Source organism: Giraffa tippelskirchi, chromosome 13 (genome assembly GCF_054371585.1).
Source record: "Giraffa tippelskirchi isolate mGirTip1 chromosome 13, T2T-mGirTip1v1.2.pri, whole genome shotgun sequence".
NCBI classification, from domain to species: domain Eukaryota; kingdom Metazoa; phylum Chordata; class Mammalia; order Artiodactyla; family Giraffidae; genus Giraffa; species Giraffa tippelskirchi.
The window spans coordinates 117,250,916-117,539,273 of NC_137287.1; the positions used below are offsets into that span (position 1 = coordinate 117,250,916).

Here is a 288,358-nt window from a genome sequence, read left to right on the forward strand (position 1 = left end):
TTTGTAGGCCACAACAACTCATTTTTACAGAGTTTGTGAAGCTAAATATTTAACATTGTCAGTTTCAGTAAGTTCAGTGTGGTGAGGTTACCAACAGAAGTCGTGCCCTGAATTTTGTGGCCTGGGGGAGGGGCCGTGGCCAACAGGTTTTCCTTGCCCCTAGCCTTTGATGCCTCGCTCCTGTTCAGTCTCTTAATCTAAATGCTTTTTAAAGAGATCATTTAAATGTAGGCATTTACATTTTTTAAAAACAATTTCTCTACCAGAACTAAGCACTTCATTAATTTGGGGGGAGAGAACAGATGAGGGGAAATAAGAAAAAAATCAAGAATTTTAAAAGATCGAGCAGTTTGATTCCAAAGAAGAATGTTGGATTTTTAGGCAGTCCATAAATAGCAAGTCATGGTATTTTTTTTTTTTTTAATTGAGCATGTCATCTTCTCATCCATTTTAGGAGTGCTCTAAGGTTTTGATTGCTAGGACTTGAATCCCACATTGCAATCTCAGGCGTAGAATCCTTGATGTGTGGTTTCTGGTATCTGCTCAGCTGTCGTGTCCTTCTACTGTGATGTCTTGAGAATCGGAGGAAGTAGCATCATGGTTATTTCCTAACGAGTTCAGTCTGCAGAGCAGCGATTTTCATGTGATTCAGAGCCAGGGTCCGACTGGGCGCCTTTGTATTCGCGCTCTCCTCCTCCGCCACCCCTTTCTGCTGCTGCCACTTGTCAGTTGGGAATAGGGAAGAAAGTCAAGTTTGATTCCCTTTACCTGGCTTACTTTATCAGGTTTAAGCAGTTGAATGAAATGGGGTTTTTAGACTATCTAGGAATTTCAAATGTCTGTTAGCCTTGGTGTCATTTCTTAGCAATAACTGAGAGCCAGTTAAAATTTTTTTCACCCGTTTAGCCAGTCTTTCTAGGTGTCTCTGAAGGTAAGATCATTTGATTTCTTTGACTTGCGTATGGCTAAGTGAAACCTGTATTTCCAGAAACACCACTAGAGTGGATTTGAGTTTCGCACTCCCCCCACCTGGTTAAAAATAAATCTAAGACTACAAATCCATTAGCTTCCATCCCAGGGGCCTGCACTTTGCAGATAACGCGTGCTCCAGTTTGGAGACAGAGGCAGAGCTGAGTAAGAGTCTCTTTTTAGACACAGTTGCATCAAGTGTATCTGAACCTTTCTTGAAGTTGCATGTATTTGGGGACAAATAGAATGGTGCTCTTACCTTTCTTGACTTTTAATTAAAAACTCAGTTTGGGGATTCTTTTTCTCAGTCCGTTCTGACTCCAGGCTAAGTGGAAGGCAACACCCCCTTTTTATATGGAAGAAAAGTGAAGTTTATTATAAGTTTTTATATTTTCTACTTGTTAATTTTATTGGTGCAAATTTAAGATTTTGATTTTCTTTTAATAGATGGCAGTCTTTGAGATAATTTGTTGTTTTTACCTTAATTCCCCTTTTATTTTTTATGGATAATTCTTTATACTTCTGCTGCCTACCTCTCCCTCGCCCTCCTCCCACTTTTTTAAACCTTAGTATCTGTTGGGTGAACAGTATAAGTAACGTTTTCATCTGCTTTTAGAATGTGAGATATTTCCAGTACCTACTTTTTTGCTGAATCCAAAGATATATAAATATAAATATATATATTTTATAAAGATCAAAATGATATAAAGGAGATAACATTTCTTCCTTTTAAAAAACAAATAGAAATCCATTGTTAATGTTCATATTATGATGCCACTTTTCTAAATCATGCATCTTGAAAGAAAGGTGTAAATATCAATCAGCAGGATGCTTAATCAGTATTTAATGTCTGAGGTGAATTGGGGTGTATAGGGGTGGGTACTACAGAACATAGTTGGCTTGCTGTCCTGTAAGTTCCGTGATCCATAGACCGATGCAGCTTAAAAGTAAACAGAATGGATTGCCAGTTACCCATATGCCTGTCCAGTTAGTTCCCTTTTTATTTGCAGAAGCTGTGCATTTGTTTGCAAGTGGGAAATTCATAGTAGTAAAACCGCTCGGACAGATGAACTGTCCCTTTCTGCAGAAGAGCAGGAGCTGCTGTTCAGCTCCAAGGCAGACTGTGTAATCGTGAGCAGGGTGATTTCTTTCTCTCTCTCTTTTTTGAAGAAGATGGAAATGTCATTCTGAGAGCAAGATTTAAATTCTCAGGAATTGACTTACAGTATTGAGAATGAATTCACTTTCAAACAAGTTTACACTAAATGTTGTTTGTGAAAAATCAAAATCATGCTTTACACTGCAGAGAATTAAAACCACATGGGCTAACTTATGAGACAGTTGAGTGGTAAGCTATGACTCCTTTGATCATTTTCGACATCATTGTAAATAAAGGTTTCTATTTAAAATTGAAGGCCAAGAGCGTGCCACTTTTTTTTTGTTAAATCCCAGTCAAATTTAGGGTAAAATATAAGAAATTGTGTTTCAGATAATGGATCAAGGTTTCTGTGAGGTTAAAAGAAATCTTGAAAAACATGGCCCTCTTCTTACACAAGGTAAGTGCTTAGGGGTCACGTGTTAGGGAGAAATGTGCGGAGCCAGGTGAAGTTCCTCTTCCTCCTCCTCCCAGTCTAGCGTTCCCACGGCTGCCTTTACTGATCGGACTGCCTGGTACACGAAGAAGGGCTGGCTAAGGTGAGTTGCTTTGTAGCTGGTCATTATTTTTACAAAGTGCGATCCTAAAGCTGGTGTGATATGAGACTTACCTTTAAGGTTCCCAAAGTTTGGTAAATTCTAGCCCGTTTATAACCACATATAACCCTTTAAAAAACACATATAAACCCAAGGTGTCTCCTTCTAAAAAGGTGTTGACTGGTAGTATCGCAAATGCTTTTTTAAAAAAAAAAAAAACAAAAAACCAAACACACCAAAAAAAAACTCCCAAGAAATGGCCTTTTAGAAAAATGTCAAAGGTTACCTCATACCAACTGCTGGTCATTGGCTGGGGTTTTCAACATTGTATGACAATACGTAGACTACAAAATTTCTTTACAAATACAATTTTGTTAAAACTTGGGACATACATCAACTTCCTGTCTTCGCAGGACTTTAAAAAACGTCAGTTCTAGGACAGATAACAAAGGAATCCTGGGAGAAATGGCATCTGGTCAGGAAGAGGAATGTCCACAACTGCACGGGGTTTTCTTTTACACGGGCCACACCATTTATTAACACCACCACTCTTGAAAATTGGGTTTTCTTATTAGATTCCCCTAGAAGTTTCCGAGCTGGTTACATGTAAATAGTCACATATATACATTGAAGTCATTGTCTTCAGAGGCAGCCAGGGTTATAGGTTGAGATAGAAATTCATGTCTTTTGTGCTATTGACTCATTGTCAAACTTGGTGCACCATTTCCTGCCTCTGTCCTGCTCCTTCTTTGTGACAAACCAAAAGAATAAGAGGATTTAAAACAGGGTGGTTCTTCCCCTGTGATTTAAAAAAATTCCAGTGACTTTCACTCTTGGGGGAAATTTCCAAGAAAATCTCTCTGTTCTTCCCTCGTGAGCCCTCAGAGAGGGTTAGTGGTGACTTCTTGATATGAAAATGCGTTTTGTGCAGCTGGTGAGGTATAATTCAAAGCAAAAGCAGGGACAAGCATGGACTTCTGGAAGTCTCACTGCTCCCGTTGGTTCTCGTCCAGAATCTGCCGCATCGACTGAAGGCGGGTTCCGTGTGTCTCGGCCTCCTGGCTAACAGCATAGGTCTGCTGGAAATCATTCAGGGCTTTTCATTGTACAGGTGATGCCTCTGTTTTTGGAGGTCCAGCTCGTGCTTCTTAACCTTCCCAGCCTTCCCACAGCTGTCCCCTGTAGAACAAAGCAGACAATGTATCATGCTGCTTAATTCTTAATCGGCCCTACAGCTGAGTCAGCTTTGCTTCAAGGATGTGGCTGCTGAGAAGGAATTAATTCCAGATCCCTCAGACAGGGTTTGCTATTACCTCATCATCTAGATTGTCAGTTGTTGGCTCACACATAGTAACTGGCAAAGATGTCATTTAAGGATCTGGGCAGGATGGTGGCTAAGGAATGTGAGAAGTAAAGGTTAAGTACTTTGATTCTCGTTGCACCAAAGAAATGCTTGATTGGCCCATTATTATTTTCCTGTTAAAGCCACACAGACTTATATGTGTATAATGATTGAGGAGGCCGGAGGTTACAAATGGCAGCTCACCACGGGGGTGATTGGCCTGCACGGTAACTTCACATCAGATTAGTTGCCACCATTAACAAACTGTCGTATATATCTGCATTTCTGCATTTTCTCAATGAGTCAGAGGATTCAAATTGCATCACATTCTGTTCTCTTTAAACTGGAGTGACCTCTCCAGGTTGCCATGGCCTCTTGGTCCCTCACAGCCGTGGGTGAGCTCGTAGCATGGGTGTTCTGGAAACCATTTACTGAGGTCACCTTGCTGCTGACACTATGGATCGGCAGCCACAGCCTTCAAGACGCCTGGTACTCAGCCGACTGACACGCTTCTGAGCCTCTCGGGGAGGCCTTGAGCTTCCAAAGCAGAGATGATGATGATGTGGAGAACAACAGGGATTGATCTAGTACATGCGGTGTATCCAGGTAGGTTATTTTACTGGAAAGACTGACATGACTGCCTCCCGTCTTACAGGAACAGAAGAGAGGAATGAGAAAGGGCATGCATGGGGAACAGCCTCGGCAAAGCGACCTGGGTTAGACCGCTCTCTAGTGGTAAACTGGTTCCTCAACTCACAGTGATTTGGAAGAAGGTCTCTTCATTTCTGGCCACTTTCGACGCTGAAACTGCCTAAGTTTTTAAGTGTCAAAAGGAGAAAGAGTATTAACCATCACCAAGAAAGAAAAAGTGACCCCCAGAGAACTACACGAAAAAGGCCTTTTAGGGGACAGTTCTTGTCGGTGGGTGAGCCAGGCCCTGGCAGACCAGAGATAGGGCAGCACCCCAACCTCACACGTGCAACCTCTGGGGTTAGACTACAGGACAGGTCACCGTACAGGGCAGTTCTCAGGCTTTAAAAGCAAAAGCAATACCTGTATTGCTCATAGCTTCCTCCATCCTTCAGTCCTAAAGGAGAGAGAAACATACAACATGGAAACATAATTTTAGGGCAAAAATGGCACCAGCAAGGACAAACTTTACAACTGTCTCTCTTCTTTTTTAAAACACTTATACAGTATTTTGGTCACAAGCCCATGATGTAGTGGCCCCTAGACAGGGGCCTGAATTCCCAGCAGTCCCTAAGACTCTGTCGGTGGCGTATACTGTGGGAGCCTCTTTATCACTTTCAGGCTCCTGTCACAGACATTCAGCGCTAACCTTGCTCATTCATGGTGGGGGACCCATGTGTGGGCATGAACACCTGTGCTACCGAGGACAGACTGGGGAGGTCCCGACTGTGGGCTCTTGGCAAATTTCCTAGAGGATGTGGCAGTGTGACCAAGTGTGTGGGCTCTGGACCCAGTCCCATTACTCATCCACTAAACAAGGACATGCAGATTCACCTCAGGGTCGTCAGAACGCCTGTCAGTTAATGGCTGGAGAACACTCAGCACTCTGGCGGGCACACAGTGATAAATCTTAAGTGATGGCATGCATCATAAAAGTAGCACATGGCTGGTGGATGTTAGAGAATTCACCAACTCCTGGTGATTCTGAGTTGACTCTTCAGATAGGCCTTCCTCAGCCCCCTCCTGTGGTCACCCCTTTCCACCCGGGGCACCTGCTCACCCAGGTCCATGTTCCGGGTCCGGGGGTTACACTGCTTGTAACCCTTGCAGCTCCTCAGCTCCATGAGCTGCACGTGTAGCTGATTGAGGACATCCCTATCCAGGGTGTTCACTGCATTCATCAACTGGTGGGAAAAAAGGTAGGTTATCAACGAGAAGAGGATGGGGCCCCCCCGACCCTCTTCTACCAACCAGGGGGCCTCATTTGGGCAGGTGGGGAGGACATGGTTGGTAAGGGATGGTGACATCTGCCTCCACAAGAGCTGGGGTTTGGAACAGTTGCTTCTAGCCCCATGTGCATGAAATCTCAAAAACCACCATGTATTTCACATTGAACTCCTGGAACCACCGCTCAGCAAATACCAAGCCTGGAAAGAAGCCTTTCCCAGCCTTTCAGGTCCTCTTGACGAGAAGGCAGCTATTTGGCAAAGGTCTGGGTGAGTGTCCTGGTCCAGGTACTGCTGTGACCCACTACCCTACCAGCTCAGTCAACCCCTTTTGTAAAATACGGGGATGACTGATGGCCTATATGGTAATTAATAGCAAAACAAGACAGTCGACTTGCTGGCATTTACAAAAGGGTGTAAAAACAATTGCTGTCGGGCTTTTCTGTAGAAGACTGGACAGTGCCAAGGCCATGCTACTGAGAATCTAAGGGACGGGCGGGCAAACTGCTCACCAGGCTCCGTGGCTGGCGAGTCCTGTTCTTCAGTCCCGTGCATGTTCAGATGGGTTAATACACGGAAGCGCAGAGTAAGGGCTGCCTGATCGTTAGTTAGGCCCATGGTCTACAGGGTTTGGCCTGACCCTAAGGACCCCTGAAACTCCAGGTTCTAGGCGTTCCCCAAGATTCCACAAAGCCTGCTGTAACAGTCCCATGTGGGTAAGTTGGAGGAAAGAGGCTATGGGTGATCAATCAGTAGATTGTGGATTTGGGAGGATGCAGGCAGGCAGGGTGGGTGGCATACTGAGCCCCAGCCTTCCTGGTGGCTTCTCACTTCTGTCTTAGGGACTCCGTGGGACTCGGTCATTTCCGCGGGCCGCCTACCTGGCAGGGCCTGTAGTACCCCACGGCCCCCTTTCTCCAGCCTGTGTTGTCTGTACCTGGTAGGGGTCTGTGTTGAGATCAAAGTACTCCAGGAAGCCGGTTGCGAATTCACAGAAGAGGAAATTGTGGGTTTCGTTGATGGTCCTCATGCACCAGTATGTGTTGTTGTTGGCGCTGGTGCAGGCGCAGAAAGGCCCCACTGCCAGGGAAGAGCGTGAGCCCTGAGCTGAGGAAGCCCGGCCACCAGCCCCTTCCTGTCCTGCCTGAGGTTGCTGGGGGACCTGTTCCTGAAAGACCCGCAGGGTCTGGCTGGAAGCACTCACAAGCTGGGGGGATGCCGGGATACCCCGGAGGAGCCCCCCACCCCCGGCCCGGCTGGCTCACGCGTCCAGAGGGGCGCCGTCTGCCAGTGCTGGTTGTCGTGGGTGAAGCATGTGAGGCCGGGCATGCTGCACGTGTCGTTGTTCTGCAGGCGCTTGAGCAGCTTGCGGAGTTTCTTCTTGCGCTTCTGCTCCCGTAGCAGCCACACCTTGTCCTTCTCCTGCAGACCCTTCCTAGGGGCACACAGGGCCGCACCCCTCAGACCTCCCCCGGCCCCACAAGGGAGCCTTTTCCTGCCCCGGGAGCTGTGGGCACGGCCCTGGAGACTTCCCAAAGGGCCTTCCAAGTCCTGCTACTGCTGCGGGGCAGGGCTGGGGCCAGATGAGGCTCCTGTCATCCTGAATTAGCTCTCAAAGCAGCGCAGGGGTGGATGGTACTAGGAGACCGCTAGGCCTCCTACTCGCACCTCCTCTCTGGGGCCTGTGTCCTGCCCTGCTCTGCCCACAGGGGGTGCCTGGAGCCAGGTTTAGGTTGGGGCTCTGCAGGGCCTGCTGCACCTCCTGGGGAAAGGCCAGGACTTGCTTGTCCTTGTTTGTTTCAGCTTCAGGGAGGGCTCCCTCCTCAGGAGGGCCTGCAGCTGCCCTTACCTGAAAGGATGCAGGCTGGAGCCTTTGTGCTTGAGGCGGCCTTTGTGCTGGGTGTGGTAACTGCAACAGACCCCCCCCCACCCAAGCCCAGCTTTCAGACACTGTGCCCAGGGCCACCCTAGTGGGTGGCTGCAAACTGCTTCTCTGGGACCCCTGTTTCTCCTCATGGGCCATGCTGGGGAGATACCATCCCCAGGGTGGCAGCCCCCTACCTGCCTGGCTCCTTCCTCCACAGATGAGCTGGGAGACCCTGGCTGAAGGCCTCGGCCAGACACAGAATGTCAGGGTAGGTATAAGTTAACCAAGCCTGGAGGCTGGGCCTGGCTCCAGTTGGGTTGCCTCCAGGCCTCCCCCTGCCCAGCTTACGCTTGATCAGGGCCAGCCCTGGGGAAACCCACAGTTTGTAAGCCCTTTCTGGAAAGGCAGCAGGGACTGTAGTAGCTACTAGCCACCTGGGGCTATTTCAATTTTAATTAGTGATTCAGTTTTCAGTTACAGTGGCTGCCATTCAGAGCTCGATAATCACAGGTGGTTGGTTGGCCGCCACCAAACTGGACAGCACAGGTACAGCCCCTTCTATCACCATAGAGGTGTGGTTGGACCCATGGGCTGGGGATTCCCTGATCTGGTAATTGGGTCCCAGGCCACGTGGGCTGCTCCTGGAAGGACTGTCTGCGGAGACACTTTCCCTCTGGGAAACTGGCTTCACAGGAGTAGCCTGTGGGCAGGGCATGAAATCTGGATGTCTGGCTGGTACCTGAGGGGTGGTGACAGTGAGGATGTGCATTATTCCTGGTTACTATTGTTGTGTTTACTCTAAGCAAGGAATATAAAAAGAATGAAAAAAGTCACAGAGGGGATGCTGTTTCCCTAGGAGGGATCCTGCAGGGGCTCTAGGGGCCTCCCACCTGATTTTGTGACAGTCACATTCTTCTGGCCGCTTTTTCTTCAAGTGACCTCGGACTTCCCTTAGGTTCTTAATTTTGTTCTGCAGGGTCTCGATCTGAAGGAGGAAGCAGGAGAGGAGGCCGTGAGACTCTCAGGGGCTGGGCAAGAAGGGCCGGCCTGGGTAAGAAGGGCCGGCCTGGCAGGGCCCCCAGCCGCTGCCTGTGTCCGTGGTTTCTGAGGTGGGCCCTTGCTTCCACCTGCTGAAGGAACCAAAGGTCATTCTCCTGTCTTGTCTTGCCTGAGAACCAGCTGAGCCCTTGGGGGACTTGAAGGTCTCCCCCCAGGCTTGCTGGAAGGAAGGGCTGAGTGTGGAGTAAGCATCTTGTACGTCACAGAGGGGTGTGTCACGGTTGCGCAGGCCTTCCCTGCCCCTTGTCCCCCAGCAGGAGCTGTCTGTCTGAGGCCAGGACCGACGCTGCCGGCCCTGGTGAGGATCCTGCGGGGCCCGGCCTCCCTGCCTCCTGCTCTGGCCAGTGGCCCCGCTGAGCTCAAGGTGGCAAGAACCCTCCCAGCGCAGACTCCCTTCACCTCGTGGTCAATGTGCAGCTTGTGGTCCTTCCAGGCCTGCAGGGACTTGTACAGGTCCAGGTCGCACTGGACCGTGTCATTCTCCAGGATGTAGCACCTGTTCGAGAGAAGGGGTCACATGGGGCCCTTGTGGGGGGATGTGTACGCACCCGCCGAGGACCCAGCCCACCTCCTTGATCCCTGCCTGGACTCGCACCTGTGTGTGACTTTAATGGGGTTAGGGGCCGAGTAGTCCGGGAGGCCCCCAGTGCCACTGAAGTCCCCGCCATCCCTGTCGTCTTGGTCCTCAGGGGCTCCTGGCCAGTGCCGCTTAGTGAGGTTGCGGGGCTGGGATGCATCGTCCGGGCTGACGTGGTGCCCCCTGACGGCCACTGAGCGGATGGAGCGATTCCGGGCGTAGCTGGCCTTGTACTCTGTGGGCATCAGAGGGGAGGCTGGGAAGGTGGGCCAGGCTCTGCGGGCAGCGGACCCTTGATTCAGACAGGGCTGCACTCCCGAGCTGGGGGCTCAGGAAACCCGCCCATCGGGAAGCTGGCTTTAGATCCCACTTCTGGAAAGGACCTCCAGGTGATTCAGCTGGGGAAACTGACGTCCTAGAGCTGAGGAGGAACTGGCCTGAGGTAAATCTCAAGGAAGAGCTATGCATAGATGAACCATCTGGGATGTCTACACAGTGGAGGAGTCAAACACTAACTCAAAGATATCTACACCCCCATGTTCACTGCAGCATTATTTACAAGAGCCAAGATACAGAAACAGTCTAAGTGCCCATTGATGGATGCACACAAAATGGAATGTTACTCAGCCATAAAAGAGAAGGAAGTCTTGCTGTTTGTGACAACAGAGGTGGACCTTGAGGGGGTTGTGCCAAGTGAAATAAGTCAGAAAAAGACAAGACAGTGCATGATCTCAGCTGTGGTATCTCAAGCCAGCCAAGCTCGTAGATACAGAGAACAGATCAGTGGTTGCTAGGGCAGAGGGGAGGGTGGGTGAAAGTGTCAGAGGTTATTAACAAACTTGCAATTATAAAGTAAGTCCGTCCTGGGGATAAAGTGGACAGTGCAGCAACTAGAGTTAATAATACTGTGCTGCATCTTTGAAAGTTGCTGGAAGGGTAGATCTTCAAAAATTTTTTTTGTGACTGTTAAGTGGACTTTTGGGGTAATCATTTCACAATATATACAGACATCAAATTGTGACATTGTACACCTGAAACTAATGTAATATGTGAATTGACACCACAATAAATCCTCCGAAAACAAAACCAAACCAAACCATTCATTTGAACTGGAGGAAAAAAAGAGCCAAGCAGCACATTTCTCCCAGATCGAAAAGGGAGGTGTTGGGGAGGTCAGTGAGATGGGGCTGAGAAGTGTTTTTTTTCCTAAGCTCTAAGTCACCTGTGGGAAACCAAGGACATGCAGGTGCTGGGGCTCAGAGCAGGCTATCCGAAGACAACACAATGGCATACTGATTATTTTGAATTCAAGTTCTTGGAGACACAGCTGGTAGGGGAAAAGAACGGTATTAAATTCTACCTCTTTGCCCCTACACATGAGAACGCCTCCCAGGCCTCCTGCAAATGACTAGGAGGAGGAATCTCGGCTGGAGGCTGATAGTTGAGGTGTGATAGGGGTGATATGCTAGGCCTTTCTCCCTAAACTTAATTGGTCTAAGGTTGAATTCTGTATTTGGAAGGAAAGCATCCCAAAGCCTTTTTGAATATTTCATGCAAATTTTTCAAAGGCACACTGCCTTTAGCTCAAAAGCTCCAGTGTATAGAAAGCTCTTCAAGTCTGCTCTAGTGGGAAAGCGTATCCCTGACACTAGAAAGCAAATTCACGATAGTGTGGTTGGTTGGTCTAGGCCACCGCTTAGTGTAATAATGAAAGCTGGAGCTCAGTTCTTTGCGAATAGTTTTCAGGGACGCAGGGAGAAAAATGAGTTGAAAGCAATAATTCTTGGCTTGCAATATGAACCTTTAGAAAAACAAAAGCATCACACCTATGGTCAATGAGTCTTTGATAAAGGAGGCAAGAATATACAGTGGAGGAAAGACAGTCTTTTAGCAAGGGGTGTTGGGAAAGCTGGATAGCCTCATGGAAATCAGTGAAGCTAGAGCACACCTCACACCATACGCAAAAATAAACTCAAAATGGCTTAAAGACTTAAACACAGGACATGACACCATAAAACTTGTAGAAGAGAGCATAGGCAAAACATCTCTGATAGAAATCGTACCAAGGTTATCTTAGGTCAGTCTCAAGGCAATGAAAATGAAAAGCAAACGCGACCTAATCAAACTTGTTACAAGCCTTGGCGCTGCAAAGAAACCATAAACAAAAGAGAGCCTAGGGACTGGGAGAAAATATTTGCAAATGATGCTACCAATGACAAGGGATTAATTTCCAAGGTATATAAGCAGCTCATACAACTCAATAACAAGAAACCAAACCATCCCATCAAAAAATAGGCAGAAGACCTAAATAGACATTTCTCCAAAGAGAAAGCACAGATTTTTTCATACACATGAAAAAATGCTCAACATCAGTAATTATTAGAGAAAATTAAAACTACAATGAGGTATCACCTCACACCAGTCAGAATGGCTATTGTTAAAAAGTCTACAAATAACGAATGCTGGACAGGGTGTGGGGAAAGGGAACCCTCCTACACTGTTAGTGGGAATGTGAATTGGTGCAGCCACTATGAAAAACAGTATGGAAGTTCCTTTAAAAACTAGAGTTGCAATCCTACGCCTGGATGTCTATCTTGAGAAAACTTGAAAAGATACACACACTCCAATGTTGATAAGCACTGTTTACAATAATAGCCAAGACATGGACACAACCTAAATGTCCATGGACTGATGAACAGATAAAGAACAGGTGAGACTGTAGACATCCACAATGGAATATTACTCAGCCATAAAAAAAGAATGAAGCAATGTCATTTGCAGCAACATGGCTGGACCTAGAGATTATCACATTAAGTGAAGACAAATCCCATATGATACCACTTATAGGTGGAATCTCAAATATGGCACAAATGAACTTATTTATGAAACAGACTTGCAGACATAGAAAACAAACTTAAGGTTACCAAAGGGGCAAGGGAGTGGGGGAATGGATAAATTAAAAGTTTGAGATTAGCAGATATAAACTACTATATGTAAAGCAGATAAAGTCCTACTGTATAGCACTGGGAACTATGTTCAATATCCTGTAATAGACCATAGTAGAAAAGAATATGAAATACATTCATAAAACTGAATCACTATGTTGTACACCTGACACACAACATTGTAAATCTACCATACTCCAGTCTATAAACTAGAAAACAAAAGCATGACCCTGAGAGTAACTCCAGTCTCACTCAGAGCTCTTCCTGTTTGTCTCCAGACAACTGCAGATGTTAAAAGAAATCGGGACAATGGAAGAGACATTTGTCCTACACTCAAGAGAAAGTTTAAGGATCAGTCTCCCTGGGCCCCAGCACACCCAGAAGGTTCATTCTTCTTCTAAGGGACAATTCTCCCTCAAATGGGGTCAGCCAGTCCTCAGTTGTAGCCTGAAGGCTACCGTGGACTTAAAACAGAGGATTGGGTACTGATTTCTTAAGCAGCATTGGTGTGCCTTTCTCTACCTGTCACTTCTGATTTTATCCAAGCATCCAATCTCTGGACAACTTATTGCATTACCCACATCTCAGCCCACCCTGGTATCTTTCAGGGCCTCTTTAATACCCATCCTATCTAATTTCCAACTGCTTAACAGCAAACCTTCTCAGTAGAGATTTGTTATTTAATGACACTCATAATGAGAAAGGTGTTTTCTATTTATTTGCCCTCAGACCAAGACCCAAATCCCCCATTTTTCTTATTAGGAACTCATGCTGATTTAGATTGTTCTGAAGAGGATGAGTCTTTACCAGATATCCCAATTGGTCCTTGGGTCACACATGCTAATGAAGTTGGATTCCCATGAAGTGCTGAGCCTGAATGCATGACCCAGATCTCTGCAGAGATGCAGAGGGAGGGATGAACCCTGTGACAGACTCTAATCTTAGACCTAGGTGTGCTTGTCTTTACTTCCTCACCCTGTCATTCTCCAATCTTACCAGGAGTGAAAGAAGGGAGATTTGGCTCAGATGGGAACCGAATCGCTCGATTTGTATAAGACCTAAGAACCAGAAATTCTTGTAATTCCCAGGCACCCTGGCATCCTTAAGCCAGCTGTTTCCCTCACCTCGACTCCTGCTGACCCAGCCTGGTTTAAGGTAACTGAGCCCTGGTCAGCTTCCTCTTCACTCCCACGCACCTGTCACAGCTTCTCTTTGCATTTACCGCTCAAGGAAGACAGGTCACAAGGACTGGCATAGCCTTGGGAAAGAAGTTTTCCTCTCCCCTCCTAGGTTCTTCTGGCTGGTCTAAGAATTAAGTTGACGTGAGACCAGAGTAATAGGAGAAAATCAAACAAAAGTTTAATGACATGTATCCGTGGGCAAGACTCAGAAAAACCTGGAAGCTGTCACCTGAAATACACCCTCAGCCAATGAGGATGTCGAGGGTGGGGAAGAGCCAGTCGTGAGAGGTGACCAGGAAAACAGCAGTAAACAGGGTCACTGTGACACAGATTTAAGCTCTGGCCATCTCCATGGAGAAAAGGTTCTAGCGATTTGATCAGCCTCCTCTTCCAAGGACAGAGGGCAACATTATTACAAATGGAGATCTCCCTTACAAACATCAATGTTTCTTGCAAAAAAACTCCCACCTGACTTGGAGAGACTGTTTCCTAGAAAATAACCAGCTCAAATAATAGGTCGAAGAGACATATTTTAGGGTGGCAGATTCTGCTCCTCGACAAAGCTTTAAATTCACTCTGTCCAGTGAGTTCCCTGGTGGTCCAGTGGTTGAGGCTCCATGCTCCCAATGCAGGAGGCACAGATCGACCCCTGGTCAGAGAACTAGGCCTACATGCTGCAATTAAAAAAAAAAGGTCCAGCACACCCAAATAAATAAAAATAAATATTATAAGTTTTGGCCATACCTGCAGCTCCTGGTTATCTGATGGTGATAAGGGTTACCATCCACACAGCCATGAAAACGACAGGATTGCTGCAGGCATTCTAGGGCAGCCTTTTGCCTCAGTTAAGTCCTGCCCACATTTCTCATGCCTATTAGACTCTACGGCACCAGCTACTCCCCCACGTCCCAAGCTTACTGCCTGTCCACGATGACTACAGAGCTAGTACTCTTAACCACAGGCTCCCCCGTTCATCTCTGCGTTTCATGCTGTGTCTGCTAGCTTACAAGTTTAGTGGATGCAGCACTTCTTAGGTGGCGAGAGACAATCTGTGGGCAGGCTCTTAACCTACCCATCACCTTCCATGGTTAATACCCGAAATCCGGCTTCTTCACCCTCCTCCCTAATGATGGAGAGCACCACTCCGTGCCATACGGGTGCCTTGCAACTACAGGAATGGTCTCAAAGCCATGAGATGCTCTCTCAGACATCTCTTTAGACTTACTTCGATTTTGTGATGCTCCCCTGTAAATAGAAATTTGCAGGGAAAGATAGTAACTGGTTATGCTGTGTTTCCTCCATGTGAACGACTTGAGGCATATTCTCTGTCCACTGTGAGACCAGCCCATGCAGCCAAATTTATTGCTCTTTCTGGAGCGTGCATGTGAGCAAAGGGGGAACTTTTTATAGACTCCAAGATGCTTCTGGAGTGTGCCATGCTGTTGGTACGATGTGGAGATTCCGTGGATTCTTCACTTCTGCAGGTTCTCCTAGTGCTGCTGCTGCTAAGTCGCTTCAGTCGTGTCCGACTCTGTGTGACCCCATAGACCCACCAGGCTCCGCCGTCCCTGGGATTCTCCAGGCAAGAACACTGGAGTGGGTTGCCATTTCCTTTTCCAATGCATGAAAGTGAAAAGTGAAAGTGAAGTCGCTCAGTCGTGTCCGACTCTTAGCGACCCCATGAACTGCAGCCCACCAGGCTCCTCTGTCCATGGGATTCTCCAGGCAAGAGTACTGGAGTGGGGTGCCATGGCCTTCTCCTAGTGGTAATGGGTGTATAATTGCTGCCCTATTATAGCTAGTCACGTGACTTCTAACGCTGCTGCTGTTCACGCTCAGCCCATACCTGGGAGACTTGAGGCCTGACTGTCAGGAAACAGGGCAGACAGAGCTGTGAAAACCGCTGCTCAAAATGCCCCCTTATCCTTTCTCCACTCAGTTTTTAAACCTGCCTTTATTCCTGACTGATACTATCAGGCAAATGCCCCACAGGCTAAAAAGGACAAATGCGCGCGTGCGCGCGCACACACACACACACTCTGCTCTCCCCCCACAAAAGTGGGAAATAAATCTCCATATTGAAGGTACCCTCTCCACACCAGGAGACATAGCATCCTTATCACCAGAGTCAGAGGATTCAAGGCTAAGAAAACTCAACAGACCACTTCTTCACTAGGTTGCCAGCCCAAGCAGCAGTCCCTTTGTTCTATTAAATATTCACAAATAATTATTTCCTCGTCTGAAAATGATGTATAAACAGTCTGCTTTGGTCACATTGGGGTCCCACTTCTAGGAGAACTCTGTGTGTATGAATTATATTTTTCCCTCCTGTTAATCAGTCTTGTGTCAGTTTAATTATTCAGCCAGCCAAAAGAACTCAAGAGGAACCGGGTTGGGGGCGGGGGGATTTCCCCTTCCTTAACACAGGTTAAAGTCAGAGGCCAGATTTCTTGTATCTTCTACATATTAAAAGGCAAATTTGGCCAAGTTGCAAACATTTCAGAAAAATGGGGGTGGGGTGGAGTGGGATGGGGTGGGTGGGTGTCATGTTAGGAGCACGCATTTCCGGCTTCTGAAGACAGAACGGGAAATGTGTCTGTCTACACCCTGTCCACTGGCAGCGGCACGGTCGGTGGGGAGGGAGCTGGCGTGCTGCCACTTCAGACAGGGCGGTGGGTCTCCCGTTTGGCCACAGTCCCCACCATGCCTTCCATTTTGGGTCCCACCCAGGCCTGTGTCAAGTCTGTAACCCCACTGCCCTGAACACGCATCTGTTCTGGGAGCCCCGCCTGGAGCCAGCCCTGACCCAGGTTTCTGCTGGGCTCCGAATGACCACCAGGTGGCGACCAAGGGTCGGCGACTGGCTGGAGGCCGCAAGGTGGGGCCCAGGAAGGGGAGGGGGGAGCCGTCTCCCACGTGACCCAGGATGTCTCGCGCCCTCCCCCCCTCCCTTCTTGGGGCAGATGTCTGCACCTTTCCTCCTTGTATCAGAGTCACGGGCCAAAGGACCCTGGGGTGCAGGTCCGGAAGAGGCATTCCTTTGGCAAAGCCCTGGCCTTTTCTGACCCCTGGGGCAGCTTTCTCCTTGCCCTTTTCCTCCCTGAGTTCAGTCTCTGTGAAGCTGTAGTGCCTCGGCCAGAAACATACACTGCTGAGCTGGTGTCCCCGCGGGAGCAGGTCACAGCTGCCCAAGAGGGCCAGGAAGCAGACCCAGCGGGGTCTTTCTGCTCCTTTGTGTTGCTGGTTCTGGAGTGCTCCACCCCCCAGCCATACTCCTGGGGGTCCCCAACTACAGCCACCAGGCCCAATTCTGGCCTCTGCCTGATTCTGTACGGAAGCTACTCTCAACCATCTGCAGAGTATGTGGCTGTTTTCTCGCCACAGTGACAGAACGGAGCATTTGAGACAAAGACTGTTTAATTCCCAAAGCTTCAAACATTTACTCTCTGGCTCTTTAGACAAAAAGTCTGCCAGCCCCGGTGTACACCTTTTGCAGGACTGAATCCACACCACTTGTTCTCCTTGTCACCCTAGGTGTCTTTGTTTCCAGGGTCCTGAAATATATGTGCCCTTCCTACCACATATATCAAGAAGGTAGGTGGGTTGTTTGGTCGCTAAGTCATGTCTGACTCTCTTCCATGGACTTAGCTCACCAGGTTCCTCTGTCCATGGGATTTTCCAGGCAAGAAACCTGGAGTAGGTTGCCATTTCCTACTCCAGAGAATCTTCCCCACCCAGGGATCGAACCTGAGTCTCCTACACTGCAGGCAGATTCTTTAAAAAAAAAACTAAGCCACCAGGGAAACCCCTGTATTATGAAGTGGGGACCTCATAATCCATGGCCAAGACCTGAGGCTCTGGGCTCTGATGGTTCGGGTGCAAATCCTGAGCCCAATCCTTGGGCAACTGAATTAATTTCCCAGCAGCTGGACCTGCCTGCCAGGGCTCTTTGGAGTTTGACGTGAAACAGACCTGGTAAATATTTCAGCTCCTGGAAGCTGACATGCAGCAGCTGCTCTGCTGGTTAGGGACCCTGCAGCTGACATCCGCACCCAAGGTCACAACTGGGCCCTCCCACCACCACAGGCCTGGAATCTTAGGATGGTGTGGCCTGCCCGCCGGGGCAGGGACCCACAGGATCTCTGCTTCTTCTTGCCCTGGCTCAGAGTACTTCCCTTTTGCTGGTCACACTAGGCTTTCATTTAAATGTCAACTCACCACCTACCCTACAGCCGCAGCCCCTCTCCACCTGGCCACACCCCTATTTCATTTCCTCCATGCGTTCTTTACCCAGGGAAGTGAGCTTCCCACTTTGTTAACTGGCTAACCCCTGGCCTCACCCTCGAGGTCTGATGGTGTCTCTTGCGTTCAACTCTGTAACCTCAGCAGCTGGCAAGTGGCAGGGCTTGCAGATTTGTTGGGAGAAGAGATGAACCAACACTGGCCACCTGGACCCATCACTCCCCAAGTCCTCATCTCCTCCTCTGGGTCCTAGGTCTCTCCTGCTTCTGTTCTGGGTTGGCTGCTCTGCCTCCTTCCTCACCCCACTACATGAGGGCAAGCCAGGGACTGAGCCGCCTGGGGTCAGGGCACCTCAACCTCAAAACTGGCAACACTCTGTGGTCGGATAACCCTTGGCTATGGGAGGCTGACCTGTACCTCATAGGATGTTAGGCAGCTTCCACAGTTTCTACCACTGAATGCCAAGAGCATCCCTCCCCACTGCCCGTCATACGCGACAGCCAGAAACACCAGCACAGCCAAGTGGTCCTGGCAGGTGAAATTGCTCCCTGTTGAGAATCCTTGTTCTAGGCCGGCTGCTCAGAAAGGAATGACAGAGAGCATCTTGCTGGCAGGCACCTGCAGGAGGAAGAATGTTGGGCCTGGTGATGGGGAAGGAGTTTCCCAGGTGGCTGCAAGGAGCCACCCTCATCTTGCTCCCAGGATCCTCTGAGCACACAAAAGACAGGGCTGTGATGTCACACTGTCCTCACGGGAGGGCCTGAGTCCAGCTGAGGCTCAGCTATTTAGGTGCATATTGAGTGCTGCACTCACTATGCCAGCAAATCTGGAAAACTCAGCAGTGGCCACAGGACTGGAAAAGATCAGTTTTCATTCCAATCCCAATGAAGGGCAATGCCAAAGAATGTTCAAACTACCGCACAGTTGCACTCATTTCACATGCTAGCAAGGTAATGCTCAAAATCCTTTAAGCTAGGCTTCAACAATATATGAACCAAAAACTTCCAGATGTACAAGCTGGATTTAGAAAAGGCAGAGGAATCAGAAATCAAACCGCCAACATCCACTGCATCATAGAAAAAGCAAGAGAATTCCAGAAAAACATCTACTTTGTTATGCTAAAGCCTTTGACTGTGTGGATCACAACAAACTGTGGAGAATTCTTAAACAGATAAGAATACCAGACCACCTTACCTGCCTCCTGAGAAACTTGTATGCAGGTCAAGAAGCAACAGTTAGAACCGGACATGGAACAATGGACTGGTTCCAAATTGGGAAAGGAGTATGTCAAGGCTGTATATTGTCACCCTGCTTATTTAACTTATATGCAGAGTACATCATGCGAAATGCCGGACTGGATGAAGCACAAACTGGAATCAAGATTGCTGGGAGAAATGTCAATACCCTCAGATATGCAGATGACACCACCCTTATGGCAGAAAATGAAGAGGAACTGAACAGCCTCTTGATGAAAGAGGAGAGTAAAAAAGCTGGCTTGAAACTCAACATTCAGAAAACTAAGATCATGTCATCCAGTCTCATTTCATGGCAAATAGATGGGGAAACAGTGGAAATAGTGGCTGACTTTATTTTCTTGGGCGCCAAAATCACTGCAGATGGTGACTGTAGCCATGAAATTAAAAGATGCTTACTCCTTGGAAGGAAAGTTATGACAAACCTAGACAGCATATTAAAAAGCAGAGACATTACTTTGCTGACAAAGGTCCGTCTAGTCTATGGTTTTTCCAGTAGTCATGTAAGGATGTGAGAGTTGGACCATAAAGAAGATAGGGTGCCACAGAATTGATGCTTTTGAACTGTGATGCTTTCAAACCGAGAGTCCCTTGAACTTCAGGGAGATCACGCCAGTCCATCCTAAAGGAAATCAACCATGAATATTCACTGGAAGGACTGATGCTGAAGCTGAAGCTCCAATACTTTGGCCACCTGATGTGAAGAGCTGACTCATTGGAAAAGACCCTGATGCTGGGAAAGATGGAGGGCAGGAAGCTAGGGGGGTGACCGAGAATGAGATGGTTGGATGGCATCACTGATACAATGGATATGAATTTGAGCAGACTCCAGGAGATAGTGAAGGACAGGGAAGCCTGGCGTGCTGCAGTCCATGGGATCGCAAAGAGTCAGACATGACTGAGTGACTGATACAGTACAATACAATGTCCTTCCTCTAAGCATTAATGGGGGGGGGGCTTAACTAAATCACAAGTTCTTGTATTATTTAAAGATTAGCCAATGTGCCACGTGCTAAAACAAGATGTTAACTGTGTAATGCAATCTGGAAACGAATCATTTTATTCAGCTAAAAAGAGATTAGCTTAGCAGTTACTAGTCAGTTAGTGAGGAATTATAACGGGGGACCATCAGTTGGGAAGTGCTGTTTGAGGCAGAAGCTAGGTCGTTATGGAGACAAACCGGCTCATGTAACAAAGGTGTCCTCTGCAAAGACAGGAGGTGACCTCTGAGCCTGCCGCCGGCCAGCCAGTCTCTAATTAGGCTACAGGGGAATCTCACTCAGCCTGAAAAAGGATGGGGATCCTGACGCAGGCTACAACACGGATGAACCATAAGGACATGATGCCGAGTGAAATAAGCCAGACAGGAAGGAAAAATCCTGTGTGATCCTGCTTCTGTGAAGTACCTACAAGAGTAAAGCTCAGAGAAGGCAGGGGGGTGGCTGCCAAGAGCGGGAGGAGGGGTGACGGGGAGTTACTGTTTGTCGGGTGCCGAGCTTCAGTTCTGCCAGGTGAAGAGAGCTCTGGGGACGCACAGTGGTGATGGCCGCCCAACACTGTCAGTGTCCTGAAAGCCACTGAATTCGACAGTTAGAAACGGTTACAGCGCTGAGTATCAGCTAGTGCTGATGGTACCACAACGAAAGAGAACAGAGCAACAACTGAAGTCTCTAATTAGGCTTTGGCTCCCCTTGGGTTAGGGGGTTAGAGCAATGGGTGGCCTGGGCAAGTGCCCAGCTCCAGAGGGGACATTCCAGCCAGGGGACCGCTCTTACTGAGACCAGGTCCTGGCACCCGCAGCCCACCAAGCATCCTCAAAGCCCAGGCGCATCCACATTTGAAGGTTCGGCCGGGGCGTGCTCCCCAGGGGAGGTGACCCTCGGAATGGGGCTATGACCACCCGCTGGGAGGGTGTGGCCAGGTTGAGAGGACTTCCCTAGGCTCCTCCCTCCTCTCCTTCCTAACTTTCTGTCCTTTGGCCCCAACTAGGGGGAGGTGTGAAGGCTCTAAGGCAGCTTCTCCAGTTGGGATGCGGGGTGGAGGGGGCAGCTCTCCCCTCTCCAAAGTACAGCTGACCTTGAACAAGGCTGGGGTTCATCTGCATGTAACTTATAGTTAAGCTCCACCACCCCCCCCGGTATCCATGGTTTCTCCACATCCATAAATTCAACCAAGCACAGATGATGCAGAACTGTAGTATTTACTACTGAAGACGATCCGCGTGCAGGGGGACCGTCGTTGTTCAAGGGTCAACTGTGCAGTGGACCTGTTACTCTAGGTGGTCTTGTTCCATAGCATCACCTTGACGCTGAACTAGTGAATCGGGAATCAGTGCTCCTGGGGCAAACGTGGGGTGAGGTTCCTGCCAGCCTTGGGTCACAACACACTTGCCAACCATCAATATGGAACCGTATTGCACACTGTGTCTCCATTTTGTGTGTGTAAAAACACCCGACTTCATGTGTGTGGTCATTTCACTGACACTGAACTCAAGGTAGCAGCCGGAAGCTCATCTCACCCATGTGTTCCCCTCCTTAAAGCACATCCCAGCCAGCCGGGGCTTGGGGACCCAACGCAAGATGTCAGTGCCACCTTGGGGCCATTTTAGATGGTGAAGTCACTGCAGAAAGATATGCGATGCCAGGGACATGACGCTAAGCAGATGGTGGTGCTGGTGGTAAAGAACCCACTTGCCAATGCAGGAAACATAAGAGATGTGGGTTCAGTCCGTGGGTCAGGAAGATGCCCTGGAGGAGGGCATGGCAACCCACTCCAGTATTCTCGCCTGGAGAATCCCATGAACAGAGGAGCCTGGTGGGCTATACAGTCCATGGGGTCACAAAGAGTCCGACACAACTGAAGTGACTTAGCGTGCCTGCATGCAAGTAGACATGAGGCTGAAAGGAGAAGGCAGGGCGTCGCCTTGGCTTGACCTCGTCTGGAAGACGCACTGACTGGATGCTTCAGCATCTTTCAGCGCTTTGCAGGTGACCCCGGCCAGGGGTGCAGTGCAGCTGGAGGAATGCTGTGGAAGCACAAATCTGATCCCGGCTCCTCTGACAAAGCCCTCCAGGTCTTCTGGTCTCAGAGGGGCCCCAGCACGTGGCCCAGGGCCGGACCCCTCTCCCCTCCCTTTCTCTATGCTCCTGCTCTTCTCAGCCCTCGACAGGCTCGTCTCCTCCTTTATACTCCCTGCCCACCCCGCCCCAGGCTGGGTGGATTGATGGTGCGGGGCACATGGGTTAGTTTGAATGAACGAGTGGGGCTGCCCGGGTGCTGGCCCTCCCCGCCCCTTCCGTCCTACTTACTCTTCTTGAAGAGCTTCTTCCGGCGTCCGGCCAGGGTGAGCTGGCCGTCCCCGCTGTCGCAGACGCAGCCCTCGCTGGCCTGCACATAGTACTTGGGCACCAGGTTGGAGAGGGCCCTGCCCCCGGGCCGCGCGGGGCCCTTGCACTTGTGCAGCTTCAGCTTCCCCGAGGCGTCCTCCACGCACTGCCACTTCTGCAAGACACACGCGGCCTCAGCCTCCCGGGCCTGCTCACCTGCCCCGCTGCTTCCCTGCTCCCTGCTCCCAGCCACCCCAGACGCGTCCCTCTTGTGGCCCCGACAGACGCGGGCTGGTGCCTGGAATGAGCTGCTCTGGAATGGATGAATACCTGTCCACTGTAGGGGGAGCGGAGAAGTGGTACCCAGGGTGATGCGTGGTGGCTGAGCGGGAACCCAGCCACGGGAAAGCCCCCTGAGAGAAAAGCACTCAGATTGGAGGGCGTGGCTCGTACGCAGGGAAGGGCCCTTCCAGAAGGTGTAGTGTGAGGCTGGCAAGGCAGTGGGGTTGGGGTGGGGGCGTGGTCAGCAGGGTGTGACTGCATCTACCTGAGGAGGTCGGAGGTGGGTGTCTGGGCTGGGATCCTGGAGGCCCTTAGAGGTAAGTGCGGGGCGTGGCTGAGGCCTCCCCAGCTGGCCTAGGCTCCTCACCGCCCCCCCCCCCCACGTGCTCCTTTCCTTTGGGTTAAGCAGTGCGCTTGGATAATCGGTTTCAAAGACAGATCAGGCAGCCCTCTTGCTGTCTGGGGCTGCCAGACCCCCAATCTGCAGGGAGAGGGTGGGGATGAGCCAGCAGGGGGTTTGACAACAATCTCAGGGGGACAAAGGCCCCTCGCAGCCTCACTGATTCACTCCCTGACGCTCAGAACTGAAATCTGAGCCCCTCTGGGGTCTGCCCAGATGGTCAGCTCTGGGAGGCCAGAGCTTTCTGTCCAGGACTTCCTTCCCATGCCTGGCAACAGAGGCAGCCTTGAATGCTGCTCCAGCGTGACCCTAAGTGCTCCAGGGGCACAGGCGGGTCCTGATGCCCTCCACGCACGGCAGGGGGAGGGGCTGGGAGGGGGTCGTGAACAAATGCTGGATGGGGCAGGGGGAGCCCAGCCATGAGGACAGGTCAGTGCCAATTCTGAGTCTAGCGATAAGACAGAGCTGCCTGGATGCAGCCTGTGACATGCACCCAACTGGTGCCTGGCCTTGGCAACCCATGGGTTTAACAAGGAGAAACGGAAGGTGGAGGCCCTGGGCTTACTTCCTGTTACTGGTGAAACAGGCTTGCATCTCCAGGCCTGAGCCAGCACGGTTGAGCTCAAAGTCCCAGCTCGCAGACCGAGGCAGGGAAGCACCTTCTGTCCGCGCCTGGGCCTTTCCAGGGCGCCCCTGCCTGCTCCCCCTGCTCATCCGCCGCCCCCCCAACCTCGCCTCCGGCTGGCGTCTGTCTCTACAAGGCTCTGCCCTCCCCTCCAGAGCCCACCTTGGCCTCCCAGGCCTCAGAAAGTCAAGCTCAGATTCTCCCAAACCCCCGTCACAGTTTCTGTTATCTCCAAATACTGTCTGGGTTATATTTTCCTTAACGTGTCTCTTGAAATCAATACACATTTTTACAACCTAAACTTGTTTACATCAAAAGGTAATTTCCTGTTGTTCCTATGTAAGTGGAAAGCCAGCCACGAAGATGATCTGGGAGAGTGAATACAATGGAAATAGTTATTTAACTTTAAAAATACTGTGCCGAGGCCGGCTGTGTCTTTGTTGAAGAGGGATCGGGCAAGAGTCTCAGAGCAGCTAAAGACGCATATGCACCCACAGGAGAACTTTCCTCAGACGGGAGCAGGGCTGGAAGGGTTTTCTGAGCGTTGTCTGCACCACCTGGTGTCACCCTGGGTGTCACACATCATCAGGGACCCTGGCTCCGCTGGTCTGAGAAGCAGGCCTGGGTCACGGTTGGGGGGGGGGGCCCTGAGAGGGAAGGAGGGACCCCGTCCCTGGCCCCAGGGCAGCGCCGAGCATCCTCACCTGCCCCAGCTGCTCGCATGCCGTCTGGTACTCGGCGCGCTGACACAGGTCTTTGACGCGCTGGTACTTGGGCAGGAAGTTCTCCTCCTGGGCATCCACCTTGTCGCTGTCCCTCTTGTGCAGCAGTTTGCTGTGGGGCAGAGAGCGGAAGCGGGGCTGGTCCCCCAGCTCTGGGGGGGCACGTGGCCCCACTCAGCCCTGGTGCAGGGTCACCACGGAGCATGTACGTCCAGCCGGGCCGCGTCTTCCGATGGTCAAGAGACTTAGGAAGTGAGGATTTTATAAGATGCCTCCCAAGTTACGTGAGTTGGCAAATAAACAAAAAAGCATGTACGACATTGTCCAGGCAGGACAAAGCGTGTCTGAAAGGTACAGGGGGCGTCCAGATGTAAGCTCCACAGGAACAGCGAACAGGGAGCCAAGGACACAGACTCCCAGCCCCTGGTGGAAGGTGGCGGAACAGCATCAATCTCCCTCCTGCCCTTGACATTTGTAGTATAGTGGGTGCAGGTAGGGCTGCCAGGCGCTTCCTGGGAGGCACAGGTGGGGGTTGCCCGGTGTTGCCCTGGGGCAGCTCCTCCAGACCCCGGCACTCACCCTCTCTCCACCAGGAAGGAGTCCCGCCAGACCCTCATCTTCTTTTTCAAGTGAAACCTGGGGGGAGAAAGCACATGTCCATCTTCTCATCAACGCAGGGGCTCCCATGTCCCTCCATCCTTCGAGAAGCAGGGATGGTGCTCAGAGCCAGCCTTGATTCACAAGCAGCGCAGATCCCGGCGGCAGCCAGGGCAAGTGGAGGACACACACACGGACACGGACACACCCACACAGACACACACCCACATGACACATCCACTCGGACATACACATGGACACATCCACCCACACAGACACACACACACATGAATACATACATGGACACACGCAGACACACCCACCCACACGGACACACACACACGGACACACACAGACACATCCACCCCCCCACACATGAACATACATGAACACAGACACACCCACACGGACACATACATGGACACACACACACACCTCCCCGCCCACAGCAGAGCTGCACTTCCTAGAGCCTTGGGTTGTGTGTGCGCCCCTCTGTGCCTCCCAGGAAGCCCAGCAGCTCCCCTGGTGCTGGAAGAGATTGCTCCCCTTTTACTTCAGCACCAGATGAAACACGTCTTCTGACTTCAGGTTAATTACATTGTGTTTGGGGGGATGTTTTTCCCTTTGATCCTCTGTTGTTGGATTTAAGTGTGCATTCTGTGGAGTTTCGCTCTATCATTTCCACTTTCCAGACAGGGCCTCGGGCTGAGAGAAGGTGCTTCCATCCTCACCTGACCCACCCCCCACCCCATGTCCTGGCTCCCAACACAGCGTCCGTGTCCCCCCAAACACGCCCATTTGTACCCTTACAGCTCATAAAACCTCCTAGTCAGAGGGAGGCGGCTCAGCAGAGGTGGTTCCTTCGACAGGACACTCAGTCTTGGACAGACAGTGCCCACCCGGCCTGGCCCCTCTGAGCTGCAGGAGGTACCAGCTGGAGGCTGCATCATCAGTGCTGTGGGGCTGATGGCCACTAGATGCCGCTGCTGTCATGCCAGTGACAGCGTCCTCCGCCTTCCTGTCCGACCAGACTCAGCTCACCTTCCCACCTAGTTTTTGGTCACCATCACCATATAGTGGGAGAAGGAAATGGCAACCCACTCCAGGATTCTTGCCTTGAGAATCCCATGGGCAGAGGAGCCTGGCGGGCTACAGTCCATGGGGTTGCAAAGAGTCGGACATGACTGAGTGACTTAAACAACACCGTATAGTTCAAGTTATGGTTTTTCCAGTGGTCATGTATGGATGTGAGAGTTGCACCATAAAGAAAGCTGAGCACCGAAGAATTGATGCTTTTGAACCGTGTTGCTAGAGAAGACTCTTCAGAGTCCCTTGGACAGCAAGGAGATCCAACCAGTCCATCCTAAAGGAAATCGGTCCTGAATATTCATTGGAAGGACTGATGCTGAAGCTCTAATACTTTGGCACCTGATGCGAAGAACTGACTCACTGGAAAAGACCCTGATGCTGGGAAAGATTGAAGGCAGGAGGAGAAGGGGACGACAGAGGATGAGATGGTTGGATGGCATCACTGACTCAATAGACATGAGTCTGAGCAAGCTCCAGGAGTTGCTGATGGACAGGGCGGCCTGGCGTGCTGCGGTCCATGTCAGACACGACTGAACAACAACAACACTGTTCTTTCGTTTGCCTCCAGGACACCCAGCAATATGTTCCCATCATACCATCCAGCATTAGAGCTACAGATCATGGCGATTAAGAGTGTAGCCTCTAGCCTAGAGTCTGGATGCCTGGAGTGGGATCCAGACCTGCCAAGAGAACTCTTGACAAGTCACTTGACGGCTCTGGGATTCAATTTCCAAACTGGAATCATAATAATGCCTACCTCACTGGGTTACTGTGAAGATTAAAATGATAAAATCTGCTGCAAAGCACTCAAGAACAAGGCCGGCACACAGTAAGTGCTTAATTAATGTCAGCTCTGATAGCTGTTATTTTTTTTTCAAGTTTCACCCAATTTCAGCTGTGGCAGGTCCTCAACGGGTTACTGTGGCCATATTCCAGCTGGGAAGGTGGACTCTCAGCGAGGGAGCTTCCTCCCCCCACCCCACAGCAAATAAGCGGTCAGGATAGGGGGCCCTAGAACCCCAGCTTCTGAGTCTGGAGAAACCCCTGCCCCCCCCAGACCCACACAGCTAGGCCAGGAGCTCAGGCAGTTTGGGGTGTTCGGCACCCCAGCATCCGCCCTGCCCCCTCACCGATTTGCTGGCCGCTCTGTGTCCAGTAGCTTGAGGATGGACTTCCCGTCCATATCCGAGGGGATGTCCAGCCCGGCGATGTCCAGGATGGTGGGGGCCAGGTCGATGTTGAGGACGATGTGGGGATTCCTGAGGGAGGCGGGGCAAGAAGGACTCGGTCACCGGGGCGGTGGTGAAACCGGCTTCCCCTGGGACGGAGGACTCCATGGTGCCCCGAAGGCGGGAAGGCTGCCATCCATCATGTCACTCTCCTGCACCCTGGCCCTCAAGGCTCCCGTCTGCACCCCCAATTCAGCTGAAGCCCAGCCCTCACCTTCCCACCCACTGCGGTTCACAGGCCCACACCTGGCTTCTGCTTGGCTCTTTCTTCTGCCAGGAAGGCCCTGCCTGCCCCAACTCCTGAACGGAGAACACTTTCTTCTGAGATGCACTCCAAACCCTGGACCTTCCCCCGGACCCTTCTCTGAGCCTCTGATGTGAACACTGGCCCCCTTGCTGCTCCCGGAAGGCTGAGCACAGCCCAGCCTCTGGGCCTTCGCCCTGGTGTCCCCCTCTGCCTGGAATGTTCTTCCTCCGGGCCCCAGTGAGCACTCTCACCACCTCTGGTTCTTCACTGGACGATTACCAAAGAGGCCGATGACAGGCTAAGTGGCCCCGAGATCCCCAGGTTCTGGGGTTCACACAGCAAAGGCGATGGGATGTCAGACCAGGGGGATGTCACATGAGCCACGCCTGTGTCCTGTTAGCTGTCCCTCCCTCGTCTCTTTTTCTCCCCTGGTTGGCTCTGAAGAAGCTCCTTGCCACAAGTTCACACCCAGAAAGGATGCCTGGTAAACACTCTGGGAGGCCAGCTATGTGGGTTCAAGTCCTCCACCTGCACCTGAACAACCCTGTGCGTGGAGAGACGGGTCCTTCCCCAGCTGAGCCTCTCTGTGGTTTTGAGTCCTAAGAAGCAGATCACAGACTCTGGGGCTGACCAGCGTGATGACAGTTGCTGGATTCCAGTTCAGTCCATCTTCTCTTTCCGAAAGCAAGTAATCCTAATGACTTTAATGGTCATCCATTCTTCTCAAATAAGGAAAAACATTTACAAATATCAGAAACCTGGTTTTGAGACAAATTCCAGCTCCTCTCTTCTGTGCTATGTAATCTCAGGCAACCTAACCCAAGCCTCTGTTTCCTTGTGTTTAAATCGCAGATAACACTCACATCTACCTTAGAGGCTTGTTATCATGCTTAACTGAGTTACCTGGATAGAAGGTGCTTAGACCAAAGCCTGAAGAATCACACTGTATCAACACGGCTATTATTATAATAGCTATGATTACAAGTGGGGACCCTGAAATCCAGACAGGGAGGGACCCAGTGAGGTCGGCAGAGGAGGAGGGATGAGGCTGGGCTACAGCTCACACTGCCTGCCTCCTGGAAGCGCCACCAAACCTCCCGGGCAGGGCAGGAACATCTTGGTCCCAAGACACGCCCTTTCAGGAGGAATCCCATAGCCAAGTCAGTGTCTGCAAGCGGTCAGGGCTCCGACGGATGTCAGACCCGATAAGCACCAGAGCAGTGACAACGTGCATTTCAAAAGACCCTTGGAGTTGGTCTCCATAACATCCCGGCTGACCTGAGGAAGCTGCGGCTATGATTACTGGCCTTTCTACCCCTCCCTGCCCCAGACACAATGTTTTTGCTGCCAGGACGTGTTGCTTCAAAAGTTAACCGGCGGGGACGGCTGGTGGAGGGCCCACGTGGCCCTCGGGGAAGGATGGGGGGAGGCTGGTTCCCTTAGCGCTGCCACGGAGCCAGCCCTGCTGATCTTAGCCCGGGGGCCCTCCCTGACAACCGCCAGACCCACAACCAGTCAGGACAGACAGAAGTCAAGGTGGCATCTCCACGCGCTGGCAGGGACACGCACACAGTCCAGCTCCCTGACTCTCTGGCACAGCGCCCACCATGAACAGTCTGTTTTCTCAGGTGCTAACAGCCCTGGCCGCTCCTTCCCCAGTAGAGGGGAAGGTGGTGATCAGAACCCACCCTGGCTGACATCACTGCCCCTTCGCTCGGCACCCAGGCCCACCTGCCCAAATCCCGTGCTCCCAGGGGAGTGGCTGGGGGCTGCCCACTGAGTTGCCTGTTGCTTGCCCATGTGGGTGCCAATGAGCCTGGAGGCGTCCCTGGAACTTCAGGGTGCTGGGGGTGGGGTGATACACTTACAGGGAGCCGGCCTCCACGTTGGGGCCCCTCACGTAGAACGGGACCCTGATGTCGAACTCGTAGGGCATGGACTTCCCTTTTACCAGTCCGAACTGGCCGATGTGGTAGCCGTGGTCGGCCGTGTACACGATGTAGGTGTTGTCCAGCTCGCCCGTCTCCACCAGCATGTTGTAAATCTGAAACGCAGGCGAGGCGGTGAGGATGTGGGGAGGGCAGTGCGCACCCAGCCTGCTCTCCCCTGGAGGGGCGATGTGCTGGGGTCTCAGGCCCGACCCTCCCCTGCTTCAGGTCTTCGCTCCAGTGTCACTCTGGGTGGGGCCCCGGGACTGACCCCGGCGTCACTATGGCCTCCTCACCTCCTGTCCCCCTTTGCTTGCCTTCTCAGCACTGATCTGTGGACTGTGTCTCCCTGCATTAGAATGTAGGTCCCATCTGGGTGGGGCTTCTGTCATTTTGTTCCCTGCTGGGTCCTGTGTGTGCTGGCGCTCAACCGATGCTGTGGGATGGATGGATGGATGGATGGATGGATGGATGAATGAATGACTGGCCCGAGGCAGGAGTCTGTGACCCACAACGGTGCCGCTCCACAGAACTTTCTGCGATGTAGGCAATGTTAACACCTGTGGCATGAGCCACATGTGGCTATTCAGCCCTTCAAATGTGTCCAGTGCAACTGAGGAACGAAATTTTAAATTTTATTGTGAAGTGACAATGTTAGTTGCTCAGTGGTGTCAGATTCTTTGTGGCCCCATGGACTGTAACTCATGGTAGGCTCCTCTGTCCATGGAATTCTCCAGGCAAGAATATTGGAGTGGGTAACCTTTCCCTTCTCCAGGGGATCTCCCTGACTCACGGATCGAACCCAGGTCTCCTGAATTGCAGGCAGATTCCTTACTGTCTGAGCCACCAGGGAAGCCCTTACTGAATTTCAATAGTCAAGGATAGATTTAAAAATACATATCCAGGCAATGGAATATTTTTCAGCAACAACAAAAAAATTAAGTACTTTCAAGTGAACCTTGAAATCATCGCACAAAATGGAAGAAGCCAGATACAAAAAAACCACATATTGTAGGGTTCCTTTTATATAAAATGTCCAGAATAGGCGAATTCACAGAGACACAAAGTAGATGAGCAACTGCCTCAAGTGGAAGGGTGGGAGGAGGGGGTTGGTTTGGGTGATGGTTAAGGGCTGCAAGGTCTCTCTCTGGAGGTGATGAAACTGTTCTAAGGCCGACTGTGGCGATGATCGTACAACTCTGCGAATATGTGAAAATCCACTGAAACATACTCTTGAAGCGGGTGAGCTGTGCGGTATGTGAATTATATCTCCAGAAAGCTGTTAAAAAGCATACGTAGCCAGACATGGTTGCTGCAGTGGACCAACCAGAGCTGGAACACAGTCCCCTGAGGGCTGGGGTTCCGTCTGGATCACTCAAAGCCATTTCCAGGCACCTCTCCCTTCTGCCCGGTTCCGGTTCCGTTCCTCTCCCACTGATGATGCTGGAGGCAGGGGCGGGGCAGGATGGGGCGGGCGGAGGGCAGCCTACCGTCTCCATGGAGTCGTCCACGGACAGGAGGGTCTGCAGGCGCTTCCGCTGTAGCATATTGGTGAACTGCATGTGGATGGGCTTCATGGGCCCCGTGTAACGCATGATCCAGTGCTTGTCAGGGTTAGGCGCGTAGTTGTAGCTCGGGGTGCTGGTGGGCAGACACACACAGAGGTCAGACCAGGCTGTGGGTGGGGGTGCTGGGCCCTGCCCCCCAAGACACCCCCCCATGCCTTGAGGAAGCAGCTGCGCTGGGGTTGCAGCCCAGGCTGAAACCTCGCCCCTCTGGATGCCAGCATGTCGGGGGCTCTGCCCCAGGTTAGGTCAGTATCTCTCTGTGAGGGGCATGCATGTGGGAAAACTGGGGGACACAGCGACAGGTGACCTGGAGCCCCCCAGGGGGACTGTCCCTCCAATCTCAGCCCTGTCAGCACGCCCAGCACATCAAGGCTGAAGTCTCAGTCTGTGCTGGGCTCTCTCCTCCCTCGAATTTGCTCACCTCCCTTTGTACAGGAGGAGAGAGGTTCAAGTTCAGAACCACCCGTGGGCACAGCACCCAATTCTAATTTAACAGCATTGCATTCATTTTTCAGCTACATTGGGTAGATGGCAAGTGCCAGTTATTGCGGCTAATTAAGATGTGTCACATGAAATTTCCTTTTGCAATAGATTTTGTTGTTTTTTTTTTTTTTAAAGGAAATTGGTTAAAAAATTCGGTTAATAATAGTCAGGCAAAACTGTGAGAATGGCCTGAATGTGTACATTTGGGACATGTCATATTCTATGACTTGTCACAGTTATTCTTCCTGTGTGGTTTAATCTCCCATTTAAAAAAGAGGAAACGGGGTCAGAGGAGGTCCGGGACCTGCCCACGGTCTCCGTGAGTGACTGGTGGAGCCACTGGGCTCTGAGACTTCTACTGCAGGGTCAGCTGTGATGCTCAATGACAAACGAGTAAACACACGGTAACCTGACCTCGGATGAGCGCTGACCATGTGCTGGGTGCACCCAGGAGGCTCCGCCTCTATCATCTCATTTAATATTCAGAACCGCCCTAGGCACTGGGGCTATTTTTATTCATCCTGAGTGAGAAATGGAGACAGGCAGCCCAGTGAGGGGACAACCTTGCCAAAGGCAGAGCTGGGGGCTGAGCTCAGAGGTGGGAAACCCCACAAAGCACGGGGGGCCCCTCGCATGGGGTCTGATGATACTGGAAGGCCAGGGGCCGCTGAGATCTCACCCCCCTCCCTTTCCCCAGGCAAAGCTGCAAACAGAGGCTAAGCTTCCTCTGCTTGAAGACAAAAGCTTTTCAAGCTGGCTGTTAAGGGGCGAGGGCTGAGGACGCTGGGGAAGGCATAAGGGTCCCAAATGCCCTCCCTTCCTCAGGACCTCTGCCCCCTCAACTTCAGAGAACTTTCCCGGGGTGGAAGGAAGGACCCTGCAGCTCACGGGAGCCCATAGTTATGGAGACGGTTGCTATGTAGATGGAGTGAGTCACAAGACTCCTTCTGGACTTTGCGTTTCTGGTGGGTCTCCTGCTGCTAAATCTGCCCCAGCTCCTTCCATTGTGAGGAACGCAGCTCTCCCCGACAGGCGGCTTAGGGCCTGACTCACGTGTAGAACATTCCCAGGGGCGAGCCCACCTCCCGCACCAAGGGGGCCTGCGGGCTGCAGGAGCTGCACAGAGATGCCCTCGGGACTGGTTGGCAGTTTGGGGAAATTGTTCCCATGGCCCCATGGCCCCAGGGGCCCGGATTCCAGATGTAATTCTGAGCAATCATCCTTGAATCTGTTAGATTCTAAGGGGCTGGTGTCCACCCTGGAGGACAGTGAGGGGTGAGTCTGTCAAGAGTCTGCTTTCTGAAGCCCCTTCTCTGGAGACGGCTTTTGGAGCAGGATCTGGGGTCCTGCTTGGGGCCAGGCTCTCCCTGCTCCCCTGGGACGGGGTCACATTTTCACAGGAACCCAGTCGCCTGCCGAACAAAGAAGCGCAGCCCTCACCTCTGCAAGAATCCAAGGAATGTCTGCTTGTTCACAGCCAGCCTAAAGGACAACATCCTCTCTTCTGCGGGGCCCCTTCCGGCCCCTCGCCCTGTGTGTCTAGACGCCGTGGGCAGGAGCCCTGGCCTCACCCCCACCCCAAGATGTGAGCCTGGGCCTGGCTCCCCTGGGTGACGCCAGGAGAGGCCCGTGACCCGGTCAGATGCCACACTCCGAGGAAGCTCTGGCTGCGCCTGTGTGTGTCTGTGTGTGTGTGTGCGCGCCTGCCTCTGTATGTACATGTCTGCACGGTGGTGTATTTGCATGTCTGTGTGTCTGCGTTTGCATCTGTGTTTATCTTTATGTGCGTCTCTGTGTGTTTGCTTCTGTGTATCTGTGTGTGTGTATGTGCTTAGATCTTTGTATCTGTGTGTTTGAGTGTCTGTTTCTTTGTATATTTGTGTATCTGTGTGTGTGTCTGTATATGGGCCTGTGTGTACATATTTGTGTATGTCTGTGTATCTGTGCTATTTGTGTGTCTTTGTGTATCTGTGTGTTCCGTGTGTGTGCACTGGTGTATTTGTGTGTATGTGAATGTGAATGTGTTAGTTGCTCAGTCGTGTCAGACTCTTTGCAAGTCTGTGGACTTTAGCCCACCAGGCTCCTCTTTCCATGGGATTCTCCAGGCAAGAATACTGGAGTGGGTTGCCATCCCCTTTTCCAGGGGATCTTCCCAACCCAGGGATGGAACCTGGGTCTCCTGCATTGCAGGCAGATTCTTTACCATCTGAGCTACCAGGGAAGCCCCATTTGTGTGTACATCTATGTGTATCTATTTGTATATTTGTGTCTGTATCTGTGTGTGTGTCTGTGTGTCTGTGTGCGTCTCTGTATATGTACAGAGCTGGGGAGGGTGGATGGGGCCCCGGGCAGGTGCAGTGGGACCGCATTGCAACGAGCAGCATTTGCCAGAACCCAAAGCCCAGCAGAGAACGTGGCACCGGCTTGATGGGGTGAGAGTCTCTGACAGGGGCCTCGTGACAGAAAGATCTGGAACTTCGACCCGAGGGCTCTGGCCCCTCCTCAGCCCCCTGACTGTCGTAATTAAACATCCCAGCTGCTGGACTTTCTGGTTTGGAGGTTTGTTTTAAAAATGATTATACCCCAGAGATAAGAGAGCCTTCCAAACACACTCCTAATAAGGTGCGGGGGGCGCTCTGGGTAAGTAATAGCAGGCGGTGCTCATGTTCAAGTTCTATAATTTTCATTTCAAAGGGAAAATAAATGAGCAGGCGATGTCAAACAACCTCATCACGAAACTCCAGGGCTGCTGGGGGGGTGGGGTGCCAGCACCCCTTTTAGAGAAGACACTGCAGAAGCCAAGTGAACCTTCACCCCACCTCACGGCGGGAGGCTGGCCTCCCAGGCGGGAGGAGTGGGCGGGGCTGGGGGCCACCCGGTCAGCTTTGCAGAGGCAGTGCTGCCATCCCTGGAATGTGGTTCGTCCTTCCCTGTCCACCCCTCTTCCCCGAAGACCGAAGACCGGGGGGTCGGCTGACACACTGCCTCATCCTCTGGAAGCCACTCTGGGCCCCGTCAGAAAGGAATCACAGCGAGGGGGGCGAGGAGGGCAATGCGTTCTGATTGGAATGAAACTTAAACACCCGGAACATTCAGGCGGGCTCCTACCTGCCCTGCCCTTGTCGCCCCATTGTCATAGTGAAGGCTGCTGAGCGTCACGGCTGAGCAGGAGATGGTTTGAGGCAGAGGGACGCAGAAGATTCCAGAAAGATTTTCTAGCCTGCTGGAGGAAGGAGGACTGGACGGGTGGGCAGAGAGATGGCAGGCAGGAATCGGGGGCGGATATGAATCTGCACTCTGCCATTTACCAGCTGCGTGACCTTAGGGAACTTACCTCACCTCTCTGACAGGCAGCCTCCAGGACAGCCCTCAACGGCCCCCAATTCTCCTGCCAGTAGCCCCATCCCACTGGTCCGTGTGAGCAGCAGAGTATAGCAGAGATGGTGTGTGCTTTTGAGATGAGGTTATAAAAGACTGCGTTGGCCGTAGGTCAGAGGCAGCCCTGTGCGAGAGCCCCAGGCAAGCCTCAGGTGGTGGCACCCCAGCTGACATCTTGATTACAACCTCCAGAGATCCTGAGCTAGAACCAGACAGATAGCCCCCAGATTCCTGACTCACAGATACTACACATTGGTGTTCTAAGTGGTTTGATTTCAGGATAACTTGTCAGGCAGCAATAGATAACTGATACATCAAGGGTCACTGGCAATATCCAGGGATTCCGTGCAGAATATCCCCCGGAGAAGGAAATGGTGACCCACTCCAGTATTATTGCCTGGGAAATCCCATGGACAGACAGTCCAGGGGGTCCCAAGAGTCGGACACAACTTAGTGACTAAAGTACCACCATAGGGCTTAGAACAGAGTCTGCCATGGAGTCAATAGCTTATAGAAGCTGTAGACATATTAGTAGTCTGATGAAGCTATAGACACCTTCTCAAAAGAATGCTTAAAAATGTGCAAAATGAAAGACACAGAATTGAAACCTATGACACAGGTGTACACCTGAAAGGCAGTTCTAGCCACAGATCTCAGTGAGAGAATGTGGGTCCCATGTTAACCACTATTGTCGCCTGCTTTGGGTTGTTATTACTGGATCTGTATTCCAGTTCTCCAGAGATCAGCTGTGTGCTCCTGAGTTCTTTAAACCAGGAGGATTAGAGACAAGAGGCAGCCTTGTCTGTATCATTACATCGTTGTGATCGAGCCTTTGTGCTACCCAGTAGCTCTGGAGGCAGTGCCCTGAAACTTACATGTGCTGAGATGCATTAGGGAAGAGGCTTGAGTACTGCGGGGCTGAGTCCTCAGGACCGTGGGGGGCTGCGTGGCTGATGACCATGAGCACAGGCCTGTGCGGGTACATCTTCTTGGACGTGCGGAAGAAGCTCACGCTGTCGTTGGTGATTAGGTCCGTCAGGTAGTCCTGGGGGCCGGGGAGAGACAGGAGAAGGCATGAGGAGCCGGACATTTGTGCTGAACATCGGGGATGCCAAAGTGACCAAAACAGACAATCCTGGCCCTCCTGGAGCTGCTGGTCTAGGAGCAGGCATGCAGTGAGGAGTGAAGTAAAACAGGGAATACAGGCAATAAATAAGCAAGCAGAACAGGGAACGTCAAATGATAACACCTCACAGTGGAGGAAAAACCCTGAGATGGGGTTAGGGAGGATGGGAGAGGAATTGCAATTTGTCATTCATTCATGACAGATATTAAAATAATAACACTACTGAGTGCTTATGGTGTGCCAGGAACTCTTTTGGGTTCACATGTATTAGCTTGTTAATTCTTACATAGTCCTAGAAAGTAGATGTGATGATAAGCCCTGTTTTCCAGAACAGGAAAGTGAAGGCCCAGAGAAGTTAAATGAATCGCCCAATGTCATACAGCTGATAAATGTTGCAGCCAGGCCTCCTGAGTCTTGGTCCCTAAGCCTGAAGTCTTTTCAAGGCTCTAGGAATACCATCGTAGAGGGTGAATACATGCCTGCAATACTGAAGGGTCTGTCCTGGAAGCAGGAGCAGATGAACATATAAACAAAGAGTCAAGACAATGATGAGGAGTGACAGAAGGAGGAAATAAGATGTGACAAAGAGTAATTGGGAGCTGGGGCAATCAGGGAGGGTGTCTCTGAGGAGGTAACACTCGAGCTGAGACCTGAGTGGCAAGAAGGAACTGGGCATGGGAAGATCTATATCATTGGAGTTCACTCTCAGCTGCTTGCTGGAATCCTTAGGGGAGCTTTACTGATGTTTGGGCCCTCTTCTGGTTTAGCTGCTCTGTGGTTCAGCCTGGGCCCTGGACTTTAAAAAAATCTCCCCAGGGGACTCCAATGTGCAGCCAGGAGTGAGAATCACTGATCTGGAGGAAGTGTTTCAGGCAGAGGGGACAGCAAATGCAAGGGCTCTGAGGCAGGAACAAGTGTGGCGTGTGTTTGAGGAATAGCAAGAGGATGAACAGTCAGCAGGTGCAATGCAGGGACAAGCAAATGGTGCCACAAACACAGGCGTGCGGTAGCATCTCCAGAAAAGTGAGAGCCACTGAGATAACCAGGCAGGAGGACGGGTGAGTGGGAGGAAACGTTATGACAGGAAATGAGGGCTTTAAAAGCTCAGCAGAGAGGTTGAGATTTGTTTAAGTTCTTCCTGAGCTAGGTAAATCTTTAGCTGCTGATTTCTTTGGAAGGGAATGAATTCGTAAACATTTACCCTCTGCTTCCTAGGAAGCAGCTCTGTCCAAAATGATAACTTTCAAAAAGAGATATTATTATACAGGAAAAAAGGTGAAGAAGTGGCTACAGTTTCTACCCTTCTGCCTTTGCACCCTGTACGGAATGCATACGTACTCCCGGGGTTCCTATGCCTCTACAGACACACATCTCCAGGGACACTCTGTCTATGCGCACAGGATGGTCACTGCATCTCAGTGACCAGCAACGGGACGATGACTAATGACCCTGCACTGCTTTCATACTGTGCAGCGCTGGGCAGACAGGGAAAGGGAAGTAGATCTATAGTGACTGAGCTGGAAAGTTGTCCAAGATACACTCTTAAGGGAAAGAGCAAACTACAGCGTCAAACTTCAGAAAAGTTTATTTATTTATTTATTTTTTTGTGGGAGGAGTAGGGTGGAGAGGAGAAACCAAACCCCTACCTTTATACGCCTCTGAGCACTAAGAAAAAAATCCAGAAGGACAGATCCCAAAGTGCTAATTGGGGAACGGGATAAGGGGAGAGAGGGGAGAAAGTCACTCGCTACTTCATGCAATTTCCCTTGAAAAATTTTGGGGAGTAAAAAGGGTCTTATAAAGGGGCCCTGTAGAACATTACATAAAAATCATTTTCTTCTATATGATATAAATCAACAAGCTGCTGCTATAGCTGCATTTCAAAAATGAGTCCAATACCAGTTCCTTCAGATGGTGACTTCACACGAACTTGACAAGTGAATAATGCATTTAGCGAGGATCCTGATACTGGGCGAACCCACAAAGGACACTGGCTCTTATCATTATCAGACCTTTGTTGCACTGACCTTCATAGCAACTTTGTGAAGTGGACCCATGCCCATTTTACAGATAGGAAAACCAAGGCCACAAAACTAATAAGCAATTCATTCAGAGTTAAAACCCAGGCCTTTGAGTTTTTTTGTCTGGTCCACCTTTCATCCCCTGACAAACAAAAATATTACTGGGAGGAGTAGATGGTGGTTTGCAGCAGGCTTAACAAACCTTTTCTGTAAAAGGCCAGATGACAAATATTTGAGGCTTCATAGGCCAGAAGTCTCAGTTACAATCAGTCATTACTGCCATTATGGCTGAAAAGCAGCAATGGCAGAAATGAATGGGGATGTCTGGGCTGCAGTAAAACTTTATCCACGCACACTAAAATCTGAATTTCATATAATATTCATGGGTCATGAAAATCAATGTTCTTTTGATTTTTTCCAGCTAAGTAGACATGGAAAAATCATTCTAAGCTCAGGGTTGTAGCAAAACAGTTGGCAGGCTGGGCTTGACCCCTGGGCTATAGTTTTGAGAATGGATTTTGAAGCCTGATGGCCTGGGTTTGAATCCTGAAAGTGAAAATGTTAGTCACTCAGTCGTGCCTGACTCTTTGCGACCCATGGACTGTAGCCTGCCACTCCTCTGTGGCAGGCAAGAATCAAATTCTCCAGGGAAGAATACTGGAGTGTGTAGCTATTCCTTTCTCCAGGAGATCTGCCCAGCCCAGGGACTGAACCGGGTCTCTGCATGGCAGGCAGATTCCTTGCTATCTGAACCGCCAGGGAACACCCCCTTCCAGCCGTGTGGCCTGGTTCCTTTGCCTCTCTGGGCCTCAGCTTCCTCATCTAGTGACTGGGGAAACTAACAGCAAATCGCTCACAGGCTCTGGTGACAAACGCACGGGTTAATTCATATACAACGATTCCAGCGGTTATCTGGTGCATGATACCCTCTAAAGGAGTGTTAGCCATTATTCCTCAGGAATCAAGCATTTTCCTTGTGGAAATTAAAACAGTACAAACAAAGCTGAAGTTCCCTTTGATAACCTCTTATCTCCACTTCCAATCTTGGCCTCTGATGTCTCCTACTGAGAAAGAAGCATCTTTCCTGATGTGTTGTTACATATGTTACAGTTGCTTTATGCATCTTTTTACATGAATCCTATTATACTGTGTACATTCATTCATTCATTCATCCAACAAACACAGCAGTGAACAAGACTAACATTCCTGCCTTCATGAGCCTTGTATTCAAATAGGAGGACAGTTAAATGAATCTGTGATATACACTGGTATGGCACATCAGTGGTGATGTGGGGTGGGCTCAGGTGGGAGGGGTGCCCGGTACCCAGGGTGGTCTAGGAAGGTGACATCTGACTAGGGACCCAGAAGAGTCCTGCAACTTGCTTTTCCCACCAGTCTTTACATCCTAAGCTTTTCTAATGCCTTTAGACACCAATCCCCCTCATCTTTTTCCAGACTCTTCCATGGTCATTTAGTCATTTCCTGCATAATAGTGGGCTTTCTTGGCTGATTTCCTTCAATGGCACATTTGCAGCCAACAGCTGGGCTAAGCCCCTCTGCATAGGAGGAAGGCTTCTCTGGAACAGAGAGAAAGTGCAAATGGTGGGTGCACTCAAGTTCACGGCGACCACCATTTCTGCAGAGCCTCCCACCACCTGGATCCTCCCCTCTCCCTGACCTGGTCACTCCTGTCTCCCTTCCGCTACCTGACCTGCATTCTCCTGCCCTCTTCGACTGGTCGGCTTGCTTTACGTCATTCTTTTCTCATCAACACTGCCTCTCTCTTTCCACTCTGCTATGAGGACCCCTTTCGGTGGCATCTGCCCACCTTCGGGATCAGTGATTAGGGCAGAGTCCTCAGAGGGCCTTCTGAGGGGCACTTGGGAAGGGCTGCTGATTTCTTCCTTACCTGGGCCTCCGCCGGGGCCCCCAAGGTTAGCCTCGGGAACGATGCTCCGACCTCCCAGAGTCACGGGTCCTCGCTCCCCAGCTCCCCTTGGCTGGAAACTCCACGCTCACTCTTGTTTCCTCCTGGTGCGCCTGCTGCCCACTGCTACCCTGGGAGCTGAACCCTGGACCTGAGCCAACCCTGACCCCAGAGGGCCCCCAACCCTCTGTTTCCAGGACTCTGGTAACTGGGGTCCCAAGAATTCTCCCACCTTTGTCACGGGGGCTCCTCTATTCTCAGGCTGAGATGCGTGGATGCCAGGAAATGGGGTGACAAAGCAGCCACTGCGCGTCCCTTCTCAGCGCCAAGGGGGTGGGGTCTCCCTGGATAACTTCGTTATCAGGCTGTGCTGAGATCAGGGGCGGACATGGTGAGGAATTTTAACAACGAGTGGATTTTTCTGGGTATTTGGAGAATCTGCCTGCACTGAGGCTGGGAGGAGAGAAAAGGTGTGTTCAGCCTTGGAGATTGTGCTTTGTATTTCCAGGGAGTCCAGCAGACTGGCTAAATACCCGTAACCAGGACTTTAGAATTAATTTGCTCTGGAGAGGTCATGGAGGCAGGCCTACTACGTGCAGAGTGAGACATGGGGTCAGCGATAGGCACTGCCCCAGGTGATGTCACGTGTGGTTTCTGCCACTCAGGGCCTGACAGGGGACATGTTGGTGGTGATTACCTGTCAAAGCTGGGAGGGCTCCCCAAATGTGCTGGTGTTTCCAGGAGGGAAATGGGATCGAGTGTATTTTGGCTGCTGAGATAGCAGGAATATTTGCTAGTCACCGGATGATTTTTTTAATGGTAAGTTTGGATGAACCATCAGTATTAGTCTCTCCTCCTCCCTATCATCGTCACCACCATCATCATTATTTAAGCCAGAGATCAGGAAACTACAGCCCACTGGCCAAGTCAGGGCTCTCACCTGTTTTTGTAAATAAAGTTTTATCGAAACACAGCCAGGTTTACCTGTTTACATATCATCTGCGGCTGCTTTTGGACTGCAAGGGTGGACTTGAGCAGTTGCAATGGAGACTAGAGCTTGTAAAGTCTAAAATATTTAGTATTTGGCCCTTTGCAGAGGAAGTTTTGTGTCTGATCTGAACTAATACAGTCTGAGCGTTTACTATCTGCAGTGGTCTCCTCTATCACTCTACATGTATTAACTCCTGTGATCCTCAAAAACCTTTGTGAAAAAAAATCACAATGAAATACCACTATACACCTCTGAATGGAAAGGTGTATGAGGGGCCTTCTGGGGGTTGGAAAGGCTCTATAATTTGACCTCAGTGGCGGTTACACAGATGCACACATATCCTAAGCCATCCACCTAGGATCCATGCACCTTACCTGATCGCAGTTCAACAAACCAGAACTAGAAAAATTATGGCCTAGGGAATGACCTAGGGGCTTCTCTGGTGGCTCAGATGGGAAAGAATCTGCCTGCAATGCAGCAGACCCAGGTTTAATCCCTAAGTCGGGAAGATCCCTTGGAGAAGGAAATGACAACCCACTCCAGAATTCTCTCTCCCATGGAGAGAGGAGCCTGGCCGGCTATAGTCTATGGGGTTGCAAAGAGTCAGACAAGACTGAGTGCCTAACACACATACACACAGGGAAGGAGTGGGTTAAGGTATAGAATACCATACAACAAGAATGAAGGAGCTACACTCACAAGTAAGAACGTGGGTGAATTTCAACAGAGGATTAAGCAAAAGAAGCTGGATACAGAATTAATCTACAATGCTAGAAGTCTGAGCGACAGGAGTCCTTGTAGGAGAGGTGGTTGATGGAAGGAGTTACACGAAGGGACCTTCTGGGGCTGGTGGCAACATTGCTTCTTGACCTACGTGAGTGCTGGTTACATGCGTCTGTTCAGTTTGTGAAGCTTCATTAAACTGTATGCTCTATATGCACGCTTTCTATAACAAATTTCTGCCTTGGCAGAATGTTCTAGAACAATCCTCTCATATCACCTGGTGCACGTTAGAATGGTGAGCATCAAAAAGACAAGAGATGACAAGGGTTGGTGGGGATGTGGAGCAAAGGGAAGCTTTGTGGACCACTGGTGGAATGTAAATTGATGCAGCTACTACAGAAGACAGCAAGGAGGTTCCTCAAAAATTAAATATAGAACTACTCTATGATCTGAGGATTCCACTTCTGGATATTTATCCAAAGGAAATGAAAACCGGATCTTGAAGGGATATCTGCACTCTCATGTTTATCGCAGCATTAGTCCCAGCAGCCCGGGTGTGCAAACCACCCAAGTGTCCCCAATGATGAATGCACAGAGAAGATGTGGTGTGTGTATACACACACCCCCCCCCACAGGAATATCATTCCATCATGAGAAAGAAGGAAATCCTGGCTATTTGCAACAACATGGAAATGATGCTAACTGACTTAAGTCAGACACAGAAAGACAACTATTGTGTGATACCACACAATATACATGGAATCCAAAAGAGGTGAATTCATAAAAACAGAAAGTAGAATGGGTTCTCCCAGGGGCTGAGGGATAGGAGAATTGGGGAGATGCTGTTTAAGGGTACAAACTTACAACCAGTAAATAAGGAAGTTCTGGAGATCTAATGCATAGCATAGTGATTAGAGGTAACAGCATTGTATTATAATGAATTTGAGCAAAATCTGGGAGATAGTGGAGGACAGAGGAGCCTGGTGTGCTATAGTCCATGGGTCACAAAGAGTCGGACATGACTTAGCAACTGAATAACAATTATATTATAAACATTAGACTTGTTAAGAGACTAGGTCTTAATTATTCCCCCTATAAAATGGAAAAGATAATTCTGCAACATGATAAAGGTTTAGCTAACATGACAGCACACACTGCATTATATATATGCATTGAACCAACATGTTGTACATGTTAAATTCACACAATGTTATGTGTCAAATATATTTCAATTGAAAAAACCCGACACTCTTACATTGCCATTTGCAACAACACAGATGAACCTAGTATTATACTTAGTGAAGTAAGTCAGAGGAAGACAAATATTAATTTATATGATACCATTTCATGTGGAATCTAAAAAATAATACAAATAAATCTATATAGAAGACAAAAAAAGACTCACAGACATAGAAAACAAACCTATGGTTATCAAAGGGGGAAGGACTGGGGGGAAGGAGTATGGGATTAACAAACACTCCACACGAAATAGGTAAGCAACAAGGATTTGCTGTATACCACAGGGAATGATAGTCAATATCTTGAAATGACTTATAATGGAAAATAATCTGGAACATATGTAACTGCATCACTTTGCTGTATCTTTGAAACTAACACAATATTGCAGTATGTAAATCAACTATCCCTGTTGTTGTTCAGTTGTTACATTGTGTCCAACTCTTTGCAACCCCCTGGACTGTAGCCCATCAGGTTCCTCTGTCCATGGGATTTCCCAGACAAGAATACCGGAGTGGGTTGCCATTTCCTTCTCCAGGGCATCTTTCCAATCCAGAGATTGAACCTGCATCTCCTGCTTGGCAGGTGGGTTCTTTTACCACTGGGCCATTTGGGAAGGCTTAAATCAACTATGCTTTGATTTAAAAAAAAGGCAGAAGAAAACAGTACTCTTAGAAACAGAGACTATTATTTGTGAAATGAAGGAGCTGAAGCAGAGGGTGTCAGTAGGCTGTCAAAGTCTCACATGTAAGTGTCACGATCTGAGCCCAGGTAGTTGGGCTCCCGTGTCCTGATCCTCAGGACTGAGCCTCACTGCCACCCCAGCCAGGAAGGGGGACTCACCTTGGAGTAGTCAAAGCCGTGTTTCTCCTTCACTCCATTCCGACACAGCGTGTAGTTATAAAAGCGGGAGTTTTTGAGGAGGCCGACCCATTCCTTCCAGCCTGGCGGCACGTAGGAGCCGTTGTATTCATTGAGGTACTTCCCGAAGAAAGCTGGTGGGGAGAGGCACCAGGAAGCCACGTGAGGTTGCAGAGAGCAAAAGCCTTCTCTTGCCATCACTCCATAGAAATTTCCAAACCACGGCAGGCCAGGACATGGAGACAGCACTGCCCCCTGGACCACGGAGCCCCTCGGCCAGCAAATGCAGTCTGTGACCCCCTTCTCAAATGTTTTCACATGCAGAAAATAAAATACATAGGACTGCAGAGAAAATCAATTGTTTTGAAAAACAGTTATCAAAGTATTAGGAGAGTTTGCCATAGAGTAATGGGTCCTTTAGAAAAAAAAATGAAGATGCTAAATGCAAGGCCTTGTAAAAAGTGATCATTTTAAAGGAGTGATGAGTGAGAACAGCTTTGTAAAAAATATTTCTTTATTTATCTGTCTGCACTGGGTCTCAGTTGTAGCATGCAGAATCTTTAGTTGCAGCACGTGGGATCTAGTTCCCTGGCCAGGGATTGAACTGTGTGCAATCTTAGCCGCTGGACCACTCAGGGAAGCCCTGAGTGGGAATATTTTATTTTGCAGTATCTACTGCAACTGCAATGGAGTACTGAAATATTGGTGATTTCTACAGATGACAAAGTTACAGATTCTGCTGACATGCCATAGTTAGAGGCCTACATTCCTAATTGAAGCAAATGTCAAGTGTCAGTTGTAGGTCAGTGAAAACAAGAGTCTAGTTTTTTACCACTCAGGTTTATGGACCCCCTTGGATTCGATCTACAACTCAGTGACTAGAAGGGCTAACATTTTAAAAAATGGACCAAGGCCAGTCGTTGGTGGGGGCGTGGAGCATCTAGAGCTCTCACACACTGCCAGCAGATGTGCAGACCGATCCCGGCATGGGAGAAAACTGCCTGGCAGCATCTGTTAAACTTGATTATAGTCATAGCTTCTGACCCAGCAATTTGAATCCTGGGTATTCACTCAGCAGAAACACATTCAGAGGTTCACCCAAAGTCACAGGCAGGACAGGCTCACAGCAGCACTATTCATTATAGCAAATAACTAGAAACAAAGCAGATATCCATCTGCGCACGAGTGGAGAAACAGGACTACCGCGGTGGTCCGGTGGTTAAGAATCCACCTGCCAGTGCGGGGGACGCGGGTTCGATCCACGGTCCGGGAAGACCCCACATGCTGCAGGGCAACCAAGCCCTTGTGCTTGACAGCCTGTGCTTCTCAGCAGGAGAAGTCACGCAATGAGAAGCACGCGTGTTGATGCGTGAGTAGCCCCCACTCATGGCAACTAGAGAAAGGCTGTAGCAATGAGGACCCTGTGCTGCCATAAACAACAAACAAACAAATACAATTTTAAAAAAAGAATGGAGAAATACAACGCATATTTATATACCCGAGTATGTATAGAAACAAGGAAAATACTACTGCTACGTTTACTAACATGGACGCATCACGACAACCAAACAGTGTTAAGAGAAATAAAGCAGATATAATTGTATCACTGTGTGATCCCATTTATATAATGCTCAAAACCAGGCAAAAGGAGTCTATGGTTTTGGAAAAAAAAGCAGTGGTCATTGCTGGATGTGGAGGAAAGGTAGATGGAAGGGGACTTCTCAGGTGATGATGGTCTTGTTCTACTGCTGGGACACAGGTGATTCAGCTGGTGAACCCCACGGGGCTGGGCATTCACAGCATGGCCTGTCTATGCACGCCTGCTCCCCACCACCAGCAAGGCTCTCGTAAAAAAATTTACCCTAATTCATCCGGACTGGGACATACCCCAAACTCTCTGTGGACAGTGAGGTGACACGAGATTTTTGAGATATTTTTGGTTCTTTGTATCTTCCTCAATAAGCAAGGACAATTTTAAATAATTATAACCTATAAGGCTATTTTTTTTTTTTTTTTTTAAGCAATGGACAAATCTGTGAGAGTTTTTCCAGAGGCAGAGGTACCAGGCCAGCCCTCTCTTCTGGATGAGGACACCGAGGCTCCGAGACACTCAGAACCACTGCTGAGAGCTCGGGTCGTGGAAGGGATTTACAGAGATCCTGCAAGTGGGGTGCTGAGCGCTGTTCCCAGCAAATAGTGAGTGTCCAGTGGGTGTCAGTTCAGAGCCTAAGATGAGAAGAGACAGACGGGGATGAGCACTGAAGAACTGATGCTTTTGAACTGTTTTCGCTGGAGAAGACTCTTGAGAGTCCATTGGACAGCAAGGAGACCAAACCAATCAATCCTAAAGGAAATCAACCCTGAATATTTATGGGAAGGACTGATGCTGAAGCTGAAGCTCCAACACTTTGGCCACCTGATGTGAAGAACCAACCACTGGAAAAGACCCTGATGCTGGGAAAGACTGAGGATGGGAGGAGAAGGGGGGCAGCAGAGGATGAGATGGGTGGATGGCATCACCAACTCAATGGACAGGAGTTTGAGCGAGCTCCAGAGATGGTGATGGACACGGAGGCCTGGTGTGCTGCAGTCCGTGGGGTCGCAAAGAGTTGGACACGACTTAGAGACTGAGCAACAACAGAGGGAGGAGAAGTGGGCAGAGGCTGGGCTATGATGCCAGCAGAGGTAAGACAGGGCCATCCACTTAGAACTTCTAGAAAGCATGGAGGCCTGCTTGAGTCCTGTTGGCTCAGAGAAGAGAGGGCTGGCGCAGGAGAAGCTGCTGTGGAGCGGAGCCCTCTCTGGGGTTTTCCTGGAGACCTGGCAGGTGGCTGGCACTGCCCAGGGGTAGGAAGATCCCCCCTTATCCACAAACACCAGATACCTGCATCTCCCCAGGCACAAGGCAAAGGGAAGTGTCTCCATTATATCCCCACCCCGCACATAGAACCAGGAAGGGCGTGCTCCTGAGGAAGGAGTGATGAACTACTTCCTGGAAAGACCCTGGCATGAGGAGGAGGCGGAAACACGAAGGGAGGACCCCCAGCGATCCTGGGGTAAGGTGGAGGCTCCCTTAACGTGGGAGGACGGTGCAGAAATGACTGGAAAGAAGCCCCGGGCTGCCGGGGGCTGGAAAACCGGCTGCCCCGGCTCTGAGTCCTGAGTAACACCCAGTCTTTACAGAGGGAAAGGTAAGCAGGTGATGGGTGCCCAATTGATAGTGACTGCGTGTCCCGGCTGGGTGTCGGGGCATCAAGGACTGAAATGCCAGCTGGAGGGAAGAGGCAGCAGGAAAGTATCAGGTGAGCTGAAGGCTGGAGCCTCTTTCTCGAGAACATCCCTTTCTAGAGACACACTGCATCCGCCCCATAAAGCAGTGACTGAGCTGGGGGCAGCTCTGCCCCTTAGACACGGCAGGGTCTGCAGGCATCTCAGGTTTATCACAACCTGGGGAGGCGGATGCTGCTGGCTTCTAGTGGCTGGAGGCCAGGGAGGCTGCTAAGCATTTGACAGAGATCAGGACGGCCCCTCCCACAGAGAATCACCTGGCGCCCAATGTCAGTAGCTTGGAGTTGGAAAAAAATCCCTGATTTAAAATAATTCCACCCAACTCTCAGATCTTCTTCCCGCCAGTAAAAGAACCAATTTGTGAGAGCTGAGAAAGTGCCTGGAGGCCAAGTACAGCCCAGGAAACAAGATCTGCAGTGTCTCAATGACCTTACCCCCCCACTTCTGATTTTCTTTCCATAATTGGGGAGCTCTACTCTGATAACATGGCCAGCCTCTCTCCACGCTTTCCCATTCCTCCTCCTGGGGGAGACTGCCCCTAGGGGCTGCAAACCTTCCTGTCAAGGCCCAGAGAGTAAATATTTTAGGCTTCCTGGGCCAGACAGTCCCTATTAAAACTATTCAACCCCGCTGTTGCATGAAACAGTCATAGACAATTCATAGACAAATGAGTGTGGCTGTGTTTCAATTAAACTTTATTTACAAAGGCAGACAGAGGGCCGGATCTGGCTCATGGACTGGAGTTTGCTGACCCTTAGCACATACTTCTGGTGGGTTTGGAGGGACAAACTGGACATGCAAAACCCAATCCTTCCTTTGCCTCCTGTAAGGAGTGAGCTACCTTCAGGCAATGCTAGCTCAAGGGGGCCTGGCTCAGTGAGAATTCTGTCTGACTCTGGAGTTCAGCATCAGGAAGACCAACTGCCCTCAGAAGGAAGCCAGGTCCTCAAACCCGGCCTTTATCAGATTCCTCCAAGTGCGATTTTAACTTTCATCTGCTGACTCCTTAATTTTATTCCTCATTTGGTTCAAAATTTCAACAAGGAAGAAGAGGACTTTAATAAGTCCCCACCAAAGCACCCCAACACTTTGTCATGACAAACAATACTGGTGGTGATATGTTTTCTTTTGAAACAACTGAAGTAAAAAGAGTAAAACAATTGAGAGAAAATATTAAGTGAATGATAGAATCAGTGTCCTGGGCATGTAAAAATCAATATATCCATTTAACAACTATTTATTAAACACCTAAGGATTTGGTAGAAATATCAATAGCCTCAGATAGGCAGATGACACCACCCTTATGGGAGAAAGTGAAGAGGAACTAAAAAGCCTCTTGATGAAAGTGAAAGAGGAGAGTGAAAAAGTTGGGTTAAAGCTCAACATTCAGAAAACTAAGATCATGGCATATGGTCCCATCACTTCATGGCAAATAGTTGGGGAAACAGTATCAGACTTTATTTTTGGGGGCTCCAAAATCACTGCAGATGGTGATTGCAGCTATGAAATTAAAAGACGCTTACTCCTTGGAAGGAAACTTATAACCAACCTAGATGGCATATTAAAAAGCAGAGACATTACTTTGTCAACAAGGGTCCATCTTGTCAAGGCTATGGTTTTTCCAGTGGTCGTGTATGGATGTTAGAGTTGAATGGTGAAGGAAGCTGAGCGCTGATGAATTGATGCTTTTGAATTGTGGTGTTGGAGAAGACTCTTGAGAGTCCCTTGGACTGTAAGAAGATCCAACCAGTCCATCCTAAAGGAGATCGGTCCTGGGTGTTCATTGGAAGGACTGATGTTGAAGCTAAAACTCCAATACTTTGGCCACGTTATGCAAAGAGTTGACTCATTGGAAAAGACCCTGATGCTGGGAAGGATTGAGGGCGGGAGGAGAAGGGGATGACAGAGGATGAGATGGCTGGATGGCATCACTGACTCGGTGGACATAGGTTTGGGTAAACTCCGGGAGTTGGTGATGGACAGGGAGGCCTGGCATGCTGCGATTCATGGGGTCACAAAGAGTCGGACACGACTGAGTGACTGAACTAAACTGAACTGAAGGAGCTGGAGCTGTCTGCACCACTGGAAACATAGCAGTAAAGAAGACCCACAGGACCCCTGACCTCATGGGGCTCACATTCTGTGTGTGGGGGATGATTGTGATAAACGTAGATAGTGATGTGGGTGATAACAGTGATGAAGAAAATAAAGGATGATGATGCAACAAAGTGGCCAGAGATGGACCATGGGCGGTACCACTGGGCCAGGTAGTTAGAGGAGGGCTCTTTGAGGAATGATGAGAATGAGAGGGAATATGGGAATACAAGGAAAACACTCCAGGCCGAGAGCACAGCAAGTGCAAAGGTCCTGAGGCAGGAACAAGCTCTGGAGCACACATCCTCCGAGATATTAGATGCCAGATTTTGCACTTTGTGTGCATTTTTCTGAAACAGCCCACAGCTTTTGACATATTTTGAAAGGAACCCAGGACCACAAGTCATTTAAGAAGCAGTGAACTTCACTCTCTTGGTTTGCAGAAAAGTGAATGAAAGTCCAGAGAAGGAGGCTCAGTGAATCCCCCCCGGGGGAACTAGGGTCCCTCCCAGATCTCAGTCCCCGGCTCCTGATCCTACTGGTTTGTCCCTGAAGACCTGGGTCAAGGTCTTTCTGATGAATGTGCAACTTGGAATGCTAAAGAGCCTAAATCCTTGGCCCAGCTGGTGGGATAAATATTTCTTGGGGGGTGGGAGGAGGGGTGACTTTGGAGGCCCACCCTTGCCTATTATGATCCAATGCTATGGGTGTCAACATATCCAGAGCTATTTCCTCTGTTAGAATCTCCTCTTTCACATCACTCTCTAACCTCCAACCCTTAAAAACTCCAGAGTTTATTATTCAGTCTCCACAAGGCCCTAGAAAACAGGGCTTCAGTCAAAGGCTTTTAGTTGCCAAATTAGGTTTTGTTCTCATTTGATTAGATTTCCCCAAGGCAGTTTTTTAAATGGCTATTTCAGCACCAGTTGAGGTGGGAGAAGTGAATTAGTATGGGCCCTGGGGCTCCAAGGCTGGGAGATATAAGCTGGAGAATGAGCTAGAATTATCAAGATTAAAAATACAGCCCATGTCATGGTTGGAGGCTGAAGTGGCTGAGCCTTCACTGCTGGGATGGTGCAAAAGGAAGACCAAACTGGGAGCTGGTGCAGGGGTGGAACAACTTGGCAGGCAGATTAAGAGGATTAAATGCCAGGCCAGGAAAGATCACTGACCATGTGCTAGCTGATGGCTGCCTCTAGGACATAGGGCTGGCATCAATAGAAAGGACAGAGCACTTGCTGGCTCCTGTGTACCAGGAACTGGGTACAAATTTACACCTGGCAACAGAGACTTCAGTTTCGCCTGCCTGTGATTCTTTGGGTCACACCACTTCCTTATGTAAATACACAGAGGCTGCATGCATAATCTCAGTCTGACCAATCAGAGCACTACATTCCTCTGGCTATTGCCATTGGTTCAGGGATAGGCATGTGACCCAAGTTTGGCCAATGAGAGTCAGACCTGGGATTTTAGGGAGCTACTGGGAAGGAGCTAAGTTTTTCTTTGATGGAGCTTGAAGCTGGTGGCATATAAGCTTGAAACTGCAAGAAGAGATAAGAAAGCCTTCTTCAGCGATCAATGCAAAGAAATAGAGGAAAACAACAGAATGGGAAAGATTAGAGATCTCTTCTAGAAAATTAGAGATACCAAGGGAACATTTCATGCAAAGATTGGTTCAATAAAGGACAGAAATAGTAGGGACCAAACAGAAGCAGAAGATATTAAGAAGAGGTGGCAAGAATACACAGAAGAACTGTACAAAAAAGATCTTCATGATCCAGACAATCACGATGGTGTGATCACTCACCTAGAGCCAGACATCCTGGAATGTGAAGTCAAGTGGGCCTTAGAAAGCATCACTACGAACAAAGCTAGTGGAGGTGATGGAATTCCAGTTGAGCTATTTCAAATCCTCAAAGGTGATGCTGTGAAAGTGCTGCACTCAATATGTCAGCAAATTTGGAAAACTTAGCCGTGGCCACAGGACTGGAAAAGTTCAGTTTTCATTCCAATCCCAAAGAAAGGCAATGCCAAAGAATGCTCAAACTACTGCACAATTGCACTCATCTCACGCTGCTAAAGTAATGCTCAAAATTCTCCAAGCCAGGCTTCAGCAATACATGAACTATGAACTTCCAGATGTTCAAGCTGGTTTTAGAAAAGGCAGAGGAACCAGAGATCAAATTGCTAACATCCACTGGATCATTGAAAAAGCAAGAGAGTACCAGAAAAACATCTATTTCTGCTTTATTGACTATGCCAAAGCCTTTGACTGTGTGGATCACAATAAACTGGAAAATTCTTCAAGAGATGGGAATACCAGACCACCTGACCTGCCTCTTGAGAAACCTGTATGCAGGTCAAGAAGCAACAGTTAGAACTGGACATGAAACAACAGACTGGTTCCAAATAGGACAAGGAGTACGTCAAGGCTATATATTGTCACCTTGCTTATTTAACTTATATGCAGAGTACATCATGAGAAATGCTGGGCTGGAGGAAGCACAAGCTGGAATCCAGATTGCCGGGAGAAGTATCAATAACCTCAGATATGCAGATTGCACTACCCTTATGGGAGAAAGTGAAGAAGAACTAAAGAGCCTCTTGATGAAAGTGAAAGAGGAGAGTGAAAAAGTGGGCTTAAAGCTCAACATTCAAAAAACTAAGATCATGGCATCTGGTCCCATCACTTCATGAGAAATAGATGGGGAAACAGTGGAAACAGTGTCAGACTTTATTTTTCTGGGCTCCAAAATCACTGCAGATGGTGATTGCAGCCATGGAAGTAAAAGAGGCTTACTCCTTGGGAGGAAAGTTATGACCAAACTAGATAGCATATTAAAAACCAGAGACATTATTTGTCAACAAAGGTCCATCTAGTCAAGGCTATGGTTTTTCCAGTGGTCATGTATGGATGTGAGAGTTGGACTATAAAGAAAGCTGAGCACTGAAGAATTGATGCTTTTGAACTGTGGTGTTGGAGAACACTCTGAGAGTCCCTTGGACTGCAAGGAGATCCAACCAGTCCATCCTAAAGGAGATCAGTCCTGGGTGTTCATTGGAAGAACTGATGTTGAAGCTGAAACTCCAATACTTTGCCCACCTGATGAGAAGAGCTGACTCATTAGAAAAGACCCTGATGCTGGGAAAGATTGAGGGCAGGAGGAGAAGGGGACAACAGAGGATGAGATGGTTGGATGGCATCACCGACTCAATGGACATGGGTTTGGGTAAACTCCGGGAGTTGGTGATGGACAGGGAGGCCTTTCATGCTGCAGTTCATGGGGTCACAAAGAGTCGGACACGACTGAGCGACTGAACTGAACTGAACTGTCAGCAGCCCTCTTGCTACCAAGAGGCGGGGAGTCTGTTTGAAGGTGAAGCAACATGGAAGAAAGCAGCAGAGGTGAGAGATGGAGAGACAGAGAGTGAGAGGTGGAGAGAGGGATATTCTTGTTCGAGTCCCTGTGTCCACTCTTACCTGAAGCCACCTTTAATGCTAGCATTTTCAGTTATGCAGTGTTTCCCAGTATTAGGGGACCTTGGACAATGGGTGCCTTGTTAGTTGTCACAACCAGCATCAAGTGGGTAGAGGTCAGGGATGCTGGTAAATATCATATAATGCACAGAACAGCTCCCCAGGAAAAAGAATTATCTGGCCCAACACACGAGCAGTGCCAAGGTTGAGAAACCTCAAGTTACATCAACTAAGAAATCCTACCATTCCGTCTTTGTTGTTGTTTTGTTTGCTTAATTCCTTTTGGGTTGAGGTCTTTCCGCAGCAGTGAAAAGGCCCAAGGAAAAGACAATGAGATGCTTAGTGCAGAGCAGGGTTTTGGCAAATCATATTAGGCCTGCCACCTGTTCTTGTAAATAGTTTCATTGGAACATAGCCACATGCATTTGTTTAGGTATTATTATGGCTGCTGGCACACCACAATGGCAGAGTCGGATTGCTGAATAGAGACCATGTGGCTGCAAGTCCAAAATATTTACTATCTGGCTGTATAGGAAAAGTTTGCTAACCCTTGGTGTAGAGCAAAATTCCCTGTGTGGGGTGAAGGACCCTCTGGGATTTAAAACAGGGCTGTGGTTACTTGGAAGAAGAAAGCCAGTTCAGCAGAAGCAGGCTCTGAACTGGGCCAGGACGGTGGGGGCCCCACAGTGTGAAGGAGGGACTCAACAAGGAGGCTGGCTCTGACAACAGAACAGGAGCAGCCAGTTACAGGCTGTCCTCATGCATGCATGGTCCTGATATGCACAATGCTGTGGTATGCACATACAACAGAACATTACTCAGCCATGAAAAGGAACAACACTGTATCATTTGTAGGGACGTGGATGGACTTAGACTCTGTCATACAGAAGTAAGTCAGAAAGAGAGAAACAATACCATACATTAATGCATATATGTGGAATCTAGAAAAATGGTACTGAAGAACCTATTTCCAGGGCAGGAATAGAGATGTAGACATAGGGAGTGGACATGTGGACACACTTGTGTCCACCAAAGGGAAGGTGGGATGAACTGGGAGATTAGGATCGACATATATACACTAGCATGTGTAAACTAGATAACAAGTGGGAAGCTGATGTACAGCCCAGGGAGCTCAGCCTGGTGCTCTGTGATGACCTAGCTGGGTGGGAGGGGGCCTCGGGGGTGGGAGGGATGCTCAAGAGGGAGGGAATATATGTGTACATATAGCTGATTCACTTTGTTGTCCAGCAGAAACACACCACTGTAAAGCAATTATACTCCAAAAAACAAAACAAAACACAGTCTCCCACAGCGTGGTTCAAATTCAGTTATGGCAGCATAATAACTGTAACTGCCTGAAGTACAAACTTCAAACTTCACCACGAGCTCCTCTGTCCACCCACAAACTGCTGTGTAAATAACAGATACTCATCATGATCAGTCACATCACTTCTTGCAAAGTCTATCAGTGACTGGTCACTGCCCATCCATTAGTTCACGCACAGATAGCAACGTGTGTAGTCGTGTTGCCTGCTTGTCTCCCAGAGATACAGCTATAAGACATTTTACAAATGTGGATGATCAAAAGGAGAGAGCTGGCACCAGAGGCGAGAGTGCGGCCAATAAACGAAGGGTTAAAATGCTGACATTGAAACCCTGAGTTGAAGGTCAACGGAATCGCAGAAGAAGTGGATCAGACTGTGAGGATGTGGACACTCAACGGTGTCAGGAACTGCAGATATGCGGCCAGATGAAGGCAAACGAAATCCGGACAGGGACGAGGATGTCTCAGAGGAAGGGATGTTAAAGGGACTCAGAGGTACTTTGCAACACTGGAAGCTGTGTGATCTTGAGCAAGTTGTTTACTTCTCTCCATGCCTCAGTCTCTTCATTTATAAAACGGGAACAACAACAAGTATGTATCTTGTGGGTGGTCGTGAGAACTCATGTGCACAGTGCTTAGAAACAAGTGCCCACTAAGTGTGACAGTTTCATTAGCACCAATGCATCCATCCCCTTCTTGCTCTGTTAAGACCGTGTCTAATGGAGGCCCTGCAGAGACAGATGTCAGAAACCAGACTCTCCTCCTCCCCACTTGGAGGGGATTCTTACCCACCAAGTCCTTCCCTAACACTCTCTCCTGTCCTGCAGCCCCGGGCAGGCAGCTCTGGTAGCAAAGCTGAGGTCCCGCTTCCCCTCCTGGCTGCTGCTTTCTGCATTTGTCTGAGTTAAGTGCTGCTGGGGAACCATTCAGAGTCTGATGGGAGAACCAGGCCCTTCTGTTATCTCTCCCAGCCCTGAATCTAACTGAAATTGCCTCGTAATGATCGCATTTGTGGTCTGTAAGAGCTGTGTCTCGCGGCGACCGGAGACCGAGATGAGCTGGCGGTGAACTTGGTGCAGGAGGGCAGACGGAGGCATCACTTTGGATACGGGGGAGATGGAGGGTTTGGGCAGCTGGAATAAAATAGGCACCCAGGGTCATTCTCTGTGCTGGAGAGCGGGTCAGACTGAGCCAAAGTGGGGGCACCACTGCTCTGCGCCTCCAGGCAGTCATTCCCCTTCGGTGGGGGTGACACGGGGGTGATATAGACAAGCAGCCCAGGGGCATCTCGGAAGCCAGACACTCTGGTTTTCTACTTCCTAACACTCACCTCTAGCAAGTGACTTCACCCTTCTGTGCCTCAGTGGATAAGGATAACAGTAAGCCACTGCCTGCTGTCAGGTGGAGTGGAGGAAAACCAACATGTGCATGGAACAGAAAATAGTCCCTGGCATGTCCTAGGTACCTGGCAAGTGGCAGCAAGAGGGACTGATGGCACTCCCGCCTTCAGGACCCTCCCCTTCCCCCACGGTGGGCCATCTGGGTGGAACTGTTGACAGGGCTGTTTCAAGGGCATGGGTGCCTCTGAGCACACATTCGGCCCACACCATCTCCACCCACATCCTACATTAGAGATAATCGATAAATAACTATCAGGCAAAATATTCTGGAGTGGACTGGTTGATCATGCTACACTTCATTATTTACATTCGAATATAAACACCTCATTCAATACTTATTTTGATCGAGTAGTTTCCCTCATAATTTGGAGCCAATAGACCAATATCTATACACATGCATGAATACACACATACACACACTCTTTTTCTTTCAGGTGACCCCTGAAAAGCCACAGCCACTGCACCCCTGATTCCTCTTGAATACAAAGACCCCAAGTGTCCATCAAAATGCTCCTCCCCACCTAAAGGGTGGGAGTATGGCTGAGGTTGGCCAATCAGACTCTGCCCTGGGATTTTGAATCTTGAGCTAGAAGACTCAAAGGTGGAAAAAACAGTTGGATTTCTGTAACACCCTCCATGAAACAGTTGCTCAAGAGCTGCAATCTGAATTCTCAGATGCAGTGCTTGAGAATCCAGATGAAAGAGGCAAGGCCTTCAGGGTGATTTAGTCCAAAAGGAGAAATGCATCTTGCTCCTCCATCCTCATTTCTTTGCACACAAAGGAAGCAGCCTCCACCTGGACTCGGTGCCTCTAACCCAGACACCTCCAAGTGTCCAGAGGACCCTTCTGAACCCAAGATCCTAGTCGTTTTCCTCTAGTGACTCCTCCACCCGTCCTATAACCTTCTGCATCTCCCATCACTTGCCCTGCTATCCGCTCTGATCTGAACACTCCCGACCTTTCGTTCCTTAAAACACTTTGAACTTACTGCATCTCAGGACACTTGTACCTGCTCTTCCCTCTGCCTCAGATCCTGGCCTTCTCCCTTCTCACATGGACTGGCTCCTTCTCACTGTGACATCTCAGGTCAGATGTCACCTCCCCTGAGAAGGTGTTTCTGGTCGCCCTGTCCAGGGTCACCCATCCCTCTCACCAGGCTATTTATCTTCTCCATGGCACTCGGCGCTCTCTGAGATTATCCTGTAGGTGTGTTTGTTTCCCTGTTTATCATTATCTCCCCAGGCACGCTGGGTCCACAAGGCAGGGGCCTTTTCTGGGAGCTGCAGCCCCAGCCGGGTACCTACCTGGCTAAGCGCGGGCACACGGTGACAGCTTCTGACAGGGAGCCTGGGTCAGTGGACTTGGGGAGGCCCCACAGGTCGGGCAGGGTAAGGCTGCCCTGTCCAGTGTCTTAAGCCTCACACCCTTCCTGGGAGGGCTGGAAAGGCAGCAGCTACATGAAGGGATTTCTACCACAGTATTGGCTAGGAGAGAATGCTGCGTGGTGGAAAAAGGCTACCTGGAGGTGGCGGTGATGTTAGCCCACGTACAGAGCATGGGGAATACGTATCAGATCAATTGGGGCGATCTGCCCTCCTCCAGGGGACACTGGCAATGTCTGGAGCCTTTTCTGTTTGTTACAACTAAGGGAGAGGTACACCGCTGGCCTCTAGTGGGTGGAGGCCAGGGATGCTGCTAAACACCCCCCAGTGCACAGGACCACCCCACAGCAAAGAACGATCTGACTCCAAAGCATCAGTGATGCTGAGATGGAGGAACTCTGTGCCGGGTACAGTTTCAGAAGTTGTGTGGGTCTCCTGGTGACAGAGACGGGGGTGCAGTGTGGCTTTAAAGAGCTTGGTTTTTTCCAGAATCCTAAGGGCCAGGGTTTGAGCCCTGCCTCCTCAGGCAAGTGAGTGTTTCTCTCTGAGCCTCAGTGGCTTCCTCTATAAAACAGGGGCAGCAGCAAATGAAATCATGTCTGGCAGAGGGGGAGCACTCCAAAAAAAGGAACTGTGAGTTCCCAAAATATAGCCCGCTTTCCTTTATGGGGGCGGGAGGATGAGAACTCAGGTCCCTGGAGAAACGAAAATAGTGTGAGGAACCAGATTCTACAGCATCTTGGAAAATGACAAGGTTCCTTGGAGACTCCAGTAATGAGCTCGGGGAAGGATGTTTATGCTGCACAAAGAAACCGTCTGAGCATGACAGGATAGCAGAGATGGGCGGAGCACGGAGCCGAGCCAATGACAACAAGCAACGTTTGCCAGAGCGATTCAGAAAGGTCAGTGAAAGACGAAGTAGAAGCCTGGAAAAGTCCATCCTTCCCAGGACAAACCACCCCGTTTCACACACAAGGAGTTTGGGAAAACACAAATGGGTCTCCGCCCTCCGTGACTTCTTCCACATTCCAGTTGGCCTGTGTCTCTTTCATATGTTTTTGCCATTTTTTTTTTAAATCAGATAAGTATTTATTGAACACCTACTGTATGCTGTTCTGTGTCTGAGGGTGAAACGGTGAACAAAACAGAAACTCATCTGGGTCCAGCGTACTTCACGTGTCTATCCGTCTCTCGCTGAGATGATAACGTTTGGACATTTTTATGTGTCCTTTGGACGGTTAACAAAACTTAAATTTTTCCTTCCGGGTCAATGCATTTGGTGCCAAACAGGCATCTCAAACTGGATTTTTGGTTGGTTCCCCTAAAATTGCCTCTCACCCCACATTCTGGTAAATGCCAGCCGCTCCGGCCATACCCCCCCGGGGTCTCCAGCTGCCCTCTCCTCTTCATTGATACACACACTGATGATACATCACAGAGGCTCCATATTCCGAACAGACTCAGCACTGAGTGCCTCCCACATCTCACTGGGACCAGTGTGGTCCAAGCCACTACCTTCTCTTGCCCGGACCCTGCTGGGGCCTCTTTCCCGGTCCCGATGCCTCTCCCATCTAACCTCCAAGCTCCAACCTCCCATCCAACCTCCACTGTTGCCAGAAGGTTTCTGTTAAATCACAGACCGGGCCCGGTTCTGCTCCAAACCCTTCAACAGCTCCGCGTCACCCTTGAACTAAGACCTAGACTCCTTGTCACAGCCCACAAGGTCCCACATGATACGTCTCCTGCCCCCTCCCTGAACTCGCCTCTCCCCTTGGCCTTGGCCCTTTCTGCCCCCATTGTGAAGGCCTCCTCCCATCCTCCCAGCCCCCAGAAGCTCATTTCTGCCTCGGGGACTTTGCCCCTGCTGTTTCCTTTGAAGGAAGCATCGTTTTTCAGATGCCTGCATGGACCATTTCCTCCCCTTTCCCAGGCGAACTGCTCCAGTGTTACCTTCTGGTACATCTCCAAACATCCTACTGAGATGGCCTCTCCCTACTCCAGCTTCCCCTCTTCTCCTGACTTTGTTTCTCCATGGTGCTTAGCACCACCTGACAAATTTGTCCTCTGGCTTTTCCCACCCGCTCACCCAACTAGAACACCTGCTCCGTGAGGGCAGGGGTTTCTGCCTGCCTTGTTCTCACCGCGTCTCTACATCAAGAACCGAGTCTGGTAAGCACGAAGGCGTCGGTGAACATTTGTGGAATGAATGGTGAATTGATGGAACCGATGAATGCCTGGGGGAGCGGAGGCCTGTGGGAATCTTGTCCAGCTGAGAGGCTGGCAGATTCCTGTGGCCCAGCGTCCACTGCACTCACTGTCTTTGAGCAGAACAGCAGATGGAGTTGTTAGACTGTTGTCTTTCCATTTGATTAGTGGTGTCTGATGGGTTGAACTGGGATCTCTCATCTGCATGGAGCAGGGCTTCCCTGTGGGGGTGCTTTGCAAAACTGAAGAAGGTCCCCAGGCCAGTGTTTGTCCACAGTGGTCACATCAGGGTCCCTTCAGAGTCTTAAGAGCTACTGAGGATGTGAATTTGTTCATATTGGTTATACCTCATGATAGTGATCATACTAGAAATTAACACTGAGAAATTTAAAACACATACATTCATTTAAAAATAGTAATAATAAACCTTCAGGCTTCAGCAATGTGAACCGTGAACTTCCAGATGTTCAAGCTGGTTTTAGAAAAGGCAGAGGAACCAGAGATCAAATTGCCAACATCTGCTGGATCATCGAAAAAGCAAGAGAGTTCCAGAAAAACATCTATTTCTGCTTTATTGACTATGCCAAAGCCTTTGACTGTGTGGATCACAGTAAACTGTGGAAAATTCTGAAAGAGATGGGAATACCAGACACCCGCTCTTGAGAAACCTGTATGCAGGTCAGGAAGCAACAGTTAGAACTGGACATGGAACAACAGACTGGTTCCAAATAGGAAAAGGAGTACGTCAAGGCTGTATATTGTCACCCTGCTTATTTAACTTCTATGCAGAGTACATCATGAGAAACGCTGGGCTGGAAGAAACACAAGCTGGAATCAAGATTGCCGGGAGAAATATCAATAACCTCAGATATGCGGATGACACCACCCTTATGGCAGAAAGTGAAGAAGAACTAAAGAGCCTCTTGATGAAAGTGAAAGAGGAGAGTGAAAAAGTTGGCTTAAAGCTCAACGTTCAGAAAACTAAGATCATGGCATCTGGTCCCATCACTTCATGGGAAATAGATGGGGAAACAGTGGAAACAGTGTCAGACTTTATTTTTTTGGGCTCCAGAATCACTGCTGATGGTGACTGCAGCCATGAAATTAAAAGACGCTTACTCCTTGGAAGGAAGGTTATGGCCAACCTAGATAGCATATTTAAAAGCAGAGACATTACTTTGCCAACAAAAGTCCGTCTAGTCAAGGCTATGGTTTTTCCAGTGGTCATGTATGGATGTGAGAGTTGGACGGTGAAGAAAGCTGAGCGCCGAAGAATTGATGCTTTTGAACTGTGGTGTTGGAGAAGACTCTTGAGAGTCCCTTGGACTGCAAGGAGATCCAATCAGTCCATCCTAAAGGAGATCAATCCTGGGTGTTCATTGGAAGGTCTGATGTTGAAGCTGAAACTCCAATACTTTGGCCACCTCATGCGAAGGGTCGGAGAAGGCAATGGCACACCACTCCAGCTTTCTTGCCTGGAGAATCCCAGGGACGGGGGAGCCTGCTGGGCTGCCATCTATGGGGTCGCACAGAGTCGGACACGACTGAAGCGACTTAGCAGCAGCAGCAGCATGCGAAGGGTTAACTCATTGGAAAAGACCCTAATGCTGGGTAGGATTGGGGGCGGGAGGAGAAGGGGACGAGAGAGGATGAGATGGTTGGATGGCATCACCAACTCGATGGACATGGGTTTGGGTAGACTCCGGGAGTTGGTGATGGACAGAGAGGCCTGGTGTGCTGCAATTCATGGGGTCGCAAAGAGTCGGACACGACTGAACGACTGAACTGAACTGAATAATAAACCTACTTATTGGTATATATATTTCAAAATTACAAATAAACATATTTTCCCCCAACAAAATAAAATTAGCGAGAAGAGTTGGACTGTTTTTAAAGTTTGGCAAATCTCTTTAAAAGTCACTCAGTCGTGTGTGACTCTTTGCAACCCCATGGACTATACAGTCCATGGAATTCTCCAGGCCAGAATACTGGAGTGGGTAGCCTTTCCCTTTTCCGGGGATCTTCCCATCCCAGGGATGGACCCAGGTCTCCCGCATTGCAGGCAGATTCTTCACCAGCTGAGCCACAGGGAAGCCCTTTAAGGGCTCTTTGAGGGTCCGCTTTAATAGAAGATGTCTGGGCTCTCACGGCAACTTCTGCAGTCACCGTGTCGCGATTCACTGTTCTGGTTGTATTTCATGAAAAACCCAACCTCGCACAGAAAGGAGCGGGAGTCTTTTCATACCCTTTTTAGACGGTGGCGGGTTTGCTGTGTACCCATTAGCCACACTGGACACATGAAGAAAATGTGGGTTAAAAGGCAAAGGATGTCTTGGTATTATCATGAAAATGGTTTGGCGCCCAGGGTTCCTGGGGCACACTTTGAAAACCATTGAGTTGGACAGTGATGGCGTCCTGCAGCAACCCAACAAGGCAGATAATATTTCTGTCCCCATTTTACAGTTGGGGGACAGAAACTGTTGGCAAAACCAGCTGGAGAAACTGAGGCACAAAGCGATGAAGTCCCCTATGGCCCAGGTAGCCCCAGGTGGCAGAGCTGAGACTGAAACCTAGGTGGTCCATCTCCAGCCTGGCTTTTGGCTACTACCTTGTCCTGCATCTTGGCAGGGCCGTGTCCCATCACTGAAGATGGGAGCATCTCTCATCTGATAGGGTGGGAGATTCTATGCAGGGGATCCTTCCAGCAGATTCAGCCCAATTATTTCCCAATCACTAGTAAAGAATCTGCCTGCCAATGCAGGAGATGCGGGAGATTCTCATTGGATCCCTGGGTCAGGAAGAGTCCCTGCAGGAGGAAATGGCTACCCACTCCAGTATTTTTGCCTGAAAAATCCCATGGACAGAGGAGCCCGGCGGGCTACAGTCCCTGGGGCTGCAAAGAGTCAGATGCGAATGAGCACGCACACAGTTTATACAAAAAGGGGATCCGCCGTGCACGACTCCCTGCCTGCAACCTTCCCTCTGCCCTCGGTGCTCATCAGCTCCCTTTCTCCCTGTCCTCTGGGAGAGAATGTACACCGTTCACAACAGGGCACACAGATGCAGCAAGATCCTGGTGCTCCTGTGCATGAATGCAACGGACCAAGAATAGAGAAGGAAAGGTGTGCTGCCAGCGGAGATTCAGGCCCTGCAGATGAGGTGTCGTGGCATCTGTGTTGCCCAGGGTCCATGTGCTCCTTCTCCGTAGAAACCCACCGTTAGCTGGCATGAGGCTGCCAGGACGGAGCTGACAGGCTCAGCCTCCCTTGTGGGTAGATGTGGCCATGACCAACTTTTGGTGGATGGGCATGGTGTGCGAGTTCTAGTAAAGGCCCTATAGGAAGCGGGTGTGCTTCTCCTGTATCTTCTACTTCCTGCTGGCTGGCTGGCTGTGGAAGTGGGCAGTCATTCTGGACAAGGCTAGTTCCCCAGGGCAGTGGAGCAAGGTGATAGGAACAATCCTCTGAGTGCCATATCACCCCAGGGCTGCGATGCCAAGCCATCAAATGAGAGAGAAATCGGCACTTCTTATCCCTAAATGACTGTTACTTGGGGACTGATGTGCCCTCAGCATGCCCAGTCATGCTCTTTGTGACCCCATGGACTGTAGCTCGCTGGGCTCCTCTGTCCCTGGGATTTCCCAGGCAAGAATACCGGAGTGGGTTGCCCTCAACTGGACCTGTATTCTAAAAATACTGGCGTTAGCTGTGACACAAACACAGCTGGCTACTGCCACCCTGGGGGTCAGCAAACCTTTTCTGCAAAGAGTCAGACTGAAAATATTTTTCAGCTCTGTGGTCTCTGGTCCCTGTTGCAGAATCAACAGTGCCACTGCAGAGTGAAAGCAGCCACAGACGATACATAAATGAATGGGAATGGCCGTGTTTGAATAAGATTTTATTTATAAAAACAGTCGACAGACCCCTGTGGGCTGTGGGCTGCTCACCCTTATCATTCAGGAATGTTGTTAATATTGGTAAGATCATCATCTTAATTAATTTTTTTTTTTTTTAAAAAGCTTGGAGATCTGGATTTTGGGGTGAAATTTCCACATTTTAAAAAACATCTTGTAACTCAAGCACAATAAATTTAGGGTTAGGGTGTGGACTTGGGCTGCTGGCTGACACTTTGCAAGACCCAAATTTGGTCCTAAGGGTGCAGAATAGAAACTGAGCTGGCCCCAGCCACGTTTCCATCCCATTCCTGCTACCAGGAGAAGGACCCTGAGTTGTGAGACCTGAGCCATCTGTGATTTGGCTTTGGGGGCAGAGTAGGACAAACCCATTAACCTTCTGGGGGCAGAACTGGGGTTAGCTGAGGAACAAGTGATAAATGAGAAGGAAGAGCTTTTGCAAACTCTAGAATGCTATAAATATTAGATGCAAAATGCCACAGGGCTGAAGTCTTTTGTGTTTTTGGCAGACAAATTGGCTGAGGAAGCAGGGCCGGGAAGAAATACATTAAATAAACCCAGAGCTCCAAAGCTCTTAGGGCTGGGACATTTCTGATCTTCTGTAACTGGATCCTTTTAACTTTGGGCTGCTTGCAAAGTTATATGAATCTCCTTCTGCTTTTGAAAAGATACCAAATGTAGATTGTGGCAAGAAGTGATAAATCGATGCTGTAAAAGTTCTGGATGTCAGAGATGGGATCGTGCTGAGCTGAGAGATACAGGAAAATTCATGAGGAAGGTGGGGGCCTGATTATGTATGAAGAAGGCATTCTGGGATGGAAGCAGAGAGAACTGAGGCTGGAGGAAAGGCCTTCTTTCCACTTGCCTCTTGAGGCAGAACCTGGATTTGGGTTTCCGGAGCAGACCTCTGTTTTATTTCTTTGGCCAGCACCAATTCTCCTGTCTTTTGGTGACTGTGCTTCTGAAGGAACCAATATTTTCCCTCTCTCAGTGATACCTGTTCCAAGCGAGGCTTTCTCTAGCTCCCAGCTCCTGAGCTGAGCACATGATCTGGGCCTGGTCAATCAGGATATCCCATTTCCCCTGGCCTCTGTGATTGGGTGATGGAGGGACATATGACCCTAGCTGAGCCAATGAAAGCATCCCCTGAGACTTTTGCTGAAGCATCAGAAAGAAGTTCTCTCTTTCAGCCAGGGTCACTCCTCTGGTAAGATGGGACGTGGGGGGAGGGGGTGATGGGAAGGGGTGAGGTGGGGCATCTTGACATCACAAAGGCACAACTTCCTAAGAATAAAATCAACCCAAATCAAAGTAAATCCAAGCAGCAAAAAAAGACAGGGTTCTGATGACAATGTTTGAGCACCGAGACTCAGCCAAATTTGCCTGAACTAATTTCAATTACATTTCTTAATGCTGGGAAAGTTAGAGAGTAATCAAAATTCCATTTTGTTTTCATTTTCTGCTTACTTCAAGCCTAACACCTAAGGCTCATCCATTCATTCAAATTTTTACTGGGTACCTAACACCTGCCAGAAACTGTTCTTAGATACAGCAATGAACAAAACAGGCGAGAAATAAGTTCTAAACACCTGAGATACATGTTACAAACGATTGTCAGTTCAAGGATAACATTATTTTACCTGATTTCTTTCACCATGAACACACAGAGGTACCTTTCTATGTGATCTAGCTTTCAAGACTCTTGGGTAATAAAGATTTATTCTGCTTTATAAAACAACCACCACCACACTGCTACCACCACCAACAAAACCAACCAAAATCCTACTCTGATCTGAGAAAACAAATCAGTAGTTTTTCCCTCTTTTAAGCAAATATAAAACTTTTAATATCCATATTGTTGTGTACAGCACCAGAAAATTATATCACAGCTTCACACAAAGGCATTACACACATTTCCACAGGGCTTCTGGTAGTAAGATGGAACAACCTCATGTAGAGTCTGCAGGGGATTCGTTGACTTTTCCATTTTACTCAGATCTCCATGAAAGCCCGAGAAACGCTTCACTGACATCAGCACAGTGCTGAGGAACGTTTAGCAAACTCTTAAAGCACGTTTGAGCATGCAAATTATTCTTGAAAAACATATGTCACAAGTGGTGTATAATCCACATTCTGAATTATTGTTCAAAACACAACCATGTATCAGGGAAATGAGTATTTTGATTTTCCATGAGAAAACAGTTACAACAACAAAAGAACACCTGAGATAATTTAAAGGCGGCTGATAAGTCCTTTGAAGAACAGAAGCAGGCTTTCCTGGTCGAGGGTGATGGGGGTGGGGAGGACTCATTGACACAGGGAGGTCAGGAAAGCAGCAGGAATGCTGGAGATGGAAGGAGACCGCAAGGAATAGAGAGGGATGGCAAGGAATTAAGTTTTGTGGGCAGCGCTCTAGGCAGCAGCCACCGAAAGTGCAAAGGCCCTGGGGCAGGTCTGACTTGGGACTGTTTGAGGAATAGCAGAGAGGGCAGGTGGCCTGAATGTGGTGAGAGAGGAAGAGAGAGGGGTAGAATAAGTGGACAGAGAGGTATGGAGGCCAAGGAGACCCAGGGAGCTGTGAGTTTATTCTCAGAGCAGTGGGCAGCCAGTGGAGGGTTGGGAGCAGGGAGCGACATGATCACACGTCCATTTTCAAAGCCTCCTCTAGCTGCCAGGTGGGGAGGAGGAATGGCAGATCGCTGGGGAGAAGCAGGACAAGCAGACACCCAGAGGGAAGGAGGGCTGGGGCTGCTGTTTACATGCCTCTTCACCAGCCCCCGTGTTCTGCCTGCCTGCTTTTGGTGAGGTCACGGCTGGGCTGCAGATGACCCCGAGGCTCTGGCTGAGGCAGGGAGTATGGGCTGCTTGGGTCTCCAATTAAATGCTGGCCTCAGCCACCCACTTCCTGGGAGAGTCATGCAGCTTCAGCAAATGGGGACCGGGCCATCTGTTCCCTGGAAACTTCATTAGTCTGAGATGGAGCCCGTCCCCCTCCCCCCAGCCCCCCCACCCCCAGGTGCCACATACACACTACCCAGCATTAGAGCCAGGTTTTAATGCCATTAGGATGAGCTGTATCTGAAAATATGTATGTGTGTATGCACTGGGCTTCCCTGGTGGCTTAGACAGTAAAGAATCTGCCTGCAATGCACAAGACCCGGGTTCAGTGCCTGGGTTGGAAAGATCCCCCGGAGAAGGGAATGGCTGCCCATTCTAGTATTCTTGCCTGGAGAATTCCATGGACAGAGGAACTTGGTGGCCTACAGTTCATGGGGTCACAGAGTCAGACATGACTGAGTGACTAACACATACGTGCACGCATTTGTTTATTTATGCATGTATGCCAAGGCACGGAGGATATTAGTGCCCTGCTGCTGCTACTGCCAAGTCGCTTCAGTCATGTCCGACTCTGTGTGACCCCATGGACGGCAGCCCACCAGGCTCCCCTGTCCCTGGGATTCTCCAGGCAAGGACACTGACCAGGGATCAAACCCATGCCCCCTGTAGTGGAAGCAGAGTCCTAACCAGTGGACCACTAGGGAATTCCCTTCTGGTCCTTTTAAAGCATGGTTTTGTCCACATTCTCTGACATAAATCATACCAATGTTTTCTTAAGTCAGTCTCTCAAGGCAATAGGAATAAAAACCAAAATAAACAAATGAGACATAATCAAACTTGCAAGCTTCTGCACAGCAAAAGAAACCATAAACAGAATGAAAAGACAGCCTATGAAATGGAAGAAAATACGTGCAAATGATGGGGCCGACAAGGGCTCAACCTCCAAAATATACAGACAGCTCATATAACTCAACAAAACCCAACAACCCAATTGAAAAATGGGCTGAAGACCTAAAATGACATTTCTCCAAAGGAGACTTATAGATGGCCAATTGGCACATGAAAAGATATTCAACATTACTAATTATTAGAGAAATGCAAAACGAAATTACAATGAGGTATCACCTCAGTTCAGTTCAATCACTCAGTTATGTCTGACACTCTGCGACCCCATGGGCTGTAGCACTCCAGGCTTCCCTGTCCATCACCAACTCCCAGAGCTTGCTCAAACTCATGTCCATCGAGTCGGTGATGCCATCCAACCATGTCATCCTCCATTGTCCCCTTCTTCTCCACCACCTCACACCAGTCAAAATGGCCATCATTAAGAAATCTACAAATGGGACCCTCTTGGTGGTCCAATGGTTCAGAATCTGCCTTCCAATGCAGGGGATGCAGATTCGTTGTGGGGCAACGAAGCGCACACACTGCCAGTACTGAGCGCACGAGCTCTAGAGCCCATGGGCCACAGCTAGAGAGGACCGAGCGCACCAAGAAGACCCAGCGCGGCCAAAATTAAAAACCAAAAGAAGTCTACAAGTAACAAATGCTGGAGAGGGTGGGCGGAAAGGGAGTCCTCCCCCACTGTTGGTGGGACTGTAAATTGGTACAGCCGCCACCACGGAAAACAGTATGGAGGTTTCTCAGAAAGCTAAAAATAGAGTTGCCATATGATTCAGCAATCCCACTCCCGGGCATATACCCAGAAGAAACTCTAATTCAAAAAGATACATGCAGCCTTATGTTCATAGCAGCGTTATTTACAATAGGCAAGACGTGGAGACAACCTAAATGCCCATCGGCAGATAAATGGATAAAGAAGAGGTGGTCCATACATACAGCAGGATGTTACTCAGCCATAAAAAAAGAATGGAATCATGCCATTTGCAGGTACATGGGCAGACCTACAGACTATCATACCAGGTGAAGTCAGAATGAGAAAATATAACATGGTATCACTTACACGTGGGATCTAAAACATGATACAAATCAACAAAACTACGAAACAAAAACAGACTGTCAGATACAGAGGACAGACTTGTGGTTGCCAGGGGGGCACGGCGGGGAGGAAGGAGAGTCTGGGACCCCAGAGGCAAACTGCCCTACACAGTGTGGGTAAACAACAGGGCCCTACACCACGGCACAGGGAAGTCTAGTCACTATCCTGTGATCAACCATAATGGAAAGGAATATATATGTGTAACTGAGTCACTCTGCAGAACAAATTAATACAGCACTGTAAATCAACTATACTTCAATAAAATTTAAAAAAATAAACATTTTTTAAAAAACTATTTTTTTATTGAAGGATAATTGCTTTACATAATTTTGTTGTTTTCTGTCAAACCTCAACATGAATCAGCCATCAACTATGGCTTTGTCCAGAAGAATGGGACAAAGGAAGTGGAGGAAATCCATAAGAGACCTTTAGAAGGTGGCCCGGGAAGACTACCGATCAATGGATATTTAATTGTCATCTTGGAGGAATCTGACACTAAGCTGATCCTTCAAAGAGCTGTTTGCCACACCGTTAGACTGATGCCCCACTTCTGTGACAAATATTTTGTAACGCTCCCTTATTTTCCTGCAGGGAAACTTATAGGCAACAAAAGCTACACACGCACATCATCTTCAAAAAAAAATCAATATAATGTTCCAATCACAACCCACAAGGAAAAAAGGAAGTCAGTTTATAATAAAGAAACATTTCAGCATGAATTTTCAATCTCATCCATCAGGGAGACAGGATGGAGTGGTCAGATGTGTGAGCCTAGACTCAGGGGGAGTCTGACAGGTACACATGTAAACTGGGCGGGACCGCGAGTCGCATGCTTGACATGGCCCTGCCATCGGTGAGACTGCCAGCAAGGGGGAAAAACTCTGGGAAAAGTTCTGCATTCACGTATAATATACGCCCCACTGACTTACCCTTACGTTCCTGGAAAATTCAGAATGTATTAAAACTGTGCAAAAACCCCTTCAGTGTTTTTATATAAAACGAAGTTACGGACAAGGCTCAGAGAACAATAAATATCAAATAGTCCACTCACATAATGATTTGGTGGAAGACTGAGAAGCCATGTGGAATGCAAGACAATTCAGCGGCTACATGGGCTTCTCCTGCGCAGAGCAGGACATCAGAGATCCCTGGTCCTGGAAGCCAGCGGCATCTCCCCACTTTTATCACCACCGGAAATGCCTCCGCAGATGGTAAGCCCTACTGGGAGGTGTGCCCCCTTGAGAACCATCACGTTAGAAAATAGTTTGCAAACATGGTGGCCTGTGGGCTGAATCCATTGTACACGTTACATTTGCTGTGGGCCTGCCTGGTATTTTTATTTTTTTAGAAAGTAGAATGAATAATCCACATTAGAAATCTGGGCAATTTCAGTAAAAACCTGGATATCGCACTTCCAACAAATCAGATGTGACAGATGCTGAGACAATAAGCACCTGTTTGTGGACAGGTGGGAGCCGCCGGCTCCAGGATGGAGCCTCCTGTGTGGCTGGTCCTGACCCTGACCCATGACACAGCCACAGATGGCTGCAAAGGCTTGGAGAGGCAGGAACAGGAGCTGGAACCCCAGGCTCGGGGTCCAAGGGGAGCACTACAGCAGCAGGAGGGGGCACAGCTATATCACAGGCTTGTGTGAGGATGGAGTAGGGTGAATTATGTAAAACACCCGCCACAAGGTCTGGGCACGGTCAACGCTGCATCGTGACCAGCTGCATTTTTTGCTTTCGTTTCTACTTTTGTTGTTGTAATGATCATATTCCCAAAGGTTTGTGCCCTCCTCCCAAAGAGATTTTGCTTGAGTTACACTCTATTCTGAGGCTCTGCAGATCAATAGAGCACTGTGCAGTGATGGAAACAGTCTGTAATCTGCACCATCCCATCTGGCACCTATGTGTGTCTACAGAGGCACTTGAAACGTGGCTAGCGCAATGGAGAAACGGGATTTAAAATCTGGTTTATTTTTAATTAATAGAAAGTTCAGTAGCTCCTGGTGCCGAGTGGCTACCATACTGGCTCTAGTCTGAACTCCTCCAGAACGTCCAGGGGAGTGGCAGTTAGGGCTGGGGAGGGGCCTGCAAAGGTCACACTTACCCTGCAAACTGCCTTGTGGCCTCTTGAGGCTCTAGGTGGACAGAGTTGTTTATTCACCCACCACAGTCATCCTTCCTCTCACCGGTGTTTTGACTGGGGTTTCCCTGGTGGCTCAGACGGTAAAGAATCTGCCTGCACTGTGGGAGACCTGGGTTTGATCCCTGAGTCGGGAAGATCCCCTGGAGAAGGAAATGGCAACCCATTCCAGCACTCTTGCCTGGGAAATCCCATGGATAGAGGAGCCTGGTGGGCTACAGTCCATGGGGTCAGAAAGAGTCAGATATGACTTAGTGACTAACATTTTCTTTTCTGTTTTGACTTCTGAGGTTGACTGAACGACCTCTGTGAGCAAAACCAATGCATGTTGCTGACTGGCTGGGTGACACACGGCCCTGGGCTTAGGCCCGCAGCCCAGGTGGCGATGGGGTGGCAGTTGGTTTCTGAGCATCCCTGATGGCCTGCAGGGTTTGCTCCAGCTGGACGTTAAGACTGCAGCCTAAATGGAGGTTAATGCATCCATGAGGATTAAATAAAGTGGTGTGTAGGGGAAGAACCCAGCTGCTGTGGGTTGGACTATGGTCCCCCAAAATACACATTTGAGTTCTAACCCCAGACACTCGTGTAGGTGATTTTATTTTGAAATACGGTCTCTGTAGATGTCATCAAGTTAAGATGATGTCACAGTGAATTAGGGTGGGCTCTCATCTGGAGACTGGGGTCCTTAGAGAAGAGGGAAATTTGGGCGCAGATGCACAGACAGGCCACGTGAAGAGAGGACCCGCATGGAGGTGGCCGTGCCAACAGGGAGGCAGACACGGGAAGGATGCAGCTACAAGCCAAGGAATGCCAGGGCTCGCTGGCACCCACCAGAAGCTGGAAGAGGCAAGGAAGGATCCTCCAGGGGAGGCTTTAGAGGGAGCACAGCCCTGCTAACACGTGAGCATGGACTTCGGGCCACCAGAACTGAGAGAATACATTTCTGATTTGAAGCCACCCAGTCTGTGGCACTTTTGTTACAGCTGCCACAGGAAATGAATATCTGGGCTAATGGGCTGGGACACAGGGTTTTCAAAGTGTAGAAATCCTGCCCCACCCGCCTCACACCCGGTTTCTGAAAAGTCGAGGAGAAGTGTGACCATCTGCTTCCTCTTTCCTCCAGTGGCCTGGGCAGCTCTCCTCCCAAGTCTGTGGGCACTGGTCCCACGACCCTGAGGGTGGAATCACAGCAAAGGTACCAAGTAATTTACACATGGACGTGGCAGCTCCTCTGCACTGATGGGGAAACTGAGACCCAGAGGGGGCGGGTCTTAGCTCAAGGTCACAGAGGAGTCAGAAGCAGAGCCTCAGTCTCTGGACTCCTGCAGCCATGATTTACTTGTTTTGAAGTCTGAAGGTCTTGGAGGAAGGGAGTGACTATTACACTGGAGTTTTAAAAAAAAGATTGTTGTTGTTCAGTTGCTAAGTTGTGTCCAACTCTTTGCAACCCCATGGACTGAAGCACGCCAGGCCTCCCTGTCCTTCACCATCTCCCAGAGATAAAGGCAGCTTGAAGGTGTATGTGACCGGGATGCATGTGTACCCTCTAAGAATGCCCTGAGCGAGGCTGCCCTACCCCCCCACCGATGCCCGGCTTTCATGGTGGGGAAGGTGGGTTATGGGGCCAGGAGAGGCAAGGCCGCCCTGCTTCTTAAGGTGGGCCTCCTTCCCGGGGCAAACGCAGATGCTCTGCTGTCCCCCCACAGGCTGGAGAGGGAGTGGGCAAGGGGGTGGAGGGGGCAGCTGGACGGAGAGAAGAAGAGAGCTGTGTGTGCACTCGGGGGAGAGGAAGAGAGCGGGGAGCACACCCAGGAGGAAGGCCAAGCAAAGAGAAGGCGGCCGTTGTGAAGGCCCAACAGCTGCACCAGGGGCCGCAGGCACCGTCCCAGGAAGAAGCGAAGTCCTTTCTCCTTTGCGCAGGGGAGGCTGAGTCGGCGGGGGTGGGGAGGAGAGATGCAGGAGAGGAGAACGGAGCATAGAAAAGAGGGCAGAGGGTCGGAAGAGGGGCGGCCAGGTCTGGACGGAATATAGATTCACCCACTCGTCCTGCAGCATTCAGTGAGCAGCTACTCCAGGACAGCCCACTTCCAGCACGGGCATGCAGGGGAGGACAGACCACACGTCCCTGCTTCCAGGGAGCTGATGGTTTAGAAGGGACGCAAGCAACCAGATCAGTGGTAACGTGCATCCTCAGCAGTGAAAGGACCGGGGATGTGGATAAAGCAGGAACCGGGGCAAGAAGAACCAGAAGCGGGCAGGGGATGTAACTTCACATGGGAAACTGGACAGTCAGCATTCAAATATATGTGAAGTGGCAACAAGGACTCTGACTTAAAAACGCAGGGTGAGGGGATAAAGGGGGAAGGGGAACCTCTGCTGGATGGGTAATCAAGGAAGGCTTCCCCGAGGAGGTGATATCTGAATGATGGTCTCAGGAAAGTGCGTGACAGCCACGCAGATGTGAGGGGAGGAAGTCTCCAGAGAAGGAAAAAGTGCCAAGGCTCCAAGATGGGAATGGGCCAGGAGTTACTGGATGGTTTGAGGAACAGGGGGCTTCCCTGATAGTTCAGTTGGTAAAGAATCTGCCAGTAATGCAGGAGACTCTGGTTCAATTCTTGGGTCAGGAAGTTCCGCTGGAGAAGGGAAAGGCTACCCACTCCAGTATTCTTGGGCTTCCCTGGTGGCTCAGCTGATAAAGAATCCGCCTGCTATGCGGGAGAGAGACCTGGGTTCAATTCCTGGGTTGGGAAGATCCCCTGGAGAAGGGAAAGGCTACCCACTTCAGTATTCTGGCCTGGAGAATTCCATACAGTCCATGGGGTCACAAAGAGTCAGACAAGACTGAGTGACTTTCAGTTTCACTTTTCACTTGAGGAACAGGAAGGAGGGAAGTGACTGAAGGCGAGAACAGGACGTGAGGTGGTCAGGAGGTGAGGGAGAGAGGGGCAGACCATTAGGACCCTGAGGTGACTGTGGGAGCCCCACCATCAGTGAGAGTGGTGGTCAGGATCTGATGAAGGTTGAGAGCACGTCTCTGGCGGCTGTGAGAACAGACCCTTGTGGGGCGAGGCGGGAGGCAGGGAGGCCAGAGAGGAGAAAGCTGGGGCAGGTCAGAGTGGAGCCCAGGAGGCTTAGATGGGGTGATGGCACCAGAGGGGCTCTACTCTATTTTGAAGGGAGAGTTGATGGGATCTGCTGATGGACTCAATGCAGAGTGTGAGAGGAAGAAAATAAACAAGACATTCAGGTTTTGGCCTGAGCGACTGCAACACTGAACCGCCAAAGGGAAGACTGTGAGAGGTGCCTGGGAGGGAGGCACAGGGTCAGGAAGTCAGTCTGGACACGCCAGGTTCAACGTGCCGGGGTGACGTCCAAAGGCAGATGGCGGGCAGGCAGCTGGGGGCTGGCGTGTGGGTTTCAGGGCAAGAGGCTAAAAGCAGATCAAAACCGGGTGATGGAAAGAGGAAGGGGAGAGGATTATTCCACAGAAAAGCACCAGCTCTCACATCTTTGTGGCCCTAAAACCACATCAGGGAAAAAAATAAGTCTCTCTTTGTCTCTCTTCCTCTTTCCCTAGCTCTCGCTCTCTCTCTCACACACCCCTTTACACACCAGCAGCGAATCTCTGTCAGGGATGCCCAAATGCTCAGCAGTTGTCTTTCCACCCTCCTGTGTCTGGGGGATGCTCTAGCCTCCACCAACGCCCCAGGCGTCCTGCCACAGTGGGCATCATGGCACCGAGCCCCCCACATCCCCCAAGTGAGAGTGGCTGCCCAAGGCTGACAGCCAAGTAGTTGGGGTCCCCAGCTGACCTCCCCTATCCAGTTTTGTTGAGGAGAAGAATGAAAATAATTGGAGTGTGCCAGGAGCCCCGCAAAGCTGGGGCTGGTCATGAGGGGGGTGCTCCCCTCCTCCCACGGCGTGTTCTAGAACATGACGAGGGAAGGGTGGGAGGCTCAAACACCAGTGCTCACATCTCTACAAGTCTGTACCAGATGGCAGGAGCTGGGCGGGGGAACGGCTTCAGAACTGCCAGGCTCAGATGGCAACGTGGAATGAGAAAGCAGTACTCTAACGAGAAGAAAATGGGCATTCTGATCTAATTCATCAGAAAGATCCAGAAGCGGTGTTTATTTCTCCCCTTTGGTTGTTGCTGTTTTGCCCAAGGCAGGCTATTAGAAATCTGTGAACGCCACTGCAGTGCGTGCTTCCTCTATATCCCTTCCAACGCCCCTTGATTTCTATCTGGGGGCACAGGTGCCAGGGGGACACTGACTCCATCTGCCGCTCCAGGACCAGGTGATGTGGGCTAAGCCGACTGGCAGGTCATCTGCTCTCCATGGTGACTGGTTCAGGGGTTGGCATGTGACTCAGGTTGGCCCAATCAGAAAGACTCTCGCCACTTGGGCATTCTGGGAGGAGATCCTGCTGAACGATGCCATATCATACAAAGGAAGAGGGGGCCCCTCCCAGGGCCAACCACATCTTGAGACCTCAGGCCTTATGACCAAACTGTGACACTGTCAAACCACAACCTGCCTCTGTCGAGAGCTCACCTGCATCTTTTCCGTCTGGATGCTGTGCTCAGGCCTGTCCGACTCTTTGCAGCCCCATGGACTGTAGCCCGCCAGGCTCCCCTGTCCACAGGGTTTTTCCAAGCAAGGATACTGGAGTGGGTTGCCATTTCCTCCCCCAGGGGATCTTCTCAACCCAGGGACTGAACCTACATCTCTGCAATGGCAGGCAGATTCTTTACCCCTGAGCCACCTGAGAAGCCCCTTTTTGGTTTAGGGAGCACAAAGTTCAATATCTTGTCAAAATCACTTGGGAGTTGGCGGCTTTCTGTTCTTTGGGTCGGATGGCCATTTACTGGGCACAAGCATTGCCAAGAAGCACCCTCTCCTTGCTCAAGCAGAACTCAAACACCACCTCCTCAGAACTGAGGGTTCAGAGCCAGAGAACTGCTGAATGGAAGGAGATACCTCTTCAACTTTGCCAGAAACCACCAAACAGCTCTTCAGAGTGTAGGTGCTAATGCACATTCCCACCTCTCTCCTCCTGTTTTCCCACCTCCTCACCACCTTTCGGTGGGACAGGACCTTGAGATATTTGCAGTGGTGATGAGTGAGCGGTGATAACGCACTGCTGGCTAATCTGTGTTTCACTGATTACCAGAGAGGCTGAGCATGTGCTGCTGACTTTTGATTCATGGGTATAACTTATTTCCATCACATGATATTACACTGTGTGACATTCATCTGAACACTGGTCTGGGGTGGGTTCTGTGAGGCTGTGTTTATCATTGTTAATGTTCCTTTTTTTTGGCTCCCATCCTGCAGCATGCAGGATCTTAGTTCCCTGACCAGGGATCAAACCCGCCCCCTCTGTAGTGGAGACACAGACTCCTAACTATGGGACTGCCAGGGAAATCCCACTAATGTCTCTTCAGTGCTTATGGTGTATCACTGTTCTAACACATTTAATCCTCACAAAACCCCACGAGCTAAGTAACGTTATTATCCCTTGAAGTAACCAAGGCATAGTTAAATAACTTATTCGAATTCACTCAGCTAGTCAGTGGTGGAGCCCACATTTGAACTCAGGCAGAGTCCCTGCTCTCAACTGTTCTGCAAAGACCTGGAGGCATCTCATTCTAAGGACAATATAACTTTAGCTGGTGCGTATGTGAGCGAGCACAGTCAGGGTAGCTGAAGTGTGCGAAAATAGATGACTAAGGACATTTGGTAAAAACTGAAGATACAATTTATCCTTTCAAGGGTGTTTATATTTGAAATCCACGTCCCCAAAGTGAGAGGGAGCCATCACACAGAAATATCCATGAACAAACTGATATTTATCCTGCTTAAACTTAGCACCTCTCACTTCACCCTTTGTCAACCTCTACTGCAAACACAGGGAAACACAAAGCAAGACGATGGTAAAATGAAATCGCAAATCTTGTGAAAGATGCAAGGTTTTGAGAAATTAATTAAAGTGATGCTGGAGGACAGCCACGTGTGAATCCATCGACAAACAATAATCTGGTCTGCGAGACAGCTGAAGAAGAAAGCCCTGGAAATGATGATGAGGGAATCAATGCTTCAGAGGGAAGACTCACATGTCAAGGGATTAAGAGAAAAAACCGAAAGTGAAAGTCATTCAGTCGTGTCCGACTCTTGCGACCCCACGGACTATACAGTCCAAGGAGTTCTCCAGGCCGAAATACTGGAGTGGGTAGCCATGCCCTTCTCCAGGGGATCTTCCCAACCCAGGGATTGAACCCAGGTCTCTCACATTGTAGATGAATTCTTTACCACCTGAGCCACCAGGGAAGGGAAAACTCATCAAATCCTCAAATACTTTTGCAAGAATGACTCTGTATGATTTACTGTGAAAACAGAAAGTGAAATAAAGGATATCAAATATTGCTATCATTTAAATTTGTTTAACAAATTATCCCCCTCCCTGCCTCTAATTGACACTTCATCAATTCATCTGATTAAAGAATCAACCCATAACCTAACCACAATTATAACATAACCTTTGTTAAATACTGTTAGAATATAACATAAAATAAGGTTATTTTTCAAAATTGTGTAGTTTCACTTTTTGAAGATAAAATACTTAACTAAATACATTCAGTTCAGTTTAGTTCAGTCGCTCAGTCGTGTCCAACTCTTTGCGACCCCATGAACAACAGTATGCCAGGCCTCCCTGTCCATCACCAAATCCCTGAGTCCACCCAAACCCATGTCCATCGAGTCGGTGATGCCATCCAGCCATCTCATCCTCTGTCGTCCCCTTCTCCTCCTGCCTTCAATCTTTCCCAGCATCAGGGTCTTTTCCAATAAGTCTGCTCTTTGCATCAGGTAGCCAAAGTATTGGAGTTTCAGTTTCAACATCAGTCCTGCCAATGAACACCCAGGACTGATCTCCTTTAGGATGGACTGGTTGGATCTCCTTGCAGTCCAAGGGACTCTCAAGAGTCTTCTCCAACACCACAGTTCAAAAGCATCAATTCTTTGGTGCTCAGTTTTCTTTATAGTCCACCTCTCACATCCATACATGACCATTGGAAAAATCATAGCCTTGACTAGACGGACCTTTGTTGGCAAAGTAATGTCTCTGCTTTTTAATATGCTGTCTAGGTTTGTCATAACTTTCCTTCCAAGGAGTAAGCGTCTTTTAATTTCATGGCTGCAGTTACCATCTGCAGTGATTTTGGAACCCAGAAAAATAAAGTCAGCCACTGTTTCCACTGTTCCCCATCTATCTGCCATGAAGTGATGGGACCGGATGCCATGATCTTAGTTTTCTGAACGCTGAGCTTTAAGCCAACTTTTTCACTCTCCTCTTTCACTTTCATCAAGAGGCTCTTTAGTTCTTCATCACTTTCTGCCATAAGGGTGACGTCATCTACATATCTGAGGTTATTGATATTTCTCCCAGCAATCTTAATTCCAGCCCGTGCCTCACCCAACCCAGCATTTCTCATGATGTACTCTGCATATAAGTTAAATAAGCAGGGTGACAATATACAGCCTTGACGTACTCCTTTTCCTATTTGGAACCAGTCTGTTGTTCCATGTCCAGTTCTAACTGTTGCTTCCTGACCTGCATACAGGTTTCTCAAGAGGCAGGTCCGATGGTCTGGTATTCCCATCTCTTTTAGAATTTTCCACAGTTTATTGTGATCCACACAGTCAAAGGCTTTGGCATAGTCAATAAAGCAGAAATACATGTTTTTCTGGTACTCTCTTGCTTTTTCAATGATCCATAGGATGTTGGCAATTTATCTCTGGTTCCTCTGCCTTTTCTAAAATCAGCTTGAACATCTGGAACTTCACGGTTCAGGTATCGCTGAAGCCTGGCTTGGAGAATTTCAAGCATTACTTTACTAGCATGTGAGATGAGTGCAATTGTGGGGTAGTTTGAGCATTCTTTGGCATTGCCTTTCTTTGGGGTTGGAATGAAAACTGACCTTTTCCAGTCCTGTGGCCGATGCTGAGTTTTCCATATTTGCTGGCATATTGAGTGCAGCACTTTCATAGCATCATCTTTCAGGATTTGAAATAGCTCAACTGGAATTCCATTACCTCCACTAGCTTTGTTTGTAGTGATGCTTCCTAAGGCCCACCTAACTTCATATTCCAGGATGTCTGGCTCTAGGTGAGTGATCACACCATCATGATTGTCTGGGTCATGAAGAACTTTTTTGTACAATTCTTCTGTGTATTCTTGCCACCTCTTCTTAATATCTTCTGCTTCTGTTAGGTCCATACCATTTCTGTCCTTTATTGAGCCCATCTTTACATGAAATGTTCCTTTGGTATCTCTAATTTTCTTGAAAAGATCTCTAGTCTTTCCCATTCTATTGTTTTCCTCTATTTCTTTGCATTGATCACTGAGGAAGGCTTTCTTATCTCTCCTTGCTATTCTTTGAAACTCTGAATTCAAATGGGTATATCTTTCCTTTTCTCTTTTGCATTTTGCTTCCCATCTTTTCACAGCTATTTGTAAGGCCTCCTCAGACAGACATTTTGCTTTTTTGCATTTCTTTTTCTTGTGGATGGTCTTGATTCCTGTCTCCTGTACAATGTCACGAACCTCCATCCATAGTTCATCAGGCATTCTGTCTATCAGATCTAGTCCTTTAAATCTATTTCTCACTTCTACCGTATAGTCATAAGGGATTTGATTTAGGTCATATCTGAATGGTCTAGTGGTTTTTTCCACTTTCTTCAGTGTGAATTTGGCAATAAGGAGGGTCTGACAGAATGTGGTCCACTGGAGAAGGGAATGGCAAACCACTTCAATATTCTTGCCTTGAGAACCCCATGAACAGTATGAAAAGGCAAAAAGATAGGACACTGAAAGATGAACTCCCCAAGTCAGTAGGTGCCCAATATGCTACTTGAGATCAGTGGAGAAATAACTACAGAAAGAATGATGGGATGGAGCCAAAGCAAAAACAACACCCAGTTGTGAATGGGACTTGTGATAGAAGCAAGATTCAACGCTGTAAAGAGCAATATTGGATAGGAACCTGGAATGTTAGGTCCATGAATCAGGGCAAATTGGACATGGTCAAACAGGAGATGACAAGAGTGAACATTGACATTCTAGGAATCAGTGAACTAAGATGGACTGAAATGGGTGAATTTAGCTCAGATGACCATTATATCTACTACTGTGGGCAGGAATCCCTTAGAAGAAATGGAGTAGCCATCACAGTCAACAAAAGAGTCCGAAATGCAGTACTCGGGTGCAGTCTCAAAAACGACAGAATGATCTCTGTTCGTTTCCAAGGCAAATCATTCAATATCACAGTAATTCAAGTCTATGCCCCGACTAGTAACGCTGAAGAAGAAGCTGAAGTTGAACAGTTCTATGAAGACCTACAAGACCTTCTAGAACTAACACCCAAAAAAGATGTCCTTTTCATTATATGGGACTGGAATGCAAAAGTAGGAAGACAAGAAACACCTGGAGAAACAGGCAAATTTGGCCTAGGAGTACAGAATGAAGCAGGGCAAAGGCTAATAGAGTTCTGCCAAGAGAACACACTGGTCATAGCAAACACCTTCTTCCAACAACACAAGAGAAGACTCTACACATGGACATCACCAGATGGTCGACACCAAAATCAGATTGATTATATTCTTTGCAGCCAAAGATGGAGAAGCTCTATACAGTCAGCAAAAACAAGACTGGGAGCAGACTGTGGATCAGATCATGAACTCCTTATTGCCAAAAAAAACTAAATACATTAAAAGTTCTATTTAAATGAACTGTTGGTCCACCTAAAGAATGCTTTTTTCTGGTTTCAGTCTTCTACAATTCCACCTAACTTCTTTTATTCAAAACAGTATTACGTATACAAATGACTAAGAACTATTATTGAGGTTGTAACTTTAATCTTCCCTTGGTATTCATTTTCTTTTTCTCCCATAGTAACAGAAGTTTTAGCTGGGTAAATGGCCACCCAGAATAAAGACCACATTCCCCAGACCCTTTTGCAATCATGTGTGCTCACATGACTGGTTTCTCATCAGTGGGAGATAAGGAGAACCAGAGCAGTTGAGTGTCTGACCAGTTTAGGAGCACCTAAACACATAAGACAAGTACTAACAGACCCCAAGGGAGAAATAGACGACAGCAACAGAATAACAGTCGGGACTTTAATACTCCCCTTTCATCAGTGAGTAGATCATCCAGAGAGAAAATCAATGAGGAAACATAGGTCTAAAATGATACGTAGACCAGATAGACTTAGCGCACACACACAGAACGTTCCATCCAAAAGCAACAGAATACACCTTCTTTTCAAGTGAACGTGAAGCATTCTCCAGAATAGATCATATGTTAGGCCACAAAACAAATCTTAATAAATTAAAGAAAACTGAAATTTTATCAAGTACCTTTTTCAAATAGAATGGTATGAAACTAGAAATCAATTACAAGAAGAAAATTGGAAAATTCACAAATACATGGAGACTAAACAACAAGCTAATACACGCGACTGAACAACAAATCAGTTAAAGAAATCGAAAGAATTTAAAAAAATAACTTGAGACAAATGAAAGTGAAAATACAACACACTGAAACATACAGGGTGCAGCAAGGTGAGCTGTGAGTGATAAATGTCTACATCAAGACACAGGAAAAATCTCAAATAAATAACCCAAACTTTACAATTCAAGGAACCAGAAAAAGAACAAAGACCAAAGTTAGTAGAAGGAAAGAAACAATAGAGATTAAGGCAAAAATAAATGAAATATAGAGACAAAAAAGCCAATGGAAAAGATCAATGGAAGTACAAACTGGTTCTTTGAAAAGATAAACAAAATTGATCAACTTTTAGCTAGACTCACCAAGAAAAAAAGAGAGAGGATTCAAATAAGTTAAATCAGATATAAAAAGGGAGACATTACAACTGATACCATAAAAATACAAGGGACCATAAAAGACTACTACAAACAATTAAAGGCCAACAAGTTTGACAAGCTAGAGAACTATAACTGGAAACGTATAACCTACCAACACTGACTGATGAAGAAATAGAAAATCTGAGCAGACCAATTACTAGAAAGAAGGTTGAATCAATAATCAAACACGTCCCAAAAGTCCAGGAATAGACAGCTTTATAGGTGAATTCCACCAAAAATTCAAAGAACAATTAATACCAGCCTTTCTCAAACTCTTCCAAAAAAACAGAATAGGAAGGAATAACTCCACATTCATCTTATAAGGCAAGCATTACCCTGATACCAAAATCAGCCAAGGATATCACAAGTAAAGAAAAGTATAGGCCAATATCTGTGATGAACATAGAATGGAAAAACCTCCAGCAAAATATTAGCAAACTGAATTCAATAATACATTAAAAGTGTCATATATCATGATCAAGTAGGATTTATTCCAGAAATGCAAGGGTAGTTCACCATCCCCCAATCAATCAATGTGCATACCACATTAAAACATGAAAGATAAAAATCACCTCAGTAGATGCAGAAAAAGCATTTGACAAAATTCAACAACGATTTCGGAGAAGGCAATGGCACCCCACTCCAGTACTCTTGCCTGGAAAATCCCATGGATGGAGGAGCCTGGTAGGCTACAGTCCATGGGGTCGCTAAGAGTCGGACACGACTGAGCGACTTCACTTTCACTTTTCCCTTTCATGCACTGGAGAAGGAAATGGCAACCCACTCCAGTATTCTTGCCTGGAGAATCCCAGGGACGGCGGAGCCTGGTGAGCTGCTGTCCATGGGGTCGCACAGAGTCGGACATGACTGAAGTGACTTAGCAGCAGCAGCAACAACGATTTATGGGGAAAACTCTCAAAAAAGTGACTGTACAGGGAACATACATCAACATAATAAAACTCATAGGTTACATCATATTCAACAGTGAAAAACTGGTAACTTTTCCTCTAAGATCAGGAACAAGACAAGGGAACTCACTGCCACCACTTTTATTCAATATTGTATTGGAAGTCCTAGTCGGTGCAATGAGGCAAAAAAAGAAAGAAAAGCATCCAAGCCATAAAGGAAGAAGTGAAACTATTTGTAGATGACATGCCATTATACATAGAAAACCCTAAAGACTCCACCAAAAACTGTTAGAACTAATAAATTAATTCAGTGAAGTTGCAGGATACAAAATCAATACACAAAAATCTGTTGAGTTTCTATACATAAATAACAAACTATCAGGAAGATAAATTAATAAAACAACCCCATTTACAATTGCATAAAAAAGAATAAAATATCTGGGAATAAATTTAACCAAGGTGATGAAAGACTTCTGCACTAAAAACTAAGACTTCAATTAAGGAAAGAGAAGACACAGATAAAGGGAAAGGTATCCCATGCTCATAGGTTGGAAGAATTCATACTGTTAAAATGTTGATACTAGGACTTCGCTGGTGGCACAGTGGATAAGAAACCATCTGCCAATGCAGGAGGCACGATTTGATCCCTGGTCCAAGAAGATTCCACATACCGCGGAGCAACTAAACCCATGCACCACAATTACTGAGCCTGTGCTCTAGAGCCTACGGGTCACAACTACCAAGTCTGCATGCCACAATTACTGAACCCCACATGCCCTAGAGCCCATGAGTCACAGCTACTGAGCCCATGTGCCCAGAGCCTGTACTCTACAATGAGAAGCTACTGCAGTGGGAAGCCTGCACACTGCAATGAAGAGTAGCTCCCGCTTACTGCAAGTAGAGAAAGCCTGTGCAAAAGCAGTGAAGACCTTGTGCAGCCAAAAAAAAAAAAAAAATATGTTAATACTATCCAAAGCAATCTACAGAGTCAATGCAATCCCTATCAAATTTCCAATGGCATTTTAAAAAATTATTATTTACAAATTTTATTTATCTTGTTTACTTATTCATTTTTGGTTGTGCTGTGTGGATGAAACCTGTGCCCCCTGCAATGGAAGTGTGGGGTCCTAACCACCAGAACAGCCAATGGCATTTTTCACAGAGACAGAAAACATAATCCTAAAATTTATATGGAGCCACAGAAGACCTCAAATAGTCAAAGCAACTTTGAGAAATAATAATGAAGTTGGAGCATCATGTTCCCTGATTTCAAACCGTATCACAAAGCAACAGTAATCAAAACAGTATGGTGTTGGCATAAAAACAGACATAGATCAATGAAATAGATTAGAAATAGAATAGAAAGTCCATAAATAAATCCATGCATATATGGTTGGTTAATTTACGACAAAGGAGCCAAGAATATATGATAGGGGAAAGGACAGTCTCTTTAATAAATGGAACTGGGAAAACTGGACAGCCACATGAGAAAGAATTAAACTGAACTGCTATCTTCCACCACAGACAAAGACTGACTCAAAATGGATTAAAGACTTGGAACATATGATATGAAATCATCATTTGATATGGGTCTTGGTGATGATTTTTTTTATTTGACACCAAAGGCAATAAAAACAGAAGGAAATAAGTGGGACGACACCAAACACAGCAGAGGAACATTCTGCACAACAGAATGAAAAGACAGTCTACCAAATAAGAGAAAATATTTGCAGATCATTACATCTGATAAGGGGTTAGTATCCAAAATACATAAAAACTCATGTAATTCAATAGAAAAAACTAAAACAATCCAATTAAAAAGGGGACAACAGATCTGAATAGACATTTTCTCCAAGGAAGACACACAGACGGTCAACAGGCGCATCTGAGTCCACATCATTAATCATCAGGGAGATGTAAATCAAACATACAATGAGATACCACCTCACATATGTTAGAATGTGCCGTGTGCCAAGTTGCTTCAGTCGTGTCAAACTCTTTGTAAGCCTGACTGTAGCCCGCCAGGCTCCTCTGTTCAGGCGGATTCTCCAGGCAAGAATATTGGAGTGGGTTGCCATGCCCTCCTCCACGGAATCTTCCCGACCCAGGGATCAAATCTGCACCTCTTATGTCTCCTGCCTTGGCAGGTGGGCTCTTTACCACTAGCGCCACCTGGGAAGCCTCCCTGTTAGAATACCAGTTATCAAAAAGGCAAAGAATAATAAGTGTCGGAGAGGATTTGGAGGAAAGGGAACCCTTGTTCACTGTGGGAATGTAAATTGGTATGGCCATGATGGAAAACAGTTTGGAAGCCCCTCAAAAACTAAAAATGAAACTACCCCATGATCCAGCAATTCCACCTCTTGAGTATCTATTCAAACAAAATGAAAACGCAAACTTGAAAGCTACCTGCATCCCGTGTTCAATGCAACATTCTTTACAGCAGCCAGGATATGGAAACAACCTCAGTGTCTTCAGTGGACGTATGAATGAACACAATGGAGATATCCCTTCCTCCCTGTCACCCCCACCCAAACAAGTCCCTTGTCACTTGAGCACAACCTCCTGGGGTTACGACACCTGAGTCACAATATCTGATTTCACAACTGCCTTGGCTCCTTACTCAAGGTGGGGAGTGTTTGTTTATTTTTCTAAATTAAAGGAAATTAAATTGAATTTGGAGGATTTTGCAACACTGCTGGCGGTAAGCAACTGAAACTGTGCCTTTGCCTCAGGCAACTAGCCTGGCAGGTGAGTCTCCAGAACCCACTAAAGTACCTCCTGCAAGATAAAGAGACAGGAAGTCTCACTCACTCTCCACCTAGGATGCAACACACCCACTGGCAGAGGAGATGGAGCACCCTGGGCAGTGCAGACAGCCACGTGTAGATGGACAGTGCACTGCCATCTGTAGAGCGGCCACAGTCTCCACGCCGATTTTAATCCCCATGCCCCACCCCAGTGTTCTTCTGGAAGCTTGTTCCATGCTGATGGCCTTAAGTCAATGAAGTAGTCCTCAGTGGCTTAAATGACACAATTCACAAAGAACTCACGCTCCTGCCTGGGTACTTCATGGCCTCTGTACTGTATTTCAAATTTTAAAGGGGCTCACTTTAAAAAAACAAAACAAAACTCAAATTCCGTTGAAAAGGTCACTTTCAAGCCCTTCTATAAGCAAATAAATCTATTTCTCTAATGCACTTAGAAGGCAAGGCATAGCTGTTAAATTAAAGTTGTTGCCCCCCCGCCCCGCAGCGGAGAAGGCAGCGATCCGAGGCAGGGCTCTGGGTCCCAGTCGGCTCTTGCGCCCACCCGCGGCAGCCTGGCTCACCTGTCCGGTAGCCCGTGCTGTTGAGATACACGGCAAAGGTGCGGCTCTCATGCTGCGCCTGCCAGGAGGGCGAGGAGCAGTTTTCATTGTTGGTGTAGGTGTTGTGGTTGTGGACGTACTTCCCGGTGAGGATGGAGGAGCGCGAGGGGCAGCACATGGGCGTGGTCACGAAGGCGTTGATGAAGTGTGCCCCGCCCTGCTCCATGATGCGCCGCGTCTTGTTCATCACCTGCATGGAACCTGCAACCAGAGAGGAGGTGAGACGCGGCCGGCGGATCTCCAGCGAGTGCGCCCCAGTAGGGCACCGAGAGGCCCTGAGTAGGGCGGCACCCCCACCCCTCAGGAGGGGGTGCAGTTTGGAAATCTCCAAGGGCAGACTGGGAGGCGCCCTTGGCATTTGTGGGCAGCAGCCCACAACACTTCCCTGGCGGCTCAGACGGTAAAGCGTCCGCCTACAATGTGGGAGACCCGGGTTCGATCCCTGGGTCAGGAAGATCCCCTGGAGAAGGAAATGGCACCCCACTCCGGTATTCTTGCCTGGAGAATTCCATGGATGGAAGAGCCTGGTAGGCTACACAGTCCATGGGGTCACAAAGAGTCGGACACGACTGAGCAACTTCACTTTCACTTTTTTTTCACTTTCAGACCGCAGTGCAATTAAGAAGTACTCTGCCAGTCCCCAATTCCACTCGGCATTCATAGGGGCGGGTAGGTAAAAACCTGTTCATAAGTTATCTGAGCCTAGTAAAGAACTTTGTCTTGCAATATAAACAGAACATCTTTTTTTTTTGCAGGGTATTAATATACACTGATTTTTTTTTTTTGTAAAGCAAACACTGTGTAAACAGAGAGAAGATTTATACCTTGTTTCACTTGGAACTTTCCCAAGAACTGTTCCCTCTTAATGAAATCCGATCATGCCAACCTGGCAACACCACGCCCCCCCACCCCGCCTTCTCTCTGAATACATCTCCTCTCTGCTGAACTGATGTTGAAGCTGAAACTCCAATACTTTGGCCACCTCATGCGAAGAGCTGACTCATTGGAAAAGACCCTGATGCTGGGAAAGATTGAGGGCGGGGAAGAAGGGGACGACAGAGGATGAGATGGCTGGATGGCATCAATGACTCGACGGACATGGGTTTGGGTGGACTCAGGGATTTGGTGATGGACAGGGAGGCCTGGCGTGCTGCAGTTCATGGGGTCGCAAACAGTCGGACACGACTGAGCGACTAAACTGAACTGAACTGCTGAAACGCTCTGTGTCAGTCATGACCTGTGGTGGCTGCTTTGTCCACCTTGTCCTTCCAGCTTGGGACCCACTCCCCACCTCCCCGCACACCTCACCCATCAGTCCAGCCACACCTCTTCTCATCGCCCTCAGGGATCGCTGTGGCTTCTGATTCCCTTGAGCTCTTATTACATGTGTTACTAGGACTTGACGATAAACCACTAGGGATGGTGATTTCCTTCACGCCTGTTCTTGTTTCTCAATGAAGCTGTGAGCAGAGTAAGGTGCAGGAAGGAAAGGAGTTTGTGTGGAAACCCTACTGTGCGCCAGTGCCTGCATGCCGTCTGCTCTGTCGAGGGCTCCAGGCATGCAAAGACTGTGCCTTGCTCAATGCCGAATCCTCAATGCCCCACAGCGTGTAACACACAGTAATGCATGTGTGAAGAATGGATGTGTAATTGCATACCCCGGCCGGTACCCAGACACACAGGAGGTTTCATGGAAATCCTTTTTCTCTTCCTTCTAAGGCCATCCTCAGTTTTTTTCTTTTCCTTTCAGTACTTAGGGTCTATGGTGGGTTGAATGATGCACCTCCCCCCCCCCAAAATATATATGTTCCTGTCCTATGTCCAGGCTCCTGTGAATGGGACCTAATTTAGACAAAGGGTCTCTGCAGAGGTACTAAAACATCTTGAGCTGAGATTGGTTAGGATGTAGGACCTAAATCCAAGGACAAGTGTCCTTCCAAGAGACAGCAGGAAGAAGGCACACAGACATGGAGCGGAAGGCCATGTGAAGATGGAGGAGAGATCGGAAGGAGGCACGTATATCCTTCCAAGGAACTCCTCGGGCCTCCTGGAGCTGGGTGAGCAGGGGATTCACCCCAGAGCCTCTGGCGGGATCACAGCCCTGCCAACACTGTGACTGCAGACTTCTGTCTCCATAACTGTGAGGCAGTAAATTTCTGTTGTTTTAACCACTCCGTTTGTGCAATTTGTTAGGACAGCAACAGGAAACCAATCCAGGGTCTACCTGGTGTCTGAAGTTCCTGCTGGGGAGCCAACAATCCCCAGAGACCTGAAAACAACACATCGGGCCCACCTGGGCACTCTGTCCCCAAAGAGGGAAAAGGAGATTTACGTGGCTCCTCTACCCATTTTTCCACCAAACAGGGAAGGAAACAGCTAGAGCTTTCCCAGGGAAAACACAGATCATGTCTCTTCACTGCTTCAAATCATCCAGCAGCTTCCCTTCACACTCAGAAGAAAATCCCAGCTCTTTACTGGGGGTCTCAGACCCTTTTAGATTGGGCCTTCCCTGCCAACCCACCTCCACGTTTCTTTGACCTCATCTATTCTTCTGTATATTCTTGCCACCTCTTCTTCTGTGTATCCTTGCCACTGACTTCCAAAAGTAGGAAGTCAGAGATACCTGGAGTAACAGGCAAATTTGGCTCTGAAGTACAGAATGAAGCAGGGCAAAGGCTAGCAGAGTTTTGCAAAGAGAACACACTGGTGATAGCAATCACCCTCTTCCAACAACACAAGAGAAGACTCTACACATGGACATCACCAGATGGTCAACACCGAAATCAGACTGATTATATTCTTTGCAGCCAAAGATGGAGAAGCTCTATACAGTCAGCAAAAATAAGACCAGGAGCTGACTGTGGCTCAGACCATGAACTCCTTATTGCCAAATTGAGACTTAAATTGAAGAAAGTAAGGAAAACCACTAGACTATTCAGGTATGACCTAAATCAAATCCCTTATGATTATACAGTGGAAGTGACAAATAGATTCAAGGGATTAGATCTGATCGAGAGTGCCTGAAGAACTATGGACAAAGGTTCATGACATTGTACAGGAGGCAGTGATCAAGATTGTCCCCAAGAAAAAAGAAATGCAGAAACACTAAATGGTTGTCTGAGGAGGTTTTACAAATAGCTGAGAAAAGAAGAGAAGCTAAAGGCAAAGGAGAAAAGATATACCCATTTGAATGCAGAATTCCAAAGAATAGCAAGGAGAGAGAAGAAAGTCTTCCTCAGTGATCGATGCAAAGAAATAGAGGAAAACAATAGAATGGGAAAAACTAGAGATCTCTTCAGGAAAATCAGAGATACCAAGGGGACATTTCATGCAAAGATGGGCACAATGAAGTACAGAAATGGTATGGACCTAACAGAAGCAGAAGATATTAAGAAGAGGTGGCAAGAATACACAGAAGAACTGTACAAAAAGATCTTCATGACCCAGATAATCATGATGGTGTGATCACTCACACTCACCTAGAGCTAGACATCCTGGAATGTGAAGTCAAGTGGGCCTTAGGAAACATCACTACGAACAAAGCTAGTGGAGGTGATGGAATTCCAGTTGAGCTATTTCAAATCCTGAAAGATGATGCTGTGAAAGTGCTGCACTCAATATTCTAGCAAATTTGGAAAACTCAGCAGTGGCCACAGGACTGGAAAAGGTCAGTTTTCACTCCAATCCCAAAGAAAGGCAATGCCAAAGAATGTTCAAACTACTGCACAATTGCACTCATCTCACAAGCTAGTAAAGTAAGGCTCAAAATTCTCCAAGCCAGGCTTCAATAGTAGGTGAACCGTGAAGTTCCAGATGTTCAAGCTGGATTTAGTAAAGGCAGAGGAACCAGAGATCAAATTGCCAACATCCATTGGATCATCGAAAAAGCAAGAGAGTTCCATAAAACATCTACTTCTGCTTTATAGACTTTGCCAAAGCCTTTGACTGTGTGGATCACAATAAATTGGAAAATTCTAAAAGAGATGGGAATACCAGACCATCTGACCTGCCTTCTGAGAAATCTGTATGCAGGTCAAGAAGCAACAGTTAGAACTGGACATGGAACAACAGACTGGTTCCAAATCGGGAAAGGAGTACCTCAAGGCTGTATATTATCACCCTGCTTATTTAACTTATATGCAGAGCACATCATGAGAAACGCTGGGCTGTATGAAGCACAAGCTGGAACCAAATTGCCGGGGGAAATATCAATAACCTCAGATATGCAGATGACACCACCCTTATGGGAGAAAGTGAAGAAGAACTAAAGAGCCTCTTGATGAAAGTGAAAGAGGAAAGTTAAAATGTTGGCTTAAAACTCAGCATTCAGAAAACTAAGATCATGGCATCTGGTCTCATCACTTCATGGAAAACAGATGGGGAAACAATGGAAACAGTGACAGACTTTATTTTCTTGAGCTCTAAAATCACTGCAGATGGTGACTGTAGCCATGAAATTAAAAGACGCTTGCTCCTTGGAAGAAAAGCTATGACCAACCTAGACAGCATATTAAAAAGCAGAGACATTACTTTGCCAACAAAGGTCCATCTAGTCAAAGCTATGGTTTTTCCAGTAGTCATGTATGGATGTGAGTTGGACTATAAAGAAAGCTGAGCGCCAAGACCTGAAGCTTTTGAATTGTGGTGTTGGAGAAGACTCTTGGACTGCAAGGAGATCCAACCAGTCCATCCTAAAGGAAATCAGTCCTGAATATTCATTGGAAGGACTGATGCTGAAGCTGAAACTCCAATACTTTGGCCACCTGATGCGAAGAACTGAGTCACTGGAAAAGACCCTGATGCTGGGAAAGATTGAAGGTGGGAGGAGAAGGGGGTGACAGAGATGAGATGGTTGGATGGCATCACCGACTCGATGGATATGATGAGTTTGAGCAAGCTCTGGGAGCTGGTGATGGACAGGGAGGCCTGGTGTGCTGCAGTCCACGGGGCTGCAAAGAGTTGGACACGACTGAGCGACTGAACTGAATTTCCCTTTCCCTTGCTCACTTGGCTACACGAGCTTCCTCTTTGTTTCTCAAGGGCTCCAAGCTCACCCCTGCCCCAGGATCTTTGCACTTGCTTTCTCCCTTCTGCTGGGGACTGCCTCTCTGAGACTTTGCTTTGCTGGCCTGTCCGATTATTCAGATCTCAACGGTCACCTCCTCAACAAGTCCTGGCCGAGCGCCCCATCTGGAGGAGCTCCCTGCTTACTCGCTATCACACCTGTGTAGTTTTCTTCCTAGCATTTCTCTCCTTCTGAAACCCCAGGAACATATAATTGATGCCCTGTAATATCTCACTAAACGACTGAAGGAAATAGAGCAGAGCCTGCTGTCTTGAGCCCAGCGCTGGAACAGTTTTATAAGAGATGCCCGCCTGGAACGAGGTGTGTTTCCTGAGCCTGTTGGCTAAGGTCACCCTGGATGGCAAAGAACTGGCTTTGTGTCTGACCAGGAATCATCAGGCCCTGGAACTATGTGAACATCTGTTGTCAAGGTCACATGTCCTCCTGAGAAGTCCCCACGGGTCCCATCTGTAACTCGTGGGAATTAGAGGGTTTCTACCAGGTGTGATAGCATCACTGACTCAATGGATACGAATCTGAGCAGCTCCAGGAGATAGTGAAGGACGGGGAGGCTTCTGTGCTGCAGTCCGTGGGATCGCAGAGAGCCAGACACGACTGAGCAACCGACAGCAGGTGTGAAGTCTCCCTCTGGAGGGGCTGGAGGTGGTGGGCTTTCCGAAGCCCCCCTCCACCAGCTGGTGCAAAGTGGCTGGAACCTGCAGAGGGAGCAGGCCTCGGTCTCAGGGTCCGGCAGAGCCCTGGGCCTCACCAGCCTTGGGGTGCATCCTTCTAGCCTCCTCCAGGTTATTCATCAAACGTCCCATGTCTGAGAGGACATCCTTGGCCCCACACTGAAACGGCTGCCCCTCCTTCCAGCACCCCCACGGCCCCTCCCTGCCTCACCTGGCCCCCCAACAGTTACTGCCCTCAGACAGTTCACTTATTTGTGTGCTGCCCACTGCTCCACACAAGAACAGCTCCGAGGGAGCAGGGATCTAGGCTTATTCTCTTTACTGTCGTCTTCCCAAGCCCAGAACAGTGCCTGGCACAAAGTGACTGCTGACCAACAAACATATGCTAAATTAACACAAAAATTTATCTCGCTCTTTGTGTTTCCATATAACTCAGGAGCCCAAGTGAGTCTATGTCCATGACACGCATGTACGTGTTGTGTGTAGTGGATTAAAGAAAAAATCTGACTTCAAATAGCAGCTAACAGATGATATGCTCTGTGTCTGCCATACTCCCCAGCACCTTCTATAGTCTGACACCAGTTCTGCCCCATCACATTACTTGCCAGTTCCTGAAGGCCCTGGTTTGGCAGCTCCTAATATAACCTAATTGTTGAGACAGCTCTAACTCGGCCCTGGGGTAGAGGGCGGTGCTGCACATCAGTAACAATCACGATTAACGTGGTGACTGTCGGCGGCGGACTCTGCTTTACGTGCTGCGCTGGGCACACGGCTTGCACTGTGTTACTCAATCCTCCCAGAAAACCACTTAACAGAAGAGGGAGCCGGCTGCAGGGAGTTGGATGCCTGGTGAGAACTGCAGAGCCGGGGAAGTGGGGCGGGGGGACTTGAGCCCAGCATGTTTGATGGCGGAGGTGGGGGTTTCGTGTCACGTCCAGGAAGCGTCCAGACGCAGGGGCGCTGATAATGAACCCAGCAGGGGCACGGAGGTCCCTACACACTTGGTAACTCTCAGCTTCAGTGGGGCTCAGAATCATCCCCTGGACTGTCGTTTGGGTCCCCACGTCATCCCGGACATGACTTTAGCTGACACGCCAGCAGCGACAGTGGTTCGGGGTCACGTCAGCCAGTGCCAGGGACCCCAGTGTGGGAAACTGATTCCCACTCACTCCTTCTGATCAACTCCAGGAGAAAGTTCTCTGGTGGGTGCAGGGATGTGGTCACATCCTTGACACTCACACACTTCCTATTTCAAAGGGAAGAGATGAGGCCACCCCCTTGGAGCTCCGGGTGGACAGGCGTATTAGCTTAAACTGGATCGCATGGTTTAACTTTCCTTCTGCTTAGGGCAAGTGATGCTAGGTTCTCATCTAGGGTAGTAGAATCCTGTTCTCAAAAAATAATTACAGCTGTTTCAAAAAAATAGTAATACAAGGGGCACACGGACACAGTGCAAATTGTGGGAGGGTGAGGGATTGGCTGGCATTTGGCACAGCCCACAATTGTCTACCCAGTGATGTTACTGCTAAGAGACGCCCTGGGTGTCCCCTGAGGTCCTGCCCCCTCCCCTAGTCTGTTGTTGTTCTGTTGCTAAGTCACGTCTGACTCTTTGCGACCAGGCTCCTCTGTCCTCCATTATCTTCCAGAGTTTGCTCAAACTCACGTCCATTGAGCTGGTGATGCTATCTAACCATCTCATTCTCTGTCACCCCCTTCTCCCTTTGCCTTCAATCTTTCCCAGCACTGGGGCCTTGTCCAATGAGTCGGCTTTTTGCATCAGGTGGCCAAACCATTGGAGCTTCAGCAACAGTCCTTCCAATGACTATTCAGGACGGATTTCCTTTAGGAGGGACTGGTTGGATCTCTTTGCAGTCCAAGGGACTCTCAAGAGTCTTCTCCAACACCACAGTTCAAAAGCATCAATTCTTTGGCGCTCAGTATTCTTTATGGACCAGCTCTCCCATCCTCCAGTTACCCAGGCAATAATCGTGGCTTCTCCCTGGTCCCATCTTGCTGTCTCCACACCTGGTCCATCAGCAGAGCCTGCTTCTCTTTCTTAAAGGATACCCACACTCAAGAATCTTGTTGTCTCCTCCCTGAGCAGGCGGTTATCCTCTTTCCTCTGATTTAGGTCCATTGCTTCCTACCTGGACTCTGGCTGTTTATTTGCAGAGGAGTAGCTGCAGTGCCGCTTCTCAGCATCATCCAGGGCTCCCACTCACTCAGAGAACAAAGTCTGTGAGGTCGATCGCAGCCCCTGTGGGCCCGGGCTCCCTATTCTTCCCCGCCCTCTGTGGTCCTTGCCTCTCCTTAGGCTTGCCAACTTGCTCCCGCCCCAGAGCCTTTGCCCAGGCTGTTCTTCCTGCTGGGGATGCCCTTCCTCGGCAATCCCAAGGCCTGGGTCCTCACCCCTCCTTGTTTCTACTCAAAAGTTCTCTTGGGGGGAGGGGTGGTGTACAGGTAGGGGATTAAGAGGTACAAACTATTAGGTATAAGATAAACTGCAAGGATATATTGCACAGCACTGAGAATATAGCCAATATTTTATAATGAGTATAAACGGAGCATGACCTTTAAAAATTGTGAATCACTATACACTATGCCTGTAACTTATAATATTGTACAGCAACTATACTTCAATTAAAAAAAATAGTTCTCTTTTTTCGTGAGGCCTGCCCTGCTGACCACATCCACAATTTTACTCCCTTGTCTCCAGTATTTCACATCCTCTTCCTTTTTACGTTTTACGTTTTCAACTCCGCATGTGCTGATCTAACACACCATATATCAGGTTGGTCAAAAAATTTGTTCGGGTTTCCCATAGCATCGGCTGGCAAACCTGAATGAACTTTTGGGGCCGACTTAACACTCTGGCACATTTACATCTTCATCTTGCTGGTCACCCTCTCTGCAGCCCTAGATGTTGGCGTCATGAGAGCTGGGACCACTGACTATGCCCCACGGCCCTGAGGTCTAGAACAGCACCTGGCACATAGTAGGTGTTCAATAAATGTTTCTCGAAGGCATGAACCTAGGGCAGTCCAGGAAGAATCAAGCCTTTACCTGCTCTTCTCAGACCACAAGGAAAAGAAGGAAGCACCTGGTAATGAGGACTTGGCCTTTCTTGGGCTTTCGAGACTGCGGCAAGGACAAAGCTGGCTGCCCACCCAACCTCTCAGACCCTCCTGGAGAGCAGGGGTCTGCCACCCGGTGAATAATTCACCTGCAGTCAGCAGCCCTGGATGCTGCGTTGGCAAAAGGCAAACAGCCTGCGGGACTGTTTCTTATTCGTAATGGGCTCCAAACCAGGGTCGCCACATGCCCCTCGTTTCAAGTCACATGAGTGATGGTCTGCTCTTTCCAACAGCTCCCTTGCACGTGTCTGCTCGGGTGCTCGCCCTGGCCCAAATAAGCCGGCTGCAGGGAAGCCGTGTCAATCTGCTATTAGAGCACAATCTAACGATGCCCTAAATGACAGCCGCATCTGGGCGTAAGCAGTGCGACATGTTAAGCCTCCCCTCGGGGACAGTAACCTGCTTGATTAGAATGGCCACAGTGACGGAGCTCGATAAATCTACATCTGGAACGGGAAAGCATATGATCTAATCTCCTTGCCCGGCACAGCCGTCATGCAGATGGACAGCTCCGAGGGGAAGGGAAGGGGCTGGAAGACCAGGCCACACAGAAATAAAAAGGCCAGCCAACCAAAACTCCTGTCGTCCAACACACGCCTGGGGACATGCAGACAAAAACACAACCGGCTTCTTTCCGTGATCACACCTTCCTCCCTTGCCAGGGTGAGGTCACTCTGACACCTTTGTCGGTGACTCCGACGGACTGGGAAGGCCCCCTCCCGCGCTGATGACTTAAATTTTGGTGCGCAAACCACGCACCTGCCAGAAGCATGGTGTTTCCCCTGCACCCTCATCTGCACACTCCCTTTCTCACTGCTTTTTTTTGGGGGGGGGTTTGGGGGGCTCTCAGTGTATCACCTGGGCTATTATTTACTTGATTTGATATTTTTCTTTAATGTGGCTTTAGAAATTTTGTTTTCAACCCAAGTGACAATGTAAAATTCTGGATTTGATGTGCTAGATTTTTTTTTTTTTGGAAGCATATCAAAAGAGGTTTGTAAGTAGTAAAAATCAATGTTTGTCAACCTGTCACATAAGATGATTTTGTGCATGACCTGTGTCATACATAGAAAGGCATCGGGGAAATGCTGATTTAATGTGCACTTCTAGAGGTCTGGGTCAGGACAACAGCCATCTCTGGGGACTTAGCAGGTGCTGGGGGCTCTCAAGATTCAAAACATGACCCAATTTTGGCCATTCCTGGGACTTAGGTGGTTCACGTCTACTTTCTGTCCTAGAAGTCTATGTCAGCTGAGAGAAGACATACCCTACATGCCCCCTTCCCAAGACAAAATTCCAGAGCCCCCAACTTGGGTGGCATAACAGAGGAGGTGTTGGTTTTGATGGATAACTAAGAGATACGCTTTCTGATCTTTGTCTTAAAATGAGAGGTAAATAGAGTCTGTGATGTCAGACCCTTGGGAAAGTTGTGGGAGGTGGGATATGGTTAGCCAACCCAAGGTCCTGACTTAAATCAATGTTTAACCATTGCTGTTTCTTACCTAGACTATTGCAGAATTTTAATTGAGATAAATATATGCAAAACCTTTAGTTCAATGCTTGGCATACTGGAAAGATTCAGAACATGTTAGCTTTTAAAAATGTAAATTACAGTAGCTCCTAACTATACGTAGTGTAACACAGAGTTCACAAATTGAGCGCCTCTGGACAGACTCTTGACTGCGTGTGTTGGATTTAGGTCTGCTCGGAAGTGATTAAAAATCTGAATTAATTGCTAACTTTTACTTGGGAGATTTCACATCAATCCGGATTTTAGGCTTAGCATGAAAATACACAGGTCTGGCCTTAATGGGCACAAAGGTGGGTAGATCTGAGTAGCAAAGGCTGGTTTTTCACTACTTTCAGTCTGCATGGCCCCCACCAGGCCCACTGCCCTCACCCGCAGTACTGGCCTGGCCCTGCTGCACTGGGTTTGCCCTTCTCCAGGGGATCTTCCCGACCCAGGGATCGAACCTGGGTCTCCTGCATTGCATGCAGATTCTTTACCATCTGACCTTCAAGGGAAGCCCTTGCAACCCTTAGCTGGTTCTATTCCAGCTGAACTGACCAGCTAAGAAAACTCGCGAAGCAACACTGTGGCCTGGAGACCCACAGAGAACAGGCTTTAAGAGGGCATGGGTGGTGGTGGGTTTGCGTAAAAGCTGGAACAGAGCCTTGCCCTGGACAGGCAGGGGCTGGGGCTGTGAGCTCAGGCCCTAGGTGGGGAAGCACGTGTGTCCTGTACCAGCCTCCAGCCGCTGGTGGCTGCCTGCCAGGCTGGAATTTAAGCGACCGCCCTCGACTGGCCCTCAGCTGGCCCGTGAGTGTCCCTGGAATCCCCACAATGTCACTGGCTCCGATTGTGAGCTGCCAGCTCATGGCAACACCTGCTGAATGGCTACATCAGGCCGAGCCGCATCAGATGGAGGGCCCCATAAGCGCTCTGTCCCCAGCAGTGGGGCGAGGGGAAGGCCTGGGAAACAAACAGCAGGAATCAGAGGCCACCTCTGGCCCAGGGACTCCACTGTCTCCCAAGCAATTACATTCGATTCCCCTCCTCCTGTTGGAGCATTCTCACTGCTGTCAGTTGGCAAAACCACTGTGCCTGCAACTCAATCCAGAAAAATCCACTGGATTCCTAGGACCCGCTTCTCAGATGAGGTTTCCTCATGGTGGTGGCAGAGGAGGAACCATTCCTAACCCTTGGAGATTACAAAATAAAGTTAAATATTATTGTTGATTTTAGCAATAAAAATCCAAGGCTTAAAACTGGTTCTTAACCCCAAAATCAGTTAAAACAGATGTTGAAGAGGCAGTACTGGAATTTCATTAATGAACACTAGACTGAAAAAAATGAAAAATCATGCAGTATTTTTTCTTCTCCTGTAGACCAGAGCCAGCAGAAGCTTCTGGGAAAAAATTCCAATCCAGGCTTTCTCAATGGAGGGGAGGTGCCCTGGGGCAGGGCAGGTCATGGGTATAACAATGGTGCTCAGCAATGACTGGCCATTTCCTCCCCGAGGAGCTCCACCCAGAAATGTCCCTCTTGCGAATAATTTTCCAACTCGCTGCTCCTGCCAGAGGCCATTGCCTCAGTGAGGCAAGTCTCTCCAAGGTGTTCTGCCCATTTTTCAGGGTGGGCTACAGAGTCACTCACCCAGCCACCGTCCTGGTGGGTGATGTTGGCAAAGCAGCTGATGTCTGTCCCAAGTCTGAAAACCCGTCCCTCCTCCCCCAGTCTCCCATTTCTGTAAACGGCACCACCATCTGCCCAAAAGCTCAGCCAAAACTTCAGTCATCCTTGATTCTCCTTCCCTCTCCGCCCACTTGTACTCCATCAACAAGGCGTGCTGACCTTCAAAACAGAACCTGCTCGTTTACCCCCTTCCCTTCTGCAGCACCCCCAATCACCTCCCACCGGGACAACTGGTCTATCAGATTCTGTTCCTGTCCCCCACTTCTTCTCCACCGGCAGCCAGAGCCGCTAAAACCACGAATCATGCGTGCGTCACAACATACCTGCTCAGAACATTTCAGTCCCTTTCCATTGGCCTGAGAATAAAATCCAGACCTTCCTCCGTCCCTTCTCTGCCCTCACCCCATCCTTCTCTCTCCTCCCTCCCCAGGTCCCGCTGCCCTCCTCAGAGTTCTTAGCACTCCCTCCGGGTCTGGGATGTTTCTCCCAGGTTTCCATGTGAACATCTCCTTCTCAGGGTGTCCATCACTTAACCACACACCCACCACTGGAGTTGCTGCCCCTTCCTGGGACCCCTGCTCCTGATCTCTGGTGTGGCTGAGACCCCAGGTTGTCCACCAACATCTGTTTCCCCTTCTTTCTTATTAACAGGCCCTGATTTTAACCTTGGGACAGTAATCATCTGCTGCCCTCACCCCCTTGGTCTTGGAGTAGAGATGACCCCACTGTTACTAACTAGCCTTGAGTGCTACCCTATCATTAGTGACTTCCCCACACTTGCTCACACCTTAGCAAAAAGTTAAACCCTAATTGAATAATCTAGGTTTGAATGTGTCCTGTATTTCTTGCTGAGATCATGTGACTAATTAAATAAGTACTGTCTGTGTTGTACGTGATGCCTGGGATGAGGTTCCTAAAGGGAGCTGACTTGACTCAAAGGTCCATTCTCTTCCCTTCTGCCTCCTCCTCCTTGCTACCTGGAATATGGCTGTGATAGCTGGAGATCCAGCAGCTATTCTGAGTCATGAAGGTGACCTCAAAGATGGAAGCCACACTGTAAGAATAGTAGGATACAAAAGTAGAGAAGGAGCTTGAGTCCCTCATAACCTTGAAGCCACCATGCTGGCCCTGAACGGCCAAATTCCAGACATTTTTAAGTGATTAAGAAGCAAAATTCTGTCTTGTTTAAGCCACTGTTATTTTATATTTTCTTTCACCTGCCGCCAAACCTAATCCTGATACACTTAGCTTCCAGAATTTAAGTGATCTCCTAAATGATGCTGAATTTAAAAAGATCTTGCAGGAATGTGCTTGGCAAGTTGAACACCAGGGTGGGTCCAAATAAGTCTCTCTTCTTCCTCAATAACCTGCATCCACATGTTTTTCTAACAGCAGTGAGCGGCGGCAGGAATGTCAGAAGTTGTATCTCAGAGACGCTGTGTTGGAAGTTACCACCGATCTGGCGTCCGGAATCTGGGCACACTACCCTAGGCTTCCAGCCATTTGGCTCCTGCAGAGCACCCAAGCCTGCAATTTAGAATTGATTTCTGAATATCAGTCTGCAGCACAGGGTGTGGTTTCCTTGTGTTCACAGATGGAAAGAGGCAAACAAGTGCCTGGCCAGAGGCCCTTCCGAGCCGCTTTCTCAAGTCAGCCTCTCCCACAAGACAGCCCTCCAGGCTGCAGGCTTGCCATGTGCAGGATCACCAGCCCCTCTGAGCATCTGGTGAGGGTCTCTGACCCAGGAAAGCACAAACAGGCACACGATCTGCACGTAATTCCTCCTGCACCCTGCAACTCCTGGCCCATCCAGGCCTGAGCCTCCCCACTTGAACTTCTGACTCTAAAGGTTGACTGCTTTGGACTCTAGAACTGCGCTCTAGATAGCTTTCCCCATCTCTGTAAATAGAAAATCCACCCCCACCCCCAACCCACCGCCAGATGTTCAGGACAAAACTTTGGAGTTATTCTGGACTCCTCTTCCACTCCACATCAGATCACTAGCACATCTTGTCAGCTCCACCCTCTAACTCTGGGTGGCGTCTGATCCCTTTGCCCACTCTGGTTTGAGCCGTCAGGATCTTGTGCTTGGACCACTGCAGTAGACCTCTCATGGGTCCATCTCCTGCCTGGACTATTGCAGCAGGCCCCTCACTGCTCTGATTGCACCCCTTCAGTCTATTCTCCAGAAAGTAGCCAAAAGGTTAAAATTAACACAGAAGTCACATGATGTCAATGTCCTTCCCACTTAAAGTCACAGCCCTCCCCCTGGTGCAAAGAGCCTGCCTGAGCCGCTCTCCCACCACCATCCATAGCCTCTCAGACCTCACCTCTCCCTGGCTCTTTTGCTCACACTGGTCTCCCACTGCAGCCATCTGCTGCTCCGTGAGCCTGCCTGGACCGCTTCTGCCTCAGGGCCTTTGCACCCACTGCTCTCTGCCTGGAACGCTCTTCTGGAATCCCCTTGACTCATATTCCCTAACCTTCTTTGCCCAGATACCCTCTTCTCAGTGATGCTGCTCAACATAAAATCACAACTTTCCCTTTCTCCTCCCCTCCTTGCTGACTTCCATTCCTTGTTTTCTTCTGACAGCTTTTTACTATCACATATATTATTGGGTTGGCCAAAAAGTTCATTTGGGTTTTTCCATATGATGTTCTTAAAAACCCAAATGACTTTTTTTTTGGCCAACCCAATACATATTTTATATATCTCTTAAATTAACCTTTATCCTAGAATGTAAGCTCCCTGAGAGCAGAGGTTCTGCCTATTTTGTTGGCTGCTGGATCCCGCTTGGCACACTGTAGGTGCTCAGCACATATCTCAGGAATGGATGAGTCTGGTCCGCCCTTTGGGTACCTGGCTTCAGAGAGAGCCCTACGAGGGTGCTGTGGGCACCTTCTGGACTTGACAGCACTCCAGCCATTCTGCCCTCATCTGGCACCAGCTCTTGAAATTTTATTTTAGTGTATCACTCCTACCTCCCTCTCCCAGTCTTCATGGTTCACATGAGGGTTGGCCCCATCCCTGGGGCTCCAGGATATTAAGTCCTCACCAAGAAGGTTAGGTTTATAGATTATCTTCCTCCATTTTATGGATGAGTAAACAGAAGCACAGAGAGGTCAAGGAACTTTCTCAAGGCCACACAGCCAGCAGCAGAATGAGAGTTTGAACCCGGCTGTTTCGCTAGAGAGTTCTCATCTTTCCATCTCTATTGGAATATTTTCATTGAAAGATATTCTGAGAGACAAAGGATTCTTTTGAACAGTGAACATCTGATCTGCAGTTCATGTAGTCATGAGTGCCACCCCTGAAACCCAGCAAACTGAGGAGGTCTCTGAAAGGCACCTTGTTCCTACCTGGTGTGGACCTCCAGGAAAATGGGCAGCGAAGCATCAATGCCTGATATTTGCAGCCTGACTGTTTCCATAACCCTCAGACACAAGAGTTACTGCCAGGTGGTACCCATATAAATATGGCCCCAACATTCAAAACCTGTATCAGACTCCATAAAATTTTTCACTTTTCCAGTCACCATCCTGCTGATTAGGTCAAGGTGAAAGTCTCAGAGAGGGGCTACTTCCCCTCGAACTCCTCTCTCAAAACTGCCCATCACTTTTTATAAAAAAAGCCATCCTGGCCTCAGCCCCGTGGGAGGCAGCATCTTGCCGAAATATAAAAACACTGCTGTTCTTATTAGACTTGGTTTTGCAGTGACCTTTTACCGCAGGCAGTGAATACTAGTTTTTCATGTACAGTCATAATTAAAGCTTCCTTTTCAAATAATACTTAAGCTTCAAAAAGTAAGTCCAGTTCAAGTAATAGAACAGACGGCTCTGGGATGTTGCAAATATTCTCTTGCTCCAGGCAAGGACCGTGTCCAACTCATCCTGGTGTCTCAGAGCCTGTCCCAGCCCTGGAGGCTCACCAAGGGTTTGTCTGGATTGAATTAAACCAGAAACCCAGGCGGATTCCACTGGTTTCAAAGCCTATTTGAAGGACACCATGCAAATGAGACCCTGGCTTCTGTATGTTTCTCCCTGTTCTACCCTCCTGGTGAAGATGGCAGATAAGACCCTACCGATCTCCAAGAGTCATCCAAACACAGGGATCTTCCCCCAGATATACTGATAGTGGATACCACTTTCTGACCAATATGTCCTAGAACCCAGCCCCTGGCAATGGACACTTCCGAATGACCACTCAGGGAGGCACATCAAATGCATGTAGGGATAAAGGGAAAAAAAAAAGATCCAGCACCCCCTTTGAAATTCAGGGGCAGGAAGAGCCCCTGTTCTGTACTGTGTCCCATACCAGATCTCTCATCCAGACCCTAATTAGGATGGACGGCTCTTCTCCGCCCCAGGACTGGAAGAAAGCCTGGAATTATCCTAGTCGAGAAGGCTCCAGCCCCGAGAACTGTCAGAACTGCCGCCTGGATGAGCAGAAAATAGCAGATGATAAATTTTTTAGGACCACCCTCTGCGTGCCAGTTGTTGCTGACTGTGAGATAATGTGCTGGCCTTTTGGGGAGCATGCATTATTGATCTGGGTCTGTCTGGTGGTTTATAAAAAGCCCACCCTCCCCCCACCATCACCTTGCCATCATCCCTCACCTCCTGAAAGCAGCACAGCCTCCTCCAAACGCTGCTGGAGGGACTGGCTCCCTTGTGGAAGGGAAGACCGATCCGTGCAAGTGGGCGCTAAGGGAGGAAACTGACAGATGTCACCGAGCACGTGGGCTCCGAACCCACTGCACCCACTTCCTGGAATTTATCTTTTGGAAATCCTTGCTCGCCCAGGCAAAGATGCAAGTATAAAGATGCATGTATAAAGACGTTCTTGGGGACTTCGCTGGCGGTCCAGCGGTTAAGAATCTGGCTTGCAGTGCAGGGGACATGGGTTCGATCCCTGGTCAGGGAACCAAGATCCCACATGCTGGGGGGCAACTAGGCCTGTGTGCCGCAACTACTGAGCCTGTGTGCTCTAGAGCCCGCACGCCACAACTAGAGAAAAGCCCATGGGGTACCACAAAAATCCCGCATGCCACAACTAAGGCCTGACACAGCAAATAAATAAGCAAATATTTTAAAAATATTTTTTTTGACAACAGTATTGGTAACAGTGAAAGCCACTAACAAACACACTCCCAATCTAGAAACAACTCAATAGCCATCCCAAGAGATGGGTTAAGTAGAGTTGTGGTTAAGGCCATAGGCTCTGGGTTCAAATCTTATTTGCCACATCCTAGCTGTATGGCCTTGGACTAGTGACTTCGTTTCTCTGGGCTTCAGTCTCTGCATTCAAAGGAAGAGGAGGGATCTAGGCACTTCAAGTTCACCCTGGTTTTCTCTGCTTTCCTCTCTCCATATACTCATCACGCCGGAAGCTCCTTTCCTTATATCTGCATATGCTTTGTTCAAGAGTCACAGGTGCAAACCTACAATCAGATTCTGACATGAGACTTAGATCACACAGCTGCAGCAAAAATTCAGTGCTCCTAAGAGTGGGTGTTCAATCATTAGCCTTGGTTCAAGTCAAAAATCTATGATCTCCTTTTTCCCTCAGCCCCTCACCCTCCCACCCATTCATGCCACCATCTGGATTCACTGTTCCTGCGCTGGTCCCAGCTCCCATCCTCGCCCACCTCGTTATAGTCCTGTCCTTCTACTGGCACCTAATTTCAACATGACAGCCAGAGGGATCCTACTGGAACCTAAGTCAGGTCACAGCCCTCCCTCATGTCCATTCCACTATGAATAAACCTCAAAATCATCACCATGACGACAAGGTCCCGCACAACCTGGCCTCATCTCTCTCTACTTATACCCTGGCTCTCACCGCTCCAGCTCACAGGCCTTCCTTCTGTCCTGACCCACCAAGCTCATTTCTCTTTGCCTTTCCTGTTCTCTCCAGCTGGAGGGATCCTCCCCTAGCCCACCCGCTCCCAGCACAGAGCACTTAATCAATATCTATTGAATGCATGAATAAGTGTCTGGGGAGTCTTGAATTCTCAAGCATAACTATGATGGAAACAGCTTGAGGGACCCCATGAGACATGACCAAGGTGCGCTGAGGTCAGGTGCTGCCTGTGAGTGCTCTTCGCAGAATCCTGCCAGAAACAAAACTCACGGTCCCATGGCCACATTCTATAGCCTCCCCATGGTTATCAAATGTGGCTCATTCTAAATGCTGCTGGGGAGTTGTTCAGTCACTAAGTCATGTCCAACTCTTTGAGACCAAGTGGACCACAGCACGCTAGGCTCCTCTGTCCTCCACTATTTCCCTGAGTTTGCTCAGATTCACGTCTATTGAGTCAGTGATGCTATCTAAGCATCTCATCCTCTGCTGCCCCTGCTTCTCCTTTTGCCTTCAATCTTTTCAAACATCAGGGTCTTTTTCAGTAAGTCAGGTCTTTGCATCAGGTGGCCAAAGTATTGGAGCTTCAGTATCAGTCCTTCCAATGAATATTCAGGGTTAATTTCCTTTAGGATTGATTGGTTTGAGAAACAGGTATCCTATGCATCTAACTGTCAATAAAAGCCCTAGGCTATGATTGCTTCTGGCTGCAAATTGTTTTTGCACCAATCAACTCCCTGAGAAACATCTATACTTGTGATCATTAATACAAATCATTAAAAAGGAGTGGCTTGGAGCACATAAATCACCTTTTCTTGGTGCTTAAAAGACTGATTCCAAAAAGGGTGTAGGTTTGCATTTGAATCATCACCACAATCTTATGTTTGACTGCAAAGGCTTTTCTGGTCAACCTTTAAATTTATTGCCACCAACAATATTCAGTTTTCCTTGGACAGTGGACAGAAGCTAAAAGCCTACCCCTCACTTGGTCAGCTGCGGCACTCCTCACCACAACCCCTGGGAGCTTCCACACTCTGGCCCCCTTCCTTCTCTCCAGGGTCATGTTATGACCCTTCCTCGGCTCTGGCCACATCTATATCCTTGGTCCTGCCTCAGGGCCTTTGCACATGCTGTATCCTGTGCTTGGAAGGCTTTGCCCCAGATTTTCACAGTACAAGGTAGTATTGTCTACCATGACTATCATCATCAGTGTTAGTAAGAGGGGGAAATCCAATTTATAGGACAAGGAAAATGCACAGGGGCTTGTATGCTGTCTAGTGTGGTAGACCCACATGGCTACTGAGCACTGGAAAGGGGGCTGGTTCTGAGCTGTCCTCTAAGTGTACATGCCAGATTTCAAAAGCAATATAAAAAATATAAACTACGCCATTAATTATGTTTTTATATTGATTACATGTTAAGATGACAATAAATTAGATATATTGGGTCTTTAAAAAATTAATTTCCCCAGCTTCTTTTTACTTTTTTTTTTAAAGCGTAGCCACTAGGAAATTTAGAATTACTTATGTGATTTGCATTTGTGCCTCACCTGATGGATCTCAAGGGTAGCGCTGTGTGGGGTTTAATGTGGAGAAATGGAAACAGTAAAATCAGTGAATTCGAAATGGGAGAAGACTCAAGTGAAGGAGAAAGAGGGCTGACACTGAGAGCCACCCCCCAAGGTGAGCTGGAAATGTAAGTGGAATTTGACCCCAGGGAGCAGAAGGTCCAGCCGATTGACTCTGGGGGCCTCACTCCTGGTGGCCTCATGGATGGAGACTTCTTCGCACGTGAATGAAAATGTGGCGAGAGATGCCTCATGAAGATGAAGTGTCCAGCTGGGTGGAGGAGCCCAGGGACTCCTTAGGAGGGAGAGGGAGGAGTCCAGGAGGGTTTACACAGTGAAGCAAGGACACGGCCCGGGGAGCTGGGGGCTGTGTGAGCGATCAGGGAGGGCATCTTGCTGTAAATGAGCCCCATCTCGGCAAGGGCCCTCCTCCTCACCCGCTCTACCCAGAGCCTGCAGGACCAGAGGGGAAACAGTTCAGGATGAGAGGCGACCGCCCTCACCCTCCTAAGCCACTATCCCTGTGAAGTGAGTCGAGTCATTAGCAATAGCAGCCACACTCCCTGTCCTGAGATGCCACCAAGGAAGGCTGAGCCCACCCTTCCTTGGGTTAAGACTGGTGCCACCTGTTAAGATGGGTGGAACAGGGGTCCACATTTGCATGTGTATGTGTACACACACCTAAAACACACACACATACTGCCCAGGCTGACTCCCCCTTTTTGTTCAGCATCAGCTCAAATATCACCTCCTCTGAGAGGCCCTCCTTGATTACTAATCCAAAGTAGCTCTGACCATCACTGCAAGCCAGAATCCTCTACAGTTACCCCACAGCGTTTCTCCCTTCTTGAAATGATCTTCCATATGAACTAGCAATGACCTTGATTATCTGTCTCCCGCATCCCATCAGACTAGAGACTGTGCCTGCCTGACTCATTACTGAAGTTCCAGGTCCTACAATGTGGCCTGGAATGTAGTAGGTTCTCAGTAGAAACTGGACAAAAAGCCATCAACTGGTCTTAACATCTCTTTTCCCTAGGACTTTGGAGGAATCTAGGAATGGTTCTGCATTAGGAAAAGGTTAGAGACCCCTAACCTTGAGGACCCGGCTGTGCATCCCCGTGTGCGGGGCCACCCCTGGGACTCAGTTCAGTCCATTAGACGTCAACTCTGCAGGGTCAACTGGAGCATCTGTGTCAGGAGCCTGAGGCCCAGCACGGTGAGCCTGGGGGATGCAGCCTGCCAGCAGCTGGGCGCTTACCAAGCTCCACGTCCTGGTCGTCCGTCAGCACGAGGATGATGTTGGGGCGAATGTTTCTGCGATCCCTCTGAAACCGGCCTTTCAGGCGGTGGTGGGACAGGAAGGCCGCACTTCCGTCCAGGAGAGAGAAGACTGCTGCAGACAGCAAGCAAAGCAGGACGCCAGGGGGGGCCATGTTAGATTTCCGCGGATCCCCTTGCTTCTGGCGGGATGCAGGAGTCTGGAGCTGTGCTCCGCGGGTTTGTCTCTCTCCCCTCTCTACTCACGGACCTAGAGGAAGAGGAAGTGAATCAGACCACAGGTTGCACCATGATTTCTTCGATGGCTTCTGGCAGGGGCAGCGAGAGCTTCTTTGATCAGCGATAGCTACAGCGGAGCAAAAACCCAATTCAGTTAAAGTTACAAGAAAAGTTATTTGCAACTGGCTCAGGGAAGAGGCGGGCAGGAAAGCCTCTGGAGACCACTTCTGCAGACAGCATTCCTCCCCTGGACTCAGTCATCCGCTGAATGTGTCTGTGTGAGCCCAGGTCTGAAGTCAGGTGGTCAGCCTGCCTCTGAACCCTCCAACCAACGCAAGACAAATCAGCCCGCAGTGAAAGGAAACGAGAAGGCCTGGGAGAGCAGACATTTCTGGTCATCTCCTCTCTGCCAGCGCCACGGAGGATACAGAGATGAGCAGATGCCCTCCCAGCTCTCAGGGCTGATGCTGCGGGCCAGGCGACTCTCTATTTCAGTCCCGGCCCCATCACTCACCAGCCGGGTCTCCTCATCAATAAGCCAGTGAGGAACCTCAGTTTCCCCATGAATAAAATGGGGAGACATGACTATGGCAGAACTCAACCCAAGGCGGGGGGGTGGGTGGTGTTCACAAAGGTCCCCTGTCAACAGGTCCTGTGATGGGGTAAGATGTCCATATTGGTTTTAAGTTGCAAAACAAAATGACAACAGAGAAAACTGAGAACTCAGAAGCTGAGGGAGAAGCTGTCACAGTCCCCTGTGATCCCGGTCAGCCCTTGCCTGCGGGTCAGGTGGGGTCACCAGCAAAAGGTGGGGGAAGGAAGGCGGGCCGGCTAAACTGGAATCAGGCGGGTCTCCGATCTCGCTTGGCTCTTTGCTCTCTGCAGTCATTTTTTACTTCTTGAGGAAATGAGCCTTCAAGTCCTGTCCAGATATAGACTTTTGGTCTCATCTATTTAAAACGAGAGAAAGAGCGAGCAAGCAGACGTGTTGGGAGGAAACCAACCTTGTTGGCCTGAGTCACCGTCCCCACGACCTTGAAGGACTCCGTCTGCCCCTGCTGTCGCAGGGAACCCTGCCTCACCCCAAGCCATGGCTCAGGGAACTCACCAAGGACCCCAGGGTCTGCAGAGGGGGCTGTGTGCCTGTGTGACCCCACCCGGGGATGGCACCAGCTGCCTACAGGGAATCCCACTTCCTCCCCAACCCGCTGTTCCCACCTCCATCCTCTCGGAGGCAGCCAGCAGGGTCTTCCTAAAATTCAGATCCAAACATACAACTCACAAGGCCTGGGTAAGGCGAGCCCAGGGAGGTTCTCAGGGCCCAGGTCTGAAGGGGCTCTCACTCCAGGTGGACAAGTGCAAGGTGATCAGCTCACCAGAGTCCCAGCCCTGTCACTCACCCATTCAGACCCTCCCCCGGCTTCTCATGGCTCCAGGTACAAAATGCAAACTCCCACCAAGCCTTACCGGGGTGGTGGTGTGATCCAGCCCCTGCCCACCTCTCCCCCATCCTCCCAATTGCTCTCAGACCCATGGCTTTTTTCTGTCACTTAGATAAGATTCTGCCTTCCAGTGTGGGGGCTGCAGGTTCAATCCCTGGTCTGCAGCTAAGATCCCACATGCATCGTGGCCAAAAAACCAAAATATGAAACAGAAACAATATTGTAACAAATTCAGTAAAGACTTTAAAAATGGTCCACATCAAAAGAATCCTTTTTTTTAAAAAAAGGCATAAACACAGTATTTTGAAAAAGAAAACTTTCTACCCAAGGATAAATAAAATAGCTGCGTCCCTTCCCTGTAGAACTAACCACACAAAGTCAAAGAGAGAAGAAACGGGGCTTCTCTATCTAACAGCTTCTAGTTCACATTTAATGCTTTAAGCTGAGCCCTGGGCTGGCGGCTCCCACATCTGCACTGTCTCTCTGTTTGCGGGGAAATTAGCAGGTGTTGAAAGGTGACAAAGCACATTAGCACCATCGGGAGACTTTCTGCTGGAGGTAATGGGAGGCTTGAGAGGGTTCAAAGGAGACATGCCCAAGACTCTAATGGTCCTGAGTTACCCCAGATCATGGGATGGGGTCCTCAAATCATGTTATCAGTCCATGTCCCACCCCACTTCAGGAAACGAAGAAGACTGCTTTGTGTTTTGTACTTGAAATGTGCGCTTGACTGGTACACCAGTTGGCCCACTCAAACGGACATTCACAAAGCAAACAGGGAAGGCTGGCATGCTACAGTCCATGGGATCGCGAAGAGTCGGACATGACTTGGTGACTGAACAACGACAAAAGCAAACAACCCAATCACAAAATGAGCAGGAGACCTAAATAGACATTTCTTCAAAGAAGACATACAGATGGCCAAGAGGCACCTCAAAAGGTGCTTCGTGTCGCTAATTATTAGAGAAATGCAAATCAAAACTACAATGAGGTATCACTTCATACTTTTCAGAATGGCCATCATCAAAAATCTACAAAAAATGAATGCTGGAGAGGGCATGGAAAAAAGGGAACCCTTCTGCACTGTTGGTGGGGATGCAAATTGTTGCACCACTGTGGGAAACAGTATGGAAGTTCCTTAAAACCTTAAAAAAGAGTTACCATATGATCCTGCAATCCTGCTCCTGGACATACACTTGGAAAAAACTATAATTAAAAAAGATACATGCATTCTATGTTCATAGCAGCACTATTCACAATAGCCAAGACATGGAAACAGCTTAAATGTCCATCAACAGACGAATGGATAAAGATGTGGGATATATTATACCATGCAATACTACTCAGCCACAAAAAAGAAGGAAGTAATGCCACTTGCAGCAACAGAGATGAACCTAAAGATTGTTATACTAAGTGAAGCAAGTCAGAGAAAGATAAATATCATATGGTATCACTTAATGTGGAATCTAAAAAGCTGATACAAATGACCTTATTTATGAAACAGGAGCAGACTCACAGACATAGAAAACAAACTTATGGTTACCCAAAGGGAAATGGGAGGGGCGAGGGACACATTAGGAGTGTGGAATTAACAGATACACACCACTATATATAAAATAAACAACAAGGATTTACTCTATAGAACAGGGAACTATATTCTGTATCTTGTTATAACCTATAGTGTCCTTCAGATGGACATTGAGCAATAAAATAATAGCGAGAGAATTTCTAAGGGATGCCCTACAAACAGCAACTCTCATTTTACACACATATCAACTTGTTTAATAAGCATATCTGCCCATCGATATTATACCCATTTTATGGATGAAGAGGCTGAGGCACAGAGAATTATAATAAAAGCACTCTCCCATGATCATTTGGCTAAATAAAGGGCAGAGGTGGGATTCAAACCCAGTCTGGCTGGAGTCAGCAGCTCAACGAGAACCTCCTGGAAGCAGATTTCGGGGTAACTTTCTAAAGGTCTCCCAACCTCAGTTTCTTCATTTGCCTCTGAAGCAGCAGGAGCAGGTGCTCTTGGAGGGTCTTTTTGGTTCTGGGCCTTTGATACGGAGGTATGGGGGGCCTGGGCCAGATGGTGGTTGGAGCTGGGGGATACAGTCGACTGGACTCTTCCTTGGGATCCTTACACTGTTCCCCTCCGTTCCCGGGCAGCTCTAACCTTCCAGCAAGGATGCTGATCCTCTGGATGGGAGTCAAAACTCCATGAGCAGAGATCAGAGAATAACAGGAGCTAATTGCTTCATCAGATCAAGTCATCAGTAGGTCGATTTTTGATGAATTCCCCCAGCTCCCACTTCCCCTGGCCTGGTGCCAGCCTCTCTCTGGATGCTGGAGAAATCAATTAAAATGACACAAGGGATTCTGCTTCCATTTTTCTCCTTCATAAAGATTCAGAGAGGCTGAAGTGAGAGCATATCTGGTGAATCTGTGCAACCCTAGCTGAGCGACACTTTGTCCATCCCTTGGACCGCTCTGCTTAGTCCCACCAGCTGGATTCCCTTCCTGCCCTTTGTCCTGTGTCTTTCTCACAGACCTTGGCAAAGCCAAATCGGCCCAAGAAGACATCATTGGAAAAGCCGAATGCCTTGAGTGTTCAGAAATATCACTCCTGCTTCTGGATTTATCTGATTTTGCAGAGAGGAGGAGGTCTCAGCATCACAGCTTTGGGGAAATGCCTGGGACCTCACGCAGGCCTGTCTGGGAAGACCCACATGGCTGTTTTCCTCTGAGGATCCCCAAACTCGACAAGAGTGACTGAGAAGAGTTCGGGAGCAATCGGACCGCCCAGGGAGAGGGAGTGGAGAGGAAGAAGTGGGCAGAAGCAGAAGGAGGAGTTGATCGGACAGGAGGTGAGAAGAAAGGAAACTGGGATGTGGAGATCCCCAGAGCCCCTGTCCCAGACCTGGGGACCCTCCTAGGTGATCCAGAGAGCCAGACCCTGAGCCACGTCTTCCTTCACTCACTTTACAAATAAGTATCTAGGGTTATGTGGTAGGGTAATCCTGTCTGGGTTATGACAGCCTAACTGTTTTCCCTGCTTTCACACTCAGCTCCTTCTATCAAGCAGGCAGAAGGATCCTGTTAAAGACAAAAGTTTGTCTTCCTCCATAGAAAAGCCCTCCAGGGCTCCCACCTCATGCCAAATAAAACTCCCAAACCCTCCAAAAGGCCTAGAAGACCCAAATGCCTTCTGTCCGTCCCCTTCTGACCTCATCACCTCCATTCCCCCCCCCCCCTTCCCCACTTGACTCTGGTCACATGGCACCCGTGCTGCTCCTAGGACAAGGCAGGCATGTCCCCACCCCAGGGCCTTTGAATGTACTAGTCTTGCTTCCCAGAGCCTTCATTCAGATCTCTTCATGGCCCTTTCCTCACCTCCTTCAGGTCTTTGCTCAAATTTCGCCTCTGCAGGTTAAAAACATAAAGCTCTTCCCTCCCTAGGAGCACCTACCACCTCTGACAGCTACATATTTTACTTATTTTTTTGTCAGTCTCTCCAACAAGAATGTCAGTGCCTCAATGGTATGGATTTTTGTCAGCTCTGTTCACATCTGTATCATTAGTCACTCAGTCGTGTGGACTCTTTGTGATCCTATGGACTATAGTCCGCCAGGCTCCTCTGTCCATGGAATTCTCCAGGCAAAAACACTGGAGTGGATAGCCGTTCTCTTCTCCAGGGAATAATCCCACCCCAGGGATCGAATCCAGGTCTCCTGCATTGCAGGTGGATTCTTTACCATCAGAGCCACGAGGGAAGCCCATCCCAACACCTAAAACAGTGCTTGGGACACAGCAGACATTGAAAATAATACTGACTTGGCAAAGAATTTTCTCCCTTCTCATAACAGGACCCTAGCTGTGCTTGGAGGCACTGAAAAGAGAGTTGCGCGATGGTGTCCAACTCTTTGCGATCCCACGGACTGTAGCCTGCCAAGCTCCTCTGTCCCTGGAATTTTCCAGGCAAGAATACTGGAGGGTTGCCATTCCCTTCTCCAGGGGATCTTCCCAACCCAGGGATTGAACCCGGGTCTCTTGCATTGTAGGCAGATTCTTTACCATCTGAGCCACCAGGGAAACTCACATGGGGGCACTGACCACTCCCTTTTTCTGCTTATGTGCAATTTGAAGGTAGGATAGAACATGTGACCCAAGTGGATCCAGTCAGCACATTCCATCTCTTTAGTTCCAGTGATTGGCCCAGACACAGACACATGATCCAAGCTTGGTCAATGAGAGAGAAGTAAGAAACAGCAGGGTGGGTACTGAGTGCTGGGAAGGTGTGAGCCCAGCCCAGCCCAGCTACCAACTGGAGCCTGAGAGAGGAGGCTGGTGTTGGTGGGCTGAACCAAGTTGCACCTTGGAGCCAGCTACAGGTTCAAACAAGTGCCCTTTGTTGCTTAAGCTGATCTGAATTGGGGCTGTCATTTGCAACAGGAAATGCCCAGATCAACACAGTAAATACCCTGAAAGAATAATGAGGACGAACTGCAATTAAATTTTAAGTTAGATTTAAAATTTAAATGATGTGCTTATTGCAGAATCCAGCCAATACTAAACACTCTTCCTGTGTTAACTCAGGTCACCTTACAACAACGTTAGGATGCTCCAATTGTGGGTGAGGAAGCTGAGGCATGGAGAGGTTCAAGAACTTTCCCAAGGTCGTGCTGCTTGGATGCTGAGTATTATACTTTGACTGACCCCCTCCCCGTTTCCTCTCCTGTCTTCCCTGTGCCCCAGGAGGTTCAGTTGGCTGGACCATCAACGAGCTCTGTGCTCTCTGGCTCCTGGCTGGGTTTGGCTAAAGGAAATGCTGCCCAGGGAAGGGAGGATGGGAGGAGAGAAAGGCCTGGGTAATTTCCAGGTATCTTCCCTGCCCAGTTGCTAGGAACTGAGCATATCCCTCTATTACTCTACTGAAGGCCACAGCTCCTGTGGGGGGCCCTTGCCAGGTTCCAGCGAATGGTCCCCACTGTCCCCTAGCCCCAGAGATCTGTATTATTCATTTTACATCTCTGTGGGAGGCACCATCTGTTTCCTGCAGGGCACCTGTGCTGATAAAGCAAGCAGATAGCATGCCTGAGATTTACACCCAGATATCCTGACCTCAGAGTCCTCTCTTGACGCCTCCGTTTACTTGGAAACTGACATATGATACTAGAAGCTGAGGTTAAGTGTGTTGTAGAAACAGGAAGAAAAAGGGGGAACTGCTGATCTGCGGGCAGGCAGGGATGGCTGCGTGGAGGAGTCCTTACAGAGAAAAGTTTGAGATGCCTAAGAGGAGCAAAGTTCTGAAAAATCCACAGGATTTGAGTGGACTCTGAAGAAGGCATGGAGGACAGAGTGCCTCAGGCAGGGGAAATAGCTTCAGCAAGTAGCAGGCGGTGCGGGAGGAGTGAGATGTGTGGTCCCGAAACTCGCGAGCCTAGAAACTGTCTAGACAGAGGATGACACGCACACATCTGGTAAACCTTACATCCCCCTCGTATCGCCCTTTTCTGGGAAGAGGAAGCTTGGCCGTCCTTCCCTCCTCCTCTCCAGGGCTGTCAAAGAAAGGACAGGAGCTCCTGCAATCTACAGGCCACAGACTCTGTCTCCCCGACCAAAGTCCAAGGGTCAGGTGGCTCTCTGTAACTGTCCTTGGAATTTCAGCAGGAGGCAGAGAACCAAGCCCACAGGACAGGAAATAGAAGGGTCCTTAGAGGATGGAGGGAAAGATCACATTTCAAGACAAGGGCTCAGGATCTGGAAAGGAAATTAGGGCATAAAGAGAAGAGCCCAAGAACCCAGTTGCCCGCACAACTATTCAGGTGCCAAGAGATTCTCGAACGCCTGCTCTTTGCCAGGCATAGTTCTTGGCACTGCATATAAAACAGTGGGGAAAAAAAGTATCTGCCCTCATGGAGCTGACATTCTAAGGAGTCAACATATCAGAAGCTGGAGTCAAAGAGTCCAGCGAATGGTGAGAAGTGTCAGAAACATGATCGGAAGTAACAATAAACCACAAGTGAACTCTTAGAATGGGGTCATGGATTATACAGCAAGCTCAAAGAAAGTTTAAAAACGATATACTTGAAGTCTTGAGAAGCTGAGCATCAAAGTGTTTTGCATACCAAGTGAGGGACCATATAATTCACACACTCAAATATCTGAGCAGAGCCCATATCAGACCTGAGCCCATCCGAGCCTTCTGAACCCCCTGCCTCAGTGACCAGCCCAGCAGAGTAATCCAGATGCTTTGGTCTGACTAGGAAGAGGTTCCTCTTATTTCCAGCTGGCTAACTTGGTCCATGTCGGTCCACCACGAGGATGAGAGATGTCTCTGATGCCATCTCACCTCATGTCGAGTAGGAATAAAGACAACACGTAGAAGAAAACACAGCTTCGAAATAGAACGTTCTTGGGTTTTGCCAACATTCGAGACCATGGATCCGGCTAAGCCCGAAGGAGGAAGAGTCACCTCTGGGGTCTTTGTTTCAGGCACCCAGGGATTCTTCTATGTCCTTCAACGGCTCTGAGGTCTCTTCTTTCTTTCAGGGTCACTTTCTCACACTTGGACTCTCTGAGGACATGAATCAAATTCTCTCGTTCTCTTAGGTCACTCGGAACTGCTTTCTCGGTCACTTGCAACCGAATGAGCCCGCCTGGTAGAGCAGGCTGGGGGCAGAGAGTTGACTCAGGTGGCTTCCCGGGCACCGCCTGCCTCCGTGGACAGAGACCTGACGAGACGACATGGCCACTAGCGCCTGGCCTGGGCCCCGCTCTGCCTTAGCACAGGCAGACCTTCCTCCTCCTTATTTGCTGACGCGAGGAAGGTGGTGCAGAAAAGGGGAAGAAATGTGGGCGTGGGAGTCCTGAATTCTGGTTCTGATCCGCCCCAGGTTCCTCCCCTGCCAAGAGAAACAGACTGTTCCCCGGGCGCAGCCTGGGCCTCGGGACCGGTGGAGCCTGAAGCAGACAGGGAGGTCCTCCCTCCTCCCCCCCTCCCCGCGGCAGGCCTCCCTCTCCTGGCCTCATCCAAGGTCTGCTCTCTTCAGAGGGACGCAGCAGAAAGGGCTGGTCTCTGCTTTATTGTGCCTGAGGCCACAGCTGAAAAGATGCAAAAGCTGGGGACTTGAATCCTCAGTTTGGTGGCAGTGGGCTGGAGCCTCGGGCCGGGGGTGGGAGGGGGCTTCTCCATGTGGCCTGGGCTTCCTCACAGCATGGCGGCCCCAGGCTGGTGACTGATTTCTTCTGCAGCAGCTTAGGGCTCCAAAAGTGAGCGTCCCACCAGCCCAGGTGGGACTTTCCTTTTTTAAAAAATTTATTTGGCTGTACTGGGTCTTAATTGCAGCATGTGGGATCTAGTACCCCAATCAGGGATCAAACGCAGGTCCCCTGCCTTGGGAGCTTGGAGTCTTAACCACTGGTCTACCAGGGAAGTCCCAACCTCATCTCTTCTGACCGAACCTCATCTTTTCTGCTGTCCCCAGCATTACTCCCACCATTCTACTGGTCACCAGTGATAGGCGAGCCTGGCCAGATTCATGGAGGGGACACGGGGCATGCCCTGCCTCCAAGCAGAGGAAGGAGAAGACCGCTCTGGAGGTGCACACGTCGGGGTTACCTTGTGGGCCCGAGAAAACACAGGAGGCCCTGCCAAGTCACAGAGGCCTGGGCACAGCAGGGGGTGGCAGCCTCTCCCCTGTACACGTCACCCTTCTAGGAAGTGAAACGGCATCTGAGTCAGATTCCATCTGTCTGCACCTGCCAAGCTTTGGAGTTTGTGCCCACGCCCATATCAAAGATCCCCGAGCCTCAGGAAGTCCTGGGGTGACCGGAAGGCTCTCCCAACCCCTCTCCTCTTTTGTGAATGACCCAAAGGGGTTAGATCAATGGGGCCTGTGCTCAGCTGATTCTGAAAGGAGCAGAAGAGGCAGAAAGCGAGCTGGCCCCAGGCATGAACGCGCGGTAACTGCCTCTCCTCCTGTGCCACTTTAGAGAACAGAGGTGCCCCAGTTAGATCTGCATTGAAAACATTGGCTTATTCCTGCTTTTTAAAAAGTCTCTTCTTTGTAAGTAGAAAGGAAGCCACCTCCTCAACACAGGAACCCAAACAGAAGTGGGTGATCTGATTTTGGGGAACTGGCCTTCACTTCCCCGGTCCTTTCCTCCTGTTGATGTGGGCCGTGACCCTCTGCTCAGGGTCATCGTCCACTGGGAGGCTGCCCAGGCCACGAGGCTGTCATGCCTGGTTGCATCGGGTGGGCTGCTGGCTTGTCCTGGTGGGAGACTTCAGCTGGGGGCTGCTGGGCTGGGTTGGGAGGGACGTAACACAGCCTGGCTGGGCAGGAGAGCTGCAAAGAGCTCCTCACTTTCCAGAACTCGGCCTGAGGGCACATTGCTTCTCTCAGAATCGACCGCTAGGGTTTGATAGGCAGCTACCAGGAATGTTCTAGCAAGGTGGGCAGGGGCTTCTGGTGTGGAGCTAACGGTCTGCTCCGCTCCCAAAAGGGCGACCTGACTGACCTTGACCCCAGCACCCAGTATGTCAGGGTATCGGAAGTTCTGCTTGTCACCTGCACTCGTGTTTGTGCCAGATAGTCTTCTGTTCACCCCCTTCCTTATTTCAGTAAATGCAGTTACGGACGCAGTTTTATCCCTCCGCAGGGAATGAGCGCTGCCTGCCCTAAACCGGCGTCTTTCGACTTGGGCACTGCTGACATCCGGGCTGCGTCATCCTCTGCAACGGGTGTGCGTTGCAGGGCGTTGAGCAGAGTCCCTGACAGCCACCTGTTAGACGCAAGAGGCACCCACCCCCAGTGGTGACGGTAAAAAATGTCTCCAGATATTGCCTAATGTCCCCTGGTGGGGGGGTGGTGGCAAAATCAGCCCCAGATGAGAACCCCAGCCATAAACAGACAGCAGCACAGAGAAACAAATACAGTGACATTACGGTTAAATTCCTGCTTGCCAAGGACACTGGACATTTTCTTGCAAGGGGAGCAGGCCTCCTTGATGACTCAGAGGCTCAAAAGAGAGCACGAGGAAGTTCAACGTCATTAATGGCTGGGGCAGGGACTCCTAAGAGGAGGACTCCTGGGTCCTGCCCACCAGGAACCAAGACTCAATCCACTCAGTGGGACTGGGTGGGCTGGAGGCAGGTGGGCTGATGTTGTAATGGTCACCTGTGACACCTTCGTGGTGGCCTTTGTCTAAAGTGAAACACAAACTCAAATGCCTGCAGGGCCCAGGCTAGAGACGTGAGGGAGTGACAGGGTTTAGGGTCACAGGGAGGGGTGGGGAGTGCCCTGCTGGACGGGCCATTTGCAAAATCACAATAGTCACTACATTTTAAACACTGAGCAGGCCAAACAGAGCTCCCCTGGAGCTTGCCTGGGGGCCCATTTGCTACCCTTTACAGCTGTGTTGTATTTTCTGAGCACCTACTCTGTGCCAGTGCTGTGTGGAATGCTGGGTAACAGCAGTGAACCTGAGGCAGGCCAGGCCTCTGTCTTGAAGGAGTTGACATTCTGGTGGGGGAGGTAGATATCTAACGAATGAAGATGAATTCCAGATGATCTTAAGAGCCTGGTAAGGAGTTGTCAGGATGACAAGATAGAGTAAATTTGGGGAGGCCTCTAGGAGGTGGTGTCTGGACTGACACCAGAAGAGGGGTAGAGAAGTCAGTCGTGGGCGCAATGCTTTCTAAGCAAGGGAAAAAGCACATGCAAAGGCCCTGTGGTAGGAACGAGCGGGGTCCATGTGAAGATCAGAGTAAAGACCACAACGGTGGGAGCAGGAGTGGCCGCCTGGCATAGGTGAGGCTGCACATCACCTGCCCTCAGCCCACGCTTTCCCGGTAGGCCACACCTGCTACCCTTCCTGGGTGTTTAAGGGAAACAAGAATCAGATACAGTTCTTCCCACCTCTGTTCTTTGTTCTTTTGTCTTGGCTGTGGACAAAACCTTCCCTCGAAGGGAGCTGCAGAGTTATTTCTGCAAAAGGCCTTTGGCCAAAAGCAATAAAGTCGGACCTCAACAGAGTCATTATTCACGCCTAATTGTGGGCTGGTTCTTGGTGTAGACAGCGTGGCCAGGGCTGTGATTCCAGTCCCACCCCCTCCCGTGTGTTAACCCCACCCGTTCTCAGCACTGTTTACCCCCACAGACCCTGTATTTAGGTTTTCAGAGATTGCAGTCTCTTGCATACACATAAAAGGGGTGAAAGGCTGTTTTGACTGCCCGGTATTTATAATCCAGTTATTTCTCCCCTTTCACCCAATCCACAGTGTACTCTGCTCACCCATCACGCCCTGCTATTAGCAGATGCGTGTCTCATTAGCTCACCTTGGAAACAGCCTGAAGCTTACAATCATTTAAGAAGCTTGTACTCACTGGCGGGGGAGGGCGTCTAAAGCAACTTTTACCAAATAACCCGCTAAATTTAGAGATGGAAGTCAGGGAGAATGTCGAGTGACAGATCTGTTTCCAACCCTGGCATGCTGTGCTGTCTAATTAGCAGCAGCTGGAAATAGACTGCCACAGGGGAGGAGCGCCTGGGTCAGAGGTGTTCTTGGAGCTGGCATCGGTCTCTGGGGGACTCACTGGGTGTCATCAGGTATACTGGGTGTCCAGGTGCACAGCGGCTGGAAGAAAAGGAGTGGCGTCCGGGCTCCTGGTGTCCACGGTGGGGAGGCAAGAGCCCACCCACTGGGCTGGCTGGTCCCTCACCACCGAGCACACTCTCCTTTCCAAGAGCCAGCTTCAATCAGCCCCATCTTTGGGGTGAAGATGCTAAGCGTGGCCAGGGTTCTGGGAGCTAGCTTTGGCCCATATAACAAAGAGGGGCTCCCAAACCCCTAGCAGTGCCTGAAATATGGTGCCCCTGCCTGGAACAGCATCATACACACTTGTACCAGACTTTAAAAATATTCATCCATCCATCCTCCATCCATTCATCCTACAATGCTAACTGCTCATCCCGGGGCAGAGCCCCTTATTCAGGGGCTGTGCAGAGGTTTCTAACTCCTCCTTTCTGGCCAGCATCTGGTCCCCTTCTCTTGACAACAGCGCCCCAATTTCCTCTCGAGGATTCTCTCTTTCCTGCTAAGATGTCCAACCCTCTCCTGCCATTTCACCAAAGGGTGATCACATGACCAAAGCTGACCAGTCAGACTCTCTTTCTGGGCCCCTGACCCTCAAATGGAATGTTAAGAATAGAAAAAGCAGGGGTGGGGGGCATTTATCTCATTGGAACCCCTCTTCCATGAGGCTGCCAGCCACTCCTGCCCCTAGAACTTCCGGAGCAGAAGCCTTAAGAAGGCCTGGCAGCTTTCATATGTGCAGTCTTAGAAGTCAGGCTATCCTGAGATGCTACACTGTGAAGAGGTACAGGCAGCCATGGGGAAGACCATGTGCAGGAGGATGGAGCCCTTCAGCTGACGGCCCCATGTGAGCACCCATTTCTGGACCAACAGTCGCTGACAGCCATTCGGGTGGAGCCACTTTGGACCTTCCAGCTGGCATCACTCAAATCGAGAACAACCTGGCAACCCATAATCGTTGCTTTAAGCCACTGAGCTGGGAGTGATCTGTTACACAGCAGACACACAGCAAAAGAACCTGGAATGACACCAGTGAGAGCCTGTTCCTGTGACTGGACGGTTTCCTATGGTGAGTTGAGACTTTTGGCCTCCTGGGGCCAGTGGCTTTACTCAGATGAACACTTAGCGGAGAACATCCTTCATTCATTCTTCTAATCACTGTATCAAACAGCTGGTAAGCTGCTACAAAGATGGAACAAGTTGAGTTCCTTTTTCTGGTGGGGGCATCACATCCTCTGCCTCAGTTTCCTCAGCTTTGAAATGGAGATAACAGGCCCTGGTTAAAAGGATTGTCATGATGATTAAAGGGATTCCCTGGTGGCTTAGATGGTAAAGAATCTGCCTGCAATGCAGGAGACCCAGGTTCAATCCCTGGGTCAGGAAGATCCCCTGGAGAAGGAAATGATAACCCACTCCAGTACTCTTGCCTGGAGAATCCCATGGACAGAGGAGTCTGGCAGGCTACAGTCCATGGGGTCACAAAAGAGTCAGACATGATTAAGCAATGAACACTTTCACAATGATTAAATGCTTGGCAACAAGTACCCCATAGATACTAGATTTTATTACCATTAAAATAAATGAAGTTGCAACGTACTGCCCCAGAAGGGTGGCCATTTGGTGTGAGCAAAGTGTAGCAACAAAAGACAAATGCCAAGGCCCATGTGGGCCAGGCAGGTAATGGACCCGAGTGACGCAGGCCCGGTGTAAGGAAAACCTGGAACCCACACGTCTCTTTCTCTCCAGCTCTCACTTCAGCACTTTTGACAGAGGCATCAGAACGCAGAGGTGGCCAGAGTGTCTGGGGGTCATGTGCTTAGAGGGGTGCGGAGTGAGACGGAAGTGGAGGCCAGGCGGTGCAGGGCCAGGTCGACTGTACTGTGGGGGCAGCGGGCCTCTGGAGGGACGGTGGTTCTGAGGAGCAGCCAGCCCCCACAAGCCCTATTGTGACTTTGCAGAAAGGCACCCCATCAAGGCACCTACTCTCCCGCTTCAGGAGCCCCCCAACTACAGCTGTACGTTGGGGCAGGGCAAGGGGCGAACATGATACAGCTCATCAGCTCAGAAGTCACAGAATCAAGCCCCGAGCCCAGTTATGCCTTCAGCCTGATGCCGTCTCTCTAAGCTGGATGTTTCTTATCAGTAGGGGGGAGACCAAGGGCCTCTCTCATAAGCAGAGTGGCTGAAAAGACCACACAGGATGCTAGGTGTGAAAGCACTTCAAAGCTAAAAAGAACTGATGCAGTGATGATGGAAAACAGTGTAGAGGTTCCTCAGAAAATTAAAAATAGAACTGCCACATGATCCAGCAATTCCACTCCTGGGTATTTATCCTAAGGAGATGAAATCACTCAAAAACCTATCTGTACACCCCATGTTCACTGAAGCATTACTTACAACAGCCAAGAGATGGAGATAGCCAGAGAGTCCATCAATGGATGAGTGGACAGAGAAAATGTGGTACACGTCTGCAGCGGATTATTCGGCCATAAAAAGAAAGAACTTCTGCCATTTGTGACAACACAGATGGACCTTAAGGGCATTATACTAAGTGAAATAAGTCAGAGAAAGACAAATACTGCATGATCTCACTTATAAGTGAAATCTAAAAAACCAAACCCAGAAATGACCTCAGAGAGAGAGAGCATATTGGTGGTTGCAAAAGTGAGGGGTGAAGGATAAGTGAAATGGGTGAAGGGGGTCAAAGGCACAAACTTCCAGATATAAAATAAGTAAGTCTCGTGGATGTGAGTTACAGCATGGTGACTATAATTAACAAACTGTATTGTATGTTTGAAAGTTGCTAACAGAGTAGATCTGAAAAGCTCTTATCATAGGAAAAAAAAAAAAACTAAGTATGTGTGGGATGGATGTTAAAACTTACTGGGGTAATCATTTTGCAATGTGTACATATATCAAATTGTTATGTGTATACTTCTAAAATGAATACAGTGTTACATGTCAATTATATCTCAACTCAAAAAAGCTAAAAAGTATCTACAAATATAAGCAATAATAATATCTGCCTTTTGAGGCAATTTCCATGTGCCCACACACTGTTCTGGTGTTTCACAATAACTCTAGGAGGACGCTACTGGGATTACCTATGTTTTACAGAAGAGGGATCTGAGGCTCAGAGAGGTTAAGTGCCTTGCCCAGCTCCACCTAGCTTCCGAGTGGCCCGGCTGGGATTCGAGCCAGGAAGTCTGGTTCTGGAATCCATGCCCTTACCCACTACGACACATGGATTCTCAGCGAGTTCTTCTGTGCAATCACCTGTACCATCTTCATCTCCTGCCCAGGTGGAAACCACTGAAACCCAGATTAGCCCAAGAACTCATCACCACATTCACGGCAGAAGCCAATCCATGCCAACCACGTGGGTTTATTTCACTGGCTGGACTGACTGGGAAATTTCAGGAATATATCAATAGGAGGGTGAGGGGCAGAAAGGAGCTTGGGGACAACTCTGAGCAGAAACTGCAGGTGCCTCCCCATCTGGTCGTTCTTTGGTCTACAGGATCCAATTTTTTCAGCAGGGGGAACTTACTGCACTCTGGCAACAACCAGCATTAGTCTAAGCCAGTAGACTCAGGGGGGTGAAATCACCCCCCAAAGAGGTGTTTCTCGGGAATTCGTGAGTTTTCGGTTGTCATGTGACTGGGGGATGCTTCTAGGGTCTAGTTGGGGTGCAGGGAAGGTGGATAATTCACGATGCTCCACATAGTGAAGAATCACCCCATTTCCAGCATGACTTGCTAACATCCCGCCAGACATCCACGGAGGTGAAATAGTTTTTTACACTGCCTGACCTTAGACATGAACTCCGTTTCACATATAAACACCAAAGATGTTTTTGCGTGGTTCTACCCTAAACCAAATTTTCATGACCATTAGGTAATTTGAGGGAAGATGGTAGTTTGTTTCATTCAGAAATTTTGGTAGGTTGTTCTCTATTTTGGAAAAGCATACTGTGTATGGCCATAGCATTGGTGGTCTTCGAGCTGTCAAAACCAAACATCTGTATGTCTCTCCCTGATTTGGAGCTGTCAGATCTACATGATTCTGCCCCAGTGTGAACATCTGCTTCATTTCGCCCTCTAAGGTACTTGCGCTAAGTGTTCATAGGCTCAATATATAGCTTAATTATAAATCAATTTCCTTTTTAGTTTTCCTTTAAATTACTGTCAGGATACTTTATTATTAAAATATATGTTCAGATAGGTTATATAATCTATGAATTTATTTCAGGTAAACTGGGCAAAAATACATTTGCTATAAGAAGAGGGTGTTTGGCCTGCTACTTTGGCCAACCACTGAGCTAAGTCAAACATAAAAAGCCTATTTCCCTTGGTCAGTGTTTGGCTTAGAGGTGAATATAAAACCCAACCCTGGGCCAGTGAGGCATAAAGCTAAGTCTGCTGGTGTGGGGTGTCCTTGGAAGAATTTTGCTAAGTAAAAGAGATAGCAAGCAGTCCTGCTCTTTATTCCCATTTTGTATGGTTATGTGATCAATGCAAAGAAATAGAGGAAAACAATAGAATGGGAAAGACTAGAGATCTCTTCAAGAAAATTAGTGATACCAAGGGAATATTTCATGCAAAGATGGGCACAATAAAGGACAGAAATGGTATGGACATAACAGAAGCAGAAGATGATAAGAAGAGGTGGCAAGAATACACAGAGGAACTATGCAAAAAAGATCTTCATGACCCAGATAACCATGATGGTGTGATCACTCACCTAGAGCCAGACATCCTGGAATGTGAAGTCAAATGAGCTTTAGGAAGCATCACTACGAACAAAGCTAGTGGAGGTGATGAAATTCCAGTTGAGTTATTTCAAATCCTAAAAGATGATGCTATGAAAGTGCTGCACTCAATATGCCAGAAAATTTGGAAAACTCAGCAGTGGCCACAGGACTGGAAAAGGTCAGTTTTCATTCCAATCCCAAAGAAAGGCAATGCCAAAGAATGTTCAAACTGCCACACAATTGCACTCATCTCACACACTAGCAAAATAATGCTCAAAATTCTCCAAGCCAGGCTTCAACAGTATATAAACTGTGAACTTCCAGATGTTCAAGCTGGTTTTAGAAAAGGCAGAGGAACCAGAGATCAAATTGCCAACATCCATTGGATCATTGAAAAAGCAAGAGAGTTCCAGAAAAACATCTACTTCTGCTTTATTGACTATGCCAAAGCCTTTGACTGTGTGGATCACAATAAACTGTGGAAAATTCATTAAGAGATGGGAATACCAGACCACCTGACCTGCCTGCCTCCTGAGAAGTCTGTATGCAGGTCAAGAAGCAACAGTTAGAACTGGACATGGAACAACAAACTGGTTCCAAATCGGGAAAGGAGTCCGTCAAGGCTATATATTGTCACCCTGCTTATTTAACTTATATACAGAGAACATCATGAGAAACGCTGGGCTGGAGGAAGCACAAGCTGGAATCAAGATTGCTGGGAGAAATATCAATAACCTCAGATATGCAGATGACACCACCCTTGTGGCAGAAAGCAAAGAAGAACTAAGGAGCCTCTTGATGAAAGTGAAACAGGAGAGTGAAAAAGTTGCCTTAAAACAACATTCCCAAAACTAAGATCATGGCATCAGGTCCCATTACTTCATGGCAAATAGATGGAGAAACAGTGGAAACAGTGAGAGACTTTATTTTGGGGGGGCTCCAAAATCACTGCAGATGGTGACTGCAGCCATGAAATTAAAAGATGCTTGCTCCTTAAAAGAAAAGTTATGACCAACCTAGACAGCATATTAAAAAGCAGAGACATTACTTTGCCAACAAAGGTCCATTTAGTCCAAGCTATGGTTTTTCCAGTGGGCATGTATGGATGTGAGAGTTGGACCATAAAGAAAGCCGAGTGCCAAAGAATTGATGCTTTTGAACTGTGGTGTTGGAGAAGACTCTTGAGAGTCCCTTGGACTGCAGGGAGATCCAACCAGTCCATCCTAAAGGAAATCAATCCTGAATATTCATTTGAAGGACTGATGCTGAAGCTGAAAGTCCAATACTTTGGCCACCTGATGCGAAGAACTGAGTCATTGGAAAAGACCCTGATGCTAGTAAAGACTGAAGGCAGGAGGAGAAGGGGACGACAGAGGACGAGATGGTTGGATGTCATCACTGACTCGATGGATGTGAGTTTGAGCAAGCTCTGGGGGTTGATGATGGACAGGGAAGCCTGGCGTGCTGCATTCCATGGGGTTGTAAAGAGTCAGACATGACTGAGCAACTGAACTGATGGGGATGTGATGTCCGGAGTTGTGGCAGCCATCTAAGTTCATGAAGCAACAAAAATCAAAGACATGCTGAGGACAGACAAACAGGCTAGGAACATCCTGGGTTCCTGATGACACTATTTTACCAACAAATTGGCCTCTGGGCTCCCCTGCTTTGGACTCCTGTTATGTGAGAATTAAGTGTTTTCTATTGCATAAGCCACACTCAGCCAGGAATTGTTACTTGTAGTGAACACATCTTGATTCACACTCAGATGATTAGGACTCCAAACCACTAAGACTCTAGTAGGCTTTCCTGTTCTCTGAAATATTGAGGTAAGTGGCCCGCAATCAGAAGTCTGTGGACACTGCCTGTCTGTAGAATATGCCAGAAATGCTGCTTTTGGATGATCTAATTTTCACCAGAGCATGAACATCTCCTGGACTTTTGTTTTTTAAGAAAACACTCCCCTTTTCTGGCTGCCAAGGTGGGTCAAGTCGCCCACGGGGGCCCTGGTCTTGATTCAATAAGAAAGGCTATTGGCAGCATTCTTCCCCTAACACATCTGGCTTCCACCTGGCCAAACACATCTTGGGTACCACTCATGGTCCCTGGGGATGGCCCTCCCCATCAACTCACACACACAAGCCCTGCTTCATAACGACTCTAGAGTTTGGGATAGAACTTATCCAAGTTTCAAGCGAGGCCCAGGTGTGCAAAGCAGAGGATCCAGGCCTTTTGTAAGGTGAAGCTACACATCAGAAGCCAGGGGCACTGGGCAACGTGTGTTTTGGAATCATATTAAGAGACCGTGGAAAATTCAAAACAGTGGTGGCTGCTGGTTAGAGAGAATTCCATGAAGTCTGGGTCTGGGCTGGAGGAGACGCTCTGGAGACCAGGCTAACAGCTGTTGTACCAAGGAGGCATTGTGCTGCCTGTTTAAGGGCCAGGATCCTTATGAACTTAAGCAATTTCCCAAGGGCATCTGTTGCAGAGTGATGACTATTTAGCTCTGTCTGCTAATCACTGAGTAATGAGGAGACGGATAGGGGTGGGGGCAGTAGTTTCAGCCTGAGCCTTTGGGAATTTCTCAGGACCATCATAAAGAGGTGAGAGTGTGGGATGTACTAACAATATTCATCAAATAGATGCATGACAGGTATTGCAGTGAGGAGGGAAGAGGGTGGAAACCCCACAAGAGAACAAAATACATTCTCCCTGGAAGAATGGACTCCCTGGACTGATCATGTCCAGTCCCAAGGCTTAAAATAACATGGATGCACTGATGATTCTCTAATTTCAGTTGCCAGCCCCATCCAGCTCCAGACTTGTGTATCCAGCACCCAGTGAGCTTTTGGCCACCAAGGACGAGTGTCATCTCACACCCAACCTCTCCAACAACTAAATTCTGGGTCATCCTCCCTCCTCCAAACCTTCTCTGCTCATCTTCTCTACACCAATCACTTACATCAAGCTGCCCAGTTATCTTTGACTCCTTGGCCCTAGAGATATTGGGGCTAGATCATTCTTCATTGTCCAGGTTGGGGGTGTCTTGCACACTGAAGGATGTTTAACAGCATCCCTGGCCTCCTCCCACTGGTTACCAGTAGCATCCCCTCCCTAGGTGTGACAATCAAAAATGTCTCCATCTTTTTGTGCTAAGTCGCTTTAGTAGTGTCTGACTCCTTGCTACCCGATGGACGGTAGCCCCAAACAGGCTCCTCTGTCCATGAGGATTCTTTAAGCAAGAATACTGGAGTGGGTTGCCATGCCCTTCTCCAGGGGATCTTTCTGATCTGGGGATCGAATCTGTGTCTCTTAAGTCTCTTGCATGGACAGGTGGGGTTCTCTACCACTAACACCACCTGGGAAGCCCCCCCCAAAACGTCTCCAGACAGTGCTAAATGTCTCCTGGGGGGCAAAGCTATCCTTGGTTGGAAATTACAGTGCTTCCCTCACTTTGAGCATCCAATCCATCAGAAAGTTCCACTGGTTCCGCCTTCAGGATACATCTCCAATTCACCCCTTTCACTCCATCTCTACCACTACCACCAAAATCCTGGTCAATATCAGTTCCCAAACTCATATCCCAGCTTCCTCTTACAAGCATCCTTCTCATGGTAGCCACTGAGATCTTTTTAAAATACCGATCTTGTCACTCCTGGACTTAAAACTCTCCAGTGGTTTTCCATTTCATTTGAAATAAAAAATGAATTTCTCACCCTGGCCCTCGTTTCTCACCACTGACCTCATTTCCCCACTCCCTGCCTTCTTACTGCCCATCATACCACTGAACTTCACCTTGCGTTTTAAACCTTAACCTCGTGTTTTAAACCAGTGTCTGAAATAGGCCACCTCTCTCCACCTCCAGGCCTTTGCACTGGCTGTTCCTTCTACCCAGAATGCTCTTCCCCCAGATCTTCCTTAGGTTGTTGGCTCATCTCAAAAAATTTAGGTCACAGCTTAAAAGTCACATCCTCAGAGAGGCCTCCGTGACCACCTGCCAAAAGCTGTGCTCTCCCACCCCATCATTTCTGTCATATTACCATCTTGTTCCTGGAGGAGGGCATGGCAACCCTCTCCAGGATTCTTGCCTGGAGAATCCCATGGACAGAGGAGCCTGGCAGGCTACAGTCCATGGGGCTGCCAAGAGCCAGACAAGAAGCTAGCACCTTTCACTTCCACCTTGTTTCCACCATAGGGGCTGGCACTTTCTGAAAAGGTCTCGGACTTGCTTGTTTGCTTGTGTATTATCTTCTCACCCTCTGGAATGTAAATCCCATGACAGCAGGGTTCTCTCTTGCCCATCCTAATGCCTAACTCGGAGCCTGGCACAGTGTAGCTGCTCAGTAAACACGTGTGCACTGACAATAAGAGGAACGCCCTCCTAGTCTGTACAGAACACCTTTATATGCCCGATCTCAGAGCATTTCCTCTGCCTTGTGGCAGCCCCTGCAACAGACAGGAAGACAAGATACACACACGCAAGGGCCCTCTTTCCACCTCTCTGCTGACGTGGAGCACACACACACACACACACACGCGCGCGCGCACACACACACACACACACACGCGCACACACACACACACACACACACACCACTTTGGTTCCCTTCCAACAGAGCCTTCCCTGAGAGTTTGATTCAGCAGGCTCTAGAATTTGAGTTTTGTTCTTTTTTTTTTTTAACAAAAGCCTCCAGATGATTTTCGTGGTGGAAGGTTGGGCAAACGCTGCCCCCTGGCCACCAGAAAGCACAGAATTGAGGCCGGGGGCACTCGTCAGACACTGAGGGAGAAAAGTTCGGCTTCTAATGCCTGTTGACCCCAGTGAAGGGGCGGGGGAGGCTGCCCACCCAGCAGCTGTTTCCACGGTCCCCACTTGAACCGAACTGGAAGCACATCCATCTAGCCAGGACCTCTCACATTCATGTCCCCCCCACCCCCATCGCAGGCATTGGCTGTCACCTCTCCGGCAACCAGCCTCCCTTTCCCTGATGTCCCCTGGGGCTCTGGGGTTTCAGTCGGTCTGCGCTGACCCTTGACTTCTGGGTGGGGCCTGGGAGCCTGGCCTGAAGCCCATGGTCAGTGACTCATTCCTATGACCAGTGATTAGCTTGGAGAGAGCACGTGACATAAAACAGTCCAATCAGATAGATGCCTGGGGCTTGGGTGGGCATTACCAGAAAAGAAGCTTGTTCTTTTCTGGTGGGCTCAAAGCAGAGAGGATGAGGGGGACAGCTCTTGAACTCAACACCTTAGTCACGAGAACAGTCCGTGTTTCCCCAGGGCTTGCCCGTGTCAGATGCCAGGCTGAGCACTTGACACTGATGATCTCATTTTATCCTTTCCTACCAGCCAGGAGAGGGGTGCTCACGAAGGCAGAGAAGGACTAAGTAACGTGCTGTGGATCACACAGCAGGGCTGGTAGCCAGGCACGCTGGCTCTCCTGACCGCGGTGCCAGAGCCTGCCTGCCCCCCGGAGCTGGAGAGAGACCAGCCCCGTGGAAGGGAGCGCAGAGATGGAGAGGAACAGATTCTCAGGCCAGAACCTGAGCGGTGACTCAGCTGAGCCTGAAGCTGTTCCCTTAGCAATTTTCAGTCATGGAAGCCAGTAAATCCCCTTCTCTCCTAACACTGATTTTTGATCCCTCCCCGCCCCGCTCCCCCCCATCCCCCAAGCTTTCTGTTGCTTACAAGAAAAAAGATCCTGGTTACTTTCCAGTCCTTCTAGGAAAACATCCCCTAACTGATAATCCACTTGTGATTTACACAAGCAGTTGCCCAGTAAACACCAGCTGATGTGAATGACGATGGCTCTGGCTTCCCACCCATTAACTGGCTGGGCTGTTAACCCTGACACCCACCTGCGGCCAGCCCAACGCCACGTCCCCTTTCGGCTCTGAGTGAGGCTCGTTCCCTAGCAACCACCCCAATTAGGCAATCACGCCATTTATCAGGGTGCCAATTAATTATAATGATCTTAATGATCTTCCAACTAGCTAGCGCCTTGAATCCAGATCAGGGGCCCTGCAGATTCCTCACCAGGGCCCATCACGAGGAGGCCCACGGAACCTGGGCGAGGCCTCCCTCACCTGGAGGTGAGTACTGAGAGGTGGCCCCGCCTTCCACACCCTCTGGTCTCACAGGGGCCAGGCCTGAGACAAAGGGCCCCGGAGCCCCTTGGACCACCCCTCCAGGGACAGGCTCATGCGACTCCATCACCAACCACAAGAGGGCCGCACCTCTAGAAGTTTCACCCATTGTACCTTCAAGGAGCACAAACCCTCACCTCAGATCTCACGGCTTCTTTACGTCAGCCCCCATGTGATGGTTCCCTCTGCATCCTGACTAGAGGAGTGTGTGTGTGTGGACTTGTAGGGAGGAGGGAACGTGGCCAGGCAGTCGTGAGTTTTCCTCAAGGCACCCCCAGCCCCGAGATTAAAAGTGCACAGCCCAGGCTCCCCGACACTGGAGATGTGAGGGGCTCCTGCCTTTCAGAGTCTGGTCGTCTGCTCCACGTGGTGTTTCTACACTTGGAAAAGAGGCCAAGGTCAAGGAGTGGGGAGAATACGGTGGGTCAAAGTGGACCCTGGTGCCCCAGGGTCTCGCTGTTCCTGGCCTGATGACTGACTGGCTGTCGGAAAGTCACAATCCTCTCAGTGACTTAGTCTCCTCCTCTTTAACACGAGGACAGTCAGAAGACCTACCTCCCAGGACTTTTGTGTGAATTAAATGAGTTATTATGCACAAGGATTTAGAAGAGTACTTGGCCCAGGAACCACTACTCAAGTGTTAGCTGTCATCTCAAGTCTAGACCAAGCTCTCTCTTAACTACGAGCTGGTCAGAAATGCTGATATTCTTCTGCAGGGCAAGGCTGTCGGTCTCTCTCTAAGGGGAGGAAGTCTAAGAACAGATTGGATGGAGTTGGGCGTGATTCCCCGTCTGGCTAACTCCAGAGACCAGACTCTGCCCCCTTGAGGCAGGTCCAAACAGATAAATCAAACAAATCCGGGGAAAGGAAGAGGAAAAGGTTATTCCCAAATCCAAAGGATCTTCAAGTGTCCGGGTGTGTGAGTGCACACCAGCTAGGTCCTCAGGATGGCGGTTCAAGGGAAGAGTTGGGCAGGGGACACACACACAGCCACAGGGTCCTTCTCCAGGCTGAGGCTTTCTACAATCAACTCATCATTCAACCTTCAAGTATGAAAACTTAACATATAATTAAGGTTTCAGAAAATGCCATAAACTCAAATTAAAAAAACCCAATAAATATACACAAAGCCCAAAGCCACACTGCCTCTCAGCCACTGTAGCCATGCCAACATCATGCATTTATGTCCATAAACTTGGCCCAAGGAAGATCCTTCCCATGCAAATATCCAACAGCCATCAGCCAAGCCCGCCATCTCTCCTCGAGCTGCTAATGAGGACACTAAATTACACACCTGGACAGACGGTTGTGATGAGTTCTAGCCTCCACACGTGGACAAGCAAACCTGGGAGAGCCTCTCTCACCAGGTAAGTGATCTTTAGTCTCCTCCCCACCTTCTTTCTATATGGAATGAATGGTTTCAACTTAATTAAAACCCTCCAGTGGCTCTGTAATGAGGACTGGAGATGCAGGAAATCCCCTTCGCTATTGAAGCTACAAGGAGAGCAGCTCTTCCTGCCCTGGGGAGAGGCCCCGGGTGTCCTCCAGGGAAAGTCCAGCCTCCCTGCTTCTCTGGCCCCCAGAGAACCCGCTTGAGAGCACCCTTCCTTCTCTGCTGGGAAGACAGTGAGGGCGGCCCTGTGGGAAAGAAGCAGAGGACAGATGGAGGGGTGAGCGGGCGGGCGCCCCAACATGCACAGATGTGCAAATACCCAGATTCAAACGTAAGCTGAATGTAATGACTTGGTTAATTAAATATTGACTTTTAACTCAAAAAGTGATTAAAACAAGCTGCAGGAAAGGCTGCCCAGAGAGGAGAGGGGGGAGGGAATATTCAGAACTCTCAGGAAGGTGGAGGAGGAGAAAGGGGATTGCCAAAATGGGCTTGTCCTACTGTGTGCAGGCGGAGTGGTCTTCAGTCTCTAGACAAGAAGTTGCAGACAGAGGTCATTGGGCAAAATCAGGATTTGCTTGTGTCTCCTTGCGGTTTTCCCCCTTAGACTGCATCTCTTTCCCCAACTGCCCTCCAGTGAACTAAGAGCTTCCACTGCTCAGAAACCAGGTTTTCTGTTCATCGCTTCTCTCTGGAAAATAACGGTGGTGCCAGGCACCAGGAGGTGCTTCACAAACGCTTGTAGAACGAATGAATGAACTACTCTAAAGAATGTTTAAAAAAAAAAAAAGTACACTCCTAGAAATCGCTGCAGCTTCACTGTCATACTTCCGAAATCCTCCGGCGCCCGGGGCCTCTGTCTACAAGGAGATGAGAACTGGTTCTGACCCAGCCTGGGAGGAAGTTTGTCTTTATAATCCTATTTGCCCTTTCGGTATCTGCAAGTTCCCACTCTGAAGAACCGGTCCACCGCTTTCCCGTGTCCTGCCCGGACAAGCCCCACGTGGTCTGGCTACTAGCCGCTCTGTTGGGTCTAAACTCAAAAGGGTCAAGGAGGCCATCCCCCTGCGGCCGGCGGGTCCAGGAGCGCGGCCCCCGAGGCCTCCACGGCTCCACGAGGCGTGTCGGCGGGTCACGGGCGCGGTGGGAAGTCCTTGCCCGTTAGCCCAGCCCGCCAGCGGGGTCAAACCGGTCATCCTCCCGCGGCCCGCCGGCGCCACCCCGTTGCCCGCCGGATCCCACCTCCGCGCTGGGGCCGGGGCCGGGCGGTCGGGACCGGCCCCGGGCTCACCTGGGCGGCGCTCGCGGCCGCACTGGCTCCGGGGCGGCGAGGGCCGCCGGGAGCCTCCGCCTTGCCCACCTGGCCCCCGCGCCCCACTCACCAGCGCGCACGGCCCCGGCGGCCTCACACCGCGCGGGGCGCCGCCACCTCTGCCGCAGCCCGGCCGGGCAGCGGGGCGCAGGGGACTCCGCGCCGCTGCTGCGGCCGCCGCTGCATCTCCGGCGAGTGCCGCCTCTCCTCCTCCCCTCCTCCTCCCGCCTCTCCGCCCTCGGGCTCCGCCGCCGCCGCCCCTCGGCCCCCGCCCCGGCGCGCCGCCCTCGCCAAAGTCCGGGTCCGCGCCCCACCCGGGCCCCTCTCGCATCGCCCTGGTCCGGCCCCGCCGCGCCACCCGAGCCAGCCCCCGGGCACCGCTCGGCCCGCCCCCCACCCCCGCGCCTGCACCCCCAGCCTCCCCGCGGGGCGGGGACCCCGCCGCGGCGCCCTCCCGGCGCCCCACCGCGCGCGAGCGCTTTACCTCCTGCTGGAAGGACAGGCGGCCCGGCTGGCCCGGGCTCTGCTGCCCTGAAGTCCGGCCCTGGCCCCGAAGTCCGGCCCCGGACGGGGCAGTGGCGGAGAGCAGGGGTCGGAGCGGCACTCCGCCTCCCGAAGCCTCGAGACCCCGCTGGCCGCGCTCCCGGCGCCGAGCGCGCACCCTCGCCGGGACACAGACGCACACTCACCCGGCACACACTCGCTCCCGCTCGCCCTCGGTGGAGAGTTGAAACAGCTGTGGGATTCGCCCGGGAGCTGGAAATGAGGGAGGGACGCGGGCTCGAGCCGTGCTTGCGCGGGCGTGTGTGTGTTAACACACACACGCACGAGGGGGGCATCCCTAATAAATCAAATATCGCAGTAAAGTCAGGAGGGCCATCGATCAGGTCCACTTGGCTGGAAACGAAGAGAAAAGAATCCTTGCCTCCTTTCCGCTTTCTTTTTCTCCTCCCTCGGAGCTGGAAGGAGCCAGGTGTTCCGCTGGGCTTGCGACAGCCCCGGCCTAGCGCTCCTCTCGTAATGACACGTTAATAAATGTTTTCTTTTATCTGCTTTCACAAGGGCTCGCCCTGGTCTGCAAACACCCGACCGGCTTCTCTGAAAGCCCCGCTCTCGCCTCTAACCACACAAGTTAGCCTTCGGAGACGCGGGCTCGAGCCGGGGTCGGCGGCTAGATCGCAGGGTGAACTGTCCGCGCGCCCCGGGAGCTCCTCGAGACATTAACTTGAGCTCACGTGAAAATAGCTGCCAGTTGCCCAGAAATGGTCCGGGAATAGGAAAGAAAGGAGAAAGTGGCCTCCTCCGAAAGGGGAGGAATTCGACTCAAGGTGGTGCTGTCTACCGCGCTTTCCCGGGTCCCCAGCCTCGCAGAAGAGGACGCGGATGACAGGGGTGGGCAAAGAGCCGCCAGAGAAGCAACTAGTAGCTGCAGAAAGCACAGCTGAGTTGCTAAGAGAAAAAAAAGCCTCAGCTGTAGATCAGTATACTTGCTGGTGGTAGTTAACTGATGTAAACCGAGTCGCACCCTTACAAGGGAAGTATTATTAGACCCATATTACAGATGTGCAGACCGAGTCACAGAGAGGTTAAGTAATAGGCCCAAGGTCACACAGGTGTAAGTGGTGGACTCAGGATTTGAACCCAAGACATTTGGCTCCAGAGTTATATTTTTAAATCCCAGGCCATTGTTACTTTCCGACACAGCTTCTCCTTTCTCTGCTGCAGTCTTTCATGCTAGCTGGGGTTGTCATATTTAGTGATTAAACATACAGAAGGTCTATGAGGATGTACCTATACAAAAAAATTCTTCATTGTTTATCTGAAATTCAAATTTAGCATCCTGACCGGATTGGGGCTCTAGACTCCTCTCACCATAATCTCCCTTAGCTACCCCTAGATCAACTGACAGTCCAGGTAAATCAGAAAAACCTGGAACTTTGCTTTTCCAAATCAGATTCTGGTGCCCACCTTTTGGGACCACTGAAGTTGCTGATCTTCTCCCCTGTTTTTGCCTTGGATCAAAATGTGAGGCTTACCTCTTCACTATCACTGATGAAAAATAGTGGGGACACCCCACCCTTTTGGCCTCATCTTTGCAAAAGGGACATATTTGCTGCAGAGTGCCTATTTGCCATGATGTCTTGGAGAAGCATAAAGCCGGCTATGTATATAGTTTAACATTTTCTGTTAGTTGCATTGAGAAAAAGAAAAGAAACAAGTGAAATTAATTTTAATAATATAGTTTTTTAACTTAGTATATCCAAAATAGTCTCAATTCAACATGTAATCAATATGCAAATTATTAATTAGATAGCTTACATTTTTGTCTTATTAAGTCTGTGGAATCTGGTGTGTGTTTTACACTTACAGCAGCTCTCACTTCAGACCAGCCCCGTGGGGCTAGGGGATCCCATACTGGACAGTGCAGTTCTATGGCTAATGCCCGAGTGTTTACAGCAGGTTATCTCATGTAATCCTCTTCATCTTTCAAGAAAACCGATGCTCAGAAAGGTCAAGGGTCACTAAGTTGACAAGCGGGATTCTGACCCAATCGAGGCGGTGCCTGACTTTGGGAAACATTTTCGCTGTGGCAGGAGTTTTCTCTCTGGGACCTCAGAGCCCCATGGGGGTGTCTCGGGGGCGAGGGGTGGAAGAGGGAGGTGAGATCTGCCTTTTGCCTGCTTTTTGTGTTGGGTTCTGGAGAACATTTCAAAGGTTAAGGGGAATCCCATCCCCCAAAAGTTTAAAACCACATTGCCTTCCTTGAGGCCTCACGTTTACAAACATGGTTCTCCCTTCCCTAAGTGGTCTGTGCCCACAGTCTTCTCCTGCATCCTTGTCTGCTCATCAAGGAACCTGAGCCCTGGAGGGGCAGCTCATGATTGCCTACATGGGGCTGTAGGCCAGGCTGAGATGGTGTCATTTGATGATCTGTTTTGGATAGTTCTTTTTTCAGCTGTTGCTGTTCAAAGACCAAGCATGGTGATGTCTGTGGCTCACCTCTTATCCTTTTTGAGGAAGAAGGGGATAGATCTTGTGTGTGAGTGCCTCTTTGTGTGTGTGTACACATGCCTCTGTGTGTGTGTGCAAGCACGCATGTGTCTACTGCAGGCAGATGCTGTGGATCCAGCTTCAGGTCAGGACTTAACTCGCCAGCTCAGACACTCACGGGGCCCGAGGGTCTGCAAAGTGCCCTCTGCCCCGTAATTCTCAGCAAACCCACAATCATCTGGGTCCGAGGCCTTGGCCTAAGTTTCCCAGGTTTTCTGGAGGCAGGTGGAGACTCTGGGCCCCTTTCGGGAGTGCAGGGTCCTCCTGGGAAACCCGAGGGGCCTCAGGGGCTCAGATTCCCCCCAGCCTGGGAAGTCGCTCAGCCACAACTGGGCGGGGACCTGGGTGGGAGCTCAGGATAATTCTCAAAACCTCCCACCTCCTGATTCTGTGGCCTCTCCTGTCTCCAACCCCACCATCCGGGACAGCCTTTCTCTTCCATGTCCCTCCTCACCCTGACCTCATCTCTCGCTGTGATCCTCCTGGTCCTGGCTGGATAATCGGGCTTTTCAGGCTCCTCACACCACTCCCCAATCCCCACCTCCTCGTTGGTTTAACCTCTAGGGGACCTTTCCCTCGACACCCACAAGCCTCCTTGACACCCACAAGCCTCCTTTCTTCCTCTGGCAGCCTCTTTGGCAGCCCTCTCTGCAGAATGCCCATTTTGTTCTTTCTACCTGGCTGGGCCAGAATGCTCTTTCATTTCCTTGGACTCCTATGTAACAATTAAATTAAAAAAATCATTCCTGCTGTGTGTTTATCTCCATCAAGAGGCTGAAACTCAGTCTGATTGTCCAAGCACTGCTGGCTGCATTTGGATTGGAGTAGATGGGATTTTATGAGGGTTGTAAAAGTCAGGCTTTTAACATGTCTTGAACAAATTGGCCTGTGAAGGAGAAGAGTAGAAATAGGACTACAGAGGGGCGGCCTGGGAATGCCAGTGAGCCTCAGAAGTGGAGCACAGGTGGCTTCAATAACCCACAGGAGTTTGGCTGTAACCTTGCTATTACAAAGCCGAAGAGGCTGCAGAGTCACCCCCAGGGGGTTGGGAATCCAACATCTCAGCTCCTCAGCGGGGACCGTTTTGCACCGGTTTTAAAATACAAATCCCAGCCCCATCCCTAACATTGTGAATTTGCGGTTGATTCTGCTGAGTTTTCACTGAGACCCAAGCTGTCTTGTCTGTAGAACTGCCATTGCATTAGAGGAACACTGTTTACATTTCTTGAGATATTGTGATAATGAAGAACAGCACCATAAACCCCCATTAAGTCTAAAGAACATTAATTGTATTTCACGCTGCCTCCCTGGGCTGGCACGCTGACATAGACATGCTTTACTTCAGCAAAACAGGGCTCATCTTTGCAGTGCAGTACCCATTTCCCTCCTTAATTACGCATAATTGTATAGTCTAATTTATTCTAACGCCTGACGCCTAAAAGTGCACATTCATGAATCAAGGGTTAGATTGGGAGGTAGGAGAATTATAAACGGGTATAATTGCAGTCTCCTGGGGGCTGCTTATGAGTGATCTCAAAGAGCAACGATGTTTATTCTGAATTCTTGCTAACGAAAGACAGTCAGGCTGCCTCCAGTTAAGAACGTGGATAACAGTGACAATTTGTCTCCTGGCCTAACAATACACCAATAGTTCTCTTTTGAATAAGAGGGCAAGCAAGATTAAATAGGTGAATTTCATGTAATTTGTGATGGGTTGAAACAGACACACAAGCAGCATTAGTCCTTGTGTAATTGAGAATTAGCGGGGGTACTGCCGCCCCCACCCCGGGTACCACAGCTGCAGATCTCCGAGAGCAAGGCAGAGCTTGTGGGTCTCTGGTGGACGATCTACTTTATAGAGAAAAGCAGGGTCCATTGGACCGTAAGTGCAATTCAATTTAGCCTCTCTCTGTGACAGCACTCCTCTTTTTACAGCTGCCTTCTAGAAAAATCACTTTGGAACTTTGACTGTAATGAATCAATTAATTTATCAGTTATGATTAATGTTGGAGGTTGGTTTAGGAAAAGTGGAATAATGACTCAGCACTGCCCCAGGGCTAAAGTTCTAACTAATCTGAACTCTGTCCCCACTGGCTGTCCCCACTGGCTGTCCCCACTCCTTAGCTGATCACCTCGGGTCTCAGTTTCCTCATTTTTAAGAATTGAGGATAATATTGAGGACATTGCAGGTTTTCATGCGGTTTAAGTGAGATTAATGAAAGTAAATGCACACACAGCACCTGGCTGGGAGTGTTCATTGAATCAGAATCGGAAACATGTTCCCGTGGGCCTCTAGAGAGACTCCTCTATCATCTGCAAAACCTGACAGTGGACTTCCAAGGCAATTGCTTTGATGCCAGGGCAAACCAGATCATGCCACTCCGAGGCTTATAATCCCTTCTGCTTAGGTGAAAATCCAAATTCCTGAGCACATGGTCCTTATCCTGGCCGCCTCCCCACACCTTGCTCTGTTCTCTTAATTCTCTTACCACGAAAATTTCAAACCCAAAATGGAAAGAATAGCACAGTGAATATGCTATACCTGAAATCAACAGTTGTTAACATATTGTCCTGATATGTTGCTGAACCACTTGAAAGGAAGTTGAGGACCTCAAGAAAAACTATGACCAACCTAGTCAATGAACACTCCCTAGCATAGTAAGAAGCAGAGACATTACTTTGCCAACAAAGGTCCGTCTAGTCAAAGCTATGATTTTTCCAGTAGTCATGTATGGATGTGAGAGTTGGTCCATAAAGAAAGCTGAGCACCGAAGAATTGATTCTTTTGAACTGTGGTGTTGAAGAAGACTCTTGACAGTCCCTTGGACTGCAAGGAGATCAAACCAGTAAATCCTAAAGGAAATTTTTCCTGAATATTTATTGGAAGGACTGATGCTATAGCTCCAATACTTTGGCCACCTGATGTGAAGAACTGACTCACTGGAAAAGACCCCGATGCTGCCAAAGATTGAAGGCAAGAGGAGAAGGGGGTGACAGAGGGATGAGATGGTTGGATGGCATCACTGACTTGATGGACATGAGTTTGAGCAAGCTCCCGAGAGTTGGTGATGGACAGGGAAGCCTGGCATGCTGCAGCCCATGGAGTTGCAGAGAGTCGGACACTACTGAGTGACTGAACTGAACTGAGGACCTCTCAGGATCTGAAAGGGCACATCCTAAGGATACACCCGTCTCTCAGATGACCTCCCACCATCGTCACACCTAAGAGAATGGACAGTAATTCCATAATCACTCCCCCGCTTGCTCACATTAAGAGCCCCAAGTGTTTCTTTCTCTTTGTTCTTTAAGTCTTTGCCTGCCTCAGGATCTTTGCACTTACTATGCCTTCTTCATGGAATACCCTTTCCCTAGATTTTGCTCTATGAACTCCTTGTCATCATTTGATCTCAGCTCAAACGTCACCTGCCTGAGAGTTCTCTCCTGTTTTACCTAAAGGTGCTCCCCAATTTCCCTCACTCTGTGTCTTCCCTCCCCATTTTATTGTCTTCCTATCACATGTCACTGTATGAAATTCTGTATTTGTTTTGTGTCTGTGACTATGGTCTAGTCTCCCTCCCCACCTCCAACCCACACTAGCTTCAGGAGAGCAGGGCCTGTGTCCAGAGGAGCGTGGACCCAGTGACCTAGGCTCTGACTCCATAGGCTTCCCTCCTTCACCAACTCCCTTCAAGTAGACAGACTCTGTTATGAATTTTACCTTATCACTGACTTGTACATTTATAGAAAAGGATAGTCAGTGCTGGACGTCTGATATGCAGGGGCACATAGGTAAATACATGTTTTTCAGCTAAGGTTGCAATAACAGATGAGCTAGGAAATAAGGAAAAGATATGAGTATTAAAAAAAAAAACTTTCCGGAGGTATAATTCAGATACTATAAAATTCATTCATTTTGAGTGTACCACTGAATGGTTTTTAAATTTCCAGGGTTGTGCAGCCGTTACCATAATCCAGTTCTAGAGCTTTCTCATCACCTCTCATAACAAGATCCCTCATGGGCCGGGGTCATTTTAAAGCTCTCCAGGTGATTCTAACCCGCGGGTGGTCAGAGAGCCCTGCTCGGGGTGGGGGTGGGGGGCTTGGGAAACAGAGGAGAGAGCCATAAAGTGGCCCAGAGGGTGCTGAGGTTCCTGGTTGACAATGAAATAAATGAATCTACTTTTAATTTGAAAGAGTGCAAATGAATAGGTGTACGTATAACTGAATCACTTTGCTGTACACCTGAGACTAACACAGCATTTTAAGTCAGCTATACTCCAAAATAAAATAAAAACAAAGAGTGTAAATGAGCACCCACAGAAGTTTTGGTTGTGGGAGGGTGAGGTGGGTGGTGAGAAGGATGGGGGTCGGGCTGCTGAGATGGTTTGGCTGAAGCCCAGACTTTGGTCTAGAAAGGTCCATCTGGGCTGCGGACAATGCTGGCGGTGGGATGGGTGGTCGGGGACATTTCACAGTTCCTCCTGGAGGGAGAGGCCTGTGTCCGCTCCCCAGTCCACACATCCTACCTCCCCTGTAAGTTTGGAGGAGAGAGCGGCGGCTGGGAACTGGGGTGGGTGTGGGGAGCCAGGCCCACGGAGGGGTCACTGTTGCCAGAGGGGCGAAGCATCATCCCCAAGGACACACAAGCGGTGTGAAAACAGCAGAGAGGAACGGCCCAGGGGCCCTGCTCTTTCCACCTTGGGGCAGCTCCCTGAGCCTGGGAGGACTCTGGCAGAGTGGCTGGGCCAGAGCTCTGTCTTGCTCGGTGTCCGGGGACCCCCAAAGTGTCCCCTTACCTTCCTCCCAGCAGGGCCTTGCGCCCTGGCTCTGCCCCAAGAGGTGCCTCCTGGCCGTCACAGTGCCGTCCCCTGGCCCTCAGGTTTATTGCCATCCTGAGCTCTCTCCCTGCGACTCATCTCTTTGTGCCGATATCTGGTCGGTCGTCTGAGTCTCTGGCAGGCACTCATGCCCGCCCAGGCTGGGCTGCTGACCAAGACTGCAGGCAGAGGCCGCAGTCCAGAGCTGCGTTCATCCTCTGTCCTCTTCACCTTGGAGAGAGCGACTCAGGAGCATCGCAGCTGCCAGTTAGAGAACACTTCCTGCATGTGTCTGGGCTGGGCTGCAAACAATAGATCTACTCAGCTAGTTAAAGCAAGAAAGGAATTTGTTCAAAGATATCAAGTGTTTCCAAATCCTTGTGTAGTTTGTAGGGAGTGTCGAAACGCAGGCTCCAAGCTAGGCAGCAGGAGAAGAGTCAGTGGGGGGGGGGGGTAGGGGCTGCTCTGGGAACGCACCAAGGCTGCTGCACCTGTCCTGATGAAAATGGGCCCAGACACGGAGGGGGGCCCAGTGCCGAGCCCCCGAAAGGGCCCACAGCCTTGCCAGAGTATTTTCTGTAGACCCTCAGATCCCTTGGGCACAGTGGCCACCACACAAAGCTGCCTTCTGAATTTTTGTCTCCCACTGATGTATCTGATTGGTGGGAACTGGGCTGTGTGACTGTATCCCACCTGCAAAGAGGTGCAGGAACTGGAGTTTGTAGAATTGGCCTAGGAGTACAGGATCCTTTGTGTGTGTGTGTGTGTGTGTGTGTGTGTGTGTGCGCGTGCATCCGTATGTGCTGTGCTCAGTCATGTCTGACTCTTTGCGACCCCATGGACTGTAGCCCACCAGGCGCCTCTGTCCATGGGATTATCCTGGCAAGAATACTGGAGTGGGTTGCCATTTCTTCCTCTAGGGGATCTTCCTGACCCAGGGATCAACCCGAGTCTCCTTTTTACCACTGAGCCACCTGGGAAGCCCATTCCTTTGTGGAATATTAGGAAAATGGAGAGAGGAGGAATTGAGTGGCCATAAAAGAGAAATACCTCCTCCACCTGTGGCGTGCCAGCAGATGGGCCGAGCGCTCAGTGTCTCTCATTTAAGCATCCTTCTTAAAGTTGGGAACCAAGAATCTGAGAAGAGAAGTGACTGCTCCAAGGTCCCAGGGAGCTCAGACTCCAGAATTTTCACCAAACTTTCAAAGGCGGGATTAGATGGAGAATGGCACAGAGTTCTCCAGACCCCAGCCATCTGGATGCCCTAATCCTGCCCTGGGGCCTCAACCAACAAATGAACCAATTTCATGTGGCTAATGCAGTCTCAGGAGTGGCTCTGTGCCTTTGCTTCCTGAGTCTTCTGATGGAAGCAGGAAAATCCACTTCCATTTTATCCGTTCATGAACAGCTAGATCATGGATGCCTGAGGTCAGGAGACTTGGGCTCTGATCCGATTTCCTGTTGCATGACTTTGAGCCTCTGTTTGCTCATCTGTTAAATGGGCACCCAAATCTCACTACCCCCCCCCGCCCCACCTCTTGTCACTTCACTCTCTTCATGCCTATCACTCAAATGTTCAAATGGGAACGTGAGCTGAAATAAAAGGGTAAACTCTATGCAGGACCGTTCTCTTATTTGATCTTGTTCCCCATCAGGAACCTGTGGATAAGGAATCAATGTGGCCTGGGTACAGCGGCATTCACTTGGACTCATAAGGAATCATAAGTTGATGTTGCCTGTTTAGACAGGAAGCACTGGGGGCTTGGTCCGTTGTCTCAAACAGGGACCATGCACCTGTGAGCCATTAACTGCCACTATTTGGGACTGAAGTCCACAGGCTGTCTGCCTCAGCCTGGGTGTTGAGAGAGAAGCCATATGGCAAACCTAGTGGGGGCTGGGCTGGCCCAGTGCCTTACAGCTGCTGTGAAAGGAAGGTGTTTTGATCAGGGTTGTCCCAGCACACAGCCGCCTTGCATGGCTTTGGTGAGATGCTCATTTATTCATTCATTTAACAAATCTGTTTAAAGTTGCTACACTCAGTAACTAAGGCTCAAACCACAGGACCCCAAAGATGACTTTCATGACTCCAGATCCCAGAGGCTTAGAGTCCGGTAGGTGAAAAAGACACCACACTAGGTTCGACAGAGAGTTTGTGGCAGAACATTTTAGTTCTTTCCTGCATTGCTTCTTTTTTTTCCCTTACCAGTAGAAATTTGATTTTTTCTTTTTTTTTTTTTGTGGTGGCAGTCAATATACCCCACTCAAGGGGTGGCTGAGGATTGTAAACTGGGGCTTCTCAAAGGGTAGTTCCTGGACCCGCAACATCAGTATCAGCAGGAAACTTGTCAGAAATGTAAATTCTTGGGCTCCACCCCAGACTCACTGAATCCGAAGCTCTGCAGGCGGGGCCAGGAGTCTTTGGTATAACATCCACTTCCCACACCCTAGGCTTCCCCAATGGCTCAGGGCTTCCCTGATGGCTCAGCGAGTAAAGAATCCACCTGCAAAGCAGGAGACACAGGAGACATGGGTTTGATCCCTGGTCCCTGGAGGAGGAAACGGCCAACCCATTTCAGTATTCTTGCCTGGAAAATCCCATGGACAGAGGAGCCTGGCGGGCTACAGTCCATTGAGTCACAAAGAGTCGGACACGACTGAGCCACTTAGCAACAACAACCCCACATCCTAAGTACCAATCATACGCGTGGCACATCGTCAGTTCTAGCCCGTGAGATGTAAGGAGATATCTGCCGGGGGCCTTGAGGAGATACTTTTCTTCCTGCTACAAAGGTCAGAGTCTCAGAAGGTGGAGCTCCTGCCTCATGCCCCCTTCCTCTGTTCCAGAGGTGGTGATGCGTCTACAGATGCCTGGTGCTGGAGACAAAGGCATCGTATGGCCAGGAGAGGGCAATGTTCCCGACCGGCCCAGGATGGTAGAGCAGAAAAGAGCCTGAACTGCCCAACCACTCAGGCCCTCCTATGGAGAGGAAGGCAATAATGACCTCATGGCGTTACAACTTGCAGCCTAGAGCGTCCCTAACAGATCCGGGGTCACAAGGCTGATGATGATCCAAGTATCCCTGCCTTCTTAAAATAGTGCTCGAGTCCTTTTTGTCCTCTGTGCCTTTCACATCTGTAATTTAACACCTCTTCACCACCTTGTACCCATTAGAATGGCTACCATCAAAAAAAAAAACCCCAGAAAATAATCATCACAAGTGTTGGTAAAGATGTGGAGAAATTGGAACATCTGTGCCCTGTTGGTAGAGATGTAAAATGGTGCAGCCACGGGGGAAAATAGTATGGGAGTTCCTCAAAGAATTACACACAGAATTATCACAGGCTTCAGCAATTCTCCTTCTGGGTACATGCTCCAAAGAATTGAAAACTGGGTCTCAAAGAGATGTTTATACACCCATATTCATAGCAGCATTATTCACAATAGCCAAAGGGTAGAAGTAAGCTAAATGTCTAATAAGAGTTAAGATGGGAAATTTTATGTTGTGTGTGTTACCACAATTAAAAAGAAAAATCACAACCCCCCCACACACATCTCTTCAAAGCCACCCCTCCCTCCCTCACATTTGCTGGCAGGTGGTCTGTTCTTCCTGCCTCGTCTCTGGATTCTGGTCCCATATATCCAACAGACTTCTTGACATCTTCACCTGGATCTTTGGAAGGCAGGTCAAGTTCAACATGCCTGAGTCTGAACTCATGACCTCTCTCCCCGAACCTGCTCTTCCTGCCGTGTTTGTCTTTGGGGTGACTGACACTTCCATTCATTATAAGTCAGAAATCACTCTCTTCCTCAACCTCCTCCCCACCCAGCCTAATCCGCTGTGAGTTCCTGGTGATTGCCCTTCTTAAGTGCCTGCCCAGGGAGGGTGGCAAGCCCTTGCCATCCCCTCCAGCATCGCCTCTGACAATAGCAGTGGGGTCCGACTGGGCTCCCCTTGCGTGCCTCAGCACCATCCAAACCCACGCTCCAGGGCAGAGGCAGACTGCGTTTTTCCAGCTGCTGCTCTGATTGACCCCATTCTAGTTTTGCTTTCAGTAATCAATGCCATATGACAGTATTTCATAGAAAACCTAGCACCTCCCAGAGTCAACTGCTGTTCAGGTTTCTCCTTGAGTTGATTTCACATTCTGTTGTAAGAGCCACCCTGTCTTCTAGGTTTCTGAGAAGAGTTTGAGAGACTGAGTCTATCTGGAGTCTGACATTAGGGGTCAGGGTGGGATGAATGTCCCTGATGATCCCTGCCTTAGTCTGGGATGTCCCGGGTGCAGACTCTGTGATAAGAATTTGGGAGCAAGTCATTTACTGGGGAGGTGATTCCAGGAAACACTGGATGGGAGCAGGAAGTGAGAGAGAGAAAGCAAGATGATGACTTGGGCCGAATGATTAACCCTGCTGGTTCAGAGCACAGCTGGAGCGGCATCACAGGGACAAAGTCTGGGAGATGGGGGTCTCCCAGGTGGACGAAGTACCCCAGGATCGAGGGAGCCCCAACACCTACATGGCATTCTTGGGGGTTGCTGGAGGGAGTATCAGTTCTCTGGCACCTTTGATCTGCCCTGTGTAGGCAAAGCCATCTGCTGAGGTTGTGGACAGACGTCTTCAGGCAATGAGAAGCAAACAGCAGTGCTGGGAAGTGGGCTGAGCCCACTGGAGGTTTCCAGGGCCATATGCAGGGCACAGACAGTGCCTGCTCCCCAGGGAGGTGGTGACAGGTGACACTTCCCAAGTGACTCAGACCCTCCTGATGTAACATGGAGACACACGGTTAGAAAATCAGTCCTTTCAAGTCCTCCTTCACCTCAAGGAGAAGAGCCTCGCTTTGTGCTAATATGTCTCACCTCCTTTCTCACACTTGATCATCTCCCTTTTGGACTAAAAGAGGTCCAGCCTTGGGCTTCAAGCCTTCCTGTGCAACTGGACCTCACTGCAATGTATAACATTGCTGCAGTTTCTAATTTATTTTTCTAATTAAGTCAAGTATATAAAGCTTGCTGTTAAAATAAATTTACATAATTAAGACATCTGGTTTAAGAGAACATTAAGCACATCCCAGGTTGTGCTGCATCAGACAGGTGGCAGGTGGGGGGCTGGAGCAGGCGGGGCGCTGGCCTGAGGGATAAAGCCCCCTCTGCCCGGGCAGCTCAGGCTCGTTCCTTCTGGTGTCCATCACCTCTCTGGATCCAATCATCTCTCACCGGCCCTCCGTCCGCCGGAACCCCCTTCTCGCTCCCACCAAGTGCGACCTTGTCTCGGTCGTTGTCCACACTGTTCCTGCCACCACCCCTTCCTCCTTCCACTTTTCAGCGTCCTGCCCATGCCTGAGGTGCAGTGTGAACCAGCGTGAGTGTGTGCATGTGTGTGTGTGTGTGTGTGTACGTAGGGGAGGGAGAGGGTCTGGAGGAGACTGGGAGTGAGGAGACAGGAACAGACGGAGCAGACGTGGCCTCAAAGGAGAGACGGTCCAGGTGGACGGAGGGAGCTGGACACGTGGGCCTAGGGGTGTGAGCTGAATGGGGGCAGCGTCGGGGTGTGAGCTGAATGGGGGCAGCGTCGATGAGTTAGGGCGGCTCCTGGGTCTGGTCTTACTTTGTCAATAAAAATTAGAGCAGCAACAATGCTATGTGGCAGCCTGGATGGGAAGGGAGTTTGGGGGCGAATGGCTCCATGTATATGAAAGTGAAAGCCAGTCGTGTCTGACTCTGTGACCCCAGGGACTGCAGCCCGCCAGGCTCCTCTGTCCATGGGATTCTCCAGGGGAGAATACTGGAATGGGTAACCATTTCCTTCTCCAGGGGATCTTCTTGACCCAGGGAATGAACCACGGTCTCCTGCATTGTTGGTAGATTCTTTACCATTTGAGTTACTGCAAGTATGGCTAAGTCCTTTTGCTGTCCAACTGAAATTATCACAACCTTGTTAATTGGCTATATTTCAATACAAAAGAAAACTCAGAGCAGCTGAACTTCATCGAGTGCACAGGCATCAAACGCTAGTCTGAGAACTTTTCATGCACAGTATGTTTTCTATTTAAAAACTGCCACATTGTGCTTGCTCTGTGGCGGCACTACAAGCAAATTTTATAAAATTGGAAAAAAAGACCTCACAAATCTTAATTAGTCCTCATAAGAATCCTGTGCGGAGGCGCTGCCATTGTCTCTGTGTGCAGAAGGCAGTTGGTGACGCACCCAGGGCCTTAGAGGACGAGAGTGGAGGGGCTGGTGGTTTGACTGGCCGTCCGGTTTCAGAGTTGGGCTCCTCCCCATGGTGATGCCTGGGTCTCTTCATGCTTGTGAAGAGCCATAGACCAATTATGCTCATTACCCATTTTACAGAAGGAAACACTGAGGCGCACAGAGGCTAGCAATTTCTCAGCTTGAAAGTGGCTGAGCCGGGACTCAGCCCAGCTTTCTGGCTCAGGCCCACACTGTAACCACTTGTAATCACCCCTCGGTCATGAGCCCTTTGAAGATAGGTGAGTCACTTACCTTGGTCATGCCTCAGTTTCCTCATTTGCCAAGTTGGGCTCTAGTAACCCTGCCCCACTGACTTACCAGGAGTGATGAGGGAAGAAATCTGGGCCAAGACTCTGAGAAACTTGCATTAGGAAGGCGCCCTGGCCTGGGAAGAAGCTGGCCTCAGCCAGCTATGCTCCCAGCACCCCGAATCTATGTCCAGTTACATCTTCCTGTCAGCCTTCAATTTCCTCTCCCAGAGTGTGGGTGGCCTGAGATGGGGTCTCCGGTTCATCAGGCTCTCCATGTGTCTCTGACGGAGCAGCTCTGTCCCAGTGGACAGTAGGTCTGCCGGTGGTAACTCTCCAGGATTTGATCTCTGCAGAACAGACCTGGCGACCTGAGACTCATTCTGGGAAAGCGCATTCAGCAGGGCTGGGCTGGGCTCTGGCTTCCAGAATAATTCCTGTGGCTAAATAGCTGCTGAGCGATCCTTTGTGCTGAGAAGTCATAAACACAGCGGAGCCTTAGAGGCTCCTCCTGGAGGGATGCTGGGCAAGGGGTCCAGCCCCGGGGTCAGAAGCCCTGGGCCAGGCCATCTCCTGTATGTCTCCCCTGAGTTCTCCTTGCAGGCAGTGCTCTCAGAAGACAGTATTGTCCACTCATCCAGTCCATTCGTTTGACCACTCTTCGCTGAGCGACTCCTGTGTGCCAGGCACCAGGAAGACAGCTGTCAATGAAACAGACCAAAGTCCACTTCTCAGGGAGCTGACAGTCCAGTAGAGCAGGAAGAGGGGGCAGGAAACAGTGAGGCACCCCCACCCAACACAAGTACAGACATATATATATGTGCACATACACATGCAAATATGCATATACACACACTTATACACATGTAGGTATACATATTTAAGTGTGTGCTATTCTAGGTAGTAATAGATGCTATAAAAATCAGGCAGCGTTTTGAGATAGAGAGTTTGGGGGGGGCTACTTTGGATTGAGGGGCCTGGAAGTCGTCTCTGAGGTACGCCCTTTGGGCAGAGGCCTGAAGAAATTAAGAGGGTCTTCCACGGGCCTATCTGGAGGAAAAATGTTCTAGACAGAGGGAACAGCATGTGCAAAGGCCATGTGGTGGGCATATGCTTGGCCTGTTCCAGGAAGGTGAGAGTGAAGGGAGGAGGGGAGAGAGGAGCCCCAGTTGAGATAAGGAAGGGCTTTCTTGGCCACGGCAAAGAAATTTGTAGGTTTTTTTAAAAAAAATTTAATTGGAGGGTAATTGCTTTACAATATCATGCTGGTTTTTGTATGGAAGTAACCTAGATGTCCATTGACAGATGAACGGATTCAGAAATCATGGTACATATATATAATGGAATATTACTCAGCTATAGAAAAGAACACATTCAAGTCAGTCCTAATGAGGTGGATGAACCTAGAGCCTATTGTATAGAGTGAAGCAAGTCATTAAGAGAAAGACAAATATTCTATATTAATGTATCTGTAGGTTTTGACATGGCATTCGAAATGATTCCTCTGGCTGTCTGTGGAGGATGAACTGGGTTGGAGGGGAACAGGGGAGAGTCAATGCAGGGAGACCAGTAAGGAGGCAACTGCCACAGTCCAGTGAGAGGTGATGGATGCTTGGACCATTTGTGGTAGAGCTGGGAGGTGATCAAATTCCAGCTGAAGTTGAAAGGTAAAGCCAACAGGATTGGATGATAGGTTGGATGTGGGGGAATAAGAGGAAGAAAAGCATCTAGACCAACCTCAAGATTTGGCCCAATTGCCTGGAAGGATGGAGTTGCCTTTTACTATGAGAGTGACCAGCGTGGGTGGAAATGGGGGCACCGGAAATCTGCACCTTTGGCCCTGATGCTGGGGGAGGTCCTCACTCTTAGGCCCTGCAGCCCCAGCCATCTGTGAGAGTGCCCTGGAACAATAACCTTGAATTCACCCGGGAACCAACACTGCCTTCCTGAAATCCTATCTCTAAAGTTTCCAGAGCCCTTTTGACTTTCTCGTTTACAGACTCAGCCTGCGTTTTATTCTGATGGCTGGGGTTCATTCTCCCTAAGGACAGGCAGCTCCTGCAGTTAAAGAATAAACGGATGTACATTCCGGCAGCGCCCAGAATGCCCCAGGCCCATGGAGGCGATTAAGCCTGGCTGCCACCTGTCCAGATGGGTTGGTTGGAAAGTGCTACATCTGTTAGAGGGAGTTTGAATATTAAAGAGGGATATCAATTGTAGGAAGGAAATTACTGAGTCTTCAAATGCCATCGACTGGGAAAGAGACGGATGAGGGTTTTATGGACATGCTGTTTGTCCCAATAAAATAAAACATTTTAAAACCTGCCTTCACTGGCATCAAAGTACCACAGTGTTGTCTAACACAGCAGTTTACATCTCGGTGATGCGTTTCTTAAAAACAAAAAGCAAAACAGAGCTTTCATCCCTCAATCTGGCTTTCTAAAGCAACTGTAACAAGAATATGCATTTATTTGTGCAATGAAATTTTCAAAGCACCTACTAAGTGCAAGACCCCGGGCTCAGGAGGGGAGAGAGATGAATCAGCTCTTTTTCTCAGCCCGCTCATGGCTGATGGGGGACATGAAGGGCACACAGGGTTCAGTGGATTAGTGCAGCGAGGAGGGTCCTGATGTTCAGAGTGGGGAGGGATTGCTGGGGCCTGGAGGGGTCAGAGAAGGCTTTTTGGAAAGGATGGTGTGTCTATTTCCTTGTATTTGTCAGCATGGAACTGAAACCCCTAACATATCTGATTTATACCTCAAAAGAATTTATCCCCCATCAGAGTCTACCCATCAGGAGGACTTCAGGGTGGGTTCAGTGGCTGGCTCTAGGGATTCAGCGTTATACACCACACCAGCCTCTCTGCTTTGCCATCCGCTGTTGTGGTTTCGTTCTGAAGTCAGTTCCCCTCTTGTTCATGGGATAACCACCATCAGCAACTGGGACCGTGTCCGGGTGTGCTGGCATTGAGAGAGAAACCTCTCCTTCAAGTGTGGGGTATACACACTTCTCTCCGATACAACTGGCCATCTTAGGCCAGGCACCCTCCTTGGACCACTAACAATCTCTAGGGGATGGCTGTTTACTAATTCCCGTTGACTGATCAGGGTGTCCCCTGAGCTGAGGGGTTGCGCAGGCACAGGTGGCCATCAAAGCAAAGGTGGAAAAGCATCAGCGTGTCTCACTTGAAATAATGAGTTGTATGGTTTGTGAATTACATCTCAATCACACTGCAGTTAAAAAACAAACAAACCCCAAACAAAAAACAAGGCAAAGTTGGACTTGTGTCTAAAAAGAATGTGGAAAAGGATATCGGTTGGTGGATTGGTGGGTTTTTATACTAGCAGAGATAACGACAACAATCATAATTTAACAGCAACAACAATATCAGTGGGCAGTAGTTTTGAATACTTTCTGTGATCCATTCATTGCATGTAGGACTTTAAAGGCAGAGCAGGACCTCTCCAAGCCAGCCTCCCTTACCTGACTCACCTGTTTACCTGAAGCTTGCATCCCTCTGTAAACACAGAGACGGATAAGCCTACAGCTTGGGGCCATTAGCTTCTGTCTGAAGCGCGCACCGGGTTACCTGTTCACTCCGAGTCAGTGGTTTTGTTCCCAAACCTGTTTAGTCCAGATGTACCGAAGATTGCAATTGCCTAGCTCACATAGATGTAATAAATGGATAACTAGGAGTGCAAAAGAAGAGGGAGAAGCAGCTTCCACGCAGATCAAGATGAATCGTTGAGAAAGAGTTGATGAGGGCAAAAAGCTTAAGAAGAAACTGGAAAAATCTATGAGAAACACCAGCGCCAGCAGTGCACTGCCCAACACCAGAATCAGTTGTACGTGTAGCTGCTGAGCACGTGGTATGTGGCTGAGAAACTGAGCTTTTTATTTTCTTTAACTGTAATCAATTCACACGACTAAAGACAAATATGCTGTTTGGTTATTGAGCAACTGTTCGATCTATTTGGGACAAGTTCTTCATATGCATCTACTTTTTCAACTTTAAATTTTCTGAAATCTAAATGTAGATCAACTGATAAACATAGAGATGCATTTGAGTATAAAATACAACCAGATTATGAAGATTTATATGAAAAGAGTAAAATATCTCAATTTTTATATTTATTATACAGTGCGGTGAAATAATAATGGTTCAGATATGTATGGTTAAATAAAATATATCATTAAAATTAATGTCATTTTTTAAAACATATTTTTCAAATGTAGCTTCTAAAAAATTTAAAATTACACATGTGGTTCACCTACTTCTATTGAACTGCACTGGTTTACAAGGATTCTGCACTCAGATTGCTTTGCAAGCGTCTTTAAGTCATGATTCTGCCATCAAGAAGCTAAAACTGAACATAGTATGATTACACGAAAGGGGACAGATAATGAGAGAATCCAACAGCTGGTTCACATTAAAAAAACCTCATTGTCTCTGCCATGAAAATCTTCACTAATTAATAAACATGTATCTGTTTTCTGTTAAGTCATGTAAGAGTTGAAAGCAGTGAAAGTGTTAGCCACTCAGTCAGTTCAGTCGCTCAGTCGTGTCCGACTCTTTGCGACCCCATGGACTGCAGCACGCCAGGCCTCCCTGTCCTTCACCAACTCCCAGAGCTTGTTCAAATTCACGTCCATTGAGTCGGTGATGCCATCCAACCATCTCATCCTCTGTCGTCCCCTTCTCCTCCTGCCTTCAATCGTTCCCAGCCTCAGGGTCTTTGCCAATGAGTCAGCCCTTCTCATCAGGTAGCCCAAGTATTGGAGTTTCAGCTTCAGCATCAGTCCTCCCAATGAATACTCAGGACTGATTTCCTTTAGGATGGACTGGTTGGATCTCCTTGCAGTCCAAGAGACTCTCAAGAGTCTTCTCCAACACCACAGTTCAAAAGCATCAATTCTTCGGTGCTCAGCTTTCCTTATAGTCCAACTCTCACATCCGTACTTGACTACAGGAAAAACCGTAGGTTTGACTAGATGGACCTTTGTTGGCAAAGTAATGTCTCTGCTTTTTAATATGCTGTCTAGGTTGCTCAGTCGCTCAGTCGTGTCCAACTCTTTGAGACCCTGTGGACTGTAGCCCACCAGTCTCCTCTGTCCATGGGATTCTCCAGGCAAGAATACTGGAGTGGGTAGCCATTCCCTTCTCCAGAGGACCTTCCCAACCCAGTGATGGAACCTGGGTCCCCCTTGTTGCAGCAGATTCTTTACTGTCTCAGCCACCAGGGAAGTCCATGTAAGGATTAACTGGCCCTTTTTTGCCAGTTTAGTTTTACAATGGACCTCCTGCTGGCTCCAATTGCTCTGTATAAGAGGGCAGCTCCTGGGTTTCACAGTCACTCCTGGAGATCAGGGTTGATATGATGACTCCCACCTTCCAGATGGGGGATTCTGAGGCTCAGGGAGGGAGAACAAGGTGCTGAGGGTCTTCCAGGCAGGGAGTCAAGGAACAAGGAGGACTTGCATCTTGGGTTACCTGACATCACCCCAAGGTCATGCTCTTCCCACCAAGACACTACTGGGGTCCTGGACACTGGGCCCTGGTTACTAGTGAATAAACCAATTATAACTCACCTCATGAGAGAACCCCATTTTCTTGGGGCTTTCATCAGTCTCTCTTACCTGAAGGTGTTAAGGAAACCAGGACTGATTTCCTGGGACTCCCAGATTGTCATCTTGAAGCAGAAATAATTCGTGAATGAACCGCATGCTCCCCTTGGTGGCTATGACTGTGACCATGTGATGGACGTCATGTGTGCGTCCATCACCTGCTTCATATGCTGAAGCCCTAACCCCAATGTGAGGGTATCGGGAGGTGAGGCCTTTGGGAGGCAATGAGGTCATGAGCCTGGGGCCCTCAGGATGGGCTTAGTGCCCTTATAAGAAGAGACCCCTGTGACAAGAGAGCTTGTTCTCTCTTCTGCCTTGTGAGCAGACAGTTGAGAAGGTGGCTTGTCTATGAGCCAGGAAGTCAGTCCTCGCCAGGAGCTGAATTGGCCAGTACGTTGATCTTGAACTTTCCAGTCTCCAGAACTGCAATAAAAGCTTGTGGTTTAGCTGCCCCATCTCTGATAATTCATTATGGCAGCCTGATCCCACTAAGACTCCATGGTTCTTCCCTTGTCCCTTGGTTGGTATCCTGGAGCTGAAGCCTCTCTCAGCTCTAAGAACAGGTGCATATTTTAAGAACCAAAGTGTCCAGTCCCGGACATGGTACCATTCAATCTCACAACAATTCTGAGCATCTCCTGCTGTGAATCCCCTCCTGGGAATCTCCTTCCACACGTCCCTCGTGCATGGGGGTGGTGGTCACTGGCTTGCATTGATGCTTCTAGCACTCTCTTTAGAATGAGTGGGTTCCAATGTCTCTAGCTTTGGGACTTCAGCCAAGTCTCTGTAAATGTCCAGGTGCACTGGATTTACTGTCTCAGGAGAGAAGGACCTTTTCCTGGAAAGAGGCATCTGGAGCAATACTGGTGTCTGATGCTGTCTCCAAGGCTCCTCTTCCAGCACCGAGGACATAGTCAGTCCTTGGCAGACAGTCAGGGGTCAGCATTGGGGCCCCAGGAGTGTCAGCCCTGCCCAGCCCCACTCTGCCCCTGTGACCTGTGGCTCCTGAAGGGGCCATGTGACTGCGTCCAGGTGAGGATTAAACAAGCTAATGCACCCAAGTGCTCAGGACCCCAGGCGCCAGGTGGTAAGTACCCTGAGAGGTCAGCCCATTGTCGCTAATCAGGGTCACAGATGAGTCTGGTCAAGAGGCCTCCCTGGAATCAGGGGGCTTTGGGTTTAGGAAGAGAGATTTCTCTAGGGACGCTTGGAGATTTAGCCTGTAATTGGCAGCTTTGCTTCCAATAGCTCTCGAGAGACAAGCCATACAAGGTTGCTTATCTTTAAGCCAAGAGCAGAAAGGGCTGTGGGGCCTGGCTCCCTGGGGTGCCCCCACTCTGAGCTGCTGTCAGGTGGCCAGATGCGGACAGACCTTCTTAAGCTCTGGGCTCAGGGTCCGCTGCTCTTTCTCCTCCTGCTTCTTAATTTAAAAAAATGATATCCAAATCTTCTATTACAGCAGATTCCTTGACACTCTGCTGTGGGCTAATCTTCAGGATGAAGCATCATCTTTCTAGAGTGGTTTTGTCCTCTGGGTATCCTCTTTGATCTGGAGACCAGGAAGAAACATGTGTTCTCACTCAAAGCTGTAAAATGCATCCTACACTCATTCTTAAATCTCGCCTTCCTCCCTCTAAGTGTTCAGCTAAGTGTTTATCTTTCTCTTTCAAGGGCAATGGATGCTTAATTCCTCGAAGGCTGTAAAGCAGGTTGTAAAGAGATGGAGTTATTATTGTGAATATCCATGATGATCAAGGCACACTCCTTGCCTGCCCCAGTCCTTGGCCACTGTGATGCAGTCCTTCAAAGGTAACCAAATCCAGCCACTCTGAACAATTACTAGACAGGACAGAATTGACCTGCTTTGGTGAAGATCTTTGTATTAAAAAAGAAATTAATTTTTTGGCAGCACTGGCTCTTCATTGCTGCAGACAGGCTTTCTCTAGTTGCAGTGGGTGGACTTCTCATTACAGTGGCTTCTCTTATTGCAGAGCATGGGCTCTAGGGCATGCAGGCTTCAGGAGTTGTGGGGCAAAGGCTTAGTTGCCTGGTACCATGTGGAATCTTCCTGGACCCGAGTTCGAACCTGTGTCACCTGCATTGGCAGATGGATTCTTAACCACTGGACCAGCTGGAAAGTCCCAGATGAAGATCTGTTATGGGCAGGCAGAGAAGAAAGCTTTAGAGAGAAAGAAGAATCACCAGGAGCCTGGGAGCCTATATCTGCTGGTCCCTCAATCTCATCTTTGAGTAGTTCATTCAGTAAATGCTTATCAAGGGATTTCTGTGCATCCAGGATCAGCTGATGCTGGGAGGGTGATGAGATGTCACGTGCTCTGCAAACGGTTGAGTGCTGCCATCTGTGGGACGATGGCCAAGCACTGGCTGTGGGCTCAGTGATGACTGAGGCTGCTCATGGTGATGGCGATGAGGGGCATGACCTCAGAGCATCCTTCTCAGCCTGCATTTCTGCGGGATAAAGGTCTGAACCAGGGGATCCCAGCAAAAAGCCACATGGAGCTGATAAGGTGAGGAATGAAGGTCACCAGAGTGTCCTCAAATGCATGTGTTGATGATGGTGATAGTGATGATGATGTCCTCTGACATTTTAAGCCCTGCGTCCTATGGGCTGACCCTGCTGAGCGCTTCCCTGCCCCTTCCTGCCCTCATCTGTCCCATGGTCCTGTGCCACAGGGACTGTCATTATCCTTGCTTTTCAGACGAAGAAACTGAGGCACAGAGAGGTTACACAAAGCCCGAGGTCACACAGCTAGTGAGTGGTGGGCTGGGATTTGCACCCAGAGAAGCTGCCTGCAGAGGCTGTGCTCTCAGGATGTTGACTGTTGGATGCGCTGTCTTCCTGCACAGAAAAGACTCAGGAACCCTTTTACTCTGTGACCTTCTTGGGTCACATTTCTTGGTATTCCAACATCTGACCTTCAAAAAGGCAAAATGGAAACACTTCCCCCAGGTGTTTCCTCCTTTCCAGACTCCATCCTCCCCTTCTGTGACCTCCCACTCTCTGTTCCTGGCTCAGAACAGGCAAACCCTGACCCCCAGAGCCTGCGTGCCGGGGCTGCAGAGTCGTCAGGGGGTCCGGGCCGCCACCTCCAGGTGAGAATGAGCAGGATCTGTAGCTTTACGATCCAGATGGTCTTTACGACCCGGATGGTCTGTGCTCCAGTTCATGCTACACGCTGGGATCCATCTGCAGCGGGGAAAATGAGGGGCTTTGAGCAGTGATTCCCGGATTGAGAGGTTTCTCGGCTCTCACGTGAGACCAGAGAGGACGGCAACAATGGCCCCTCCCCGGGGTCAGGGAGCAGCTGAACCCGAGACCCACTCTGCGTCTGGGAGACACCCGCCCCCGCTGGGCTGAAGCGGCTTCCTGAGGCTGGTCCCTGACCCGCTCACAGAAATGCCTGCGGGGTGGGGAGGAGCTCAGCGGAGGTTCAGTCCCAGAGCAGTAAAGATGGAAACAATCTCCAGGGTCCAGGCCCTTAGATATTCAGGTGAAGTCTGTCTGAGCTGGGCGGGACACTCAGGCTGCTGGTGCTGTGTCTACACGGTGTGTCTACACAGCCCGGCAAACCATTCTGACCACGCGGAGCCCAGCAGCTGCTCCCCGAGGCTGAGCTGACCAGAGAGCTGGGTCCTCCTTGGGATTCTGAGGACTTTATGACCGTGGCCCCCCACCTCGCTCCATTCACAAAGTCACGCATCCTGAGTCAGACCCTCGTAAGCCCGCATCCGGTCTGAGACCCCTCTGGCTTTGGGGTTTCGCTGCACATGGGGCGGGCCAGTGTGGGAGTTTTCTTGGTCTAGGGCCGCCCCTCGGGTGCTGGGAGGGGCTTCTCTGAGGGGAACTCGGGGCCCTGGAGCCCTGGGTCCTTCTCTTGGGCTACAGCCAACGTCTGGTTTCCCTGGTGATCGGGACGAAGGTTCCTCATTGGAGAGACCCAGCCTGTTTCTCCAGTTCCCACCCCTTTCTTGGCGCCTGGTGGGCTCTGGTCTCCCAGGAAGTGGGTTTTTCCTTTGCTCAAATCACTGGGTCATGATGTTTGTTCATTTGTTTTTGGGGAAGAGGATATTTGACCCCCCCACCCCGTGATCCCATTCCCCCAGGAGGGAAGGGGCTTTGCTCACCGTTGTATCCCCAGGGCACAGTCTGGCTCAGTGCAGGTCTGCTGGAATATTAAATTAGTATGTGAATGAGGGATCCTGTCTGTTCCTTTCAACCCAGCGCCTGGCAGAAATTTTGGCACTCAGTAGGACTCCATAAACATTTTCATTTGAATGAGTGAATGAATGAATGAAAATTGTCAATCTTCTCTCCCCCTCCCCCTTCAAGTCACCCCTCCCCGTCTCACTCCAGCACCCCTGTTTCCTGGCCTTCTTGCTGAATTTGGGCCCCGCACCCCCCAGGGCCCTGCTCTGACCGCTCCCCTCCTGCCTGGATGATGGGTGACTCGCAGCCTCGGCGGCCAAGCGCCGATGCCCCAGCTCCGCAGCTGCCTCCACGTGCGAGGCTGACCAGGACCCCTGTCCGCCCACGTCACTCGCCCCCCGCTGAGCCTGTGGGGGATTGCAGAACCTCTTCCGATTGGCCCGCTGCTGTGGGTCACAATCTTGGGAAGAAGTCCCCCTGCAGACTGACCTGGTTCCCAGAGTCTAGGATCAGTCACCTACTGTGTCAGAGCTAAAAACTATGTTATTTCCCCAAACTCAGCTGTACCTGTGGGGAAGGAAACACAAGGCAGTCTATTTTTAGCAGGTGACAGACTGCACACATGGAACTATAATTAGCACCTCTTTCAAAGGGTGGAGTTTCCAACCCAATTCGGAGAGTTACTGCCCTGGGGGGTCCCCTCAGCTCAGCACCCAGTCTCTGGTGTGTTATGTGGGATGGAGCCCGCTGCCCAGAGGGAAGGCCCGGGTACCCAGGAGTCCCGGGAAGGGGATGAAGTGTTTTGTGGGTGGTGCTCCCATGTGTACTCCCCACTTTTCTCCTTCTGGCCCATTGTTTGCAGAAGGCTTGATCCTGCCCAGGTCTGAATGGTGTCCTGCAGGGGTGACCCAGCCAGGCCAGTGTGATCAAGATGCCCAGTCACCCTGGTGTCAGGCTTGAGAGTCATCTGTCCCCTGTCTGTCCTGATGGGGAACAGGGCGGGGGTGGTCCTCTCTCTTGTTTCTTATAGAAGCAGAGACTCTGGCTACCTAGAAAGACTACATTTCCCAGACTCCCATGTCACCAGAAGTAGCCAATGGAGTATAAGCATCATCTCTTTCTCTTTCCATTGGCTGGGAGAGAACAGAGGAGGACTGTCTGGGATAAGGATGAAGGCTGCAGCCTCAGAAATTAGAGTCAAGAAAAGGAGGTGGAGCCTCAGTTTCCTCCTCTGTAAAATGGGAGAGTAATTATATTGCTGTTTTCCATAAATTAGAATTTTTCATCTGCTAAGTCAGAGGAAATTCATTCCCAACTCTCCAAGGCAAAGGGGTATGTATTGGGTCTGGTAAGTGGGAAAAAATTTTTTTAAGAAAGAAGCATGGCTATTTGTTCCCCTTGACATGGGGACCCAAGCATGTCTTATCTGTGCTTGTTGTTTCCATAGCAAATTTGTTAAGATCATTTTAACAAGTCTGCTTTGAGAGGACCACAGAATCTCATTGTAACCTATGTGTTGGCTGGTGGATGTGCTCAAATCTTGCATTTATGGGAAGTCCAAGGCTGCCGTCCGTAAGGTTTCTGTGATTCTCTGAGCTGATGTTTCTCTGGCTCCGCCCACTCTCATTTCTAGCCTCTGCTCAGCTGTTCTCCACTCTGCATCTCCGCGATGCCCTTCCCCCTTCCCCAGGGGTCCATCATCAACATGGCACAGCCTCCTCCTTGTTTTTTACCTCCTCAAATTCCACTTCCAATGGCAGCTGCGATGGGCACACTTTATTCATGATTCTGGAGCAGCACAGAGGAGGCTCATTTTTATCGACGTGTTGGTCCCTTTGCATTTCTGCCAACTCCAGCATCAGGTTATGTTGCTTAGCAACCCTGCAGTCCCTTCCACGGCGTCTTCTGGAGCCTGCTCCTGCACCCCCCTGCCCTGGTGCTGCTCACGCCCCTGAGTAGCTCCTCAGTTATTGCTTCATGGTCTCCTTACAGCCTTGGAACTCCACAGTTCACACCTTCAGATATGTCCCTGCACTGTGGAATTTCCTCTCCTCTGAGCATGTCTCATTCCAGCTGGTAAGAGATGTGTTTTCTCCCTGTCAACACTGGTAATTATCGTGGCCATTTACAGACTGTCTGCTCTATGCCAGGCATTGAGCCTCTGCCTTTCCCACATTCTCTCATTATTCTGCACAAGAGCCCCTATGAGGTGGGGCCTGTTTCCCCATTTTACAGATGAGGAAGCTGAAGAGGGATCCAGGAGAAGGGCTTTGATGGTCAGTGATGGAGTTGGGATTTGCCCAGTGCTGTCTCACCCAGGCCAGGCTCCCAACCATTGCTCACTGTTTTCTTTTTTTTTTTTTATTTTACTGAGAGGTCATTGATATATAACATTGTATTATGTACTTAACATAATGAGTTGATGTATCTGTGTATTGCAAAATGATCACCATGGTAAATTTAGTTAACATCCATCACCCGCGTGTAGTTATAAAAGTTTTTATTCTTGTGATGAGAAGTTTTAGGGTCTACTCTTAGTAACATTCAAATGTATAATACAGAACTGTTAACTATAGTCCCCATGCTGTATGTTACATCTCCAGGACTTACTTACTAATATCTGTTCACCAGAAGTTTGTACTTCTTGGCCACCTTCACTCATTTGCTCACCTCCCAAACCATTTATTCAGCTTTAAAAAAGAACATTTGTTTATTTGCGGCCACGCTGGGTCTTCACTGTGGCACGTGGGGTCTTTAGCTGCAGCATGTGACCTCTTAGCTGAGGCACATGGGATCTAGTTCCCCGACCAGGGATGGTACCCAGGCCCCCTGCATTTTGGGAGCATAGAGTCTTAGCCACTGGATCCCCAGAGAAGTCCCATTTACCAGTTTTATTCTTTCACAGGCCACTGTCTTCATTTTCCCCACATCCACACACCACCAGGATGATCCTTTAATATTTTTCTTTAATTAGATCTATTTTTGCTTTTACTAAGAAACGGTTATTTCAAAGGAAGACTCCATCAGCAGTGTAAGTGGAAACCAGCATGTCTTGCTGCAGGAGGATGGTAACCATAGAAATAAACACAATACACCTAAACAGAGGGGCTGCGTGCTGCACCAAGGCTGGGATCTGTTCTTTCTTTGTTTCAGATGGTGATAAGAGAGGCTTCGAGATGTGCTATAGGCATATTAGCACCAGATTGAGATGTCATCTTCAAGGTCATTGGAAAAAGTAAGGAAGGGTCACTATGGGATTCAGTGCTCCTGGATGCCGCCTGCACTGACTCTGTCAACCACCTCACGTTTACCCCTTGGGAGACCCTGAGTCAGAAGGAGGGGTTGGAAGGGGTGAGAGAAGGCAGGGAGAATGGCACTGCCCAGGCCTGAGAAGGGAGGAGCCCAAATGGGCAGTAGACAGAGGGCAGAGGAGGCTGCAGAGGGGGAGAGGAGGGGCCTGGAGGCCACGCGGTTGAGTTTCAAAGGAGGCCCTGGTGAGCCACGTGAGGGCCGCAGAGCCAAGGCGTGGAGGGCCCTGGAAGGTGCTGCTGAAGTCTAGGGGGAGAAAGGGGATGGAGACAAGATCCATGAGTCAACCCCGGGTTGTCACCCATCCCGCCCTCCCAGCTCCCAGACACCCCTCCCCAGCAGGTCCCCCCGACATCCCCAAGAGGCTGAGCTGAAGGACCGGTGGAGACTTTGAGTCTCGTTTCCTGAACCCATGTGTCTGTCTCCCCTTGGTCAGCTCAGGAGAAGGACAGATGACAGGCAGCAGCAGCCCCTGTGAAGTGCCCTGGATTGGATTTCTGAGATCTCACCAGCCCCGAGGACCACACCGATGCCCGGGCCAGGGACCTCTTGCTGCCTGCCCGCTGCCGCCACGATCGAATCCATTGACTCCCCTTCTATCAACGCCTTCCCTGAAACAGGCAGGGCGTGATGGTTTCAATGATTTACTTATCTCGAGCCACCAGGTCATGACAGAGAAGTCAATAGGTGTGTGTTAGAAGGAGCTCCTTTAATTATTCAGGCTCTCTAAAGAACAGGGGAGATATTTCAACATGAATTAAAGCCCCTGGAGACATAAGACCTGGGGTAGAGTTTGGGGGGGTCTCTAAACCACCTGCCACCAGGTGGGCCCTCCAGGGCACAGGCGTGATGTATTTAATTCAACTTTAGGTATGAATATTGATCAAGCATCTTTACCACGCTGAGTCCCATTGTAGCCCTAGGGGCTCAGTGATGATATACCTTGACCTTCAGGGAGCTCACTGTTTAGTGAAGCAGGTTGGGCAGACAGAGAAAGGCCTTAAAACACTGCAGCATGTTTACGGTTTAATGTAAGGATGACCAGGCTGCTTTAGGAGCAGAGCAAAGATGATCTGGGGCAATATTGCCAGAGACAGAATATTGGTGTTTAAATATTTTTTCCAAATCGCATTTTTTTTTTTTTTGCTCTTGCTTCTTTGGGTACAAAGGAAGCCTTAACACAATTTAAAAATATAAAGACATTTACAAGCTATATTCTGATCATAAATAACATTAAAACAAATCATAAAAAGATATTCAGGCTGGAAATATCTCTGTGTCTTGATTGTGGTGTTTTTGTTTTTGTTTTTACCCCAGTGGACACATTTATCAGAACTCGTTGAGCGGGACACTTAAAATGGGTGCATTTTATTGGAAGGAATTCTCTCCCAAATAACTCCCAGATCAAAGCAAAAATCAAAACTAAAATATTTGTAGGAAAGGATGAAAGGGAGACAAGTTCACATCCAAGCCCGAGGGCATGGTTGAGCGGGACTTGGAAGAAAATTCATGTTCTTAAGAGCTTGCATTCTTCCAGAGGAAAGAACAGTTCTTAAAAAATAGGGGGGGCGGGGAGGAAGAATAAAATAAATGAAGACAAACTGGGAGAGGGAATTAATGAAGATAAGAACCCAAGTCAAATAGGCATATGGTTGGTGTCTAGAAGATGAGGTTTTTAGAGGATCTGGTGATGTGAACTTTGGTTAGGAAGTGTATTTTTCCATTTCAGGAGCTGGAAGGGTTTTAGGCAGGAGAGTGATGTGTGGGGAGCTGGGTTGGGGAGGATGGCTCTACGTGCAGGGAGGGGAGCGGGGGTATTGGAAGCTGGGATAGTCAGTGAGTCTGTGCGGCTCCTCCCTCCTCCTGGGCTCAAGCGTCTTCTTTCCTTTTCTGAACCATTGCAGAGAGTTTGGGTGCTAGCCCTGCCCTGCCTCTCAGTTACATAAAACAGAAATGAAGTTTTGAGAGGGTGGATTCATCTCCCTAAAGCCCCATCATAACTGAAGACATCGGCCATCTGGTGGGGTCTGTGGAGAACTTGCACGCTGTCAGGAGGAGGCAGGTGGGTGGTCAGGACGGGCCTGTCTGGATTCTCCGTGATGAGAAAGGAGTTTCCCAGAGGGCACAGGGAGGGCTGCAGAGAACTCTGGGATGGGAAGGGCCAGACCAGCCAGGTCCCTGGAGCACCCTGACGGGCTAGCTGCCCTTGATGGGACGTGACAAGGCAGGAAGGTGGGAGGAGAGCCAAGAGTGGAATCTTGGAGCAGTAGGGGCTGGAGCAAATTCCCCTGGGAGAAGGCCAAGAGTAGTTTCTGGGTGACTGGCTCAAATTCCCTTGGGGGTTGATGTCTCACTTTTAAAAAACGTCTTTCTCTTCCAATCAGAATCTCACTGGGTGTAAATATTTATTGGAGTGTAACCAACATCAGGAAAGTGTCCAGATCACAGATGCAGTCTTGATGCATCAGCTTGAGGTGAGGTGGGCACACCTGTGGCCAGCACCCAGATTAGAGACAGCATTATCAGGAAACCACGGCCATCAGGATGCACTCCTGCGGGGGAGGGGTGGATTGTCATCTTCAGCATGAGGAGATAGGATCCCAAAGCGCCTCAGTCTCTCACAGCCATTTCACAGGAGCACTCTATGTACAGATTTTTACATACCAGATTTCTGGAAATGGGACATACTGGTATTTTCAGGTTGTAATTTCACCTTGATTCCACCCTGCTGGGCAACCAGTATTCCAAATCACAGAATGTGACACTGGACATCTGGAAAAGATTGAGATATTTGTTTTAACCACTGGACAAAAAGCTGCCCAGAGAACTGGGCGACTGAAGCAGGACCTTGGCTCTTATGGTTACAGGGGCACCTGGCTAGCAGCAGGGGCGAAGGACTCTCAGGTCCCGAGACAGCCACCGTGTCCTGGGAGCTGCTTCCTGTAAGTGCTGATCAGGCTAGGACCTGTGGACCAGCCCGCGAGGGCTCAAGGAACTTGTCTGAGCTGGTATTCAAGTTTAACTGTGTCAGAGAGAGTCCCACCATGACATCGAGGATGATGAACAGTGGGACCATCATCCCAGGTCCTTCTTTCCCCCCCTCCCTCCCTCTCCCTCTCTCTCTTTCCCACCTCCATAAGAAAATGGATTATGGTTTCTGAAGGTAACAGCTTTCTCGTCCTCCCCTATGAATAGCCGAGCGAAGAATTAGTTTAGATTTTTGCAATGTCGGGGCCTCTCTTATTAAATTACTCCCACTGTCTCTTGGAAGCCCTGGTAACTTAGTGTAATGATCTCGCGTTCTCTATACCCTTGAAAAATGCTTCATGTGTCTCCCAGCACAGGCAGTCTTAAATCTGTCGGCAACTTTGTGTTTCCTTGTCTTTGGCCCAGAGTCTGAGGGCCCATTACCAGCCTGCCCCCATCTTCGCCTCCGCGTGAGGCTTCCCATCTCCCTGGGTCCCTGGCCTTAGTTCCTCATTCTTGCCGTGTTTCCTCACTCACTGACATTTCCATGTTTTTCTCCTACTAAAAGCCTGACTATACCCACCATGCTTTTTTATAAAACTGAAATGATGATGATCTTTACGTTCTTCTCAGGTCATTGCTCGGAGAAGGCAATGGCACCCCACTCCAGTACTCTTGCCTGGAAAATCCCATGGACGGAGGAGCCTGGTAGGCTACGGTCCATGGGGTCGCTAAGAGTCGGACACGACTGAGTGACTTCACTTTCACTTTTCCCTTTCATGCACTGGAGAAAGAAATGGCAATCCACTCCAGTATTCTTGCCTGGAGAATCCCAGGGATGGCGGAGCCTGATGGGCTGCCGTCTATGGGGTCGCACAGAGTCGGACACGACTGAAGCGACTTAGCAGCAGCAGCAGTAGCAGGTCATTGCTTGTTGGTTTACATTTGTCAAGATTCGAAAGGCAGACAACAAGGGACATCAGGCATCCCCTTGGCCGGGGCAGGTTGAATAATGGATAAGCAATCGCTTCATTCACCAATACACAGGGGACCTTTCATTTCTTCACAGGGGCCCCTGATTATGTGTGAAAGAGGTGAGAATTACACAGACCCCCTTCACAGTCCGGAAAATTCAAGTGAAGGAAAGTTTTTTTTTTTAATTTATATTTTTTTTATTGAAGGATAATTGCTTTATAGGATTTTATTGTTTTCTGCCAAACCTCACCATGAATCAGCCATAGGTATATATATATCTCCTCCCTTTTGAACGTCCCTCCCATGAAGGAGTTTATGTCTGTTCACATCAAAGAGAAAAAAAGAATTCTCTAAAAACAACACTCCACCTGGACATCATATTGCATCTCAGACTTCTACAGCCTCTGCTTCATCTAAAGGTCTGATTTGTTTCCCTGAGTCTCTAGGTGGTCCCTAGAGATCAGTTTCCTGGGGCCGGAGCAGGCAGGAAGGAGGATGGAGGAGGAGAACGTAACGGGCGCCTGATACAGAATGACAGACGGACTACCCCAGGAGGGAAGTTAGGAAAGGCCCCTGTGTGACTCACAGCTAAGACGCTGTTCGTGGGGACGTCTGGGGGAGTGTCCCAGCCAGGACAGGACCTGAGTGGGTTTGAGCCTGAGCTGGAGGACTGTCACAAAGAAGTGGCATGAGTCTGGGTAGGCTGAGTGTGAGCGGTGAGGCCGCTGATAGATTCAGAAAGTTAGGAAAAGTCTAGATCAGGTGCAGGGCCTGTGGCCCTTGGGGGAGAGTTTGGAGGTGACTGGAGTTGGAGGCATTGGGAGTTTGGGGCAGAGGGGGGACTTGCTCCAAAGGTTTTCATAGCATCCCTATGGCTGCTGGGCTAGCCAGGTGGTGCTAGTGGTAAAGAACCCGCCTGCCAGGGCAGGAGACGTAAGACACCTGGGTTCAATCCCTGGATCGGGAAGATCCCCTGGAGGAGGGCATGGCAACCCACTCCAGTATTCTGGCCTGGAGAATCCCCATGGACAGAGGAGCCTGGCGGGCTACAATCCACAGGGTCGCAAAGAAGTGACTTAGCATGCATGCACACAGGACGTGCACAAAGGTCCGTCTAGTCAAAGCTATGGTTTTTCCAGTAGTCATGTATGGATGTGAGAGTTGGACCATAAAGAAAGCTGAGCACCGAAGAATTGATGCTTTTGAACTGTGGTGTTGGAGAAGACTCTTGAGAGTCCCTTGGACTGCAAGGAGATCCAACCAGTCCATCCTAAAGGAAATCAGTCCTGAATATTCATTGGAAGGACTGATTGCTGCTCCTACTGCTGCTGCTAAGTCGCTTCAGTCGTGTCCGACTCTGTGCGACCCCACAGACGGCAGCCCACCAGGCTCCCCCGTCCATGGGATTTTCCAGGCAAGAGTACTGGAGTGGGGTGCCATTGCTTTCTCCAGTGCATGAAAGGGAAAAGTGAAAGTGAAGTCGCTCAGTCGTGTCCGACTCTTAGCGACCCCATGGACCGTAGCCTACCAGGCTCCTCCGTCCATGGGATTTTCCAGGCAAGAGTACTGGAGTGGGGTGCCATTGCCTTCTCCGGAAGGACTGATACTGAAGCTGAAACTCCAATACTTTGGCCACAAGATGCGAAGCACCGACTCATTTGAAAAGACCCTGATGCTGGGAAAGATTGAAGGTGTGAGGAGAAGGGGATGACAGAGGATGAGATGGTTGGATGGCATCACCGACTCAATGGACACAAGTTTGAGTAAACTCAGGGAGTTGGTGATGGACAGGGAGGCCTGGTGCGCTGCAGTCCATGGGGTCGCAAAGAGTTGGACACGACTGAGCGACTGATCTGAACTGACACAGGAGTTCCTATGGCTGCCATGTGCCAAATGGCCTGTAGGGGGCGAAATGGAGACAAGGGGACCAATGAATGAGCAGGTGCTGAAATCACTCAGGAAGAGATGATGAGGATCTGTCTAGGGTCAGCGGAGGTGGGAGAAGGGGGTGGATTCAGGATATATTTTGAAAATAGAGCAAGCAAGATTTGCTGATCAATTGACAATGATGTGAGAGAGGAGTCAAGAACAAATCCAAGGTCATCCTGCACAGTTCCAATGTGCTCAAAAACATGAGAATTTACTAACAATGATCAATTTGCAATTAAGAGCATATTGGCAGATATTTTAAGCTTCCAGGCATTCTTTTGAATGTTCTAAGGACGAGAAACAAAGCTTAGAGTGTGACCGACACCCATCTGACTTTCATCCTCCAACCCATAAAATGTGTGCTTTAACATCCAACATGAATCACTGAAGTTGTCCTCTGGCTATTTATGTGCTGGTAACCAGCCAGGCTCTTTGCTACAAACCTGAAGATGGTCCGCGTCAGCAGGGAGATAGGATGGTAACTCAGGCAGATAGAGCAGATTGGAAGGTGTGATCCCATGCCGGTGGTCTAGCCTTTCCCATCGATGGAGGAAGGAGTCTTGGGTCCCACCAGCTCCCGGCCAGGCATAGTAGTGGAACCCAGGCCGCTGTTGTGGTGGGTCAGTCCCGTGGGGAAGCAGAGCCTCACCGGGCAGAGTTGCTCAGGTGTGTCCACCCAGGTGAGCAGGTGCCACGTGGTCCAGAGAAGGGAGGCCAGGGAGGTGTTCAGAGAGGAGCTGACTTGTGGGCTGGGCAGGGAAGGTGGAAGAATGAGGGAGGGGACCCCACAAGGAGAGAGAGGACATGCAAAGGTGCAGCTGGCAAGGATGATGATCCGGGAGGGTGTGAGAGCCTGGAAACATTTAAACCTGTGAAGGCCATTTGGCTGCAAGCGATGGATGCCCACCTCAACACGGAGAAAGATTCAGGGGGACAGCTGGGATGTTCTCAGGCACAGGGAGGGCTGGGAAACAGGTGCAGAAAGGACACCTCCAGGGCCACCCCAGGAGGTTTCAGCAGCACCAGCTGTGGGGCAGCCTGGTTCAGGCAACTCCCTCTGGAATCTGTGACCCAACCATCCTCAGTCTTGGGACCGGAAGGAGAAGGAACAGAGTTTCTGTAACCTCTTAATGTTACAGACAGGGCTTCCCAGGTGGTGCTAGTGGTAAAGAGCCCACTGTCAATGCAGGAGACGTTAAGAGATGTGATCAATCTCTGGGTTAGGAAGATCCCCCGGAGGAGAGCATGGCAACCCATTCCAGTATTCATGCTTGGAGAACCCCATGGACAGAGGAGCCTGGGCTACAGTCCACAGGATCGCAAAGAGTCAGACACAACTGAAGCGACTTAGTACAGCACAATGTTACAGACGAGAAGCTGGAGGTCCCAGGAAGTCATTCAGTGTGGCCAGCAAGGGGCATGGAGGGGTGGGTATTCAAGCCCATGGATTCCAAGATTTATGAATTTTCTCCTGCAAAAATGTTTCCCAAGCTTCAGGCATCCCTAAGCTACCTTCATGATTTTTATCGTTTGCATTATACTCTCTCTTCTATTATTCAACTTACCTTTACATCTATTTACTTCAACTTTCTATTCATGAGGATCATGGCTAGTTTTAGTTTGGTCTAATGCACATCGAATGCTCTTATGCTATTAAAATAAGTAATGTTCATCTGAGAAGTATCCAAATAACCTTTGGAGTTGCATGCACCACATTTGGGGCAATCCTGCACCATAACTAGGGTACTATTCTCTCAGGAGGATGATACAGCATATTTGTTCTGTTGAACAACAAGAGTTCTTCGCTTGTTTGAAGAAAAGCAAATAGCCCGAGTCCGGAGTGGCTGGAACAGGTGAGTGAGGGGGAAATGCGAGGATGAGGTCAGAGAGGTGGGGGTGGGGGTGGGGTGTTGAGATAGGAAGGGCTTTTCCTTCTGGGGGCTGGGGGAGGGTTTTGATAAAGAAAGTGCATGATCTGACTGACGCTCTGGCAGGAGCCCTCCGGCTGAAGTGGGAGAAGAGGAGTGAGAAGGCACAAACAGGGAACCTCAGAGGCTGGAGAAATGATGGAGCTGATGGCGGTCTGGGCCAGAGCACAGCTATGGAGGCGGAGAGCGTGGCTTGGGTCCTGGTACTGTATTTTGAAGGCTGAGATTTTCACCTTGACCTGTGCATCCACTAATGCTGTGCTCGGAGCCTGGGCAAACGGGAGTACTCCTGGTTGGGAGGGTCTTGTCACAGGTTCACATCTTCCTGTGGTCAGAGGGACCCGAGACCCTCCCTTCCTCCTACAAGTGAGTTTGCAGATTGTGGGGTCAGGGACCACCTGGCCCCTGTGGGTAGTGGGTGAGGGTGCTGGAGACCCCTCTCCTCCTCGGGGAAGACCTCCAGGGGGCAGGGCACCTGCACAGTCCCCAGGGGTCCGGGCATTGGCTGGGCTATGGGAGCAGGAACATCGCAGAGCACAAATCATTCCAAGAAGGAGGCAAGCCTTTTCTCACTGCTCTTTTCCAACGTGCCGCAGCAGATTCCTCTTTAGTGGGTGGAAGATGGACGATTTCATTATTTGTGGCACTTGGCAATCATTCTGGGAGTTTGGGCTAAAGTGAGCACTTCCCCTTTCGCTGTTATCCATCACGTTTAATCATTGGTCTCCCTCCAGGAGCCGGGCGCTGGGCAGAGCAGCTGTCCCTGACTTGACAGTTTTTACTCCTCAGGGGCTGTGGGGAGGGGCCGGGCACAAGAAGAAACGGGACTGGGAGAGAGGGTGGGCTGGGTCAACTGAAGCTTTGACAGAGGCAAGGAAATGGCTGATGAAGATTACAGGAGGAACCCTCCTGAGACCACAAAGACTGGCCCTATTGCCAAGAAATCCCTCAAGGGAGGGAGGAGGTGGAACGCAGAAAAGAAAAGAAATAGCCAGAGCTCTCTGCCAAGGGAGTGTCACAGATTTTAATTCAAGATGAAATGTGTTCTTGTTTGTGTACAACTAATTTTCCTCCCAAATGAAGGGTTTTGTCTATCACTTGAGTGTTTCAATAGCAACCGAGTCTCCCCCACTGTAATTAAGGTAGCATGTGCCTCTTGAGTTTGGGTAGCAGGCTGTTTGTGTTAATGAGTTGGGGAAGCAAGCCTAGCTTGGGTTGGTTTCTGGGTCCAAGAAGGAAGAAAGCAACAAAGAATGGAAGAAAACAAAACACCTCCAAATAGAGACTTGGCTCCCGCCAGGATGATGTCATCTGGAAACTGTGAGCAGGTTCCCCTGAAGGAAGGTCCTCGAGATTCCTGGTCTCGTTATCAGAGCCGAACCAGGAAGGTTTAGGGTCCAGAGTCACACATTCACGAGCCTCCGGGCCCGGCGGGAGGTGTATGTGAAGATGGCGGGTGGGCTGCAGTTTTTCACACAAGCACATTGTGTTTGCACAGAAAATACACGGGTAAATCCTTCAGTTCCACACACACACACAAATGCACTCATGTTTTTTTCTTGGAACATATGGCTCTCTTAATTTAACTTTTGTGAGTTGTTTTTTTTTTTTTTTGCTGTTAGTAAAGAGATGGTAATTTAATAAATTACCACCACTATAATGGCTTAACCCAATACCCTTTGTAATTGTGATACCTGTGTTATCTCACAGTTCTGAAGTCATGATGTGGCTCGGGTCTCTGTGAAGGGTCTTACCAGCCATAATCTAGGCATCAACAGGCTGTGGTTTTCATCTGGAGCCCGGGCTTCTCTGTCAGGTTCGTTGGCTGTTGGCAGAACTCAGCTTCTTCTCGCGCTTTCCACATGGTCTTTCCCATCTTCAAGCTGGCAATGGTGGGTCAGGTCCTCCTATTGTTTGACTCTTCATGCCTTCATCTTTGGCTTTTCAGGGCTCATGTGATTGTGTTGGACCCACCTGAATAAGCCAGGACAACCTCCCTACTTTAAGGTCAGCTGACTAGTAACCTTACTGCTGCTAAGTCGCTTCAGTCGTGTCCGATTCTGTGCGACCCCACAGACAGCAGCCCACCAGGCTCCGCCATCCCTGGGATTCTCCAGGCAAGAACACTGGAGTGGGTTGCCATTTCCTTCTCCAGTGCATGAAAGGGAAAAGTGAAAGTGAAGTCGCTCAGTCGTGTCCGACTCTTAGCGACCCCATGGACCGTAGCCTACCAGGCTCCTCCGTCCATGGGATTTTCCAAGCAAGAGTACTGGAGTGGGGTGCCATTGCCTTCTCCGGACTAGTAACCTTAAGTACATCTAAAGAGTCCCTTTTACATGAAAAGATGCTCAACATTGCTTATTATCATAGAGATGCAAATCAGAACTACAACAAGGTATTGCCTTACATCAGTCAGAATGGCCATCATCAAAAAGTCTTCAAACAATAAATGCTGGAGAGAGTATGTAGAGAAGGGACACTTCCTACACTATTGATGGGAATGTCAGTTGGTGTAGCCACTATGGAGAACAGTGTGGAGGGTCCTTAAGAATAAAAAAATAGAGTTACCATATGATCCTGCAATCCCACTACTGGACATTTATCCAGAGAAAACTCAAAAAGATACATGAACCCCAGTGTTCACAGCAGCACTATTTACAGTAGCCAGGACATGGAAACAACCTAAACGTCCATGGACAAAAATAAGGAAGATGTGGTACATATATACAATGGAATATTACTCTGCCAGCAAAAGGAATGACGTAATGCCATTTGAAGCATCACGGACCAGCCTGTTTTATCATATTAAGTGAAGTTAGAGAAAGACAAATATCATATGATATCACTAATAGGTGGAATCTAATTTTAAAAAATGACACAAATTAACTTACTTATGATATAAAAAGACAGATACTGCAAACAACTTATAGTTAGCAAAAGAGAAATGTGGTGGGATGGAGGGATAAATCAGGAGCTTGGGATGAACACACACACTCCTATATATAAAACAGATAACCAACGAAGACTTATTGTTATAGCATAGCTACTTCTCCAGAAATGGCAATTTGTTTGCTTCTGGTTCTGTGCTATTTGAAGAACGCCACAGTAAATGTTTCTGTACATATGGGTACAAACAAGATGGATTTTCAGCAGCTCAAGAGCTCAGTTTATAAAGTGTTTGTACTTCAAAAAAATTTTTTTATTAAGTGTTGCCAGATTACCTTCAGAAAAAACTAATATTCCACATTTCTACAAGAGTATAGGAGAATGTGCTTAGCCCTATAGCCCAGTTAGCAATAAGGTTTCTAGCCCTTGAAAATTTCTGGTAGTCTTTTAGGTACAGTCGTAACGCAGCATTGGTTATGAAATATGCTGACTACCGGCAAGCTCAAACATCTATTCTTTCCTTATTTCTCTTTCTTTCTTTACTGTTTATTTCTTTAACTGGAGTATCATTGCTTTACAATGTTGTGTTAGTTTCTGCTGTACAACATCGTGTATCAGCTATTGTGGTAGTGGCAGCGTTAGCCACTCAGTCGTGTACGACTCTTTGCGACCCCACGGACCATAGCCTGCTAGGCTCCTCTGTCCACGGGATTCTCCAGGCAAGAATGCTGGAGTGGGTCAGCTCTGTGTATCATTATATCCCCTCCCTCTGGAGAGAAGCAGGGGAGTGCAGCTACTCGTATACCCTTGACTGAAGACCGGTCCTCCTCCACTGGGGGTGGTCGTCCTGTTTGACTGAGCTCGCAGCTTCGGGAGGGACGGACGCACGTGGAGTGGTGAGGGAGGAGGGGACACCCGCCTAGCCAGCCAGACCCGCTGAATCAGCCCCCGGCGATCAGTGGGGTGACAGATTGCAACCAGATCACCCTCACATCCCATCCCCTCCCTCTTGAGACTTCCTTCCCCCTCACCCTCCCTCCTACCCCCTAGATGTTCTTTATTTTTCTTTCCTTCTCTCCTGCCTTCTTTTAACGTTGGGATTTGCTCTTTTAAGAGCAAATGGTTTCTTTATAACCCCTTTTTCTGACTAAGACTGCTCCATATGTTACAGAAATTAACCCTTTATTGTGTGCTTTACATATAATTTTAGATTCATAATTTATATGTATATTTTATGTAACCTTATGAAGTACAAAATTTATTATTCAAATATGTCTTTTTCTCCTATATCTTCTGGATTCCTATTCTTGATTTGTAAGTTCTCCTTTATAGATGCTATATTGTAACTTATAGTATCCTAGATTTTCTTGTAAGATTTTTATTTTGCTTTTTACAAGGAAGTCTTTAATTCACTAGAATTTAACTTTCTATAAGAATGAGATGGGACTCGGTTAACTTTAATTCTCTTACATGGGAGGGATTCCCTCGTGCCTTAGATGGCAAAGAATCCACCTGCAATGCAGGAGACCTGGGTTTGATCCCTGGGTTGGGAAGATCCGCCAGAGGATGGCATGGCAACCCACTCTGGCATTCCTGCCTAGGGAATCCCCATGGACAGAGGAGCCTGGTGGGCTACAATTCATGAGACCACAAAGAATTGGACACAACTGAGTGGCTAACACACACTCTTGCAAGGGAGAAACCTGATGTGCTGGCGTTGTTTATTAAACAGCTCTTCCTCCAAGGGATTCAAACTGTCCTCTTACATCACCTGGTAGTTTTTTGGAGGCTCGGCCAGAGAAGCAGCTCTGCCAGAGCCCGGCATTCTGTTTTCTCCACAAGATGGTAAATCTTGGGTGTGAATTTTTGAGTAAGAAGAGTGAACGTGAGTGCCTCTGGTTGGTTTGTTTGTCCGTTTCACATTAGCTGGCATCTAGTAGGAGCCTGGAGGGGCTATAGTCCATAGGGTCACAAAGAGTCTGACATGACTGAAGCGACTTAGCAATACCCACGTGAGACAAACACAGGAGGTCCTCATCAACCAGGAAAAATAGGCCCTTCAAGTGAATTTACTGAAGACAGGAACTGCAAAGTTCAAAATAAAGAAGGCGAAGAAGGGTATGATTGAGACTTGAAGGTCAAAAGTCAAGTGAAAAGTTTTAAAGTATTGTTTCATACATTTAACAAAATTGATGCTATGACTGCAACCATCCACTGACACTTCGAACAGAGAATGAAGTACTGATTTGGGGGGGGGGGCGTGTAATGATCTTCCCGAACATCACATTTCACGTCCCTTTGAACAAAGGATATTCAGTTTTGGAAAACACTTCGGGGCTCATTGATTTCCCCAAAGGACTCTTAATTCTTTCATAACACAAATAATTCCCTTTGCATGTACTCATCAGCGGCTCCATTGTTAACTGATCTAACTGCCCAGTCGTCATGCATCTGTGGCTTCACAAGCTGTGGTCTTGGCAAGACTCATGAAATTCATGAAAGGCTATGTAGCCTTTGTGAAATTTGCTTTTGCACTTTGCAGTTGGTTCTCATTTACTTACGTTATGTAGGCAGATGTTTCTGTGTCATCCTCAGGGACACTGGTCTGGGAGGACGTGGCCATGGCTGATGCAGGGGAGATGTGCCGGTGTGAATTGACAGGGGTGGAGCTGAGTTTTGTAAGTAGTCAGTTCACTGGGCAGTTTTTAAACTGTGAGGGCTCCATTGCTCTATACAACTTTGTGATAACTCTGGGGAGACTCTGTTAGTAAAGACTTGGACAATGAGGATTCTTTTACACAAAACAGCTATAATCTACAACAGAAGAGAAAAAAAAAATACCAGGGGAGTACTCTGGGTATTTGGGGAAAAGGAGATTTTATTTTTGGTTGGGAAGCTCATTGAGAAGTGGCAATGGCGGGGGGCTGCTCCTAGAGGTGGGAAGAGCAGGTTAAATGGTCCTTGAAATGAGAGTTGGATTTGGACATGCAGAAGTGCTGGAAGGGCATCCTAGCTAAAGGGAACAGCATAAGGAGACGGTGAGGAACAAGCAGAGACACACAGCCACGGGCTGTCACTCACCATCTATTTCTTTCTGGGATCTCATGAGCTCTGGAAGCCGGGGTCTTTATTCTGTTTTCTGCATCTTCAGGGACCTCAGTTGTGCCTGACAAGTAGCTGATCCTCCCAACATATGCAGAAGGAATGAGTGAGGGCTTAGAGAGCTACCTCTTTGGCTGCCAAGGGCCATGTTTAGAATCCTTCAAAGTCCCCAATTCTAGACCGAATGATCTGACTTCGCCATCTTGCAGACCTTCCTCCCATGGCTTTCTTGGCTGGTTCTGAAGCTACTGCCTTTTGTGGCCAGGTCTGCTTTCTCAACAGCAGCGCCGCTGCAGAGAGGCTCCGCCCCATGGATAAAAGCTCCTGTTCCAGCAGGTGCTTGCCGGATGCCCTTTGATGTTGTCACAGCCACAGATGCTGATGGCAGCCCTGATGGTAATAGTCCAATTACCCCTGGTCATCTCGCTTGATGGAATGACCGAGAGCCCACAAATTGCTCCTGAGCATGCCTCTCTAGCGACAGATTATTCTGAAATCAGCCCACCTAGATTGACCAGAGAAGAAAACAACACATCTGTGTACTTTTCTTTTTTCCTCTTGGTGGAGGAGTTGCAGTCATCTAGAAGTCATTTGATGGTCACCCAAATGCCGGAGACCCCGAGGATCCAGACTCCTGAGCATCATCTCCATCCTTGAAGGCCAGGGTTCATCTCTGCATCCGCAGCACCAGCACAGCGCCCGGCACGAGGCAGAGCTCAGAGCAGGGAGTGTGTGTTGGCAGCGCAGGTGAGGTCAGACGGGAGCCTGTAGGACGTCCCGCAGGATGGGTGAGTGTGACTGTTTCCCGAGAGATTAAGGCTGGGATTTCTGCAAACGGAGGCTCTGCTCAGCCCATCACAGTCAGGGAGATTCGTCATGTCTGTTCATCTGTCATTGGGATGTCAGGTTTAAGCACTTGGTACTTTAAGAGCCTCGAGTCCAAAGTTAGAAATCCAAGTACAATAAGACCTGGTCATTCCTATGAATCCTCACAAGTACCTTCTGGTACAGTCACCGTAGCTAATGCTTCCTTTTGATCTAGCAGTAAGTTCGTCCTTTTGATAACTCAAATCCTAGATATTTTACATTCGGTTGAAAAATCTGTGCTTTTTCCCTTGGAGACTTTATACCCCCAGACTGATCAAACTTTAGTGAGGACTATAGTTTGGTTTGAACTTTCTTAGTTTTACTAGCAACTAGTTTATCATAATAAGACTCCCTCATTTAACTGGAGATCCTTTTAGTCTTTGACTAATGATGAAAACAATAGAATGGGAAAGACTAGAGAGCTCTTCAAGAAAATTAGAGATACCAAGGGAACATTTCATGCAAAGATGGGCACAATAAAGGACAGAAATGGTATGGACCCAACAGAAGCAGAAGATACTAAGAAGAGGTGGCAAGAATATACAGAACTATACAAAAAAGATCTTCATGATCCAGATAACCATGATGGTGTGATCACTCACCTAGAGTCAGACATCCTGGAATGTGAAGTCAAGTGGGCTTTAGGAAGCATCACTATGAACAAATCTAGTGGAGGTGATGGAATTTCAGTTGAGCTATTTCAAATCCTAGACGATGATGCCATGAAAATGCTGCACTCAATATGCCAGCAAATTTGGAAAACTCAGCATTGGCCACAGGACTGAAAAAGTCAGTTTTCATTCCAATCCCAAAGAAAGGCAATGCCAAAGAATGCTCAAACTACCGCACAATTGCACTCATCTCACGCACTAGCAAACTAATGCTATGGACGTGAGTTTAAGCAAGCTCCGGGAGTTGGTGATGAACAGGGAAGCCTGGTGTGCTGCAGTACATGGGGTCACAAAGAATCGGACATGACTGAGCAACTGAACTGAACTGAATGATTTCCCTAAAGATGGTAGAGGCATTCTTAAATCCTTATGGGAGTACCATCCAAAAAGATTGTTTTATACTAGTCTCTGGATCATTCCATTCAAAGGCAAATAGTTCCTGAGACTCAGGACTTAAAGGTTTACAGTAAAAGTTATCTTCTAAATCCGGAATTATAAATCAGAAAATATTTCCAAATAAAGTTTTAAGTGAAGAATAAAGATTTGCTACCACTGGGTTTATATCTTCTACAGTTGGTTAATGATACTCAAATCCTGTGTACAATGGTTATCTGCAGTCTGGGATTTTGTACTGGCAGAACTGGAATGTTACATGGGGACTGACGAAGTTGCATTAATTGGGATTTAAGAAATGTGGTTATCAGAGGCTGTATATCTCTCTTCACATGCCTCTTTAAAGGCTATTGCTTTAAATTTGGAGCTTTGGTGCCTGGATGGAGTTTTCTCATTATTGGGTCAATTAGCTGTCTTGGTTCTTTCTGGATGTTGCACTTACCTTTCCTAGAATTTTAGGGACTTGTGGTTGAGGCTCGTCTCCCAGTTGTAATAGTGCAGCTTAGGGTTGATTAACATAGGGTTGATCTGGGAGTGCTTTAAAGTCTGCTTTTCCCTGGTGAGAAAGTCATTTAATTTTGTGAGATCTCACCCCAACAAGAGAAGAGGGCATTCAGGCATATTTAGAAAGCTGTGCTTTAAACATTCTTTTTCCAGTTATATAGATTCCAAGGTGGAAGGGGGAGGGCACATATACAAATCCCCTAGATGACCTTGACCATCTAGACCTGCAGGCTTTCGTCTCAACAGATACTGCCCTGCTTGAGGCAGAGGACCTCCTGGGTGGACTTGAGCACCCTGGTCAGTTTAAGGAGGGGAGACAGATCCCTTCTGATGGTCTGGTAGGGAAGGGCTCAGGGCTAGGGCTGGCCCTGTGGCCCTGGGAGGGCTGTTGGAAGCCTCAGCCTCACTGGCAGGGATTGTCCCTCCATATGGAGGGAATCTCGGGAGGTACTGGAGGAGCCAGATATAATGAGTTGAGATCATTAGGCTCTGACTCAGGCAACACAGGCCTTTCCTGAGGGTCTTCCCCTGGAACCATCATTTTACATGTCTTTTGCAAATATTTTTTAAGCGATAAATTTTTTAAAACTGAAATATAGTTGATTTACAATGCTGTGCTCATTTCTGGTGTACAGCAAAGTGACTCAGTTATACACACATATACTTTTTTTTAACATTCTTTTCCATTATGGTTTATTCCAAGAGATATACAGGAGGACTTTGTTGTTAATCCATTCTAAAGCAATAGCTTGCATCTACCAAACCCCCAGTCCATGCCTCCCCCTTCTCCCCTTTTCTACAAATTCTTGTTCTGATAAAGACACAGTTTCATTTTGCTGCTGAAAAACATACAGGATAACTTATGTAAGTCGAGGTCAAATGTTATAAACCTACTCCTTGCATCTGACTTCTCTTGATTTAAAGAAAAGGGGTAACCACAGCGCAAGGCAGGGCTGATGGTGGGACAGCCAGGAGATCTCCATCTGGACGTCCATCCTCTGAAGGAAAACACGCCCTTAGCAGGGTCTGAGCTTTGCAGTTGGCTGATTGGGTTTCCTAAACTGTAATGCTCATGATGGTTTGCTTCCTGGTCGGCAAAACCAGGAAGGAGCCTCAATAGCTGCCTTTGGCAGTGCCTGCTGCCTTTGCCCAGCCTGCATGGCTTGGGCCTGACAGTAACCAGCAGACTTGCCAGAAACTCGACGTCAGCAGGATGCAGCCACATTGGTGTCCCCTGGCAGACCCTTCAGTTCATGGGAATGAAGGGAAGCCCCAGGCCTTGCCGATCTGTGGCTCAGGGCACACTCTGCTCCCTTGGAGGAAGCACCCCAGGCTTCCGCCTCCAGTGCTCTCCACCTTATGGCTGATTTTAAGGGGCTAGATGGCCACCTCCAGGAATGAAGGTTTGGAGAAAACATGAGCAAGCAACCCCGAGGTGAAAGGTTTAGTCTGTATCTCAGGTTTCAAACCCAAGGGCTGAGAACAGTTGATGGATCGCAAGTCTCTAGAAAATGGCCTTCCTTCGCTCCCCCAAATGCAGAGGGCCATCAAACAGCTGCAACAGGCACACGAGAGCAAGAACCTGAGGATTTTGGAACCAATTCCATCTCCTACTTAAGTGTCTGGAAAGAAGCAAGCAGATGTAGTGGCGATTATTCATTCACAATTTGGCTGTAAGAATTCCCTGGAGAAGCCCTGAGGAGAAGGGACAGTCTCCGAGAAGACCAGCGTGGGTTCAAGGATTCACTGAGATGCTTTCCTTTAGAGATTCCTGTCGAGAACCAAGGCCTGAAAGTCACTCACGCTACCCAACTGCCAACAAATCTGTCCCAGCAGTTCCAAGACCGTAGCCAGTGTGGTCAGAAGTGCCCAGTAGTCTCCCCCACGTGCTGAGAACAGGCTTGCCTATTGCGGAGGAGACTACAAGAGTCAGGACTGTTTCACTCAACACCTTGGGAAACTTCCCCTGAGAGGAGGAGGGTGGAAGAGATGACTGTATCACCTTTAAAGAATGAAGTGAGGACTCCAAGACTCAGTTGAGCTTGAGAGAGGAATTCAAGAGTATACAGGTTGGAATACCCAAGCCCGCACTTCCTTTTGGAGCAAGTTGGGCTTTACCCTTCCTGGTAGAGGACCATAACATGTGCCTCCCCAGCAGAGACCACAGACAAGCTGATCTAGGTGTCTGGGCAGTTTCCAGGTAGAACCCCCTTAGACCCCATGGCCTTCACCACCAATGTTTGTCCCTCTTGGCAAACTTTCCTCTTTTTTTTTTAATTGGACTATAATTGCTTTACAGGCTTCTCAGGTGGCACTAGTGGTAAAGAACATACCTGCCAATGCAGGAGAAGTAAGAGACATGGGTTCGATCCCTGGGTTGGGAAGATTCCCTGGAGGAGGGCATGGCAACCTATTCCAGTGTTCTTGCCTGGAGAATCCCCACGGACAGAGGAGTCTGGTGGGCCACAGTCCTTGGGGTCACTAAGAGTCAGACACGACTGAAGTGACTTAGCACACTTATAATTGCTTTACAGTGTTGTGTCAGTTTCTGCTGTACAATGAAGTGAATCAGTTATACACATACATATATATACCTATCCATATACACACATCCCCTCCCTCTTGAACCTCCCTTCTGTCCCTCTAGATCATCACAGAGCACCGAGCTGAGCTCCTTGGGCTGTACAGGTGCTGCTCACTAGCTGTTTCACACATGGTAGTGTGTATATGTCAATCCCAATCTCCCAATTCATCTCCCCTCCCTCACCATGTCCATATGTCTGTGGACCATTCCTGACCTGCAGCTAGGTTCATCTGTACCATTTTTGTAGATTTTTCTAGGTTACACACACATGCCTTTATATACATTTGTTTTTCTCTTTCTGACTTATTTCACTCTGTATAACAGAATCTTGCTCCATCCACATTTCTACAAATGACCCAATTTTGTTCTTTTTTTTTTTTATGACTTTAATATATAGACACACACTTGAAAGCAGTTGAATGCTAACTCCTTGCCAGTTTGGCTCATATAGAAGAGGGTTAAAATTCTCAGTAAGGGAAAAATCAAAATGTGTCCTATTGTATAAAGGCTCTTTTCTTGCTAGAAATGGAGGTAAAGATGATTCTGTCCCTCTTCTCCTCTTTTTCAAAAGAAATTTAATTGGAAAATAGTATTATAACTCCAAGACCCATTTTTCAGGCCATATTCACCCCAGCTCCCACTGATATTGGGACTGGGCAGTATTACGAAAGAACCAGTTCTTTTTCAAAACTCCAGTACACCATACACAGCAGGAAGTCACAGAAAACACGAAGAACACAATATGTTAAGACTTATAGAATAAAAGCAGGTAGCTAGAACTAGACACCTACAAACAGAATGCAGCACAAGATTGCTGATAGAGTTCTGTATCCAAATGATTCTTACATATTAACTTCATTAGAAACATTGTCTCCATCTTCAACATACTTCAACCTTCTCAGGCCACTTTCTAGTGGTATTGAACATTTAAGGGCTATTTTCAAAAATCCACTAAAATTCTTACCAAGTTCTGTTTGTGTTTTGGAAGACTTCTTCTTTGTTTTAAAGTTGCCCAAATATTGACTACCATATTTCTTATTTAAACTGCAAGTTATTGTATAAAATTCTTTTACATAGATGTCCTGTTACTGCCTTACTCTCATCCTTCCTTAAGTATCTACTCGTCTAATAACATTACCCCACTGGTCTTGTTTCTCTTTAATCTCTGCTTCTTGTTAAATCACTCTAAAGACACACAGCTGTGCTTTTAATCTGTGCTGACCACCCATTTGGAAATAGAGGATTTTTCCCATCTCCCATTTCACTGATTCTAGTCCTCCTATTTCCTATTTATTTACTAAATTTTTTTATCATGGTAAAAGTCACACAGTATAACACATACTATTTTAACCGGATTTAACTATACAGCTAGGGACACTAAGTACCACATTGTTGTGCAACCCTCATCATCATCCATCTCCCGAATTTTTCACTCTCCTAAACTGAAACTCTGTCCTCATTAAACACTGAGTCCCCATTCCCCCTCCCCACCCTCCCTCTCCTGGCATCTACCAACATACTTCTGACTCTATGATTTGACTATTCTAGTACATCGTACAAGTGGAACCAAACAGTATTTATCTGTACCTATTTTATATTAGAATGCATTTTTAAGGTTAACTTAATAAACGTGATTAATATAATCATGATGGTATGATCACTCATCTAGAGCCAGACATCTTGGAATGCAAAGTCAAGTGGGCCTTAGGAAGTATCACTACGAACAAAGCTAGTAGAGGTGATGAAATTCCAGTTGAGCTATTTCAAATCCTAAAAGATGATGCTGTGAAAGTGCTGCACTCAATATGCCAGAAAATTTGGAAAACTCAGCAGTGGCCACAGGACTGGAAAAGGTCAGTTTTCATTCCAATCCCAAAGAAAGGCAATGCCAAAGGATGCTCTAACTACTGCACAATTGCACTCATCTCACATGCTAGTAAAGTAATGCTCAGAATTCTCCAAGCCAGGCTTCAACAGTACATGAACTGTAAAATTCCAGATGTTCAAGCTGGATTTAGAAAAGGCAGAGGAATCAGAGATCAAATTGCCAACATCTGCTGGATCATCGAAAAAGCAAGAGAGTTCCAGAAAAACATCTACTTCTGCTTTATTGACTATGCCAAAGCCTTTGACTGTGTGGATCACAATAAACTGTGGAAAATTCTTCAAGATATGGGAATACCAGACCACCTGACCTGCTTCTTGAGAAACCTGTATGCAGGTCAAGAAGCAACAGTTAGAACTGGACATGGAACAACAGACTGGTTCCAAATAGGGAAAGGAGTACGTCAAGGCTGTATATTATCACCCTGCTTATTTAACTTATATGCAGAGAACATCATGAGAAATGCTGGGCTGGGTAAAGCACAAGCTGGAATCAAGATTGCCGGGAGAAATATCAATAACCTCAGATATGCAGATGACACCACCCTTATGGCACAAAGTGAAGAAGAACTAAGGAGCCTCTTAATGAAAGTGAAAGAGGAGAGTTAAAAAGTAGCCTTAAAACTCAACATTCAGAAAACTAAGATCATGGCATCCGGTCCCATCACTTCATGGCAAATAGATAGGGAAACAATGGAAACAGTGAGAGACTATTTTTGGGGGCTCCAAAATCACTGCAGATGGTGACTGCAGCCATGATATTAAAAGACGCTTGCTCCTTGGAAGAAAAGTTATGACCAACCTAGATGACATATTAAAAAGCAGAGATATTACTTTGCCAACAAAGGTCCATCTTAGTCAAAACTATGGTTTTTCCAGTAGTCATGCATGGATGTGAGAGTTGGACTATAAAGAAAGCTGAGTGCCAAAGAATTGATGCTTTTGAACTGTGGTGTTTGAGAAGACTCTTCAGAGTCCCTTGGACTGCAAGGAGATCCAACCAGTCCATCCTAAAGGAAATCAGTCCTGAATATTCATTGGAAGGACTGATGCTGAAGCTGAAACTCCAATACTTTGGCCACCTGATGCAAAGAACTGACTCATTGGAAAAGACTCTGATGCTGGGAAAGATTGAAGGCAGGAGGAGAAGGGGACGACAGAGGATGAGATGGTTGGATGGCATCACTGCCTCAATGGACATGAGTTTGAGTAAACTCAGGGAGTTGGTGATGGACAGGGAGGCATGGTGTGCTGCAGTCCATGGGCTTGCAAAGAGTCGGACATGACTGAGCGACTGAACTGAACTGAATACAGGTCCTGCAAAGAGATTGTGCCTTCCTTTTTTTTCTCTTTATTTTTAATGTGCTTACTTTATTCCTTAGATTGACTAGTACAATCATGTTTTCCTTCCTTTCCCCCCTTCATGTTAAAGTAGCAGGTGTGCAGTTGACATTCCCCAGTTTGGAAGGTTTTCTTCTCAGGATGACCAGAACAAAATGACCCAAAGAGGTTTCAATAAGGTTTTGCCTGCCAACTTCCAACAGTTAGCTACAATTAGCCAACTCCTACTAAATAAAACGATCAGACATAGACAACCTAGGCAAGAAACACAGAGGCCTGGGATGCTAACCCTGGGTTTGAATATCTCAGCCGCCAAACCTTTTTGCTTCTTTCTTGGTCTTTTTAGGGGTGGGCCTACTAACCCACGATCCTAGTGTTGGGAGTCCAACCCAAAGTTTTGGCCTCTAACTTGACCAAAATCTCCCCAAGGTGGGTCTCTAGCCCACATTACTGATGAGATTATTAAATAACTTAGGCACAGGCGCATTTTAACATGGCTACTCACCCAAAACATGCCTGATCCAGGAGCTGTTTCTTCTCTCAAAAGTGACAGTAGTCCGGAGAAGCCTAGAGTACCATGGAGGTGGGGGCAGCAGGAACCCAGCAGCCAACCCTCTAGACAAATTCGGTCTATTTGGCCACTCAGGGGCGGCAACAAGGGCTCACACTCTGCTGAGGCCTACATGCTTGGGTGGGTGGTCACAAGACCTGCCAAACATTGCCAAAACTGTTACCCAGCGAGGGCTTGCTGCCCAACACACGTAAAAGCCAATACTATGGCACCAGCTCTTGGGCAAAAAAAAGTTTTTGTGAGAAGTCGACCAGCAAGGAAACAGAAAGCAAGGCTCTCAAATGTTCTGCGATCCAGGATTCAGGGTGAAATGTGAGGGGTTAGGGGAATTTCAAACTTGGAAACTGAATGGCTAGTCTTGAATCAATCTGCATAAGCTATTCATACTGCTGGAGGGGCTTCCCTGGTGGCTTAGTGATAAGGAATCCACCTGCTAGTGCAGGAGATGCAGGTTCGATCCCTGGGTCAGGAGGATCCCCTGGAGAAGGGAATGGCAACCCAATCCAGTTTTCTTGCCTGGAAAATCCCATGGACAGAGGAGCCTGCAGGGTTACAGTCCATGGGGTTGCAGAGAGTTGACTTAGCAACTGAGCATGCGTGCTGCTGGAGGCCAGATTTTTCTTACTGAAGGACTTCTTACTTCATAAAGGGCTCAGATGGCAGCATTTCTGTTCTGTGAGTTCCGTAGACTGAAGATTCTTGGTTCCAGGGTTATCCTGGAGACATGGGTTCCTGTCTTGCACATGCTCAGTGCTGTCTCTGTAAAATAACGCTGGGTTAATCACTCAACCTACTTAAGGAGGCAAAACCGGTTTAAGCTGGTCAATGTTTTTTGTGCTGTTTTAGGAGCTCCTTTATTCCAGTTTCTGTTTCCTTGATTTATCCCCATCATCCTTTGAGTAATTCCTAGCTTTCTGGTACAAGACAAAATCTTTAAGAAAAGAAAAAAAGTCAAAATCATGAATGACAAGAAAGAAGAGTTCATTGTCCTAGGAGATGAGTCCAGACAACCAAAGGCAGTGCACAATCGTTTATAGAATTGCAGCATTAAGGGGGAATGCTCTAAATTTGGAAGAAAACAAAGAAAGTGAATTCACTCAGTCATGTCCGACTCTTTGAGAACCCATGGACTGCAGCCTACCAGGCTCCTCCGTCCATGGGATTTTCCAGGCAAGAGTGGGTTGCCATTTCCTTCTCCAGGAGAGCTTCCTGCCCCAGGGACTGAACCCGGGTCTCCCGCATTGTAGGCAGACGCTTTACCGTCTGAGCCACCAGGGAAGTCCCTTAAATTTTGGACTCTCTATTTTGGACTCTCTTAGATTCGGACTCTCTATTAAACTATATTTCTGCATCAACATTAACTATTTTTTAAGAAGATTTTTTTTTTTTAATGTGGATCATTTTTAAAGTCTGTTGAGTTTGTTACAACATTGCTTCTGTTTCATGTTGGGGTTTTTTGGCTGCAAGGCACGTGGGATCTTAGCTCGCCAACCAGGGATTAAACCCACACCCCAGGCACTGGAAGGTGAGGTCCCAACCGCTGGGTCACCAGGGAAGTCCCCAGCGTTAACTATCATGAGGGTTAAAATAATTGGACACTTTGCAGGAGATCATTTTTTAAAATGACATACACACTGAAGTGTTTAGGCATTAAATATAATGTTTGTACAACACTCTCAAATGATTTAGGTGAAAAAAAAAAGGAAAATATTCAGACACATAAATAATACACACAGAGACTGAAGCAAGCATAGCACAGTGTTACCAGCTGGTGACTGAGATAAGGGGGGGAGGCTATGTGGGTGTTCACTATGTTATTCTTTAAACTTTTCTGACGCTTTGACATCTTTCAAAATAATAAGTTAGGGGAAGTAAAAATAAAATAAAATAAATCAGACAGAGAACAAGAACTGTGGCTGGGGACAAGCCTTTGGCCCTCTGCCTGCTCTGTAAAAATAGCTCCGATCACAGCTGCCTCTGTGTGACATGAGGAATCACACACCATTTGCTCTTACCAACCAAAGGATACATCTAGACAGGTTTGGAGAGCAATCGTTCCCCTGTCATTCAGAAGAAGGATAAGAAAAAGAGGAAGAGAATGAAGGAACGAAAAAAAGGAGGATGGAAGAAAGGAAAGATGGAAGGCAGAAATTTATTGATCAACACATCTGGGACAGGCATTGTGTTAGATTCTTTCTTCTACATTATTCATCTGTTTCTAACAACAACCTATAAAAGATAAAAAAATTAAGGCTTAGAGAAGTCAAAAACCTGTCCCTTGGCCATAAAATAAAAACTGCTTATCTCAGATAATGATGTCCAGTAAAGAAATATGATTAAACCAATTAGTCATGAGAGGGCCAGTACGTATATACAATGGAATATTACTCAGCTATAAAAAAGAATGTATTCAAGTCAGTCCTAATGAGGTGGATAAACCTAGAGCCTATTATAAAAAGTGAAGTAAGTCAGAAAGAGAAAGACAAATATTGTATACTAATGCATGCGTACAGAATCTAGAAAGATGGTACTGGAGAACCTATTTGCAGGGCAACAATGGAGACGCAGACAGAGAACAGACTTGTGAACACAGCGGGGAGGGAAAGAGTGGGATGAATTGAGAGAATAGCATGGAAACAGATCCATTACCATATGTAAAATAGATAGCAAGTAAGGATTTGCTGTGTGACACAGGGAGCTCAACCCAGTGTTCTGTGACAGCCTAGAGGAGTGGGAGGGGGTTCGGGAGAGAGGGGGCATGTGTATACCTGTGGCTGAGTTGTGTTGATGTGTGGCAGAGGCCCAACACAATATTGTACAGCAATTGGCCTCCAGTAATTGTATTTTGTTCTATGCTTCTCGATACTGAGCAATTATAATCTTTGATAATTATTAGTTACTCAAGAACAGTTACATTTTATGAGTATTGTTCAACTGCCACCACTAATAGAATGATACTCAGATGTATTCTTTCTATAAAACTTTATAAGTAATTTTTAAAAAAGGGGGAAAAAAGGAAGAGATGGCCAAAATTTCTACGAACATAGAGATTTCTAAAATCCTGACCATGGATTATTGTTTTTTAACAGAAAGCTTTGTAGCAGGAAGGACTGTGTCCTTTAGGCTAAAACATTAGTAAAGACACCTGGGCCCCTCACCTAGGCTAGACCTCAGGCCTCGAGGGCAAGTCCAGGAAAACTAAAGGGCTTCTCCCTGCATTTGAGAAGCTCCTAAGACTGTTACGATGCACACAGGTTTCCCCCTTCTGCTGTATTACAATGTAGTGGCTGGTATGTGAGAATTAGTATGTTTAATTTGGGGTGAATGGGTGGGAATGTATTCCACCCTTCCCCCACGCTGTCCCTGCTCCAGGCCAACTGCAGAGTGGGAGGAAAGGGCACACTTGCTGGTGTAACCAGCATCCCATGAAGACACTCTCTGCTTCCGCTCCGGGAGAGACAGAAGCGAGTTAGCTAATTACGGCAGCCCCGGGAATGACTCCCACGTTCAGACAATTCTCTGTGTGCTTCCCACATGGACAAAGAATCTGAGAGAGGGACTGTGTCAACAGCTCAGAAAGAAAACAATGTCCTTGACGAGAGAATTAAAATGGAAGATCTCTTGATCATTGAAGGTGATTCTCACTCCAAGGTCAAGAGCCAGTAGCACCTTCCTGAACCAAAGTTTCTGTCGTTCTTTTAGGAAAACATCCATTTAGGTCCTAAGATCTGTCAGATATGACATGAAAAATTGGGGAAAGGAGAACAAGGCTCTTGATCAAAAGGTCAAACAGATATGTTAGATTTTACCCCCCTGTGCCACCTGCTGGGGTCTGGCGTCTCTTGGGATCCAGGTGACAACAGTCTGGGGAGGAGACAAACGCCATGTGTGAAAGCAGATAGGGCAGGCGGAGCCAGTTTGATGGCAGTTGAAGCCTCACAAGGTGGCGAATCTGAATGTATTTTCCATGCTCCTTTCTGAGGTCATGTCATCCTGAAGGGCTCCTATCCTCCCCTCCCCGCCCCCACTGCAGTCCTGGCCTGGGGGACTAACTGGCCACTGGCTGCAGTGGGGACCAGAAGCAGTGGGGCTTCAAGGTGTGATAAACTGTCCAGGGAGCTGAACGCTCGTCTTCTCCTTGTGTATGTTTGGCCTGCAAAGGATAGGCCTGTTTATTACAAACACCTTCCCTTGTCTGGCAGGTTCAACTAGAGTCAGAGGCCTGAGATCTTGGGACCGCCCAGTGTCTGATTGCTCCCAAGGCACATCATTTCAGCACCCAGGACAGCTCCTAGCACTTAGTGAGCCCTCAAGGCGCATCCGAGTAAGGAATGAGATTCTGGGGACGACCCCAGTGGTCCAGAGGTTGGGAATCCCCACTTTCATTGTAGGGGGCACATGTTCGATCCCCGGTCCGAGAACTGAGATCCTACACGCCACATGATGCGGCCAAAAAATTTACAAAAAAAGAATTTTTGTTCTATAACAAGACCAAAGGTGCTATTAGTGGGTGGAGGGAGGCTGAGGAGAGGAGCAGAAATGGTTTTAGCACAGTGGTTTCAGGGTTCACGATCCCCCTTGTAGTGAAGCGGGTGAAAGAAAAAAGCTAGAGTCTGCACATGGGAGCCCCTATGAGGGAGGAACAAATTTGATAACAGGGATTTCCACCCAAAAGTCAGGGATGTACATGAGATGTGACTGCAGTGGTATATCAGTAAACTGGTGCCTCAGGGGGAAAAAAATAAAAAGCTTTTTTGATGATTTCCATGGTGTCTATTCTTTTATCATGGCTGATTCCAAGCTACCAGTTAGTAAAATTCCTGAATGTTTCACAGTCGGCTCTCAGAGCTGTCTGTCTTCTGCTCATCACTGGGTGTGAGGGATCAGGTGGGTCTCCATTAGGGGTCTCACTGCAGAGGTAGGGGTGGGGGCAGCGTGAGCTGTGGCTGAGCATGTACATCTTGCTGCACAAGAAGGGGTGCTCCTTGAATGAATCACCCACAAAGTCACAGACAATGAGGATCTGGGTGATTCAGACCAATTAACACTGAAGAAGAGGAACCAGCAGGGACCAGGATGAGGCAGGATCTCCAAGAGAGAATGAGGGCTGTGAGAGGGTTAGGAGAGGCCCCAGGGAGGCTCCAGAAGCCCTTGAGGCTTTTTGAAAATGAGGCTCCTTTGATCAGGCTGCAAAAGTCAAGGCTGGAGGGAAGGGTGCCGACTGTGCTACAATCTTATCAGAAAAATTATGCAAAAAAATAGTGTTTGATTTATCCTTTGATTATACTAAGAATTAGGGCACCTTTGCCACTGTCACCTAAAAGTTGTTAAATATGAGATAAAAAAGTTACTTTTTATCAAATGCAGTTTCATTTTTTTTTTCCCTAGACAAAGCCTTTAGATCAGAAGAGGTGGTTGAGAGCAGGAACTCTGATAGTGCCAATTACAAGCTGGGCAGCCTTCCTGTGCCTCCGTGTCCTTACCTGTAAAATGGGGATAATAGTACCAGTATCCATGGTAGAGTGGATTAAGTGATTTAATAGGACCTAGAGGGATGGGATGGGAGGGGGGAGGGAAGGAGGTTCAGGAGGGAGGGGAGATATATATATTATATATATATATATACATATATATATATGCTGCTGCTGCTAAGTCGCTTCAGTCGTGTCCGACTCTGTGCGACCCCATAGACGGCAGCCCACCAGGCTCCCCTGTCCCTGGGATTCTCCAGGCAGGAACACCGGAGTGGGTTGCCATTTACTTCTCCACATATATATGTATATATACACATATATATATAACTATGACTGATTTGAGTTGCTGTATGGCAGAAACCAACACAACCTTGTAAAGCAATTATCCCCTGATTAAAAAATAAAAAATAAAAAAATAAATCTTGAAGAATGTGTGTAGGGTACTGAGAATAGCACTTGGCCAAAAGTAAATCCCAGGTACACATTTCTTAAATCACAAAAATTTTGCTGTAAAGCTTTGGTACCCAGTTTAATTGGATTTGCCTCAAATATAACCTTTAAAAAAAATCTGTTTGGATCATCCTGGGATAATAAAGACCTCATGTCACGTATGTGGTCTGTACTGGGAAGGAAAGTCACCATGGTGTTATGAGAGGGGCTTTAGGGGCCTGATCTAGGCCCTGGGCCAGGATGTGGGGATGATGAGACACACAGAAGAATCCCCCAAGGAGGTGATGTTTCATCTGAGACAGGACAGGGGAGCTGCAGGTAACTAGGTGAGGAATTGGGGTGGGGGAGGGGAACATTCCAGGAGTTGGGAGTGGATAGCATGTGCAAAGGCCCTGAGGTGCTGGGATCCTGGTATGTCCTGCCAGGACCAAGAGCACACAGAGGTGGGAGGTGGGACTGGCAAGGGGCAGGGACCTGGGGAGTCAGGGCTCCAACCTAAGGGCTGTGGAAGCCTCTGGAAGGTTTGAAGCAGGGGTATGATGACTGGGGTCAGATTTTCCCTTTGGATGTTTCTGTTTATAACAGGAAGTTCTTGTCTAAGACTATTCTTTTCCACCTGATTCCCCATCACAGCCTGGTTCATAGCTCAGAACCTGGGTGGGATGGCAGAGCTCAGTTTTAGGGCCTTGGTCACATCTCAGGAGAAAGTTGGAGAGAAGGTCTGGAAATATGTAGCAGGAACCCCTGGTGTGGCAGCGGGAGTCTGAGAGTCAGTCTGCAATGGGTCTTGTCTGGACCCAGCCTGATGCTGGGTTTGAGGAGAAGCCTCAGAACCATCTGTAGTCACAGGGGCCATGGAGGCACCAGTGAAAGGTCAGGATGGAGGCCCCTGGCTTTGGGAGTGTCGGCTGGTGAGCACTGGCTGGCTGGGAAGGTCAGATCCTGCCAGGGCTGCAGGTTTACACGGGGACCCGGGAAACACAGGTGATCTCTGTGCAAATACCTTCGGTGCCCACGGTTCACATCCCTGCAGTCCATGGGGTCGCAAAGAGTCAGACACGACTTAGCAACTGAACAGCCACAGAAGTGTGAAGTTATTAGTTCCTTGAGGGGATAAACCCCGGCCTCTCTGTTTTATCTGTGCTTATTGTGGGATGAATTACCTGTCATTAATTAGCACAAGTAGTGTTTGCAGTAAAAAAAAAAAAAAAAAAGGTAGCGAATTAACTAAAAAGAGGCAAACAGTGGAATTCCATCACGAGGACGTTTATGAATAATTAACGGGCTGACGCAGGACTGCTTGTCAGTGAGACCCTCCCCCTCTGCCTGTTGCCTTTCCCATCACGGCACAGGCAAGACTTTGTTTTCGAGCATGAAGAGTCTCTTAATTAAATCTTATTTGTCAAGAAGGCGAGATGTATTTGTGTTTTCTCCGGCTCTCATTGTTATAGACTTTGCAGGGTTTTCTCTGGAAAATGCTCCTTTTCGGCTGGACAGAGCCGGGGTGTCTGCTTGTCTCTCTTCTGTTGTGAGAGGAAACGCTGCAAGTTCTTTGTCAGGTAATCAATTATCCTCCTTAAAGGATCCCCGAAGTCATCATCTGAAAATTACAGCTTCTGAAAAATAGTAAAATGCCCACTTTAACATATTGTCACTTGTTGGAGCGGTTTTGCCTCCCCCTCAGAGTCATTAAGCCTGTCAGTTGCCCGTGTTAATGACCTCTGGCTCTAAATGTGGTCCCTTTTGCCCGTCACTTCTGGGACTTTGATGCTGACACTGTATCTCGCTCAGCTTCTCAGATGCTCTGTAACGATGCCCCAATTAGTAACGCATTCTTCCCTTTCTCCATCTCACGCTAATTGCTCTAATTTATGTCCCTTGACCATCTTCCCGCCATGTGTGTCATCTGTACCTCTGTGTGGGGTAGGAAGTTCTCAAGTTCAAGGTCCCTGTCGGGTAAACAACAACTGAAACAATTTCAAGTTCATGGACATCCTCTGCAATCAACTACTCCATCAAGAAAACAGGACCTTGGTATTGTTGGTGAGTAGCAGATAATTTATGAGCTTGTCAGCATAATCCACGGTCCCTGATCTGTATCAATATGAAATAAGAAACCATTTAAGAGGAGACAGGAAAACATGGCACACCCCCTGCCCCTCCTCCTCCCATTTGACACTGACTCATTCATGTATGAAATTGAGTCTTTGTGATGGTGAAGCATTAAAGATCCTGTGTAGTCAAATTAATATCATGGAGCCAGAGAGTGGAAACAGGTTATTAAATGTCCCCTACTTTGCTTTCCTTCCAACAGGCAGAAGAAAACAACAGAAGGTTTAGATGCACAAGTGAATTCATGTCCAAGGCTTCATGAGAGCAGCATAGACTAAGAAAGGGAAAGTGAGGTAGATATTCCAGATAATTCAGGTTAAAAAGACTTCTATTAGAAGCATCATAGTCATCCACATACAGTTTGTAGATTCTGCATAGTTTATCCATCCTTTCTTCTTATGAAAGAACCTCAGGGGACATACCAGCATTTAGTAGAAATGAGGAAGCATCATTGAAATTCCTTGAGCCAAGGGCTCACGTTCGGTTCTCAGTCCTGCCAACACCTGTGGTTTCATGTCTTGCCAGACTGTGTAATATTCAAATAACTCACTTCAGCATATCCCAGTTATTCCATCGACCCCAGGCCACTGATTTACAGTAGGAATGAGGACATAGAGCTTTAAGTTGTTACTCAGGGCTTCCCTGGTGGCTCAGATGATAAAGAATCTGCCTGCAATGCAGGACACCCAGGTTTGATCCCTGGGTTGGGAAGATCCCCTGGAGAAAGGAATGGCTACCCATTCTAGTATTCAGGCCTGGAGAATTCTATGGACAGAGGAGACTGGCAGGCTACAGTCCATGGGGTTGCAGAGTCAGACACGACTGAGCAACTAAGAGTGTACAATTTATCTGTCTATTCTTCAGTGAGCTTGGGGGATCATGCTAAAGAAGTAGGGGACTCTCTGCTGACCCCGCATCCCACACTAGGTGGCAGATCCATCCTTGAAGGGAGATTGGGGTGGCGCATCTCCTTGCCCTGGACCAGACTGGAGGTGGGCACCAGGGGCTGAGGTTGCATCCCAGGCTTCTCCTCTGGCCAGCCGTGTGTGTGTGTGTGAACAGACCAGACCGTGGAGTCAGTTTCGGATTCCGTAAAATAAAGTCTATGAAATGGAAGAACACTGAATTGCACTGACTCTAAGGTACAGCTTGTTCGTGTTAGTATCTGTTGAATCTGTGGTGGCAGGTAACTGATGGAGTCTCACTGTTACATCTAATCTGCTTGTCAACATTTTATTTCTGAGTGACACGTAACACAATGATGCATCATCCGGTCAACGTTGTCTTCGATGTGCGGAATGCAGTGTCATCTGACATTGACCAGCTCTCATGGAGGTCAGATGTGACAACATGGGGGTGGAGAGGCCTTTGCAAATTATAAAACGTCGCTCAGTTCTGCCTAAGGAGCGTCCTTGGCAGACGTGCCTCCTCTCCAAGCCTCAAGTTCCTCGTTCTTTCATCGAGGATGGTGGACCCAGGATGGTGAGATTTTCTCTGCTGGGTGATGTCTCAACAAACTCAAGGCCAGGCCTGGCCACTTTGAGCAGAATTCTCCTGGATGAATGGAGATAAAAGCCCCGGATGAGGTATCTCCAAGGGACCTTCCAGAGCTGACATTCTAGGATGGGTGAAGGTCTCCCTGAGGACTTGAGGAGAGGGCAGAGGCAGAGGCTGGCACTGCACACTCTGGGGCACCACTCACGCCCAGCACAATGGGAACGGGGCCCCCTGGAGGTGTGCAGGGAACAAGCCACCTGTCACACTGCCGGCCTCAGCGCTGCTCTTCAGGGAATGGGGGAGAGGCCCTGAGAACGGGCTGCTTGGCGCACAGCCCGAGGGGCCTTAGGGAGAGAGGCCCCTGCAGAGCAAACGGAAATCTGACAAGGACACTGTCCCCCAGAGAAGGTCAGGAGGGACGTGTGTGTGTGTAGGCTGTGTGTACACAAGGCAAAAGCAGCAAGTAGTCTGTTCCTGAGCTAATCTCATTAGAGGAATTTAAGGGAGGGTCTGCTCAGCTGGGTACCTGGAGGCAGGTGTCTCCAGGAGACACGCTGTTCTGACAACCCCCACCCCCACCCGGGTACTGACCGCAGTGCTGGAGCCACGGTGGGGACTGCAGGTGTGCTGATGACTTGACTGCAAGCATTTGTACCTATTAGCCTCAGCTTCTGGTTTGCTGCTTGCAGAAACTGTAGCTCTTTTATTTTCTAAATGAAAAATTTTTGTTATGAAAGCGATAGATATTCATTGTAAAAAGAATTAACCCTGAGAGTACAGCCTTGAAGCATTTCAGTTGGAGTCAAGGGTCCTGAGTGCCATCTTTTCCATAAATATCCGCCATGTATGCCCCACCTCCCATTCCGATCTCCCTACAGGGGAGCTGGGAGTCATTAGTTCAGCATCCCAGGCTCACTGTGGTCTGGCCCCAAATGACGCCTGGGGACAGGGATCATTTCCGGCTGCCTGTGACTCACTCCCCTCTCTGAAGCTGCCTGATATCCTTTTTGGGAATCACCCCTCCCCAACGTAGGAGGGGTACCGGCTAAGCCCCGGTGACAATGTCCCTCCTGAAAGCTGAGGGGGGGGGCCTGCCCTCTCCTGTCTTTCCTGAAAGTTGGGCACTTAGCCTGGCCCCTCAACACTCTTTCCTGGGACTTTGTTTTTAGTAACTGAAGGAAAGAAGAGGAATTAGAAGGAGGTCTTTTCTCCTGGTGAGCCAGCGTCCTGATCAGCACGCTCTGGTGTGAGATGCTCTTTCTTGGCCTCACGGAGTCTGGTGGTTCCTGTCTGGTCCTCCTCGTCTCTTCTAGTCTGGGGTCTCTACAGTTTGCAGCCAAGAACCCTAATCACCCTTGTGGTCCATTTGACCATTCAGGTGAGAACACCCTTGCCACCCACCCTCCTGCTGCCCGGAGAAACGAGAACCCTTTGGTGCCAGCTCTTACCAGGATCCCGCCTTTGAAACTCTGAGATCTTGGGGGTGATATGTGAGTCATCAACACGCAGACCTCCTTTGCTGATTGGTTGAATGGATTAACCTCCCCCCTACCAGCAGAATCTACAAAATTGTTTTTTAGTAAATGGTCTCTTTGGAAAGTGTTTCAAAGAGAAAAATGATCTCTGGTTCTTACAGCAAAAGCCTGTTTCTCTTAGAGATAAGGACTGATTTGTAACATTCGTCATAAACCATTAATTTTGCTTTTGTGACACAAGCTCCAGAAGAGTTTCTCTTTCAGAAACCACCTATCAAATTAGGTGGTTTTGAGCAAGACCTTGCCTAAGCAGCATGTCTGGCTAACCCTCAATAATACGAGAAGTTTCAAAAATAGTATGATTTCCTCCCCTCCACTTCCCTGTTGGGCTGGTGATGCCCCTTCAGCTGCTGCATCTCGGGATGCCAGCATGGGCTGGCCTCGGGGGGCTGGTGACGGCAGCTCCACACCGGTCACTGTGGACACAGGTGTGTCCCCACTATCCTCCCCGGGACCTGCCGAGTCCGTGGCCGAGCTGTCAGGGGTCGATCTGGGTTCTGTGTGAAATGATGTTGGAGGTGCCGTGAGGTCCGCGTCAGGCCTCCAGGGCATCTCAGATACTCTCTTTGGGCCAATCCCACCCCCAGGGCTGAGAGCAGTCAGACACTTCCGCTCACACTCCTGTCTTTGTCCCACGGTGGGGCTGACCAGTGAGCATACTTGGAGCTGTGGGGTGATTCTCTCCGATTATCCAAATAGATAATCATGTTGTTTAGCAAGAACAGTTTTATTTCTTCTTTCCAATTTGCATACCTCTTACTTCATTTTCTTGCCTTCTGAATGATGGGGATCTTTGACGAGCACAGCAAGTGCAAAGTTTCTGAATTGGGATGAATCTGTTCTGTTTGAGGAGCTGTGACCAGGCAAGTGGACAGCAGGAGGAGAAGGCAGGTCACCCTGGGGACAGTGAGCTGGTTGAGAGTGCAGACGTGCTGAGTCAATGGGAAAGTGTTAAAGGATTTTAGAGACGAGAGTAACATTTGGGGATGCCGTGTATTCTGGGACTCTTAGTAAATTCAAGTAAGAAGGTTATTTGTATTTGCAGAGACAAAGCAGACTGTTCTACAACTGAGGGATTAAAATCATGTAAAAAATACTCAACCCTATTTTGTAAAAGTTATTCAAAATGGTAGATTTCTCAAATTCATGATAATTATGCATTTTAAAGCTGACACACAGCAGAAAAGTTTACCGAATGGCATGAATAGGATGGAAGTATCAATATGAAATCAAACCACCAATTTTTATACCTTCCAAAGGAATTTGACTGCTGGGTGTCTTTCTCAAACAGAAATAGAGAATGTTAATGAATGCTTTGAACATTTTTTCCCTCAAATCATTTTATAAGCTTTGATATCAGAATTTTAATTGAAAGTGAAATATCAATTATTAAGAGACCTGTATATTCTATGAAAGGTCTTATATTTTGCAGAAACTACCAGTAATATTATGCTTTTTTACCTTGTGGCTTTTGGCAACATTAAATAACATTTTTTCCTTCTGATATTAAAAGATTTGCTCATTTTAGAAAATTTGGAAAATTACTCTAAAGAAGAAAATGAAAACCAGTTACGATTATACCACTCATATGTTGCCACTCTCAGCATCTTGATTTATCTCTTACTCAAGTTTTTTCTCTGAATATGGGTGTATCTGACAAGAGCTTAACACACATTGTTGCATATTTTGCTTTTTTTTTCCCCACTTTGCATGATATCATGAGCATTTTCTATGCTATTAATAGCTTCTTATAAACATATTATAATTTATCTTTCAACATTCCCTTGTTTCGACAATTTATACAAGCTTCTCCATTCTTATATTGCTGGATGTTTGTATTGGTTCCAATTTTTGCTGTTAAAATTTATGTTCCAGTACACATCTTACTATATAACTTTGGTTCACATTTATGAATCTCTCCTGAAGGTAAAGTCTTCTGTGTACAATGAGTGCATGGGAGTCAGTGATTTTTTAAAAGCTCTTGCTATGGCTACCAAATAGTTTTGGGGGACGCTGACACCGAGAGTCCCCACTGGTGAGTGTCCTCAAGGCACAGTGGAGTATGTGTTGAAAAGCGTTTGTGCAAGTCCCATTTGAGAGTGTGCCTGTGTTGTTCTTTTAATTTGCAGATAATTCACTGCAGGGACTGGTTAGTCCTGGGTCCCACCTTCTCAGGGTCGATAGGAACCCACCTTTGGTCAATGAAGAAAGTCCCTGCCAGACCGAGAGTCATCTGTGCCCAGCAGCCCTGTGCTGGGAGAAGAACCGCGTCAGTGACCCAGGGTGTAGACGGGAGCTTCTCTGACCTGAATTCAAGCCCGCTCCCTGCTGGGAGGCCGAGGAGTTCAGCTGTGGGGCTCGGTCACCCAGAGGGGGGCCGCAGGTTAGCATGTGGTCAGTGGGCACACCTCAGACACCCGAGGCTCGCCCCTTCCATCCTCTCGAGGCCAGGGTGCCCTGGACACAGGTTCATCTACTGCACGCGGTGACAGGGTCTCCCAAGCATCGTATCCTGCTGGTGCCCCATCTCTTGACACCCCTGGGCGCCAGGCCTCGCCGACCACTTCACCCTGGAAGCCAGTCCCAGAGCCTATTTCACGGCTCATTCACGAGGAAAACGAGGAGGATGCTTCTATTTCATCTGTTAAATGATTTAATTCCCAAGGGACTTGTCACCACGGCATCAGGGTGGCCTGATTCCTGGGTCATTTTTAATTTGTATTCTGATGAAACCTCCCAAACCCCATCAAGCTCTGCCTTGGGCCCCAACAGAAGTCACATGGCCGGGCCCAAGGGGACCTCTGGTCAGGGACCTGGGGGCCAGAAGGGGAGGGGAGCAGAGTGTGTCTGATCATTTCATGCAACTGATGTGTGAGGTCACACCCACAGTGAGTGATGGTGTCCAGTCCCCCCTGAAGGCAGGGCCCCGTGGAAACACATCTGATAAATGTCAAATTAAATGTTCAGAGGGACCTTTATTCCCAGAGCAGTTTTAGCCCCAGACGTCGTCAAGCTCCTGACCTTGCTCACACCCATGTTTACGTGCAGATCATCGCCCCCCCTCCTTCCCGCCTCCTCCTGCGCCTCGTGGGGGGTGCTGAGGACGCCTGGCCACCCTCAGGTCAAACGGGCGACACCGGGTGTGAGCGGAAGAGTGGGGGCTGGTCTGCTGGCAGGAGACTGGAGGGAGGGGAACGGAAGCCGGGGCCTGAATCAATGTGCTGAGCCCTGAGTGGTGCCCCCGCCTTGTCCGTCCCCTGGTCCCGAAGGTCTCCTCTGTGGTCTCCCGTGGGGCTCCCTCCTGAAGCTCTTGGTGCTTCTGAGGGTTTCAAGGTCCCATGTTCCTTGGAGATGCTCCATCATCCATGGCCAACGGGAGAGAGAGCTGGGACTTTTCTGTTAAAAGACAGAGGGCTGTCCTTTCTGTGGGAGTCGCTGAGCGGGGAGACTAAGTTGTAAAGCTGCTGGTGACATCTTTCCACCTCACGAGTGGAGCTTCCTGAGAGTGAAGTCAACATCTGGAGGAAGGCAGAGTTGAGAGAGGGAGAGGCAATCACAAGGAAGCCACTTGAGGTTTCAGTTCTCACAAGATAAACCCATGAACTTCTCAGCTGTGGTGGCCGATGCATTTCTTCCTTTCTGAAATTGTCCACATTTGATTTCTATCTCATGATTTCAGAAACCAAAGACTCTGATTCATATCTCTAGGAATCAGAAAGCTTAAAAAAACCAGATGATTGTAATAATAGGAATTAAACCATGATCAGCATGACTGACAGAGACAAAATTATATGTAATTATGATTATCTCTTCATTCTGATACTAAAATAAAATATAAATGGAAAAATAGACCCAAACAAGGTTATTGAAAGTTATTTCACAGAGAAGAAATGGACGACAGAGATGGACCTGGGGATGGCTATTAGAGGGGAAATGTAGAATTTATCGTGTCGCTTGCCCCATCGTGGTACGGAATGGTTTCTCAGGGGTCGAGCCATCGTGCACAGCCTGGTGTGAAGTCAGGGCAGGTCCTCCTTGTGCTGTGACCGGCTGGGGGCCCTGAGAAATGACTGCGCCTTGGAGGAGGCCCGTCCTTGAGCACGAGGGACATCTGTGGCTTTCCTGAGGTTCGCCATTTCATGTGAACCAACTACTATTTCATATGTTTGTAATTGTTGTACTGAATATTGACTGGGGAAAAAAGAGCTTTTATACAATATGGGTTGTTGTTTAGTCACTAAGTTGTGTCTGACTCTTTTGTGACCCCGATGAATTATAGCCTGCCAGGCTACTCTGTCCATGGGATTTTCCAGGCAAGAATACTGAAGTGGGTTGCCATTTCCTTCTCTAGGGGATCTTCCCAACCTAGTGGTAGAACCCGCATGTCTTGCATTGGCAGGAGGATTCTTTACCTCTGAGCCACTGGGGAAGCCCACAATGTGGGTAAGGTATAGAAACACCGATTCAAAGGACATATGTGATCTCCATCTCATTGAAGACAAAGAATTTGACAAAATAGATTTGATGCTCCTGGGGGGCCACTCTTGAACCCCAGCCACTTCTGTTTGCCTACAAAGGGGACCACTTTCCTGATTTTGTCTTTGTAATACCTGTGCTTTTCTTCATAGTTTCACCATAGATGTATATATCCCATATATGTATGTGCCACAGCTGTTATAGATTAAATGTGTCCCCAAAATTCATAAGTTGAAATCCTAACTCTTAACCCCCAGTGTGATGGTGTTGGGAGGTGGGGCCTTTGGGGGATGAGGTTGTGAGGGTGGAGCCCTCATGAATGGGATTAGTGCCCTTACAAAGGGCTCTTCCTGCCAGGTAAAGACAGCAGTAGGAACTAGGAGTTGGGTTTTTACCAGATACTTAATCTACCAGTGCCTTGATCATGGACTCTTCAGCTTCCATAATTGTGAGAAATAAGGGTTTGTTGTTTAAGCCACTTATTCTATGGTATTTGTTACAGCAGCTTCAATGGACTAAGACAATATCATATAGTTTTATAACTTTGATGTTAGGAATTCTACTTTGGAGATGTTTCTCTGCTTATACTTGCTATGTACATTTAGTGGATGTCTATTTTGGCTCATAATCCTCTTCCTGAGCCCCATGCATGTTGACCTAGTTGTCTGTGGATTGTTCATTTTCATTGCAGCCTAGTTTTTCATTATGTGATGAGGATATAGGTATCTATCCTCCCATTGATGAGCATTTGGGGCCATCAAAGATGGTGCTATTATGACCATTTTTATACATTTATTCCATCCCCAAGTGAAACTTTCTACTAGTCAGAAGCTTTCAATTTTTTGGATTTCACTACTGATAAGAAATATAATTTGCATCACAACCCACAACACACATGTACCCAGACTTTCATATGCATGTGTGACAAGTAAATTTCACAATATTTTTACCCTTATAATGTATGACTGTGCTGTGATCTATTTTATCTCACTTAAAAAATGCTGGTGTTTTCAAGATTCACTAATGGAAACCACACCTTTGGTTATATACTCAGGGCTGGAATTGCCAGATCGTTAGGTGTGCTTAGCACCAAAGTAATTAGAAAATGCCAATGTTTCTCTGAAAATGGTTGTGACAACATCTCTCCCACCAGCCATGGTGACAGTTCTCCTTGCTCTATAATCTTCCCAACAACTTGAATTTATTGGGCCTATAATTTCCCCAACACTTAAATTTATTGGATTGTGAGATTTTTGCCAACCTGGTGGGTTTTACACGGTATCTCATTATGGTTTAATTTACATCTCCTGAGAACCATAAAGGTAGAGAATCTTTTCATACTTTTTAAAAATTATTTCAAAAATTTGTCATCAAATGCATTTCTTTGCTGTGCCACACAGCATGTGGGATCTTAGTTCCCTGACCAGGGATCAAACCCAGGCCCCCTGCGTTGGAAGCTTGGAGTCTTAACCACTGGACCACCAGGGAAGTCCTGAGACTCTTTCCATACTTCTCTTGGCTATTCATTCCCATTTCCTCTTCAGCCAAGAGGTAGCTCAAGTCTTTGTCTATTTTCTATTGGGTTGTTGGAATTTTTGTCTTTCCTTTTTGAGGTGTTTCTTCATATATTCTGGATATTAATCCTGGTGACGGGTGTATGGAAAATATGGGTTCGAATGCACCAGGATCAACCTGAAGAAAGCTTTTGACTGCAAGGGCGGCTGGGAAGTGCAGTCTCCATTCTTCCTGGCTGTGTGCCCAGAAACAGGCTGTTACTGGGAGGGGACAGTGGACACGGGAGACCGTATCCCAGTTGGCTCATGCTCCGGCCTGGGGTGACCAGCTGTCCTGCTTTGCTCAGGCCTGAAGTGTTTCCTTGGACCCAAGACTTGCAGTGCCGAATCTGGGATAGTTATAGGAAACCAGAGTACTTGTCCACACTGGCTTCTTTTCTTCTCCTCAAATGGGCCCAACAGGTTCCTACCTCAGGGCCTTTGCATATGCTGTTACCGCTTTATGGAACACACTTTCCACAATTTCTTCCATTCAGAAAGGATTACTGGGTGCCGGTCTCATGTATGAGCTGCTGTTCTAAACACTGCATGCCAGAAGCAGAGTGAAAATTCCAGCCATGCTTTTAACATAACAAGGATAATTCTTTCTACTCCTCCCTGATCACTTTGGTTTCCAAATCTCTGTGGTTTAGTAATTTTTATTATCTGCAGCTCTGAAGGGAACACCTCTTTCCCTAAGGCTCTGGCTGAGCTCTTGCACAGTCTGATAAATCTTATATTAATAATAACGAGAAAGAAGAACATGTATTAAGTTCTAAGATTATGATCAAGGAAACAAGGATTTTGAAGAGATGTGTAAGCCTAATAAAAGGAAATGTGAGGTGGAGAAAGTTTTCATTAAATAGAACCACATCTCTTGGGTGAGTTCACTGGTACAATCTTTCTGGAGGGCAGTTTGGCATCATGTAGCAACTGCAACAAAAAATATATAACTTTAGGGCCCAAAGTCCATTTATAGGAATTTATCCCAATTAAATAATAAGAAAAATATGCACAGCTGTATCCCTAAAGATTTCTGTAAGAAGGGAGAAGTATAGAAGTCTAAATATCTGTTGGCAGGGGAGCAGAGACTTTTATCCTCTGCCCTAATACTAGTATGCATTTCAGATGAGCAAACAGAGGCACAGAGAGAGTAAGCAACTCACCCAAGGTCACACAGCAAGAAGTGACAGAGGTGAATTTGAACCAAGGAGGTGACTCCAGAACTCATGTTTTCCTCTAGTTTGCTCTGCCACCTCCTAGGCCTCAAAAAGGCTTGAGAATGTCTTCCTGGGAATAATTTAGAGATTTCTCTGGGAGGCGAGAAGATGGAGCAGGACTCAGAGGTCTGAAGCACGGTGTCCTGGGACCCAGGTCACAGGGCCAAGAACACCCAGGTCAGGTGGGAGGCCCGCAGTGGCCTGGAGTGCTGGCTGTCCCCAGGTGGCCAGAGTGGAACCAGCTCCGCCACCTCATCCCTGGGTTGGGGGCTGTATCCTTTGCTTCCCCATCTCCAATCCTCCAAGCCTGAAGCCCAGTCCCAAGGCCTCCAAGCACAAGACCACCCAAGAAGGAAAACCTGCCCTTGTAGCTGGAATCAGGTGAAATCTGGCTGTAAATTAGCCTATCAGAAAGCAAAAGGCCGTGTCATAAGCACAGTTAGGGAGGCTGTCACTGTCAGCTGAGTGGAAATGATGGAGAGAGAGAGACGGCATCTGTCCAGAGGGATGAGAGGAGGCACTGTCATGGGGGATGGAAGGGGGACAGGCCTGCCCCCAGCAGACACGTCGTCCCGCAGAGAACCCGCCCGGGTTGGGGAGATGCCCCCGCGGAGGGTAGTGTATGGTTTGAGGCTGGAATGCCTGGCTCATGGGTGTGACTGGTGGTCCCCTGGGAGCTGCGGGGGAGTCTTGGCCAGATGGTGGGTTCCTCAGAGGCTCAGCCCTTTGAGGGGGTGATGGTCCCCTGCCCTGTCCCTCTGAAGGTGGCCATAAGGGAGGGAAGCCAAAGAGCTCAGCATTGGACAGACTGGGATGCGAGTCCTACTTCCTGCCAGGCCAGTGACCGTGAGCCTCAGTTTCTCCAGCTGTCAAGTGGGGCTAATATTAACTTATATCGACTGCCTGATGGTGGGAGGCCCTAGGCATGCATCTTTAATTCCTAGGGACAAGGGCTTCATTACCCTCATTTACAGCTGTGAAAACAGAGGCACAGAGGGCTAAGTCATTTACCTGGGGTCACACAGATGCTACCTGTGACTGGACTCCAGACTAGTGAGGATGCAGCGCACCCTTGGCACCAAGCTGGTGAGCTGGCAGGGGCTCGGGAATGTCAGGTGCAGTCTGCGATTGTCACTCCTGCTGCCCATGTGTGCCAGGAAAGAAGCCACTGCATCTGTCTCTGAGGGCCGTCATGGGCAGGAAGCTGGGGGATGCGTGTGGGGCCCGGGGCACCCGCTGTGGCAAAGTCAGCTGACGGCACCCGCGTGGTGGGGTCAGAGCCACTCTTGCTGAGAACGTCACAGCGGGTAACCGCCTGCTCCTCTGGGCGAGGGGTGGTCTGCCGGCTCCCGTGAGCCTGGTCCCAAGTGTGGGTCAGGGGTTGGGTCCTGGGTTCTTGGGAAGAGGTGGCTGGGCCCAGCTCAGGCCTCCCTCGGGGGCCTGTCCCCCATCACTGTCTGGGGGTGCTGCTCCTGGTGGGCTCAGGAGGCTTCAGGGCCGAGTGGCCGCAGGCCGGGGTTCTGCCTTCTCGTCTGTGCTCCCAACCCCGGGCCCTGCCTTGTCGGCTGCTGGGCAAACCCTGGAGCGGTGACCTCACAGAGTCCAGTGGGCACAGCCCTCCTGCCCCGGCCCCAACTGCAGAAGGAGAAAGGGAGTGAACATCCCCCACCCCCCGCCCTGTAGGACAAATGGCTTCTGGTCCAACACACACACAACTGGATGTGTCTGGTGCCGAACTGATTCAATAACAGGTTGTGATGCGTTAGTGGGTCTTGAAATCAGTTCGGAGGGTGGAGCCCTGCACTTGAAGTCCACACTGGAGCGGAGTAGACTAGGTGCGGAGATAGCAGAAGGCGTGGTGTGCGGTGAGGGAGGCTGCCGGGGAAACTTCCCCTTGGTTGTCACGTGGACAGGAGTGTGCGTGTCAGGGGGGCACCGTGGGAATGTGTTTCTCACTGCGGTTGTTATTAAAATGTGCTTGACCAACGCTCACGGGTAAGTCATCCTGGTGGCCCAGGGGGTCTGCTGCTGCTGCTAAGCCGCTTCAGTCGTGTCCGACTCTGTGCGACCCCATAGACGGCAGCCCACCAGGCTCCCCCGTCCCTGGGATTATCCAGGCATGAATACTGGAGTGGGTTGCCATTTCCTTCTCCAATGGCCCAGGGGGTCAGGGCTCTGTTGATTTGGGGGAGGAGACTGTAAACCTGGAAGATGCAGGTGAGAAAGAATGGGCCATGGAGACGGCACCGGGGCTGGTGCAGCAGTGAGTCCTGCCCTTCCCTCCCGGGCTAAGCAGCTCCGCCTTGTTGGCACCCCATCTGCAGCCCGCGTCTCGCTTTCTGCTCTTCCCGGCACCCGTCACGTCAGATGTCCCTGCAGTGTTTTTGGCTCTTGTTTCTCTTCTGTCGGCTGTCCTGGAGAGTCAGGACCTGGTTCCCCCCTGCACCCCACCAGGAGCCCAGTGCACAGTAGGGGCGCTTGGAGGGCTGGGACATCCCCTCACCTGTCGTGAGGATGTCTGGGGTGGAGGGGTGAGCCCCAGAGAGCCTCCTAGCAGAGTGGGCTCCTCTTCAGAAAGTCCCTGAGTCCCCCGGCCGCACCCACTGGGTGCCCCCTGCCCATCTTCCTGCTGTGGCCCTCGTGTCACCCTTGAGGGTCCCGGCAGCCAGGCTGGGCTCTGTGGGAGCCTCAGCCCACCTTCAGACCGAGCTCTGGGGCAGGGCTCCATGGCTGCAGACAGGCCCTCGGCTGCTTCCGGAGAAACGGGCAGAATGTTCATCGCCTCCTTCCTTCCCAGTCTCCCTGCCCCGCACCCCTGACTGGTATTGTTTGTGGCACCCCCCACCCCAGATAAAATTCTTGGACTTGAAGCCTTGTTTCCGGGTCGGCTGCTGGGGAAACCAAAATTGACCCATAGGATGGAGGCCTTGCTTATGCTCTGTTTGCATTCTGAGGGTATGACATATGTATATGTATGTATGTGAATATTTTCCCTGAATTCAGGTGGAGTTACAAGACAAAAAAAAGTGGGTACAAACCAGTGTCAAGGGTTTTATAAGGCAGGTGGCAAGGATGCGGTTCTCATCTGATCATCCATAATGGGGCGGGGGGAGGGGGCCTGCAGGACTAAATGAGAGAGGGCAGCGGGAGGGGAGGCGGGTGGACGGAGGGGAAGGGGGGATTCAGGGGGGATGCGTGCGTGAGAGAGACGGGAAGGAGAGGGTCTTGACAGGGGAGGGGCAGCTTCCTCGGCACTGCCTCAGCAGCTGCCCTGACTCAGAAACACGAGCCGTCCACGCAGGGACCCCTCTGGGCTCTCGGTCTCTGTTAGAACAGGACAGGGGTACAGCAGATCCTCAGGGCCATTTGGTTTTCATTCCATTTGTGTGGGGCCTGGACGCACATGCGTGCAGATTTACACACATGCATGCACACTCGTACATACATGCCCTCTCTCACCCCCACACACTGGCCACTCAGACATAGCAAGTCAGGTCATTAAGATGCCAGGCCTTACCTCTGCCTCCTTGCAGAGCCCGTGTGACCCTGCTGATCAGAGGAGACCACGAGTCCAGAGGGTGAGCCCTGGCATCGGGCCACAGCTCTCCATGGTAACCCAGCTACCTGTTTGCAAGTTTAAAAGCTCCAGACTTACAGGAGCTCTCGCATTAATTCATGCAGATCAGCTGTTCACTAGTCAGAGCTCCCACTGTTAAGTGAGGCAGCGGGGCACAGAATTGGTGTGTGTGTGTGGAGGTGAGTCTGCTGCACAGTTAAGATGAGGGTTTGAGGGCAAAATAGCGTGAAAAATACAGCCGGTAGTAATTGGATTACGGTTGTTGATTGCTTTCAAAGTACGTACCGTGGTGTATTAATATTACATCTGGTGGCTTCTGGGGTGTCTCACTGATAGAATGTGGGCTGTCAGAAGAAAGATCACTGTTGCAAATCTGATCAGATCTCCCATGTGGTCCTGAAATTGCTGGTGGGGGGATTAACATCCAGGTAGGTATGAGAGGTGAGAGAAAGTCCCACCAAGTCCAAAGAGGTCGGCAGTGCAGGTGGGGATCAGGGTGGTGGAGAACCCGGGACCCATGTGGCGGGACTCAAGGTCTGTGTCCTCACCCTCCGGGTGTGGGACAGGGTGGGAGGGGGTGCTGGGGAGAAGGCGGTGGTGATGGAGAAAGCTGGAGAGAGAAGGCCACCTGTGGTCCCTCTGTCCACAGCAGACCTCAACCGGATGTCCACGGGCCTGGCAGGTAACACAGGAGTGACGAGGGCTTGGCCCAATCAGCCAGCAGCCAGCACTTCTGAAGGGATCCCACTTGCCAGACACGTTCCAAACAGGTCGTGGATATTGACTCAGCCAATCCCAGCCCTGCAGGGTGGGTGCTGTTACAAGTTCCCTGTGGAAGGGGGACACCCAGGGAGGGAGGGGATGGCCAGGACACAGAGCCAGCAAGGGGCCCGTGGACAGAGCAGCACAGGAGTCTGGGGGGCAGGTCCTGGGTCTCCATGTGGGGGCGAGAGGGAGGGGTGGGGACTGGGGCAAACTGTGGAGCATGAGCCTGTCCAGGGGGCCCTGGACTTGGGGCCGCCACGTGCTGCAAGGGGAGAGTCTGGGCCCGGGTGGCCCCTCTCCTGAGACCTTAAGAGAATCAGATTTTCAAGGGAAATCTCAAGGTTTTCGCATGTTGACAGTAGATTCACTTTTCCCCAAAACACAGGAGGGATGAACTAGCCACCTTCCTGGCTGGTTTTGGTCCTCGGTGTGACCTCTGACTCAGTGAGGGAAAATCATTCTGGACAGTCGTGAGCATCAGGGCGTGTTGGTGCTGGGCTGGGTGGTGTCACATGAGGGCTTTCCCTCCTGAGACTGAGTTGTGTTCAGGGGGCACTGCCCTGTGAGCTGATGCTGCTCAGAGGGGCTTCTGCTCCATCCCCCTGGGGGCTGAGGGCAGTTCTCTGCAAGGGAAGGGTGGGGCCCAGGGTTACAGGGACTGACGGGCCAGGCCCTGTCCTGAGCCAGCCCGCAGTCCTGGAGTGGACACGACCTCCGCCTTCCCGGGGTTGCCCTGGCGGCTGGAAGGCCAGATGAGGCTGGGCCTGTTTCCACGTGGCCTTCGGCTGGAGAGAAGTCATCCTGTGGGCCCTGGCCCACCCCAGCCTCTGCAGGAGTCCCCGGACCCCCAGGCCTGTGGGCATTTGCCCCTGTAGCTGACTCCAAGGTCCTGGAAACCACCTTGAGCAAACACCTCATTGTTGAGGCTACATGCAGCTTGGAGGACAGGCCAGTCTTTTGTAGCAACAGTTAAAATGGCCTTGATTAGTGAAGGCAGGTTCCAGGTGTAATGGATTGAAGTGATGACTACCCATGGTTTCCATAGCATGATAACTACCTATAACTGTCTTATCTGTCACCCCAATAAAATGTCAAGTCCATGAAGACAGAGACCATGCCTGCCTCATTCACAACTGCAGCATTAACAGGGTTAGTCACTATTTGGTGAATATGTGCTCATTTGCTCAGTCACGTCCAACTCTTTGCAACACCATGGACTGCATCCCACCAGGCCTCCCCCAGGCCAGGGCAGGGTCAGGTTCAGGACGTTGTCCTTCTGCCACCTCCCCAGAGGCTGGATGCAGGCCCCATGGAATCATCTCCTCTTCCTGAAAGGGTCACTTTAAGAACACCGGGGGGCGGATGCCAAGTTTTGGCACCTGAGGAGCTCCCTAAGCTCCCTGAGACCAAAGCGATCCTCTTTTGTCGGCTCTGTTGTGGACAACTGACCCCTGTGCTTTAATCAGGAGGGGACACGCTAAGCTGCGGCCTCCTACAGGGCTGCAAACACGTCTGTTAAGTCGGCCCGTGCTCTCTGTCGCTCCCCGCAGACTGTGAGGGCCCCCCGCCAGGCCGAGGGGGAGCCCCCGGCCCCAGTCCTGACTCCGGAGTCCAGAACAGCGGCCAAAAGAGAACGCCAGTCAGCCCCGATTCCTGGCGGCTGCTCAATCCAGCAAATTACTTCTTGCAAATTACTCCTTCAGACCGAAATTTGGGCAGGACTCTGCAAGTTCAGGGGCGTCTATTATCTGCTGCTTCCAGGCGCCCGGGTGCATCTGAGGGCAGGGTGCTCGTCTGCGGGGGGAGATGCTCAGGAAACTGGCCGCTGCTGGGATCGGCCGGTGCCTCCTCTTCTGCTTCTCGTCCCCTGACGGAAGATGGTTCTGGGCGCGAGGAGGCCTCGGCGTCTTCTTCTCCTGTGTCTCCAGGAGCCAGGGTGTCAGGTGTGACGGAGCGATTCAAGCAGCGTTTCCATAGGTGGTGTCCCGGGCCCTCATCATCCTGAGGGGCGCCCGTTTGAAGCCGCGCAGGGGCGCAAAGGGGGGTCGGGTGTGCAGGACACGGCAGAAGGAGGTCTGGAAACGCAAGGTGGGGGCGCCCTGCCCAGACCCGGCTTCCCCTTGCCTTGTCTCAGTGTCTGAAGCCCTGGGGGCCCCCCACCCCCTCTCCATGTGTAATCTGCCCTTTGGGGACTCTGTAGGGGCGGGTGGGGGTGGCAGAGTACAGGTTAAATGGGGAGAATAAGGGTGGGGCAAGCACAGGAGTAATTAATTTCCCGTGAAGTGTTGCTGGGATGCTGTTCAATTCTTTGCTATAAAAATGTAGGCACAGGTTCTAGGAAAACAGATGTTCTGGTGCTGAGTTTGTCTTTCATGTCCACCCTTGGCCTGTCATGTTGGACGTCCCGGTCTGTTAACACTGCTTTTCTGGAATCCCACGGAACATGATGGACTTTCCCATCCCAGCAGTAACGGTGGATAGCATGGACTAGGTTGGGATCAGGCGCTGTGCTGAGGGTGGTAACCCGCTTCGTCCTTACAGCAGCCCCGTGAGATGGGTGCGTGATTATCTCCTACAGATAAGGAGATGGGCGTAGAGAGATCTCACCCAGCTAGGAAGTGGCAGAGCTGGGATTTGGACCCAGGCAGCCTGGCACCAGAGTCTATGCTGTTAGTCACTCATTCCAGGGGCTCCTGATGACTGCCAGGCTGCAAGTGCAGGAACTTTGTGCGGGGGCAGGTCGAGGCCGGGTCTCCACGGGTCCTGCAGGGCCCGCTGGGATGGCGGGTGGGCCGTGACTGTCCCTGCTGGGCCCTGTCCCTGACCCCTCCCACAATCTGCTCCTTCTCCTCCTTCAGGACTCAGGTCTGGTGTCCCCTCCTTCCCTGAGTCCCTATTCAGGTCCACCCCCACCCACCGCTCCATCACTTCGGCCTGGTTAAAGTCCTTCCCAGTATGCGTCTTGTTCTCTGGAATTGTCTCCAGTGTTGCTCTGATTTCTTGCTCACTGTCTGTCTCCTGTCTCGAGGGCGAGGTCTGCAGGGGCAGGTCTGGGGTCACAGCTACCTCCCCAGGGCCCGGAACTATGTGGGTCTTGATGGTGGGTCCCTTTTTTCTATTCTCACATTTTGTCATAACTGCCTATTTTGCAAGGTTGCATGCTCACTTAGTAACATCCCCTTTCTTTGCACGTGTCGCCATCAGTAATGGAATATTTGCAGGCAGCCGACCTCGGAACTAACCAGTTTGCTACGCTTGTCAGATGGTGCCACGGGGGTGGGGTGGTCCCCCCTTGTCCTTCTCAGATGTTCTAAGACATTTTAAGAGCTAGATTTGCATGGAAACCCAGTGATTGGAAATGAATTGGGAGTTTTCAGTTGTTACAATGTGTGGGGTAGAGATCAAGATCCTTCAGCGCCTGGGACAGTCCCTTACAATGAATTGCCCTGTACAAAGTGCCAAAAATGCCCCCTATTGAGACACTCTGACCAAGACCAGATTAGAAATAGAAAGTGTGATGAGTGTTCATCCCCCGTAAGCTTTCCTTCTTTCCAAATAATCAGTCAGTAAACCTTACAGCCAGGGAGGCTGGTCCCGGGGTGCGTGGGTGGGTGGGGGACCTTGTAGAGAAGAATCTAGTCCTGGACACCAGGTGAGGCTTCAGGAGCTGAAAGTCCCAACAGCTCCAACTCCCAGTTCTGATGGATGGAACTCGCCAGGGGCTCTAATTACTGTGGGGAGAGGGAGCCATGCTCCTTTGGGTAAACCTGTTGCATTCAAACCCCGGAGGTCTTCTCAATTGCTCCCCGGCCACAAGGAGTAGGTCCTGCCTCCCTGCACACATGTGTTGGGGCTCAGGGCTTTCTGAGAGCATCTCCCTGGGAACTCGGGAATGAAAAACATCCCTCTGCTTGTCACCAAGGGTCCTCACTCAGTCGAGCATCATGCGCCCAGTGGCTCCGGCCAGCCCCCTTGGTCGCCCTCCTTCTCCCTTTCCCCACATCCAGTCCATCAGCTCGGCCATCTCCATGGCGCTGCCTCTGGAAGGCACCTCGCACGGCTCCACTTTGCTTTGTCTCCCGACCTCTCCCCATCGCCAGTCACCCTTGCCTCTTGGCTGCCTCGCTGGTTTCCCCATTTCTACTCTGGGGGCACTCAGTAGCCAGAGGGTGGTGGTTTAGTCGCTAAGTTGTGTCTGACTCTTTTGTGACCCCACGGACTGTAGCCCACCAGACTCTTCTGTCCATGGGATTTCCCAGCCGAGAATACTGGAGTGGGTTGCCATTTCCTCCTCCAGGAATTTTCTCGACCCAGGGATCAGACCTGCTTCTCCTGCACTGGCAGGCGGATTCGTTACCACTGAGCCACCTGGGAAGCCTTAGAAGAGAGCAAATCACACCCTGGTTTTCTGCTGCTTGAATCACTCTCCTGACACGTATGTTGAAATTCACTCTGGTCTTTCCCTGCCTCTGGAAGCTTTCTCCACTCGGGTCACACCAGTCTTGTTCTTTCTTGGACATTCAAGCCCCTCTCCACCCAGGGCTTTTGCTGTACTGTCCCCATCTGAGACGCTATTTCCCTGGTTCTTGGCATTTCAAGCTCCTACTCATTTTTTCAGGTCTCAGCTAAAAATACACCTCCTCCATGAAGCCTTCTTTGCCTACCTCATCTGCAGAGGTCTCCTTCCCCTCTTTACTGTGTAGCCCACCACACCCCATCTTATTCTCTTCATAGTGTTATCAAACTAGGTTCATTTGCATGATGCCTGGCAAGCCAAACTGCTGAGATGCTGGGATTTGCAGCAAAGAAAGGGTTTATTCATAAGGCCGCCAAGGAAGGAGATGGGAGAACAAGCATCAGGCCCACCTCCCCAAAGGCTGGGGCTCAGGGTATTTATAGGATAACAGAGCTGGGAGGTCCTAGGTGTGGGGAGCATGGGAAAAGGTGATTGGAATTAAGAAAAATGTACATTCATTGCAGTTCTGCGCAGCTGTAACTAAGCTACAGATCTCTTCACGGAACACATGTTCAGAAACAGGCACTTAGCACGATCTGAGGATGGAGTTTTCAGCTCTCTGATGGTGAAAGTTCACCAAGCGGACACTCACATGTGCCCAGTTGGAGGGCCAGAGATCCTGACCAGTCTTCACCAGCTCAGCTAGGACTAGATGCAGCTGACTCCAAGTTCCTGAAAAACGCCTTGAGCAAACACCTTGTTGTTGAGGCTACATGCAGCTTGGAGGACAGGCCAGTCTTTTGTAGCAACAATTAAAATGGCCTTGATTAGTGAAGGCAGGTTCCAGGTGTAATGGACTGAAGTGATGACTACCCATGGTTCCCATAGCATGATGACTACCTGTAATTGTCATATCTGTCACCCCAATAAAATGTCAAGTCCATGAAGACAGAGACCATGCCTGCCTCATTCACAGTTGCAGCATTAGTCACTGTTTGGTGAATATGTGCTTATTTGCTCAGTCACATCCAACTCTTTGTAACACCATGGACTGCAGCCCACCAGGCCCCTCTGTCCATGGGGTTTTCCAGGCAAGAATACTGGAGTGGTTGCCATTTTCTCCTCCAGGGGATCTTCCTGACTCAAGGATTGAACCAGCATCTCCTGCGTCTCGTGCATTGGCATGTGGATTCTTTACTGCTGGGTCACCTGGGAATCCCATTGGGTGAATGGATAGTAATAATAATCACAAATATATCCTGGGTGCTATATGTCACCATTGTTACAACCCTTGTAAGTATGAGACTCATCTACTTCCACCGGGACTCCAGGAAAGAGGCTACAGTCATGGTCTCCAGTATGCCAGGCAGAGGGGAGAGCAAGCGTGAAGGCCCAGAGGAGGGAACAGGCCTGGAGAATTGAGGGGCCAGAAATGAGGCCAGTGGTTTGAGGCATAAGGAACAGGGAGAGTGGTGGGTGATGGGGACATGGAAAGACTTTACCAACAGAAAGAAGAAAAGAGTTGTTATTACTGCAATGACAGTGGTGGGTTTTTTCTTTTAAGTCTCTATCCCTTTGAGTCCAGCACCAGAGACAATCCCAGCTTTCCAAGAGGGCTCACCTTCTCCCTTAACTCTCCATCAGCTTCAGCGAGTTGGCTCTATGCTTGTGTCTCTGTTGATCATTGGCTATTGCAGGTTTATTAACATGCGTCCTCTTGATTGAAGAACCAGAGTGTTTTGAGTCAAATGGGGCTGCTGACTAATCATCATTACCTTAACATATGCATACTTTCTCATTGTTAAGGAATGTAGGCGCCATACTTTCATCTTTAAAAACAAGTAAATAGAACTTGATTTCTCTATGGAAACAGGACTCCGAGGGAAATACATGTTTTACAGTTCCAGCATCTGGGGCAATAATTTCCACATTCCCTTTTGTTTGTATTATGTATTATACTTTGCAAAAATATTTTCTCCTGCACACGTTTATGTGAGCTTGCTGAAATGTGTGGAATGTATGCATATGTCACATGTATTGATAATTCTTTTCTAATAAAATAAAATAAAAGAAAGAAAATGCCTGCCAATCCTCAGTTGGGCATATTTTCTGGAAAGCACAATTAAACTCATATTTCCATTCTTTCCTTGTCGTTTCATCTGTTTCTCTTTCCATAGTGTGTGTTTAACCCTCTACACGGATTCTCCTTCTACACCTTTCATTCATAAACATGGTGGCAGGTGTCCATTACCTCTGTTCTTCTGGTAGCACTGCACTGATTTTACTTTGGGTGAACAATCCCTCCCCTTTTCATTTCCTGTGCCAGAGATGACCCCGCTAGCCTCCAGCTAGCCTCACATTCTCCCTCTCCCCCCATACCCGCTCCCTTAGCTCAAAGTAACTCCTGGATGGCAAGTGAATCTCAGTGCCAGACTTGGTTTGATTTACTGGAAAGACCACCTCTCTTTTCTCAGGACTGGTTTCTGTGAGAATCTGAACCAGGCTACAGAACAGAGAGATCCTGCTTGTGCGTTAAGGTCAATACAGAGGAAAATAGCCAAACCCTGGAGAGAAATGGAGTCTTAAAGACTTGACTTGAGCTCCTGGATCCAGCCATGCCTGAAGCCATTCCTCTTAGAGCAGGTTTTCTCAACCTCAGAACTGTAGACAGTTTGGGGTTAGATACTTCTTGTTGTGAGGGGTTTTCCTGTACATTATAGGATGTTTAACAGCAGGTGCCATAGCACACTGCTTCCTCTCCCTCCAATGACAGCCAAAAATGTCTCCAGACATTGCCAATTATCCCTGGGGCAGGGGGGCAGATTACCTGTGTTAAGAGTCACTGCCTTAGATTGCCTGTAAGTTATGTGGGTCAATAAATGTCCTTTTATGCTAATTCCTTTGGTGTCTCTGCTTGTCTCCAAGGGGCTTTCGGCTCAAAGGAAAGCTTGACTCTAGGATGCAGGGGGACATTTAATAAAAGGGGCTGGATGGTGGCAATGAATGATGGGATACCTGTTGCCAAGAAGCTGCTTCTAAACTGAGCTGAGCAGTGTTCTAGTCCGCAGCTCTGTTCCCATGGGGTGAGAGAGAGCCTCAGACCTCAGCCTGCTGGTGACGAGAAAATGTCCATGACAGCCTCCCAGGGAGAGAAGGAAGCTGTGGGTGTGTGTGTGTGTGTGTGGCCTGGGGGCATCTCCCACAGCCTCCCAGCCTCTCGTGTTCCAGGAGGGTCATAAGGCGCTCTGCCAAGTCTGAGATGAACTGCCCTTCCAGCCTTGACTTTGAGGTGTGCGCGATCCCCAGGGTGCCATGGTGTCAACTCCCCTGCAGCTGTGATAGAAAGGTAATGTCTGTCGGGTGATTAAAAGACTATTTTGCCACTATAATAACCAGTCTCAAACATGTACAGGCCCTTCAATTGTCTGCAGAAATAAATGGGGGGAAAAAGTCACTGATGCAAGTAGATTCTTCCCAATATCTAAATATTTGGCATTTTGGAGGCCTGTCTTGCCCAGAAATCCTCCGCTTTATCCCCCGGCCGATGGTTCAACTGAGAGACCCTCACCCAAGGTACGTTCTCGCACTCAGTTGGTTTAAATTGGAATGAAGCTGGCAGTGTGATGCTGGTCCCGTCTCAGCTCAAGAGAGAGAGAGAAGAAAAAAAAAAGGCAGGAAATGCAAGTGGTGGGCAGGTGACGACACTGAGGTAGCAGTTCCTTCGAGATTTAATCCCTGATGTTTAGGAAGGTGCAGGAGACCTGAGCCTGGGACCTGCCTTGGACTCAAATCCCCCTTTTTTCTAGGGGAGACCCCAATTTGCCACCATCTTTGCTGAGGGCAATTTGCCACCAGCTTTGCTGAGGGCAAAACTTCTGTCCTTCACTGGGAACTCCTACACTCACTGCTTCCCTGATCTTGAAATGAATTCAGGGCTGGGATGGAGGTAAGCCAGGTGAAGCACAAAAAGCTGGGGTAGTCAAGATAAGTATGATTTTAATGCAATATTAAAAAATAAAAATCCATGTCCCTCAAATCCTTAAGAAACAAAACACCAAATTTTAAAATAAAGACTGGATCTGTTGTTTTACTAGGAATTAAAATTTGAGATGTCTGCCTCAAATTTCCTGGTTGCTCAACTAATCTTATTTTTACGTATTAGAATGAGAACTGTGGCTTCTTAAACGAACAAGCAAAAAAACCTTCAGAATCCAATTTATATCAGAAACAAACCTGTGATTTCTTTCCCAGAAAACAAACCAGATTTTCACAATATTTTATGAGCTGAATAGATATTATGTCTGAATTGATGGAAATGCCCAAATGAGTTCACTGACAACAAGAACAATCAAAATAATCAAACCTTAATCCCAGTTGCAAACCTTTTACGGTTTATAAATCTAACCACTAAAATTCTTGTAGTGAACCCAGGATCCTCACTTTCTTGGTCCCAAAAGACCCTCCCCATATCTTCTGACACATTTCAGAAGTGAGGAGTGCTTCTCAGGTCTTCGGAAACCCAGAAAGAAAACTGATTTTCTGATCTGAACGGAGGTGAAAGGCATATCTTAACAGTGCATTTCAAATGCACTCACATTCATCACAGAAGCATCTACAGTTCCTACATTATTTAGAAAGCTGCAGGAGAGGGAATAATAAATGCAGAATATGCGAGCGATTCATTTTGATTTTTCAAAAATGCAACCCAGCCAGAGAGAGCTTCACAAAAGATCTGAAGCCAAAATAAAATCTCTACTCTTAGCAAAGTCAAGGCACTAAAGAGACAATGAAGCAAAAATAACCCCAAAAAGTGAAACAACAAAACCCCTGAAATTTGACCTGAAAAAAAAATCAAGCATTAAAATTTTTTAAAAGGTGGAGGAGATGCCATCCAAGGGGGTCTGAGCGTAAGGAAACTGTTCTGAAAAACGGGAATGCTGTGCCCGGAGCTGCTCCCAGCTCTGTCCCTGGAGTGTGAAATTAGCGACTGAAGCCGCTCCGCCAAGTCCTGCCCACTTGCAAGCTGCTGTCATGATTCATGCAAAGCACAGATAATCCTGAGTGTCTGGAGCGTTTTGCATTCATATTGAACACAGCCTCTCTCCTTCCTATAGAGCGAGTCTAGTGCTGAGTGCAGGCCAGTGGAGGATGGTGGGGAGCCCCTGCTGGATCAGCATTTTCACGGAACTTCTATTCATTCTACTAAGAAAAAACCCATCCAGACCTAGAGATTGTCATCCTGAGTGAAGTCAGTCAGTCAGAGAAGGAGAAATATCATATAACATCCCTTAAAGGAGGAATCTAAAAAGAAATGATACAAATGAATTTACAAATCAGAAAGAGACTCATGGACTGAGAGAATGCTAGGGGCTGAGGTGGGGTGGAGATGGAATGGGGGGAAGGGGCAGTTAGGGAGTTTGGGATGGATAGGTACACACTGCTTTGTTTAGAATGGATAACCAACAAGGACCTACTGTTGGAATTCTGCTCAATGTTATGTGGCAGCCTGGATGGGAGGGGAGTTTGGGGGAGAATGGATACATGTATCTGTATGGCTGAAACTACCATGAAACTATCTGAATAGTCCAGGCTATGGTTTTTCCAGTAGTCATGTATGAATGTGAGAGTTGGGCCATAAAGAAGACTGAGCACTGAAGAATTGATGCTTTTGAACCATGGTGCTGGAGAGTCCCTGGGACAGCAAGGAGATCAAACCAGTCAATCCTAAAGGAAATCAACCCTGAATTTTCACTGGAAGGACTGATGCTGAAGCTTCAATACTTTTGCCACCTGATGCGAAGAACTGACTCTTTGGGAAAGACCCTGATGCTGGGAAAGATTGAAGGCAGGAGGAGAAGGGGACGACAGAGGATGAGATGGTTGGATGGCATCAGTGACTCAATGGACATAAGTTTGAACAAACTCTGGGAGATGGTGAAGGATAAGGAAGCCTGGCGTGCTGCAGTCCATGGTGTTGCAAAAAGTCAGACACAACTTATTGACTGAACAACAACAACCCAATACAAAATAGAAAGGTATTTTTTTTAAAAGAAAAAACAAACAAAATAAAACTCATTCAGACAGATTTCATTCAGTAGAAATGTTGGGAAAATGTATAGACAATAGGAGTGTGGTTATAAAGTGTTAAACCTTAAAATATCTCCCAGGGCAACAGGGACTTCTGAGTCTGGGTTTCGGGTCTGAGACAATGGATGACTCTATCAGAGTCCCCCTCCCCACCCCACGCCTCCAAAACCACCTCTGAAGGTTCTGCTCGGCCATGAAAGCTTCTAAAAAGCAACAGAAAGTAATCTCAGTTGTTGAGATGGGGCAGAGTTGCTTTGATCCCCCACTGCATGCAGTCTTGTCAACTCCTCGTGGTCTTCCTCTGGATGTTATCTTGTTCCCACAATTTGTGCAGGAGATTACTGAAGGGGAGGCCAGGGAAGAGGTCTGCTCACGTGTTAATGACCTAGTCTTCATTTCTACTGCTTTGTTCTGTGGAAAGAACTGACAAGTTAGGCAAAGTATCGTGTGATTCAAAGACCCAAAAGGTGTGCTTGGGCTGGAGATGAGCAGAGCACGGGAGTGCCTGGCTTAAAAGTTAGTTTGCTGTTGCTGTTTTTGTTCAGTCTCTAAGTCCTGTCCGACTCTTTTCGAACCCGTGAACCGCAGCACACCAGGCTTCCCTGTCCTTCACTATCTCCTGAAGTTTGCTCAAACTCATGTGTCGGTGATGCTATCTAACCATCTCATCCTCTGCTGCCCACTTCTCCTAAAAGTTGGTGACAATATAGTTTTGCTAAAGTGACAAGTGCTTCTTGCTGAGGGTGGTTTCCTGCAAAGAGCTGATTACACGGACTGTTTTATTAACTTTTGGGCTTGTTGTATTTTCTAAATAAAACCAACATCAGTTATTAACAAATCAGTTCCCTTTCAAATGGAAAATTCTCTCTTTTACAGCCTTCTTGGGGATGGTAAGTGTTTGGCGTATCCCAAACCTGGTTTGAACTTTGCACACTCTTTGGTAAAGAACCTGCCTGCCAATGCCAATGCAGGAGATGTAAGAGACACAGGTTTGATCCCTGGGTCAGGAAGCTCCCCTGCAGAAGGAAATGGCAACCCACTCCAGCATTCTTGCCTGGAAAATCCCATGGACAGAGGAGCCTGGTGGGCTACAGTCCATAGGGTCGCAAAGAGTTGGACCACTGAAGTGACTTAGCACACATGTGGAAAATTTGAGATAAAATAAGAGCCCAGAGCTTGTCACATACTGTAAATCAACTGTAGATCAGGATGCTTTTGAAATTAATAACAGAAACTCACACTCAAACTTGCTTAAACAATTACAAAGTATGGTGGTTCCTATCAGTTGAAAGATGAATTAGCCACCTGAAGATGTCTTTTTATAAAATTTTTTCTTAAATTTATCTTTGATTGTGCTGGGTCTTTGTTGCTGTGCAATGACTTTCTCTAGTTGCAGTGGCTTCTGTCGCAGAGCACAAGCTCTAGGGAGCAGGGGCTCAATAGTTGTGGCACATGGGCTCAGCTGTTCTGTGGCATGTGGGATCCCAGACCAGGGATCGAACCCGTGTCCCCTGCACTGGGAGGCAGATTCTTCACCACTGGACCACCAGGGACATCCTGATGGTGTCTTAAAAGATCAGATCCTTTGCTTCTCTTCACTGTTGTTCAGGGTTGACTTCAGCCTGAGGCTGGAAATCCTCCTGGATATGGGAAGCCTTTGGTGTCCAGAAATCAGGTCAAAAAAAGCTTTGGAAGTTTCTCAGAAGAGCAAGCAGGACCTTTCCTAGAAAGTACCACCATCTTGAATTTCCCGGCCCACAATCGTATGACAGGTCTGCTCTTGACCAAGGCATGGTCAACGGAAATGGGTGGGGTCATCCTTAGACCAGCACTCTAGCTGGGATGGGGTGGGGTTGGCTTCTCTGCATCCCGTGGTTTGGCAGGGAAACCAGGGGTTCCTGAGATCAAGGCACTTGTCTTGTGAGTCTGGGTTGTACTTGCTGGTGGGTGTCCACAATGTCCACTGCTGTCTAGGAAAAACTGGCTATTCCCTATCCTCACTGAAGGAAAACTCTGTCTCCTCCCCCTGCACCCCCCACTCACTACTCACACAGACGCTTCTGGAAGCGGATGTGTGCTTTCTTTTCCCCACACTGACCAACATTTCGACATCAGCAGGTCGTCGTACAATTCAGTTCAGCTCTGATGCCATCTGTCTGGCATAAAGATCAGAACCCACAGGTTAAGGACTCAGTCCCATGACTGCCCCCACTTGAGGCATCGTCCCCAAGTCTCAGACTCCTTGTACTTCTGGCCAAAAAGCTATAATCTGAGGCTCCTACAATCCTTTCCTCGGGTTTGAGACCTGGCTAGCATGGCTCACAGAACTCAGGGAGATTCTTACTTTTGTTTACTGGTTTATTATAAGGTTATACTGGACTTCCCGGGTGGTACTAGTGGTAAAGAAACTGTCTGCCAACGCAGGAGATGCAGGAGACGCAAGAGACGCGGTTTGATCCCTGGGTTGGGAAGATCCCCTGGAGGAGGAGATGGCAACCCACTCCAGGATTCTTGCCTGGAGAATCCCATGGACAGAGGAGCCTGACTACAGTCTGGCTGCAGTCTGTGGGGTTGCAAAGAGTTGGACACGACTGAAGGACTTAGCAGACACATAAAGGATATACTAAAGGACACAGATGAACAGTCGGATGAAAAGATAAATGAGGGAAGGTCTAGAAGGTCCTGAGTGCAGGAAGTTGTCCCTGTGGAGTTGTGGGGTTGGGGTCCACTACCCTCCCCATGTATGGTTGTATTCAGTGACCCAGAAGCTCTCTGGATCCCACCATTGAGGGATTTTTATGGAGGCCTCATTATGCACGTGTGATCAAATATTAACTCCATCTCTAGTCTCTCTTCTTCCCCCGAGGATAAGGGGTTGGTGATGCTGAAAGTTCCAAACTTCTAATCATATTTGATCTTTCTGGTAACCAGGTCCCCTTCAGGAGCTTTGTAGGAGCCACCAAGAGTCACCTTGTTAGAACAAAAGACACTCTTATCACCTTGGAATCAGGAAATTCCAAGGGATTTAGGAACTCTGTGTCAGAAACCAGGGTCAAAGAACAACTGTTTGAAAAAACCAGGGAGAACACCTTCAAATACCCCTTCCTCCCTCTGGATGGTGTCTTAAATTCCAAAATAATCTCAGTTTCCCTTAAATGTTTACAGCATATGCCTCGTGTTTTGAGACAAGGATGGATGCCAAAGCTCTGGGGAGTGCATGAAGGCAATGAGAGCCTGTGGGAAGAGCAGGGTCTGGGGCAGGGTGAGGGGGTCACTGGAGCATGGACCTGGTACCCACATGCTTGTGTCCTAATCTCGACTCTGCCACCTCTGGGCTGTGGACCTTGGGCGGGTTATCTTATTTCTCTGCTCCTCAGTTGACCCATCTCTAACCTGAGCATAGTTAATAATACCTGATTCAGAAATTTGATGGGAAGATTGTGATAACTTTTAGATTGCTGTTGCTCAGTCACTCAGTCATGTCTGACTCTTTGCAACCCCATGGATTGCAACACATCAGGCTTCCCTGTCCTTCATCATCTCCCAGAGTTAGCTCAAACGCATGTCCATTGCGGAGAAGGCAATGGCACCCCACTCCAGAACTCTTGCTTGGAAAATCCCATGGATGGAGGAGCCTGGGAGGCTACAGTCCATGGGGTCGCTAAGAGTTGGACACGACTGAGCGACTTCACTTTCACTTTTCCCTTTCATGCACTGGAGAAGGAAATGGCAACCCACTCCAGTATTCTTGCCTGGAGAATCCCAGGGGCGGCGGAGCCTGGTGGGCTGCCGTCTACGGGGTCGCACAGAGTCGGACACGACTGAAGCGACTTACAGCAGCAGCAGCAGCATGTCCATTGAATTGATGATGCCAGCATCATCGACTCAACTTGTATATGATGCTTCCCAAACACTGCTTGGCAAATAGAAGGCTTTTATGTGCTTTCTACAAGCACTGTCTTACAAAGTGAGGAGTCATGAGACATTTTTCCCAGCTGGACAAAGAAATAAAGATATTCAAGTAGTGCTAAAAATGAAAAGGATAAGCCCCAACAGGATAACAATAGCTCACATGTATTGTTTACTGCATATAAGATGTACTTGAAATCGGTGTTCTCAACCATGCTATGGGATAGGTACTCTTATTATCCCATTTCATAGCAGAAATAGAGACACAAAGAAATGCAGTAACTTATCCAAGTGCCCATAGCTAGTAAGGGATAGAGCTGAGCTTCAAATCCATGCAGTTTCCTCTCAAACTCTATCTTTCCTACTTCTACAGAAGAAGAGAAAAACTATGCTGCTGCTGATGGGGCGGGGGTACTGAGTGCTCAGTCCTTCAGACGTTGAGACAGGAGGCCAGCAACCAATGTCTAAAGCTGACAAAATGAGGATGTGAAGCAGAAGGCACTCTCAGACATTGATGGCAGGAGTGTAAAATGGTATAACCCTTTTGACGAGCTCTTTGGAAGTTTTAAAAAATTACATGTACATCTGTTCCCTGATCCAGTAATTCCACTCCCATGTATGATACAAGAAAAATGAAAGCACAAAAAGATGTGAACGAGAATGCTCATGGCAGCTGCATTCATAACAGCTCCCAAGGGAAACACCCCAAGTGTCCATTAACAGGTAAATGAATAAACAATGGACAGTACATTCCTGCAATGAAATACTACTCAGGTATAAAAAGGGACCTACTACTGATGCATGGAACAATGTGGATAAGGGCCACATTGTTAATGAGATGTCTTGCTTTCAGAAATACCAAAGTTCAGAAACCATCAAAAGTGGTTGATCCTGGATGCAGATTGAAAGTCAGGAGGTGGCACCAAGGACAGTTGTACTTTTGGTAATTTGAAAAATCATGTACAATTTAATTTGCTAACATATAAAGGGTCTCTTTCCTCTCTCTGCCCGTGAACCCTCAGTCAAAATTTGGTTGAGGAAACGAAAACTCCACTCACTCAAGTTCAGCTTGGAAATTTTGAGTCCAATTTGGAGGAGATAGAGACCAAACACATAGAAGTGCACAACTCAGTCCAAAACCAAGGCCATTACTCATCTAAGTGACCAGGACTTGGTGACTCTGTCCAAGGAGAGGCTCAACAGAGATGCTCATTCCTGGGAGGGACAAGTTAGGGGCATCTCACCGGAGAATTATCTTGGGAATGAAGCCCCCCTGACACCCACAGGTTATGTGCACCCCCTGAAGGATGCTGCCATCAGCTTTTGCGACCCCATGACTGCAGCACACTAGGCTTCCCTGTCCATCACCAGCTCCCAGAGCCTACTCAAACTCATGTCCATTGAGTCGGTGGTGCATTCCAACCATCTCATCCTCTGTCATCCCCTTCTTCTCCCACCTTCAATCTTTCCCAGCATCAGGATCTTTTCCAGGGGGTCAGTTCTTCGCATCAGGTGGCCAAAGTATTGGAGTTTCAGCTTCAGTATCAGTCCTTCCAGTGTATATTCAGGGTTGATTTCCTTTAGGGTTGGCTGGTTTGATCTCCTTGCTGTCCCAGGGACTCTTAAGAGTCTTCTCCAATACCACAGATCAAAAGCACCAATTATTTGGTGGTTCAACTCTCACATGCATACATGATACTGGAAAAACCATAGCTTTGACTATATGGGCCTTTGTTGGCAAAGTAATGTCTGCTTTTAAATATGCTGTCTAGGTTGGTCATAGTTTTTCTTCCAAGAAGCAAGCGTCTTTTAATTTCATGGTTGCAGTCACTATCTGTGGTGATTTTGGAGCCCAAGAAAAGAGGAACCAGCTCTTGTTGCCAGGGTAAGCCTGTTTCAAGTGCTTTTGATGTTGTGGTTACATTGCTTGAGACTTGGTTTCAAAACATGGTTTCTGAGAAGAGATGGCGATTGTCCAGGGGTCAGTGCCTATCCCTCCCTGACTGGCTGGTTCTCTAGACTCTATGCAGTGGGGAAGGCTTTGTTCCCCTATAGAGAATTGTTATCTGAGAAAGGGAAATCCCATGGCGGTATTCCCTGGAAAACAGTGGTTCTCAAGCCAACCAACTAACTCAGCACCCCCCTTTTATGACCAGTATTGTCTAACATTGCCTCACATGGGGCTTCCCAGGTGGTTCAGTGGTAAAGAACCTGCCTGTCAAGCAGGAGTCACAGGAGATGCAAGTTTGATCCCTGAGTTGGAAGATCCCCTGGAGAAGGTAATGGCAACCCACTCCAGTATTCTTGCCAGGATAATCCCATGGACAGAGGAGCCTGGTGGACTGCTGTCTATGGGGTCTCAAAGAGACGGACACGTCTCAGTGACTGAGCACACATCCATGCTGCCTTAAACTCCTGAAATGAAACTGATGAATAACACACACACACTTAAAAAAATCAGAATATTGTCCTAGCTGTAACATCAAGGAGAAATGAAAGAAAACTAACTTGTAGAATATTGCTTAGAGTAAAAATAACAAAATAATAGAATTATGCAAAATTCAAGGATAATAAATATGTGCTTAGGAGCAGCTACCCTACGAGATTTAAAGAATCAGTGGGATGTTTGTTTCTGCTGTTGAAGAGTAAGTCTGGGTTTAAAATCAACGAGATGATCAGAAGCCAAATTGTACAAGAAGTAAAGGAAACGAAACAACAGATGTGGCCACTGGAGTAAAATCTGTTCAATGAGCATTAACAGAGGCAATAAAGACTTTGTGATCCTGTGGAGCTGGGTTTGAGTGGCAAAGAGTTACATGCAGAACTGTTGCTTGCAGAAATATCCAGAGGGACATTTAAAAGTCATGGGGTGCAGAGGAGAAAAAAAGGAAAAAAAAAAAGTCATGGGGAACACAGTGGGACTGTCTTGACTGTGTCAGGACTTGAAGGATCCCTGGACTCCTGTTCATTAAATGTCAGTGTCCTCTGTAAGAAAAAATTGGAAAATATTTTGAAATTTAGAGATTCTCTTGACTACCTCATCAGCCCATGTTGTTTTTGCCTTCCATTGGCTTTGACTAGGCTATTTTATGATCCTGTAAAGACACAAGTTAATCTATAGCAAACTGATAATAATGCAAACAATTCCTATCCATAGAAACACACATTATATCCAGTGGGGGTTTACGGACTTCTTTCCCCTATTCTGGAAGAAGCCAGCTTTGTGTCCATTCATCAACTTCATTTCAGCGTTGGTAACAATGACAGCCTAGAAATGTGTCTACATTTCGGCTTTTCCTTTGAACTGGTTTTAAAACATTTCTGGTTCCCTCTTACCTGAGTTAAATGGAAACTCTGACATATTCACTTCATGTTGTAGGACATTTATGATTTTACTTTTTTAAAAAAAATTATTCTTTAACAATCCCAATCATCGTGCAACCAAAGATTAACTTCTTAATTTTCAAACTCCTCATACTATATGCATTGTGAGTTACTGCATTCACACATACACACACACAAACCTAAAGAGTCTTAACCCATTTTCTCTTCTCTCTCCCTGTGGCCTTGTGGTGTGTTAGTTGTCTGAACACTATGTTGCCCCCACTTTACAGATGTCCCACTTTGGGCATTTAGGATTTGAAACCCCAACCTCAAGGTGGTGTCCTTGGGATCACACTATATTCAGAGCCATTTTTATTTAACCAAAACCCTCAGCTTTTTGCTTCTTATGTGAAGAAAATCACAACTCCCGAGATGTGCCACCATTTATGTGAAAGGGAATTACATCCTGTGTAATTCCAATCTTCTCAGCCACGGTTGTTTCTTTGGTGTCATGGGGTATTTTTAAGCGTCAAAAGGAAAAAGAAGGAGAAAATCCAAAGAGACCACCCGCAAAGTCTGAAATCTTGTTAAACCTCAAACAAAACCAAACCTACCAGGGCCTGACGGAGTAAGCTCATAAGCAGATAAGACCACGGTCTTACTGGTGCGATTCTGCGGGTCCCTTTGTAACCCTGATTCCTTCCACCTGGACTGCAGGGGACAGGGAGAGTCTCCTATTTCCCAGGTAATCTTGTCGGGTTACTTGGAATGGAAGAAACCCCCACTTTGATGTTTTCAGTGCTCATTTTTATAGCCCTGGCCCTTTTAAGAGGAAGAAGAAGAAAGTCATCACCCAAGACAGAGTGGACAGGGGAAGGTGCATGGACACTTCTTGTGCTCTGCTCTTTAAAATCAGCATCTTGACAAATTGTATGCATGCATGCTAAGTTGCTTTAGTCGTGTCCAACTCTTTGTGACCCTATGGACTATATCCCACCGGGCTCTTCTGTCTGTGGGATTCTCCAGGCAAGAATACTGGAATGGGCTGCCATGCCCTCTTCCAGGTGATCTTCCTAAGCAAGGGATCAAACATAGGTCTCTTATGCCTCCTGCATTGGCAGGCGGGTTCTTTACCACTAGTGCCACCCTGATGAATTAGGGTCGTGCCAAAAGATCAGGAGGTCAGTGTGAGATCTCCTTAAAATCTCTATGCCCTCATTAACGTGGGACCTACTTCCAATACAGAGAATAGTTGCTCTCTAAAGCACTTTTCCGGAGGGCTTTATGATACTAGAATAGTAATAATTGCTGTTAAAGGCTCAAACATAAAAAATACCAAAACATAACCCAAAGTGTAATCTGAATGCAGAGAGTATGTGACCGAGGCATTAATTCCCGTATATTGTGTATGTGCGCCTGTCTCTGCCCCTGACGCACCTCTCAGGCTTCATCTGCTTCCCCTCCCCTCTCCTTCTCACCCCTCAACCACATGCCCTGCCTCCTCATTCATTCAGGTCTCTTCTCTAACATCCTCTCCCTTGTGAGACTGGCCACCCATTGAAAACAATGTCTCCATCCCTCTCCATCTTCTTATTCCACTTTATTTCCCCCATAACATTTTTTACTTCTTGACATTATATTGCATTTCTATTTCTTTTTTTTTTATTATTGGTTCTTGTCATTCTTCCCACCCATAGGTCAGGTCCAAAGAGCAGGAATTTTGTTTTGTTCACTGCTATAGCTCTAGCGCCTAGGATAGACCTTGGTACATGGTCCTCAACTAGTGTTTATTTTAACATGCTGCTGCTGCTGCTAAGTTGCATCAGTCATGTCCAACTCTGTGCGATACCATAGACAGCAGCCCACCAGGCTCTGCCATCCCTGGGATTCTCCAGGCAAGAACACTGGAGTGGGTTGCCATTTCCTTCTCCAATGTATGAAAGTGAAAAGTGAAAGTGAAGTTGCTCAGTCGTGTCCGACTCTTAGCGAGCCCATGAACTGCAGCCTCCCAGGCTCCTCTGTCCATGGGATTTTCCAGGCAAGAGTACTGGAGTGGGTCGCCAGTGCCTTCTCCGATTTTAACATGAGTCTACTTTTTTCTTTAAATCGCCAGCCTTAGATTCATATCCTCGTTGAGCCTTTTGGGATGGTCATCAGAATCAGTCCCTCTTTCCCCAACAGCCTCATTGCCTTTGTGCAGCCCACACATACTTTTTCAGCCTCTGGGTATGAGGTTTTACACTAAGCCTGGGGATCAGATCAGGGAAGACAACAGAAGCCCTGCTTCATGGAGCTGCCATCTTCCAGAAGGGACATGAGGATTAAACATGTTACATGTATCTCTCTCTTTGTCTAGTTCTTAGATGTCCTCCTACCACATCTTATGGTTACTTCGACTATTTGTTTTTTAAAAAAAGCAATTTTTGTCGGGGAGGGGTTTACCATGTGACAGAGACTGAGTTAGGCACTAAAAAATGAATGTGTGTGTGTGTGTGTGTGTGCGCGCTCAGTTGTGTCTGACTCTTTGCAACCCCATGGACTGCCAGGCTCCTCTGTCCGTGGAATTTTCCAGGCAAGAATATTGGAAAGGGTTGCCATTTCCTACTCCAGGGGATCTTCCTGACCTACGAATCGAACCTGTGTCTCTTGCATCTTCTGTATTGGCGGACAGATTCTTTACCACCACACCACCTGGGAAGCTTCTCCCCCCTACCCCCACACACACACAAAAACATGAATAGACAATCAGAATTAATTTTAAAGGACTCACAGACTCACAATATACTGAGTACTGAAGTGATGGAGGCAGACATGACAATGAAAATGGCAGTAAAGTGGGATGTGTGCTATGATAGAGATGGAGGGATTAACTTTTGGGCCAAGAACAAGGAGGAAGAAATCAGAGAAGGCATCATGGAAGAACTGGCAGATGTAGAGGGATGAGGAGGAATTCACCAGAAGTGGGGCTGAGACAGAACAGCATTTGGGCGGAGGAAAGAGCCCATGCAACATCTATGGAGACCAAAGAGCCGCTACTGATGAAACAGTATGACGTCTGGGAAAGTGACTGGGCTTTTTAAATGATTCCTCAACCTCCCAAGTTCCCCTCCAACCCAGTTTAGTCCAATCCTGAGGCATCGTTTAAGAGCTGGCCGGGTGCAAGGCATTGGGAGGACGCAGAGAAGCATAAAGCACACCCCTGTCCTTGTGGAGCTCTAAGTCTAGCCAGGAAGGTAGGCAGGCATGAAAAGGAGGCAAGAGCCAAAGATCTGATTTATGTTCAGGGTGTCAAGAGATGATCACTGAGCACCCAGACTGTGGATTTTTGCCTGATTCACTTGGTAAGGAAAGACCAAACCTCTTTAGACAGTGATCAGGTCATTCATTTGTTCACTCATTCACCCAACAAAGGTCTGCTGACCACTTGCATTATGTCCCTGGCATAGTTTAGTTATCTGGGAGATAGGTGAACAGAAAAAGTGAGGTCCCTGCTTTCATGAACTTACAGCGTGTTCACCCCAAATATGATGAACAGATGAGTAAGATCTTTCCAGCTGGTGACAGGGCTGCGAGGAAAGACAACAGGTTGATGGGCCAGCAGAGGGTGGGGGCAGCAGGGTGAGGCCCTGAAGACACTGTGTCCCTCTGACCCACTGTGAGGGCTGAGTCCCAGAGTGGTAGCAGAGGCTGGCACGTGGAGATGGGGCCGAGGGAGCAGCAAGGACAGAGTCTGGGGAGGGGACGTCCCCCGGGTGCGTCTCGGGGAACAGCCGCAGAGTCAGGCTGGGAGTCGGTGGGGCCGGGTCAGGCTCGCAGCCCCCATGGGGAGACGCTCTGTCCCCAAAGAGAAAACAAGGGGCCAAATCCTTTGTTTCCAAATCACTGCTGGGAGGTGCCCGTGCCTCTTACTGGGAACTGCTGACAAGGAGAAAGCAGTTGCAGAATTTAATTTAATTTGGGCCCTTGGAGCCTATCAAGTTATCCTGTTCCCATCCCGGAGGGTCCTTCTCCTTCCTGCCCTTGACCCTCCGTCTTCCACCTGGTCTGTCCACACGGTGACAGCTCGCCCTCTGATGCCGCGTCCCTAAGCCACCCAATATCCTGTGCGTTATTAAAATCGGGAACACACAAGATCCAGGTGTAGCTCTTATCTTACTGTTGATCCTCACAGGAAAGGAACAGGCAAAGGAAAGAATAAAATCCCAGGACGTTGGGTCACATCAGCCCAAAGCAGCGAGACCAAGGCTGGCAAGTCTCCAGCTGTGATGGTTCACAGGGTCCTTGGAGCCAGGATGCTGTGAAACAATGACACCAGCGTGACTCTCCTTCAGGGAGGGCAGTGGGGGAGTCAGGAGGGGTCTGCTTAGGCTTGGGGCAGTAATTATATCAGCCAGCAGGTATCGAGCACCTACTATGTGCCAGGCCCAGCTCTTGGCACCCGTAGGTGTCATCTCATTTAATTCTCGCAATAGCCCTTGTTGGGGAGAATGGTGTTAGCCCCATTTCACAGATGAGGACACTGAGGCCCAGAATAGTGAAGTGTTCTGCTGTGTGTCACAGAGCTGGTAAGAGAAGGGACCTGGATCTACTTGCAGTCTGCTTACTGTACCCATTGAAGCAGAAAAGCCCAGTGCACGTGTATCCTTGCTGAGTCGTGTCTGATTCTTTGAGACCCCACAGACTGTAGCCCGCCAGGCTCTTCTGTCCATGGGATTTCCCAGGCAAGAATACTGGAGTGGGTTGTCATTTCCTCCTCTAGGGGATCTTCCTGACTCAGGGATCAAACCTATGTCTCTTGAGTCTTCTGCACTGGGAGGTGGGTTCTTTACCATTGAACCATCTGGGAAGCAAAAAGCCCAGCACTGGCAGAATAAAGCAGGTGATGTGTTGAAATTATGAAAATCAAGATTCCATGCTCCCCTAGCCTCTCCTTACGTAGGTAGATGTCAGAGGACTCCTCCGAGCAGGCGAGTAACATGATTTTCCTGACTTTAAAAGGGCATGCTTGTCTTGCTTAAACATAAGCAAACAGGTTATGCTTGTTTGCATGGCTGCTTGGTTAATATCTGCCCTTCCCACCTCTACCTCATATGATATGCCCTAAATAGGGACCATGCTATTTTTTTCCTCAGCAGCGTATGTCCAACTTCTAGCAAGGTGCTGGGCACATGACAGACACTCAGAAATGATTTGTTATGGAGGGAAGAAAGGAAGGGATAGAAAGTTTCATGTAGACACTAGGGCAGCTCTTTATCCGCCCATTTTTCCCCTTTTATATGTACGAACTGGGATGGACCCCATGATCCCAAGCTGTGTCTATGTCTGATGTTTAGCATATAAAACTCTTTCAGGCACAACCACATTGACCCTGAGGTTGGCTTCCAGCTGAACAAGCGTAAGTAGTGATCAGAGCTATGCTGACAACAATTTGACTTTCTCCTTTTGCCTCAAAGGAGAGGCTAAAGAGACAAAGGGCTTTGGGGGAAGTGGTTACAGCATAGTCTGTCACCGTGGAGGAGATAGATAACCAGAGGATGATTTATTGCAACCTTCTGGCATGGTAAGAGCCAGCTGCTTAAAGGGGAAAACAGCTCGGCCATGGCCACCTGCCTGGAATTTAGTGGGTATTTGTACTTTGTTCTGACACATAGAACCTGTGAGCAACTTTCCTGTGTTTGACAAACTTTACCCCTTATAAATTGCTGCCTCTTACTGTGACTCCAATTACTCAGCTATCCAGACTCCCTTGCAGCTAGGGCGGGGGCAATGCAGATGCACTCATCACCTGCATTGATTTATGTACATTTTAAATTGAAGTCATGCCACTTTAAGAAATGGGAACCTTGTGAAGGCAATTCTGGGATGGCCCAGAGTGGGAGGAGCTTATATTAGGGCTTTGAATAATGGTAGCCATGGAGTCTGTGCCCAGGGTACCAGAGGTATTTTCCTGTGAAGAACTCTGAGGGAGGATTTTAGACCAAGTTCTATGGAGCCTCTCAGTCTGATTATCTGTCCCTTCTAGGAAGCTTCTAGTCATCCACTAAGTTTTGGTAAATTCCTTTTCAGCTTAAATGTACTGTTGTGAGTTCTGTCATTTTCAATGAACTGCCCTGACTCATACATGGTACAGAAGTGCCTAAGGGCCAGAAAGGCAGATGGTTAATAAGGGAGTGTGCATGTGCTTTGGAGTGGGCACCCGAAAACCAGGTAAACAAGGCAGGCTGCCCACAACTGACCACACTTACTTTCCCTTAGTCATTCAACAAACACCTATTAAGATCCAACGATACCAGGCACTGTGCTTGCTGGAGGGGATAAAGTACTGGACGGGACAGGTGAGGAACCTGTCCTCATGGGGCTTTCATTCTGGTTGAGGAGATGGCGAGAGATAACAAATGAATAGATGAGATTTTCAGATTGTGATATTTTCAGATTGATTGGGGAAGGCCAAGAACCCTGATCAGCATCAAAGGTGGTCTGTCCCCCTCTTCAGATTCAGATAAGAGTCAGAGATGGAGTTTGTCAGCCTCCTGCTGGAGGTTGCAGGGTTTGCTGGGCTGCTGCAGCATGTGGCAAGGGGTGTGACTGAAAAGGGAGGAACTCACACTGGAGGTAGAATTAGCCCTCTATTCTAATGGCATTCCACTTAAGGCCCCATCGTGCCCTTCTCTGGCTGTGAGAACTTGGATGAGTTTTTTTTCCTCTCTGGATTCATTTCCTGGTCTGAAAATGAGAGACAGACACCTGCCTTAGGGATTAATTCTGGGACCATCCCCTGTGGACACCTCTACTTGTTCTTCATGTATTGGCACTGATTTTAGATGCCCCACTGAATGTTCATGTAGGTTAAGAGTCTCCTTCAAAGGACCTGATCCTGAATCAAATTCCATTTGATATACATAGAAAAGTACTTTTTTAAAAAATTGTTTTGAAGTACACTGAGTTTTTCAGGAATGAAGCCATGGTGTTAAGTAAGGGAAGACTCTAGCATTCAATATTTGTTTCATTTAGGGCTCACAGAGGGTTGGTCATTGGTTTGAAACTCGAGATGCTCATGGCCAAGCCTCTCTTGGCACCTGAATCGCCACAAACACACCAGCTGTCGCGGCTCTGTGTTTGTAGCTTCATTCACTGGAAGTCTACATCCCGGCCCAAGCATCTGATGATTTTATCACATCTTTTAGTTGAGTTATGCCAGAGCATTTACATGCCAAAATGTTTTATTTTCCTGTGAATTTCTTTCCTTTTCCCTATATGTTATAGTAGGGATCTTACATTGATGAAAATATATGCATGTAGGTAGGTTATATTATCTCTGAATCTCATTCCAAGTTGAGAAAAAGGGGAAATTATAAAACGTTTGTTTTAAAAATCAGGCCGTGGCTCTGATCCAGTTGGGAACCACACGTCTGAACAGAATCAACAGTGTCTTCTCTTTCCCCAGGGAAACTGCAGCCTCAATTAGAGATGGTTTTGAGCTATCCATTACCTTGAGTCAAATTTTGTAATGAAGGGGTTCTCTCTTATCTACCCATCCTTTGCAAGGATCGACACCCACTCTTACATGAGTCCTCTGGAGACCAGTGTAATTTTTACCCCACATCCCTGGACCATGTAAATACTCCTGACATGGTACCTACTGATCAGAGCAGGGCTGTCTGGCTCTTCTTGGCGAGAGGTGCAGACCTGAGCTTGTGCCATATTTATAGCACCACCTGGTTAACAAATAATTTCTTTCTTTAATAGGAGACAGAACAACAATCAAGAAACAAATAAACACATTTTTAAAAAAGCTTAGCCTTGCAAATCAGGGCGGAGGAGGGAGGGTAAAGAAAAGGACTCATTCTTATTCCGCAGCTTCCGCGGGGCCCTGGCCCATCAGCCGGTCTCTATTAAAGCGCTGGGCCCAGGACGGCCAGCGTGCTGGCCGGGTAACACCGGGTAATGAAGGTTTGTCCCGACCCCTGTAAACACCACCCGTTCCCAGGACACCGAGAAGCAGCAAATGAACCAGAGGTTAACTGGGTCATTGGCTGCGGCACAATGTGGGTCATTCTAGATGTAATTTAGTTCCCTTCAGCTGGAGGCTCCAGTACGGCCACGGGTTCTCACAGCGGGAATGGTGTCTTAGCAGCAGCCAAGGGCTCTTGGATACCAGGCCCAGTGCCTGCACTGTGATCTTGGCGCCTCTGACATCACTGGGCCTCTTTGTGATGCAAAGTGACATGTTGTCTAAACACACAAGGGGACCAGTGAGTCTGATGGTGCTGTTACGGGTGTGCCCACCCATGGGAAGTGCAGAGGGTTACTGCCAGGTGGCTGGGATTTATTTTAATCGGGTAGATACAGAAATGACCGTCACAAAGGATGACATTTACTGTACTCAGATCCACAGAAAGAAGAGCACGGCCTGCCTTGCAGGACCACGTGGGGAAGCACCAGGGTCAGTCAGGAGGCAGAGGGAGGGGGCAGAACCTGACAGAGTCTTTATTGTGGTTCCTGTGGAAGGAACAGGCAAGGCAGGGGAAGCAGGCTTAGGACTGGCTAAGTGTTAACAGTTTCAGTGGGCCCTGGGGCAGAGGGGCTCTTCCTAGCTGTCTGGTAGCTGGCCCTGGGGTGATTAGGGCAGATAGATAGTGGCCTGGAATGAGAAAGCCTGATGAAGAGGGTGGTTGGATTGATTGGTCTACATGAGAAAAGCACACACATAGGTGATTTTTTTTTTTATTGTCTTTTCAATTGGCTTCTTCTGAGAGAGAGAGGCCCCCCGGCACAACAAGGTTCCAAGATATTAAAGTGTCAGAATGCAGAAAAGAAAGACACGGTTAGTACCCAGAGATGCAATATGGCACTCAGGCACATGAATAGCTGAGTTAAAGATGCCTTTCCTTCTTGTAAGTAGTAGTTATATTGTTTTCCCCAAAGTGTGTCTTATTACACAATGGTGCTCCTTAATTGCAAGAACACTTGAGAAATTGCAGGGATAAAGTTAAACAAATCCAACTGTCATAATTATGCATTATGTGTATTTTCTGCCTTTGTGTCTTATTTAAAGTATAAAAGCCAAACAGAACAGGAGGCTCCAACAGCCCCATTTCACATGGGCCGAATGGAGAGGGGAAGGAAGGGGAGGGAGCCCCCTCGTCAACGTCACCGCCCCTGGCCCAGGGAAGCCACAGGTTGAGTGACACCTGAGTCAGGTATTCGTGGTTACAGTGACACTTCCGGCTCTGCGTTCTGAGATGCCCCAACCGGAAGTGGAGGCCTAGTGAGGAAAACCAGCCTGGGCTGAGGCAGGTGGCTTAGGCAGCCCTGGGCTTCCCCCAGGGTCATCGGAGACGCATTCTCTACATTGTTCCTGCTCCCTCCCTGTCACACAGTGAGCCCTTCCTGCCCCACGTGGGAGGGTTCCCTGCCCTGAAAAGATGCTTGGAGACACAGAGATGCTTCCCAAAGTGCAGGCCCTGGGGTTGAGTGGGGGCCTGTCCACCCCTCCTCCTGGACTCACTGACCTTCCTTCAGTGGCACACACACGCCAGGTTCATCCCCACTCAGCCCTTGTCCCGGCCACTCATCCTGCTGGAATGCTCTCCACCAGCTCTTTTCACAGCTGTCCTATTTCACCTTCCGGGTTTTGGCAGCATCACCTCCTCTAGAGCCCCTCCTGACCACGCTGCCCACTGCTGCCTGCTCCATCCAGGCATTTCCTAGCACGGTACCCTGTCTTCTCTTCTGGGTACCATTCACCACCATCTGAAAGAAACTTGAGGACATGATTCCTGGGTGTCATCTCTCTCTCCATCCCCACCTGAGCTCCAAGGAGGCAGGGACTTGCCTGTCCTAAGCCCCACAGGGCCAGCTTCTCCAGCTGCCCCTGGCACAAGGCTCTGCCTAGCACGTGACTGGGGACAGCTCAGTGGGTGAGCCTGGCATCTGAGGTCCTGGGCTCACATTCTAGCCTGGCTGTTTACTGGCCATCTGACTGCGAGGCAGGGGTGCCTCCTCTCTGGGTCAGGGTTTCCTCCTCTGTGAGATGAGGCTGGTGCCAGAATACATCTCTCATGACTTGTGGGGAGGCTCAGAGACAGAGAGACGTGCAAAGTGCTTTGTGACTCAGGGAGCTACAAGAGTGAAGCCACAGGGTCATGATGGCTACTCACACCTGATAGGAGATAGGACACGGGATTGGGTAGAGCCCAGGGCGGCCACCGCCTGGAGAACTCAGCAGAGACAGAAAGTGAGACACAGGAAGGCTGGATTAGCTGCCCGATGTCAGGAGGCAGGCAGATGGGAGGGGCTGGGGTTAGAAGCCAGGCCCCTGGCCCCAGAGCCACACTCCTCGCCTTTATATCCTGTGTCTTCTCTACACTGTGTCTCCTCCACGTCCTCTGTGTCTCCTCTGCATGTTATTCTTCCTCCCCCGACAGGGCTCTGGGTGGAGCAGACTGCACTCCCATGCAGACCAGGCAGAGGAACGCACTTCATCCTCGTGTTCGTCCACAGATGCTCCGTGTCTCTGGCCTGCTGTAAAATCCGTGAAAGTCGTCTTTGTAAACCACGTCATTCCTCTACGGGAAATCCTTTGACTCTGCAGTGAATAAGGGTATGTTGGGGAAAGATGTCACTGCCTGTGAAACGGGACACATGGAGTGTTCCAGACTGATGTTCTGCATGGAGGGGAGCCCAGCTGGACTCCACTGGGAAAAGCTAACCCCTCCGCAGGGTGACGTTTACTTCATTTTCCCCTCATGCTGGCAAGGCCAGGCTTCCTGTAGTTAAACCCGTCGGAACCTTCTGTTCCAAAGACGGCTGGCTGTTCCCCAATATCCATTCCCCCTTCTTTAAGAGGAACAGAATCTGGCTTTGGGGGCTGGGCACAGAGTTGTTCAGAATCAAGCTTGCATTTCCCAGCCTCCCTTGCAGCCAGCTGTGGTCATGTGACTAAGTCCTTCCCAGGGGGATGGGATGGTGAACAGCCTGGACCTCCACACTGCAGAACTGCCATGCCAATCCTGAGCTGCTTACTCTCAGAAGATTCCGTGAGAGAGAAGGAAGCTGCAGCTGGAACAGTATTCTAATTCAAGGAGACAGATTCCTCACCATAGATGCTGGAATCCCAGACTCCAAGGGAGGAGTCACCCAGGCCTGTGTCCTTGTTAGGGTGCCCCCCACAATTAGACTTTGGCATAATACCATGTTTTGAGCTTGGTTGATGACGCCCCACCACTAGCTGCCTTTGTTCTTTGGGCTCCAGCGGAGAATTTAGGCACTGGAAGATACAAACAGACTCTGCGTTTTCCTTCTAAGCCACAAATGAAATCTCCATGCGTGACCACATTGTAATTGCCGAAGACATTTCGGTTATCGTCTCACACAAGATAAGAAAGAAAAACATATTACAGCACATTGACCTAGATCACACTCTTCCCTTTCCCTGTGCGCGGGTGCGCATGCACGCACACTCACGCGCACACACCAGTTTTATGCTCCCCACCCTGATTCCTTCACCCCCACATTACACTTGTTCTAAATTAATATTATTTCTCAAGTCCCACCCAACTCATTTCAGGGAGGAAGAAGAGAGAACCAAAGAAAAAGAGTGGCTTCTTCTAGTGTACCAGGAAAGAGTGGGGAGGGGAGTGGACAAGCGGTGTGAGTGGACAAGGGATCCTGAGATTGCAGGTGCAGGTGAAGGGGGTCATGTGGACTGGGGGGCACATTGAGGCCACCTGAAGGGCAGGAGCCTGATGCCCTAGGGAGCTCTAGGGAGCGCCCTGCTCTCCCAGCCTGGCAGCACCGGTGCCTGTGAAGCCCTGAGTTCTAGAAGGAGAACGTGGACCTCACCCCAAGGCCTCAAGAGGACAAAGGGCCCCCAGAAAGCAGGGAAGCAGCAACTGTAGAAGTGGCCGGGCACCGTCAGTGGAGGTTATTCTGTGGACAGAAACCGGAGGACTGTTAGGAGCAACCCCCCCAGCCTCACCAGACCCGACCCTCACAGTTGGTGCCGGTTGGTCCTTGAGGCGAGACCCAGGGGCATTTGTGCTGGCACCTCGGCAAGGGGATCGTCTCTAGGCTCTCAGCTTGTTTCGCCCCTGCAAGGAGGCCACGGCTTAAATTTAGCAAAAAGTCACCTGAAACCCCTGATCCTCAGAGCTCTGCCGACACAGCTGCCCCTTCATCGCTGCCTTTTTAATCCCCAGAACAGAGCCTTCGGTGGGGGCACCGGAGGAGCTGAGAGGCCCGGGATGGGATGCGAGTGGGCTCTGGATGCTGGAATGTGAGAAGGGGCCCCTGGAGCAGCTGCTACAAGTCTGACCTCCTGGCAAGGGGCTCTGGGGCAGACTTGCTTGCTTCCTTTTAAAAGCCTCAGAAATCAAGGTGCTTGCAATTCCCTCTGCAAGCTAGAACCTTCCATTTGTACACACACAGGGCATAATATTATTTAGGTTTGAAAATGAACCCAAGTGTGCTCTCCTGGCAGGAAATGGGCAGAGACAACTCCAGTTACATTTCCCTGACAGTTCACATAATTCAGCCAAAGCAGATGGCCCCATGTTGGCAGTAAGCAAGTCTCACCCGCAAAACTCAGCAGGTATAAATGTCTTCCTGGTTTCTGGGCAGTCTGGAGGTTTCCCAAAGGGCCAGGGAAGTCTCTGCCCCCAAGAGAATCTTTTCCCAAAGGATGCTCTCAGTGACAAGGGACGGGGACCTGGTGGGTGGCTCAGGCTGAGGGCATCAATAGACAGGTGCGTGGTGCGCAGTCTTCAGGCAGAGCTGGGTCTGTGTGTCAGACGCCACCCCCTGGACTCGGCTGAGTGTCCCCCCCGCAACCATGGCTCTGCCTCACCCCCAGGCTCCACTCGGGCCAGGGTGCTGCACGTACCCCGTGCGGCTCCAACATAGCTCCAGACTCACACTGGCTCAGGTTCCAGGGACAAAATTGGGTGCCACGAGAGCCTCAAGTCACTGCCCGGCCAGCTTAGGTGCCTTCACCTAGCCCACTGCTGGCCAGACCTGGCTCGTGGGCCTGGGTTCCTGTGTCAGCCCACCCTGAACACAGGAATTGAGGCGGGATGGCAAATTCTCAAATGATAATCAGGTTCTGTTCATTCAGGAAACAGAAGTGGATGCTGGAAGATGCACGAGAGACGTTCTCTCCATGAAGGGAACATGATAACATTTTTCAAAGAGTTGTGGAGATTCAGATGGTGGGTGCAGAAGTTTCCCTAACTCTGGGTTTATTTCTGAAAGCTTCAGGTGACCTGAGAATTCATGCCTGGGAGGGTGGCTGCTGGGTGTCGGGTGATGGCATATGCTGTCTCCATCCTGGGACAAGCGAGTTTGGGGACCCCCCCCCAACTGCTGTGAACACAGTTCATAGGGAGCAGACCTCAAGGTGTGTTCTTGAGGGCTGGCTGTGGCCACTTGACAGCCAGGACTGCACTCAGCTTGAATCCATAGACACCGGTCCGAGGGCTTGGGCCGGTGTGGCTATGCCTCTCTGTGAGTAACCTGGCGGGGGTTAGGTGGTCCAGGGCTGGAGCAGGGCTGCACGATACACCAAGGGCTGGCTCCTTCCACCATCGGTCTCTACTCTTGGCTTGTGCCTTTCCTGGTACAGATGCTGCCGCACCTCAGCCTCCTATCTGCCCCAGCCAGGAGGGCAGGAGGCAGCGGAGAGGAGGAAGAGGCGGAAAAAGAAATAGCTGAGCTTTCTCCCTGCAGCTGCCTGCCTCTGCCTCGGGGCTAGAAATGGCACAGTGGTTGAGAGGCAGAACAAGGCTGGGGGAGCATGCGACCATCAGGGTCCTGTTAGCGAGAAAGAAGGGCCCTGGGTGGACACCTGGCAGTGCCTGTCACAGTCCAATTAACTGGCAAAAAAGGCTTGCATTTGTGTGCAGCTGTTTTCAATCAAAGGTACATGGTTCGCATCTTCGCAAACATGGATTCCTGCTCTAGAGTAATGAAGGCGTCCAAACCACGTGATCCTGTGAACGTTCCACCTGGACTCTGAGTCGCCCAGTTCGCCAGCATGTGGTTCAAATTCAACAGAAATTTCCTACATCTCTCTCCATGAAGGTGTGTTCCTGTGCCTGGTACAGGTCATCCCAACTCCAGGTCGCCCCGGCGGACAGAGCCTCGCTGGCCCCCCTCTGCAGACAGGCTGCTGGCTGGGAAGCCTGCGATTGTCCTCCTATAGCTCTGGCCTGGATGCCATCCCGGAGACAAATCATCTCTCTGTAAAAAGCTGCAATGGTCCATTATTTCTGCTTGAAAATACCCCTGGATCTTCACTTGAGAGCTTGGGTGACAGGCCCCACCTGTTGTGCTCAGCTCTGTATAAAATTGCCGGCAGCCAGTGGACTTGAGTAATGAACAAGCTGCTAACTTCAGATGGTAAATAAAATCCTATCCTAGTGCGTGAGGCTTAGCCCATGGTTTGGAAGTTCTGTCTGCAGAAGCAGTGGGAATGTATACAGTCAAGGCTCAGGTCCGTAGGAAATGCCCTGTTTCCCCTGGATTATTGTGGGGATGAGCCAAAATGACAACGGAGATTCCTGGTCTGCAACCAGGAGATTCCTGGTTTTGCAATATCGTGCAATTTTTTCCCAAGTAAACAGCGATCACATAGTAAACTGAGTACAATTAGACAATTACGGATGTTTCAGCCAGAATGAGATGAACCGCGATTTACCCATCACCAGATTCAGCAACTACCAGGCCCTGTCTCACCCTCTCCAGCTCGCTTCCCCTCTTTCTGCCAAGGTATTTAAAGCAAATCCCAGACCTCATGTGAGTGTTTTCTAACATACCTGCAACATCCTTATCACCTCTAAAGTTCAAGTCTCATAGATGCTGTTTTCTCATTGCTTTCCCAGAATCAGGATTCAAACAAGGGCTGCCAAGCATGTGGTTAAGTCTATAAAGTCTCTTGGTTCATGTGACCGCTCCCTTCAGTTCACTTTTCATGCCTCTGCGTTGCTGGTTCTGGGGTCAGAGGCTCCCTGGGTGCCCCCCTTTCTGGATTTGTCTGTCTACTGCTTCATGTGTCACCTCCACCTGGAAGGACAAATGGCTGTCACTGGGCAAGCTTGGGGTAGGGATCAGGTTTCAAATAAACCCAGCCTGGGGCGTGGGACCATTGGAGCCAGCTTCAAGCAATTGCTTTAGAAAGTGAACGTGAGTGCGTTAGGAACGTTTCCTGGATTACTGTTGGACCAATAAAGAAGGGGTTTGCTCCCAGCATCACTGCCTCACTTGATACCAGCTCTGTCTCCGGGTGAGTCACATGCATTAGTGCCTAGCTTTCCTGGGTGAGTTGTGGATTAGGACTCAAGTCCAAGGCCATGGCGCTGTGCTCAGGCACGCCTGGGAGGAAGTGTGAACAGTTGGGATGAAATGAAGGACTTGTGAGAGGGGCCGTGTAACACAAACACGTGGACTTGGCCCCCCCAAGGGCGTGTTATCCGGCCTCAGTTATCTTCTTGGTCGTGGGCATGAGTCTAGGAAGGTTAGTGTCCACTTGTTAAATAGTTACAGAAGGACACAGATGCTGTGGGCTGGGTTATACCATGGGCCGCATCTTATAAAATCCTGGATCGTGATTCCTTTATTCCATAGATGAAGATACTGAGGCGTAGAGAAGATAAATTTGCTCAAGATCATGCATCTTAGAGACCTGGGGATCAGTCTGGAGACCCCTATCGCCTCACCAGTTTCCACCCAGCAGCCAGACAATGGCTGCTCAGTAATGAAATCAGCTGTAATGTGTCACCCCGTGTTGTTGTTGAGTCACTCACTTATGTCCGACTCTTTGCGACCTCATGGACCACAGCACGCCAGGCTTCCCTGTCCATCACCATCTCCCAGAACTTGCTCAAACTCATGTCCATTGCGTGGATGATGCCATACAACCATCTCATCCTCTGTCGTCCCCTTTTCCTCCTGTCTTCAATCTTTCCCAGAACCAGGGTCTTTTCTAGTGAGTCAGTCCTTCGCATCAAGTGGCCAAAGTATTGGAGTTTCAGCTTCAGTCCTTCCAATGAATATTCAGGACTGATTTCCTTTAGGATGGACTGGTTGGATCTCCTTGCAGTCCAAGGGACTCTCAACGGTCTTCTCCAACACCACAGTTCAAAAGCATCAATTCTTCGGCCTTCATCCTTCTTTGTGGTCCAACTCTCACATCCATACATGACCACTGGAAAAACCATAGCTTTGACTAGCCGGACCTTTGTCGGCAAGGTAAACTCCTCCTATTGCCCCTCGGCCTTCAGTCCAATCCTTGGCCTCTTCTCTGCTCCTCACGCTCGTCCAGCCCCGTCCTGCCTCCTGCTGTGCTCCTGGCCTGGACTGCTCTCCTGATGGCCTCTGCCTGCCAGAACCTTCTGTGCTCCTCTCAGCTCAGAGGTCACCTCTCCCGAGCAGCCGTCCCCAACCTCCCTGTGTAGCTGGGCCCCTATGCCCTTCTTCTCCAACTCTCAGCTTACTTCCCATAGCACTTTTATCCTTTATCAGTCTCGTTATTTTACTCACTTGCGAGTATGTCTCCTTTACTAGAAAGCAGCGCCCTGAGGGCAAGGGCCAGCTCTGCCGTGCTCTCTCCATCTCTAGTGCTCAGGGAAGGTTATCAATAAATATTTAGTCAGAAAATAGTGGATCAATGGATAAAACAGGTCCGAATTAATGAATAAAATTCACAGTAAATGTAAATGATCTTTCTCAAGAAGTCATATTATTAAGGCAAAAAAAAAAAAAAGAGAGAGAGAGACAGGAAAGAGGATGTCTGTCCCCGAGAAGCCGGGCTGTATGGGTACTTCATTCTATATGGAGAAGGGGAATCGGACGTGAGGATATAACTGGGATGTGTCATCTCCTAGATGGTCTCTGGTTCTGATCCATTCTCTGGAGCAGCGGTCCATGTTATAAGGGACAGGACCCTGCCTGCCCTGCTGAGAGCATGACGGTCCACTTCCTGACCCTGGTACCCCAAGGGGCACCTGGCCCCTTGGCTGTTTATTTTTTAAATTCTTTATTTTTGGCTATCCTGGGTCTTTGTTGCTGCGCTCTTTCTCTAGCTGTGGCGAGCAGGGGCTTCTCTCTAGTTGCGGTGCATGGGCTTCTCTGCAGTGGCTTCTCTTGTTGGGAAGCGTGGGTCCTAGGCATGTGGCCTTTGGTAGTTGTGGTTCACAGGCCTTAGAGCACAGATTCAGTTGTTGTGGCGCACGGGTTTAGTTGTTCCAAGGCACGAGGGATCTTGCCAGACCAGGAGTTGATCCCTTGTCTCCTGTATTAGCAGGCAGATTCTTATCCACTGTACCACTAGGGAAGTCCCTGTTCTTTTCCTTATTGTTAAATTCCAAGGGGCCCTGGAGAAATGCTGTCTTGCTCTTCCGCTCTCCATCTCAGGACCTTCCTGTCTCCTGCCCACCCAGAGGGCGCATGCTCAGGACTCATTAAGTCCCGGGAACACTGACAGGGCTTTCATCACTCAGAAGGAGTTGCAGGGGAGCTGGGGCCTGGGAGGTGATTTCTTTTCCTTCCACCCCTGCGTTTGGTGGCAGACAAAGGCCGGCTTTTCTTCCTGCTTCACGTCAGGTGTCCCTTCTCTGAAGCTGGATTCACCCATTGCTTTGTCTCGTGACCTTGCATCGTTTTCATGATGTTTTTATCGCTGAACCACCTCAGCGCCAGAGAGAAAGGGGAACTGGTTTTGAAAAGGAAACACTCCTCTTAATTACTCTTAAGCTCCAGAGTGGCTTGCCCCAGGGCAAGGAGCCAGGCTGTGCAGTGTTTGTGAAAGACTTGGGGCCATAAATCCTGCCGGCCCTGCTGTGGCTAAGCTGCCCCTGGTGGCGTTTAATCAATGGCCTTTCTGGGAGCTCTGAGGGATGCTGTCTCGGATGAAATGAGAATCCACCTGCAGCTGCGTCTGGAGGGAAAGTCCCAGAAGGGGGTGGCCCCAGGTCCTCTCTCTCCGCTGAGGTTAAGGGAGATGTTTTGGCCTCTCAGACTCCACAGATGCAGCGACATCCCAGGACATTTCGTAGACCAGCCCCCCCTCCAGATGAGCAGAAGGGAGCGGGCCCCAGACAAGATGCTCAGCTCCGTTCCTGCGCTCTCAGTGCTGCTCTGCCTCCTTGGAGACCAGCAGGATGTTCTCATTCCCGCTTTGTCCCTGTTCCGGTCAATCTTCAGAGGAGACCCAGGGCCAAGGCCTCCCTCATCCTGACTCCAGTTCCCTCGAGTAGCCAGTGATGATGCCCCCACTCTCCCTGAGCCCTGCCCCTCCCCACCCCCGAACCTCCTGGTCCCCCCCTTCATTTCTCCTTTCCATCCCCTGACCCCTGACCCTCCACCCCCAGCCCCCTGCCCCTCTCCTCACCCCAAGTTCACCTCTGTGCACGCTTGGTATCTTACTCATTTACTTATTTGAGTTCTAGGACAAGCCACCTGGAGTCTCTGGGGTATTTCGATTCTTATTCAGTAGGGCTTGGATGGGACATGCAAGTCTGCACTTTTAGCTTCCAGGTGATAAAGATGCTGCTGGCCTGCAGGCCACACTTGGAGAAGCAAGACCTAAATACATTTTGACTTCAAACCTTCATAACAATCCTTGAACTGAGAGAAACTGGCTCAAAGAAGGGAAGTGACCTCTCAGGTGAGTGAAATGGTCAGGTAAGTGATATCCTTGTGTAGTGTCCTCCCCAGGGTCACAAGGCAGGTGTGTGATGGAGCCAGAATTTGAATACCCATCTCCCTGATTCCAAAGCTCCCAGTCTTAACGATGCCGTCTTGTGACTGTAACTATGTGGATGATTTTTAATTTTTCCTTAAACTCTGTTTTATATCATTATCTTATTAATTAAAAATTGGTTATAAGATGACTTCCCCTCCCCCAAGGACTTGACTATGAAAATTGCTCCCATCTTAAGCTCTTCCAACAACACAAGAGAAGACTCTACACATGGACATCATCAAATGGTCAATACTGAAATCAGACAAATTATATTCTTTGCAGCCAAAGATGGAGAAACTCTATACAGTCCGCAAAAACAAGACCAGGAGCTGACTGTGGCTCAGCTCATGAACTCCTTATTGCCAAATTCAGGCTTAAGGAAAACCATTAGACCATTCAGGTATGACCTAGATCAAACCCCTTATGATTATACAGTGGAAGTAAGAAATAGATTTAAGGGACTAGATCTGATAAACAGAGTGCCTGAAGAACTATGGATGGAGGTTCGTGACATTGTACAGGAGGCAGGGATCAAGACCATCCCCAAGAAAAAGAAATGCAAAAAAGCAAAATGGCTGTCTGAGGAGGCCTTACAGATAGCTGGGAAGAGAAGAGAAGTGAAAAGCAAAGGAGAAAAGGAAAGATATTCCCATCTGAATGCAGAGTTCCAAAGAATCGCAAGGAGAGATAAGAAAGCCTTCCTCAGTGATCAATGCAAAGAAATAGAGGAAAACAACAGACTGGGAAAGACTAGAGATCTCTTCAAGAAAATTAGAGATACCAAAGGAACATTTCATGCAAAGATAGGCTCGATAAAGGACAGAAATGGTATGGACCTAACAGAAGCAGAAGATATTAAGAAGAGGTGGCAAGAATACACAGAAGAACTAAACAAAAAAGATCTTCATGACCCAGATAATCACGATGGTATGATCACTTACCTAGAGCCAGACATCCTGGAATGAGAAGTCAAGGGGGCCTTAGGAAGCATCACTATGAACACAGTTAGTGGAGGTGATGGAATTCCAGTTGAGCTATTTCAAATCCTAAAAGATGATGCTATGAAAGTGCTGCACTCAATATGTCAGCAAATTTGGAAAACTCAGCAGTGGCCACAGGACTGGAAAAGGTCAGTTTTCATTCCAATCCCAAAGAAAGGCAATGCCAAAGAATGCTCAAACTACCCCACAATTGCACTCATCTCACATGCTAGTAAAGTAATGCTCAAAATTCTCCAAGCCAGGCTTCAACAGTACGTGAACCGTGAACTTCCAGATGTCCCAACTGGATTTAGAAAAGGCAGAGGAACCAGAGATCAAATTGGCAACATCTTCTGGATCATCGAAAAGGCAAGAGAGTTCCAGAAAAACATCTACTTCTGTTTTATTGACTATGCCAAAGCCTTTGACTGTGTGGATCACAACAAACTGCGGAAAATTCTTCAAGATATGGGAATGCCAGACTACCTGACCTGCCTCCTGAGAAATCTGTATGCAGGTCAAGAAGCAACAGTTAGAATTGGATATGGAACAACAGACTGGGAAAGGAGTCCGTCAAGGCTGTATATTGTCACCCTGCTTATTTATGTGCAGAGAACATCATGAAAAAACTAAGATCATGGCATCTGGTCCCATCACTTCATGGCAAATAGATGGGAAAGCAATGGAAACAGTGGCAGACTTTATTTTTGGGGGCTCCAAAATCACTGCAGATGGTGACTGGAGCCATGAAATTAAAAGACACTTGCTTCTTGGAATAAAGGCTATGACCAATCTAGATATCATATTAAAAAGCAGAGACATTACTTTGCCAACAAAGGTCCGTCTAGTCAAAGCTATGGTTTTTCTTGTAGTCAAGTATGGATGTGAGAGCTGGACAATAAAGAAAGCTGAGTGGCGAAGAATTGATACTTTTGAACTATGGTGTTGGAGAAGACTCTTGACAGTCCCTTGGACTGCAAGGAGATCCAACCAGTCCATCCTAAAGGAAATCAGTCCTGAATATTCATTGGAAGGACTGATGCTGAAGCTGAAACTCCAATACTTTGGCTACGTGATGTGAAGAACTGACTCACTGGAAAAGACTCTGATGCTGGGAAAGATTGAAGGCAGGAGGAGAAGGAGACAACAGAGGATGAGATGGTTGGATGGCATCACTGACTCAATGGACATGAGTTTGGGTAAACTTCAGGAGTTGGTGATGGACAGGGAGGCCTGGCATGTTGCAGTCCATGGGGTTGTAAAGAGTCAGACATGACTGAGGAACTGAACTGAACTAAGCTGTTCTGATTGGATTCAGAGGTAGGGGAACGTCCAAGTGGCTTTGGAAGGAGGGTAAATGCTGAACATCTATCACATAAGTTCTTACTGTCAATAGCTCAGCAGAAATCAAGAGGCATTTACAATGCCCTAAATTGCAGTCGTTTCTTACTGTAAAAATTCAACCTAGAGTGTATAGAGTGTATACGTTGGAACCACGAAGACTTGAAGGGGCTGCTATTATTTCGATGCGCATTTTCAACCAGGTGAGACCCTGAAAGAGAGAGAGAATTCTCACCCGATGAGACACAGACCTCAGCAAAGCTGCAGCCTTTCCTTGGTTCCTGGCTTCTTTGCCCCCAAGTGCTGCACCCTGACCACACCCAGCAGGATCCAATTTGGAGTCAGCTTCTCACAGTCATTAAGAGAGTTCAGTCCATGTGTCCTTGTCTTAGAAGAAATTAGGAGAGATGTGATTACCAAAATAAGCAGATAACAGCAACAGAAACAAAACCTCAGTCAGAGTCTGAGTGGGGGTGAGGAGAGAATAAAATGTATGTCAATAACCTATTCTCTATTTATGTCCCCTTTTAATATTTGCTTATGTGTGTGTTAGAACATGCACTTAGGAAGACCCTGCAGATCTCCATCCAAGCAACTAACTGTAGCCAATAAAAAAAGATTAACTTATCTAATTTATCAGAGAAAAGAACAAATACTGGGTAGTCAAATACTAGAGTCACCCTGCAATTTATAATCGGGACTGTCAGGTAGGTGGAGCAGAGGAGTGTTTCTTGCTAAATGGGCTAGGATTGCAGACATTTGCCACTTCATTTTGGGAGCGCAGACACGAACTTCACCCTGATAGATGGAGTCCAGGCTGTCAGGTCTCAGGCAGTCTTTTGTATTGTGCTCACCTAGAAACACAAGCAGCAGTGGCAGAGGGTCTAGCCGGCCGCCCCTTCCCTTGTAATCTGGGCAGGTCACGTCTTCCAGCCTGCCTTTGCCCACCAGACTGTTCGAGTTGCCTTTAGAGACCTTAAGTCCAACATTTTAACTTCAAGAACCAGGCTGGTTTTGAGGAGGTGTGCATTGCACGCCTAGACTTGGCAAGGGAAGGCCCTAGTTTAATCATCTACCGCTTACTATAGTGTGACTATGAGCAAATAGACAGATGGCTTGGGGTTGCAAGGAACAGAGGATTCAATGTAAACAGGCTTGAACAGTAAAGGGATTTATGGGCTCAAGCCTTAAAAAATCCCAGAGGTAGAAAGATTGCAGAATGATTGGGTCAGGATGATTCAGTTTCCCTGAAGTTCTCTTGGTTCTTCCTTCTCTCAAGGGTCAGTGCTGATCTCAGACTGCCATCCCCCGTGGTAGCAAGGGAAGGCTACTGTGGTTCTGAGAGCTGTGTCCACATCCCTCTTGTTCCAGAGAGAACCTCAGAAGAGCCCGGGAGTCCAGGCAAACATGGACTCAGCCCACTGCCCACCTGGGCAGGTGCCTACTTTTTAGCCAATCAAGGTAGGGGAGTGTGATGAGCTTACTGGTTGGACCAGTCACTGCCCACTCCTAGATCTGGGGCCCACAGGGCTATTAGGTTGGGTGATTCAGGATCATGTGAAGAAGGAGGTGACAGGGACGTCCCTGGTGGTCCAGCATTTAAGACTTTGCCTTCCAATGCAGGGGTGCCGGTTCGATCCCTGGTTGAGAAGCTGCAATCCCACATGTCTTGAGGCCAAAACACCCAAAACATAAAACAGAAGCAATATTGTAACAAATTCAATAAAGACTTCAAGAGTGGTTCATTTAAAAAAAAAATAAAAGAGGAGGAGGATGGGGATGGTGAAAAGTTGCCTGTAATCCCTTGACAGGTGCCCACGGCAAAGTCACTGGAGTTCCTTCTTCACCAGAACAGGGATAATGATAATGACAATCTTCTACCAAAGTTGTCAAATAATCCTAAGAGGGCCCAGGAGGAAAGTCCTTTGGAGTCAGCAAAGCGCCATATAACTTAGTAGGAGGAGCAGCCGTCCTGGTTATTACTTGTTACTTTTATTAATGCATCAAAATTTGTTTGTTTACTGTGAAATTAGTTCAGGATGATAGAACGCTTGATATCAGATATCTCAATCAAGGATGCTGAAAATTCTGTTTCTCTCATGTAAAATTGATATTGCATGAAATTGATTTATAATTAAAATTAATTTTCATTACATAACCAGTACACAAGTATACTCCCTCTGTAAGAAAATCAAAATATTAAAGCCCAAATCCCTACTGACCTCCTGGCATGTAACCACTCACATGTTAGCCACCATTGTCAGTGTTATGAAAATGCTTGCAGGAGCTTTCTCTGTGCAGTTGTCTGTATGGACACCCAGATAAAATATGCAAATATCCATTCCTTCAGAACTTATTGAAGGCACTTATTCTGCCCTGTGCCAAGTACAACATCCATGGAGAGTACATGGAGGAGGCAGAAAGTGAACAATTGGATAAAGAGAAAGGATAAAGAAATGGAGGGTGGATGATCACGGAAGGCCTCTGGGAGGAGGTGGCATCTGAGCAGAGGCAGGGGGTCATGAGGGTACCTGGGGGAGGGCAGATTCAGCAGAGGGGAAGACAGGAGCAGAGACCATGGGCTGGAACAGGCTGCCTGTCTGGGGAGCAGAGGCAGAGAAGGTAAGAGGTGTGTGGGGGATTAGGGAGCAGTGAGAGCGGCCAGGTTCCTTGTAGAGCTCTGGGCTGGCAGGTAGGCTCTAAAAGCTTTTGGAAACTGTTTTTACCTAGATGTGTAATGTCATAGAAACGTGGATTTTAAAATATAAGCATGTACATATATATGTGTGTATGTGTGTATGTGTGTTTATACATAGTTTATTTGGGTGAATGGAAGAATGAATGAATCAATGAATGAGACCACGCATTCTCTGTGGGGCCATACTGTTCCCGGGGGGGGGAAACTTGGTTTTGGGGCTTGGAAAGATGTTACTCTCTTTATTTAAAAACACAGAAGTACCTACAGAACATAAACCATCGTCTGGTATTTCTGTGGGATTAAATTTTCATGAGGGGTAATTGAGAAAAAAAATGTGTCAAATGACTTCTTAGGGGGTGATCATGAAACACAGTTTGAGAAACACTGAATTAGAGGAAAATCAGTGGAAACTGCAGCCTTTTCTTCCCACATTTTGCCAAGACCCTGATAGGAACACGGGAGACAAACCCAGACATGTAGAAGTATATGAAACAGTCCTAGGCACTTTCCTGGTGGGAAAAGAATAGAAGGGGCCTCAGTGCTTTGGGTTCACGTACTGCTGAAGCCTGGCTTGGAGAATTTTGAGCATTACTTTACTAGCATGTGAGATGAGTACAATTGTGTGGTAGTTTGAGCATTCTTTGGCATTGCCTTTCTTTGGGATTGGAACGAAAACTGACCTTTTCCAGTCCTGTGGCCACTGCTGAGTTTTCCAAATTTGCTGGCATATTGAGTGCAGCACTTTCACAGCATCATCTTTTAGGATTTGAAATAGCTCAACTGGAATTCCATCACCTCGACTAGCTTTGTTTGTAGTGATGCTTCCTAAGGCCCACTTAACTTCACATTCCAGGATGTCTGGCTCTAGGTGAGTGATCATACCATCGTGATTATCTGGGTCGTGAAGATCTGTTTTGTACAGTTCTTCTGTGTATTCTTGCCACCTCTTCTTAATATCTTCTGCTTCTGTTAGGTCCATACCATTTCTGTCCTTTATCAAGCCTATCTTTGCATGAAATGTTCCTTTGGTATCTCTAATTTTCTTGAAGAGATCTCTAGATCTCTAGTCTTTCCCAATCTGTTGTTTTCCTCTATTTCTTTGCATTGATCACTGAGGAAGGCTTTCTTATCTCTCCTTGCTATTCTTTGGAACTCTGCATTCAGATGGGAATATCTTTCCTTTTCTCCTTTGCTTTTCGCTTCTCTTCTCTTCCCAGCTATCTGTAAGGCCTCCTCAGACAGCCATTTTGCTTTTTTGCATTTCTTTTCCATGGGGATTGTCTTGATCCCTGTCTCCTGTACAATGTCACGAACTTCTGTCCATAGTTCATCAGGCACTCTGTCTATTAGATCTAGTCCCTTAAGTCTATTTGTCACTTCTACTGTATACTCATAAGGAATTTGATCTAGGTCATACCTGAATGGACTGGTGGTTTTCCCTACTTTCTTCAATTTAAGTCTGAATTTGGCAATAAGCAGTTCATGATCTGAGCCACAGTCTGCTCCCGGTCTTGTTTTTGCTGACTGTATAGAGCTTCTCCATCTTTGGCTGCAAAGATTATAATCAATCTGATTTTGGTGTTGACTATCTGGTGGTGCCCACATGTAGAGTCTTCTCTTGTGTTGTTGGAAGAGGGTATTTGCTATTACCAGTGCGTTCTCTTGAACTAAGATCATGGCATCTAGTCCCATCACTTCATGGGAAATAGATGGGGAAACAGTGGAAACAGTGTCAGACTTTATTTTTTGGGGCTTCAAAATCACTGCTGATGGTGATTGCAGCCATGAAATTAAAAGATGCTTACTCCTTGGAAGGAAGGTTATGGCCAACCTAGATAGCATATTTAAAAGCAGAGACATTACTTTGCCAACAAAAGTCCATCTAGTCAAGGCTATGGTTTTTCCAGTGGTCATGTATGGATGTGAGAATTGGACGGTGAAGAAAGCTGAGCGCCGCAGAATTGGTGCTTTTGAACTGTGGTGTTGGAGAAGACTCTTGAGAGTCCCTTGGACTGCAAGGAGATCCAATCAATCCATCCTAAAGAAGATCAATCCTGGGTGTTCATTGGAAGGTCTGATGTTGAAGCTGAAACTCCAATACTTTGGCCACCTCATGCGAAGAGTTGACTCATTGGAAAAGACCCTAATGCTGGGAAGGATTGGGGGCAGGAGGAGAAGGGGACGACAGAGGATGAGATGGTTGGATGGCATCACTGACTCGATGGACATGGGTTTGGGTAGACTCCGGGAGTTGGTGATGGACAGAGAGGCCTGGAGTGCTGGAATTCATGGGGTCGCAAAGAGTCGGACATGACTGAGCAACTGAACTGAACTAAACTGAACAGTGCTTTGGGGAAACAGCTTTTTTCCTGCTGAGGGACAGATTTACAAAGGATGATATTTGCATTTTCCCGAAGCCTCTAATTTTCTCATTTATCATTTGTCAGAGCCAGAGGCCCTTCCACAGCATGTGGGATGTTTGCACACATCTAACGATCCCTTTTACCAAACAACGTCACAGTCCCTGGGAGAAAAGCGTTCATGTAGCTGAGGCTGCTAATTTCATCCACCAAAGTCACGCTGTGCCGTCCTCGCAGGCGGGATCTCGGGGCACCTCCCTTCACCCTGAGCTCAGTGTTTCCCCGAGGTCAAGCTCCTGTGACACAGGGGAACCGTGGAGACCGGCCCACAGTCCGTCCCTGAGACGAGGAGCAGGGCGGATTGGAGGAGGGTGGACGTGGCCTGGGGCTTCAGGAGCGAGGCCAGGGCTCCTGGAAGTCCTCTCTCCACCTGCTGGAGTCACCCGACGGGGACCTTGATGGGGGCTTTCACCAGGGCCAGGAAGGCCAAGCAGGCTGTGCCCCTGCCCCCAGGAGAGCCCTCTGGGCACCAGGGGGCCTTCCCCAGGGCCCCTGAGAACCTGCTTCCCTTCCTCACCATCAGCTCACCCCATGCTGCTGCCGGAACACCAGCCTCTTTAGGGAAATCCAGTCCGGCCCCCGGGGCAGCGGTTCCCAGGTTCCAGCTGCCCCCGCTTCACAGGTGAAGGACACAAGCGTGGGACCGCCCAGGTCACACAGAGCCCAACGGAACACACACCTCAGCGCCTGTGGATTCGAGGATGTACCTGAAGGGATTTCAGATCTCTAGCTGGAGCGAGGGTGGAGATCTCTGACCCTAGGGAACCTCCCTTTGCCCCCCGGACAGTGTTAGACAGTGAAGACCCTGCGTTCCCTGAGGCTTGAGGAGGAACCATGGCAGAGTAAAAAGGACCAGCTCACCCTCCCTGCTGTTCTGAGATGCCCCACCGTCCCCCACCTGCAGAGCCTCTGGTCTACTTCTGCACCCTCTCGGGTTCTGTGGAGCCCAGGCTTCCTGGGGCTGCTGGATCACACAGAATTTGGGGTCATTGGAGCACACCCGCCACCCCAGACGCAGTGGATGCTTAGGATGACCTCTGACCCCAGGTCAGAGGTGGACATTTGTGAAACCAAGGCCAGTGTGCCTCTGAGTCAGGCGCTAGGGGACAATGAAGTTTTCGTGCAGATGCAGTGAATGGAGGACTGGGGTTGGGGCGTGCAGGACAAGGCCTCACTGCAGGGTCTGTGGCAAAGGCCTGAGAGCAGTTTGGAGAGGGGCCCTGGGAGGTTGGGTCACGGCACAGCAAAGTGGCCGCTGAAATAGCACCTAGCACGGTGGATGGTCAGCGATGCTGGTCCAGGAGTCTGGCCAGCCTGGCGTCAGGGGTTCGTGCTGCAGCCCCCGCACCCCCGAAGGCGTCAGGAGCTGAGATGGCGCCCGTGGGGCCTCGTTGTTTCCTGGGCTGTAGGTTCAGTCGTACTGTCCTGAGAGGGCATCTGTGCCCTGACCCCTCACCCGGTGACCCTGAGGCTCCCAGGTCCCTCACGTCATCTTTCCCAGGTGGACGTGGATTCCAGGGAGAGGCCGTCCATGGAGCCACTGAGCAGAAGTCAGGAGCTGACAGGCACAGCGTTTCCCAAGCTTGGGTCACTCGCGGGCCACATACATCGTCATTGCCCTTGTAACGCCCTTGCTATTATTTAATATTTACCTTTAAGTCAGATGGATTCCCAGTTTTTCGTTCATTTTGGTGCCACTTTCTTTAACTGTATCCCCCATCTTAATGGAATCACCGGTTTGAAGGACAAACTGGAATTTCCCCCTAAATCCCATTAAAGTGAATAAGTAACGATTAGAGTAAAAGCCTACTCCCTCACTTACTGGTATATCAGCTCACCATCTGGTGCTGAGCCTCCCAGCAGCTTCAACGAGCAGAAGCCTGTTTCTCACGGGAGTCAGGCCTTGGCATGGAGGCCCAGAGCTGGGCAGGCAGCTGCACGGGGTTGACCTTGACCTTCTGTCTCACTGCTTCCTCACCTTTGGATGCTCTTGTCGTCCACCTGATCTAAGGGGGCGCAGGAACCATCAGGCAGGAGGGGAGGGGAGAAGGGCGGGCAGCACCCGTCATTTGCAGATGCCCTGGGAAGATACACTGCGAGGCGAGATGGGAGGTTCAGCTACAGCCCGGGTGGCCGTGTGCACAGCTGAACACAGGAATTTCTAAAATTCCAGGAAGGAGGTGATGGATACGGGGGACAGCCAGCAGCCTCTGCCCCTTCTGTGGCCTCCTGAGATCATCTCCTCTCTGCTAGGGCGTGCACCCCGCAGGTGGTGAGAACAAGCCTTTGAGGAGAGCCTCCTTCTGACACTGCTCTGGGGGTGGGGGTGAGGAACCCCAGGACCTCACTCAGCTTGGAGAGTGGAGGCTGCCTGAGGTTCCTCCAGCACCGGTGGAAACCCAACACGTTTCCTGATGCCTGCCCTGCGCCTCGTGTTCATGACGTCCACGTTACTTGACCCAGAGACAAGATGAGGCGTGCTCGGCTTCCTGGACTCTTCACAACAAGCTGCAGACACAGGGCTGACCGAGAGGTCAGTATGATTTGGCCCCGCCTGTGTTTCGGAGACAGGTCACCAGGAGTCAGAAAGCTGGGAGGGGACATGTTTGAGGAGACCCAGCTGTAAATGATGGAGCCAAAGTCACCCGGGTCCCCAGACTCTTTTCAGAGACCCCACCGTGTCCTCACTGGTCCTGTTCCCTTGCGTGTGTGTCCCTCTTTTAAATAAATAGATGCATGACCACGAAATAAAACACCGCTGAATCTGTTCCCTGCCCATCTCTTTCCAGAGACCTCTATTCTATTCCTTCAGCTGTGTCTGCAATTTCTTCTAGATTTTTGTAAGAGTGAGTTAGTCATGGAGCTTTCAAGCTGTGTTGGTCTCTTTCAAATGTCTGCACCCTTGATGAGGGGTCAGCTCCCCTCCCTCACCTGCACCACACCTCCCACCGTCCTCCGAGGGCAAATCAGAATGATAATTATGTTATAATCATCATGGATGTCATGTGACTAGGTACATGATATTCGATGCAGAGCCTATTTTTGCAACGTAGTTGCATTTTCTTTCTTAGGCATCTTTTGTTTTCTCAGAGTTAATCATTTCCTTGTTCTTTTTACTTGCAAAATTGATTACAGATACATCATTCTCTCTAATTCCTCCATCATTTCATCCAGTCCAGTGTTTTCCAGGCTATTTTGACCACAACTCATCATAAGAAACATATTTTCCAACAAGGCCTGGCATGCACACACACACACACACACACACACACACACAAATACATGAAGCTAAAATTTTTACAAATTTTCACTGTGATACCTTTTGATAGTTTCCACTCAATTCTGTTATTTCACATTTTTAAATGCTGGTTGAGACTCTTAGAATTGATATCAGGCCCCACTAAGGTGGTCTGATCTACCCTTTGGGGAGCTCTGCACGAGCCTGGCTCAGAACTGTTCTTCCCAGCCCCCTCTCCCGCCCTGACCTGGCCCGGGCTCCTCTCCTGTATCTGAATAGCTCTCATCTGGAGACTTTTCTCTGCTCCTCTTCTGGGATGATTAACTGTTTGATGAACCCCATGTTTTCTTTTTCATTGGTTCTTTGCTTTCCGAGAGTCATTTCCAATTTCTTTCTTTTTATCTGAGGAAAAGAAAATTTTTAGTGACTCTCCAGCCTATTTGATTTTTTTTCACCTTTTCTCCAGGAATAGAAAAATAAAAGTGGAAAGGAGAAAATTATAATAGGAAGAAGGCAGAGAGCAAATAGGAGAACTGATTTATGCATGGTTTTGGTTGTGCACGAAGCCGGCGATACCCAGATGAAAAGCCAGGCCTCCAGCCATGTATCATCTCTGACGACATAGAGACGATGGGATGAAATGTTCCCTGTGGCTGTAAATCAGAGCGTCTCACCCTTGGCAAGCTTGACATTCTGAGCAGGACTGGTCTTTGTTGTGGGGGCTGTCCTGAGCATCATGGGAGGGTTAGCATCACCCCTGACCTCTCCCCACGAGAGACCAGTAGCCTCCCTCCCTCCCTTCGGTGTGACCACCAAGCATGTTTCCAGAAATCATCAAACATGCCCCAGGGGCACATCCACCCCAGGCTGGAATCTTTGCTTTGACGGTCTGGACCCCACCTCTACCCACGATTCCAGGGAGCATCACCGCCTACTGATGACGCACCATGTGAAGCAGGAATTGGTCCATCGCATCCTCCAGAAGCCGTAGCAGGTGTCATGAGCAGACGCCCGTCATTACCGCCTTGGTGGGGGGCGCCCCGGGGATGCGTGCAAACCAGCCGGTTAGAGCCTGCTCCAGGCCAGCTCTCCTCTGACTCACGCTCCTGAGGACTGAGCTCTGCCTCCTCTGACTTATTATAAAGTTATTAACAATCAAAACCACTGATGCCCCAGAACTGACTGCCTCTTCTTAATAGACGCACTAGCAAATTGTAATAAACTTAATCTGGGGCTTATGAAGCTATTACTAAAATGGACCATTTACCATCACTTGGGGACACATTGTTGTGCTGTTTCAGCACCAATACCAGAGACGAAGTCTGTGGGAAACGGTGACCAGCGATGCCACTGAGATGGTTAACAGGCCAACACGTGTCTCTCACTGAGTTGAAACCAAAGTCACAGCTATGGGTCTCAAGTCGACCTAGAAATTCCCTGCTAAGGAGGCAGGAGCACCTTAGAGCCGTGCTGACCATCACCGGGTTCAGAGCAGACCTGTCCACCCGACAATCCGATGGGGGGAGAGCAGCCGGGCAGCCACCTCTCTTTAAGCCGGGGCACGAGTCTGCAGGGGATCTCCAGCCGGAGGGGACAGTCATCTGCTCTAATGACCGGGATTTTAATATCACAGGCCGGCAGGAGGGCTGATCCGGAGCAGACGAGTGGGAGTGGTGGAAAAATGTCAGGACGCAAGGTACCAGGGGCACAGGGGTGTTTGTGCCAGACCCAAACAGCGATTCCGCATTTCCTCTGTCAGCCAGGGGCTGGGTCCCTGGGCTGGGAAGAACTGACGCCGCCTGGCTGGCTCCTCTCTCCCCCCAGGTGGGGTGCAGGGTCCATGGGGGGATGTCCCTTGAGGAGGGCAGCCCCAGGCCGCAGGACAGAGGACAGAGGCCTCACCACAGCTGAGCATTGATCCCCCTGTTTTGTTCTCAGAGAGGCCCCTGCAGGCAGAGGTCTGAACACCCACGCCCAGCAGAGAGAGGGAGGCCCTCAGTGAAGAAAGAAAACCGCTGGAAATCTTGTCTGTGAATCTCAGCCTTTGTTGCAGAAATGTGACCCCGACCTGAGCTAAATGAGGCTGCCCTGAGCTTGGGGGAACCTCCCCCGGCCCAGTGTCTATCCTGCACTGAACACGGCGATCAGTGCCCAGATGGTGCGGTAAGAGGCCACAGGAGAGATTCAGGGATGCCCGACTGGCGCACCTCCTTGCATGTGGGGCAGGAGAGGCTCAGAGAACAAACGGCCTCCTCCGAGCCCCCCACCCCAGGCAATGGGTGGCAGCGCCGGGGCGTGAGGTCCCAGCTCCAACCCCTCCCTCAGCGCCCTCCTTGCCGCCAGCATCACTCATCAGGGGCCAGGCCCACTCTCAGCATTTCAACCTCAGCACGCTTCACCCCGACACAGGACCCTGAGATTATACCCATTCTACAGATGAGGAAGTGATGCTCCGAGGGGCTGATGACCTGCTTAAGATCCTCACTGCTCGGGGCAGGGATGGGACTGCAACCCAGGACTGTGTGGCTCCACAGGGCCCTGCCCCTTTCTACACACTCCTGAGAGGGAGCATCCAGCCTGTGACAATTAGAGTTTCCTCACATTAAAGAAGAGGAAATGTAAATTGTCAAGGGGGCGATTCTCTAATGAGATGTTCAAGGAACTTCTACCACTTTGAGCATCAACAGAAATGCTAAGAGCTAATACTAACATCTGCCCCTCTGTGCCCGGCTCTGCTTTAAGCATGTTTCTGGGATTCGCTGTTTAAACTTCAAACAAATGTACGTGATATGACTTGATGTGACATCATTACTCCTGTTTTACAGATGGGGAGACTTCATCAGGGAGAAAAGAAATCACCTGCTCCCACACCCTGGGTCAGGAGTCTGTTTCCTTGGAAGCACGCCCAGGATGGAGATTTTGACACCTGCGGGAGGTCCCACTGTTGGACATCACTGTCCTAATTCTTCAGCCTCCTGCCCTGGATCCTTGCCCTTTGTCATGGACTTTGTAGTTTTTTCCTCTAGATGTAGAGTCTCTTGTCTCCCTGAGGTTGGATTCAGTTATATGATTTTCTTTGGCTGGTGGGATGTGGGCAGAGGCCTGAAGGTGGTTACACAGCTGGTCCTGACCTCTTGTGTTCCTTCCTTCTCTATGAAAATATGCCTCTGGTTGTCATCAGTTCTGCAAAGATGAGAGACTCGAGAGCAGACCTAGCCTCAACCCTTAGCTTGAAGCCAAGCAAAGTCATGTATGGCCTAGATGTGAACCCTAGCAGATGTGTAGATATGAGATGGAGAAAGAAATGCTTATTGCTTTTTGCAACTGAGTTTTGGGCTGGTTTGTTACGCAGCTTAATTGGGACAATAGCTAACAGATACAAACTCCAGTGAGCAAACACATTGCAGCCCTCGGAGCATCCCCACCACCTGCCCTAAGCACCAGGGAAACAGCCCATCTCTCTCCATACCCCATGCCACACATTTCACTGCCCCTGAGCATCTCGCTATTGGATGCACGTCCCTGATTGTCATCTTATGTTGGCTCACGTTCCAGGAGACAGGCGACAGGCACCAGGACCTTCTTGGCTCTGTTCAAAGAGCTTTATTGTCACGTACATGCAATTTATGTCCAATGTTGGCTTGGGTTCTCCTTCTTCTCCATTTGGAAATTAAATCACCACAAGAATGATTAAAGATTTCTAATTAAGGATGTTCATGGCAGTATTTTTTATACTAACCAAGACAAAGGAGAAAGAGGAAAAGAGAAGACAGTCTTATAGTCCAACAGTACATCTATAGGATGGAAATCTCATAGCTGTTAGCATTTATGTTTCTGAAAACGACTTTGTGGTACTGAGAAATGTACAATATACTATGAAGTAACAATCAAGGAGGTTCTGAATGTTGCTTCTTTCCACTAAATCATAATTTTATAAGTCAAGTAGACTTTTAAAATGTGTGGTAAAATAGGGAGTTGAGTTTTATTTTTTCTCTATTTTGTAGGAATATTTTATAAACTTTCTGTTACTTTTGGATAAGAAAATAAATGAACATCATTAAAAATAAAAATATAATAAAGGCATAGAGCAGACTTGAGCTGTGACGTGTCACTGTCTTTTCAGACGGAACACTTTTTTAGCCGCCAAAACTGTCCCTTCCTCCCCTGGGAAGCTGCCAGGGAAGGGACCTTGTCTCTTTTCTGTCTTGGTGGCGCCAGGAACATAATCAGGGTTCAATAAATAATTGATAATCACCAAGACCCCAAAAGGAGCCCACTCACTATACCCGGGTGGCCTGGCAACTCCTAAAGGCATTCTCTTAAGTGCATTTCATTTCTTTTTAATTTTCCTCCAACTTAAATGGGTGGAAATGAAAGCCCCAAGAGAGCCACCGCCTTGCTGAGAACCGGAAAAGGGAAAAACGAATGAAAGCAGACACTGCAGGGCCCTGCATGGAGCCTGAACCCCAGGCACCTGCAGGCTTGACGTCCCTTCATAGGAGGGGGCAGGGCCTTTCATGCCTGTCCCCATGCAAGGGAAGTCACCTCCTAGTTTCCTTATGAAAATGTGCATTTTTTGCCCAGCAGTTCTCCGAGGCTCTATAATCTAAGAATCAACAAGGAAAGTGGTGATGCAGGAAACGCCATTCAAAACCAACAAGAGAAGGACGGCCTATGAGATTAGAGGGAAGTGGCTCCACTGAGTCACTGGTATGTACTGAGCACCTATCCCTGCTGGCCCTGCGCTGAGAGCTGGGACGGGGCAGGGAACCGAGCAAAGTCCCCACTCTCATGGAGATCACTGTCTACTCTGAAGGAAAAGCGATAGTCATTGAACCAACTGTTGTAAGGCATGTAGGGAGGTGATAGCTGCTAGATAGGAAACAGAGCTGATGGACCAGCTCAAATAAGAGGACAGGTCTCTCGGAGGAGGTGAGCGAGCCCTGGGAAGAGTACACCAAGGAGAAGGAAGAGCAGGTGCGAAGGGCCTGAGGCAGGAGAGACCCTGGTGATCCTCGGTGAGGGGCAGCAAGGAGGCTGTGCAGCTGGAGGAGTGAAGGGGGGGTGACGGTGGCAGAGCCTGGGCATCAAGTTACCCCACCCTGCAGGGCCCTGCAAACAGGAGGGGTCCCGAGTGAGGCAGAGAGGAGTCTTGACCCAATCATCACTGTCTCGGGTGGACAGGCTTAGTGGAGAGCGTGGCTCTCAGGGTGTCATTCCAAGATCAATAGCATCAGCCTCCAGGGACCCTGTTAGAATTGTCAGTTTTCACCTGTCACCCCAGACCCACTCAATCAGAACCTCTGAGCTGGGTCCAGCATCTGAGTTTTAAAAACTGAGTCAAACATAGTCAAAGCTATAGCTTTTCCAGTAGTCATGTATGGATGTGAGAGTTGGATCATAAATAAGCCTGAGCACCAAGGAATCGATGCTTGTGAACTGTGGTGTTGGAGAAGACTCTTGAGAGTCCCTTGGACTGCAAGGAGATCAAACCAGTCAGTCCTAAAAGAAATCAATCCTGAATATTTATTGCAGGGACTGATGCTGAAGCTGAAACTCCAACACTTTGGCCACCTGATGCAAAGAGCCAACTCATTGGAAAAGACCCTGACTCTGGGAAAGATTGAAGGCAGGAGGAGAAGGGGACAACAGAGGACAAGATGGTTGGATGGCATCACCGACTCAGTAAACATGAGTTTGAGCAAGCTCCGGGAGCTGGTGATGGACAGGGAGGCCTGGCGTGCTGCAGTCCATGGAGCAGCAGAGTCGGACATAACTGAGAAGCCTGGAGTGCTGCGGTCCCTGGGGTTGCAAAGCGTGGGACACAACTGAACAACAACAACACAGTGGGTCCAGGGTCTCGCTCAAGCCTGAGAAACCCAAGTAGTGCTGGACCCCTGGTTCCAGTCTCCTCCCAGCAGACCGAGGCGGTAAGGGTTGGACTGCAGGAGGGGCTGGGGGTCACCTGGAAGAAGGATGGAAAACAATCCCAGGAAAATGGTCAGGTGGGGGCTACATACTTGCTTGTCCTGGGATCTCCTTTTGGAGTTTCTCAAGTGGGAAGCAATTCTTTGAGTGGGAGGCCTGGTTCTCTGGGAGGCAGGAAAGTGGACAGAGGGACAGAGGGACAGAGGGTACAAGGGCCTGATTAGACCTTCTTAGTGACAGAAACTTGGAAAATCAACAGAATTCAAGCCCCCACCCACCTGGGGTTGAGGACAGTGGCGAGGGTGGAGCCCAGACACGTCCCGTGGGGCTGTGGTCATTACTGCCCTGGTCCAGCTGTGTCCCCCACTCCATCCTTGCTCCCTCAGCCCCAGCTCCCTGAGCCTTGCCTTGATCTGGGCACGGGGACACAGCAGGGATGGTGCCCTCTTCCTGTCCCCTGGGCTTGTCATGACCCAGGGTGATGGTGAGGAGGCCCCAGGACAGAGTCCCCCACCTTGAGGAACCCGGGAAGGGGTCCTTGAGGAGGCGGCATCTGAGCTGAGACCTGAGGGACAAGTAGCGATGAGCCGGGGACATCAGGGGCTCTGGGGCAGGAAATGAAGACCCAACCACGGGTGCAGTGGTGACCAGGGGCTGGTGGTCCCGGGTCAGGGGTTCAGACGCAGGAGGGGCCGGGGCGGCTCTCTGGGCAGCCCAGCCAGCTCAGGACCCAGGGCGCACTTCCCAGCCCTGCCCTCGATTCCACCTCCTGGTCACAGAGCGGGCCTCAGCCTCAGGCACCAGCAGCCCCAGGGGACCCTCTCACCAGGAGGGGTCCTGCTTGGGGGACACCTGCCATGACCGTGCAGGAGTGACAGCCGCACCTCCCCTCTACGCTCCACACACAGCTCTCAGCATCTCTGGACTCTCACGGTCTCATTTACGATGACTCAGGTCCGAGTGCCCGGTTATCGGAGACTGGGGACCCGGGGGACAGAGCGTTTCTGTGTCCCATGCAGGCTCACATGGGCAGGGCTGGCTTTGTCCCGCGGGCTCTGAACCAGGCCCCGTGCTCACCCACGACGCTCACACCCGGACCGCAGTCCCCTTGAGCCAACTTGCAGGAAATGAAGGCACTTCCCACCTTCACCTGCGTCCTGCGTGACCTCCTCTCCTACTTCACACGAAGCCTTTATTACATTAGGGTCGCTTAGTGGATGCACTGCTTTGCTCCATTGTCCCTACATTGATCAGATCTGTGTGTGTCTCAGAGTCTAGCAGGATTCTCAACGCATGGCAGGAATTCGTCATTATTTGCCTCATTTAATGGAATTGCATTATTATACTTCTTTGCACACTTCATCACACCTAGCAGTGTTTTGCACAGGGTAGTTGTTCAAAAAAATACTTGTCAAGTGGTTAAATGTTTGATCCATCAATAGGTCTTCAACTGAGCATCCTTCCAAGTGAATATTCTAAAGTGATGATAAAAGCACTTTTACGACCATATGTTGATTACTCCAATTAAATGCTTTTCTGAGCGCTGGAGAACAGGATGATTCAGTTCTTCTGCTTTTAAGCTCAGGTCTTTTCATTTTTGATATATGCAGGTTGGAAAACTTGTAAAATTTATACCATGGAGGCTGTAAAACTGTGATGCTGGTGGCCAATTTAAAAAATTCGTATGAAAATTTACATTCATTAGAAATGATGGCAAGTTGTGGAATGAGATTCTGCAGAGTCAATTTAAGGAAATTTGTTTTTGGGAGATAACTGCGGAGCGGCAAGTTGAGCGGCCAACTTGGCTGTGACACCGGAGAGACAGGCTCGCCGTGATGAATGGTGCTGAGCTCATCGAGTGCTGAGTTCCCGGCCCAGAGGGGCCGCCTATTTTCTGACAATTGGCAGCTCTGTTAGCTCCCCGTGTGTTGTGGGACAAGGAGGAAAACTGCCTTCAGCCCTCAGAGAGTAAGACAGTAGTCCTCCTGATTTCCGGACTATCCTGCTTCTAAGATACTCTTTGGGGTTCATCAGGGTGCACTCCTTGGGTATTCATTTGGGGCTCCTGCCCCCAACAGGGCTGCGAGGTCCAGAGGGGAAGGCAGCTGAGAGGCAGGGAGAAGAGAGGCTAGAGATTCTTTCACACTGGGCAGGTTCTCCAAAGAGTACCTTTGCAGCTACAATCCTTTTGAAGTATTATGTTGACATGAGTGGTATTAACAGGGGGATCAACAGACTTTCGAGATAGCATTCTGAAACATGCCCTTGTGGCAGGAGTGGTCAGGCTGGGAGCCTCTCTATAAAGGGGTTGAAGGTCAGCAGCTCTGTGTGGGCAGCGGCTCACTCACCCGCCTCCCTGATGGTACAGATCTCATCCACAGCCACAGTGAGGCTCCAGGGGTAGAATTAGTTCCTGGCTCTGAGACTGGCAAGGGGAAAATGCTGGAAGAATCTGCCCCCAGCGTCTGAAGAAAGAGGAAGGTTTAGGGCCAGGAGAGTTGCAGGCACGTTTCCCCACTGGGGCGCCATGGAGGCTGTTCATGCACAGCCTGTGGTGACTTTCAGAGTTCAGGCTCGCCAGTGCTTAAGTCCCTGGAGCTGAGATTTCTTTGCAAGGGGTCACCTCTCCTGCTGGGAGTGCAAATACATCACATCACCCTCCAGGCAGGGAGTGAGAGGATTAATAGCTGCAGTTGTGGCTGCAAATCACTTCACACAGGCGACAGAAGCACAGAGAAGTGCCTTGGAAGTGGACTGATCATCAAGCCGAGAAAGCCTGTCCTCCGCCGTCTCACCCCTGTGCCGGGGTCGCCGGTCAGCTTAGGCCAGCCTTTGTCATCGTCTCATTCTGCGCCCGGTGTCAGCTGTGTTCTCACACCATCCTCAGGTTCACCGGCTGCTCTGAGGGTGAGCTGCGCTGGAGCTGGAAAAGCCCTTAGCTACCGAGCTTAGTAACCTCTTTGTAGAGGGAGGTTTGGATTTAGAGACAGAGTGGCTTTAGGGACAGAGACCCCCAAACTCTCAAAGGTGGCTTACTCCTCATCCATGCCTCTGTCTACTTGTGTTGTCGTGTAGTCTCTAAGTTGGCTCTTTTGAGATCCCATGGACTGTAGCCCACCAGGCTCCTCTGTCCATGGGATTCTCCAGGCAAGAATACTGGGGTGGGTTGCCATGCCCTCCTCCAGGGGATCTTCCCCACCCAGTAATGGAACCCACATCTCTTGCATTGGCAGGCGGATTTTACCACTGAGCCACTGCTATTTACTTCTAGAACAAAAGCTGTCAGAGGGCAGGTTGCACTCTCATGGAGCAGTCAGAGCCTCGCCAGGGCACTCGGGGCAGCTTGGGTTAAGTGGGGAGGGCCCCTGGCAGGCCGAGGAGGACCCCAGGCCCAGATATCAGCAGATCTGTGGAGCAGCCAGAGCCTCGCCAGGGCACTCGAGGCGGCTCGGGTGAAGTCCTCTGGAGTCAGGGCTCTGAGTCCCAGCACATCAACCGGAGGAGAAATCAATACCCATCACCTCCAGGGCTTGAGTGACTAATGTGTTTTTGAACAGGCCTCGGGCTCGGCTGACTTCTGGCCCCTCCCCGCTCCTCTCCACCCCACAATCATCTCTTCATAATCCAATCAAGACTGGAGAAGATGGAGAGAGAGGCAGCAGGCGATTTTCCCTCTGACTGGAGCCCTGACTTGAGGAAATATCCACTGGCTGAGGCATTTGCCCAGATGCCCCCAACTCTTCAATCACTTTCAATTTTGACAGGATTCGATGATGACATTGGAGCGTGATCACAACCCGCTTAGGCTTCTGCCCCTTGAGTGGGAGTTGGGGTAGGGGTATTTCAAATATTAGTAAGACAGTCACTTCGTTATTTTCATTCTTAAAGATTAGGAATCATTCGGAACTCTTTGGGGACAATGCATTTTACAGACGCACTATCTGACCAGGTGCAAATGGAACATTCACACACAAATTCAAATGGCTCTCATTCTTGAGTTTGACATAAAACCAGCTCATATTTCCCCCACGGGCTGCATGCCTCTAAGGAACATCAGCTTTCAGAGACTAGAACCCCAGTTAAAGGCAAGGTAGCTATCGTGTTCGTTTGCTTGGGCTGCCATAACAAAGTGCCGCAGACAGGGAGGCTTAAATGGCAGAAATTTATAGCCTCACATTTCTGGAGGCTGGAAGTTCGAGAACAAGGTGTCAGCAGGGCTGTTTCTTTGAAGGCCTCTTTTTCGGCTTGTAGACTGCCTGTGTCTTTATTTACACGGTCTTCCCTTTGTGCCTGTCTTAACCTCTTACAAGGACAAAAGTCACATCGGGTTGAAAGTGCAAAGTGAAAGTCACTCAGTCGTGTCTGACTCTGTGACCCCATGGACTGTATAGTCCATGGGATTCTCCAGGTCAGAATACTGGAGTGGGTAGCCGTTCCCTTCTTCAGTGGATCTTCCAGACCCAGGAATCAACCCGGGGTCTCCTGCATTACAGGTGGATTCTTTACCAGCTGAGCTACCAGGGAAACCCATATTGGGTTAGGACCCACCCAAATGACCTCATTTAACTTGAATTATAAAGACACTGTCTTTAAATACAGCCCTATTCTGAGGTATTGGATCTTCCCTAGTGGCTCAGATGGTAAAAAATCCGCCTGCACTGCAGGAGACCTGGGTTCGATCCCTGGGTGGGGAAGATCCTCTGGAAGAGGGCATGGCAACCCACTCCAGTATTCTTGCCTGGAGAACCCCATGGACAGAAGAACCTGGCAGGCTACAGTCCATGGGGTTGCAAAGAGTTAGACACGACTGAGTGACTAAGCATATATGCATTTTGAGGTACTAGAGGTTAGGATTTCAACATATGATCTTTTGAGGGAGTTGAGGGGAACACAATCCAGCCCATAATAGCTATTTTTTTTTCCACGAAAGCAACCCTTTCCTTCTTGTTCAGCCATCCCAGCCTACACCCAGATCTGTCATCTCCTGATTCTTAGGATCATTAATCTCCTCTCAGCAAGAATCTACTGAAGACTTGTTCTCAGGTTCAAGGAATAATGGATGGTGCTAAGACCTTAAGAACCAGATACTGATTCTGATTCACAGCACATTTGATCTACCTGGGGAGAGAAAAAATATTTAATTGAAAATCCCCCCCCTCCAACTCCCTTTGCCCATTGCCAGGATAAACCTACAAGAGAACGGCTATTCCTGGGGAGGGACAGACATTCTTTTTTGCTCAACAGTGTTTGTCATTTCTAGTCCCTTAAGGAAGATGCTGAATGTTGCCTGTTTACTAGATCCAGACTCCCACGTGGGATTTTTGCCCACATTAATTTAAAATTTGACCACTACTGTTCTAGTGACTCAGCACTAAAGAAGTCATCAATCTCAGGTTTAAAATCAGCTGCAAAATGTAAAAAGAGACAATTCAGCAGAGGGGGAAGGTAAGCAGTAAGCTCACTTTGCAACCATAAAAGCATTTTTGGAATAAAAATCGTACTTGGAAAGCTAAAAACTGGAGGAAAATTCTGCCAAGTTTGTTGTTAAAAAAAAGCCTCATTATGTATCTTGACACTCTTTAGGAATATTTTATCAAGTGCTCCATTCCCAGCAGTGTTATTTTGGGGCTCCATTTGATACCAGCTGACATGCCTCTATTTAGTATTTCACTGACTTTGAAAATTGCAGCACCCAAATTACAGTCACTAAGGAAAGAAGGGAGCAGCAGGTCTGTGAGTGGGGCCTGATTAATATATTTGTTTCTCTACCCATCTCATTCTTGTCTTAGATGATGGGTGAAAATGTTGCATGAGTTATTTATATATTTTGGAAGAAAAAGAAAAGGAAAATAAGGTGCAGTGGTTCCCAGGTTAGCTAACTCTTCCTCTATGTCTTCCTCCCGGTCATTCATATAGACACAGGTCAGTGGATACTGGTCTGGCTCATGGAGATGGCTTGTGAACTCGGTTGGTAAGCTTTTGATAAAAGCTTTACAGTCCAAGAGACTCTATGGTCTCTACCACAGAAGGCAAGAGCAAACCACCTGACGAGCCAATCTTGAGATGCTTCTGGGAAGGCTGATGTCTAGTCATGGTGTGATGAGCACGGTAGAATTTAATTTCCACTGATAGCAGATAAAGAGGGGCTCATTTTTTAAAGAAGAGGATTCACCTACATGGTGTGTCTTTAGGCAGACTTCTTTCTCCGGAAGTTCCACGGTTGACCCAACTCAGAAATTCCTAATAATCCCTTTTGGGCTGAGGTGATGCTTCTCTGAGAGCCCTCGATGACAACCACTTACGGAACACTATTCAAGCAACACTGGCTCGGTAAGCTGACTTTCATGTTGGGTTAGGAGGACCCCTCTGGGTTCATGTGTTTCTGACTCACTAAGGTTCTCAAATTAGGTTCTTATATGATTACCTATAAATACCTTAATGAGGCTAAAACTGTAACCAGGTGCACTGGGGAATTAAAATGTGAAAGGAATATTTTGTATTAAACCACCTACAGCTAAAAACTGCCTTCAACCAGTATTTCCCAATGTGTGGGGAACCGGCACCACCACAGTGATCAAAATCACCATCTTATTCATCCCCACCATCCCCACCATCCCCACCATCATCATCATTTCAGCCACAGTCTGAATGAACTACTATTACTCTGAATTAGAGGATGTAGGAAATGCTTCTGTAAAGCAGTCTTCAAATGAAAAGAAAAAAATACTGGTAACAGATCAGCCAGTGGATTTCTTAGAAATAATTTCTCAATTAGTAAAGATCGAAAGTACGCTAACTTCTCTTTTTTATAAAAATGCTGCAGGCTGCTTAAAGGAAAGTATAGGAACACAAGGCCTGGCAATGGCCCTAGTTAATGGCAAACACTTTAAAATGAGTTGGCACTATGTTTGACATATTCTGAGGTTTATATGTTCAAAGTGGATGAGCAAAAACTCTTATGTGGGTAGGGTAGGGGATTCCCAGGGAAAGAGCCTTGGCTTTTCTTGACATAAGCAAAGCCATCTTAGACCTAAGCTGTTTTGTGATCTAAGTCTGGCCACTGTTTGCCCTTGAAGAAAAATAGGTCTTGGTAGTTAATGATTTTAAGGGGACAAAAGTATGTAAAAACAAACAACTCTTACCAGCCCAGGGAGAAAACCTGACCATATTGGAGACTATCAGTTTTAGAGATTCTCAGTTCTGTTTTGAAGGTAAAGATTAGCCTGAAACACATTCTTGAGCTGTTTTACAGGATCTAAATCCCTCTGAGTGCTCAACCACTGGATTAACTGGTGCCTGAGGGGTGATGATGCTGACCTTTGCTGACCCTCGTTACTTCAGTCAACAAGAGCCTGGACTCTGTCTACCTTTGCCCTGAGTCTATGCAGAATCTCTCTCTGCTTAAGCCCCACCATGAATATGCACACCTCCTTGCCCCTTCGTATACGCAGCATGGACCCTTAGCTTAAAGCTTTCCCAGTTTTGCTGTTGGGGAGACCCTGCTTTGAGAAAGATCCTCAGTGTTCTCCTTACTTGCAGCAAGTAATAAACCCTTCCTTCTCCCACTCTTTGGCTTGATTGTATCTTTTGGCTTGATGCCTACCAAGAGGCGAACCCAGTTTTCGGGTAACGAAGTGAATCACTTGCAGAGAAAACAAAAATTCCCAGAGGAATTTTTTTTTTTTTTAAATGAGGCCACTCACACGTCACATATTTTGAGTCAACGCAAATCCTGCATGTTGTTGCAGGGTGTATGAAGCCAACTCAAAAGTGAGTGCGCTCTTCATCTCTGTTAGTACCTATGTGTCCATCATTGTTGTTTCTCTTCATAAAATAGAGAATTTAAAAGGTATTATAAAGCTCTCTGGTGCATCATGCTATCCAGCGAAAGCAGAGAGCTGCCAAGAGGAGAGAGAAATAAAACTGGATGGCCCAAATAGTCCTACTAAAGAAAGCAATCCAGGGTGTGAGATTATATGGGAATATATCCTTGGGTGAATTTCCTTTGCTCCCAGAGATCATCACAAATTCCAACTGAAGTGGGGCCAATTTAGAATTCATTTCTAGCTAAACCTAATCACATCCGATAAGCCTTTTTTTTTTTTTTTTTTTTTTTGAGGCTGAAGCTATGAACAGTACCTTGGCCACTGTGAGTGTGTGTTAAGTCAATTCTTTTGTGTCCGACTCTTTGCGACCCCATGGTCTGTAGCCCTCCAGGCTCCTCTGTCGATGGGATTCTCCAGGCAAGAGTACTGGAGTGGGTTGGCATTTCTTTCTCCATTCCTTCTTAATTCCTTCTTAGATACTTGCTTTAATTTCTAGGTGGTCTCATTGTGAAAGCCACTGAAAACTTTGTTTTGTTTCACTGTGTGGCAAGTGGGCTCTTAGTTCCCGGACCAGGTATTGAACCTGTGCCCCCTGAAGTGGAAGCCTGTGGTCTTAACCACTGGTCTGCCATGGAAGTCCTCACTAAAGACATTTGAACATGATACCCTCAAAGTCACTGGTTACGTTTTAAGCATTTCCTTAAAAATCATTTTGCTTTTGGCAAGATTCGGGAGCCATAAACACAATTTGTTATGCGTTCTCTTACTTTCTGTTTACATATTTCTTTAAAAAACAGTCATTTTTCCTTCTTTGAGCTATGCTCATACCATTTCTTATTTGCCTCAGAGTTTGCTGTCACAAAACAAAAGTTTTGTGTAAAAGAAAGAATAATTCATATCCACTTCCCCAACAGCTCCTAAATAAGTACTTGCCATCCACTGATACATCTGCTATTAGTGTCTGAAATCTGCTTTTATCCAGAGGCACACAAATGAATCTTTGCAATACCTATCACAATGCGTGTATCTTAGGGGGAAAAAAAGAACTTCAAACATTCATGTCTTTCCAACCTGTGGTTTTCGTAAGCTGAAGTCGCAAGGACTAGGACTGTCTTGAGAGAAAGATAAGGGAGGATCTTGGCAAAGAATGCAAAATCACTTCTTCACTGAAGCTGGGGCTCTGCTCAAAGTGAAAAATGATGGCTCAGAGCTTTGAATAAGTGTGTCTGTGTAATAATCAAGGAAACCCTACAGCATTGTCCATAATGCACTTTTTTGGTCATAATCCTGTTTTTTTTTGCCAGGGAACATGTGCAATGACTCCACAGCAAGGAGGCCTGAGGTTCTTAGACACAGGCTGACTCTGGCTCCTAGATGCTCTTGGGATGCACCTTGAGGACCAGCTGCCTGTGTCTGTGAGGAAGGAGGCACCACCATGAGCAAGCGGGCCCGTCCTCCATGGTTCTGACCCCAAGGTGGCAGGACAGGCAACTGCCGGGGGGGCGGTGGGCAGCCCGGGTCTCTCTTGCAGGGCCAGGCGGAGCGTACTGGGCCAAGTTCCTGCTCTAGCTCCATCCAGAAACTGGACTCAGCAAGGAAAGTCAGTCCCACCTCCTTTCAGACCCTCTATATCCTTCCAGGTCTAGTCCTCTGAAGGCCAGGGCCAACCTGGAACGAATTGTCTATTTGTCCAGATCATGAGACAGCTCAATCCATCAGGCTGCCTCTTTAGAGAGAATGGGGCTGGCGGGCGAAGAGGTGCTGGGCTTGCATCCTGCTGCCCAGGCCACTGTCCACGGCCAAAGTCCTCCAAGGCTGGGCTTTCCTTCCCTGGGAGCGGGGCCGAGGGCAGGATCTCCATCACGGGTCCTGGAGGGGCTGCCCCAGTGACGGGGGCGCAGCATCGCAACGCCACGGATCAAGGCCGCAGCCTGACGGGTTGTTATGCTGGCGATTACTATGGTCGGAAGGGAGTTTCTGCTGCTGACTTGAGGATGTTACCAATGCATCAAAAAGGAAAGGCTGGGTTCATAGGAGGATGTTTGTGTGCCTAACACCCGACACCAACACTAACGTCTCAAAAATGTGAACAAACAAAACTGGCTGGATGTTGGGTGCCCAGTCAGTGGAGCATCTGAACAGACCCGAGGAGCTCTGATTCCCCTGAGGAAGGTCTTCCTCCCTTCTCATGTTTCTCTCCTCCCTCCCTCTCTTCTTTCATCTTCTCTCCTTCCTCCCGCCCTCGTTTTCTCTTCCTTTCTTTCAATCTGCCCTGAGAACAAGCCTCATTGTATGAAATGAAGACCCTACGTCTTCTGAGCGGTAAAACAGCTGGACTAATAGGAAATGTGTCCTTGGCAAAGCTGAGCATCTGAAATCGTGACATCTTCCCGCATTAAACATGCCCCCTTTTGCAGCACAGGCCCCTGGAGGAGGCTGGCTGAAAAAGCACCTCATTCAAGTCCAGTGGCAGCCATGAAGGATTCCATTGGGACTGACCACCAGGACTCCTCCTGCGGTGGTCTGGGGTCGTGGAGGGGGTGTAGGTGAAGCTCTTAGAAGGAGCTCGGGGTCCCTCAGTTCCCTCTGTGAGTCTGGGCTGGGCTCTGTCAGGTGGCCCCAGGTGCCAGGCTTTCTGCTGCCCCCACACCTGGGCCAGGCCCGTCCTCAGGCTGAGGTCACTGCTGTTGACGAGCATGCACATCTCTATGTGTTCATGACCCTGCACCCCCCAGATGGCCCTGAGGGGGTACCCCAGATTCTTGGGAGGCAGAGCCGCTGAGGCTCTCAGATCTGGCAAATTCTCAGCAAAGCTCAGATGACCCAGTGCCCCCTTCTCAGTAAGTGCCATCTCCAAAAGCCAGTCAGTCTGGCCAGTCCTGGGGTCGACCCCCACGAGTCCTGGGGTCGACCCCCACGAGTCCTGGGGTCGCCCCCTTCTTCCAACTACAGCGAATGCACTAAATTAAAACACACTTCAGTCTGTCCGCCCCTCTCCCTGCCCTGCTCTCAGCAGAGTTGGCAGCTCCCTCCTCTCACAGTCACCGCAGCTGCCCCCCGGGCCCCCAGTCCTCCTGCCCCGTCCTCTCCCCACCCAGAAATCTACACTCTGCTGGCACCCAGAGGGAGAGTGAGCTCAGTAAACACAAAGAAGACCCTGTCACCCCTGAGGACACATTGCAGTGACTTCCCATTTGCACCCGGGAGAAAGGGAACCCCAACCCCTCACTGCATCCCACCAGGCCCAGCCTGATACCTGCAGGGTCCCCCCCAAACCTCCCCACTCCCTCCATTCCAGCCCCACTGGCCTCTGGCTCTTCCTCCAGTACCAGGAGCCCTCCTGCCTCAGGGCCTTTGCACACGCTGCTCAGCCCCCATGCTCCTGCCCATGACCTTCCATTCTCTGCTCAGGTGGCACCTGCTCAGGAAACAACCCCAAGCATCGTCTAAAGAAGGCTCTGCATCCCGGTGACATGTCCCTGCCCACCCCCGCCACCCCTGCACAGAACTCATCACTATCTGAAGTTGATTTACTCATTTTATACCTTCTATGGTCATTTGCACCCACAGGAATGTCACCCGAGGAGAGAAGGGACATTGTTTGCTGTTAGATTCCTGCTCCAAGAATAGCGCAAACCGCAAACCGCACAGTAAGTTCTTGACGTCCATTTGGTGCATAATTGGATAAGTGAGAAGAATCCAAGAATGGAATCTTAGGAATTCTAAGCTAAATATCTAAGTCAGGGAATGTTCGAGTCAGACGGAGACCTTAGAAATTACTGAGTCAAACCCATTCATTTTGCAGATTGGTGAGTGGAGACTCGGGAGGAAAGAGGGGTTTGCTCCCCTGTGAGGATGAGGTTCCTGCTGTGTTAGGAGGAGCTCTGTGTGGTGTGTTTCGGGGTGATGGGTGGCTGTGGGAGCTCCTCCCACCCTTTGACACATCACTGAGGAAAACAGGGACAGAAGACAGGGATATACCAGAGGCTAAGGGACTCAGAGCTGCACTCAGAGGAGACAGAGCCAGCAGTGGAGCCGGCAGGGACCTGGAAGGGTCCCTGAGGGGAGGTCTGGGTGTGAAGAGCAGGTGGACCCCCAAACTTGACATCACCTCTTGGCAGGACCTGAGGCAAGAACTGGGAGAGGCAGATCCATCAGGAATTGAACTCAGGGACAGAAACATTGCTGACTGCCTGTCACAGCCAGAAGGAGGCTTTTAAAATGCTCATCAGACCAGGTCCTCCCTGCTGAGAACCTTCTAGTGGCTTCTGCATGAGTTTCTCAGGGCGGTCTTAATGAATTACCACAGACTGGGTGGCTTCAAACAAGGGTAACCGGTTCCTCCCAGTTCAGGAGCCAGAAGGCTGGAATCAAGGTGTGGGTGGCTGGCTCCTTTTGGAGGTTCCAGGAAGCGTCTGCCCTGTGAAGGGTTTTTCTGCTTCTGTGGAGTTTAGTTCAGACGGCCCCTCAAAGGAGCACTTGCCCAGGGGCTCTGTTGCACTGCCTGGTCCCCACGTGCTGGCTTGTTCCGTGTCCGTCCAGATGCTGGAGGGCAGGGCAGGGCCCTTTCTCTCTCCTTCTCTGGGGCATCCTAGGGCCTGACCCAGCCCCAAGCTCGGAGGGGGCTCCATTAACACTGTGAACATGATGTGGAAAGCGTGTCAGACTCTACCCTTCGTGTGTGCGTTTGTCCAGCCGGTCGTGCGGGACACCTTCCTGTGCTCAGCTCTCCCCTGGGCAGCGGGAAGGACAGCAAGCCGGGTCCCTGTTCCCGGAGCTCACTCGTCAGTCAGCGGGGAGACACCCCGCTGAAAGCGGTCGGGATGTGTGGCCTGGGGGTGACCTTCGTGTAGAGGAGAGAGCAGCGGGATGAGCCGCGGGGATGGGCGGGACAGGAGCCATGCGGGCTGCGGGGGAGCCCTGCTGAGGTGATCACAGGGGACAAGGGTCCTGGAGACACGGCTCGGGGGTCCCAGGGAGGGGGCTCCAGGCTGGGGGCACGGCCGGGGCAGGACCTGCGTGTGTGAGGAGGCGGGGCCAGAGTGGCTGCGGGGAGGTGGCCGGGGGTGGTGGGCCCGAGGTCAGGGAGCAGACGGGCCGGGTCTGTGTCCGCCTTGCAGACCCCTGAAGGGAGGCTGGCTTCACGGTGTGACCCGAGCACTGGGCAGGTCTGAGTGTGGTTTACACGGACCGTCGGGCCGAGGGCAGAGCAGCCGGACAGTGAGGAGGCCACGCTGGGGCGGGGTTACCACGGCCGGGCCCTGGAGTTTACCTGTGAAGGTCAGGCTGGCGGGTGTGCTGCTGGAGGGACAGGGCAGGTGAGAGGAAAACAAACGAACCGAGGTCACCTCCAAGGATCTGTCCTGAGCAGCTGGGAGAATAGAGGGGCTGCTGAGTCAGGTGTGGGGGTCTCGGGGGCGAGTGGGATCAAGGAGGGGCTGAGGTGCAGAGAAACCTTCTGGAAAGGACTGAGGGGCCTGGGCAGACCGGCCCCGGCTCCAGAGCCTCCTCCGTTTGAGCTGCAAGGACGGCCACCTGTGTCATCGGGGAGCTGGTGCAGCCAGACTCTGCCCTGTGTCCCTCCCCGAGAGACAAAGGTCAATGTCACAGCAGGCAGCTCTGATGCTGGCTTCAAGCCAAGACCTTAATATGCAATGAGGAATCTGCATTGATGAAAATTTCATTAAAGAAACATTTTTCTCTTTCACTCCCCTTGTTATTCTTGGCTCTGAGTATCAGGCTAATTTGGGTTTGATTACCCGATGATCTGAAGATTGGAGCATTATTAAAAATTTACATGAGCGGTGATACGTCTGGCCTCCTTCTCCTCTCTCAGCCAGAGCACGAGGGGCTCTGCTAATGATCACAACCAAGTCGGGGCAGAAGTGGCAATTAGAGATTTATCCACAGTTTGAGAGGGCTTTGACGCCTCTGCCTTCTACGGAAATTAGCTGCTTGGCTTCCGGGGCACAGATTTAATCGATAACGTGCTCAAGAGGAAATTCCAGCCCTGGACCCAGTCTTAGGAGTAACCAGCTCTATGTTTGCAGGTCCCCTCCCCTTTCTGTGCCCAAATGTGCCCCCATCTGCAGAGTAAGATTAGACCAGGGCAGATGCTTCAAAATAGTGCCAGTGGGCTGCAATCAGTTTAGAGAGTCAATTTGTCCTGCACACTGTTTTGTTTATTTGATTAATGAACACTTTCCTAGACATATGATCTTGGGTTCCTAGTGTTTCATGTTTATTAATATATCTAATTCTCCCTTCCATCCTATGGGATTGATACTCTTATCAATTCCACTTTATAGACAGGGCAACTCTGACCACAAGGGGTTAAATGACTTACCCTAGGTCAACTGTTCAGGACAAAGGCAGGATTTGAATCCAGATGTTCTGGCTGTAGAGCTTAGCTCTAAACACTATACATCAGTGCCAAACTGCTATTGTTATTATTATCATTTTAGGGGACGTGCTAAATCATTTCAGTCATGTCTGACTCTTTGCGACTCTGTGGACTATAGCCCACCACGCTCCTCTGTCCATGGGTTTCTCCAGGCAAGAATACTGGAGTGGGTTGCTATGCCCTCCTCCAGGGGATCTTCCTGACCCAGGTATGGAACCTGAGTCTCTTATGTGTCCTGAATTGACAGGCAGGTTCTTTACCATTAGCACCATTTGGGAAGCCCAAGCCATTTTTGGAAGCACAGTGTTAAAAAAATAATTTTCAGAATTTTACAAGTGTGTATTTTTATATAAAGCATTTTTTCCTCTTAAGGTTTCCTAAGCTGATTCCTAAGCTGCACAGAATGAGATGCTCAGAAACTAAGCGGAAGGTGGGCTACAGAGAAGCTAAATAAGCAGAGTGTTCCCCAATGTCATGCTGTCATTAACGGCAAATATTAGAGGTCAAAGCTCAAAAAATAGGGGTCCTGGAAAATGTACAAGTCTTCAGCTGGGACTCTCAAACGACTCTGGAAGTAAGTTCAAACCAAAATAAGCCAGATCTAATTAAGACTGGAAATGACCTTAATCCCAGATTTGATTACAGAAATCTGCCCCTCCTACAGTGGCTGTTGGAAGAATGTACTCTTTAGGAAAAGATAACATCATCAAGAGACAGTAAAATCTTCAAATAAGATATCCGGCTTTCATACAAAGTTGCCAGACATAACAGGAGCAGAGCCAATGACCAAAACCAATCAGTGAAAAAGCAGACAACAGGGAAAGACCCGAGGATAACTAGGTTTGACATGATTGGAGACCAACTTTGAAATAATTATTATTAATATGTTAATTAGAAAGATGTACAGCTGGAGTATCTTATCAGAGAAATACAATTTATAAAAAGAATCAGATGAACAGTGTAAAATTGAAAAATAAAAGAAGTAAAATTAAAAACAGATTGGTATGACAGCAATTTAGACAAGGAAGAAAATAGATTTATTGAAAATCTTCATCCTGAAACATGGAAAAAAAATTCATAATATGGGAAAAAATTAGAAAATATGGAATTTGGTGAAAAGGTCTAAAATACGTATAATCAAAGTTTTTAAAAGAGAGGAAAGGGAATATATTGCAGAATATGAAGAGATACTGAAGTTTTTTTCCCCAATGATAAAATACATTAAGTAGCAGATTCAAGAACTCCTAGCATAATAAAAACAAGGAAATAATACACTTAATTACATTCTAATGAAACTGCCACCAGCTGAAAACAAAGGGGGAATCTTAAACACAGCCAGAGGAAAACCATACATCTCCCTCAAAGGGGAAACAGTAAATAGCTACTTCTCTATTGAGAACCATAGGGTCAACAGATAATGAAATAAAGAACTGAAGGAAATCAATTACCAATTCACAATTTTATAACCATCAAAAATATACTTTGAAAGTGAAATTGATATAGAGGCATTTCAGAGAAGCAAAAACTGATAGAATTCTTTTACCAGCAGATCTGCCCCAAAATAAACCCTGAAGGGAGTTTAGACAGAGGGAAAATGATTCTAAATGAAAGAGCAGAAATGCATGAAAGAATAAAGAGCAACAGAAATGGTCTTATGTGGGCAGATTTAATGAGTACACAAAAAAGTAATAATAATGTCTGCTGGGTTTCTGATATATGCAGAATTAAATTACATGATGTGCTAAGTTTTATCTGACTCTTTGGGTCAGACACATGGATTGTAGCCTACCAGGTTCCTCTGTCCATGGGATTTTCCAGGCAAGAGTATTGGAGTGGGTTGTCATTTCCTCCTCCAGGGATCTTCCTGACCCAGGGATCCAACCCACATCTCTGACATTGGTTAGGTGGATTCTTCACCACTGAGCTACCTGGGAAGGCCCCCAAATTACATGACAGTGATGACATAAATATCCAGAGGGATGTTAAGTGGAATTACTGTATTCTAAAGGTCTTCATTCTTTGGGAAGTGATAAGGTTCTAATGTCAGACTATCATGAGTTAAGGATATTTGTTCTATTCCCTAATACATGCATTAAAACAATAGTGAAGGCATCAAAATGAATGATCTAATTGAAATTTACCAAATAGAATCACAACAATATTAAAGGAGGCAGGAAAAGAGAGGAAAGAGTGATACACATAGAAAACATAGTAAGAAAGTAGACTTAAATCATATGATTACATTAAATATAAATGAATTAACATTCCCAAAGAGAAGGACCAGTCTTATTCTCATCTGCAGAGAAACACAGATACTTCTCAGCTATGTGAACTGTGTCAAAGTTAGTTAGATGTGCTTTTAAATCACTCAAGGAGCTTGTGGCAATGTCTGATGCCCTGTGCCTGACATCAATATTTAGGGGTGAGATTTGAGAAGCTGCGTTTTTATTAAGCCCTATACTGTCTTTGGGGCTTTCCAGGTGGTGCTAGTGCAAAGAACCTGCATGCCGGTACAGGAAACGTAAGAGATGAGGGTTCGATCCTTGGGTCAGGAAGAGGCCCTGGAGGAGGGCGTGGCAACCCACTCCAGTATTCTTGCCTGGAGAATCCAATGGACAGAGGAGCCTGGTGGGCTACTGTCCACAGGGTCATAAAGGGTCAGACACTAGTGGAGTGACTTAGCATGCCTGCAGACTGTCTCTGAGAGACGATAACCTATTGTGTAGAATGCGGGGATGATGCAGGAATGAGGATAAACTGAAAGCACCTAGTTTAGCTCTTGGAGCATACCCAATAAACATGAGGAAGCATCCACAACGTGACTGTCCCAGTGAGGACTTTTGCCCTCATGCAAACAGCCCAGAGTCAGAGGCCTGCCCTCATTTTAATCATTCCAGTCTCAGCAACTCTGCACAGACCAGTTGCAGGTAGGATCCAAAGCAAGCAAGGGTCCATCCACATACTCGGATATTTACTTTCAGGCCTAGCTCTAGTAAAGAGAGTTACACTGGCTGGCTGCATCTGGTCCAGGACACCGGCTCCCTTGGGCTGTCTGTGCACTGGGCCAAGGCCCTGCTGGACATGGATCACAGATGAGGGAGGCGCTGGGGTTTCAAGGCCAACAGCAGCTGGCCTGTTCACTGACTCCTGGTCTCCCCAAGGGTCCTGGCCCTGGTCAAGCAAAGATGAAATGGGGATTTTTTTCCTGAGGCAGGAAGGGTCCTGCCAGTCCTGTGGTGTGAGGGGCTCTTTCTGTGACAGCCCCTCTGTGTGCTGGCTGTGTCTCTGGAGTCACAAAGAGGGACCTGAAAGGGGTCACCAAGGCCATCCAGGGTGGGGATTGAAGACCTCTCCTGCCTCGGGGACATGCCCATGGCTGTGAGGATCTCCTGACAAGCCCTGTGGGGTTGGAGGGGCAGCTCCAGAGTTCCTGATCAGCACCTTGGCCCAGGGTCCCAGGGCTGACCCCAGGAGGTGGTGGTGGCAGTGAGTCTGGCCACTCTAACATTGCTTATTATACCAAAGAAAATAAAAGAAGAAGAAAGGGTACAGGTAGTAACTTTCCCCTTTTATCTTTTTCCATTTTTACATTGATACTTTTTTTTTTTTTTTTAGCAGTTTTAGCTTTATAAAAAAAATTGAGCAAAAATTATGGAGAGCTCCCAGATACCCCTTTATCTCCTCCTACCTCTGCTTTTCCTTGCTGTTAACCATGACATTAGTGTGGAACGTGTTACAACTGATGAGCCAATATTGGCACGTTATTGTTCACTGAGGTCCATAGCTGACGTTAGGTTCATTCTTTGTGTTGTATATTCTATGGGTTTTCACAATCATAAAATAGCATTATCCACTTGTAGTATCATACAGAATATTATAGTTTCACTGCCCTAAAAATCCACTGAGCTCTGCCTATTCATCACTCCCTGTCCCCAAACCCTGGCAGCCATTGATCTTCAGATCTACATTCTCCACGGCTTTTATCTTTTCCAAGATGTCATATAGTTGGGATCATACAGTATGTAGCCTTTTCAGATTGGCTTCTTTCACTTAGCAATATATTTTTTAATGTTCCTCCATGGCTTTTCATGGTTTGATAATATTCCATTGTCTGACTGTACCACCGTTTTTATCCATTCACTATTAAAGGGTATCTTTGCTTGCTTCCAAGGTTTGGCAGTTATGAACAAATCTTCTGTAAACATTCATGTGCACTTAAGTTTTTCAACTCTTTTTGGGTAAATGCAAGGAGTACAACTGCTGGATCATATGTTAGGAGTATGTTTAGTTTTGTAAGAAACTATACCCAACTGTCTTTCAAAATCTCTTTTGCCTTTTTCAGAACTTTGAAATTAATTTCTGTTATACTTTCTAGACCCCCACAGTGCTTAGAGGGCTTCCCTAGTGACTCAGATGGTAAAGAATCTGCCTGCAATGCGGGAGACCTAGGCTTGATTCCTGGATTGGGAAGATCCCCCGGAGTAAGGAATGGCTACCCAATCCAGTATTCTGGCTCGGAGAATTCCATGGACCGAGGAGCCTGGCAGGCTACGCAGTCCATTGGGTTGCAAACAATCGGATGAGACTGAGCGACTTTCACTTTCACAATTTTAGAGATAGGCAATTAAAACAATTAAAAACAAAAACAAAAAACTGGAAGCACTGGGAACGTCATTGTGAATTCACAAAAAGTCCAGGAGAAAGAGTAAAACTTTAGAAGCCTCCAGAGGGAGGGAGATGATCTCAAGCTCAGGACCAGGGACTCAGAGCACCTTCCTGGAATGAAGCAGTCCCTTTAAGCTTGGGAGATTTACTCCCAACAGGGAGGGTGAATGACAGGCAGTGTGCACGGCAAGGGCAGAATAAAGACCTTTTGGACCTGCAGGGTCACAGACCTCTTCTCTGTGCCCTTTCTCAGGAAGCTATGGGAGGAGGATGTGCTCCACCAGCAGGGGTGGGGCAAGAAAGCGGATGCCACGGGACACCTTGACCAGGATGTGCAAGATCTTTCCCAAGGGAGGGGGCAGTAGTCCCAGGATGAATCCGGAGCCCAGAGGAAAGTCAGGGTCATGGCTCTGAAGCAGGTCTTGAATGCAACCATTCCCAGAGGGATGCAGCCAAGAAAACTATAAACCGCCCCTTGCATGATGGTGTGACCATTCTGAGAGGTGGGCTTAGGCAGGGCAGAGAATTTAGGGATAGATTAGTGATTGGCACATAGAAAGCTGAGGAAGTGGGAGATCAAGGTAATTGCTCATTATAGAGGGAAAAACGAAACAAAAATTTTAAAGAGAAGCAATTAAATTTCTCATCACACAGCTCATCTGGGATTTTTTTTAATGTACTATGAGGTTTATGATATGATTCTACCAGGTTGATGGGGGAGGGTGAAGTGTGAGCAGGGCTGGTCTAAGAATGAAATCCTGAACGTTTTTCTTTTTGCTTTAGGATTATTTTGCCACTTAAAATTTTTTTATTGGAGTATAGTTGCTTTACAGAGTTAATTTCTGCTGTACAGCAAAGTCAGTCAGCTCTATGTAAATATACATCCCACTTCGATCACCACAGAGCACTGAGCAGAGTTCCCTGTGCTATACGGTAGGTTATTGGTTATCTCTTTCATACAGAGTAGTGTGTATATGTCAATCCCAATCCCCCCTTTTCTCCTTCATAATTTTGTTTCCTAGTAGGAAGGAAATGAACCGAGAACAAGTGACAGGGTAAACACTCACAGAAACACTAAAATTGCTGAAAACTGTTGTTACTGGAGGGTAGAAATCAGGTGAGGGGCTGGGCAGGGATCTACAGTTTTTATCAGCCTCTAATCCTCTACCGCTTTGACTAAAAAATATAATTTAAAAAACAGGTATCCTTTAGAGTAGATTTTACATATGTTACCAAACCAAGTTCACTTGTTTCACTTGGTGTGCAGCAAGCCAAAATACTGAGTCACCAAGCTCTGTAGCAAAATAAAATAAAATAAAGTGAGAGGAGGCTCTCGTAAGGCAGCCAAGCAAGGACACCCAGAGAGGCAAAGAGCTGGGGTATTTATGGGATAAGGAATAAAGCAGCAGGGCGGGCTGAGCGCGGGGAACGTGGGGAGAGGTGATTGAAAATAAGAAAAAGGTGCGGTCACCACTGTTCTCTGCAGGTGGGACCAGGCCAGAGGCCTCTGCTCGGTCAAAAGGGCACGGAGCACAGACACTGGCGCTCACCCAGCTGGAAGGCCAGTGGTCCCATCCAGTCTTAACCAGCTCAGCTTGAACTAGACACAGCTGACTCCAAGTTCCTGGAAAACATCTTGAGCAAACACCTTATTTAGGTTACAGGCAGCCTGGAGGACAAGCAAGGTTTAAAACAACCTTGTTTAGTGAAGGCAGGTGTAATAGATTGAACCCTGAGTTTCACATATAAAGAAATGCTTTACCATTTTCCCAATTTCTTTCTCACTCAATGATATGTTTTCGAGATTCAAGTTGGAAGCATTCAGTTTTAAACTTTTGTTCACTGCACAGTATTCCTTTGTAATGTTACTGCCACCTTGTTTGATAATAGGCATTTGGGTTGTCCTCAAGTTTTCCCTCTTACAGACAAGTCTGCTACGAGGAAGATTCCTGTGTGTGTTCTCCAAGGTAGATTCCTAAGACTGTCTTTGTTGGATCAGAGGGATTCACTGCTTAGTTTTTTTGTTTTGTTTTTTTAATATTTATTTATTTGGCTGTGCCAGGTTTTAGTCGTGGCACTTGGGATCTTCAATCTTCATTGTGGCATATGGGATCTAGTTCCCTGACCAGGGATTGAACCTTGCCCTCTGCATTGGGAGCGTGGAGTCTTAGCCACTGGATCTCTAGGGAAGACCATTGCCTCTTAGTTTTAATAGATAATGCCAAGTTGCCAAGCACTAGTTCAAAACAGCCATAGTAACAGCAGGTTTTTAAAAAAATGTATCTGACTCAAGGTTGATTTTCTTTTCTTCCTTATTTTTTTAAACTGAGAATTTTATGGTTGATTGCATCCACCATATGTCTGCTCAACCTCTCTGTACCCTCAATTTCTTTTACAAACATGAAGTGACTGCTCTATTTTCCAGGCCCTGGCTGTGACACCACGTGGTGACAGAGGGTACAGGCCCTGTCTTGAGAACCCGAAGCCGGGAAAGAGATGCATGAAGAGATGATCAAAGTACAGGGCGGAGAGGGCTGTGGGCTCACACGTCTCAGTGACCGGCTGGCCTCCTCCTCAGGACATCTTCATCTTGAACTGTCTCCCTTCCAGAAGCTCCGTCCGGGAGCCTCTCAGCCGCTCGTCTCTCACTGTTCTCTCTTGGTCCCTCCCCAACCCCCATTCTGGCAGCAAAGCCCACAGCCTCCCCCTTCAGACAGATCCAGAATCTGTCTGCTCGTCAGCACCACAGTGGTCCTGGCCATCACTGCCTCCCCTGGGTTCTTGCAGATGCCTCCTCCCTGGCTACCTACAGCCTGCGCCTCATCCAGCCCCACCGCTGAGTCATATGACTCCACTCCTAGCTCAGAGTGGCTAATGGCTTTCCATCTCCTCAGGGTAAAAGGCTATGATATCGCAAGCAGTTATGGACTGAAGGCTTGTGTCCCCCCAAATCCATAAGTTGAACCCCTACCGCTAGCAAATGGTATCTCTGGGAGGCGGTTAGGCTTGGGGAGGTGATGAGAGCAGGGCCCTCGTGAATGGGAGCAGTGTCCTCCTAGAGTCCTGAGTGAGCTTGGGTCCCCCCGGCCCCCCTCCGGGTGAGGATACCGGGAGACGTCGGCAGTCTGACACCCGGAAGAGCGCTCGGGGCAGAACTTGCCCACGCTGCTTCCCTGACCTCGTTCTTCCAGCCGACAGAACTGTGAGAGAGAAGCATCTGTTGTTTATAAGCCATCTGCCCTTGGCACTTCGTCACAGCAGCCCAAGCTGACCACAAGCCAGGGGGCTGCAAGGCCCTGTAGAATATTCTTCCTCTCAAGTTTTCTACCTGTCCTGGAGCTCGCTGCCAGGTCAGTGCTGAAGAGAGACAGAGAGACACTCTGTCAACCAGAACGCGAGAGGAGCTTGTCCCTCAGACACAGGACAGCTGAGGCTCAGGGCAGAGCATTCTGCTCCGCAGCCACCAGGTACGTGCCACCTCCCTCCTATCGTAGTCACGGTCAACGCTGGTATTCTCCAACAGGGAGCATGTGGGACGACCCTGGCTTGTTTGGAGTTTGGTACTGAATTATATGGCAACCCTTTCCAGTAGCCTTGCCTGGAAATTCCCATGGACAGAGGACCCTGTCATCTGCAGTCCATGGGGTCACAGAGAGTCGGACATGAGTGAGCGACTTCCCTTTCCCTATCATACTGTTTTGAGTGGCATCTTTATACCCAGGAAGCAGGTTACAGCAGCTTCTTGTCTCCCCAGGAAGAGGGAGACAAAAGTGAGGGGAGGCTCACTCCCCTTGGTCACCCGATTGGTGAAATGAGGGTGGACCCGACTCCTTTAAAGACAGCCTCAGAGAAGTCAGTCTGGGCTGGGTGGAGCGGTGTGCGGCTGAGAGGGCCTCAACGATGCTCACAGACAGGCAGGTTCGCCTGCTCTAAGGTGCCAGGTCTCGGCCGCCAGGGAGCAGAGACAGGGAGGCTGAGGACCAGGGGGCCTCCCAACAGGCTGTCCGGAGCAGTTTTCTTACTGGGTTTCAAGCTCCAGGCATGGAGACTGCAGACAGAAGACAGAAAGCCAAGCAGAATTTTTCAGCTTCCGGGCTGCACGTTCAAAGGCCTCACATGCTTCCTGCCTTTCCATTTTCTTTCTTTGTTAGGGAATGTTTTGTGTTAAGTAAAGCTGACTTCCAGCAATGTGGATATTTTAGATTTTTTTCAGGTTTTAGTTTTAATTTCACAAGTAATATAAAAACACATTCTTATTGAAATTGAAACAGTTTGGAAGTTTACAGGGTATAAATATTCTCCTTTCCCACAATTCCAGCCCCCCTTCTCATACTAAACACTATGATTATTTCCATATGAATTCTTCTAGACTGATTCCTACGCATGTACCTCTATAAATATGTGCATGCAAATATATATATGTGTGTATGTAAGACATGCATACGTGTAAATGTTACTGTTTACTTACATTTTTCACAAAATAGATGTCTTGGATATAATTCTCTCTAAGTACGTACTGGCCTATCTCATTCTTTTAAATGATGGTATAATCGTATATAGAATGGATAGGCCACATTTGACTTGATTGCATTGTAGTTATGTGGATATTTTCCATTTCTTTGTGTATTGATTCATTCATTTACTTTTGCTGTTATACATAATACTGTAGAGAATATTTATCTTTAGAGAGCATGTATCTTTAAATTTATAATGGTATCTTTGTTAAGGAATAGTTTTAAAACAATGTAGTAAATGGCAAGACAAACTTAACTCTAATGGATTTAAGCAAAAGTAAAGTGTTTTGATTCATGTAACTGAACAACTCAGGTACAGCTCCAGGTACCAATGCATTCAGGGGCTTAAACAATGCTATTGAGATTTCATTTATTTCAGCTCTGTTTGTGAGAGTGTCATTCTTGGGCTCTCTGGGGTGGTAGCTCTGAAATCATCCATGTTTTTAGTACACTTAAAATAATTTGGCTAGACTAATAAAACCCCTGTCTAGAAAGTGGCTTAAATACTAGTTCCCTCCCCTCACCCAACTCCACCCACATACCAAACAAGAAGACTAAAGTTAGTTCCAAGTGACTAACTCAGGATCAAGGTTTCTGGGTGTATTTTTTTGTGATTCTCTCAGTCTTTCTGATACAGTCTCCCAACAGCTGCTGTGTCTCTAAGTACGTTTATTCGAGAGCAGCAGCCAATGAAAGCAGGTAAGGCAATGTGTTGTCGAGGACATCTCTGTTTTTCCAGAAGGGTCAAATCTTTTCCAAGACTCTCTCTACCTCCTTACCCACACCCCACAATAGATGCTCCCTTGGATCACCGGTTAGGACTTGGTCTGTGTACATATGTGTGTACTCAGTCACATCTCACTCTTTGTGACCTCATGGACCATAGCCCACCAGGCTCCTCTGTCCATGGAATTTTCTAGACAAGAACCACTGGAGTGGGTTGTCATTTCCTACTTCAAGGGATCTTCCTGATCTGGGGATCAAATCTGCATCTCTTGCATCTTCTGTGTTGGCAGGCAGTCTTTTTATCACTGCACCACCTGGGGGTCATGCGCCCACAACTTGCTGCAAAGGAGGATGGGAAAGCAAGTAACACATTCTCTGCCTCTAGATTGGGGGCTGGGCTTTGCTGGCTGGAATAAGGAGTCGCGGAGCTACTGGGTGGACTTCCAGCAGTGCCTGCTCTAGAGAACATCTCTCCTGCTCACTCCCCTTCGAGGGACAGAAGTCACTCTACTTGGACCAACTCTTGTCCTGTGCTCATCCTGAACCACTTCTGGGTGTGGAGGATCTGCCATCTGATTGGCCAGGCCAGGTCACATGCTCCACTCAGACACGGTACACACTCTGAATCCCACGGATGGAGAGTGGAACATGATTGTTTATATATAAGGGTACGGTTACTAGAAGATGGGAGTGGGTGTGCTGGAAACTCAAAATGGGAAATTTACACTGAGAAGCTACAAGAGTGAATAGTAAACATTGTATAATGTGTAATAAACATGTATGGTGTCAGTTTTGAGAGTGAATTTCTGGTGAATGCTGGACTTTTGCTAAACTTTCCATCCTCTCATCCTCTCCAGGTGAATGGTGAAAAGGACTTGACAACAAGTTCTTTCCCTTTCCATCTGTGTTTCCCTTGTTCTCAATCCTCCCACCTGTGCCAGTTGCCCCTTTGGAAATGCTTGTCTTTTAGGTGAGAATTCAGGGAACTCTGGCCTAGATTAGAGTCCTTGTTGGCTAAGCTGAATGTCCACTAAAGCCACAGGTGTCTTTAAAGATCTCACTTCCAGCTCATGTCCCCACAGAGCCTCCCTAGAGGTAGGTGTCCTTGTGAAGGTGAGGATATCTCCCCATCTTCTATTAGACATTCTATCTCTGTTGTCCTAAATGGAAGACATCCAATCTTGCCTTTACACTCTCTACATACCTATTAGCGGCTTATGAAGAATCAGAGGGGCACAAAGGCTTGAAATTAGTATGTTCCAGCATGGCTATGTAAGCAATTTGAATGTTCACGGCTTTTAAATGACTTGGCAGTCTGTCTATAACACATCCTGTAGCCTGCAAAGGAGTGACACATGGACTAAGGCCTGCATATATTAGTGATCCATTGACTGTTTCTGGAAGTAGGTAACCTTTGTGACCAAAATGAGAGACCAGCTCAGACCTGACCAATCAAAGCAGCCATAAGAATCCTGCCTGGTCCACAGGCCTGCTCTGTCTCGGGTTCCTGGGGAGAAAACAAAAAGGGAAAGGATTTAGTCACAAACACAGGGAATGTGCAAACATGCTGGACAAAGGATGGGGACTGTTTATTGTGCTGGTGGTTTGTGACCTTCCCTCACCCCCTCCTGGGTTAAATGCAGGGGAGCAAAATGCAAGGTGACATTGGGGCTCTGACACTTGCAAGGTGACTATCCTGCCATTTCCTGTGGCTGCGGATCTAAATGCAAAGGAGGAGGCATGTCTGCTGTCAGGGCAAGTACCAGGTGGGGGTGGGGGAAGCTCGGGCTCATCTCTTCTCAGTAAGGGGGGCTTGTCTCTGTGAGCTCCTTCAGGCCAGGTCTGAGGACTCCCCATCCTGGGCTGACAACTGGGCTGGATTCAGCAAAAATGTCTACAACACATCCTGTGGCCCTCTCTCTCCATGGGGAGAGTGGATGGCAGTTACCTGAAGCTTTTGCATTAAACTGGGAGGGATGGATTAGTAAGTGATATTGTGTATTTAATCTTATGACATTTCAGAACTTTTCAATGACATTTTCTTTAGCAGTTCATTTTCACTACTTTAAAAAGAAAATGATCTTGTAGGAGGCATCCTGTGTTTAAAAATCTAACTTTGAACAACACCCACCCACATCAGAGATGTGGAGAAGGAGGCTTGTTGAAGCCTTGTTTGTTTTACAAAAGGCATCAGGAGATGCATCAGTTACCTATTATTGCTGCAACAAATTACCCCAAACTAAGTGTCTTAAATACAAATTCATTCTCTTACAATTGTGGAGATCAGAAGTCTAAAATCTAAAACGGGTTGGCTTGATGGGAGAATCTATTTCTTTGCCTTTTCTGGCTTCCAGAAACCACCTGCTTTCCTTGGTTCACAGCCCACCCCCCCATCTTCACACCTGGAAGTGTAGCCTCTTCTAACCTCTATCGACCTCTGTGGTCACATCACCTGTTTTATGACCCTGACCCTCCTTCCTCCCACTTACAAGGATCCTTGAGATTATATTGAGCCCATATAATAATATCTGAATTATCCAGGTTAATCTTCCTGTCTCAGAAACCTTGACAAAGACATCTGCAAAGACCCTTTTTCCAGGTAAGTTTCATTCCTAAGTGCCAGGGATTAGGGAGTGAACAGCTCTGGGGGCCTAGTCAGTTGACCGCAGAGGAATTTGCATCTGTCAGCACAGATAAGATGCTGCTGCAGAAACAAGCAAATCCAGCTATCACCAGAGCACAAGAAGGAGCCACCCTCACCCATGTCCCTGAGCGGGGGTGATATAGAGCAGACCCCCAGCCTGCCTGAGAGGGACATGCAGTGTAAGAGAGTCAACTTTCACCATTTAAGCCCCTGGGGTTTGGACAGACTTGGAGAGTATTATGCTAAATGAAATAAGTCAGACTGAAAAGACAAATACTGTATGATATCACTTAGATGTGGAAACTAAAAAATAAAAGGAATTAGTGACTATAACAACAAAAAAAAGCAGCAGACTCAAAGATAAAGAGAACCAACTAGTGGTCACCAGCGGGGTGAGGGAAGTGGGGAGGGTCAAGATAGCATAGGGGTTTCAGAGGTCCAAACTGCTATAGAAAATAAATAAGCTACAAGAATATAGTGTACAACACAAAGAATAGTCAATATTTTATACTAACTCTAAATGGGATATAAACTTTAAAAATTGTGAATCACTATGTTATATACCTGAAACTTAGCATTGTATGTCAACTATGCCTCAGTGAACAAAAAAACACAGTGTAACAGCAGACAATACTCAGAGGAATAGTCCCTAAGTCATTATTTTTTTAAAAAATGTTTAAAATTTTGCAATATGAACAGATAAAAATAAACTCAGCAATGTGTTAAAGAGTTAAACAAAAACAGGCTGATTAAGAGATGCTGAAAGACCACTGCTATATTTAAAATGCATAACCAACAAGGACCTACCGTATAGTGCAGGGAACTCTGCTCAATGTTTTGTGGAAGCCTGGATGGGAGGGGAGTTTGGGAGAGATTGTATACGTGTACATACATGTAAGGCTGAGTTGCTTTGCTGTCCACCTGAAACTATCACAACATTGTTAATCAGCTATACTCCAATATAAAATAAAAAGTTAAAAATAAATGAATAAAAAAGAGTTTCCTCCAAAAAACCCCAAATTGATATTTATTGCCAAACTGCCTTCAGAAATATTGTACAAATTAACATGCCTATTAGCAGCGGCTAAGAGTTCCTTCACCACAGAAAACACTGGTGTTACCTTTCTTTCAATATTTGCCAACTGAATTACCAAAATTTTCTTACTACTATTTTAATTTGCATTTCTTGGTTTAATTTTAGCATTTTTATGTTTACTGGCCTTTTGATTTATAAGAGTTGGATATGTGATAAGTGTATTCTTTATTAAAAACCATTTATTCTGCAAATATTTTTCTCTTTTTTGTCATTTGCTATTTACCTTTATAAAATTTTTGAAGTATGATTTAAACTTTATAGTTCATAATAATAATAATACTAAAAGAAATACTGAAAGTGTCAAACTCTGTTAAGCTCTGGTATCCTTACAAGAGCCTTTTAAGAAAAGCTTACTGTTAAGAGTTTCTATAATTTCATAACTTTGGAGAAACAACTAATAGAAATGGTGTCTTCCTTTTTCAAAAGAAATAAGTGCCTTGTCCCCTGGCCCCACCCCCTTCCTCTCCAGCATTTGGGATCTTGGGAAAAGTGCACATCTTAGGACCTGCAGAGAATTCCTTCTCCACCGTCACACATAGTCTGTGTCTTGTGACCTGGTCCCTGACTCAGGCTGGGACAATGACCCCTCGCTGTGGCCGTCCTTCAGCAGTGGAGGCTGTGCTTTGGCTGAGCTGGGCCCATAGTGTTTACATCCGGCCTGCCTCTGGGTGGGCCTGTCCGGGGTAACCAGGTCTTCCTAGCTTCTCTGAGCTGCTGGGGCAACAACCTTTCTGGCCCTGTATTCAAGGCTCAGGGAATGGCCATAATTCACATCTCAGGACCTCAGCCACTGATGATAAGAGTTATGATGAGACTAATTCCCATAGAAGCAGACAGGCCTATGGGACGTAGCTAGTGGTGGAGCTCACAGCTCTCATCAATGCTGTTCTGCTTTTACAATGTGGGGAGAGGTCAGAGGTTACACAGCTGGAGAGAGGGCAGCTTGACTGAGCTTGACCGACACAGCCATGACTTTTCCCAAACCTGAGTCCTCTCCACTCCCACCCATGCTGTTCTTTCGCTCTGAAATTAATAAGTAAATAATGGCATCAGGCCGAGCTGGTTGGAAGCCCTCTGCTCTATTTTCCAGCATCTGTTTCATAAACCGTTGGACGTCCACATTTAGTTTTCCTTATTGCTCTTAACCTCGCCTTCCAATTATGCAAAATGTTCCATCAGAGCAGCCCTTATTACAGAGCCCGACTTTGGCTGACAAGGTGCTGTGGATCTTGGCCTTGACTGACAAAGGCAGTGACTTCTCACATCGGTCTCATTTTCTCCAAACTGTAAACGACCCCACAGCCAGACAGGCATCTGGGGGACCTCGGAGCTCCGGTGACTGCTGGTCAGGCAAAGAAACGCTTATTTTAAAAAAAAAAAGTCAAGGCTGAGGAAAGTGTACTTAACTTGGTTTCTTCCAAAAAACATAAAGATTGGGAGGTACTTAAAAAGAAAAATAAAAGGTTTCATAGAACTCTGTGGTTTTGACTTTTTCTTTTTTATGGGCATTTTTAAAGTTCATGCAGCCTATTTCACTTGGCATTCGGGGCTTCCATGACTACTCTGTTTTTCCCAATGAAATCCTGGATCCCTCATTCATTCATTCATTCAAGAAGTTACTGAGTGTCAGTGATGTGTCAGGCACTGTTCTGGGCGTGAGGTATGAAGCAGGGGCTCAATGAGGCTCCTGACACTATGGGCCCCACCTCCAGTCAGGGATGATTGAGAACTAGATAAAATGTGTCTGGGATGAACCAGGAGGTGACAAGTGCTAAGAAGAAAAATGAGGCAAGGGTGGTGGGGCTGAGGAGCAAGGGGGCTCCTCAGAGGACACTGACAGGAAGCAGTGACCTGAGATCCATGACGGAGGGACACAGGCTAATATCTGGGGGGAGAGTGTGTTCTAGGCAGAGGGCACAGCAAGTGCAAAGGCCCTGAGGCAGGAGCCTACCTCGCATGCTTGATCAGCAGAATGTGAACAGTGTGGCCACAGCAGAGTGAAGGGAGGTGAACAGGAGGACAGAAAAGGCCAGAGAGATGGGGAGACCAGACCACCAGGAGCTACTGTGATGATCTAGGTTTTATTTGTATGAGGTGGAAGTACTTTGGAGACTTTTGAGAGGAGGAGAAGGTTTTCATTTTCTTTGACTGTGTAACAAATGACCACAAGCTTATCAGCTTAAACCAACACAAATTCATTATCTCATAATTTCTGAGGGCCAGGAGTCATGTACATTTTTGCTGGGCACTCTGCTCAAGGATTCATAGGCTGAAATCAAGATATTGGCTGGCTGAATCTCATCCAGAGGTGGCCTTAGGAAAAGATCCATCTCCAACCCCCTTTAGATTGTTGACAGAATTAAGTTCCTTGTGGCTGAAGGACTGAGGTCCTTGTTGTCTTGCTAGCTGTCAGCTAGACACTGTTCTTAGCTCCTAGAGGGCTCTCTCAGGTCCTGGGCCATGTAGCTACTTCCATGCCTCCTTTAGGAAGATCCTAGGTCCCTTCAGGGGTTCACCTGATTAGGTCAGGCCTGTCCACATACCCTCATTTTTGATCCATTTAAAATGGACTGGTTAGTCACCAAATCAAGCAGGTGAAATCCTGTGATATTTCCAGTTTCTGCCCATGCTCTAGGAGAAAGGATTATACACCAGGGAGCAGGAATCTTGGGGCCATCCTAGAAGCCTGCCTGTGGCAGTGTGAGTGGTTTGACTTGTGGGGAAGGATCACTGTGATATTGTGTTAAGAGTAGCCTGGGGGAAGGGCTAGGGCAGACGGCAAGAGCAGACCCAGGGAGAGCAGAGAGGACACAGTTTTAATAGTGGCTTTGACCAAGACGGGAGCCGGGGGTGAGGGTGGGGTAGCATAAATGATTGAAGCCTGGTTGAAGTGGT

At 48.6% G+C, this 288,358-nt stretch overlaps 1 protein-coding gene and 3 long non-coding RNA genes across 17 annotated transcripts; 2 read left to right on the plus strand and 2 right to left on the minus strand.

Annotated features, from left to right (window-relative positions):
- Nucleotides 1-2,908: 2,908 nt before the first annotated feature.
- Nucleotides 2,909-133,211, minus strand: SULF2 (sulfatase 2). 12 transcript variants are annotated; one of them, XM_081559091.1, is made up of 21 exons: nt 132,428-132,896; nt 105,851-106,120; nt 85,037-85,276; nt 43,785-43,936; nt 35,793-35,962; nt 30,979-31,129; nt 29,429-29,604; nt 27,215-27,343; nt 24,978-25,034; nt 24,381-24,510; nt 22,352-22,544; nt 9,441-9,657; nt 9,245-9,341; nt 8,677-8,771; nt 7,769-7,828; nt 7,185-7,354; nt 6,857-6,999; nt 5,754-5,877; nt 5,057-5,090; nt 4,761-4,814; nt 2,909-3,840 (listed from the first exon to the last, which is right to left on the minus strand). In XM_081559091.1, exons 2-21 carry the CDS (start codon nt 106,023-106,025, stop codon nt 3,810-3,812), a joined length of 2,598 nt encoding a protein of 865 aa, XP_081415217.1. In that variant the 5' UTR covers nt 106,026-106,120; nt 132,428-132,896; the 3' UTR covers nt 2,909-3,809. The 12 variants fall into 12 exon arrangements, with proteins under 12 accessions (XP_081415217.1, XP_081415216.1, XP_081415215.1 ...); XM_081559090.1 differs by having other exon boundaries at nt 132,223-132,775; XM_081559089.1 differs by lacking the exon at nt 132,428-132,896 and adding an exon at nt 131,809-131,935.
- A 28,389-nt stretch (nt 133,212-161,600) lies between these two features.
- On the minus strand, nt 161,601-182,436 carry LOC145532021 (uncharacterized). The gene is made up of 2 exons (XR_014072921.1): nt 181,745-182,436; nt 161,601-161,980 (listed from the first exon to the last, which is right to left on the minus strand). It is a non-coding gene; the product is annotated as an uncharacterized LOC145532021 (long non-coding RNA).
- Nucleotides 182,437-230,499: 48,063 nt separating this feature from the next.
- On the plus strand, nt 230,500-251,176 carry LOC145531301 (uncharacterized). 2 transcript variants are annotated; one of them, XR_014072344.1, is made up of 6 exons: nt 230,500-230,560; nt 232,749-232,848; nt 240,770-240,906; nt 244,585-244,766; nt 250,597-250,692; nt 250,887-251,176. It is a non-coding gene; the product is annotated as an uncharacterized LOC145531301 (long non-coding RNA). The 2 variants fall into 2 exon arrangements; XR_014072343.1 differs by lacking the exons at nt 230,500-230,560; nt 240,770-240,906; nt 244,585-244,766; nt 250,597-250,692; nt 250,887-251,176 and adding exons at nt 234,727-234,837; nt 235,360-235,453; nt 235,867-236,881 and having other exon boundaries at nt 232,404-232,848.
- Nucleotides 251,177-275,190: 24,014 nt separating this feature from the next.
- LOC145531466 (uncharacterized) lies at nt 275,191-282,512 on the plus strand. Of its 2 annotated transcripts, none has more exons than XR_014072465.1 (4): nt 275,191-275,370; nt 278,909-279,378; nt 279,675-279,950; nt 282,014-282,512. It is a non-coding gene; the product is annotated as an uncharacterized LOC145531466 (long non-coding RNA). The 2 variants fall into 2 exon arrangements; XR_014072464.1 differs by having other exon boundaries at nt 282,109-282,512.
- Nucleotides 282,513-288,358: the final 5,846 nt, after the last annotated feature.

Excerpts from the sequence above, each read along its gene's own strand:
- SULF2 (XM_081559091.1), bottom strand. The coding sequence starts at position 106,025 with ATGGCCCCCCCTGGCGTCCTGCTTTGCTTGCTGTCTGCAGCAGTCTTC. Across the intron at positions 25,035-27,214 it reads ACAGAGCGGCCAGCAAATCG|GTTTCACTTGAAAAAGAAGA; the intron begins GTGAGGGGGCAG and ends TTCTCCCCCCAG. Across the intron at positions 9,658-22,351 it reads GAAGAAGCTCTTCAAGAAGA|AGTACAAGGCCAGCTACGCC; the intron begins GTAAGTAGGACG and ends TGATGCCCACAG.